This window comes from Erythrolamprus reginae, chromosome 1 (genome assembly GCF_031021105.1).
Source record: "Erythrolamprus reginae isolate rEryReg1 chromosome 1, rEryReg1.hap1, whole genome shotgun sequence".
In the NCBI taxonomy this organism is placed as follows: domain Eukaryota; kingdom Metazoa; phylum Chordata; class Lepidosauria; order Squamata; family Dipsadidae; genus Erythrolamprus; species Erythrolamprus reginae.
In genome coordinates, this window is record NC_091950.1 from 361,637,959 (window position 1) to 361,926,316 (window position 288,358).

The following is a 288,358-nucleotide window of genomic DNA, read 5'->3' on the forward strand; positions in this document are numbered from 1 at the left end:
CTACATTAATAAGCAAAATTTTGGCTATTTTATATAGCCATAGATCAGGGATGTCAAACTCAAGGCCTGTGGGCCTTGGAAACAGCAAAGACCCGACCTGTAGTGAGGTCCATTTTCACTGGGGGAGGGCTTCAGGAGGTCATCCCAGCTGAAAACTAGGCTGTACCTACTCCAGCTTTCTCATGCCCACTCCAGTCAAACCATGTCCACCCGATACCCCAAGGTCAAACACAACCAGTGGTGAAATCCAAAGATTTTCCCTACCAGTTCTATGGGTGTGGCTTAGTGGGCATGGATTGGTCATGTGCCTGGAACGATATGGCCAATTTGACTGATCTTACCCTTAGGAAATTTTTCCTTAGTCCAGCTCACAATAAAATAGCACAATAAAAGAGCACTTTTCCAATATTTAAAATAGAATAGAATAACAGAGTTGGAAATCATCTTGGAGATCTTCTAGTCCAACCCCCTGGTTAGGCAGGAAACCCTACATCACTTCAGACAAATGGTTATCCAATCTCTTCTTAAAAACTTCCAGAGTTTGAAAGTTTATAAATTTGAGGGGCTCCTATAAAGACTATTAGGCTATTTTTTTTAAATTTGGCGCTGTGCATACACATGCAAAACATGGCTGCACCTCCCACAAGATGTGGCCACATGGTGTGGGAGGAAGCAAACCGACACCAAGGTAACTCATATTAGAACCCACTCCTGCTTCTAATCCAATCCTCTGCTCAAGCAGGAGTTCTATAAAAATTGAGACAAGCGGCTTCTTGTCCAATGATAAAGCATCCACAACTTCTAAAAGCAGGTTGTTCCAAAGGTTAATTGTTCTCATTATTACAACATTTCTCCTTAATTTCAGGTAACTTCTCTCCTTGATTAGCTTCCATCCATTATTTCTTGTCTTGCTTTTTGCTGTTTTGGAAAATAAGTCAATCCCCTCTTCTTTTTGGCAGCCCCTCAAATACTGGAACTAGGGGACTGGAACTTGGTAGCCCCTCAAATACTGAGATCCTAGGGGACTGGAACTTGGCAGCCCCTCAAATACTGAAACTAGGGGGTGACATGCTATCATGTCATCCCTAGTTCTTCTTTTCTCTAGATTAGCCGTACCCAGTTTCTGCAACCATTCTTCATATGTTTTGTCTCCAGGACTTTAATCATTCCTGTTTGTTTAGTCATCCAAATTTGTAATAAATTGCACATATTATATTGGTAAAGGACAAAAATAATGAGTATTGGTGGGCAATAGGTGAGTTGGGAAATTTCACTAAGGCTTTTCACAAACAGTGAATGGATGTATTGAACACTGAGTTTTGAGTAGTTTGCAGAAAATGTACATTTTTAAAAGTTCAGAAAACTGTGAGATGTTCTATATACATATGTTGCTTTAAGAATCCAAATTGACTAAGCCAAACTATAGGAAAAGAAATACAAGCATGTAATACTCGTGTCTCTTTCCTGAAAACTGTCTGACAATGCCCTTCTTTCTTCTATTGTATGACTATTTGGCAACTTCACATTTGCAAGTTTTTCTAATGCTCTAGCCTTTCCTTCATATAATTATCCATGTGCGTGCCGATTCTTGCAGCTGTAATACATAATTATTTACTATTTGTGCTTGACTTTACTTCACTGCTATTTAAATGCTGAGTATTGGAAACTGTTATGATTCTATTTTGAAAGAAAAAAAATGTTTAAAGAAACTAAATCTACTCTTGGAACTTAAGGCCTGGATACATCCTCTTTAATCCTATGCTGTTTTTTTGGGCAGGTTCAATACTTGAAACTGTGATTTATTCATTAATCCATTGTCTGGGTTTTCCCTCCTTATTTTGAATCTGTGCTGCCTCTTGATGACTGTCTGGACAAGTCCCTGCATTTTTCATGGCAACATTTTCGGAAGCGGTTTGCCCTTGCTTCCATCCTGGGACAGAAAGAAAATGCGTGGCCCAAATTCACCTGGCTGGTTTTGTACTGAAGATGGTATTAAAACTCTTGGTCTCCCAATTTATAACTTTTGGTGCCTTAACCACCACACCAAACTGGCTCTCATTATCTGAATTTCTTCAATTATTCCTCTATTCCCAGTATAAAAACCTTTGGTCTTTTCCCTATTTGTAAGAATGGTATAACTGATAGAGTAGTATGCATTCAAAATAATTGTGTTAAAGATCTGTACTTGATAACTTTGATAAGTTAGTTGTTGTGGCTAGCTCTGGCCCAGCTCCTGCCCCAAGGACAGTGTATGTGGGGGAGACATCCACATGCTGCAGGCCTGGTTTGCCCCCCCCCCCCTGGTGGAATCTGAAGATGAAGGCTCCTCTGACCAAGAAGACATGAGTGACAGGGAGGAGGAGAGTGTGGCAGACAGCTCAGAAGGAGATCAATTATCTAGCTCCTCCTTGGATTCAGAACAAGAGTTAATGCTACAGCCACGCATGTGGAGAGCGATGCATAGGCAACAACTGAGAGATTATTATCAAAGAAAGTGAGGCCACCTGTGGTTGGGTGGGGCTGTGGGTTTGGCCATTGTGGAGGATTATCTGATCGTTGTGTTTCATGACTGCTTTACTGACTGACTTGTTGTGTGCTGATTTTTCCCTGCTTTGAAACTAAACCAGAGCAAAGTGTGTTTCACTTTGTGAAAGAAGGACTTTGAATTGCCTCACAGCTGCAAGCTAAGTATCACAGGACTGATAAGGGACTTGTATAAATTATCAGTTTGTTTGGAGACGAGTGCTCTTTGCTATACCAAAAGAGGGCTTAGTTTAAGTGAATTTTCATTATAAAGAACATTGTTTTGAATTTTCAAACGTGTGTGTGTCTGAAATTTGTACCTGTGAATTTTTGGGAGGATTCTACCAGAGAGCCCAACAGAACATTAGTAAATAATATTCCATTAAGTAGGGTAAACTGAACATATTATATAAATCATCATTTCAAAAGACTTTGATTCACTTTCACGATATATGTGTTTTGGATATAATTCAAGAGTGCTTATTTTGTTACCCCATCATGAGAATTGGAGTATTTCATAGTATTCCTGAAGTAGGTTTCCCAATTTATTTAGGGGAAATTTGCCAGAAGATCTATTTCAAATGCAATCCTAAAATTTCAGTTTTTGCTAAGTGAAACTGTTTAGCTGCTCAGTACAGACAAGCAGGCAACACTGGGAAACATGCAAATAGAGTTCTCACTTTTTTGGAGGATAAGAATCTAACTAATTATATATGTTGTCCAGAAAGAGAAGGATGTGGATAAAGAAGCACAGTCCTCTGTGAATCCAGAAAAAAAAATCCATCAAGGAAAAATCCAGAAACAGCTATATTTTAGTGGGACTTTGGAAAAGATATTATTTGAGATCTAATGTTGAATCTTTATACTTACTGTTTCAATTTATGGAAAAGTTGTCTAGATTCCAATGTGTCCTGGAAATGAATTACTTTTTTCCAGGATTCCAAGAAATCTAAAAAAGCTATACGATTTGGAGGTTTTTTAAAAAAGCAAACAAATTATGTGACAATAAATGTATGATTCCAAAAAATAATTGGATTGGGCACAGTGTCTAATTGCTCAATGATGCTTTATTTTGAACTGTTTATGTTTTCCTACAGGACAATTAATCATCCTAAAGTTTATGATATAGTTATAGTTGTTGCAATTACATCAAATGACTCCTATTTTAAATGGATTTGTATGCATTAATAGTTTGATTGCACACATCTCCCTGTGAAAAAGCTGAGCTATAATCTAGTTTATTCTCATGAGTAAAAAATAGCCTATGATGCAACATAGCATCATATAATACAGAGTTATATTTATATATAATATAGGCTGGGAAAAATGCTACTTTTTCATATAAAAATAACAAGGCACACTTTATGTCCTGCAAAGGTCAGTGAACCCTTCCTATCCAAAAATAATTGCCTGCTTCAGCTTTTAGGTAATTAAACTTGGCCAATTTAATTGAGGTTAATCTAATTTCCCCCTTAATCATTTGAGCATTGCAGTGTTCGCCAGAGATAGACCGAAGATTGACAAACGTTAGTGTAGAAGTTATTTGAAGTCCTCCTTCCTGAAAACACTTCTTGGGTTATTGCTTTTGGCAGGGTGCTCTATAGCAATTTTGACATCACCGTGGTGCTTCATTCAATTGGATGGAGAAGCTGCTTTGGGGCATCTGGAAATGGGCTTGAGATAAGACTAGGGGTTGAAGAGCTGAAAATAAAGGCTCTTCATTTATGGGTAGTGGATTTCCCCCCCCCCCCCCCCCCACAGAATGCAGTTTTTTGGCAGGTTTCTGCCATCTGTAAGAAATAGCTACTGCTTATTTTTAGACAGTCTGGTTATATCATCAGTATTTTTTTTTTAAAAAAACATCTAGGAGCCAAAAAGAAATTGAAAATGCTTTAAAAACTCCAAAGGTTCTGGGATTTCTCAGACTAAAGACAAAATGCCGTTTCTCAAGGCTCTGTTTTACCCACCCACTCACCCACTATCATCTTTTGAAAAGTGTTTTGGGAAATTACAAAAAAAATGTGATTTGCTAAAATGGTGCATGTTGACCACATACACAGTTTCCTTGGCTGATATTATGTGATGGATTCAACTCAACAATGCTCTTTGGCATTGTATTCTGTCTTTCCAGGCCTACATTGTTCAATTGTCTTCTGCTTCTTGGATCCTGCTTCTCACCCACACAAACACAGTAAGGGTGCAGTTAAGAGACCGCATTCTGCACATTTCCTGGCAGTTCAAGGTGTCCAGCCAAGAAACAAGATTGAAATTGATCCCTTGGTTTAAAGGACAACAGTTTCTCTAGAACAAGAGCAAAAATCTACTGGCCTTCTAGATACTTCTGAATTACAGTTCCCCTGGTAAGGTTAACTAGCAAGGCCGATGGAGATTGAACTGAAATTTAGAAGCATATGCAAGGGTAGAAGTTACCCATATGGAGACAGTTTAATGAAACTCTTAAAAGTTTGCATTGGAAGTAGCCCAGGGCTTACCTTAGCAAGGTAAAGTAAGGTCATTCAGATGGTGGATTTTGAAATGATAAAAAAAGCCAATGCTGAATAGAGAAAGGGCCTTTTAGACCAAGTGTTAAGGAGGGATAATATTCAGTAAAAGGTATTTGTTTTGTGTGTCAAAAACAAAACAAAACAAAACTCAAGTTATTTATTTATTATTTAGATTTGTATGCCGCCCCTCTCCGCAGACTGTTGTTTCTGGTTAAAGGATCAAGTAGCAGATGATATGATGGACCCCTGAGCTTGATATAGCTTTCATAAATCAAAATTGATGACATAGGACTAAAGGGAGTTTATGTAAGGCAGCACCATATGATTCATTTTAGAGATGTTCCAACTTTTGTATAGATCATTGCCTAAGCGATCCCTAACAGGAGTAGCTCAATTCTTTTTAGGTTCGCACAATTCTGTCCTATTATGAGCATTAAAAACCAGCTTCCTAGAACATCAAACTGCTTATATCAAAAGGGCATCAAAATAGCCTGAGTTACCCCCCAAAAAGTATGGAATTGAAATTTATTATTATTATTATTATTATTATTATTATTATTATTATTATTATTATTATTATTCATTAGATTTGTATGCCGCCCCTCTCCATAGACTTGGGGTGGCTCACAGCAATGATAAAAACAATATATAATGACAAATCTAATAGTTAAATTCTAAAATAACAATAATACATTTAAAAAGACTAAAAAACAAAAACCCCAATATATAAAAAACATACATACAGTCATATCATACACAGAAAACTACATAGGCAGGGAGAGATGTTTCAGTTTCCCCACGCTTGACAACAGAGGTGGGTTTTAAGGAGTTTACAAAAGGCAAGAAGGGTGGGGGCAGTTCTAATCTCTGGAGGGAGCTGATTCCAGAGGGTCGGAGCCGCCACAGAGAAGGTTCTTCCTCTGGGTCCCGCCAAACGACATTGTTTAGTTGACGGGACCCGGAGAAGACCAACTCTGTGGGACCTAACCGGTCGCTGGGATTCATGCGGCAGAAGGCGGTCTCGTAGATATCTGCTTTAATAGAGCAGATGCATTATCTTTAGCCATATCATTCTAGGCAAGGTTGCTGAGAAAGTAGGTGGGCCTTGGAGGAGACAGATTTGCCAAATTGCTTACAGTCTGAGTTCAGGCCTAGGCATGGGTTGATTGTTCTTCTGGATCTGGATGGTCCTGTTAGATTTCAAAGTATCAATTCTGACATACCTGTTAGTAAATCTCAATATGACCAATTCTGACATACCTTTGGACTACTTACAAGGAACAGAGATTGGAAGCACTGTTTTGGAGCAATTCCACTCTTCTTAAGTAGGCAGTTATAGTTGGGGTTGCTATGGGGAAATAGTCAATGTAGGCGTTCCAAAGCTTGGCTATCTATTATTTAACATCATATTATTAGCTTAGTGTTGAGAACTGGTTAGTCTGACTGTCACCTCAAAGGCAACATTGTGAGAGCCAACCTAGAACAAAGAAGAGACTTCTAACATAACAATTAATTAGCGGACCGACTTGCATCCAGAAGTTGTGGGTGCTCCAACATTGGAGGTTTTAAAGAAAAGATTGGGCAACCATTTGGCTAAAATTTTATATAGGCTTTCCTTCTTAAAAATAGGAGTTTGGACTAAATAGAAGAACTCAAGGGTTCTTTCCAATTCTGTTTGTTCATTAACTCCTTAAAGCAGTGAATAAATTGGAAACAATTGTAATGCAACTGAGTATCTTATTATAATAAACTGTTTAAGAAAAAACATTTTGCAAGCACTCTGTGACAGCCACTGTACCAATGTAATAATTGTATCTAGATAATATGCATTTTTGCTTTGAATATCAGTGGCAGCTAATTATATATTGCTCCATAGCAAAGACAATCCAGCAAATGCACTTTTTGCACATAAGCAGAAACTACGCATACCTACACTCACATAATTGAATTTGAATCAACATAAGTTCAATAGAAGTCCAGCCCCAGGAAGATGTCCACTGTAAAGAAGTATTTAAGCTGATACTCAAAGATGAAAAATGCTAATATTGTATATTATAGAGATTGGATGGTACCACATAGAGCAGAGTTGTCAAAGTTAACACCCAGGGCTGGATCTGGCCCACAGGAGAATTAGATCTGGCCCATGGGGCCATCCTGGAAACAGTGAAGGACTGGCCCACAGTGCTTCTGCCAGGGAAAACAGAGCTTGGGAGGGCCACATATGGCTCTCCCAAGTTCTGTTTTTCCTGGCAGAAGGTGCAGGAGGACATCACAGCTGAAAACAGAACTCATGAGGGCTGTGTGCAGTCCTTCTGGGCTCTGTTTTCACTAAAAGGGTTGCAGGAGGTGGTCACATTTGGGGCAAAGGTGCCCCCAATATGAGTGATGTCAATCTGGTCATGCCCACACTGGGCACACCCACCCCAACCTCCTGAGGTCAAACACAATCCTGATGTAGCCCTCAATGAAATCGAGTTTGATACTCCTGACGTAAAATTCAGCCTTGTTCAGATAGATTAATTTAGTACTGTTCGTTCTTCATAATGATGGAACACTGAGCCAATCCCTTCCCTTATGCCAGTTCTAAATTTATAGCAATACTCAGAGGTGGGCTGCTGAGGTGGAAAGGTGACATGTGCTCTCCCCTGTGGCTCTGAGTGCTAGAGGTGTCCAGCGCAATTCTGCTACTGCGACTCAGAGCCACGGGGGCGAACATACGTCACCGTTCCACCTTAGCAGCCAACCTCTGGCAATACTGTAGTCTCTAAGTAAGAATTATTGTCAACTCTTACCAACCACATACAGTAGATATTATCTTTTTTTGGAGTATAAGACACACCTTCCTTTTGGGGGGGGAAAGGTATTCATCTGGTATAAAGCCCTACATGGCATTGGACCAGAATATCTCCAGGACTGACTTCTGCTGCACAAATCCCAGTGGCTGATAAAGTCCCACAGAGTTCGCCTTCTCCGGGTCCCATCGACTAAACAATGTCATCTGCCGGGCCCCAGGGGAAGAGCCTTCTCTGTGGCGGCCCCATCCCTCTGGAATCAACTCCCCCCAGAGATCAGAACTGCCACCACCCTCCTTGCCTTTTGTAAATTGCTTAAGACCCACCTATATCGCCAGGCATGTGGGAATTGAGACATCTCTCCCAGGCTTATAGAGTTTATGTATGGCAGTGTTTCCCAACCTTGGCAACTTGAAGATATCTGGACTTCAACTCCCAGAATTCCCCAGCCAGCATTCAACCAGGAGTTGAAGTCCAAATATCTTCAAGTTGCCAAGGTTGGGAAACACTGATGTATGGTATGCTTGTGTTGTATGCTTTTTTAAATGATGGGTTTTTAGATACTTTCTTTTAATATTAGATTTGTTACATTGTATATTGTTATTAGTATTGTTGTGAGCCACCCCAAGTTTGCAGAGAGGGGCGGCATACAAATCTAATAAATAAATAAATCTGGCTAGTGTCCTTAGTCTGTTCAGCTTTGGCACATTATTTTATCTCTTGGTTAGGACTGAAAAAGGCTTTTTCAGAAGGAGTAGGAATGATAACAAGCCTGCAAAGACTTAGGGCAGAATAAGAAGCTGGGAAGATCATTAGCACCTAGTTAGGGCTGGGAAAAAAAGCTTAGGAAATGCTACATTCGGAGTACAGGACGGACACAAATCATCAGCCCCTTTTAGGGAGTAAAAGATGCATCTTATACTCTGAAAGATATGATAGATTTTTTTCCATGTCATTCTTATCCTTAACCATTATTATTAGCTCTTCGGTATTGGTCAAGTCATGAGAGTTAAATCCAATAATTATTTTCTTTCAGGCTTTTTGAGGAAGGCAGCATCCAACATAAGGAATATGGGAAAGCATTTAGATATCACTTTGCTAAAAGAATTATAAGGAGCCTCTTGCCACACACACATATATATACACAGGCTCTGTTGACATGAAAGAATAGCTGACCATTAGTCTGAATAAACTATTACATAACAGCTAAGTTATAATAAAAACCCTGATTCCAAATCAAATAAGACTCCCAGACTGCTCTCAGTGAGTCACCAACAGCTTTATAAACATACAAAATACTTGACAAGGAAGTCTCTGATAATTTTTTAGCAATTATGTCTGTGAATTGTTTCTTGCTGACATCACTGTTTGAAATTTCCCATAAGCTTGTGTTCCTTCTTCATGCCTGTTCATTAATCACTAGGACCTGGGATATTTATTTCCCTAACAAAATGTTTATTTAAAAAATTAGAGAGTTTTCATATTTCAAAGTCAGTTGATGTGTGAAATTCATAATTATCTAAGGCCTAGGAAAATATTCTCCCAGCTTCGTTAGAGGGAGTAGTATTTTGTTCTGGTAAATAAGTTTCAGTTACTTAGGGTATGATGTGTAAACTTTCTATGCTATGATGTGCAAACTTTCTTTTTTGTTCATTTGGCTGTTCTGGACTGCAGAAGGTTCTAGGTAGGCCTGATACGAAAGAGACAACTATGGTTTACAGGTTGGCCTTTGTGAGACCGTTCAGAAATATTTGTAGTCTTCTCAATAAATCAGCTCTGCATGGGCAGTATCTGCAAATCCACCACATTGATTTGTCCTCTTTCATGGGACTCAGACTTTGTTGTACTTTACTAATATGTTATGGGAAGAGGAGAAAGTAGAAAAAGACTTTTAACATCTATCATAGCTATCAAGTGAGTAGCAGGCAAAGAGACCGCTGATACATTTACAGGCCCATAATTCTTGGTTGGTTGGGCCTCACTCTAATTATATATTCTAGAATGCTAGCTGTACTTCCTCAATTTCAACAGTTCATTGTATTCATCTAAGAGTGCAAACAAAAGTTTTCCGTAGAAAGATAGAGTAAAAGAACAAGTCTTTTCATTGCCAATAATAATTGTCTTTTAAATGCTGCCCTTACAATACATAAAGCAGGTTCAAAGCAAATTCTTTGTCTGGAAAACGAGGAAGAATTAAAATGTCCTTCTCTCCAGTCTGTGTAATTCTGAAGCTCTTCAGGTTCCTTCCCTTTGTTATTAAATTGCACTTGCATAATTAACATTGTACCTAACCTGGCCTTAACTTGACATTGTCCCTCCAGTTTCAGCCAATTCAGGCTATATAATGCTATATATAGCTATATAGACTTAATGGACAGTAATTCAGCTTATATCCAGAAGTATCGTCCTTGATTAATTGTCTCTTGGTCAATTCTAGTACTGAGAACAGGTTCTTGGGCTAAGTCCTTATGCAGGCCTTGCTCCAATTAGTCTCTGGGAAAGCTAACTGGAGCAAACAACCCCCACCCAATTCCTGCATAATTTATCTCCCTTATCTTGGACAAGTGGCTCAACATTTGCAGTAACATATGATTAGGAAGCCAAAAGAGAGCTAGTGTCAAATGGTAAGCTTCTTAATGTGCTCTGGCACAACCCATGTGAGTGAAGGAGAGATAAACACAAAAGCAGAAGTACACATACATTGATCCAAAAAAGAAGTGGAGCAGAGGCAGAGGAAATGGCTTCATCATTAGGAATGCAGATTTGAAAGGCACGTGTGGTCCAGCCATTTCTTTAAAAACGTGCTGTGCCTGGAAATTAGAAAGTTGTTGAATTCAAATGGGGATTGAATCACCAATCAACACACAACCTTAGGCAAGTCATTCAATGTTTGCTGAGCCCTGGTTAACCCTGGCTTCAAGTGAAAACCAGATGTTCCCTGATCACTGAACCATCCTAAGTAAATAAGTTGTAAGAACATATGTTCTTTCAAAACATGACATTACAGGGCCTGCTATGAATAGCAGGCCAAATTGTGTGCATTTCATATATAATTGCTGGCATCTATATGCTCAGTTATGGATTAAGGTCAGCATAAAATGGCTGGCCAAGTGTGACTTGAACAACTACCCTAAACTCTGCAAAGTTTGGAGTGAACACACAGATGGGGAGAGAGGCGGCTTTTCCCTTTAATGTATAGAGAAAAGTGTCGTGTAAATGAAAGGATTACAGCCATTGGCAATGCACTGGGCAGTTATGGAATTCCAAATAGACTGATTTGGAAATAGGGTTCCATTGAAGGCAATGGGATTTAATATCCAAATAAATATTCATAGTCCTGAATGTTGTGATGATGCAAGTATGAAGGTGACTATCAGATCGGGATAGCTTCCCTTTTAACATGAGAAAGGCCCACTTAATTCTCTGCAAAATAAAAAGGCAGGATGTAGAATAGGAGGGAGGTTTTTCTTCCAAGCAGGACACAGTATATTAGGCATAGTAATGAGATTGCCACTTGTAGTAGATTTGTTTGCTAAACCTACGCTGCTTTTTCACTAGGGAATGCTACTCAAAATGGCTAACTAACACTCTCATACAATGTAATTAAAACAAAAATGAAAGTAATATAAGTAAATGCTGTGTAAACATAACACAAATGCTAGAAATAGGTCACAGTGGGCTATCCAAGTATCTACATTTACAATCAAGTTCATCTTTATAAATGACCGTACTGCATAATGTCATAAGGATTCAAATGGACCCCAGCCCAATATGATTTGCTCTTCTCCTCCATAAGTTGTTCTGATCAGTTATGTAGTTTACTTAACTGGTGCCATCACTTTGGAATCCCAGGAAACATTTAATTCAGCTCTGCAGGAGAAGGAACTCAAGAGCAATCCTTATTAGGGATTCATCTTCCTTTTTCAAAGGACAGTGACAGCTTCGCACAATTGTCTGATGGCTGTCATGAACATTTTGAAAAGAAAAACCATTCAGTCCAATCATATTCCTCAATAAAGCCATGTTCATTATTCAAGATTGTTTATCAGATCTCAATCAATACATAAAAATGGTACGCTAAAAGGGTCATCAAATAATGATCCCACCATTATTTCACAAAATATGGAACCATGGGCTTCTCGTGCGACCTATTGAATGAATGTTTCTGTCTGGAATTCTGAGAAATCATGGAGATAAACTTCCCAAAGATGGGCAGTTAAGAAATATGAAAAATTAAATAAACAAGAAGAAAGGAAGAAGGAAGAAGGAAGGAAGGAAGGAAATAAATAAATGAAGGAAGGAAGGAAGGAAAGGAAGGAAGGAAGAAGGAAGGAAGGAAGGAAGGAAGGAAAGAAATGAATGAAAGAAAGAAAGAAAGAAAGAAAGAAAGACTGGAAAAGAGCATATATTGTTTCTATTTCTAAAGAGAATCTGGGTAATAACAGACTAGTCAAAGGATGTTGCAGGGGTGGGTTCCCATTTTCTTTGCTGCCAGTTTGGTCTGTGATGTGCATGTGCAGTGCTTAAAATACAGCTTCTGTGCATGCGCAGAAGCAACAAACAAGATGGCGGCGCCTATGGCACTGCCAAGAGATCCAGTTCAGGGGCTTGGCAGGCCTGGGTTGCTGCTGGTTCTAGCAACCCAGGCTGCCAAGTTACTACTGGTTCTATAGAACCTATCTGGACCGGGAGAAACCCACCTCTGTGATGCTGGACAACATTCTAGAAGAAATTATTAAGCTGTCAGTTTGTAAACATTTAGAAAACATGTTGACAGAGATCTCTGTGCAGGTGAAATATCCTGTTCTACCATCAGATACATACATTGAATTAGTGGAAACCTCATTTGCAATTACTGTGAGGCATATGGTTTAGTATCAGGGCTGTATTAAATACAGTATTTCTTAACCAGGGGGGAGTTGGGGCGCACTTACAGAGTGGTGCCGAGGATTTTAACACGGTTTTCGCTGATAAAGTTGCTCGGATCCGGGCGGACCTCGAATCCGATTAGATAACAGAGTCAACTGACAACAAGTCAATTGAGGTGACTGTGGCCCGTCCTTGTCCATCTGTCTGTGAAGAGTTTGATCTGGTGACACCTGATGAAGTGGACAAGGCCATTGGAGCTGTGAGTTCCACTACCTGTCTGCTGGATCCGTGTCCCTCCTGGCTGGTCTCGGCCAGCAGGGAGGTGACGTGGAGCTGGGTCCAGGAGATTGTCAATGCTTCTTTGGGGAGGGGGTCCTCCCCGGCTCCTTATAAGGAGGCACTTGTGCGCCCCCTCTTCAAGAAGCCTTCCCTGGACCCAGCCGTGCTTAAAAACTACCGTCCAGTCTCCAAACTTCCCTTCATGGGGAAGGGTGGTGGTGCTCCTGCTCCAGCGGTCCTTGGAAGAAGCCGATTATCTAGGCCCTCAACAGTTGGATTTCAGGCCCGGCTACAGTATGGAAACTGCTTTGGTCGCATTGATGGATGATCTCTGGTGGGCCCGGGACAGGGGTTTATCCACTGTCCTGGTGCTTCTTGACCTCTCAGCAGCTTTCGATACCATCGACCATGGTGTCCTTCTGCGCTGGCTGGAGGGGTTGGGAGCGGGAGGCACTGTCCTTCAGTGGTTCTCCTCCTACCTCTCCGGTCAGTCGCAGTCAGTGTTAGTGGGGGGGGTCAGAGGTCGACTTCTAGGTTACTCCCTTGTGGGGTGCCTCAGGGGTTGGTCCTCTCCCCCCTGCTATTTAATATCTACATGAAACCGCTGGGTGAGATCATCCAGGGGCACGGGGTGAGGTATCATCAGTATGCCGATGATACCCAGTTGTACATCTCCACCCCATGTCCAGTCAACGAAGCAGTGGAAGTGATGTGCCTGTGCCTAAAGGCTGTTAGGGTCTGGATGGGTGTCAACAGCCTCAAATTCAACCCTGATAACATGGAGTGGCTGTTGTTTTTGCCTCCCAGGGAGAATTCCATCTGTCCATTCATAACCCTGAGGAAGGGAAATTATTGACCCCCTCAGAGAGGGTCTGCAACTTGGGCATCCTCCTCGATCCACAGCTTACATTAGAGAACCATCTTTCAGCTGTGGCGAGGGAGGTGTTTCCCCAGGTTCACCTGGTGCACCAGTTGCGGCCCTATCTGGATCGGGACTCACTGCTCACAGTCACTCATGCCCTCATCACCTCGAGGCTCGACTACTGTAATGCTCTCTATATGGGGCTACCTTTGAAGAGTGTTAGGAAACTTCAGATCATGCAGAATGCAGCTGCAAGAGCAATCATGGGCTTCCCTAGGTATACCCATGTTACACCAACACTCCGCAGTCTGCATTGGTTGCCGATCAGTTTCTGGTCACAATTCAAAGTGTTGGTTATGACCTATAAAGCCCTTCATGGTATTATTATTATACTGTTTATTAGATGGTACAAAACTATGTAAATCCTTGTAAATAGCAATAACACATATAGTATATAGTTCTTTCCTTTTTTTACCTTTACTTGTTCTTCTTCCTTTTATTAACACAATCTATAGGATTTTTATTTCCAGTTTTTGACTTCTGAAAAGAGCAGAGCAGTATGGGATCCTTTTTTATGTTGTATGTTCCTATGTACGTCTTTGTTTTGTCTTGAAAAATCAATTATTATCATATTTAAAAAGAAGTATACTTAAGAAAAACTATCATTTTCATCCATACTGAATTGATTAGACCAGTGTTTCCCAACCTTGGCAACTTGAAGATATTTGGACTTCAACTCCCAGAATTCCCCAGCCAGCATTCGACTACACCTATTGAATCCTGCCTTTTAGAAAGAAAACTGATAAACTGAAGCATATTCAGAGGAAAGCAAAGACGATAAAGGACCTAATTTTAAGGAATGGTTAGAAGCAATGTGTATGTTCAACCGCCAATCTCCTGCTCAAGCAGGAAACCCTAAACCATTTCAAACAACTGGCTGTCCAATCTCTTCTTAAAAGCCTCCAATGATGGTGCACCTGCAAGTTCTGGAGGCAAGTTGTTCCACTGATTAATTGTTCTAAGTGTCAGGAAATTAGTTCTAAGTTGGTTCTCACCTTGATTAGTTTCAATCCATTGCTTCTTGTTCTGTCTTCAAGTGCTCTGGAGAATAGGTTGACCCCCTCTTCTAGTGGCAATCCCTTAGATATTGGAACACTGTTATCATGTCTTCTCTGGTCTTTCTTTTCCTTTCATCTGTTTGTCTATAACTGCTGTACAGTGTTCCCTCGCTTTCCGCGGGGGATGCGTTCCAAGACCACCCGTGAAAGTTGAATTTCCACGAAGTAGAGATGCGGAAGTAAATACACTATTTTTGGCTATGAACAGTATCCCAAGCCTTCCCTTAACACTTTAAACCCCTAAATTGCAATTTTCCATTCCCTTAGCAACCATTTAGATTATTACTCACCATGTTTATTTATTAAAGTTTATTAAAAAAAATATTTATTAAAAGCAGACGAAAGTTTGGTGATGACATATGACGTCATCAGGTGGGAAAAACCGTGGTATAGGGGGAAAACCCGCAAAGTATTTTTTAATTAATATTTTTGAAAAACCGTGGTATAGACTTTTCGCGAAGTTCGGACCCGCGAAAATCGAGGGAACACTGTATTGCCAATATATGTGATAAACTAGAAAGAATTACAAAGAAGTGGGAAACATTTCATTCAGAATAAAACCATGACAATGCTTTATACTAAGCATAGGAACATGCTATCATTCTAAATAAGAAACATTATTCTTTCCCCTCCATTTAGACATTCAGAACTTTAAATAAACTAAAATGTATCTCTAAAAAACCCTCTGATTCACAGTTCAGAACAACAACAAAAAGGATTCTGCTACGTTTGCTGGATTCCATGCAATATAATCTGTTTTTAGCCCCAAATCCTGAGCACTTATCTCAGTTTAGAAGAGCTAAGTAAACATGCAGAAAGAGCTAAATAAAGGCACTTGGATCATCAAGAGAGCTTTAAGTAAAAAGGAATTCTGTACCATCCGCTCTGCCTCTGCAGAAGCCCTTAGACGTTTTCTAAATTAATCAGTAGCAAAACATAGACTTCACTAATGATCTCCTTAACTTTATTATTCTCTTAGATTACAGTGATCAAAGAAAGATGTCTTTCAAATACTTTCATCTTGAAGGCAAACCATAAAAATGAACATAATTGTTTTGGGAACAATTGGATTGTAGGGCTATATTTTCAAGTGCATAATATGCAAAACATCACAACCAAAGCTTAGCTTGAGAGTGAAGCAATAGCTGTTCAGTTTTTTAGACAGAAAACTCACTAGACATGTTTCTAACTAAATAATTTAGGACATAAATGCATAGATACCTGGAATGGCAGTACTCAAGCCATTTCATAGATGCCTGCTTGTTTACAGAAGGTAGCTACTTAATTTTCTTTAACAGAGAATGTAACCCCTCAAAAAGAACACAGTTGATGGAGCAAATTTTAGGACAAGGGACTATCTTATTTAGATTCATGTTGTAAGAGAGATATAGAAAAAAATAACTTGGGAAACCAACGAAACAAACAACACTTGAAGTAAAATATTTTATTTCCCAGTTATGAAAATTGATGCAATAGAAAGAGATGTTGAACATTTTGCCTCCTACACCTAGCTAAAAATTATTTATATAGCATTTTATTTCTTAGACTGCTTCAAAACATCTGGATCCTAGTGTTATATATCAAAAATTATAATTCAGCCGTTCTATTATTTCTTCAATGAATTTATCCAGGAAATGAATTTTTAAAAACTCAATGGAAATAATATGGAAATTGCACATATTGATACTATAAACAAGACAATTGTGTCGCCCATCCCTTATTTGGGAACCCCTGTATTTAATGGGGATATAATTTAATGTTTAATTCAGAATGCAATCATATGCATATGTAGTTCGAAAAAACTATTTTCATTCTTTAATTTTCTTTGTCTGTGTTAATTTTTATTTTTTTAAAAAATCAATCCATCTGCTTTTACCCAGGAAGAGTTTCTCAACTTAAAATGCATGGGGTCTTTCATAAAAATCTGATAACTAAGGCAGAGTCTCAAAGATGATGCACTAAGCCTCATTGGCCTCAAATAGCTTTTCCTAAACTGAAATATACATTTCCAGCACCTGTAATCCCAACACATCTAAAAGAAAGCATGTTAAGGAAGTATGATCTGATTAGTGCTTAGTATGCCCTCGGATGAACTTTGCCATTGATTCCAGGAGCACAGTAACAAGTTCCTAATAGTTTACAACCATTCTTTGTAGAACTTGAAATTACAGTATAATGTTGGCTTTGATTATACTGGAATTTTTATGAGAATGATGAGTGAAGGGCCCGTTTCCACAGCATTGAAGGTCAGCTCTAGCTGATGACTCACTTGTACCATCAATCTACACAAATAACATACGTTCAAATGATCATCTGGTAGAACTATCTACATCACAAGGTTCCACATTTCCTCTACCCAGCATATATCCGCTGCAAGGCAGAGGGAAAATCTTAGCAAGTTCCCAGAAGAAATTTTAGAGAAAGAACAATACAGGGAGAGAAAGAATTAGGAAAATTATAACTCCTCCCTCCTTTCCCACTAAAGATAAGCTTGAAAGAAGTGTAGAATGATGTCGGTTGTTGCTTCTGGTAAACATCCTTTGAAATGAAGAAAATTTGTTTCATGGAGAATCAGAGAGAACAATGCTCTAGCAAAGTTCACCTTTCAATGACTTGGGGCAATAAAGCCACAATCTTCTGAAGTTCTAAACCAAAGCAATGCCAGAGCATTAAGCCAACATACAACACATTGTTTTGGGTCTTTCCACATGGAAGGCTGGGTAGATCAGAATTGTTGGCAAGAAATTCCGGCCTACTTAAATAAAATTCTTAAAAATAATAGAAGAAGGCCTATATGACCCTCCAATTCTAGAATGTTTTTATTAACTTATGTCTTTGCTTTTTTTCCCCCTTCTCTGATCCTGATACTTTATTTTCCCTTACTGTAAATCGGTGGACCAATAGGTAGGATTATGTGAAAAACTCAAAGCAGCAAAATAATATTGGTACTAAATAAATAAATAATATTGGTATAAAACCAGTGAGTTTTATCATCCTGTATAATGAAACATTCCATTTAGGTCTTATCCTTAATGAATCATACTTTGGATGGAACCCCCTTCATTGCCTTCCCCAGTCATGAAATAGAAAAAAAAAGTTTTTTTGTTTCATTTTTTTCCAAAAATAGGCCATCGGTAATATATTTGAGCCTACAAGAGGCATTGGCTTTTAAAGCCACTATTGGAATTGAAGTTTAAAAGATATAGAAATCATTATGGGTGCAAAATGTTCGTATTTTTCTGCATTTATTGCATCCGCTGACTCATATCCAACTGCCCTTCTTAGAGTGACTCATTCCCTCCTTCAGGTAGAGGGAACAGAGGAGCCACTGCAGGGCAGAGCTGATGAATTTGTGCAGTTTCTGTCTGATAAAGTTTCTCAGATTCGGATGGTCTTTCACTTCGATTGGGCAATGCAGACAGAGATGACAGGGGCAGGTCCTAGTCCTGTTGTGTGGGATGAATTTGAGCCCATGACAGCTGAGGAAGTAGGCAAGGCTATGGGAGCGATGAGTTGCTCCACTTTTTTATTGGACCCGTGCCCCTCATGGCTGGTTTCGTCCAGGAGGGAGGGGCTGGAATCAGCTACCTCCTGAGATCCACACTACTCCCACCTTATTGGCCTTTCAAAAAGCCGTACAGACCTGGCTTTTCCGACAGGCCTGGGAAAAGAAACAGCAATATGCTGGAATGCTATATTTACAATGTTTTTGGCTAATTTTGTCTGTGGTAGAGACTGCTCTAGGATAAGGCCAGTAGACACTGGCCTAGGGGTGCCAAAGCTTAGGGGTTGACAACATTGTCCCTCCCTATGAGTCATTCTAAAATTGAAAATATTTTCATATGTGGGAAGTGGCCCATCAGACAATGTGGCCTCAGGGTGTCATACAGTAATGGGCAGCCAAAATTTTTACTACCACACTGTGGGTGTGGCTTATTTTGTAGGGGTAGCTCGATGGTCATGTGAATGGCTTGCTGCCCATATTATTGTTATTGTTATTGTTGTTGTTGTTGTTGTTATTGTTGTTATTGTTATTGTTATTGTTTTTGTTATTGTTATTTACTATATTTGGATGCCGCCCCTCTCCGGATCAGGTGGGAGTGGCTTGAACAACCATCATCATTCAAGTGACCTGTTAAGTCCTTGACTTATAACTTCACGAGTGTCGCTCACTGGGGTGACAATTTGTTTTGCTTTTCCCATGCTCTCCTTCCTGGGTAGCTAGGTGAATAGGTGCCAATCAGCTGTTGAGAAAAGAGAGGGAAAGGAAAAGGGCCCTCCACAACTCCTGCAGTGCTGGTCTCCCTGCTGCTTTCCGAGGAGGAGAAGGAGGGCTGGAGGGAGGGGGGAATTTAAAAATATCGGAAAGCTGAGGGAAAGTTACAAGGTTATTCTCTCTCAGCTGTGGGTGGAGTGAGGGCTTCATGAGGTGAAAAAGATGGCAGCCCAGACCTCTTTGGTGTGGCACGGCGCAGTTCTCTTCCCCCCCCCCTGCTGCTACTGCGTGCTGCTCACTTTTTTCCTCTTTCATCCTTCCTGGCCTCGGGAGGTGGTTGCGTGAGGCTGGAGGGGAGCTGGGCAGGAGAGAGGGAAGCTCATCTGAGGCCAGGAAGGAGGAAAGAGGGGGAAAATGAGGAGCGCAGATGCAGCAGCAGCAGCATCAAGGGAAAAGAGGAGAGCTGAGCTGAGACTGGTAATTCAGGAAGTGACTGCTGTCGGTCAGCTGGAGCTGCACATACAGCTTCATTTCCGCCAGTGGAACTGCATTCCACCCCGTCCTGCCTACTGCCAATCCTGGTGCCATATAAGTTTCAGCTGATCTGTTTGATTGCAAGTTTGTAAGCAGGGTCTATCTTACTTTAAAAAAAAATTAAGGCACTTAAAAATGATTAACATTTAGAATGGACAACACTTTTAATAAACAATCCAAAACCCTTCCTAATAGCATAAGTCTGAAAGACTATTTCTTACATTGCATGGTCTCTGGGCCTAGAGCTTGTTCTCCAGACTTGGAAGGAGACAATGGATCAATATTGGGCACCCCTGGGGCACTGCACTCTAATTTTTATTCAAAATTATTCATCATCATATTGTTTTTATTGTTTTATTGGCTATTTTGTTCTATTTAAATTTTATTGCATCCTTTTTGGACAGTCTATCCAGAACAAAGATACCATGAGCAAAAAGAATAGAATAGAATTCTTTATTGGCCAAGTGTGATTGGACACACAAGGAATTTGTCTTGGTGCATATGCTCTCAGTGTACATAAAAGAAAAGATACATTTGATAAGAATCATGAGGTACAACACTTAATGATTGTCATAGGGGTCAAATAAGCAATGAGGAAACAATCAATATTAATAAAAATCTTAAGGATACAAGCAACAAGTTACAGTCATACAGTCAATTGTGGGAGGAGGCGGGTGATAGGAATGATGAGAAAAAACTAGTAGAAATAGTAGTAAAGACTTAGTAAATAGTTTGATGGTGTTGGGGAAATTATTTGTTTAGCAGGGTGATGGCATTCCAGAAAAAAACTCTTCTTGTGTCTAGTTGTCTTGGTGTGCAGTGCTCTATAGCGACATTTTGAGGGTAGGAATTGAAACATTTTTTATCCAGGATGTGAGGGGTCAGTAAATATTTTCACAGCCCTCTTTTTGATTCGTGCAGTATACAGGTCCTCAATGGAAGCAGTATACAGGTCCTCAATGGAAGGCAGGTCGGGAGCAATTGTTTTTTCTACAGTTCTGATTATCTTCTGAAGTCTGTGTCGGTCTTGTTGGGTTGCAGAACCAAACTAGATAGTTATAGAGGTGCAGATGACAGACTCAATGATTCCTCTGTAGAACTGTATCAGCAGCTTGGAAAGTTTGAGCTTCCTGAGCTGGTGCAGAAAGAAAATTCTTCGTTGTGTTTTTGGATGACATTATTGATGTTAGGTGTCCATTTTAGGCAAATGGATCTGTGGTAGTGAATTCTACAGCAGTGAAGGAGGTACAGAGCTGGGTGGATAGCAAACCTACGGTGAACTCTTTTACAGATCTTTGTCCCTTGTCACAATTTTACACACATATACCACAACTATGCACATGAGAGGAAAGTTGTCTAAATGAAGGATGTGAAGACTTCCTGTGGTTGTCCTCAGCCCTCATTTTCTACCTGACATTTTACTACTACGTCTGTAGGCTAATAGAGGCCATGTCAAATTATTCAAAAATTATGGTTTTAACTAATGCAGATGAAAGGCAGAGAGAAATGAAATGTCTACATCTCCCCAGATTGCTTTGTGAAAAATTACCCAATAATATCCCTAACCCCAACCAAGAAATAAACAACAAACGAGCCGTGATACTGCCCAAGAGTCAAATTCTTACAGTGCCCAAACCGATTTGTAATTCTATTCCCTTTGCATCTGTCAAGTTTGGTACATAATGTAGCAGCCTCTCTATGAAATGGTCTATTCCCATGGAGAATTTCATTACAGAATGATGCTCCGTGCGAATAGTAATTTTGTTTTATTTGCCTTACGCATATGGGAATATTTATCTTCAAAGTTCTTTCCTCTGGCTCAGAGGCTGCTTTGTAAAACAGATGGTCTTGTGTGGCCTAATTGTACGATGATTTGTAGTGTGATTCAGTAGCATTGTTTATTTATACAGTGGTTTGATGGAATTTGTATACTGCATAATATTGTTCCACAGTGCTCTCCTTCAGGAATGCATCCCATTTCGTGGCTGCAGTTGTAATTAGAGGGGGTTTGGAAGACCCTTTGATTTCAGTTCACTTGCTGCACTGAACCAGCAACATTAAAGAAGATGAGTCCTTCTTGAAGCCAGCCTTGGCTGCTGGATTTGGATATTTAGAGAGTATATTTATCACTGCTGTCATGTCAATGAAATCACTGCTATCTGCTATTAGATGCTGCTCTGATATTCATTTCTAAACTATTATACTAATAAAAGTGTTTTCATAATGGAAGGGCATCACACATGATAAACATTTTAGGGACCATATGTGGAATATGTTATGTTTGCATGCTGTTAAAGAATGAAGACCCCCGATTGGACCAGACGCAGCCAAAAGGAACCCGCAGGCACGACCAATAGAAAGCCTACAAAGCGCGACCAACCGGGAGCTTCAGCGCGAAGTCTTGAAACAATGTCACCAATCCCGGCACTGGCAACAAAGTATATAAGCGCGGGTTTAGCTGGGGTTTCTCTAACTTCGCTGCCAGCCTGCGAGCTGGATTCTTGGGGTTATTCCTGACTGCCTAATAAAGAGCTGTTGTCACTTTCTTTAGCCTCTTGCCTCTGATTTAACAGTGGCGACGAGGGGTTTCGAACCTCTACGCGAAAGACCAGAGATGGCTACACCAATACCCCACGCTTTGCCTTTCTTCAACCCCGAAGAGGACACATGGACGGCATACATGTCCAAATTTCGAATCTTCCTTCAAGTGAACAACCTCGACGATGCCACAGACAACAGAAAACGAGTGATCTTCCACCTCTACTGCGGCCCCATGATCTACAACCTGGCCACCACGCTTGCAGACCAGGAATCCATAGAGGACATCTCCTGGACAGCGCTACAAGAAAAACTCGCAACTGATTTAACAGAATAGAATTCTTTATTGGCCAAGTGTGATTAGGCACACAAGGAATTCCTCTTTCATGCATAAGCTCTCAGTGTACATAAAAGCTTTAAGTGATAAATCATGATCACAATCATCATAAAAGTACACTCATCATAAATTATACGATACAACACTTTGTGAATCTCATAGAATACTAAATAAGCAATCAACACAAATCATTCTAAGAAATTAAATAAAACAATATAAATCATAAAGATACAAGCAAGAAAGTTATAGTCATAAGTAGAAAAGGAGATAAATAATAGAAAGATGAGACAAATAATAGTAATGCAGCCTTATTAAATAGTTTGACAGTGTTGTGGGGATTAGTTGTTTAGCAGAGTGATAGAATGGTGGGAAAAACTGTCATTGTGTTCTGGTGTGCAATGCCCTATAGCATCGTTTTGAGGGTAGAAATGGAAACAATTTATGTACAATTCATGTGATGGGTCTGTAGATAATTTCACAGCCCTCTTTTTGACTCATGCAGTATACAGGTAAAGACATTGTTTGATGTTTACAGTCGGTGTCTTGAGTATGATGTCCAAAGTGAATCACAGAGAATATCTAGCAGTACTCTGACTGTACCCATAGTTGTAATAACAGTGAGTAAAATTCTATGACAGAGAATCCATCTATAAGCATCCTCTTCATTTCATGAGGAACACTAACTTTCTTTTACTGAAATAACCAAACAAAAACTCAAACAAGCAAAAATATCTCCATTTTCATCTTCATTTTGATTGATTTTGATTTCTTTCATTGTACAATTAATAGACATTTTGTTCTTTGATAAAGAGAAAGCTAGTTCTTGGGTGAATTCTCACACTTTTCTGGTAAGGAATCTCTTCAACTCTGTCAGCTGGGTATTTCATTTGATCAATGCTGAAGAGGGACTCCTATTTTTTTTAAAAAAAATAACTTAACATGTTCTCTGATGGGATGCCAGAATTCTAAATTTGGTGACTTGTTCTGTTACTAAATATTCTTCCAACTAAAGGCTAATGGTTTCTGAACACCTGGTTTCACATTAGTAACATTGCACATATTTTCTTTTCTTTTCATCAAGTACATTTTTGGGCACATATCTACGCTCAATTAGGGCTCCACGTTTCCTAGCCATACTTAATTAAGTTCCATATTCACTACATATCCTGGAGCAAAGTTCTCACATGCACCTTCAGAAGTCTCTGGCTGCAAGTAGTCCAGTAAGCCAAGTTAACCAAACAGCAACCAAGGCCAGCAGTCCAATAAACCAGGTTGGTTCAAAACATCAGCCAGGGACAGCAGTCCAATAAACCATGTTAACTAAACAGTAACCAGAGCAATACTTTCATCAAACTGGCAAGCCCCACAAGACAGAGTACATCAATCTCCAGGCTTTAGCGAGTGCACATGGGGCTCTGCAGATTCAATGCTTATTTCTGACAAATGCCCCTCCTGACAAATGCCCCTCCCACCCCTTACATCTCAGTCCCCAGGTGTGCTTTGTGAAAGGGGCGGGGCACTCTCCTCCCTCAGAACCAACTCAATCTGCATTGGTCTCGCATCTCTTGTCCCTTGTTCTCGGATCAGGAGAGGGTAGTCCTTGCTCTTCTGAATTGGTGCGTAAATTTCAAAATGAATTTTAAAAGTTCAACGGTCTTTCCAACCACACGCCTTAGCAATAAAATGTTTAAAACATAGGACCAACCCTGCCATTAGATAGACAGATAAGTACTTTAGAAAGAAGATGCTGGGAGCATCAGCCGCCCCGAGTCTATGGAGAGGGGCGGCATACAAATCCAATAAAGAAAGAAAGAAAGAAAGAAAGAAAGAAAGAAAGAAAGAAAGAAAGACATTAAAATGTAGGACCTGTGGATTCCACTTAGCTTGTTCCAGAGTCCTAAAGCAGCCAGCTTTGCTCAGATGGAATGAAAGAGTCTTCCCCTTAAGTTAAAATAAAATTTCATTGAAAGTAGAATAGAATAGAATAGAATAGAATAGAATTGTGTTTTATTGGCCAAGTGTGATTGGACACACAAGGAATTTGTCTTGGTATTGAGGTCTGGGAAAACCCAGACAGAACAGTATATATGCTCTCTATGTACACAAAAGAAAAGATATGTTTGTCAAGAATCATAAGGTGCAACGCTTAGTGATCGTGTACAAATAAGCAATCAAATCATATTAGGAACCAGTCAATATAAATCATAAGGATACAAGCAACAGTTACAGTCACACAGTCATTAGTGGGAAGAGATGGGTGATGGAAACAATGAGAAGATTTATAGTAGTCCAGACTTAATAAATAGTTTGACAGTGTGGAGGGAATTGTTTTTTTTAGTAGAGTGATAGCGTTGGGGAAAAAACTGCCTTTGTGTCTAGTTGTTCTGGTGTGCAGTGCTCTATAGTGTCATTTGAGGGTAGGAGTTGAAATAGTTTATGTCAAGGAGGTGAGGGGTCTGTAAATATTTTCACAGCTCTCTTTTTGACTTGTGCAGTATACAGGTCTTCAATGGAAGGCAAGTTGATTGCAATTGTTTTTTCTGCAATACTAATTATCCTCCGAAGTCTGTGTCTGTCTTGTTGGGTTGCAGAACCAAACCAGACAGCTATAGAGCTGTAGGACAGACTCAATAATTCCTCTGTAGAATTGTATTTGCAGCCCCTTGGGCAATTTGAGCTTCTTGAGTTGGCGCAGAAAGAACATTCTTTGTTGTGCTTTTTTGATGATGTTTTTGAAATTAGGTGTCCATTTTAGATCTTGCAATATGGTGGAACCTAGAAATTTGAAGGTCTCTACTGTTGATACTGTGTTGTCTAGTATTGTAAGAGGTGGAAGTATGGGAGGGTTTCTCCTAAAGTTTATCACTGTTTCTCCAGTTTTGAGTGTATTCAGTTCCAGATTGTTCCGGTTGTACCACAAGGTTAGTTGTTCAACTTCTCGTCTGTATGTATTTTCATCATTGTCTCAAATGAGACTGATCACTGTTGTGTCATCTGCGAACTTCAGTAGTATAATAGATGGATTGTTAAAGATGCAGTCATTGGTGTATAGAGAGAAATGGAGAGAGCACACAGCTTTGGGGAGCCCCTGTGCTAATTGTACAGGTATTAGTATTTATTATTATTATTTATTAGATTTGTATGCCGCCCCTCTCCGAAGACTCAGGGAGGCTCACAACAGCAATAAAAACAATATAGCAGTGGAACAAATCTGATGTGATTCTGTTTAGCTTCACCTACTGCTTCATGTTTGTTAGGAAATAAACAGACATTCAACAGTGAAATGGGTGGCATAAAATTTAATAAATAAAGTAAAGCGAAGTGTAATGTGTATGATAGCAGGGGAAGGTTTTTGTTTTGTTTTGCTTCAAGTATTTCTAGCATGCTGATGATGAGATATGAGTGCAGAAATCAGTAGGACCATTAGATGGAAGGATACAAATAAGAAAGCTTTAACTTTTTGCCACTATATACTGATCACCTGGTGTTCTGCAGCTCCAATTTGGTAGTACTAGATACAAGGGTTATCCAGATAGTAAGGTTACAAGACACATAGCTCTCACGGGGAATGTTTGTAGGGGAAGTTTGTATTACTATTGTGTAGTGGGAAGCCAGTGGAAGAGAAAGAGCAGTGCTGGTGGTCAGTAGATTATCGGATGGCATTGTGGTTGTTCTGCCGGACTCTCTGGTAGAAGCCTCCCAAAAATTCAAAGGTACAAATTTCAGACACACACACGTTTGAAAATTCAAAACAATGTTCTTTATCACAAAATTCAAAATAAACTAAGCACTCTTTTTGTATTGCAAAGAGCACTCGTCCCAAAACAACCTGGTAGTTTGTACAAGTCCCTTATCAGTTTGTAAATATTTAGCTTGCAGCTGTGAAGAAAGTCACAGCCCTTCTTCTTCCACGAAGTGAAACACACTTTGCTCTGCTTTTGTTTCAAAGTGGTGAAAGTCAACAAACAAAGGCCAGAATCAGCAAGACATTAATGAAACACAACGATCAGATAATTTTCCACAACGGCCAAACCCACACGCTGCTATTTATAGCAGCAGCACTAATTACAGCAGCCCCACCCAACCACAGGTGGCCTCATTTTCTCTTGTAATAATCCTTCAGTTGTTGCTTCCTATGCATCACTCTACGCATGCGTGGATGTGTCATTAATTCTTGTTCAGAATCCAGAGATGATACAGATGATTGATCTCCTCCTGGGCTGTCTGCCAAGCTCTCCTCCTCCCTGTCACTCATGCCTCTTGGTCAGAGGAGACTTCGTCGGCACATTCCACTGGGAGCAAAACAGGCCTGCAGCATGTTGATGTCTCCCCCACATCCACCTGCACATTCCTTGGGGCAGGAGCTGGGCCAGAGCTAACCACAACAGTGGTGAAGGTTAGAAATGAGCGTCCTCATTCTGTTTCCTTCCAAGTGCGAAATGCACACTGTAATACGCTACCTGAATGCTAAGGGCATGAACACTGCTGCGATGGGTGCCCAAGATGCTTACTGAAGCGCACAAAATCGACTGAGAAGTGCCACCTGAGAATTTCTTGACCATTTTGAGATTGGAGGTGAAGCTTTTCTCAATTGTATAATGACAGGAGATTAAATTTGGTCTTATCACCATACTCCAGAGAGCAAACGTCAATCAATGCAGTGGTGCCATACCCATCCTCCTTCAGCCAAAATATTTCAAAACTCAGCAATTGGCAAGAAAAATCTTGGGCACCCATCACACACAAATCTTGCTCACACATTTCAGCAGTGTTCATGCCCTTAGCATTCAGGTAGTGTATTGCAGTGCTCACTTCGCACTTGGAGGAATGCGGACGCTCATCTCTAACCTTCACTATGATGCCAGTTGATAATCTATTGACCACTGACATTGCTCGTTCTTTTTTGCTGGCTTCTTGCTACATGATGGTAATACCAATTTTCCCTACAAACATTCCCTGCGAGACCTTGTAACCTTACTTTCTGGATAACTCTCATATTTTGGAGATTTGATTACTTCTTTATTTGAAGAAATGACCCAAACTCTCAAAAGTTTAAACACTGAAAATGTCCTGAAACTGGAAGTGCTTTATAAAAGGTAAGTTATGCTGACATATGTGCATGCTGCACAAAACCCCAGGAAACAGTGGTCATCGGTTCTCTCCTGCCAACATTTTGGTTTGGCATTGAATAGTTTATTCAAAAGCAAGATTAGATTGTTGGAGCACTAGTGCATGGGTTACTTCATGCCCCTGGGAACTGCTCTTAGACTCCAGCAGGTTACTTCATGAAATGAGCATATCCAATTTGATTGAGAGTTCTCATCAGTTTTCTGTTCCGTTTAATTTTATTTTTATACAGATGGAGAAATTACCGTTACACCCATACCTTCTGAGACAAGCCAACTACATGACTTCATATCTACTTTATAACCACATATAATTACATAACCTCATAATTTATTTTCTTCCAAAACTCATGGCTCCTGATACTCATCTTTCTGATCGAAAATTCAGATTGTGGACAGTGAAAAAAATAATAACCTAAAACACTTAAACAATGTGTTTCCTCCCTGCTTCCTCCCCCCAATCCACCCCACCAAACTATATACTTTTTATTTAACCATGTTATTATTCAAATAATATAGAAAGAATGTTCTGTATAGGATAAACAAAAGACAACTAGTCTATCTGAAAATTTGGGAAAAGCAGCCTCATTTAGTAATGTATATTTAAGACACATGGTGGCACACTGTTAGAATACAGTACTGCAAGCCAACTCACTGGTCATTCCAGGAGTTCAATTCTGAGTGGCTCAAGGTTGACTCAGCCTTCCATCCTTCCACAGTTGGTAAAATGAGGACCAAAATTGTTGGGGGGCAATACACTGACTCTGCTTATAAAAGGCTGTAAAGAACTATGAAGCAGTATATGAATCTAAGTTATTACTATTCAACTGTTTGTGCACACTAGTTAATAATGGAGCTATTTTCCTATTTCTATTCCTACGTAAACGGTAAAAAATATGATCTGAAAAGCATTTATCATGTATTCTATTCTAGCTCGTTGTTTTTTTTAAGCTGAACTATATACAGGCTGACCTGAACTTGAATCTCTGCATATACAATAAGCTCTTTGAACTGTTGATTAACCTAACCTGTTTGTTGTGAAATATCTACATATATCGCCATATAGATTACCTTCAGTTCTTGATCTTAACCATAGTGCACACAAGGATCTCCCTTGAAAATCTCCAAATTTTAAAACTTATTTAATGTGAATTTTTTATTTATGATTTTTTCTCATTTAACAAAGCAAAGGACCCATCGCAAAGGAAAGGATGTATTACAAGCAACATTTGTGTTTCTGATTATGCTTTATGATCTTTCTTATATCTTGACTTTCCTAAAGCTGATAAGCTAAAGCAACTGAAAAAATTCCTACAGGTTCAAATAAATGTTGGAGAGCTGGCTGACAAACCACATTCACTGTATAGTCCTTACTGGAATTACATCCACATGTAAGCAGTTGGGTCCTCCAAGCTTCCATTTTTGGCCCACTACTCTTTAATAGCGTCATAAATAATTTAGATGAGAGAGTAGAAGGGAAACTCATCAAAATTGCTGATGACACTAAACTGGCAGGAATAGCCAACACTCCAGAAAATAGGCTCAAGATCCAGATAGAACTTGACAGTCTTGAACGTTGACCCCTATCCAATAAAATGAAATGCAACGTAGAAAAAAGGTTTTACACTTAGGAAAGAAAGATCAAAATACAGGTACAGATTAGGTGAAACCTGGCTCAATAGCATTAATCTTGGCAATCGTAAGCTCCATTAACAGAGGGATAGAATCAAGATCATATGAAACACTAGTACCGCTTTAACAAAGTCTTAATAAGGCCATGCCTGGAATATTGTATCCAGTTTTAGTTACACTATAATGAAAAAGAGACTTTGTAAAAAGAGAAGAGTAACAATGATTAGTGGCCTGGAGACTAAAGCATATGATAAGTAGTTGCAGGAATTGAGGATGGCTAGTCTAGGAAAAAGAAGGACCAGGGGACACATAATATCATTGTTCCAATATTTGAAAGGCAAAGAAGAGGAAGTCAACCTATTTTCCAAAGCACCTAAAGGCAAGACACGAAACCACAGATGGAAACTAATCAAAGAAATATCAATGAGAAATATAGCCGCCCCGAGTCTGCGGAGAGGGGCGGCATACAAAGCTAATAAATTATTATTATTATTATTATTATTATTATTATTATTATTATTATTATTATTATTATTATGTCAATACAACACAGCAAATGAGATCACTATGCTGGATTTCGTATTTCATCACCAGTCGGGCACTTCCCAAGCACCTAGGACTGCGTGATGTAGCGGTGAATTATATTTCCCAATCCCAGTAAAGCAGCCTTTTGCAATTGACAGATGGAGATTTTGTCAATTCCGGTGGTTTTCAAATGTCTGCTGAAATCCTTTGGCACTGCACCCAAATTATTATTATTATTATTATTATTATTATTATTATTATTATTATTGTTATTAATATTATTATTGTTGTTGTTGTTGTTATTATTATTATTATTATTATTATTATTATTATTATTATTATTATTATTAGTTTGCCTTCAAAGGTTGTGGGTACTCCATCACCAAAGGTTTTTAAGAAGAGACTGGACAGCCACTTGTCTGAAATGGCATAGGGCAGTGATGGCAAACCTTTTTTTCCTCAGGTGCTGAGTCTCTGTGTGTACTATTATGCATGCATGAGTGCCCATACCTATAATTCAATGCCTGGGGAGAGCAAAAACAGCTTCCCCTATCCCCTGGAGGCCCTCTGGAGGCTGGAAACAGCCTGCTTCCCAATTTCTGGTGGGCCCAGTAGTCTCGTTTTTCACCCTCCCCAGAGTCCAAAGGCTTTCCAGGAGCTGCGGGAGGGTAAAATTGCCCTTCCCATCCCCCCTGGAGGCTCTCTGGAAGCCAAAAATGCCCTCACAGAGCCTCTGTGCAAGCCAAAAATCAGCTGACCGGCACACACATGCACGTTGGAGCTGAGCTTGGGCAATGGCTCATGTGCAAGCTGATATAGCTCTGCGTGCCATCTGTGGCAGCCGTGCCATAGGTTTGCCATCGCTGGTATAGGGCCTCCCGCTTGAACAGGGGATTGGACTAGAAGACCTCTAAGGTCCCTTCAATTCTGATATTATATGTTCTATCCAGCAATCTTCTATTAGTTAAAGAGATGTTTTGGTACTTGTACCTGGCCCGTGAGAGTCATTTTTGGGAAAGTGCCTATAATTTTATAAATGTCTCCATGTTTCCATGTATCTTACAGGAAAGGTAGAATACGAAAGAATTAAGTTAGTATGTATTCTCCTTATGTAGATAACACTTTCACCATAATAAAAAAGGACCAACCCTTGTTGCTGTTTATTTAATGATTCAAAAAACCTGCATTACTTATGTTTTAACTCATATGCCAGAGAGATTTTAATCAGAAGCATCAGATGTTTAGTTTAGAAAGTAATAACCACCATGCTCTATGGAACATTTCCATCTGAAATAATTTTTTTAAAAAGGCATTTTTGAGGTTGGACCTTGTAACTTTAAAAAGCTTTTCCATTTAATTGTATAAGTTTGCAACACTTTTTGGAGCTGCATGGTGCAGTCACTGATTTTACTGATCAAATAACTGCTGCCTCACATTATGTAAACAAATCGCAACTAATTTTTATGAAGGAGAATTCATAAGCTCCAAGTTGGAGTATTTAAAAACAATTTTTAAAACATACCTGTATTCTTCTTTTCTATTTATTGGTAAAGCTTTGATAGTATTTGCCATTGCTAAGTGTATGGAATTTTACTTTTTATACTATACATGCTGCCTTGGCAATAAAAATTGAATAAAGCATATAATAAATAATAATTACTGTAAACTCTGAAATACATCTAAGAAAATGTATTTTATATTACTGTTAGGAGTAGCTCTAATGGCGTCAAAAGAACTCCCTGTGTATGGAGGTCGCAGCCTTTTAATAAGAAAGAAAACTATCATTTATTTCAAAGTAACAGAATAAGAGTTGGAAGAGACCTTAGAGATCTTCTAACCACCTGGAAACTGTATAATATTTTACACAAATAGTTGTCCAATTGCTTCTTTAAAAAATTCAATGTTGGAATAGTCGCAACTTCTGGAGGCAAGTTGTTCCACTGATTGTTTTATCAGGAAATTTCTCCTTTATTCTAGGCTGGTTCCCTCTTTTATTAGTTTCCATCCATTGCTTCTTGTACTGCTTGCAGGTGCTTTGGAGAATAGGTTGACCTCCCTCTTCTTTGTGGCAGCCCCTTAGATATTGGAACTGCTATCATACCACCCTTAATTCTTCTTTTCATTAAACTAGACATACCCAATTTCTGTAACCACACTTCATGTTTTAGCCTCCAGTCCCCTAATCATCCTTGTTCCTCTTCTCTGCACTGTATTTCTTTTATTTCTGGTCCTTGACTATAATTAAGTATGATGGTGGTGGAATTTGTTTGCAGATGTTTTAGGGTACACTTCTAAATATGTATCTAGAAGTATGTTACAGTGAACTCAATGGTCCTTGAAAACACATATGGTGTGCAGATCTGTTCTTGGGAGATCCTGTAGAATAAGGTCTTGCAGCTAAAACATATGCCCTAGTTTTTGACATTCTTGAGTCTATTATTTCCCATTTTGTAACATCTTGCCTGATTAAAAGTTGAAGGGAATTCAAATGGTCTATATACATCTTTGAATTTTATGGCTTGATCCTAAAGAAGGTGTTGTTCCGTTATAAATTTAAAGATAAATAATATACAAAAGGAGAACTGCCAATTAGAAGAGAGTCATTAGACGATAAGTAGTTTAATGTAAGGGAGTTTCAATTTGTTTGGTATGTTCTCCTTATCAGAATTATCTGTGCTATAAAAACTTATTTTGTATCACAACATATATTATTTGTTGTTTTAAAATGCCTGTCCACTATCACTTATGATATTCCCTAGTTAGGGTAATGAAAACAACCAAGCTAAGAGAGCTCCAATTGAGTTACAAATATTTTCCTTAATTGTTCTTTGGCTTCTGTTATTTGAATGCAAAAAAATGGAAATAAGGACCTAATCTTAAATGTGTTCCCAATCTGATTTGGGTCCATGTACTAATTTTCATCAAAATCCCTTGAAGGTTCTCTTTACAATTAATAGCAGCATGAGACAGAAATAACTAGATGGCAATTTTATCCCCAGATCACTATGTTGTTGCCCCCCACTTCCAAATAAAATATACACCAAAATCATGCTTCCTCCTACATTTTGTAATGTTTATTTTCATTTAATTACCATAACATGCTTGATACATACTAAAGCAGAATAAATTAAAATATGACTAACCAACTTTTTTTTTAATACATCTAAAAATGTATGACAGCTGATGTTCATGTGGATGCTTATGATTTCTTTAAATGAAAAAAACTAAAAAAAGTTATCAAAACAATACAGATATAATGCCTGATCTTATAGATCAATTGTGAAACTGGTGGGTTGAGAAAGACAATTTTTCAATTAGTTTATGGATTCTAGGTAAGATAAGTAAAACTTATGCAATGACTTGAATTCTTAAATATTATTACATATACCCTTAATGTGAATTCTAATTAAATCAATTCAATTTAGACCACATTTAATCAGGGGTTGGATTAATCCAATTTAGGCTACATCCTGGATATTTTGCTTAGGAGTAAGAGACAGATGAATAAAGCTTAAAGGGCTGGCTAAATGGTGATTGAGATTTAAGGAAGTAAAAGCCACCAGTTTGGGAAAAACCTAATTTAAATAAATTAAATATGATTTATGTAACAATTATTTGTATTCAATCTAGATAGGATTTAATCCAATATTACTTTGGTAGCATTAAGTTACAATATTCAAGAAAAATAACTGGGATTGTTTACCTTGGTGTAAAAATCAATATACCTGATACCTTGTGTTCTTGTTCCAGCCTTAATACTTCTGGGGGAAAAATAAACCATAAATCATCAAAAGGTAATATTTCTTGACTGAATCAGTATAAAACATTATTTTCTTCACCATACTATGACTTCCAGAATACTCAAATCCAACTGTGGGGAGGACATGTTGAGAAGCAAGTTGTTTCATTGTATATCTGTATATATAAATAAGCAGTGAACATACAGCTTTAAAAGTTTGGTCCGGCTTAGAAAGATCACCCGTAAGCTTTAATAAATCCCTATGTGCCCATTTCCTGGGTTTTGTTGAGAAGAAAGATAAGACTGCTTCCTGTCTGTCCCACTGCACTGAGAAGCTACTACCGTGTTCTTAGCGTCTACTATGTTGGAATAGAGAGAATGCATTGGCCCTTCCTTTCTTTAATTTGGAATTTAACTGACCCTATTACAATACCCTTTTAAGTAATTAATGAAGTGATGGTTCACAAGGTGAGAACATTGGGTTGACAGTCGGTAGGATTGTGTTCAAAACTCAGTGGCTGCGCAGGACAAGATGAGTTTCTGTCACACGCTTCAGCCAAACCAGTTCAAAAATGGCCAAATGCAAGTAGATAAATAGGTATCACTTTGGTAGGCAAATTAATGTGGAAATAAAAGGAGCCCTTAACTGGGTGTCCTTTAGCAACAGTGATATCACCGTTCAACCCAGAAGTGCTTTGGTGCTCCCAACACAACAGTAGTAGTAGTAGTAGTAGTAATAGTAAGTAGTAGTAGTAGTTAATGAATTTTTTTAAACATAGGGGCAAGTGTCAAAAATACTTCTGTACTCAATCTGCCGTGCCCCAGGAAAGGAGGGAAATTGTACATGCAACCAGCTTTTTACAGAGTTTTCTGCTGATGCATAGGCCTATCACAATTGCCAAGTTCAATTTTGCCTTTTGATCTGGAAGATCTTTTCTTTGGACTAACTGCCTGTGAGCAGAACAAGGCAATCAAGGGCAGACTCCAGTCTCATCCCATTGCTCATATTCACGTTGTGTGTGTGTGTTTAGTTTAAAATTTTAAGATGTTTGAAGATACATACATTTTATACAAAACAATATTTAAATCTATCCCTCTGTTTAAATACAGACTGAAAAGGGGGGGGGGGAAAGTAGCTTGCGTCATGGAGATGAAAAACAACATACAAAACGCATGTATAGCAAATATTATAAAACATGTATTTGTAGTGCAAGTTAAAAGTACAGGGGACTCTACTTATACTGGCCAGCTCGAAGGAAGCACATGATTCTGAGTAATCAACAAGAGCCCCCAAATTCAAATTCTTCAGAGTTGACAGTATTAACAGAATACAAAAATATGGTGAAAATTTACACATTACACATAAAGTACGTATTTTTTTTAATAGTTTACAATAGAGATCTACAGATATGTTTCCAATTTAGCTGGCTTCTTACTATCCACCCTATTTTAATATCATAGGTGTGGTTACATATATCAAAAACCATCTCAAAGCATAGCTATACAGCAACATATTAGGGTCTGAAGAGGAGACCAGTACATGTTAAATATTTCACTGGCTTACTAAATTGACAGTTTATCCATTTACAACTGTTGTTTTAATAGATTTGTCTTTGAGACGAAAACAAAATGTCCTTTATTAATAACTTCCTCAGTATTACAACAATGGTATGAGGCTTTACATAGAAGCCCTCTTAGGCAAGAAAACAAGGTATGTCTGTGGCTTTTCTTTTATGGTAGGCTTAATAACAGAGTTCTGTTTTAATTGGATTAAACTAATTAAACTGTTTTTCAGGATATTTCTGAGTTCATGTTCCCCAGGTATTAAACACGTTTAGTTGTTGGTTTGGTTTGAACATTTGTGTCTTTCTACTCTGTCCCCACAACCCTTAGGGCAATACATATTCTTGTTTGATCGCATTACACAAAAATAAATAATGCACTGTTAATTCTAAAAACTACAAGGAACAGATAGGGCATCTATGGCATAACAATATAAAAATCAAGTAAGCCACGGGATAGATACAGCAACTCCACTTAATGGGTTTTTTTCCTGTTTTTTTCCTTTCACATAAGAACTCTTTAACAAATTCTTCCAGTGTTTATTTTTTTTAAAAGGTTTTCTTTCTTTCTTTTCTTTCTTTCTTGTTAGTATTTTTGCTTTCCTAAAAATGCTTCATGTCTATCTCACTAACCAAGTAGATGAAATGTAGGATAAGGCTTCACGGTTTTGCATCAGGTGACTGTTTAAAAACAAAACATGAAACAATGAAACCAAGTTTCAATCCATTCAGACTAGTACCGTTTTTGTTTTGTTTTCTTGTTGTTTTTTTTTAAAAAACCATGGATGATCTATTTTTGTTGTTGTTGTTGTTTCCTTCTCTTTTAATGTTTCATTTTCTTCCTTTCTTTCCAGAGGGGGAAAAATACATATTCCGAAATGCTCCCTTAGCTGCATTTGCAAGATTTTACAATCATGTTTGAAAGCTGTTCAATTTTGGGTGATTTGCCAATGTAATACAAGATTGTGAGGGGTTCCAGATCCTGGGATACACAACACGGAGAAGCAGATGCTTCTGGGTTGATTGAGTTGTACAAGCTAAGCACCTAGAAGGAAAAAAAGGAAAAAAAAGATACTTCTTCACATTGTGCAGTTACTTCAGTAGCAAACAATTTGGGATAACAAGGAGCCTAGGGCTCTGATGGCACCATTGACATGGTGAGAACTTATTCATTTAAAGTAATTATACTCAAATTCTTTTCCTCGGTATATAAGCCTAGACAGCTGGAATCAATAAAAACACAGATATGTAAAACATCCAAACAGTAGAGAATTTTCACAGCAGTGAATTACTTTTTTTTAACGAAACAGCTGTTGGTTATAAAAAAGAGACACCAGTGGAAATACTGAATACTTTCTAAAATGAAAGTTTATTTCAAGATTCAAGGCTTCACAAGAGGGGGGAGTTGAAAATTGCATATTATTCTTTGGCTTGTTTTGAGGGAGCAGTTGATAAAATTATATTAAATAACTGTTAAAAACAGTAAGGGAGAGAAATAGAATGCCCCGTTGATATTTTGCTTTTTGGCCTCACCTGACCTATTGCTGACAGCTTCTTAGTTCCACATATTTTAACTTGCTTCTAAGAACAAACGAAATCCTGTGAAATGGGACCTATTCAGTCCAAAATTGTCTTTCTAGAATGATCAAGCAAATGCTTACAGGAAACCCATATGCAGAACATAGTAATTCTAACACTTTACCACCACAGGTAGTGACTTAACAGCAGTTCACTAGCGATTGTTCAAAGTTACAATGGAACTAAAAAGTGTTTTTCACAGTTATGATCTTTGCAACATCCCCATACTCATGTGATCAAAATTCAGATGCTTGGCAACTGGTTTATACTCATGACAGTTGAAGTAACTTTGCCACTTTTTGACAAGCACAGTGAATGGGGGGGGGGGGACAAACGGGGACTCAGGAAATGTTGTAAAATGGGGAAACACCCTTAACAACAGAACTCTTGGACTCAATTGTTGGAGAGGGCAACTTGTATTGTTTTAACACTACTAAAGAACATAAGAAGAGCCATGCTGAATCAGGCCAAAGCCCATCGAGTCCAGCATTCTGTGTCACACAGTGGCCCCCCAATTGTCCATGGGGATCTTGAGCAGAAAGAGAAGGCAAGACCCTCCCTTTCCCCTGACCCCCCAACAAATGGTACTCAAGGGAATCCTGCCTGCCTCAACAAACATAGAGGTGGCACATGGACATCCATTTCAATAACCACTGATACACTTGGCATTCATGAATCTGTCTAATCCTGCCTTAAAGCTATCAAGGTTGACAGCTGTCATGACCTCTTCTGGAAGTGAATTCCATAAATCAACGACCCTCTGGGTGAAGAAATATTTATTTATTATTTATTTATTATTTATTTATTAGATTTGTATGCTGCCCCTCTCCGAAGACTCCATATATTTGTCCTTGCTTTCTTACCTATGAGCTTTAGGGAGTGCCCCCTTGTCCTAGTATTGTGTGATAGAGAAAATAATTTTTCTCTATCCACCTTTTCTATCCCATGCATGATTTTATACACTTCGATCAAGTCACCCCTTAAACGCCGCCTTTCAAGGCTGAAGAGGCATTGCAACTTGGTTTCATAAGGGAGGTGCTCCATTTCCTTGATCATACTTGTCGCCCTTTTTTGCACCTTTTCCAGTTCCATTATATCCTTCTTGAGGATTATTCCTTTTCTGATCTCTAAAAGAATATGTACTCAAGATAAATGGATTGTTTCTATTTATTTATGGGCAAAGATGAAACATTTAAATTTTTTTAGGAAACTAACTAAACTTAAAACAAATGCACCACTTTTATTAACACTGCAATTTATATTCCTTTCGGTTATAATCTGAACACATATTCTACTGTCAGGCATCAGCACCATTCCTACCAGTGGTGAAATCTATTTACCTTTCCAACCAGTTCGGAAGTGCAGGGTTCGTGTGCGAGTAAAGCAAGTGTGCATGCTTTTTCAACTCATTCACGCATGCATTTTTTCACTCTCTGTGCATGCACAGAAGGCTTTGCACATGTGCAGAGGGTTAAAAAAATTAAATGGTGGCATCTGGGCAAGTGGGGCAAACCTCGCATTGCTGCCACTACCAGTTTTCTGAACCATTGGTAACTGCCGCTTCTGGTACACCCGAACTGGCCCAAACCAAGAACATTTCACCCCTGATTCCTACTCAATGAACATGCTCTAGTTATTAACTTCTGTGGTTATCATTGATTCATATTTTTACACTGTTTTGGCAGCAGGATGTTGGAATTAATCACATTTTTAGCACCAGATAAGAAAGCTGTGTTTTTACCAAAGGAGTAGATCATGTATCCAACTTTGAGTTTTTTTGAGGCTAGGTTTTCTTTAAATTTGAGAGCCATCTTTACATTATTGTATGCATCATGTGGTAGAATGGAAAGCACATGGTTTATGGTTTTAAATCATGATTGTATGGCTGCCATTTTATACATCCTTCACTATTGCAGCCATAACTGTGATTTTTGTACTGACACATAGATGCTCTTTTTATAGGCCAAATTGAAATGAATCAGAACTGCTTAAAGACCTAGTATTCATTCAGACAATGCAATACAAGAAACAGCACATTGCAATAGGCTGTGCAGACTCTTATCAATGTATAAGCTAACCTACATGCCAGGGTCTTTTAAAAGCAGGACTTAATTTTTGGAATGGAGGGCGAGTGGATGCATTGGAAATGCCTTGGAAAAAGAGTATAGGGAGAATAGTGACTGACATTACAGATATAGAAGATTCCATAGAAAAGGAACAAAAGAAAATACTAGATTCTACAACTGCCTTGATCTCATATTCTGCAACAGCAAAAGAGCATAGGGAGAATAGTGACTGACATTACAGATATAGAAGATTCCATAGAAAAGGAGCAAAAGAAAATACTAGACTCTACAACTGCCTTGATCTCATATTCTGCAACAACAAATAAAAGAACTCTGTTCCAACAATAACCACAGCCTGGGGTTCTGTAAGAATAGAAAGCGAAGTGTGGTATTTAAGGACACATCGCAGACTATGGTTTCAGGAAGGATGAGATCATGTGTAACTTGGATATTTTTTAGGTTTAGTGACTTTTTGTAGAATATACTCCACCACCTTTCATAGTTAGACCAGAAGACAAGGTAGTTTCTTGGTGTGATGATGGAGTAAGAGAAGGATGCATTTAGCCATGTTTGGCAGACAAAAATGATTTTGAAGGTGTCAGTGTTTAGTAGTAGTAGGAATTTGGGCATTTTGTTAACAATGCTTCTTGCATTGAATAGTTTGCATTTGAGATTAGTATTGGATTGAGGAAGTAAGGGGTGTGAGGGTGGTGCGTGGGATTTTGCTTTGTTGTTGGGAGATGATGGTTTGGATGTTGTGGATGGATTGTGGGTCTTGTTTTTCAATGCAGTCGGCACCGTAATCTATGTATAGGTTTGTTTCACCTAGATCTAGTTGACTTTTGAGTTTTGCACGGAGTTCACGGGAGCGGATGCATTGTAATATAGATAGATACGGTCTAGATCTAAGTTTGGTATTGTTTCTGGCAATGGAAAACCATCAAGTTGTTGTTATTCTTGTCCTCAGGGCCATCTCTGGAAACTTCGATGATTTTGTTGGGAGTGATGGTTTGTGTATGATGGCTGCTACTGATGTTGCGTACTATACAATAAGGGGAGAGTACAAGTGCACTAGAGTGACTTCCATCCCCTGTCCTATTGCTCTCCTATATCTCCTATACCTTTCTTCTATTCCCATATCTCTTCTTCTATTCTTTCATTGATATATTTTACTATGAGTATCTTCTCTATAACCTTCATCATGTATTTTACTATGGGTATATAGATATATATATCCACTAAAACCCTCATTGTGTATTGGACAAAAATAAATAAATAAATAAATAAATAAAATAAACTATGTTAATGTCAGGCTCGTCATTTTCTTCTAGTCTAAATAGGCTTACATTGTAACATTTTTGCTGGCGCTAGATGGTGTCTTTGACTATAATGGAGAGGTTGGTGGTTGAGTTGGTAGGTCCTTGTGGTTGTTGTTCAGGTAGTATTTGAAGTAGTGGTTGTTGAGTGGTGCTATGTATTTAGTTTGTTGGGTTTGTATTTTTCTCCCAAGATAATACCATTAAAAAGGATGTTTCAATATAAGGGTTGCTTTTGCTGTATCATCCTTTGATTTCTCTTGACTTTCTTTGCATATTCAATCTGGATATGAAGCACAGTTCTTCTGCTTTTAAAATCCTCTTTCCCTTTCTTTCAATTTCTGTCAATTGTGAATGCCATAATAATCAGACATTTTTTAAAAAAAGTTGGGGTAAATGAAGTGTCCCCATGATACGATATATCAATTAAATTAATCAAAACACAGTTAAACTGACAAAATAGGTTTTGTTCTGTTCGATTGCCCTAATTTTACTTAGTTTCCTAAAATACTTACTCTACTATGTTGAGTATCTGAGCTCCATAAATAGGGACAAGCTCCTGCACAGAAATTTGCGTGATATCCTTTAGGTTCATGTATCCATTTCCATCCAAGATCTCTCTTGAAATCGATATAAAATTGACGTAGACAGCAGTTATCTTGCACATTCCTGTAAATGGAATTATAGACAAGATATTTAATAAGGTGCTCCGGCTAGATTGCGCCTAAGCAGTGCAGATTCCTTAATGCAAAAAATCGCTCAGAAATGCAACAAACAACTCTATTCTATGGGTGAATTTTATGAAATCCACAGTTTACTGATATTTTTAGAGCATGCTTTCAGAATTCTTTTATTAATAAGATCTTGTTTCCAACTTGGCAGTAATAAACCTGAGAATACCCTGTTTTCCCGAAAATAAAACACTATCTTGTATTAATTTTTGCTCTCAAAGATGTGCTACGTCTTATTTTCAGGGGGTGTCTTATTTTTTTTTTCAATGAAGAAAAGTTCACATTTATTGCTGAACAAAAAAAAAAAAGAACATTATATACTGTACAGTAGTTGTCATCACAAACCAGCATAATCAGACAAACTGTGAATTCTATCAAGAATTCCTTACTACTACCGTACCATTATTTTCATGTACAACAATTATACTTTCTTCAAATATACAGTGGAACCCCGACATAAGAGCTGCTCTACTTAAGAGCAACTCGAGATAAGAGCTGGGAGGGGAGAGATATTTTTGTTCTACTTACAAGCCCAAATTCGAGATACAAGCGCCAAGGAGCTGTCTCCTGAAGCCAAACGCTAACTTCCGCGTTCGGCTTCAGGAGACAGCTGCGAAGCGGCGCGCGTGTTTTAAAAGGTTGCAGCCGGCCTGGGGGGCTCGGGGGGGTGCTTGCAGCTTTCTTTCTTGCTCTTTTTCTTTCTCTCTTTTACATCCCCTTCCTCTATTTCTTCTTTTCTTTCTCCTTCCCACCTTCTTCCCTCCCTCCCTCCCTTCACTCATTCCTCTCTTACTCTCCCCTTTCATAAGTTTCCTTGCTTCCTTCCTCTGTTCCTGTCCCTTCCCCCTTTCTTTCTTTCTTTCTTTCTTGCTCTTTTTCTTTCTCTCTTTTACCTTCCCTTCCTCTATTTCTTCTTTTCTTTCTCCTTCCCACCTTCTTCCCTCCCTCCCTCCCTTCACTCATTCCTCTCTTACTCTCCCCTTTCATAAGTTTCCTTGCTTCCTTCCTCTGTTCCTGTCCCTTCCCTCTTTCCTTCCTTCCTTCCCACCCTCCGTCCATTCATTCACCCATTCCTCTCTTGATCGCTTAAAGCCGGTCCCTGGTGCAAAAAGGGTTGGGGACCTCTGTCCTACAGGATTGGGTGGCAGAGAAGTTGAACATATGTAAATTTAAAAGTTTAAGAAAGTTTACAAGTTAAGTGAAAGAAACTTCATTATTCATTTATATGTACATGTACATTTCTTCATTAAAAACATGTCTTTCTGCATAATTTAGACTAACTTTGTGAGTTTTTTGAGGGCTGGAACCAATTAAAATTATTTACATTAATTCCTATGGGGAAAAGTCGTTCAAGATAAGAGCTGCTCGACTTAAGAGCCCAGGTCCGGAACGAATTAAACTCGTATCTCGAGGTACCACTGTATGTTATATATCTTCTGTTCGGGAATGCTGCAAAATGAAATGTCTCCTAAGTCTTACTTTCGGGGGATGCCTTATATTAGGCAATTCTACGAAACCTCTCCTATGTCTTACTTTTGCGGGTGACTTATTTTCAGGGAAACAGGGTAGGCATAGGACTGTTTCTTAAGAATTTTCCATCCTAAAACTGGATGGATAGAAGAGTAGTAGTACAAATTTCAGTTTTAATGAATGGGGTGGGTGGGTGGTCAAGGCCATGACACAGGGAAAAAAACCAAATTCTTTAATCAGTCTCCCCCACCTCCCAAATGGCAATTTTTTTTAAAAAAGGCACCTTAAATTACTCTTTTGCTTTAGTTCTTAGTCTGTCACAGATTGTAGAAGGAAGAAATCCTTGAGTTTGGACATAGAAATACAAACGCACACATTGTGAACTTCAATACTATATTTCTATACTTTGTGCCACTCCGGGTTCACAATATATTAATATTCAAGAATAAAATCCCAATAGGGAATTCCATGGGCGGAGCTTTGACGTCACGGAGACGTCCTTCCTGGCCGGCCGAAATGTGGACTCCAGGAAGGATGTCTTTGTGACGTCAAAGCTCCACCCATGGAATTCCCTATTGGGATTCCCCACCTCCGTTTGAGCCTCCCGACTGGCTGACAGCTCCGCGGCTCTTTTGCAAAGCTGACAGCCGGGTGGCGGGGCTTCTCGGCATCCTCCCGAACCTGAACGCCGAACACGAACTTTTGCCGAACAGGAGAACGCCAAGTAGCCCCCCAGCTGTTTCAAAAGGCGACAGCTGGGCGGCGGGGCTTCTCGGTGGCCTCCCGAATGTCGAACCCAGAAGTTCGGCAAAAGTTCGGGTTTGGCGTTCGGGTTCGGGAGGATGCCGAGAAACCCCTCGACTGTTTCAAAAGGCGACAGCCAGGCAGCAGGGCTTCTCGGCGGCCTCCCAAACCTGAAACTTTGCTGAACTTCCAGGTTTGGCATTCGGGAGAACGCTGAGAAGCACCCGGCTGTTTCAAAAGGTGACAGCTGGGCGGCGGCACCCAGTGGAGCACCGTTTTTGCGTTTTTTTTCTTGCACGCATTAATTGATTTTACATTGTTTCCTATGGGAAATATTGTTTCATCTTACGAACTTTTCGCCTTACGAACCTCCTCCACGAGTACTTACCCAGCTGAACAAGTTACTCTGGGAAGCATATATCATAATAACATTAAAACAATAATCTGTCCGTCTGTCATCTGTCTGTCTCTAGAGTGATTGAATAAAACTATTGTCACGGTTATTAATATAGCCAGGAAAAGGAGCTCTTAACACACTGGGGGGGATATAAGGTAGATTATCAGGTCTTCATGGCCTTAATAAAAAGTCAATAGATTTGTGGGTCATGTTGAACAATTAAAAAATGAGCATTTATTGGACTTTTGCAAACGGGCATGGAAAGAGAATTTTTCCTTCCTTCCTTCCTTCCTTCCTTCCTTCCTTCCTTCCTTCCTTCCTTCCTTCCTTCCTTCCTTCCTTCCTACCTCCGTGGGCTGGTCACAAACAATGGGCGGGCCGCATCCGGCCCGCAGGCCACACTTTGCCCAGGTCTGGTCTAGGAGAATCTCCCTATTACAAGCCAGTTTTGCACAGGAAATGCAATCTTTCCAAGTGTCCAAAATGGAATATCCTGCTATCAGAAGGCTTTGAAAAGCCACTGTCTCTTGCTGCAACTGAGCCTCAATCAGACCCTAACTGATTCCAACCCACCTTTTATTATATCTGGCACTAAATGAGCAGCTGCTCTGTTACTATATGATTTTGAGCATATGCTCTTATTTTATACACTCGAGACATATTACTGGAGCATAACAATTCTGTTTGTTTAATTTTTCAGAATGGAGATAGCCTACCTTTTGGACAGCCAAAATGTCACAGGGATTTTAACAAAGGTGCAAATAAAAGCAAATGTTATTCTTCAGTAAAAATGCAGTTAGTCTAGATTGCCAGAAAATGAACAAATGAGAATTAGGTTTGAATATATATAATCCGATGTGTATGAAGTTCCCACTCCTCTCCACACCCCACACACAATTTTTGATCTGCTTGCTGAAGTTATGAAGCAGCTGCTCAATGGTTCCTTTGCCAAGTATACTGAAGAAGTGTCTTCATCAAAGCAGCCACCCAAGTCCTTCAGCAGCTGTAGCCCTTCAAGACTTTGAGGAACAAATCCAGAGGAATAAAAAAATTTATCCAGTTATGTGGGCAGGGATGGGGGTTGCAAGTGACAGAATGGGATTAAAATGTTAAACAGAATGGGATTAAACATTTTAATCCCTTTCAACAGAATGGGATTAAAATGTTAAAATTATAAATAAAAAGAAGATATATATATATATTTACACATGCATAAAAGCCTTAACATCTTATAATGTAATTACCTAAAGCAATAGGCAGCATCTAAAGCACGCTTCTTCCGCCGACTGGATTGTTGGGACTCAAGTCTGTAGGAGGGTAATAACATTAGCAGAAGATGTGGGCTCTTCCCACTGTATTTTTTCCTACTGGACTTTAAAGCTTTTTCACCACTGGAATAAGGGTGGTCATCAATACCTTTAAAAAATACATTTTGGTAATAAATATTGTGTTGCTTTTTTTTTGGAACAAATTATATAAAGCATCTCTTCACAAGAAATTTAAATCACAGAATAATAATCGGATGTGCTGGCATCAGCTGGACTGATTTACGACAGGCTGATACATGAATGTGGGAAGCAGGGATCTGCATTACATTAAATATCCTATACTCTTATTATCTCTGAATTATTTCACATCAGGAACACTTGCTTTGTTCATATCAATTATCAGTCATAAGTTTGGAGATAGTTTTCCTTGTCCCACAATGATTATGAATATCAACATAATATTTTTTCAGTCCCAAGCAAAAATAAATTCTTTTCACAGAAGGGCCATAGGAAATAGTGTGTCACTTTAGATCCATGGAGATAAAGATCTAAAAGAAGCAGTTAGAGCACGGGTGTCAAACTCAATCATGCCACGTGATGTATCATGACGTATTGCGATGCGTTTTTTCCCTTTGTGGAACTGGGGTGGGCGTGGCCTGCGCATGATGAATACGGCCCACCAGTTTGACACCCCTGAGGTAGAGAATCAGCCTCAGTGATCATAACCCAAACAGTTAACATAGATAATTTGTAAATCTAGTTACATTCATTAACATATAGACCCTATTAATATCCTGGGCTGTACTTTTGACACAGCAGATAGATAATGGCCAGGGTTGAAATTAAACATTTACATTCTGAATGTATGTTTCTGTTAGCATCGGTGCTTAGCACATAAAGAGCTTATGGCTGGAGGCTCAAAATTATGAATCCCTAAGCAAGTTGCAAGATGAATACACAAATATCACATAGGCAGAAATATTTGCATGAGTACTAATGAAGGTAGCAAGAAAATTATGCTAAGAAGTAATTTACTAAACATGTTCCAATCCATTATCATGCTAACTACTTTAAACAAAAATATGTTCAGCAGTTTTTACAGAAAATCAGATTTGTGTATGATGGCTGCTGCTGATGTTGCTTACTATACAGTAAGGGGCGAGTACAAGTGCACTAGAGTGCCTTCCATCCCCTGTCCTATTGCTCTCCTATATCTCCTATACCTTTCTTCTATTCCTATATCTCTTCTTCTATTCTTTCATTAATATGTTCTATTACTTTATCTTCTTTTCTATTATTTCTTAGATATATTTTACTATGAGTATCTCCTCTATAACCTTCATCATGTATTTCACTACGTGTATATAGATATATACCCACTAAAACTCTCATTGTGTATTGGACAAAATAAATAAATAAATAAAATAAATAAATTGTTTAAGGATCTCTTCTCACACACGGTCTGAGATGCTATGTTTTCACTAGTTGAATTTAGCAATACTGGACATATAAGATCTGCTGAAACTTTTCACATTCATTACACAATTATTTTATTTTTAAATTTTTATTTATTACCTGCAAATCTTGCTTCTAATTCTTCACTTTTATTTGGGATAATATAATTACTTGAAGGCACAAATGTACAGCATGGACAATGTAAACTGATCTTAAGTCCCAAATTTCTGTCTGTAAAATATAAGAGAAAGAAAATTTGCTTTATATCAGGTCAGGCAAGACTTCAAATCGTTCAGATTTAATACAGGTTAACTCTAAAATAATTAATTACTATCACCTTTGTGATGGAGCCATTCATGTACAGCCTCAGTTACATCAAAAGATAACCACTCTCCCTCAGCTCTTGTTTTCACAACCTTGCTGTCAATATAGCGTTGTGTAGGTGATGTGGGATCTTTATTTTTGATCATCTGAAAAACAAGAATATTTATATTCAGTGATATGGAGTTCTCACAATTTAATTTGAAAAAATAGCTAAGGGGGAGTCAAAACAGAATACAGAAAATAACTATAAACCTCAAGAGATTGTGCTATCATTCTATCTACTTATCTATCTATCAATGCCATGAAAATAGATTCTAACATAGAGCTTTGACCAATTTTTACACAACATAATTACAAGGAAAAAAAAAATGGAAATAATTTGTAGAGATAGGCAGCTCAACTGCACAAGTAATATTTTTTTCTTCAAATGGGGATTGTGTACTATTACTTTATCATAACCTGAAATATATCTAAATAAATTTCCTGTTGTCATTCTTTTTTCACCTGATTGTTTATGATTCAGCTCTTTTTCTTTATGTTAAAGTAACCCTAACAATATTTTAAACCAATGCAAGATGGATGGAAATCAAATTCAAGACTTTTATTCCTGATTGTACCTTTTGTGTACAAATGCAATGTTTTTGTAGTGTTTTTTTACTATTCAAAAATGGATAAATCAGTTTCTCAGATTTTTAAAAATATTTGAAACATGGATCATTAGAATTCAAGACAATAACAGTGGTGTCAGCCCCCAGCCCCAAACATTTCTCCCTAAGACTCTCCACGATTGACCTCTCCAAGTTCCTAAGAGGCCAGTAAGGGGCGTACATAAGTGCACTGATGTGCCTATCGTCCCCTGTCCAATCTTCTTTCCTTATCTCATATCTCATACATTTTCTCTCCTTTCCTCCAACCTCTCTTCTTTCTTACTTTCTATCATTATATATATTACTTAATGCATATTCTCCTTCATATGTATTGTATATTGGACAAAGAATAAATAAAATAAAAAATAAATAAATTCATGACTGCACTAAGAAGACAGCATTTCTTAAAGTCTGAAATATGGAGATCATGACCAAAAATGGCTTTCAAGATGATAAGGTGATATTTGGATTGCAACTTTCAAATGAAAGTGATAGTTCAGGTTAAGATTTTAATATATTACTATTTAATAGACTGACAATTAAAATATAATAAACAAATTGTGAAAGATGTATTTAAGAAAATATTGCAAGAGATTTTAACTCCATGATTTTAACTCCATGAAACCCAGTACTATGGATACTTAAAGAGTTTGGTTCAGACTTCAGTAGGCATTCTTTCATATTTATAGCACTATGGGAGACCAAATTGTGTCCAAATGAACATTTAAAGACTAAGTTTAATATAGATTTAACACATCCTATATTTCTAATATAAAATTCTCTGGGACCAAGATCTTTCCTCCCTTAGAAAATACTGTACAATTAGTTGCTAGGAGTTATAAATAACTTGATGGCACATAATCAATTGGAAATCCAACATTGATGGGACAGGACAAATATCCTTTCCCAAATATTGCCAGAATGGATTAAAGCAAATATATTCCTAAAGGAATTAAGCTAGTTTTCTCTCCACCAAGCATAAACCAGATAACACACATAAATTGCAACTGTGATACTAACAACACCAATAACTCAGTTCACCTATCAAGTGTAAGTCTTTAACTTTTCATGAAACTTTTTTCACAATAAACATCCAAGTATTTTGTTTTCATCATAGTATAATTATGGCTTCCTACATTTAGGCTGTTTCTAAGCATATACTTTGCCCAAATCCTTTTTGTGTATCTTGGCTGGATGCCTTTCTTTGTACATCATCTCAAATGCCTGCCCAATGAAAGTTAAATTGTGGGAATACACAATCTGCTTTTTTACCACTGAGAATGATCATTTCTCCATTTGTCTCAGAAGATAATGATAGACAATTCTCTCTCTCTCTTTCCCCCTCTCTCTCCCTCCTTCTGTTACTTCACTGTCTTTCTCATTCTTAATCCTCGGATAGCCTTCAAGCCTTTGCTAACCGACCATTCATAATTTGATATGTCTGTTTCTTTTCTCTTGGTATACCTCCATTTTTTTCAATTAAGCTTTTAAAATCTCCATTTTGCTCTTCTTTCTTGGAAACCTTAGAGAGAAATTCCATTGTCTAGATGGAAAGCTAGTCCTCAGTAAAATTCCATTGTTTAGATAACTGATTGATTCTTAATTCTTGTATACTCAGTTGATTTGTAGGTTTCTGAACTACTGGTCAATAGCACTTTTAGAAAAAACAATGCCACAGATCATAATGGGAAGAAATTTCCTAGTGCCAGATGAATTCCATAAATATTCAGTTTCCCTAAAAAGATTATTTTTACAACATACATACAGATTTGGACATCACCTAAACGGATAACCTAAATGGTTAACCTAAATGGTTGATCCATTCCAAATTTCAAGCAGTGAGTGGTCTTGAAACCTGCTCTCCAAATAAAATCTTAAAAAAAGCTACAGTCATATAGAATAAGGGAGTTCTTTTGTATACCTGGCCCTAGTCCATTGAGAGCTTTAAAGTTCAAAATAGTTTTATGTCCGGGCTCCAAGGAGCTTGTTCTCTGGGAACATTGCTCATGCCATAAATGCTTAGGGCCGTGTCTTCCCAGGAAAAGCAAAAGAATTAAATTAAAATCCAGATGCTAAAAAGGGATGTCACTACAATCAAATGAGTTAGAGATTCACACTCTATGTGATATGTTAGGAGAAAAACTGAAATCTTTCTCAAACACAAGCTACTCCATCTACTGCAATCTGCTTTTTCCATCTATTGCAATCTGCTTTTTCCAAACTTTCTTAGAATATTTTATCTTTGAAACATATATGGATTTATCTCTTCTCACCCAGGAAAATGTATTTATTTAAAAGTTTTATATGGCCACTCATCTTAAGTAAAACTGGATGGCTTACAACAACCATAAAACAAATCAAGCCAATAAAACAATGAACAAAACCCCTGTGCTATAATTGGCCCCTTGGGATGCTCCATAGCAGGCTCAGGTTAATCTCCTTCCAAGCAGACATAGAAAAGTCATGTTACTGAAGTCCTGCTAGATGGCAAGATTTCAGAAAGGAGACTTGGAACATGCCCACCCTATCTGATCTAGTGGGATGGGCAAATATTCTTAGGGACAGGGGGTCCCACAAATAGTTTAAATGTTGTAACTAGCACTTTGAATTGCATCTGAAATAAAACTGAGCCATTGCAGCTCAGACAATAAATATGTTACATGGACAAACCTAGTGGCAGCTGTTGTCTTCTGGATCAGTTGTACCTTTCAAATGGCCTTCAAGGGTAGCCCCATGTAAAGCATATTGCAATAATCCAGGTGGGATGTCTATGGAGATTCCTCCAGTTCATGGTGGTCCGAAAGGTGCTTTTTCAAGAGGCAACTGGACTTCCTGGTTTTTCTTTGAGAAGTGAAACGTCTTCAAAAAAAACCCAGGAAGTCCCACTGCCACAAAAAGCACTTTTGGGGCAATCTAGGTGGGAGGTAACTAAGGTGTGAGTAACTAAGCAATGTCTCCAGGTCCAGAGAAGAGTGCAAATGGTGCACAATGCAAATCTGTGCAAGTACTCCCCCCACCCTTAGGCATGGACAGGCAGGAGGACTCTCAAATTGTGTACCCACTCAGTCTATAGACGTGCAACCACATCCAGAGTCAAACATTATAAATCATCACACCCCATGGTGCCGAAAACCCAAACCATCTTGACAGGTAGGGATAAAAATGGTTCAGTCACATCCAGATTATAGCTCCCAGGAATTTTGATAACTCCACAGCAGTATCAGTTGTTTGGCCCACGGTAGGAAAATAATAATTGCATATCATCAACATACTGATGATACTGTACCCCAGAAATCATATAGCTGTTAAAGTGGAGAGGTGAAATATTCAAGTTCTGAGGCATGGCACATTGCAAGACCTAAGGCTTGAACATTCCTCCCCCAACAACATCAACTGGAACTGGCCATGGAGAGAGAAAGAGAACCACTGCAAAATATTGCCTCCCACTCCCAACCTCTGGAGCCGGTTCAGAAGGATAACATGGTATCAATGTATCAAAAGTCACTGAGAGATCAAAAGCTCCTGAGAGGTCCAAGAGATCCAGGACAGTTGCACCATCAGCAAGTCTTACCAATGCCATCTCAGAGCTATACATTGGCCTGAAAAGAATCAGCCATTTCATTATTCAAGATATAGTTTGATCATACTCAAAGTGTTGCCACATTCAAAATCTTTGTGTTTACAGGTTTTCCTTAGCCCCATCTCATATCACAAGGCTTCTTACTTACTTCCAACTATCTCTCTGTCTCTTGAAATCAATTATGAAAAAGAAAATCTTGGAAATAAATGTATTTCTTTTTTTTTTTTTAAATCATTACAGTGATGTCAGAGTGATAAAATGAGAAGTGTCACCATCCTCTGGGAAGTTATATTAAAGAGGGCCATACCTACTAAATATTACTACAGTAGTTATATAATATAGTAAATATAATAAACAGACCATTCTGCCTCTTACTATGCCCAAATATCAAATATATGGTCTTAGCAAAGATGCCTGCTTCTCTCTCGCTTGCTTGAAAGTGATTAATGTTGTTGGCTGTTTGCTGAAAAGTGTTTCCAGGATATTTCCCATGAATAACTTTTGACAGCAGGATTTTGGCAACCTCAGCCACCTGCTAAATTCTGCAGGTCATGTTATTTCGTCAGCTGGACTTCCTTAAAACTATATAGCTGCAAAAGGGAAATAATTCTGCAGAAGCGGAAGGCAGTTGGGGTCTCTCTTTTGGCTTCAATCAGCTTTGTATCTGGCAGGCACTGAGAACAGAGCCTGGACCTTAACAAGCTATTGTACGAGGTACAGCACACTTGCCAAAATACAAAAGGTACATATGACTTGCCAAATGTTTTAAAGCCGATAGTTCTGTGATCCGTTTCCTGTGATCTTGCCAAGCACGTTCATCATGCAAGATTGCAAATAACAAGGATATGTGGCACACTACATAAACCCTGCTTATAGCTCGTATGGGGGTAACACAACTATAGTGGATATAGATTGTCCGTAGTATCATAACAGAATCTTAACAGTGGCTTCAATTTCCTCTGTTCGTATTTATCATGGCAAAAACTTACCGTAGTTTAAAAATGAAAAAAAAAAGGTAGCTTTCGTGTCTGTGAGAAAAATATATGTTTGGGCTCTAAGGAAAAGCTACCATGGGCCCTGCACCACTATCATTTCTCTGATGTTTTCATCTTTATTTCAATGCCAGTTCTTTATCTTGGCTGCTATAAACACCACACCTCAGTGCCCGTAATCTCTACAGCTTACATAAGGATAAAGCAGTGCTCTAAGTTTGTCTTTCTTCCTGGGCCAAATATATTTTATCAAAAAGTCATCTTTGCCAAGATTTTTTTTCCTGGTAGAGGTTAAAATGTATTAAGCTGTGAAAATACTGAAAATATAATTTATTTTTGGCTTGTTTGAGAAATGATTACTGTGGAATTCTGGGCATTTCGATGTACCCGTCTGCAGTCATGCAAAGAATTGAAGACAAGTATACAGCTAAGTATGCAATGAGGCTTTTATTGAGGGGGGTATGGGCTACAATACAATAGCTGTTGCTATTTGCATAAGTCAGTCTATTTCTTTGACACAAGCACTGATACCTCCCACAAATAAATTTGCCATATTACACCAGACTTCTTCCAATGTACCCACTTGCATTAGCAGATTCCCCTAGGAGAGGTACATTGAGTTGGTTTAAAAAAAAAAATCATGTTCTAAATAATTTATGGGGATCAAATTATTTGAAGACATTGAAACTGGGACAGAAGAAGTTCATTATGAAATTATCATTCTCCATAGAAACATAGAAGATTGATGGCAGAAAAAGACTTCATGGTTCATCTAGTCTGCCCTATTTCCTGTATTTTATTTTGGGATGGATATACAGTATGTTTTTCCCAGGCATGCTTAAATTCAGTTACTGTGGATTTACCAACCACATCTGCTGGAAGTTTGTTCCAAGAATCTACTACTCTTTCAGTAAAATAATATTTTCTCACGTTGCTTTTGATCTTTCCCCCAACTAACCTCAGATTGTGACCCCTTGTTCTTGTGTTCACTTTCCTATTAAAAACACTTCTATCCTGAACCCTTTAATTGAGATATTCCCTTTCCCCCAGGCCTATACAATTTAGGCATGGTATGTTTGTGTGTATGTTTGATTTTTAATAAGGGTTTTTTAGTTATTTTAAATATTAGATTTGTCATATGCTGTTTTATTATTGTTGTTAGCCGCCCCGAGTCTATGGAGAGGGGCGGCATACAAATCTAATAGATAGATAGATAGATAGATAGATAGATAGATAGATAGATACATACATACATACATACATACATACATACATACATACCCTTTAACATATTTAAATGTTTTGATCATGTCCCCCCTTTCCCTTCTGTCGTCCAGACTATACAGATTGAGTTCATTAAGTCTTTCCTGAATAGTTTTATGCTTAAAACATTCCACCATTTTTGTAGCCTGTCTTTGGACCCATTCAATTGTATCAATATCTTTTTGTAGGTGAGGTCTCCAGAACTGAACACAGTATTCCAAATGAGGTCCCACCAGCGCTCTATACAGCAGGATCACAATCACAACACTACTTATGGTTTGGTGGGGGGGTTCACCACAACACGAAGAACTGTATTAAGGGATTGTGGCATTTCAAGCTTTAGCCATCACAGAGTTGGATTTCTATAGGGTGCTGTTCTTGTTCTATATGGAAGCTGCAGTTGATCCAGAATGTATCAACACAAGCAAGGGTGGCAATATCACAGTATTTTTATATGAGACTACTGCTTCTCAAGTTGCACTGTTTGCCATTAGGCTTCTAGGTGCAGTTCAAGGTGTTAACCATCATCTGTAAAGCTTTTAATGGCACTGGACTAGGTTCTATGGGTGTGGCTTGGTGGGCATGGGTTGGTGGGCATGGTAGGGGAAGGATACTGCAAAATCCCCATTCCCTCTCCATTCCTGGGGGAAGGATACTGCAAATTCTCCATCCCACCCCAATTTCCATCTCCGTTCTTCTGTGCAGGGCAACAAAAATGGACCCAGCTGATTAGCTGGGATTCAAGAGGCAGCAAATAAATTGGGGCGGAGCCAGCCAGAGGTGATATTTGCCAATTCTCGGAATTACTCAAAATTTCCGCTACTAGTTCACCAGAATCGGTCACAACCAGCTGAATACAAACAACCTCTGGTTGGGACCCAATAGACTGCTGCAGCACTTGCCCCCTAGAATGTTTTCCTTCTCCTTTCCCATGTGGTATAATAATAATAATAATAATAATAATAATATAACAATATAATATAATAATAATATAACAATATAATATCATATAATAATAATAATAATAATAATTATTATTATTATTATTATTAATAATAATAATAATAATAATTTATTAGATTTGTATGCCGCCCCTCTCCGAAGACTCGGGGCAGCTCACAACAATAATAAAAACAATATTAGAGTAGAACAAATCTAATATTAAAAAACATATAAAACCCTATCATATTTAAAAAACCAAACAACACATTCATACATTCCATTCCTTCCAGAAGCTTATCAAATATCTAGGCATGCTAAAGTTTCTGATAAGAGCAGCAGTAAAACCTAGCATGTTGGCTCCATTTTTCGTGATGCTTGATGTGCTATCAAAAGATGACATTGTTTCCATGAGAAATCACTTGAATCCATGCTTGTTTTATAGTATGTATATACTACAGTATATGTCTACTATAATGTGCCATAAAAGCAAAACTGCTATAACCATGCAAAATAAGGGAGAGAGAGTTTTCACTCTACTTTCATTCCTTTCTTGCTTTCCACGCCCCAATGCCTATTTGTAAACTAAAAATGTGTCAAGGTTTATTTTCCTATTTTTCTTTCAGTGCAAGAAGTTTCTTCATAAAGTAAAGATGTCACAAAATCAACACAAATGCTACTGAGGATATGTGTTCAAAGACATTCCCTTAATATTCAACCTTTTGTCTGATTAAATTCCAGCAAATCCTGGATTTGACAACCATTTTTATAAGCAAAGGGAGAGTCACTGGATGTTTGAGATTTAATCATTTTATTTCTTCCCTTCCACCCAGATTTTAAAATAGTTTTATCTGTTACTTGGAATTGCTGGAGATCTGGAGAAAAAAAGCTGAGAGAGGGATAGAATCAAGATCATGTGAAGTGTTAATAGCACTTTATAAGGCTTTGGTAAGGCCACACTTGAAATACTGCATTCAGTTTTGGTCACCACAATGTAAAAAGGATGTTGAGACCTTAGAAAGAGTGCAGAGAAGAGCAACAAAGATCATTACGGAACTAAAACATATGAAGAATGGTTGCAGGAACTAGGTATGTCTAGTTCAATAAAAAGAAGGACTAGGGGAGACATGATAGCAGTGTTCCAGTATATCAGGGGGTGCCACAAAGAAGAGGGACTCAAACCATTCTCCAAAACACCTGAGAGTAGAACAAGAAGCAAGGGGTGGAAACTAAGAAGCAACTTAGAACTAAGGAGAAATTTCTTGACAGTTAAAACAATTAATCAGCTTGCCTCCATAAGTTGTGAATGCTCTAACACTGGAAGTTTTTAAGATGATATTGGATAACCATTTGTCTGAAGTGGTATAGAGTTTCCTGCCTAAGCAGAGGGTTGGACTAGAAGACCTCCAAGGCAAGGTAAGAAAAATAAAAAATGTACACAAATAAATGGAACACTTAAACAACACAATATAACTCCAAGTAAATCAAACTTCTATGAAATCAAACTGTCCACTTAGGAAGCAACACAAATTGACACTCAATTTCACATGCTGTTGTACACATTCAGCTTTGTACAGAACAAAGTATTCAATGAGAATATTTCATTCATTCAGATCTAGGATGTGTTATTTGAGTGTTCCCCTTTTTTTTTGAGCAGTATACATATAAACTGGGCAAAACCACACTCAATAGCAGTGACTGCGAGAGGGATCTTGGAGTCTTAGTAGACAACCAGTTAAATATGAGCCAGCAGAATGCAGCGGCAACCCAAAAAGCCAATGCAATCCTAAATTGCATTAATAGAGGGATACAATCTAGGATTAGGGAAGTACTACTGTATAAAGCCTTAGTCAAACCACACCTAGAGTATTGCATCAAGTTTTGGTCACCACACTACCAAAAAAGATTTTGAAACTCTAGAGAAAGTGCAGAAGAGAGCAACAAGGATGATTAGGGGACTGGAGACTATAATATACGAAGAGCAGCTACAAGAACTGGGCATGCCTAGCGAAGAGAAGGACCAGGGGAGACATGACAGCAGTGATCCAATACTTGAGGGGCTGCCACAGAGAGGAGGAGGTCAGACTGTTTTTCAAAGCACCAAAAGGCCAGGCAAGGAATAATGGATGGAAGCTGACCAAGGAGAGATTCAACCTGGAAATAAGGAGAAACTTTCTGACAGTGAGAGTGATCAACCAGTGGAACATCTTGCCTGCAGAGATTGTAAACGCAGCAACACTTGAGACTGCTATTTGCCGTAATTACTGGATCACACTATTTTTATGGGTGTATTTTTTAAAAATTATATAAACTGGAGTCATCTGTAACTGAACAACAAATTACTAAACTGGGGGAACAAATTAGACAGAAAAGATCCATCAAAAATATGAAAGGAAATTGGGACAACCATAACAGGAAATTGCAGAGACAATTCAAGCTATGAAATTGGGAAAAGCCCTTGTTCTTGATGGCTTTCCAATTGAGCCAACATTACAGATGTTTTATAGTCTTATTATCATCTAAGTGTATTTTTTCTCGTCCATGTATTGTGTTTATAAGTGTAGTTTCATATTGTATTTTTTTGTTATTTTAACTTTGTAACCCATGTTAGTCTTTGGATTCAGCAATCTATAACTCTAACTCAGTAACAAAAATAAGTTAAGAGTGAAAACTTTATTAAGGCTGGAGTTTAATGTTAAGAATTCATCTCTAACTTTACAGAAATTTGCCAGATGACTTTTTAGAAAAAAGGGATAAAGGTGTTTTTTTTAAGCCTTAGCCTAAATGACTTGGAAATGCAAAGATGTATACCAGATTGGTGCCCCTGGCTTCAGTGGAACTAATTGGCCTTAAGTCTGAGCAAGTTGATTTAACTGGATTACATATGAAGTTGCAAGTGAATTAAAAAGAGCCCAAAAAGAGCTTGCTGGCACTGAGCAGTTAGAAACAAAATTAAACAAGCTCCTGGCTTTAACTCCATGGAACACAAAACAGCATCCATTGAACTAAGACAAAATGAGGTCAGGTGGGGTCACTGAGGATGAGAAGGACTCCACCCAGGACTCTGTCATATATTTGTTTGCAAAGTAAAGCTGCAATCTTGGGCTTGATTTATTTGAGAATAAGTTGCACTGTGCTGAACTGGATTTGCTTCTAAGAAAGCATGCAGAGGACAAAGCTGAAACACTGTGATGATAAACATGTTTATATATGTTAGAATCAGTATGACACATTGAGTAAAATATATCTAGCCAGCCCTTGTGAATGTTAATAAGTGTCATATCCCATGTGTATTTATTATTATTTGTAGCCCTAAATCTCATTATGGCAACAGAAGCAACAGAAAAAGGACCATATATTGCTTGGATCATTCCAGAAAGTTACAAATTATATTTTCCCTTTAAGCAAACTGACACATTGTCTGTTATAACTTCAGGATTTTGATTCCCTCTCTCCCCATCTTAGCAGAACCCCAATTTAATGTAAACAGTCTTACTAAAATCTTTGGTATAGTACCCAGATAGTTGCAAAAGGTGTACAATACAGTAGAGATTTGTAATTTTTAACATAGCAAAAGAGAAGAATTGTCAGACAATTGCAGATTTATCAGGTTATCAATTGCAGATTTATCCGGTTATCTATGTGTAATTTTAATTAAATGAAAATGAAATGAAATCAGTTTCATAGCTGCCCCGAGTCTTCGGAGAAGAGCGGCCTACAAATCCAATCAATCAATCAATCAATCATAATAATAATAATTTTTTGTCCTTGTCTCATTTCTAGTTTTTGGAATGAGGTCTGCAACGTGACCTTTTGGCCTGGAAAATTTACTTCTCCCTGACTCACAATGCAAATCTAAAAAAGAGGGATCCAAAGCAAGAGATGCCATTATAATAATTTAGTACAGTAAATTTTTCTTTGTATATATAGTTTAAAGTGGTTTTCAATAAGCTTCTAATAAAAATACAAAACTACTATAAATTCATATATGCCCTTAAAAAGCAAGCATTTAGGTGTATTTAAATATAATGTACATTTTAAAGTTAACTTTATATATTTTTTCTTTCTGCAATCCTGATAAATGATAAATTTAAAGAAGGAGATTTAGAAATAAAATTAGAAATGAGATTTATAAATAAATAAATAAATAAATAAATAAATAATTTCTCTGCTACAGTGAGTGAAACCTCTTCTCGTAAACTACATTTTCCAAAGTGTCTGAAGAAAATAGAATGAATATTACTATCTATTTAACTTTATAGTGCAGTGATGGTGAACCCTTTTCCTCTCGGGTGCCGAAAGCATGTGTGCGTGTGCTATAGCATCACTGCTATAGTTTCTGAATGTGTCCCAGAAAAATGTTGTGTATTAAAAAAAACATATAAGGAGAGCTACAATCAAAATTTTACCTGATATAATTCTATCCGTTGTTCTGATACACGAGCTTTCGGATTCTGTAAGCGGAAGACTCTAAATTCTGCTTTTACTAGGTTGGAAGCATTTTTCTCCATCGCTGAGACATCAAACCTCACTCTTCTAAAGTACGGGTTTTGATTGCTTGTTGAGATGAAATCTGCAAGAAATTAAAATTATAAAGACATTGCTTTTTTTTCTTCAGGCTGCAACATAAGACAGACCTCAGAAACAGTGACGGAAATGTCTGTAGGATGATACAACTTCCAGCAATCAATTTTGATATCATTACTGTTTAAGCGGATAAACAAACATATGTGTTTGGTTACAGAAACAGCAGATTAATAGTGAACAGAAAAAAAACATGCCTAAGTTTATTTCAGGGCATACTTTTAACCCTATTCTTTGACAGCAACCAAGTATTATAAATTGGGACATACAGTACTTACGATAATTGTATTTTTAAAAAATTAGTTCCAAATCAATAGCTATTAGTTTGCAATGGTGATTTCAAACAGGAAAGCTCAACCTGCCTCAGTTGAGGAAATGTGCTGGGATTATTTAATTTCTTTATTAATTGGACTTTCATGCCGCCCCTCTCCGAGGACTCAGGGCAGCTTACAACATATAACGGAACAATATATAACGTCCTAGATCCAATTAATTTAAATTTATAATCTAAAAAACCCCAAAACCATTAAAAGACAGTCATTCCCATTCAATCAACTTACTCTCAACACATTCGTCGACCAGGGGGGTAGAGTGTACTGGGCCCAAGCCTGGTGGCATAGATGAGTCTTAAGACTCTTGCGGAAGGCGAGGAGGGTGGGGGCAGTGCAAATCTCTGGAGAGAGCTGATTCTAGAATGCCCCCCCCCCCCCCGGCAGAGAAGGCTCTTCTCCTAGGCTCCACCAAATGACATTGTCTAGTTGAGGGGACCTGGAGAAGGTTGGCTCTCTGGGACCTAACTGGTCACTGGGACTCATGAGGCAGGGCCTCATTGCATCTACCAGAATTCCCAGTCAAATTCAGTATGAGTGATCCCATTTGCATTAGAACTAACTGTAAGTGGGACCTATCTACAGTATTCTCCTGGAGAGTTGTTTGTTTCTTAACCTGTAACAGTTGCACAGTTGGACCTGGCTTTATTCCCAAACCTGTGGCTAGGGGAATTGCCAAGCCTCTGTTAGCTTCTTAGTTTCTTTTTTCAGTGTTGATCTGTTTTTTCAGAAAGAAGTGTATTTTTCTTCATTTTGTTTCTTATTTTTATGACGTAAGCTAGCCAGTGTTGTTTGAAAGTTGTTGTTATTGTTGTTGTTAGTTGAGAAGTGGTGTCTGACCCATCATGACCCTGGGTTGCTTCTGGTTCAGCCCGATTCTGAGAACTGGTAGCAGCAGTGGTGGGAGGCTCAACCTAGTGTTCTGCCGGGCTCTCTGGTAGGAGCCTCCCGAAAATTCAAGGGTACAAATTTCAGACACACACACGTTTGAAAATTCAAAACAATGTTCTTTATCACAAAATTCAAAAGAAACAAAGCACCCTTTTTGTATTGCAAAGAGCACTCGTCCCAAAACAACCTTGTAGGCTGTGCAATTCCCTTAATCAGTCCTTAAGTACTTAGCTAGCAGCTGTGAAGAAATGTAACAGCCCTCCTTCTTCCAACGAAGTGAGACATACACACTTTGCTCTGCTTTGGTTTCAAAGGCGTGAAAAATCAACAAAGTCCAGAAAACAGCAAAGCACTGTCCTGAAGAACTGCGATCAGATAATCTTCCACAACAGCCAAATCAACACGCTGCTATTTGTATGAGCAGCTCTAAGTACTAGAGCCCTACCCAAACACAGGTGGCCTCTCTTATCTCCTGTAATATGTCCTCAATTGGTCTCTTCTACGCATAACTCTGCGCCTGCGTGGGTCCAAGACTTCCTCATCCGAATCGACCAAAGATAATGGAGATTGGCTTCCTGGGCTGTGTGCCAAGTCCCCCTCTTCCAAGTCACTCCCACCTCCTTCTTCGTCCAAGGAAACTGCACTACCTGACTCTATCGGCAATGAAACAGGCCTATGACATGTTGATGTTTCCCCTGCATCCACCTCCACATTCCCTGGGGCAGGAGCTGGGCCAGAGCCAACCACAACACCTAGGATGCTTTTGCACATGTGCAGAAGCGTCACACATGAATACGTGGGTGAACCGGTAGTAACAGGTTTTAGAACCCACTACTGGTGACCCCATGGACAATGTTCCTCTAGTCCTTCCTGCCCTCTACCAGCTGCCCCGAGTCCTCGGAGAGGGGCGACATACAAATCTAATAAATTATTATTATTATTATTATTATTATTATTATTATTATTATTAATAATAATAATAATAATATCATCATCATCATCATCCTCCGTAGTTCATTTAAGCTCACGCCTACTGCTTTAGTGACTCTGTCCAGCCAACTCATTCTCTGTCATCCTCTACTTCTTTTGCTCAAATGCAGTGGTTCTCAACCTTTCTAATGCCGTGATCCCTTAATACAGTTCCTCATGTTGTGGTGATCCCCAACCATAAGTCTAGCACCAATTCTCCTAACAGAGCTTTAAGCTGATTGGCAGGAAGGTCAGAGGGACAACCCCACTGTAAATGCCTGATTGGTCGGATTGTAAAATATGTTCCAAGGAGCCAAAATAGAAGGTTTAGTTCCTAACACTATGGGAAATTTGTCTTTTCCCATGGTCTTAGGTGATCCTGTGAAATAGCCGTTCACCCCTTGAAGGGGTCACGACCCCCAGGTTGAGAACCACTACTCCAATGCAAGAAATATATCCACAAAGAAGGGTTTTTTTTTAAAGAAGATGCTTGTCTGTAGGAAGAGTTGTGGGATAACCGAGAGCAAGTATGTATAAATGGTGTGTATGCATATGATTATGACTGTTTTAATACAAATGGGTTTTATTATGGGGTTTAGTTTATATTCAAATTCTTATTGCTTGTGTATCTTTTTGTATTGTATTACATTATGTTGTAAACTGCCCTGAGTCCTTCTGGATTGGGCATCATAGAAGTCAAACAAGCAAACAAGCACGTAAGTAAGTAAGTAAGTAAGTAAGTAAGTAAGTAAGTAAGTAAGTAAGTAAGTAAGTAAGTAAGTAAATATCCCAACTGATTTGGTTGGGATGAGTGAGGCAACAGAAATTAGCCATAGGTATATGGTACCCACTATGGGTGGATTGGACAAATACTGGTACTAATCATTCCCTTTTTTAAATTTGCTTTTAAAAATTAATCCTATGTGCCTCTGCAGACAAGTAATCAAAGCAGGAGAACAGGAACTGCAAGGATAGTTTTACTCTTCGACTATACTACTACCTGTTTGATCAGCCCCTTGAAATACTAACCAAAGCATTGGGGTAATACGCCACAACAGCTGATGAGCCCATAAATAATCTTGGCCACACATTTGGCAATTAACTGCCCACAGAATAACTATTTCTAAACCATGAATGCATGTTCATGCACAGCCTAGCTCAGCAAACCATGCTGTGGTTATTGTGTAGTGAGAAAGTGCCAACTGAGGCAACAATGTGGACTTCAAAATCTTCATAGCTTACACTGACCACAGCTTTCACCACTTGGAAAGTGGTGAACCATCCCTGAATAACACTTTCAAATTTAAAAACACTCAAGAAAAGGAAGCAGTTCAGCCACAGTCATACCCACTGAATAGTGTGTGTGTGTGTGTATGCATATGGATATGCATATAAAAATAGAGATAGATAGCTATAGCCATCTCTCTCTCTCTCTCTCTCTCTCTCTCTATATATATATATATATATATATATATATATATATATATATATATATATATATATATATATCTATATCTATATCATCTATATCTATATCATCTATATCTATATCTATATCTATATCTATATCTATATCTATATCTATATCTATATCTATATCTATATCTATATATATATATATATATATATATATATATATATATATATATATCCCTGTTAAAAATCTTGTTGCCTAAACAGAGCAACACCACTTTTCAACATCACATTCTTTGATGCTGTTTTGTAGCAATTATTTGCAAGTCTCATTTACACATCTGTTTACTATAGTACAAATTTAGGATTAGCCAATAAAGTATTCCTTACCAGAATATCACAAAGTTCCCATATTTGAGGTTGAGCTTTCCAAAATAAACACAGAAGTTACCAGCAATGTGTAGTTAACGGTACATATGCTTAGAGTTTGCAATCAGTTAAAAAAAACCCCTCTGCCAAGTAAATAACATATTGATACAAATACTGAAAGTATAAATTATTATGAAATACATAATCAGCAGTATAATTTTGTATGTCCATTTATAATGATACATGAAATTTTATTAGATTGACAAATTTCTGTGGTTGAAATGGAAAACCTCAGATTATCAGTAAATGGCAGATATCTCCATGAACTGTCAATTATTGTTTAAGGGCAGAAAATATCAATCATTTAAAGAAAAGACATTTATTGAAACCAATCAATCACTTTATCCATAGCCAGGTACTGTTGAAGTGATTTCTGTTCTACCTTTTGATTGATGAGCTTATTTGTTAAAGTGTCAAAAAGATATTTGTGCAGCAAAAATCCTTACTGTTAAGAACCCATTAAAAGGATTAATCTCTTAGGAAATGGGCAATGCTGGCTGGGGACAATGACAATTTAATTTCATGTGTCTGGAGAGCTACTGAATGAGCAATCTGTAACAACCTTTTCATCTTTATTGCAGTTGGAAATAATTGTTAGAAAAATTGGTTTCTAAACTACAGTATATTTCACCATTTTCTAAAAAATTCCAAAAGCTGAAGATTAGTATTTATCAGACTAGTATAAACCAGTGTGTTTCACACTTGTCAAACTTTAAGATGTATGGACCAGAATTCTCCATACTGGTTGGGGAATTTTGGGAGCTGAAGTAAACACAATGTTGGCAATGTAGGAATGATTATATTGGTTCCATTAGAATTTGAGTTTTTCCTTTACCCACTCAGGCTGTCTTGAATAAGTCATCACTGAATTGATCATCGCCCAGTAGGTTATCATTATCCAAAGAAAAAAGAGTTTTCGGAGAGGGGCGGCATATAAATCCAATAAATTGAATTGAATTGAATTGAATATTCTTAATCCTTGTCAAGGTGAAACTGAAATGCCAATGGTTAGTACCACATCCACAAGATTAATAAACGACTTTATCCAAAAGTTCAGCTATCTCAACTCCTTGAGATAAAGCTGAGAATCTGAGATTTCTATAAAATAATTTGTGCAATTGAAGAGAGAATTCTTTGGTTAGGCTGCAGTCCCAGATTATAATTCTGGGTACTTCATAGAAATCCTACTTTAAATTACATTCTCCTTCCTAAGGTAAATTATCCTCTCTGAAGTATGATAGATCAGATCAGAAATACCACAGACTCAGCCAAGCTCTTGAAGCAAAGGACAGAGGACTGAAGGTCAGGGCCACCGGGCCACCTGGGCAGTAATAGTCTATCAGCGGCCTGCTTGCTGATGGAGTAGCAAGCTTACATGACTCCTCCACTCCTTGGTCTCCTGACCACATGGAGCCAAATTGGGGAAGGTCTTTTCAAACTAAGTTTGCCGATCCTTATTCTATATCCCAGAAGAAGAGTGATCTGCCACTTTCTTTTCATTTACAATACACTTCAAAGTGTTACGTTCCCAGACGTTTGGAAAACCTTTAGAAATCTGCCCATTTCACAGGAATAACCATAGTTGAAAATCTGCTACATTTCGGCTTGATATGCAGCTTTTTTCTTCTCTGGAGTGCCAGATGCATCAAACTTTCTTTGATATGCTGTCCTAAATGAGTGGAACTAATTCAATATGTCTCCTGTTGCAGGGAAACATAAACAAAAGAAAAGGCAGACTATCCAGGACTGATTTGCTCAGTCTCTCTCATTCACATGTGCTAACAGGAACCAAGAGAGTTTCCGTAAAGGTGATAATAAACGTCCTTCCTGCCTGCCTGCCTGCCTTCCTTCCTTCCTTCCTGCCTTCCTTCCTTCCTTCCTGCCTTCCTTCCCTCCTCCCTCCCTCCTTCTTTCCTTCCTTCCTTCCCCCTCCCCCTCCTCCCTTCCTTCCTCCCTTCCTTCCTTCCTTCTTTTCCTTCCTCTTTGCTGAATCTTTTTTACAGCAGCCACAGGCTGGGTTTTCATGCTCTGTGTGAAAATGTGTGACTGCAAATATTTATAAGAGTCACTTGATTGTGATTAAAAGTTTTCGTAATGCTCTGGCTCCCTTCCCTAAACCTCTACTAGGTCTGTGTTAAGTTATTTAAGTTTCATCTGATAACATAAATTAATTAAAGCAAACAAAAAGCATAATGAACACAAACCAGTCCCTTCTGCTCAGGGAAAAGCCATTCTTCCTGGCCTGTTTAGAGTTTCCTCCCTGAACCACATATGGGCTTCTGTCCAGAAGTGTCTCCTCCCTGTTATGAAATGTGGTAACTGACAGATTTGCATGGAAAGAAAATCCAAACGAAGCAGTTATTAGTTGGCCACCGAGTGACTTTCTGGCATGATCCCATGCTCCCTTGCTGCCCAGGGAGCAAAAATGTCAGGCTTCCTCTAAAAACAAAATAAAACAGAAAGGAACAGAACGAAACACAAAACAACTCCTGACAAAAAACATGGCCTCCAACTGGAATCCCAATCTATGCCTAAGTACTGCCTTCCTTCACTCCTGTCCCTTTTGATATTCTGATGCAAATGTGTCAGAGAAGGACAGTTGTTTCAGTCTATGGCAGTGTCTCCCAATGTCGGCAACTTAATGCATGAACTCATCTTCCAGAATTCCCCATGCTGGCTGGAGAATTGCAGGAGTTGAAGTCCACACCTTAAAAATTAGAAAAATTAAGAAACACTGGTCTATGGGCAGGCCTGCCAAACTGACGGCCCGCGAGCCAGATTGTCACACACTGGCCACGCCCATGCCGCTCCACAAAGGGGAAAAATGTCATGATATGTCACATGACACGATCGAGTTTGACACTTGTGGTCTGTGGATACCTAAAATCAGAAGTTCAATAGACCTTTTCCAACAAATTTTAGGAGCTGCACTGAGTAGATGGATTAATGTGGGATTTGAATTGCAACAAATGCAATTAGGTTTTATTTAAATCACATTACAATTATTAACTGGCAATCTTCCTCACATGCAAATATATCTGCATAAATAAATAATAAATGATGGGTAAGATGCAAAACAAAAGGAGTAAAACAAAACAAATTATCACATATTCCCAAGGGCTGTTCAGTACCAAATAAGTAGGAATTTGTGCTATTATTCCAGTGGTCATTTGAAGACCAAGGATTGGAAAAGATGTAGGATACAAACTGTTAAAGCTTTTTCCTCCTCCCCCAACCTCATTTCTCCATTTCAAATTATCTTTCAAAGTTATTCCTCTCACACCCAACCACACCTGTTTGCTATTTCTATAATGTATGCATCTATTATTATTATTATTATTATTATTATTATTATTATTATTAATTAGATATTAATGATTGAATAGTGTTAAACCAAATTTCCCAATACTTTGCCAAACCTAATCATCATTAGGAATGGTTCAGAATAAAGGTCTCAGGCTTATGGTGAGCAGTTAAATCAGAGGTCTTCGATCTTGGCACCTTTAAGACTTGTGGAGTTTAATTGCTATATCTATAATGTATGCATATATTAATGACAGAATAGTGACATGTGTTAAACCAAATTTCCCAATACTTTGCCAAACCTACTCATCATTAGAAATGGTTCAGAATAAAGGTCTCAGGCTTATGGTGAGCAGTTAAATCAGAGGTCGTAAATCTTGGCAACTTTAAGACTTGTGGACTTCAACTCCCAGAATATGCTGCCTGGAGAATTCTGGGAGTTGAAGTCCATAAGTCTTAAAGTTGCCAGGTTTGAGGACCCCTGAGTTCATCACAAAATGAGGGAATAAGCTCTCAGGAACCATGTGGCTGCTTGCATGGGCTGAAAAGATATGTGCGGCTATTTTCAGCTCCTTGAAAGCCTCTGGAATGATTGAGATTAAGTATCATGGCCTTATCTGTGGAAGACTCCTGAGAGGAACAAGACAGGTCAAATGATCCCACGAAACCATCAGCAACAGTTGAATAAGACTTCAGCAGAGTACCTGAGTTAGAATCATTTCCCATTAGTCTGATATCAGGTTAAAAATGCAGCTATGCTTCCTTATTCCACTGGGTGAATACTGGAAACATCTCTATGTACTTTTATAAGGGAGAACATCTAGGGCAAAGGTAAAGGTCCCCCTCACGCATACATGCCAGTTGTTCCCGACTCTAGGGGGCAGTGCTCATCTCTGTTTCTACAAGAATGGTGGAAGGTCTTAAGCATAAAACGTATCAGAAAACGGGCTACAAGAATGGTGGAAGATTATGATCCCGCTATATAGAGCGCTGGTGAGACCACATTTGGAATACTGTGTTCAGTTCTGGAGATCTCACCTACAAAAAGATATTGACAAAATTGAACGGGTCCAAAGACGGGCTACAAGAATGGTGGAAGGTCTTAAGCATAAAACGTATCAGGAAAGACTTAATGAACTCAATCTGTATAGTCTGGAGGACAGAAGGAAAAGGGGGGACATGATCGAAACATTTAAATATGTCAAAGGGTTAAATAAGGTTCAGGAGGGAAGTGTTTTTAATAGGAAAGTGAACACAAGAACAAGGGGACCCAATCTGAAGTTAGTTGGGGGAAAGATCAAAAGCAACATGAGAAAATATTATTTTACTGAAAGAGTAGTAGATCCTTGGAACAAACTTCCAGCAGACGTGGTTGGTAAATCCACAGTAACTGAATTTAAACATGCCTGGGATAAACATATATCCATCCTAAGATAAAAATACAGGAAATAGTATAAGGGCAGACTAGATGGATCATGAGCTCTTTTTCTGCCGTCAGTCTTCTATGTTTCTATGTTTCTAAGCTGGTAAGCCAGTGCTGTCTGATGACGATTCTGTGCTCATGTGGCTGGCACGACTAAACGCCAAAGGTATACATAACACTGTTACCTTCCAAGGTGGTTCCTATTTTTCTACTTGCATTTTTACATGCTTTCAAAGTGATAGGTTGACAGGAACTGGGGCAAGTAATGGGATATGTTGTGTCATGTCATGATGTTTGTCTTATAAGACTTAAGTACAATACTTAAAGAAATAAGTATGTCCAACAAAAGATGGATCATGTACTATCTTATTTTAATGTTTATATAATAAAATTATTTTTTTTTTAAAAAGAACTACCAATAGTAATTTATGAATACAGAAGTACAGTGTTCCCTCGCTTTTCGTGGGGGATGCGTTCCGAGACCCCCCGCGAAAGTTGAATTTCCACGAAGTAGAGATGCGGAAGTAAATACACTGTTTTTGGCTATGAACAATATCACAAGCCTTCCCTTAACACTTTAAACCCCTAAATTGCAATTTTCCATTCCCTTAGCAACCATTGAGATTATTACTCACCATGTTTATTTATTAAAGTTTATTAAAAAAAATATTTATTAACGGCAGACGAAAGTTTGGCGATGACATATGACGTCATCAGGTGGGAAAAACCATGGTATAGGGAAAAAACCCGCAAAGTATTTTTTAATTAATATTTTTGAAAAACCGTGGTATAGACTTTCCCCGAAGTTCGAACCCGCGAAAATCGAGGGAACACTGTACCTCGATACTCAACTGCTTTGAAACGCATTGAAGTTGATAATGCATTTTGACATTAAAATTTGTCCCGGTGCTACTGATTTGTTTGCTACTCAGTGCACAAACTAAAACTGGTTAGAGTCAGCTACCCTGTGACTCATTAAATTATTTCTTATGGGGAAAATATGTTTGGTACTCATCATTTTTTATACTCATTGTGTCCCCAGAACCAATTAACGATGAGTAGCAAGGTATCACTACACAGTATAACCAATTATTTTCAACAATCTTCAAATTTATTTTCATACTTTAGCTAGTATGTGAGCAATCATGGCCTCAGGAGAAACATATGTTTCTATTTCATTCTAGTAAATATGGGAGTGACATCTATAAATAATTCTATGGATCACATCTCTTCATAGAAGCAACATATCATGTATTAAATGACTATTTTCAAAAATAGTTGTTTGAATTAAAAGAACTTATTTCTGTTTCTTATGATACATTGAACATATCTATGGGTATTTTAAAGACTTTGTCAAAAAAAAAATAACAGAGTGTCATGCTCTATGATAAATTGGTGCTTTAAGTAGGTATTTGAAGAACAATCAAATCATACCACAACAAGAGGTGAACTCTCCGAGCAGGAGCTGAAAGATACTACTGGTAATAGTACTTATGAAAATGGAAGGGAAAAAAGGACATAGTTTTTAAATGATGACTGTAATTGGCTATTATACACAGAAATTAATGAATTCTTTCACATGTGTCTGCACGTGAAACTGGTCCCAGAACTGCTGATGTAATTTCCATCACATTTCAAAGCAGCCTCTCTGTCACTGGGCATTAAGCAGATAATCAGTTTTTCCACAATGTTCCTAGCAATGTCTATATCAACAATCTGAAATTACTGATTCCTAGAAAATGGCTTGAAATACAAGGACTTTACTCATTAAGAAATTGGCTGCTGTATGGGCAACATGTGTTCTTTCCCCACAAGTTTCAAGTAGCTATTTTCTAGTTTATTGCTACTTCACAATCAAAACTGACTTGATCGGGGGAAAAGTGTTGTAATGAAGACATATAAGGCTGGTAGCCTTAGCAATGGACCATACAGTAGTTATACACCCCAGGCTAAAATGCAGTAAAACAATATTGAGACTATTCTTCCTATTTACTTTCTACACCCCCAGAAGTGTCAAATAACTTGCTGTCTTTGTTAAAACAAGACATGCACAAGCATAATGGGAGCACTGTCAAACTCACTTTGGCTTTGCTCCTTGTTTTGTCTGAGCAATCCCATAGAATAATCTCTCTAATTTACTTTTTGTTCAGTCCTAAATCCACACAATAAAAATATAAATTATGATTAAAAGATGAGGAGGGAGCACAGGCAGGCTGCCCCCAGTATGCCTGGGATCATAGAAAGATAGAAACATAGAAGATTGACGGCAGAAAAAGACCTCATGGTCCATCTAGTCTGCCCTTATAGTACAGTGGTACCTCAAGATACGAACCCCTCGTCTTACGAACAACTCGTGATACGAACCCGGGGTTCAGAAAAATTTTGCCTCTTCTTACGAACTTTTTTCGAGTTACGAACCGGCGTTCGGAGAGAGCTGGGAAGCCGCGCATCTGTTTCAAAAGGTGACAGCCGGGCGGCGGGGCTTCCCAGCAGCCTCGCGAACGCCGGTTCGTAACTCGAAAAAAGTTCGTAAGAAGAGACAAAATTTTTCTGAACCCCGGGTTCGGTTCGGGAGGTTGCTGGGAAGCCCCCCAGCCCGGCTGTGACCTTTTAAAACAGCCGCGCGGCTTCCCAGCTCTCTCCAAATGCCGAACGCGGAAGTTCGACTTTGGCGTTCGGCTTCGGGAGACAGCTGGGAAGCCGCGCGGCTGTTTTAAAAGGTCACAGCCGCGCTAGGGGGCTTCCCCCCTGAACCCCGAATCCGGAAGTTCGGCAAAAGTTCGGGGTTCGGGGTGGTGGTGGGAAGCCCCCCAGCCCAGCTGTGACCTTTTAAAACAGCCGCGCGGCTTCCCAGCTCTCTCCGAACGCCGAACGCGGAAGTTTGGCTTTGGCGTTCGGCTTCGGGAGACAGCTGGGAAGCCGCGCGGCTGGTTTAAAAGGTCACAGCCACGCTGGGGGGCTTCCCACCACCACCCCGAACCCCGAACTTTTGCCGAACTTCCTGGTTCGGGGTTGGGGGGGTGCTGGGAAGCCCCCCAGCGCGGCTGTGACCTCTTTATACAGCTGCGCGGCTTCCCAGCTGTCTCCCGAAGCCGAACGCCAAAGCCGAACTTCTGCGTTCGGCGTTCGGAGACAGCTGGGAAGCCGCGCGGCTGTTTAAAAAGGTCACAGCCGCGCTGGGGGGCTTCCCAGCACCCCCCCAACCCCAAACCCGGAAGTTCGGCAAAAGTTCAGGGTTCGGGGGGGGGGGGGTGCTGGGAAGCCCCCCAGCATGGCTGTGACATTTTAAAACAGCTGCGCGGCTTCCCAGCCATCTCCCGAAGCCAAACGCCAAACCTAAACTTCCGCGTTTGGCGTTTGGAGGCTGCTGGAAAGCCGCGCGGCTGTTTTAAAAGGTGACAGCCGGGCTGGGGGGCTTTCCAGCAGCCTCCAAACGCCAAACGCGGAAGTTTGGGTTTGGCGTTTGGCTTCGGGAGATGGCTGGGAAGCCGCGCGGCCGTTTTAAAAGGTCACAGCTGGGCTGGGGGGCTTTCCAGCAGCCTCCAAACGCCAAACACGGAAGTTTGGGTTTGGCGTTTGGCTTCAGGAGACAGCTGGGAAGCCGCGTGGTCATTTTAAAAGGTCACAGCCGGGCTGGGGGGGTTGCTGGGAAGCCCCCCAGCCCGGCTGTGACATTTTAAAACAGCCGCGTGGCTTCCCAGCTGTCTCCCGAAGCCGAACGCCAAAGTCGAACTTCCGCGTTCGGCATTCGGAGAGAGCTGGAAAGCCGCGCGGCTGTTTTAAAAGGTCACAGCCGGGCTGGGGGGGGTTGCTGGGAAGCCCCCCAGCCCGGCTGGGAAGCCGCACGGCTGTTTTAAAAGGTCACAGCCGGGCGGGGGGTTTTTTGTTTGCATGGATTAATTGACTTTATATTGTTTCCTATGGGAAACAATGTTTCGTCTTACGAACCTTTCGTGTTACGAACCTCCCCCTGGAACCAATTAGGTTCGTATCTTGAGGTTCCACTGTATTTCCTGTATTTTATCTTAGGATGGATAAATGTTTATCCCAGGCATGTTTAAATTCAGTTACTGTGGATTTACCAACCACGTCTGCTGGAAATTTGTTCCAAGCATCTACTACTCTTTCAGTAAAATAATATTTTCTCATGTTGCTTTTGATCTTTCCCCCAACTAACTTCAGATTGGGTCCCCTTGTTCTTGTGTTCACTTTCCTATTAAAAACACTTCCCTCCTGAACCTTATTTAACCCTTTGACATATTTAAATGTTTCGATCATGTCCCCACTTTTCCTTCTGTCCTCCAGACTATACAGATTGAGTTCATTAAGTCTTTCCTGATACGTTTTATGCTTAAGACCTTCCACCATTTTTGTAGCCCATCTTTGGACCCGTTCAATTTTATCAATATCTTTTTGTAGGGGAGGCCTCCAGACTGAACACAGATGCACGACCGGCAGCTTAAAACTGCCGGCCGAAATTGCCTCGGAGCAGGGTGACACTGCGGGCGGCTGTATAGAGCCCCGTACTTCCGGGTTGCTGAAAACCCGGAAGTTCAGCTTTTGGCAGCGCGCCAGGTCGGCGCGCCACCTGCTGGTCGCTGGGGGAGGTCCTGGATCGCCCTATTTAAGGGCGATCTGAACAGGACCTCTTCCTTGCTTTATGGCTTTTGAAGCGAACACCTGCCCACCCTCCGCTATTAACAGTGTGTCCTGAGGAGGTCGCCTCGGGGCCGAATAGGAATTTTTTGCGGCCTCCCCTTTAGAGGAGGCCGTTTTTTCGCCTATTCCATACTGATGGTGTGGACTGGATTGGTTAGGGGGTGCAACGCACTTAGATGTTAGAAAGGCCTCCCTTTGGTCACTGGGGTTTGGCAGGTTTGGGGCGGAAATGGACAATTAGAAGCGACTGCGCATGCTCCTTTGGGCATCCTTGAAAGGGTGATAGACCGCCTCTCTCCAGGAACTAAAGGATGGAACAACGTCGGGGATTGGAGAGAGGATGTCCATGGGAATCACCGGATCCAATTTCCCACGGGGATTGGAGGATGAACCCCTCCCACACGATGTAGGGGCGTGGTTTGGATCCAGGTGAAGGTGGCTACCTTCACCTGGTTCAGCAAGGAGTTTTTGCCCAATGTTGCCAAAGAAATTTATGGTAGGAATTTCCGGCCCGTTAGTTTTGGCCTCTGCAGGTCCTTAGTTATATTGAATTTAAATATTTAAATTTACGTATTTAAAGTTACGTTATTTAAATTTATGTTAATTTAATAAAATGACTCTTATTTAATCCACAATATGTCTCAGCGTCTTTACTCCGCTTCCGGGGCAATATTCCATTCCGGTAGCGGAAACAGTGATACGTGCACATTGCATTATATTTTGCTTTCGCGCATGTGCGGAAGCAAAGAAATTGGTGAAAATAGCTAAAATCTGATGCGAGGATGCTTGCATGCATGAGATTTCGGCAATTTTTGGGCTTTCTTTGCTTCTGCGCATGCACAGAAGCAAAATCTCACCCGGTGGCACACACTCCTACTGAGGCCCGCATACCCACCTGCACTGGCCTCCAGGACCACTCCTGTAGGAAAAGGTAAGTGTGGCCCTTCACTGGCAGGGAAAGAGTAGAATGTACAGAGGGGAAGTGGGATCAATTATTGGTTCATCTATTATTGGTACTATTGGTTGATTGCTTATTTGTACCCTATGACAATCATTAAGTGTTGTACTTCATGGTGCTTGACAAATGTATCTTTTCTTTTATGTACACTGAGAGAATATGCACCAAAGACAAATTCCTTGTGTGTCCAATCACACTTTGCCAATAAAGAAATCTATTCTATTCTATTCTATTCTATTCTATCAGCTGCAGCGTGATACTCTCCTATCAAGGGCCAAGGTCAACTGGCAAAGCTAGGTCTTCAGGCCTTACGGAAAGTCAGGAGGGTGGAGGAGATCTCACAGCAGCGGGCAATATATTCCTAAGAGCCAGGGCCACAGCAGAGTAGACTCTCTTCCTGGATCCTGCCAGCCAGAATATTTAAAGTGATCTACACTTTTCCTAATAAGTACAGGAGAGAAAATCTGTTGCTGCAGTAACATTAGAATACCAAAATGTTGCACCCCAATGCATCTTGGTGTGAACCTTATTTTTACTGTCTCGTTTCTTAATTGTAAAGCCAGTTAGAAGAATTTGCAAACATTGGTTGCAGATAACATTTGCATTACTTTAATGTTGCTTGAAAACAAAATAAACCATCCTTTATTGTCTTTGATCTGGTTGTTGTGCCTATTTTTGGTTATGCCAAATGCACTGAGGGTTTGGGATACCAGCACGATTTGTTTGATGTAATATAGAATTTAAAATTTATCATCCCTGGTAGAAAGAAATTAACCATCCCTTGATTAAATGAAAGAAAGTTTGTCTCTGCATGACCTGAAAAATCAGTTTTTCTGGTGGCATTAAACATGGCCATCAACTGATATATCCTGCAATCTCTCGGACAAGCAGATGGGCATGTCGGATATCAAATATTACACATCTAAGATTTAAGAGGAGCTCAGTTAGGATGTCCAGAGAACCAAGTTGAGTTCATGGCAAATTGAAACAGGAAAAGGTTATTCCTAGCCCAAGCTGTGTCTTCCATATTCTCCTCTGATGTTTCAGATAAGCAACAAAAGTCCTTTGGCTTTTGCTGAAACATCTGAGAAAGCCAAAGTCCCTTCCAAAGCACTATCAAAATTGCATCTTTGGCCTGAAGATAATGTCTCCTGTATCACCAGTGAAATAAAATACTCCACTAAATGTGTGTTGTTTTTGGAAAACGTTCAGGCATGCACTTCAGTATTCTGCTTACACTGAGTATTTTTTTAAAGGAAATATATCCATAACACTTTCATCTCCTTCCACGAAGAACAGCTTCTCTACTGGATTATATTAATGTTTGTGAATTGCAAACTTGTCTATCTCCTAGCAAATGGAGGACAGAAACTCACACGGGTAAGATCGTCCAGTTTGGCTGCATAAAGTTAGCTATATTGATAAGATAATATTGGTGAAGAAACTGAACTATGAATTTAAAAATCCCCAATGCAAATCTCTCTTCCATGAATAGTTATGGATCTTGGAAAAGTCACAGACTTTTTGGCATCAGCAACCTGAAACATCTGACATTTGGAAGGCCAATACTTTTGTTTAACTTTGCAGGGCTCTTATTTTATTTCTCAAAACCATATATTGCAAAGGATCTATTGCAAGGATTACAGTTAGGTCACAGCTAAAACTTTGCAAATGCTTAGAAGCACTGTACAAATATTAAATTGTAAATTAGATTCATCCATTTCCTTATCCTAAAGAGGAAACTAGAATTGCATTACTGCTTCCTCTGACTAGCAATGCCTATTTGGGAGTTCAGAGGGAATCCCTTCACATGTCCACCAATCCCTAGTTATGGGATGTACTTTCCCATTCCTTTCTTAAACATTCCTTCCCAAATTAATTACAAAGCTTCAGATACTAAAATGACTAGAATAAGATCCAAGATGTAAAAAATAATTTAAATCAGCTTTAACTGCTGATTCCAATCTTAAACATATTAATGTGGCAACAACACTTACTTAATTCCAGACACTTCTGACTATCTCTCTGTTGATAGCTTGGAATTATCTGGTGCTACTAAGACTCTTAATAGGTGATTAGAGTAATAATCTCTGGCTACTGTCAAAGCTTCATCCAGGGCTTAGCAATAAATTTTGAAACTCAGATTCACCCCTAAGAGCTAGCGAAAGAGTCAAAAACATTGCATATCTGTTACTGCAGATATAAGAAGCCCTAAATAATGATGACCATCAGCTACTGTGGAATCAAACAATCTAGCCTTTTATTTGTAACCAGTTCAGGGTTTAACTCTTATGTCTCTCTGTCATGGCTTTACAAACATATTGTTACTTGTTTTTTAAGCCTTGGAAGTGGAGAACATTTGCACCAAATTGTAATAGTTGTCCTGTCTAGTCTGAGTCTTTTGCTTCCAGCCCCGTCAACTTTAGTCGAAAAAGTATGTACAAACATTCTTTACTAAAAATTTAAGTAGAGACATACTATTCTATAGAATATTGTGTTGCTCCTTGTCATTATTTCATTATTTCTAGAGGTCAAGATGGGAAAACATTATTAAGAAATCCAACTTAACAGTGAATGTTGAATGTAAATTGGGAGAGGCCAGTGGTCTCCCTTTTTTTACTACCGGTTCTGTGGGTTTGGCTTGGGGTGTGTGGCAGAGGAAGGATACCGCAAAATCCCCATTCCCACCCCAATCTGGGGCCAGCCAGAGGTGATATTTGCCGGTTCTCCTAACTACTCAAAATTTCTGCTACCGGTTCTCCAAATTACTCAAAATTTTCACTACCTGTTCTCCAGAATCTATAAGAACCTGCTGGATTTCATCCCCAGGACAGGCCAAAATTAAGTTAAGCTTTTTAAAATAATAGTTTGTCTGATTGTTTCCTAGATGTTAAGTCATCTTCAGTTTTTGCTACATTAAGAATTAATTTTTGGAGGTGAATTGGAGACTTTACTGAACTTTTTTGGTGGCTGTACAAACAATACTTGTGAAGTCACAGATATTTCACAGTTTAGATTATTTATTTATTTGTTTGTTTGTTTGTCTGATTGATTGATTGATTTTTATGCCACCTTTCTCCTTAGACTCAGGGCGGCTTACAACATGTTAGCAATAGCACTTTTTAACAGAGCCAGCATATTGCCCCCACAATCCGGTTCCTCATTTTACCCACCTTGGAAGGATGGAAGGCTGAGTCAAACTTGAGCCAGTGATGAGATTTGAACCGCTGACCTACAGATCTTCAGTCAGCTTCAGTGGCCTGTAGTACAGCACTCTACCTGCTGTACCACCCGGCTCATTATCAGTCACACTCTATTACTAGTATGGCATAGGGGCTAATCACCGAGGTATAACTACAGCGGTCACATAGATTCTTCCTATCTAAGTTATCTAGTTTCTTCCAGTCCATAGGCAGGGAAGGAATGTTAGTAAGTTGATTTTACTATATGAAACTTCAATTTCAATATTTTAACTTTGTCATTTAGTGTGTTAACTTTTCTATATACCTAACTCCCAGTAATAATTCCTTTTGTTCAAAACTTGATAAGAAAAAAGAGGTGGAACAATGAGATGGTGAGAGACAGACTCTTAGGAACATAATGTTACCAATAGCAATATTAAACTTACTAAAGATCAGGGGTGGAATGCTCCCGATTCACTCGTACCTATCAGTTATCGTAGAGCCAGTCGCAAAGGGAGCACGAGGCTCTGCCCATCTGCCATTTACCCTCTGCACATGTACAGAATGCTTTGCGCATGCACAGAGGATAAAAAAAACCCCAAATGGTGGCATCTGGGTAGGTGTGTGGAGCCTCACACTCCCTTCACAACTGGCTCTCTGACGACTGACAGGAACGAGCGAACCGGGAGCGTTTCACCCCTGCTAAAGATGTCTAAATACTGTATATATTTGCAGCAGAAGATGAAAATCTGGGGCCAGCAGGGTATCTGGACCTACCAGTAGGTAATTTAAAAGCAATGTGTAGTCTTTGGAATTTTTAATTGATTGCCACAAAGTTTCTGTGTGCTAATTTAAAATGCATAAGGAACTCTCTCATATAATAAAAAATAGTGCAGGAAGTTGGATTAACATGAGAGGATAAACTAGGCTATGCTAGATCAGACCAACAGTCCATCAGGTCCAGTAATCAAAAGCCTCTGATAAAAACTTTCTTTTTCCCCCTTCCTTAATAGGGAACTATATGCAATATATTCCTGTGCGTCTAGAAATTTAAGGTAACCACCATACTGGCTTTTATTTCCTCTGTAACTTTCCCCACATCCTGCTATTTAAGCCATGTAAATCAGCAGCCAACCTCCGGCAGTAAAATCCATAAGCTAATTATGTATTGTGTGAAGAGGCCCTTTCTTTTGTCTTGAATCTTTTGCCAAATACTGTTATAGAAAGACTCCAGTTTCCAGTGGTAACAGCATGGGAACATCTCTGACTTCATACAGTGCATCATATCTTCTTTGATCATCTCTTTTGCGATCATGTCAGAAATTAATTTTGAAAGACAACTGCATTTAAGTTTTCAGAGTCTGGCCATCATAGGAACCAGATTACATAGCAAATTCCACTATTGGAAATGTAGACTGTAGCTGATCTATGATTAAGCCATTTGATGATTATAGCTCCTGCTCACCTCTTGGCTTGCTACGCATTAACTACATCAGTAGGAGTGGTTGTAGCAAATATAAATTGGTGTGCCAAGGTTAAACAAGCATTTGCTTATTTCTTACATACTGTGCTTTGCACAAGCCAGTTTCAAATACAATTTAAGAACGTACTACAATCTTGCTTCTAATATGTAAATACCTGACCGCCAAAAATGCAAAATATTCAACTCCAAGAATAATGGATTCTTGTGTTTTTGCCACCAAGCTCTCATCAAAGAACCACAAAGGAATTAAAATGAATTGGATGTTCTCCCTGCCCCAAAGTTGGCCTTGTTTCTCCTAGCCTCAAAACACTTCCACAATTACCCTATTACTGTCCAAGTGTTTTTCTACTATTACAGAAATAAAACTTGGATCATAATTACAGTGGTATATAACTTTCTCATAACTTGGTGCCTTCCAGATGTGCTGGGATATAACTCCTGGAATTCCTAGTCAGACTCAATATATTTGGAGGGCATCATATTGAGGAAGGCTGCACTCTATAATGAAGACAGAGACTCCAGTGGATTAGGTTGGAGCTATCATGGAAAGCCTTGACTTTTGTTCCAGCAGTCTAGCAATCATGGAAAGGTTCCAGCAATCATGGAAAGCATGGAACATTTGTAATAACATGAAGAAGGGTTTGGTAGGTGTGCCATCATTCCCTGTTTCCTATAGTCATACTCTGAGTACCATAACTTATATAGCCGAATTGGAACTACCCATGCACAACCCATATTTTTCCATATATGGAAATGTAAGAAAAAGTATAACGTTTGTAATTTTTAAAAAAAGAACAAAAAAGGACCTAATTCAGCTTAGTTAGAATACTGTACATAGGCGGAGCAGAATACAACAGAATGTTCAGAGTAAAGAATTATTCTGCATTATTGTTGCCTGTTTACATTTAAATACATATGTGAAAGATAATATTGAAAGTTCAGGAATGATACAGTGAAGATGCAGGCTTTGTATTCCTTTTCTAATTTTTGAAAAATACCAATCTTATTCGCTAAGCTATATTAGATCATGACTTTACTTTCTACTCTTTTCTCAAAGAGCATTTTTATGTGTGTGTGTGTGTGTGTGTGTGTGTGTTTTCCAAAGATAGGATTTCATCTTAAAACTTGATGAAACTTAACTACAGTATTTGAGGAGTCTTATGGAAATCTGGGACATTAGGAGTGAACATTTTAAGTTTTATTCCCCTCATCTGTAAAAATACATCCGAGAGAATATGACTTGAATGACTACAAAATTATTTTTATAGCTGAAAACCTCTGCTTCTAAGATAGAAATTATTTTATTTTTAACATATTACATATGAATTAGCAAGGCTCATTGTGGTTTCCTCCCAGGCATGAAACTTTAGTAATAGACATTAGCAGCGATGCTGGACATATTAGTCTTACAAGACTTCGTGGTATAAGTACATTTTACAGGTTTACTGTAAAGCAAATCAAGGTATAGAATGGCAGCCTTTTAAATGTATTTTTAATTTACTATCTGGCCTGGATTTTATGCTGCATATAGCTTGTTAACAGCAGATATTTAGTATTGTCACTGAAATTATTAACTATACCACTAGGTTACTGACCTGTACAGTAGTCCAGATACATTAGTATAAGCAACCAAGAGTAGATTATTGGCCAACGAAAAGCGTTTAAACTTCAAACCATTATGTTAGTATAGACCAGTGTTTCCCAACCTTGGCAACTTGAAGATATTTGGACTTCAACTCCCAGAATTCCCTAGCCAGCATTCGCTGGCTGGGGAATTCTGGGAGTTGAAGTCCAAATATCTTCAAGTTGCCAAGGTTGGGAAACACTGGTATAGACGATATGGTAATTCATCAACCCAGATGATCTGTGGCAGGGGGGGAAATGCTACTGATTCATCCCAGTCCAGGAGTACCGGTAGTGGCAGCTGCCAGTGGTTCACAGAACTGGTAGTGGCTGCAGCATGAGGCTCCTCCCACCTACCCAGACATCACCATTTTCTTTTTTTAACCCTCTGCACATGCGCAAAGCCTTCCGTGCATACATATGTTCTGCCGGGCTCTCTGGTAGGAGCCTCCCGAAAATTCAAGGGTACAAATTTCAGACACACACACACACACGTTTGAAAATTCAAAACAATGTTCTTTATCCCAAAATTCAAAATAAACTAAGCACTCTTTTTGTATGGCAAAGAGCACTCATCCCAAAACAACTGGGTAGTCTGTACAATTAACCTTAAGCAGTCATTAAGTACTTAGCTAGCAGCTGTGAAGAAACTTCACACCCCTTCTTCTTCCAATGAAGTGAGACACACACACACAGGTTGCTCTGCTTTGTTTTCAAAGGCGTGAAAAATCAACAAGCAAAGTCCAGTAACCAGCAACCCAGGATTCCTGACGAACTGCGATCAGATACTCTTCCACAACGGCCAAACCCACATGCTGCTATTTATAGCAGCAGCCCTAATTACTGGAGCCCCACCCAACCACAGGTGGTCTTATTTTCTCTTGTAATAATCCTTTAGTTGTTGTCTCCTATGCACCACTCTACGCATGCGTGGATGTGTCATTAATTCTTGTTCAGAATCCAAAGATGATACACATGATTGATCTCCTCCTGGGCTGTCTGCCAAACTCCCTTCTTCCCTGTTACTCATGCTGCCTTGGTCTGAGGAGGCTTCATCGGCAGATTCCATCGGGAGCAAAACAGGCCTGCGGCATGTGGATGTCTCCCCTACATCCACCTGCACATTCCTTGGGGCAGGAGCTGGGCACAGCTAACCACAACAATGCAGAGGGTGAAAAATTGTATGTGACAGTGGTGTGTGTGCTTCCAAACCTGTAGGGAAGTTAAGTAGATTTCACAGCTGATCTGTGGGGATAGGAAGGGTCTGTCTGTTTCTACAAAAATCTCACTCCCAGACGACTTCCTACATGTGAATAATTTATTCTTGGCAGAAGTTGCCAAGTAGACTTGCCTTTTAACATTGTAAAAATTGTCACTCCTGCTAATTTTAGAAACATAGAAACATAGAAACATAGAAGTCTGACGGCAGAAAAAGACCTCATGGTCCATCTAGTCTGCCCTTATACTATTTTCTGTATTTTATCTTAGGATGGATATATATTTATCCCAGGCATGTTTAAATTCAGTTACTGTGGATTTATCTACCACGTCTGCTGGAAGTTTGTTCCAAGGATCTACTACTCTTTCAGTAAAATAATATTTTCTCATGTTGCTTTTGATCTTTCCCCCAACTAACTTCAGATTGTGTCCCCTTGTTCTTGTGTTCACTTTCCTATTAAAAACACTTCCCTCCTGGACCTTATTTAACCCTTTAATATATTTAAATGTTTCGATCATGTCCCCCCTTTTCCTTCTGTCCTCCAGACTATACAGATTGAGTTCATTAAGTCTTTCCTGATACGTTTTATGCTTAAGACCTTCCACCATTCTTGTAGCCCGTCTTTGGACCCGTTCAATTTTGTCAATATCTTTTTGTAGGTGAGGTCTCCAGAACTGAACACAGTATTCCAAATGTGGTCTCACCATCATTCTATATAGTGGGATCATAATCTCCCTCTTCCTGCTTGTTATACCTCTAGCTATGCAGCCAAGCATCCTACTTGCTTTCCCTACCGCCTGACTGCACTGTTCACCCATTTTGAGACTGTCAGAAATCACTACCCCTAAATCCTTTTCTTTTGAAGTATTTGCCAACACTGAACTGCCAATACAATACTCAGATTGAGGATTCCTTTTCCCCAAGTGCATTTTGGGCTACTCTAAACACTTCTAAATCTCTGAGAGCCTGATAAGAAACTGACCTTTAAGTAGTTTATCCAGGACAAGATCCTCCTCTCCTAGCATATTCCTATGTATTCTCAGGACCCCACATTAATCTCTTTAACCAAATATCTGCATGTGTGTTAATGCTGTCCATGTGAAAGAGGTTATAATAACATGTGTAGCGCCACAGCCAGAATACACTCTGAACAATCCTCTGTTCCACATCAATCTGAGTAAACCAAACTCAACCAAATCCTGAGGTTATAAGAAGAGGATAGACACTTACTATTCTAACTATGCTGTATGATTTAAAAGGCTGCATGAAGCATGTTGTGCTGAGGGAAAGTTAAATTGAAAACATTTTGAATTATTTAGAGAGCTAAATAAACTTTCCTTAAATCCAATTTTCTCCAACAGTGTCACATGAACCACAAAGCCGTCATCCATGACAAGTTTAGCAGTGTTGAAATCAAGAAAATGGCAGTAAAAAGACATTCTCAAGCTATTTCACAATTCAGTTTGGGCACTGTTGATGGCTATGTTTATGTGTCTCCATCTTAGTGTTAAAAAAATCCAACAAAGTCTGGTTATTCCAACCTTCTGGTAGCTCTTGCTTAAAAAAGTTGAAAATCATTGAACTGATTCTTGATTAACTTTTGGGGAGTGCCAGATAACTGGAAATGAATGTGTATGAGACAGATATATCATAAAGCTATGGTAAATAAATTGGTTGATAATGCTGAAACACATCTGCAGAAAAAGTTTTATGTGAAAATGGTGATAACTAAGCATTGGCATTGTTATGTATTTTAATACTAAAACATTTTGTGGACACTCTCAAAAATATCCCAGTAATGTTGAAGTAAGTAAGTTCTGAACTTTTTAAACTCAGATTTGTAGCTGGGAAACTGTGCGTGAGAGAGTTTAGCTTCAGTAATATAAGATTATTGGACTGGCTCTAATTGACTGCCATGCAAGACTGTTTGTAATACAATCCTGCCAATATACTTCAACAGTGTGTTGGAGTTCTGTTTCAGAAATGAAAGGAAAACAAAATTTTCATCCAACATGTCTATTGTAATTATTGATTCATGATTCCTTTTACATACCCTTATTTCTAATCCCATTTCTCTTAATTCATTAACATTTGTATTTGGCTGATATATTTCACCAGTTTTTAGATTGCATGGTGTTGTGGTTAGCTCTGGCCCAGCTCCTGCCCCAAGGACTGTGGATGTGGGGAAGACATCCACATGCTGCAGGCCTGTTTTGCCCCCGGTGGAATCTGCTGATGAAGGCTCCTCTGACCAAGAAGACATGAGTGACAGGGAGGAGGAGAGTGTGGTAGACAGCTCAGAAAGAGATCAATTATCTAGCTCCTCCTTGGATTCAGAACAAGAGTTAATGATACAGCCATGCATGCGGAGAGCGATGCATAGGCAACAACAACTGAGAGATTATTATCAAAGAAAATGAGGCCACCTGTGGTTGGGTGGGGCTGTGGTAATTAGTGAGGCTGCTATAAATAGCAGCCTGTGGGTTTGGCCATTGTGGAGGATTATCTGATTGTTGTGTTTCGTGACTGCTTTACTGACTTTGACCTTTTGTGTGCTGATTTTTCCCCACTTTGAAACTAAACCAGAGCAAAGTGTGTTTCACTTTGTGAAAGAAGGACTGTGAATTGCCTCACAGCTGCAAGATAAGTATCACAGAACTGATAAGGGACTTGTACAAATTACCAGTTAGTTTGGAGAGGAGTGCCTTTTGCTATACCAAAAGAGGGCTTAGTTTAAGGGAATTTTCACTATAAAGAACATTGTTTTGAATTTTCAAACGTGTGTGTCTGAAATTTGTACCTACAAATTTTTGGGAGGAGTCTACCAGAGAGCCCAACAGAACACATGGTAAGTATCTTTTATATTTATCTAGTTATCTACTAGATCCAAGATTATGAATAACTACCATAGTACACTTCAGCACTACTGAAATAACCACCAATAGCACAAACGTAAGAGTCATATTGGTTAACACACAAACTTCCAAATCAAACAACCAAAGCTCTCTGTCACTTTAGTTTCTAATAAAGTCTACAGGGCCAGAGAATTCTTATATCTAAAGACAATCCAGGAAACTGCTTTTTTCTATTCATACCAATGAAGAATAATTGACCTTCCTTGGGGGGTACAGACTGAAATGCCTATTATTATTATTACAGTGATCCCTCGATTATCGTGAGGGTTCCATTCCAAGACCCCTCGCGATAATCGATTTTTCGCAATGTAGGGTTGCGGAAGTAAAAACACCATCTGCGCATGCGCACCCTTTTTTTTCATGGCCGCGCATGCGCAGATGGTGGAGTTTGCGTGGGCGGCGGGGAAGACCCAGGGAAGGTTCCTTCGGCCACCCAGCAGCTGATCTGCTCGGCAGCGCAGCAGCAGCGAGCAGACGAAGATCGGGGTTTCCCCTTTGCGTGGGCGGCGGGGAAACCCCAATCTTCGTCTGCTCGTTGCTGCTGTGGCCGCCCAGCATCTGATCTGCTCGGCAGCGCAGCAGCAGCGAGCAGACGAAGATCAGGGTTTCCCCGCCCACCCGCCCACCGCCCGCCGCCCGCCAGCAAGAGGGGGAGAGATAGAGAAAGAGAGAGAAGGAAAGAAAGAAAGAGATGAGAGAGGGAGGAAGAGAGTGTGAGAGAGGAAGAAGCAAGATAGAGAAAGAGAGAGAGAAAGAAAGACGAGAAAGGAAGGAAGAGAGTGACGTCATCGAGTGAAAAAATCGCGATATAGCGTTTCGCGAAGAACGAGATCGCGAAAATCGAGGGATCACTGTATTATTATTATTATTATTATTATTATTATTATTATTATTATTATTATTATTATTATTATTATTATTATCTCTAGTCATAGTTTTTAAAACTACTTATACTGATCTTTCCTGATATCAGGCTGCAGCTTTCAGCAAATCAAGGGAAAAGGATTAAACTTTTTGTAGAAAGGTCATACATTCGTTGGGTTCATATGTAATCCTAAGTGATAAAATGGTTTGTTGATTTGTAAATCATAGCTTATGGGTAATGAAGTGCTTTATTCAAGAAAAGTTATTTACACAAATCATGATTTAGCACAGGAAACAGATCCAGGTATTGACTTTTAAATGGGACGATAAAAAGCAAAATGCTTTTTTAAATGGGAAGATAAAAAGCAAAACTCTCCTCTTGCCCAACTCCCGCCAGACCCAGAATAGTAACTAGAAATCAAAGTCTTCTCTTCTGGTAGCAGAGTCCCCTATTATGAAAGCAGTGGTGCTAACATGTGATGCAAACATCACATCATTCAGAATGGTGCTTTCTACATATCCTGAGCATAATCCCACTGCCAATATTCTCTTGCCCTTTTTCTTAACTGGAGAGATCAGCAGCTGGTCTTGAATGAAGGATCACTGATGAATAACTAAAGAAAACAGTGCTAGGTCCAACAAAAACACTAACCGCACAGAAATCAGATCTAGGCTTTTGTTCTTCTCCCATTTTTTCTTTCTGTTTTCAGTTGAAGTAAAAACTAATAAATATAGTTACAAGGAAAAAGTTTTTGAATTTAAGACATCTAGGCAGCAGTCAAGACAAAAGACAGGCCCGCCACCTGTCTACAAGGAGTGTTTGGAGCCCGGCCCTTGTCCAGACCATCCTATAAAAAGACCAGGACCTCAGAAACTCGTGCCTCTAAGGGTTGTGTTGAATACCATGAGCAGAATGCCCTCCATAAATGTGTTGGTGGAATCCCTGCGGGAAGCTTGGATGGTCAAGATGACTCTATCTGGAAGGTTGTCTCCCCTCAAAATGTGCTGCTCAACCGCCAGATGGTTAGATGGAGTCACTGGGAATCCGGTCCCTTGCTGACCACTGGACTGCTTGGAAGAGGACATTTGGGCCTTGGCAATGATCTTTTTGATGGCCTTCTGCTTAATCTGGTCCTGTCTATCAGGCCTGCTGGAGTGAGAACCAGTGGAGGTAGCCTTTCTCTTGAATGCCCTAGTGGTGGCCCAGTCTGGCTTCTGTCACTAGAAATAGAAGGGGAGGAAACCTTGTCAGAAATGGCTGCCCACTGAGAGGACTCATCCACCATCTTGGATTCCGCTACATGGACTTTAATGCATATAAAATGAACTAAAATGCACTGTAGGCCACACCAAATGGGTAGCTTGCTGTAAAAGAGCAGAGACTACAAAGGAGGTCGATTTAGAAGGCTTTTTGGACAGTCCCCACTGGCTCACAAGCCTCTCAGTGAAACAATCTGACCATGAGGCAATTTCAAAATGGCAGCCAGCGCTTTTAAAATTGCGACTCCCTCTTCCGAAACAATGTGGCGGTGGAGCCAATGCTTGTGTGCTACATCAACTAATCACTGGCAGTGTGAGCAGTCCAAATAGGCAGGGAGAAGTGGGGAGGAGATCCCCACCAGTTCCGCTTTTGCCATTTGCCCCTTGTTCTGATCAGATAAGAACCGGTCGATAAGGGATGGGCTCACCCTGATTCAGGCAGTGCGGAGCCTCAGCGCTGCAGCTACCAGCCTCTAGAAACCACCAAGAACTGTGGAGCTAAAGCTCATGTGTGCGTAAACTGCGCTGTCTCCCAACAGCTCTCACTGCAGGCAATGGGGAACAAAAGCCCTCTGAAGGGTCAGTGTTGCAGAGAAGCCCCTTGTGCATGCTGCCCTTGTAAGGACTGCTAGCCGGCAGCCTAACTGCCATAGAAACTCTCCTCAGTGGGATCAAGTAACACATCAAATAAAGAAAAGAAAAAAAACCAGGAAAATAGAAGCATATGCTAGGGGCACAGAATTCAGAAATGGGAGCTATTAAGATCACCTCCATGTCCAAGGACAAACTGAGTCTAAAAAGCAGAGGTCACAGGAAGAGGAGGCATGTCATCTACTTTTGTAGACTCAGTCCTATTGGATAATAGATGGAGTTAATCCATTCCTGGATGCTGTCTCCACTAGCATGGAGAAGTTTTAATTCATCTCCTCCCTTTTCTAAACACAGATTTTTATACACTCTATTAAATAAACATTTGAAGGCTATTGAGAGCCCTAAATAAAGGTTTTAAATGTTTCAAAAATCTGGCTTCACCATGAATTAAAAATAAACTCCAAAGAGTAACTTTTAACAACTTTGTGGAAAAGGATTTGCATTGCTGTAGCTTATAAAAAAATGGCATCTGAGAAAGATTTTCTAATATATTGGAACTCAAGTCAGAGAAGACTTGTGGGACTTTAAGTGTCACATACCTGCTACTTTCACAAACACTGGTAGTGAATTCTGAAACACATACTGAGTTAGCAATTAAAATAATCATTTTATCAGTTATTTTACTCAAGATGGGAGAGTTTGAATAGATAATGCAAATATGAGCATGACTTTATAGCTAGCTTTATTTTATTTTATTAAAAAAAGAGTTGTGAAATACATTTGTTTAAGATGAAGAAGTGTGGTGGTGATAACCTCTCTTCAGTTGATTCATAATCGTGCTAAATGCTAATGTGGTTTGTTTAGCTTGGCTTGTCTGTCAGAAAAGCAAACCATGATTCTGTATGAACCCCCAAAGGAGTAAGTTATTTTTAAGGGGAAGGAGCTTGTTAGAAAAACAGAAATAAGGCAAAGATTTCTAAACTTACCAGTGCAACTGTCTTGCCGTTGGATTAGAGTTGATATATTATTTTCCTGACCCATTTGGACTTTATATATTTTTGTGTTCTAGACAATCTGAAGACTGACCTATTTAAAATACTGTAAAACTGGAGAGGCGCCCTGGCAGGATTCAATCTGTAGGTCATAATGAAAAAGATGAAGAATTTCATATACCCAGAAACTATTTTAACCCTGTAGTATAAGGATGAAAGAAAAGGAAATACTTTCAAACTAAAAATTTAAACTTTCAAACTAAACCTTTACACTGTTCTCCACCTCTCACCTTTCAGAATTTATTCACAGACATAAACAGACACAACCAAGGGATCAAGGTTGTCAAATTAAGATGGCAGCTGTGACCATGTGTTTAAACCTTTGTTCCTCCAACCACAGAGTTGTGCAGATTTGATTACCCCGTTCTGGTTTTTTTTTTACATTTCTATACTGTAGATACTCCTAGGTACCATCCTGTTGCTAACAAAGGCAAAGAGTGCCCCCGTTGCTAATAAACACTGTAGACCAGGAGTGTCAAACTAGCCCACATGCTTCATGTGCTGGCCCTGCCCCCACCCTGTTTAGTGAAGGGGAATGAAGTCCCGATATGTCATGTAATGACTACATGAGTTTGACACCCCTGCTGTAGTCTAATAAAAAGCTGAAAATATTGGTTCTTTTCTCAAAGCTTACAATTCCTAGAAAAGAGGATTATTTGTCCCCAATGCCTCAAAGGCAAAAATTAATTTATATCTTACATTCTTCAATTATGTGTTGAGATGCAAATTGGGAAAACTGTAGTTTAATGTTATCTAAGAACTAGCACTAGGAAAAAAAATCTAATAGCAAGAGAAAATTGACAATGGAACCCATTACTAAGAGAAGAAAGGGAGTCTCCTTTATTGAGTGCTTTCAAGAAGGTACTAAACAAATTATAGTTGTGATCTCAACTTTTTGCTTTACATTTCTAAGAGATACGAGCCAATTCTTGAACAACAAAGTTAATCTAATCATCAAAATCTAAAATGAACATATCATCTTTTTCTGTTTCGAACATAAAGTCCAGAAGCGGTTTCCAAGTGGAAACAAAACTGGATTAGTTTGTCTCTTTAATTAAAACAGTTAGCTTTGCCATCTCCGCCAACTCCATCACTTTTTCCATCCATTCTTCCATTGTGGGAATTGACGTGTCTTTCCATTTTTGCGCATATACTGTAGGATTCTCACCGCTGTCAATTTATATAATAACAAAGTTCCAAATTTTCTTTCAAGTGTTTTTTTATCCAACAGCCCTAAAAGGAAAACTTCTGGTTTCAATTTTATATTTGAAGCTAGGGAGGGTCCTTTCTTTTTCTCTGGTCATTATACATCTGCGAGCTATGATGTCTCTTATCTGATTGTTCTCTGGGCAGCATTTCTTCACCACGTCTCTCACATACCATTACAATTCAAGACAAGCACCTCAGAATCCATCTAAAAGCCAAGTAGCAATGACTGCTCCTAGCTGAGAAAAAATGTAACCCAGATGAACCAAAGTGTACCCATAACTCTTTTGTCCACTATATGCGTCATTTCCCCACTATATGCATTCAGATTAGGGGTGAAATCCAGCAGGTTCTAGAGAACCAGTAGCGGAAATTTTGAGTAGTTTAGAGCAGTGTTTCCCAACCCTGGCAACTTGAAGATATTTGGACTTCAACTCCCAGAATTCCCCAGTCAGCAAATGCTGGCTGGGGAATTCTGGGAGTTGAAGTCCAGATATCTTCAAGTTGCCAAGGTTGGGAAACACTGGTTTAGAGAACCGGCAAATATCACCCCTTGCTGGCCCCAGAGTGGAGTAGGAATGGAGATTTTGCAGTATCCTTGCCTTGCCATGGCCACCAAGCCACACCCACAGAACTGGTAGTAAAAAAAAACCAGGGATTTCACCACTGATTCAAATGTATGTTACAAATATTCTACTTGGCTCTTCCCTCGAAGACTGTGTTGTCATAGTCCAACAACAATGAGGTCAAGGCATAAATATAACTTTCCAATAAAACGGGCATAATTACCGATATTACATAAAAAGGATTTATTTATTTATTTGTTTGTTTGTTTGTTTGTTTGTCCAGTACACAATAATACACAATGAAGGTAATAGAGGACGCCTTCGAGGAAATAGAATTAGAGAAAGAATAGAAGAGACAGTATAGGATAAAATAATCAATGACAGAATAGAAGAAAGATATAGGGATAGAAGAGAAGATATATGGGATATAGGAGAGACAATAGGACAGGGGTCGGAAGGCACTCTAGTGCACTTATGCACGCCCAAAGTGGGGTGCATAAGTGCACCCCACTTTGGACACAAACTGTGTCCAAAGGCACAGCCACTCAAGCTTCCACTGCTCCATGAACAAGAGGAGTGACTCCAGGTGGACTTCAGTTCCATTTGGAGAAATGTCAATCTATTACAACTCAATTAGCAAGATTCCAGAAACCTATCAATCCATAGCCATTCAGCCCTTTTACAACTATGTGATGGCCAACCCAAACTGAGGTGAATATGAGATTAAGCTGTTCAGATGCCTGGAGAAATAGCAACCTCAAAGGGAAATCAGTTGCCAGAGGCTAATATGGCTGAGGAACATTCCAGTTACCTGGAGCGAACAGAAGATGAGAGGCTGGATCCAGCACCCTTCTTACAGCATGTAAGACTGAGCCCAGAGCAGAAGAGAGATCTGCGAGGCTTTTGGCATGTTAAGGATATTTCTATCTGTCATGCAATTCCACTTAAGAGACATTGCTGTCCAGAGGTTATCTGTTGGGACCAACTGCTAAACGTTCTGTTGTTGGGTGTCTTGTGTACCTGTTGCCTGGGGAAACTACAGTATTTCTTGGAACCCAGAATGACTGACAAGCCTTGTTAGAACTCTTGGACTGTGACCTGGCTATGCTTTTGTTCCTTCACTTTGGATTCTGGCTGTACAAACTCTTTATAGGAAACCCTCTGGGGATTTGTTGCTCTGCTTTTTTGTGCTTCTGTTTACATATATGCCCTGCCTGCTGCTGCCTGTATCTATTGAATCCTAAGTAAAGCTCCTTGCAATTACTTCTTGGTATGTGTGTGTCTAGCCTGGGACAGGACTGGTTAAGTGTGAATCTTCTCTTTCGCATCCCAATCTTAGATCCTCCAGGCACAAAGACAGAATTTTGATAGCAATAATTGGGTATTATTTGCATATTGAAGAGCGCTAACCAGGATAGCAGATTATCTGTCTAGATGTTCGTGTAGATATTAAACAGGAGTGTTAAAACCCACCCATCTTAATGTTGTCAAGGTTGAAAGAAACCAGTGTAGGCAATATTTAACCCAGAATTGTTCTTATGCTAGCATGGTTTAAGGCTTCTTTAATTAAAGCCTGCCCTCAGTCCTAGTCCAACCATACTGGACTCCGACCAAATTGCTCAATAACAGGGTAGAATTCTCAGTCAGAAGAAGTTTGCCTACCATAGGTAACAGCAAGGTAAGCTAAAATAGCTTCAGCAAGAATCCAGCAAGGCTTTCTGATTTAACTTTAGCAGCAACCAAAAGCCATTCCTCTACCAATTAAGAAAGTTTATTAAAAAACAGGAATAGATTTGTGGATGAAAGGCTATCCATGCAAGCTTAGGTCCAGTGATGAAAATAAACTTATATGCAGAATAGAAATTGAGAGGGTCCTTCTTCCATAGCTTGCCTATTTTCCCGCGCTCTATTTTGCCCTGTTTTTGGCTGGCTGATCTATGGCACAGAGTTTGAACAGTTTGGACTGTGATGGTGAATCTATGGCATGTGTGCCATTTGGCACACAGAGCCCTCTCTGTGGGCACACGTGCCAGCCACCTGGTCTTCTGGTCTTCACATGTGCCAGAGCACCAGAATCACAAAGACAAGCTGGCTGGTGCTCCAGCACATGAAAAGACCAGCTGGATGGTATGCATGCACATGCTGGGAAATCCGAAGAGCAGGTGGCCGGAGAATGCATGCATACCTACCAGCTGGTATTCGGCTTTCCAGCACTCTAGCACCCGCACATTCCAGTTTGGACACTCGGTGCCAAAAACGCTCACCATCACTGAGCTAGGAGCATAAGGAACTTACCTTTCAGTAAGGTAGGTTAACCTATGTAGCACGGAGTTGCATTGCAATTAGAAAATTGGACAGTTATTGCTTATTGTTGAGCACTCACAAAGGTCATTGCTCTGAAAATCTATGCAATTTCTGTTATGATGACATTCATGTTTTACTTGAATCCTGTACTCACAATGAAGTAAGTTTAAACGTCTGTAATGGTTAAAGGGGATTGTTGTATCAAATACAGTCAATCAAAATAGAGCTGGAAAAGACATTGGAGTTCTTCTTTTCCAACCCCGGTTTCAAGCAGGAGACCCTATACAAACCTATGGCACAGGTGAAATCCGGCAGGTGGCACACAAAGCCATATCTGCCGGCACACTATCTTTTGCCTAGCTCAGCTCCAGCACGCATGTGCACACCGGCCAGCTGATTTTTGGCTCACACGGAAGCTCTGGGAGAACATTTTTGGCTTCCCAAGGGCCTCTGGGGACAATGGGGGAAGGCATTTTTGCCCTCCCCAGGCTCCAGGGAAGCCTCTGGAGCCTGGAGAGGTGAAAAATGGGCCTACCGGGCCCACCAGAAGTTGAGAAATGGGCTGTTTCTGTCCTGCAGAGGGCCTCCAGGGAGACAGGGAAGGCAATTGTTGCCCTCCCCAGGCATTGAAATATGAGTGTGGGCACTCATGCAGGTGTGATAGTGTGCGCGCACATGCTTTCATCACCCAAGGAAAAAAAGGTTCGTCATCATTGCCCTTTACCATTTCAGATAGGTGATTGCGCAGTCTTTTCTTAAAAACTTGGCTTCTCTGGGACTTGGCTTCTGTGCAAGCACAGAAGAAAAAAAATCAGCAAAATCCCCCCCCCCCCAAAAAAAAAGATGGAGGCATCCATGGACCAGCACCGACGGAACCAGTTCTGTGATATCGCCAGCAGTTTGCTACTGGTTTAAGTGAACTGGTGCAAACCGGGAGGAACCCACCTTGAAATGTACCTTTATCTTAATTCACCTCCCAGTTATGTTGCTTTCTTCTATTCCCTGGCATCAAACTATGTGATGATTCTTAAATAAGCTATTGTAACCAGATTCATAAAACCTTAAACTATAAATCATATCTTTATATGATACATAATACATTTGCTAAAGTGAAGTCCACACATGCTTTATGGCTGACTCATGGGCACCAATAAAGGATGGGCAAGCAAAAGAAATTATCTCATGCTTGCCTGATGTTTTGATTATCTGATGTTTTCATGGAGAAGTTACAAATTATGTAATTTGTACTCCGACATAAACTCTATTACTCACCTCATTCACAGTAAGATACCATGATGTACATGAGCTTAACATGGGTTCCAACAGAAGCCAATAGACTCACCGCAATATGTAATCTAGTTTATACATAGAGCAGACTTCTTTCTGTCCCTCCTAATCTCATTGCTTCCATCAAATATCTTAAAGGGACCTTATTCCTTTAAACCTCATGAAGATAAAAAATGCTTGCAGGGAAAAAATTAAGTTGCTTTCAAATGCAAATACATTTAATACTACAATAATATTTCACTGATCCTGCTTCCTCTATACAATGAAGTTTAGGAATGGGATGTAGATGGCTTTCTTCATGCCCAATTACAAAAAAAAAAAAGTTTGAGACTTATGCACTTTCATCACTTTCACACACACACACTTTCCCCTTCTAGAATGGGCATGAGAAGATGTAAGAGGGAGGGAGACAAAACACAGTCAAGCCTGCAAGATTCTGTTATTATTATGGCCTCTCACAAAAAGTACATACCTAGTTTTCCCATGAAATCTGTTTCCTGATTTGACCTCCCAAATTTCTTCCAAATACTATCTTGTTTACCAGCACTTATGAAAGGTTATATAAAGGTTTGTATATTCCCTTTCCCTCAAGGTCATCTCTCTGATTCTCTCAACCTTTCTAATGCTACGACCCCTTAATACAGTTCCTCATATTGTGGTGATCCCCAACCATAAGTCTAGCACCGATTCTCCTAACAGAACTTTAAGCTGATTGGCAGGAAGATCAGAGGGACACCCACACTGTAAACGCCTGATTGGTCAGATTGTAAAAATATGTTCCAAGGCACCAGAATAGAAGCTTTAATTCCTAACACCATGGGAAATTTGTCTTTTCCATGGTCTTAGGCGACCCCTGTAAAACAGCCGTTCGACCTGACCCCCAGATTGAGAACCACTGCTCTACAAGAAGAAAACTACAGCTTTCATTTTCAAGTACCAATAACTACTGCATTCTAACTCAGTTACATTAGTTTTAATAATAGGTGGTACAAACAAAGCAATTTCAGATCTATGTTCTGAAATCTAAAAGTAACTGAAGGTTGTGCATTGTACTAATTCAAGTGATTTCATGAAATGCAGCAACAAAAATTTATCAGACAAACCACTCTTGAAACAAATCATGATTTTTCATAGTATGTAATGAAGATTAACGAATAAGAGCAAAAATAGCTGCTGATTGATATCTATTATTGCTATTGGTCTAATGCAGATGAGCAGATTAGATCAGTTTTCTTAATGGAATTGTTCAATAAAGATGTAAGCGGAGGCTTGTTTTTCTATTTTCATGTCTACAATTTAGAAATAAACCTCCAATGAGAGATCACTGACTGAATGCAAGTCAACTTTAACTTTAAAAAGTGCCAAAGTCAAGAGAGAGGAAAGAGAAATAAAGAAGCCCCCATCCTAAAAGGGCTCGGTTATCATGAATTATCTGAAAATCTCAGTAGCTATTTCATATTTAGTCACACTCAGACCAATCAGCTCAATGCACATTTTATCAAAACCACCCCAACGCCTTTTTTTTTAACTTCTGATTCCTTCGCAGTATGAGAATTACGAACAGAGCTTTTCGGCTCTGACAAGAACTATGCGCCTTTTGTAAAGAAAGAGGGTGAATGTACCACCAGAGACAGAAAAAGAAAATATACACTGTATGAAAAGCTGAAGGCACCATGGGGCAGGCTGCTAAGAAGGGGAAAGGAATATGTTCACAAAAAGGGAATGCCTCTCCCTACACACACTATGCATTCCTCTTTCTCCGGAAATGGACAAAAAAATTAAGAGTTCAAGGACAGGCTCGAGGGACCCTGGTTAGCTCAAGGTCAGGCATGATATTCTCGGACTACTGGGTCAGCAGCTGGAAACTGAAACAGCTGTTGAATTCATTCTCTCTGCAACTAATAAAAGCACCATGTATGTTTCGATCAGAATAGATTTATCTCTGGATTTCTCTCCCCCCACCCCCACTTCAAACCTCCAAAAAAACACAAGCCCTAGAGATCTGCTTCAGAAATGGAATTTCCATGCTAAAGGAAGCTTTGGAATGCCAAAGGTTGTTTCATTCTTAATGGAGACAGAATGTCAGAAATTTTCCATTTTAAAAATATGATTAAATAAATATATAAATCTTAGGCCAAACACAAAAGAAAACGGAGTTTTCTCTTCCCTCCCCATGTGCCTAAAAGCTTTCCGAAGGTCCTGACTGCTGCTTCTGATCTACTGTGCTAATAAAAACATGCAATGTTGGGTAAACAGTTGGAAAAAAAAATCCTTGTGTTCTTGTTCCAAATTCTCCTGTATTTTGCTGTCATGCACCCCTCTGTTAATTGTGTGCAAAGTTTTTGTTGAACTTTCAAGGACCCCGCATTCAGGTATTGCAAAATGAGAATAGATAATAGATGCTTTTCATTTCTATTTATTTTCCATCACAAGTTGTTTACCTAGATCTTATTGTAGGGCGACCAATGAAACATCATGAAATACATGGAGGGGCAAGGAGGAAGAAGGAGAAGAAAAAAGATCCTTGGGGGAAAGTACTACTATCCCAGCAATGGAATACCTCTACTTACGAACTTCATTCATTTTGTGACCAGGTTCTTAAGTAGAAAGGTTTGTAAGAAGAAGCAATTTTTCTCTTAGGAATCAATGTAAAAGCAAATAATGCGTGTGATTACAGGGAAGGTGGAGGCCTTGTTTCCTCCGAGGAAATTTCTAGAGAGGCCCCTATAGAGGCTTCTCCCCGCCTTTTCCGGCCCTGTTTCCTCCCGGAATATTCCAAAGAGGCCTTATGGAGGCTTCTCCCCACCTTTTCTGGACCTGTTTCCTCCCAGGAGACTCCTAGAGAGGCCCCATGGAGGCTTCTCCCTGACTTTCCCGGTTACAGTTTCAGCGGCTCGGGTTTGTAAGTGGAAAATGGTTCTTGAGAAGAGGCAAAAAAATATTGAACACCCGGTTCTTATCTAGGGAAAGTTTGTAACTAGAGCCATTCTTAGGTAGGAGTACCACTGTACTACTATCCCAGCAATGGAAACTCAGCAAGTTGGTGGTCCAGAAAATGAATTCATCAAAAAGAATTGTATCTTAGAAGGATAGGCAATTCCTAAAAAGTTTTAAATGATGCTAATACCAGTAGCTTGAATAATATCAGTAACATGTAAAATATTTGTGGTAAGATGGACATATATTATCTTGTACCAATAAAAATTTCCAAAAAAGAGCTTCAAAACAAGGGTTGCAGTTGTCAAGCTGGAACATAATGTACAGATAACAATGACCAGGTTACCTGTTTCTAGAATGGTATGTAGTTGAAACACCACTGAGCCAAACTAGTTTAAAACTGTGGAATTCAATGGCTCTTACAACACTCCTAAATCTGATCCTTAATAGGAAACCCAACTCTATACTTAACATATTTCACTCATCTGAGATCCGAAAGACTTGGAGTTTGTCTCAACTTACCAGTAGGTGTTTTTTTTCATGAGACTTTACTGCTAACTTAAGATACGTATCCTATATAACAATTTCAGCAGTTCATCATGAAACCAATACATTAATGCTTCTGGAATCCTGAGAAATTGTCCAGCCACCTATACAGGATAATAGAGCATGAGACTAGTCAAAATATTATTTTCCTATGCCGCCATTAGCCAGATCTAATGGTCTCATGGCTGGCAGCAATGGGAATGACACTAATATATGTGGAATGAACCAGATATGATGGTTTCTCTTGTACTTCTCCGTGAGAATACATCCATAATGTTTTGATACAAGCAACATTATTTACAGTATTTATTTATTTATTTATTTATTTATTTTATTAGATTTGTATGCTGCCCCTCTCCGAAGACTCCATTTGTCCCTAAACATTAATGAGCCTGGATAATCACTATTTGTCCCTAAACATTAATGAGCCTGGATAATTTTAAAAAACCCCACAAAACTAGTGGTTCCCTCAAGAAACTAAGATATTTCCCCGACTTTGGAAAACAGTTCTGCTAAAGGATTCCAATGTTTAGTAACATTTACATTCTAGCTCATAAGCTGATTTGTCAAAGGTATCTGGCAATGTGTGACCATCCTACGGTAAATAAAGCCTTCCAAAAAACAAGGACACCAAAACATGTTTGCTGAAACAATCTAACACTCATCCTAATACAGCTTCTGTTTCTGACTGGAAACAGTGAAATACCAAAGAAATCAAATGTTAGGTAGAAACATAGAAACAGAAGATTGAGGGCAGAAAAAGCCCTCATGGTCCATCTAGTCTGTCCTTATACTATTTCTTGTGTTTTATCTTAGGGTGGATATATGTTTATCCCAGGCATGTTTAAATTCAGTTTCTGTGGATTTACCAACCACGTCTGCTGGAAGTTTGTTCTAAGCATCTATTACTCTTTCAGAAAAATAATATCTTCTCATGTTACTTCTAATCTTTACCCCAACTAACCTCAGATTGTGCCCCCTTGTTCTTGTGCAGGATTTTCCAGGCTTAAGTCATGCCAGAGAAAGATGTAAGTCCCTAACACTACAACTTGGAGGTGAATCTAGTCAGAATTTCAGTAAGATTAGTTAGAAAGTATAAAATATAGATGAAACACTCATTTTTCCCAGGCTTTTTGGAATGTGAGTTTCTTAGCCTGCATTTCTGAGCAATATGCATATTCTCCAATCGGTATGCGTATTTCCAGTATGCCATTACCAATAGATCTCTGCAGTTGAGTAGTTCATTAAATTTGCATAATAGCCAATTGCACTAGAATTTAGCTCAGTAATAGAGAATCTTTTTGCATACAGAGAGCCCCTGATTTAAGCCTTCTGCCGCATGAGTCCCAGCGTCCAGTGAGGTTCCACAGAGTTGTTCTTCTCAGTGTCCCATCAACCAATGTCGGCGCACGGGGCCTTCTATGTGGGGCCCCCGGCCCTTTGGAACCAGTTCCCCCCAGAGATTTGCACTGTCCCCACCCTCCTTGCTTTCCCAAAAAGTTTGAAGACTCATCTTTGCCGCCAGGCCTGAGGCCATTAGATCTTCCACCCACCCCCCAACCAACGAACGTGTCTAGAATAATCTATGGATTGAGTGAATTAGAATTGAATGTTTTTAAGCTTTTAGGATATTTTTTAAGTCTTCTAACTATTATTAACTGGATCAAATTGTTTTATTATGTATTCTATGTTTGATGTGAGCCAGTCTGAGTCCACGGAGAAGGGCGGCATACAAATCCAATTAATAAATAACAAATAATAAATAAATAATCCCCGGCATCTCCTGAAAAGGCCAAAAATGACTGCATTCAGAAATCTTGAAGAGCTATCCTTGCCCACATAAGTCAATACTGGATTTAATTATTTAGTTGAAACATTATCCGGTTGGCCATTTTCCAATGGTACACATATTACTGTAGTTGTACAGGTTCATCATGCAATTTTAATGAGTTAGCATCCCCTGGTAAATTTTATGTCAATTTCTCTCTCATGAATCTCTCTCACCTCCTTAAAGAAGAAAAAAAACCCATAAATTTGCTGAATGCTATGCAATCTTAACTGCTGTTCCCCACCTACCCAGTTTTTCTAGGTGTTGTCGGTCTAACCTGCATTTTCTGTAAATTAATATTATGAGAGGTGTGGACTGTTCTGTCTTTGTTTTTGTTTTTACCTCATCTTATGAAAATTTGGCATAGTTTGCTCTTAGCCATATTTTTTTCCAAAAAAAAGCTGGAATCCTCCCCTCCAAAGGCAATCCATGCATATTTAGAAACATAGAAACATAGAAGACTGATGGCAGAAAAAGACCTCATGGTCCATCTAGTTTGCCCTTATACTATTTCCTGTATTTTATCTTACAGTGGATATATGTTTATCCCAGGCATGTTTAAATTCAGTTACTGTGGACTTACCAACCACGTCTGCTGGAAGTTTGTTCCAAGGATCTACTACTCTTTCAGTAAAATAATATTTTCTCATGTTGCCTTTGATCTTTCCCCCAACTAACTTCAGATTGTGTCCTCAAGTATATCCGGCTTGAGTACAACAGGGACTTACATCTGGGAAAATAGCAGAGGCTGGATTTCAGCCTCATTACCATTTAGAATCCATTAAGTACAAGGACAAAAAATAAGGATTATATTCCAACAGTAATTTATAACAAGAACATCCCACAGTTTTCAAGAATAAATTGTATGCAATGTTAACAAAGCCCTACTTGAATGGAGGCAGTCTTGCAAATTTATATCCAGCTTACAAGGGGTTAATACTTTTAGAAGAAGGAATAGGATGGAAAAGAATGCTTGAAAACAATCACTATTTGAGGCACAAATGTGTCAAAATGACTGAAGTTCAAAGGTGTAAAAGTCTTCTAAACATCAGTAGCCACAATTCAGGGGAAACAACCCAGATCCTCCAATGAGATTTTGCAACTGATGACGACAGATGCTCTTATCCAGATAAAGATCCGAGCGAAGAACAATGTGCAGTAGGAGCTGTTCTGTTCACTGGCTCATATCTAATGGTATAGTAATCTTAAGAACAGCTAGTGCTGTTTCTAGTGATGGGCTAGACTGCAGGGATCCCCAAACTTGGCAACTTTAAGACTATGCTGGCTGGAGAATTCTGGGAGTTGAAGTCCACAAGTCTTAAAGTTGCCAAGTTTGAAGACCTTTGGGTTAGAGGGAATGGCACTGCTCACTGTATTTTCAAGAACTTAACCAGGACAATGATTAAAAAAAAAGCAATACAGAAGTAGCAGAAGCAGGGCTTGAGGAGTGGTAGGTCTTACCTACTATTCCCAATGCAGCTTTGCTTTACCTGCCCATTTCTCTATGCCAGTGTTTCCCAACCTTGGCAACTTGAAGATAAATGGTACACCATGAGTATGGATAAAAAATGAATACGTTTAGAAGATAAGCAATAGTGAATAATTAGGGGAAAAAATGAAAATTAAAGATGGTAGACAGGCGACAAAAATAGGAGAGGCAGCATTAGACAATAGTAGGTATACCTATATATATTATATACTTAAAATTGGATAAAGGGAAGCTGTAAATTTAAGAATAGCACTGATGTTGGAATGAAGTCAGGGTTTTGGATTGCTTGTCTGTTAACCACATAATGGATTAGGATGAAAAGTACTCAGGGAAGGACAAGAGGGAGGATGAGGAAGTAGAAAGGAAGGAAGGAAGGAAGGGGAGAGAGGTAGGAGGGAAGTACGTAAGTGAAAGAGGGAGAAAGAAGGTAGAGGAAAGAGAAGGTGACAGACATAAAATACAGTAATATAAAATACAGAAGGAAAACAGATGAGAGATAAAACTATAAAAGGTGCAAATTTAGGATATTTGTTTATGACATTTTGAATAGACGTGTAAGCATGTAATGTTTTGATATTATGGTGTATGTATGGGTGTAAAGTTTGTGGAAAAAAACTGATTAAAAAAAGAATATGGATAAGAAAAATCAAGTTTCATCTCATTTATGAAACTCAACTGAAAAACCCATGCTGCTTTTACCAAATCACTAAAAAAGAAAACAAACAAAAGTCTGCAGTAGCAATAACAACAACAACAACTACTACTACTACTACTACTACTACTACTACTACTACTACTACTATTATTATTATTATTATTATTATTATTATTATTATTATTATTAATTAGATTTGTATGCCGCTACTCTCCGAGGATGACAACTCCAGGCTTAAACTGGAACTCGTTGATTGATTGTTTTGCTGGATTGGATTGGATTAGATTTCTATAGCCATTCATCTCAACAAATGAATTAGTATCCATTCACATTTAGAATGGTGTAAACCCAGAAGGGATGGAATGTGTGTTGGCTCAGTGGTTAAAGATGCTGAGCTTATCAGTTGAAAAGTTGACAGCCCGAGTTCGAGACTTAGTGCCCGTTCTTACCCCAGAGCCTGCCTACCTAGCAATTAATAAACTTGCATGAAAAAAATTAGAACAGAACAGAATTCTTTATTGGCCAAGTGTGATTGGACACAGAAGGAATTTGTCTTTGGTGCAGATGCTTTCAGTGCACATAAATTAAAATATACATTTATCAAGAATCAAGAGGTACAACACTTAATGATTGTCATGGGGTTCAAATAAGCAATCAGGAAACAATCAATATTAATAAAAATTCTAAGGATACAAGCAACAAGTTACAGTCATACAGTCATACATGGGAGGAAATGGGTGATAGGAATGATGAGAAAAAACTAGTAGTAATAGTAGTGCAGACTTAGTAAATAGTTTGACAGTGGTGAGGGAATTGTTTAGCAGAGTGATGGCATTCGGGAAAAATTGTTCGTGTCTAGTTCTCTTGGTGTGCAGTGCTCTATAGCGACGTTTTGAGGGTAGGAGTTGAAATAATTTATGTCCAGGATGCGAGGGGTACATAAAGATTTTCAAAGCCCTCTTTTTGACTCGTGCAGTACACAGGTCTTCAATGGAAGGCAGGTTGGCAGTCATTTTAGTGAGAAGGTAACAGTGTTCCATGCATCTTTGGGATATAGCCATGCTGGCCATGTAACTGGCCACATCCAAAGACACATAAATTGTTTTGGGACAATGTTGGTTCCCTCAGCCAAGAAATAGAGATGAGCACAGCCTGGAGTCAAATACAACTGGACAAGGGAACCTTTACCTTTAAGTCCAATGGAGTTATCACATAAAGCATTACTTCCCGAAATCTGCAATTTCCCAGGATTATACCATTGCTGGGTTTCCCTTTCCCTTGAATTTTGGGATCTTCACCTGTCTGGAAGGTACTTCCAGCCAAGGTGGCGCAGAATGCAGTACTGCAGGCTACTTCAGCTGACTGCTAGCTGCATTTCGGCAGTTCAAATCTCACAGGTTCAAGGTTGACTCAGCCTTCCATTCTTCTGATGTGGGTAAAATGAGGACCCAGATTGTTGGGGGACATAGGAAGGGCTGTAAAAGCACTATGAAGTGGTATATAAATCTAAATGCTAAGTGCTGTTGCTACTTATTGATGAACATGACATTTTCATAAGTTTTATTATATTATCCTCCATTACCAGAGAAACATTTTGAGCACAGCTGAGAAGATGCTATTTAGGGAAGATAATACTGATGGTACTCTAGCTACTTTGGCAAAGTATATTTTCCCTTGACGAATCCTCAAAATCACACTCAGGATGGAGAAATCTACTCTTTCTCTGGACGCCTGCCTCCTGGCACTGGCTAACTTAACATTTTTATTCAATTACTATTTATAAAAGAAAGGGAGAGAGAACAGTTTTCCTTTACTCAACCTTTAAAAACCAGGCCCAAATTGGCTAGTAACACCGTACAGAAGATTTTAAAGAATCAGCAAAGCACAGCATCCTAAAGAAGAAACAGGGAACAATATGATTGCACAGAGAAATTCTGCTGATCCAACCATTCCTTCAATGCCTCTAAACTTGATTGTGCCCCGGAAGAGTTCTCATTCTCTTTGGCATAGTCCATCTTGGGCTGCTTTTGGAGACATAGGAGATTACCAAAAAAAGAAAATTTTCAAACAATTTCTTGGCTGCAGAAGGACAGTCATTTTTTTTTTAAAAAAAAAGCAGGATAGTTTGTCTGAGCTTACAACTAGTGTTGGGCAAACCGAACCTGCACAATTCGGGTCCGAACCGAATTTTGCGGTGTTCGGCATACCGGACCTGAACCCGAAATTTTTAAAAATTTGTGCTCCGGTTCGGCGTTTGTGCCGAGCACCGCGAAGCGCCACAGCCTCCTCCTCATCTGCTGAGAAGAGGAAGAGGAACCGGGCGCCAGTGGCGGCGGAGATAGCCGAACACCGGGGAGCTGTCGGCCGGTCGGGTGGCATAAAAGGAGCTGGGGAATCCCATGAAGAGATTCCGGGGGCGGAGCTTTGACGTCACGTATACTGGCAGGTTGCTAAGGACGCCAAGGTGATCACTTCCTGGATTCCATCGTCCCTCCATTATTCTAGTGCCATCCCCAGAATCCAGTAAGTGATCACCTTGGCGTCCTTAACAACCTGCCGGTATACATGACGTCAAAGCTCCGCCCCCAGAATTCCATCGGGTTTTTTTAAACAGATTTTTAATTTTTATTTATTTTTATTTTTACGTAAAATGACACCGCAGCGGCGCCGCAAGCAAGGAGAGGTCCTTTAATGTAAAAATTAAAATTGTTATTTTTACGTGAAAGGACCTCCCTTTGCTTGCAGTGCCACTGCGGCGTCCTTTCACGTAAAAATTAAAAAATATATTTTTACATGAAGAGACCTCCCTTTGCTTGTGGCAACCCAAGCAAGAGAGGTCTTTTCGTGTAAAAATAAAATTGGTTATTTTTACGTGAAAGGACGCCACAGTGGCACCGCAAGCAAGGGAGGTCTTTTCATGTAAAAATAAAAATATATATTTTTACATTAAAGGACGCCGCAGCAGCACCGCAAGCAAAGTGAGGTCCTTTCACATAAAAATACAAAAATATATTTTTACATGAAAAGACCTCCCTTTGCTTCTGGCGCTGCTGTGGCATCTTTTTTCATAAAAATAAAAATAAATAAAAATAAAAAATCCGTAAAAATAAAAAACAATGGGATTCCGGGGGCAGAACTTTGACGCCACGGACCGTTCGGGTTTGGGTTCGTCCGAACTTTGATTGAAGTTCGTCCGAATCCCAACACCATTGGGTTTACCCATCACTACTTACAACTCTTGATTAACAAAAACCACCATTATTGAACATCACTAGTGATGTCTATAGGTGCATGATGGATGAATGGAAGGAAGAAGTCCTTGGAGAAGGGAGGCATATAAATCCAATAAATAAAGAAAGAAAAGAAAGAGAGAGAGAGAGAAAGAAAGAAAGAAAAAAGAAAGAAGAAAGAAAGAAAGAAAAGGAAAGATTAAAAAAACTTTCAGAAGAATTTAGAATCTAAACCAAAAAAAAACCACCCATAGATGAAAGATTCTAGGATGCGTAGCAAGAAACCTGGATGATGGCTAACTAAATATTGAATAAACCCAGGCCAAGTAAGACATAACATTACAAATATTTAACAGCGGCAAACTCCAATGTCTTTCTTTCCTTTCCAAAGCTCACTATAAAAATAAATGCAATTATAAATAAACCTTGATTAAACCCTTTAATAAGTGGTGAAAGTTTCATGTTAATTTTATAGTTTTCCAAATGCGTTAGGTCACAGCTGTTTCTGACACTCTTGAAGACTTAAATGCTTACTGAGGACAAATTATTAGCCAAACAAATACAAAAAAGAGAGAAAGAAATCTAGTGAGGAGGCCTTTGCAAATGCAAAGTGATGCTTAGCTTTCAGCTGTTGTAGAGCTATTCCATAGCTATGTCTATGTTGGACTTCACCATACTTGTATATTTGTGTAGAAGGCAGTTTTCTTGAAGCCAAGTACAGTAGATAGGTAACGTGAACCTTGCTTTTCTATGCCAGACACTGCTTTAGCATAGAAAAGCAAGGTTCACTTTATCTCTCTACTTGGTTTAGCAACTGAGCTCAAGGTATCCCCATAAAGTAACATGTTACGATTTGACCCAATCTTGCAATTTTTTCCCTATTAGCAAGATACAGTGATACCTTGTCTTACAAACTTAATTGGTTCTGGGATGAGGTTCTTAAGGTGAAAAGTTTGTAAGATGAAACAGTGTTTCCAATAGGAATTAATGCAAAAGCGATTAATGCGTGCAAGCCCAAAATTCACCCCTTTTACCAGCTGAAGTGTCCGTTTTTCTGCTGCTAGGATTCCCCTGAAGCTCCCCTCCATGGGAAACCCCACCTCCGGACTTCTGTGTTTTTGCAATGCTGCAGGGGAATCCCAGCATCGCAAAAATGAGTGCTTCGAAACCCCACCTCCGGACCTCTGTGTTTTTGCGATGCTGCGAATTCACTGAGACTCCCCTCGCTGGGAAACCCTACCTCCGGACTTCCATTGCCAGTGAAGCACCCATTTTTGTGCTGCTGGGATTTCCCTGCAGCATCACAAAAACACAGAAGTCTGGAGGTGGGGTTTCCCATAGAGGGGACCCTCAGGGGAATCCCAGCAGCGCAAAAATGGGTGCTTCGCTGGCAATGGAAGTCCGGAGGCGGGGCATCCCAGCAGCAGTGGTGGGTTTGTAAGGTGAAAATAGTTTGTAAGAAGAGGCAAAAAAATCTTAAACACCAGGTTTGTATCTCGAAAAGTTTGTATGACAAGGTGTTTGTAAGACGAGGTATCACTGTATCTGCATGCAACAGGTTAAAGTCAATGGGTTATAGCTAGCAGCCCTCCAGTAGAGTATTCTATGTCGGTTTGTTCAATGTGAAAAATTTACTCTCTATGCATTTCTGTGATACCCAATAAGTTTAGTGGATGCTCCCAAATAATATGAATTATGGCAGCAAAAATTGCAAAAAAAGCCTGGGAAAATCAAAGAGAACTCCGTGTTCTGCTTTGCAGAAGTGATTTGCAATTCAATGGTTTTATGGGTTTTCCAATTTGATGGTTATATGGGACTAACAGATGTTCAAATGAAGTGAATTGGATGACCTAATCTTGAACATTAGTATTATTTTCAGTGGGATAAAACAGAGCCAGCCTTTATTGGATCTGTCCGTGATAAATTTATGTAAAGCTGTACTTATGTGCTATGGTTTATATTCCCAGTGTCATTTGTGTTTGCAAGGAATCTTGCCAGATCAAATGCTTTAAAAAGTCAGAATTTTGGAAACCATTAACAGTGGTACATTTAGTTGCTAATCAATTAGTTGCATTTTAAGACATACTGCATTAATATCCATTTCAGCAGATAAGTGAAATGGGTACCCTAAAAGAGTTCAGCACTCATTTAAAGCATGACCATAGCTGCAAAAGCAGTAATACTGCAGAGGAAACAGTGGAAGATGAAATACAAACAGATGAAACCAAATAAGGGTTAAGAACCAGTAACTGACTTGCACACTATTAATAAGTGGTCAATGCTGATCAGTAGTACAAATGTAAAGCTGGAAAAAAACAATTCCCAAGAGTTGTGGAAAGGATACGTGCCTTCAAACATGTTTTTGTTGGAGAAAAACAGTGTTCAGCCTTTTGTATGACATTCAGAAATAAAAAGCACCCATTTAGTTCTTGGGTATTACCAGGTCTTTATCTAAGGTTAATAATTGTCCTGTAATTATTACTGTAAGTTCTAACTAGATCAGGGATGTCAAACTCGTGTTATCACGAGTCTACGGAAAGGGGCGGCATACAAATCTAATAAATAAATGAATGAATGAATGAATGAATGAATAAATGAATAAATAAATAAATAAATAAAATCATCATGTGACATATCGAGACTTTTTTCTCCTTTGCTAAACCAGGAGTGGACGTGGCCAGCACATGACGCATCTGGTCCATGAACTGAGCCTTTGACAGCCCTGATTTAAATCATACCAAAATTGCCATATGAAGGTTGCCCAGAAAGTAATGCACCACATTCTTTTTCTTCAACAATTATTTATTGAACACAATGAAACTTACACACGAGAAAGAATGATGTTTCTTCTACACTCCCTATTTTTCCATGTAATCTCCGTCCCATTCTATGGCCTTCCTCCAGCGAGACACAAGGGCGTGTATGCCCTGTTGGTTTCACTCCTTGTTCTGGTCATGAAATGAAGCCATTTCTGCACTGTAATGACCTCGCCCTCTGTGCCCAGCAACTAACCGTACTTTTTTTGACTGCAGATTCTCCATAAACTGTACACAAATGTTTGTGAATGTTCCCAACAGTTTCTTTCTCTGCAGTGAGAAATTCAATGACGACACATCACTTACAGACACCATTTCAAAACACTGCTGCAGCTACGCTATCTGTCTGAAGAAATGCAAAATTTGCACACGCACTCCTGACAATTCAAATAATGTATATCTAAAGTTTTGCATTCGTACCATTACTGTAGGCTGGGGAGTGGGGGATGTGGTGCATTACTTTCTGAGCGACCCTTGTACATTCATTATTATGTTAGATGACCTTTTAGACTAATTGCAGCTTGTTCCACCACCTAATACACACCATTACAAACATACATTTAGACTCTCTTTTGAATGTAAAAAAAAGAAAGAAAAAGCTATAGAAACTGGAAGCTTTGGCGATGAATCTTAAGCAAAGGCTGTACATATAATCACCCAGTTAACAGATTAGTGACCTGCCAGCTTGCCAATTAGGGTCCCATTAGAGCAGGAAAGGGTAGGCGTCATCCACATGTACTGTAAGCATCCTTAGTGCCATTCCAGCTATGTGGGAGGGAGGGTATATTTATATTTTAGTTTCTCTGCCTTGCCAAAGCAGTGGCAATGAATGTTTCATATATATTCCCAATATGCCTCTGTCAGCTTGTAATGCCAAATCGTGATTATATGTCTTCTATGTAATTCTGCTAAGAAATTCTGGTGCTAGTGATTGAAAATGCTTTCTTTCAGACGATATGCCATTAAGCCTCGGCTTCATATGCAATTGCCAAACATGCAAAGCATATCTTTAAGGAAGCAACCATACAATTGACCTTATTCAAAGGGTATCCTAAGTTACTGTATTTTTTATTTATTTATTGGATTTATATGCCGCCCCTCTCCGCAGACTCGGGGCGGCTAACAACAGTAATAAAACAGCATATAATAATAATCCAATACTAAAAACAGTTAAAAACCCATTATTATAAAAACCAAACATGCATAGATGTACCATGCATAAAATTGTAAAGGCCTAGGGGGAAAGAGTATCTCAATTCCCCCATGCCTGGTGGCAGAGGTGGGTTTTAAGCAGCTTACGAAAGACAAGGAGGGTGGGAGCAATTCTAATCTCTGGGGGGAGTTGGTTCCAGAGGGCCGGGGCCGCCACAGAGAAGGCTCTTCCCCTGGGTCCCACCAAGCAACATTGTTTAGTTGACGGGACCTGGAGATAGCCCACTCTGTGGGACCTAATCGGTCGCTGGGATTCGTGCGGCAGAAGGCAGTCCCTGAGATAATCTGGTCCGGTGCCATGAAGGGCTTTATAGGTCATAACCAAAACTTTGAATTGTGACCGGAAACTGATCGGCAACCAATGCAGACTGCGGAGTGTTGGTGTAACATGGGCATATTTGGGAAAGCCCATGATTGCTCTCGCAGCTGCGTTCTGCATGATCTGAAGTTTCCGAACACTTTTCAAAGGTAGCCCCATGTAGAGAGCATTACAGTAGTCGAGCCTCAAGGTGATGAGGGCATGAGTGACTGTGAGCAGTGACTCCCGGTCCAAATAGGGCCGCAACTGGTGCACCAGGCGAACCTGGGCAAATGCCCCCCTCGCCACAGCTGAAAGATGAGAGCTCTCTAATGAGAGCAGTGGACCTAAAAGAGGGTGGAAATGCTGGTGCGCTTTATACTCGAAATACAACCATATTTTTTTTGCTGTCCTGAAGCCCTGCCCCCATGTCTCATTTTTGGACAGAGGCTTTCTGTAGAGAGCTCCTGGGTGCTGGGGATGGTTGGCAAAACTGGCCCCGTTTTTGTGAAAAATGAGCCATTTTTCACCCGCTTTTCACAAAAAATGAGGTGGGCACAGTCAGGGAAACCTGAAGAGAGCTCCAGGGGATTGGAGGAAGGCAAAAATGCCCCAATTTTTGTGAAAAAAATGGCCCATTCCCCAGCATCCAGGAGCTCTGTGGAGGCTTCCCAGACCCTTTGACCATCCCATTTTTGTGGGGGAAAAAGAGGTGAAAATGGCTGTTTTTCACAAAAACTGGACTGTTTTTACCTTATAATTACCCCATGTAGCATGACTGCAGGAAGAATTCTGGGAGTTGAAGTCCACTAGTCTTAAAACTTTCAAATTTGAAGACTCCCGGGTTAGGGATGCACTTGGCAAATTTAAGACTTGAGACTTCAATTCCCATTCCTGAGCTAGCATGACTGGAGGAGGGATTTTGGCAGTTGAAGTCTATGAATCTTAAAGCTGTTAAGTTTGAAGTTTGTAAAAAGTGTACATGTTTGTAAAAAGTATACATGTTTGTAAAAAGTATTCTACTAGACTAGTATTTATTAAATAATACTGTATATTATAGAATTATAGTATTGCTTAGATAGGACTGTTCCACCTCGGCTTTAAGATCTTCAAAGATTCTCATATTCATTGTAAAACAACTCTCAGTTCGAAGGTTTCAATCCAAGCTAACTCTGCAATCCTGCAATCATTATCCACTGTTATACTTCTGTATGCTTCAAAGTCTGCTCTAGCTTCTGTGTAATAGCTAGGTAATGGTAGCAAGCACAATTCCCTTTTGTTAAGGAGTGTGCAGAAGCCTTGAGTTATCAAGAACATGCACAGAGGAAAATGTGGGGTTCCAGGAGATATGAGTATATAAATTAACATCTTTAATTTATCTCTTCTCCAGGCAAAACTGTTATTTCATCTTTCTCTCATGGCATGGGGATTTCAGAGTACAGTATTCTGTTGGGGTTTTTTTTTTCTGAAGAGGCTCAATTTTTTTTTTCTTAAAGCAATGGTACTCACAAATGAATATAGTATTTCAAATAGTTTGACCAATGTGGAATAGAAATAATTTTGTAATCCAGTATCAGAAAATATAAATTCTGTAGTGACTGCAAGCTTTTTCAACTTCCAAATTATGATCAACCCACCATGGCTGAAATCCCAAATGATTCAGCAGGATTTTCATTTTTACCAGATAATAATTGATTACCAATATATAATTATAAACCTTATGATTTCCTTTGAATCCAGGAATAAGCACCTTTCTGCCTGGGCACACATATTTGTTGACTTTAACCTGATTGGAGGATCAACTATTCTCTAAAATATTTCATCATAATCATAAATCTCACATTAAAACCTATTTTACATGTCTACCTCATGTTCCTAGGATTAGAAATAGCCCTGTCCTTATTAGTTAAAAGTCAGTAGAAATTATCTGTTATCCAATCTTATTAGTTCATTTGCCAAAGAGATGCATTTACCTTGCACACCGAGAAATAAAGCTTTATAGGCTCCTGTTAAGCATCTATTAAAATCCAAAGCCTGGCTTCTCTACTTATATTTCTGATTTTTTGCAATGACTCATGCCTTAGGATCAAGTTACTAGTTTTGAGCCAACAGTTGTAGTGGTCAAGTGGAGAATTTGGAACATTTTAAGAAGTTTACAGCGAAGATGTAAAGCCAAGCATATCCAAGTTAGTTATTTTTAGGTCTGTCTATATTTACATACTACTTATATCTCACCTGTTCCCCAAGATCCCAGATGGTTTACACAGCATTCCTTTCTCTTTTGTTTCCTCAACAATAATCCTACCAGGTAGATTGGGTTGAAAAAGATTCAACTGAATTTCTAGCTGAAAGAGTCCTGAAGGAACCAAAAGTAACAAGAGGAATTACTCCAGAGAAGTTTCCATATTATTGTTCACCTATAGGCATGAATCTTACCAGACTAAAGTACAAATCTGCATACTGTATATCCTAGTTAGGGAAGACCCTGTTTCCCAGCATACCAAAGATTCCACACCGAGCTGCCTCTTTGCTGTTTGGGAAAGCCTCCTCTCTTTGGTGTACCACACCTCACCACAGCAGGTGATCTTTAACTTGGATTGCCCAGATCCTACTCCAATACCTCCATCACTATATCACACTGATACAAATTGTGGTGATTCTGGAATATTGAATAATAAACAACTCTTCGGCTTCTTCATTGTGGATGTGAACATTCTTGTTCTAGAAATACATTCAGACATTTACTAGCTGCTATATAATTGCAGTATTCCCTAGGAAGCTCAAGGCTTCTTCCAATAAATTCATAATCAAACTCTGGGAGACTACAGAATTATCTGTTCCAAATATACCTAATTGTCCATCATCAATCAAAATGGGGCTGTCTGGGTTTCCCTTGTGCTGAAGCAAGTCATTATAATTTATGGGTTCCATTCCTTCTTTCTCTTTCCAAAGGTAATAAACCTATGGAAAACAAAATTTTGACCATCCTAATATTGTTTGATGCCAGCTTCTATTGATAAGCAAATTTAGACAATGGCCAGAGAGGATAAGTATTATATAAATGTGGTAACTGAATAAGGGAAGATTCCTCAACCTGTCCTTGACTATCTTTTGGTATGCAGCTTCCTTGCACTCATCTGTCATATTTTGATGTTATTCAGTCACTAAGTCCTGTACAATTCTTTGTGACCCCTTGGACCATAGCATGCCAGACCTTGTCCTCCACTTGTCTCCTGAAGTTTGCCCAAATTCATGTTCAATATGTTGAAGACACTATCCCAGTGCTTCTGAAATAGTGGGGCGGGCTCCCCTGGGTGGGGGTGCAAAACTATGCTGGGGGGGGCGTGACATGAAGTGCAGATAACAAACCCGTAAACCATGGAAAAATATTTAACAGGGATGAAAAGATAGGAGGGGAGAGACTGAGATAATCAGACAAACATAAGTCCCCCGAAAGCCAAGATGAGGAAATATGACGAAGCATATGTAGCGCTTGGCTTCACTGCAGCTACGGTGAGAGATAAGGAAAGAGCGGTATGTTTACTGTGTCTAAAAATGTTGACAGCGGACAGCATGTAGTCAAATAAATTAAGGCATCACTTAAACACATTACACCCCAATTGCTTGAGGTTTTTCAGAGAAAATATGCCGAATATTGCAAACAATTGTTCCGGCAGAGAGTTGGGGGGGGGGGGCAAAGTGTTTACTTCTTCCTGGGGAGGGGGGGGGCATAACAGAAAATAATTGAGAAGCACTGCACTATCCTAACCATCTTATCCCCTACTGTCTCCAAGTAGAGCTATACAAAATACTGCAAATATTATGCCATCAGTCTTGCAGCAAAATACTGCCACCCATTATTTTAATGGCTTTCCTAATGATATCTACACGCTTTCAAAATTATACTCAAATTGTTTATATTTTGCTGTTCATTAATTCTTTATCCAAAGCAGATTTTGCCAAAAAAAAACAACCTTGGATTATGCTTGACAGCTCCATGATAGAGTCCACCTTTGCTTTTTCCTTCTGATCATGGTAACTATTTATAGTTATTAGAAAGTTTGATGTTTACATTCAAATGCCTTAAAATGTGAGCTGGCAATTGTCCCCGGAGACTCTTTTTTTTTTTTTAAATGCACAGCCCAGTTTGGCTCTTTGATGAGTAACAGCTTTGGGGGAAGGCATGAAGGAAAGACATTATAACATGTTTATTTGAAAGGTCACTTCATCATTTATTATGGGAAGGGTGTGCATTTTGAATACCAGGAGTGCATAAACTCAAGCTTATTTTCTTGCATTCTGAAACCACATGCTAGGGCCATATTGCTGCCATATGTTGCTACCGGATGACAACTGCTATCAAACGCAGCTACCAATAACCTGCTACTCTGTTTATTTCTACATTCTTTTTCATTTTAGAAAAAAAAAAGCTTTAGCTTGGGTAGGCAGTAATTCAAAGGAAAAGGGCCACATTTTTAAAAGGCATTCCAAACTATCTTGCCTCCACAACTCTTGTAATGATGCCCAGAAGTATAATGTTTACCTGCCGAAGAGTAACATCACATCCTCACTCTTTGGGCTGGGCTGGTATTTTATTCACCTCCCTAAATTAAACTACAAACCAAGGGACCAATTTACCCTTCCAGGAATACTGTTATTAGCATTTCATTCACAGCTACTAGAAAGGTTTCATACATAATGCATGAATCAGAGAGCCCAGTGAACAGTGCAGTCAAGTGGTAGGGAAAGCAAGTAGGATGCTTGGCTGCATAGCTAGAGGTATAACAAGCAGGAAGAGGGAGATTATGATCCCGCTATATAGAATGCTGGTGAGACCACATTTGGAATACTGTGTTCAGTTCTGGAGATCTCACCTACAAAAAGATATTGACAAAATTGAACGGGTCCAAAGACAGGCTACAAGAATGGTGGAAGGTCTTAAGCATAAAACTTATCAGGAAAGACTTAATGAACTCAATCTGTATAGTCTGGAGGACAGAAGGAAAAGGGGGGACATGATCGAAACATTTAAATATATTAAAGGGTTAAGTAAGGTCTAGGAGGGAAGTGTTTTTAACAGGAAAGTGAACACAAGAACAAGGGGACACAATCTGAAGTTAGTTGGGGGAAAGATCAAAAGCAACATGAGAAAATATTATTTTACTGAAAGAGTAGTAGATCCTTGGAACAAACTTCCAGCAGACATGGTAGATAAATCCACAGTAACTGAATTTAAACATGCCTGGGATAAACATATATCCATCCTAAGATAAAATACAGAAAATAGTACATATAAGGGCAGACTAGATGGACCATGAGGTCTTTTTCTGCCGTCAGACTTCTATGTTTCTACGTAATCCTGCAGAAGATGTTCATTTAAAAGACAGATAGCTATAGTTCAAAAACAAACAAACAAACAAACAACCCTTAAACTAGATTTACTGAAAATTCTGGCTACTGGCAATCACTTCTAGAAATAGTTCCTACTGGACTCCTGTGTGATTACTGAATCCTGTCTGATTGAATAACCTAAAATGCACCATTGTTCTTGCCACAATTGACATCAATGCCCCCCACCATGATAACTCAGCAGAGCTATTGTTGTGCTTTGTCTTTCAAAATCTAGATAAATATTATGTTGCTTACATATAACTTTTTAAAATCTCATAACTATAGACCAATTATGTCATGTTACAGATAGAATAGCTTGGAAAAATACTAATAATCAGATGTTTTTCCCTGAACATGACATAGTAGTCTACTATGCAGTCACAAATTTAGACTGAATTTTATCTATAACATTAGTTTCCCTCTTCAGTATACAGTGGTACCTCTACTTAAGAACGCCTCTACTTAAGAACTTTTCTAGATAAGAACCAGGGGTTCAAGATTTTTTTGCCTCTTCTTAAGAACCATTTTCTACTTAAGAACCTGAGCTGGGAAAAATTTCCCAGGAAATGTGAGAGTGGCATGAAGGCCCAGCCAGTTTCCTGCCATTCCCACTTTAATCCCGGCCATCTCGGGCTTTTCTGGGCTGCCAGAGGAGCCTTTTGGTGGCGCTTAAGGAGGCTTTGGCAGTCCAGAGTGAACAAAGCATTTTCCTTTCTCTGGGCGCTTGGAGAGGAAATAAACCTCTGCCAGCGCCCAGAGAAAAGAAACGCTCCCTTTGCTCTGGGCAGTGACTGTCCTCCTCTTCTTCCTCCTCCCACCCAAATTCCGAGCTTTTATTTCTTCCCTAATGGGTTTGCACGCATCATTTGCTTTTACATTGATTCCTATGGGAAAAATTGCTTCTACTTACAAACTTTTCTACTTAAGAATCTGGTCATGGAACGAATTAAGTTCTTAAGTAGAGGTACCATTGTATTTTTTTCTTCATTTCTAACTCTACTCCTACATATGCACACATTTGTGTGATACGAGATATCTGTATATTTATATTTATATTTATATCTATATCTACACACACACACACATAAATATAGCAATGGTGGGTTCCATTTACTTGCATACCGTTGCACTGTGTGCACATCCTGCTCATTCAGGTTGTTGTCCGTGCGCGCCCATTTGTGTGTCCCTTCATGTGATTTTACCTATGTGCATGCGCAGGAAGCAAGAAAAGCCCAAATATTTTTTAGAAGAGATGTCGCTGCCTGACGGATTGGCGAAGATGGCACTAGAGCGGTCGCACACTAATTGAACAATCGAGTGGCCGCTTCCAGAGTGGAGCTCCAGGACGTATCAGTAGCAACCCACCACTGATGTGATATTTTTGCTGATAATGAAAAAGAAGGGAAACTAGTATAGATCTATTTCCAGCTTATTATGCACTCATCAACTAGCCATACCCTTACCGGAATTTGAACATAGATATAAATAAAGTGTGGGTTCCTCCCAGTTCGGACCAGGTCTCCCGACCTGCTGGTGACATCACGGATCCAATTTTGTCGGTGCTGGTCCATGGCTGCTGCCATCTTTTTTAATTTGCAAATTTTTCCCTGTTTGGATGGCTTCTTCTCTTTCGCTGCTTGAAAAAGGGTCCTCCTGCCCACCCCTGGGTTAATGCTAACCTTTATTTCTTCACCCAAAGCACAGCTGATCAGCTCCCTGGTTGTATTTCGGGCAGATTTCTGCTACTGAGCATGTGTGGAAGCAAAATTGCCTGAGTGAAGCGAGTGCACACATGCGAAATATCATGATGCAAACTGGTGGCGAAGGTAAGTAGAAACCGTGTGTGTGCGTGTATGTGTGTGCGTATTTTCATTATTACCAAAAAGGTTACCTACATACATACATATCACACAAAGACACACACACACACAGTTTCTTCTAATAATTTTGAATGTGATTATTTTATTTTAAGGAATAGAGGCATTTTTTTGAGTAACTTTTTCAAATGAAAATTACTCTGTTAATTTTCTAAATTGTTACAAACATTATTGAGAACATTAGTATACTTATTTATTTATTGGATTTGTATGCCGCCCCTCTCCGGAGCTTCGGGGCGGCTAACAGCAATAATAAGACAGCGTATAATAATAATCCAATACTAAAAACAATTAAAACCCATTATAATAAAAAACCAAACATACATACAGACTTTATTTATAGCTACTCCGAGTCTTCCGAGAGGGGCGGCATACAAATCTAATAAATAATAACAATAATAATAACAACAACAACCACAACAACAACAACAACAACAACAATAATAATAATAATAATAATAATAATTTATCAGGGCTGTAGCAAGCTTATTATTATTATTATTATTATTATTATTATTATTATTATTATTATTTATTCTGTGAGCCGCCCCAAGTTTTCAGAGAAGGGCGGCATACAGATCTAATAAATAATGATGATGGTGATAATAATAATAATAATATTAATAATAATAATAATAAAAATAATAACTGGGTGTCAATTATTTGCTACTGGTAGTAGTACTATCCTTAAGCTTGCTACAGCCCTGATATCTATGTATCAGAATCTTTTTATTTAATATCCTACCATTTATTTTGTAACACGTTGCAGTTTTAACTGAAGCAGCTTATCAGCAAATGGAAAATATTTTCTTTTTTGGGATCCTCTATCTTACAGTGATTATATTGTTTGTTTTTCTTTAGTACAATCTATTGCTTATCTTACATTAGTCATCTATTTGCCCTCCCATTTCAGAACTGTGTCTCTCCTTCACTGATCATCTTCGGTATACCCGATTGTGAAAATTTAAGGATTAAAGATTAAAATAACAATAAAAAAGGATTGTACACAGCATGGTGCTCTCAGCCTTTACCCTAAGCGTTGACAACATTTCCATGCCATCCTTGCAGACTGGAATTTACCTTTTATTCAGGCTTCATTCCTAGATACATTTACTCCTACACAGCTGGCAAAAGGCTTGCTTCTGGGTTGCTTCATATATCCGTTATAGCACATTTCTAGAATCCTCCCAAAGGTTTCAGACTACAATACCCAGAATTGCCAGGAAGTACTACTGAGTTGGAAGGAAGTTTGGGTGAGAGTTGGATTTTCCATTTATTGTTCCATGTATGTTTGGAAAAAAACAGATCTGATGGAAAACATTACTGGACAAGGTAGGAACAAGATGATCCTGCAAGATCTTCAGTTTGTAATACTATATGACAAATCTTGTTGCGTGGATATAAATAGGCATAACTCCTGGGCCACTTTATTTCTCTCCCCCCCCCCCTTGCAATTTATAAACAGAAGGTTTCCTTGGTATCCCATTCAGCCTCCCCATAACTGTTTTCTTTTAAGGTCTGTGTATATCTTGACTGCCAAAGTTGATCCTTCGAATATTTCAATTGTACATTCATAATCCCCGATACACTTTCAATTGTTATTATTACTAGCCTATTTTTTTTCTTTATTTCACAATAGTCATCAATCTCCATTTTTCTCCATTTTTCATCCATTAAATTCTCTCATATTGTGGATGAGGGAAAACACAGCACTGTGATCTGCCGCTTCTCAGCCAAAACAGTATGAAATAGACCAATGATCTATTTCATTCCTAAGCTCCATTTGAGATGTGCCAGCTGCTGACTTGCAAAGGCTTAAAGGAAAAACAAAATCACAGGGCCCAATTTTTGGGCTGCCTTTAAATTCAAGGCATGATTTTGAACAAAGGGATACTTGGGTAAACATTCATGTTTACTGCTCATTTTGCTTTGCCTGTGCCATCATTGCAGAAAACCTCTTCCCAGGAAATGTTGAAACTTCTACTACAGATACTGACCCAGTCACTGAAATTAAATTATCTTTTCCCAAACATTCCAATTTGGGCTTTGGCAAAAAGAAAAGACCTGAGAGCTTGAACTAAATTGAAACATACCTTTTTTTTTAAAAAGAGGGATAAGATGGAGTGGCTGTGGGTTTTGCCTCCCAAGGACAATCCCATCTGTCCATCCATTACCCTGGGGGGGGGGAATTATTGACCCCCTCAGAGAGGGTCCGCAACTTGGGCGTCCTCCTTGATCCACAGTTCACATTAGAGAACCATCTTTCAGCTGTGGCGAGGGGGGCGTTTGCCCAGGTTCGCCTGGTGCACCAGTTGCAGCCCTATCTGGACCGGGACTCATTGCTCACAGTCACTCATGCCATCATCACCTCGAGGTTCGACTACTGTAATGCTCTCTACATGGGGCTATCTTTGAAAAGTGTTCGGAAACTTCAGATCATGCAGAATGCAGCTGCGAGAGCAGTCATGGGCTTACCTAGGTATGCCCATGTTTCACCATCACTCCGCAGTCTGCATTGGCTGCCGATCAATTTCCGGTCACAATTCAAAGTGTTGGTTATGACCTTTAAAGCCCTTCATGGCACTGGACCAGAATATCTCCGAGACCGCCTCCTGCCGCACAAATCCCAGCAACCGATTAGGTCCCACAGAGTGGGCCTTCTCCGGGTCCCGTCAACTAAACTATGTCGGTTGGCGGGCCCCAGGGGAAGAGACTTCTCTGTGGCGGCTCCAACTCTCTGGAACCAACTCCCCCCAGAGATTAGAACTGCCCCTACTCTCCCTGCCTTCCGTAAACTCCAAAAAACCCCACCTTTGCCATCAGGCATGGGGGAACTGAAACACCTCCCCCGGGAATGTACAATTTATGCATGGTATGTTTGTGTGTGTGTTTGTTAGTAAAATGGGGTTCTTTTTAAATCTTTTTAAATATTTTAAATTATATTTGGATTTGTCATGAATTGCTGTATCTTGCTGTGAGCCACCCCGAGTCTGTGGAGAGGGGCAGCATACAAATCTAAATAATAAATAAATATAGGACCTTCCGATAGGTAACACCTCCCTTGGATTTTGGCACTACTTTTTTTTAAAGAGCAACTTTAAAAGCAACTTTTACCCTTTTTAGAAATTGCTGAAAACAAACTGCATCGAGTGTGTATTTTTGTCTCTCTGTGTGTGCATGGATGCGTGCTACTTCAAGTCATTCTTAACTTCTAGAGATTGCCTGGACAAGTCCCTGCAATTTTCTTGGCAGAATTTTCAAAAGTGGTTTGCTATGGCCTTCTTCCTAGAGCTGAGCGAATGACTGGCCCAAAGTCACTTGGTTGGCTTCATGCCTAAGGAGGGACTAAAAGCCCTCTTCTCTTTATTTCTAGTCTGGTGCTTTCAACCATTACATCAAACTGGTACTCAGGAAATCTTTCAGTTCATTTGACTGCAAGACTAGAATTTCTAAGAACAATAAAGTAGAACCTGCTAAAAGAAAATTCCTTGGATATGGACTTCTTTTAATATCTGCTCAGTCACATTTATTTATTTATTATTTATTTTGTCCAATACAAATTGAAAATTAAGGAGAATAAAAACGTGTAGTAGTAAATATCAGGGAAGGGATAGAAGAAGAGATATGAGAATAGAATACATCAATGAAGAGTAGAGGAAGGATATATGGATGGGAGAAAAGATATATAAAATATAGGAGAGACAATTGGACAGGGGACGGAAGGCACACTAGTGCACTTATGCTCGGCCCTTACTGACCTCTAAGGAATCTGGAGAAGTCAACCGTGGAAAGTCTAAGGGAAAAATGTTGGGGGTTGGGGGTTGACACCACGGAGTCTGGTAATAAGTTCCACGCTTCAACAACTTGATTGCTAAAGTCATATTTTTTACAGTCAAGTTTGGAGCGGTTAATATTAAGTTTGAACCTGTTGCGTGCTCTTGTGTTACTGCGGTTGAAGCTGAAGTAGTTGTTGACAGGCAGGATGTTGCAGCATATGATACTTAGATCATGTTTAAGGTGTCGTAGTTGTAAGCTTTCTAGACCCAGGATTGTAAGTCTAGTTTCGTAGGGTATTCTGTTTCGAGTGGTGGAGTGAAAGGCTCTTCTGGTGAAGTATCGCTGGACCTTTTCTAGGCTGTTGATGTCCGAAATTCGGTGTGGGTTCCAGACAGGTGACCACAATGCTTCCCTCTTATAGCATGCAGTTTGACCCACCTGCTTAAACTACTGAAACTGGGGTTTTTTTACCTCCCTACAATCACATTTTAGATATTTGAGGTATAAAGGAAACTTGAATTGTGACAGAGCTGAGTTCTCATGGGCACAAATCCAGCTGGTTGACCGTGTCACCCCTCTTAACCCTAGGAAGGAAATAGTAGCAAACAATTTCTGAAAAACCTTGCCAAGAAAAGTAAAGTGGACTGCCTTAGTAATGGCCTGGAGTCAACACTGACTCAAACAAATGCACACACACACACAAACAAGCGCACAAACAAATCTTGAGAGTGGGAATCTACTATGAGGAAATACAGAAGGATAGGCAATAATGTTAGGAGGAGAAACCAAACTCCTATGTTCTGTGCTGGGGAACAAAGACAGAGAGAAATTATTGGTAATGAGTAAAGGGACAGATAGAAAAGAAGCACAGTACAAATCCTTGATATTCATTCTACACTGTACTGCTCTCTTGGATTCAGTAGCTCATTACGAGTTGTTGGCTTTACAGTGGCTGTGTTTATGATTCCTCCTGACTGGGGAGAGATAATCCCACAATTAAACTCTATGAAAATCTATCTACCAAATAAACTAGCCATCCTAAAACAAATAAATTATTTCCTGGGATATTATGGCTTGGTTTATCTTTTGGTTCTTCATCTGTGGGTGAAACAAGAATGGCAAAAGATGACACCCTCAGCAAAGGGTAAAAGCCCTCATCATAGCTTTGTTTTTTAAAAGTAACATGTTGTGCATGCTTGCTTGCTTTCTCCTTTACACCCACACAGGGAGAAGGAGATACTTCAACAGCAAGAGGAGATCTGTCAATCTAGAGAGCCAAAGGAGGTAAAGGTCACACAAAAATAGTTACCATATTTTTCAGAGTATAAGACACACATTTTTCCTCCCTAAAAGAGGCTGAAAATTTGGGTGCCTTTAATACTTTGAAGCTTTTTTTTTCTAGCCCTAACTAGGTGCTAACCATCTTTCCAGCTTCCTATTACCTCTAAATAAGGTTTTTTCTAGCCCTAGGTCTTTACAGAGTGCTTAATTAATTAATTAATTAATTAATTAATTATCAAACTTATTTGCCGTCCATCTCATGGTTCAGACGATTCTACATACATCAAAATAAATCAAATATACAATAAAATTACAGAAATCAAAACAAATCAAAAGCAAGGATTTGGAGTTCTCTGTTAATGCACCAATCACCCCCCAGCCTATAGCTTCACCTTCATAGGCACCTCAAGTCCATGACATGTAGTGAGGTTTTAAGGCCTTTCCTGATGGTTAATGGAGAGAGAGAGCAGATCTCACCTCCTGTTGCAAGATGGTCCGAAGAGCAGGAGCCATGGCAAAACAAAAAACAAAAAACTCCTCTCCTGGATCCCACCAAGTAAATTTCCTTGGTTGATGGGGTTCCACAGTAGACCCCTTCTGCCAGCACAAGTGGGTCAGGCAAATTATATTGGGGAAAGACAGTTCCATGGATAGAATAGGAAAAGGTTTTCTGGGATTGACCAAATGTATATTTTTAAACGTTAGCCTAAAGACAAAAACAATATCGCAAAGTCTCATGATTTTAGGAAACATGTTCTTAGCTCATATTAACATGAAATGCAAGAATACTTCCCAGCCTACCTACCTCTTCCCTTCAGGGCCCAAAGAAAGGAGGTTGTTTACAATCCTTAGGCTTGTTGCTGTAACACCAAGAGCCACAGCTTTGAGTTATGCTGAAACTGAGCCCAGGAATGGAGATATTCCTTTGGATTGTGATTTAATGTGAACAAATCCACACTTCCTATACTGAAGCATGAATTGTAATGCAATTCTCCATTTATATTTATCCTTTTCCAAGTTTGGTCGTGCTATTTTCCATTTTTTTTTAAAAAAAAGCATATAAAATGCATACCAAATGCATGTAGTAGAAAAATGTATGTACACATTAGAAAAAGCATGCATAAAATGCATGCTACATTTTATATGGTTATGGGGTTTTTTGTCAGAAAGAAACTGCTACAGAAACAGAAAAGAAAAAACTAAAGTTTGAACAATAAGAAATTAGTGAAATTGAACTTCAAAGATTAGTTCATCTCTTCTACGAATAGTACTTTCCTCCCTTCCCTATTATACATCTTTAGCAAATTACCCAAAGCAGACAATGCCTCTTATTCTTTGAGAAAAACCATTTTCCAAAGAACCAAACTAAAATAAAACTAATCCACAATGACAACTGGGATGCCAACACATTTTATTTTGGGCTTCCTCAGCCTGGTGTCTTAATATACAGTATTGGGATTGGAAGACCCAGCCAACATACCATCTAGGAATTCTGAGATCTGCAGCCCCAATATATCAGAAGGACACATGGATAGAGAAAGCTAACCTAAACAAAAGGAACAATCCTTTTAATTCTGACAATCCTGTTGATGAAGCATTTCTAGTTTATTAAGAATTTAAATCAGGGTGGGTTCCATTCACCTTTGCCACCAGTTCTCATATTCTGTGCATGGGCGGTTGCTCCACTCATACACACACATGTGTCCCCTCATGCATTCTGCTTCTGCGCATGCTCAGTAGCTGAGGAGCTGATCACCTGTGCTTTGGGCAAAGGAATAAAGATATACTGGTACCTCTACCTAAGAACGCCTCTACTTACAAACTTTTCTAGATAAGAACTGGGTGTTCAAGATTTTTTTGCCTCTTCTCAATTTTCCACTTACAAATCCGAGCTTCCAAAACTGTAACTGGAAAAGGCAGGGAGAAGCCTCCGTGGGGCCTTTCTAGGAATCTCCTGGGAGGAAACAGGGCCAGAAAAGGTGGAGACAAGCCTCTGTGGGGCCTCTCTAAGAATCTTCTGGGAGGAAACAGGGCCGGAAAAGGTGGGGAGAAGCCTCTGTGGGGCCTCTCTAGGAATCTCCTGGGAGGAAACAGAGCCGGAAAAGGTGGGGAGAAGCCTCCATGGAGTCTCTCTAGGAATCTCCTGGGAGGAAACAGGGCTGGAAAAAGTGGGGAGAAACCTCCATAGGGCCTGTCTAGGAATCTCCTGGTAGGAAACAGGGCCTCCACCCTCCCTGTGGTTTCCCCAATCGCACACATTATTTGCTTTTACACTGATTCCTATGGGAGAAATTGCTTCTTCTTACAAAGTTTTCTACTTAAAAACCTGGTCACGGAAATAATTAAGTTTGTAAGTAGAGATACTGTACCACTGTAAGTATAAACTATACATAAGCAAAGTATAAAGGGCAGGAGGGCCCTTTTTCAAGCAGCAGCAGAGGAAAAACTTCCAAACAGTAAAAAAAAATCTCAAAAGTTGCAAAAAAATAAAATAAAAGATGGCGGCGCCCATGGACCAGCACAGACCAAACTGGATCTGTGACGCCATTGTGACATCAGCAGTAGGTCACTACCGGTTTGGTTAATCTGGTCTGAACCAGGAGGAACCCACTCCTGATTTAAATTAATATCTGGAGAAGCACCAGTTTCAGGATGGAAGGGGGATTAAAAAACAAAAGAAAAAAAGTGTAAGGTATGATTTGTAATGGGAATGAAAGCATTTGTGTATTCTCATGAAGACTTGTTTTGTCAAAATGCATTGGGAATTTGGTTGAATCGGTAATGCAGAAAGGCTGAGATGAGAGACACTGTGCAGGCAACAGAAGCCAGAGGCCAGCTGGAAAAGGTTCTTTAGGATCACACTGTCACTGGAAAGAGAAAGCTTCTCACACACCAATGCCTCATATTTCATTTCCTGGGAATGTTAACAGTTAGCAGCCCATATTTAGGAAAAGAAGTTCCATAACACTGAAATCCTCAGAGCTGATTCTTAAGAGGAGAACGGTGAAAACGTGGAAGGAAAATAAGAAGCTTTCAAGCTCACGTAAAGGGCTGCTATAGTGTTACACCTAATCGCAATCTAAAAATAGCAGCTAAGTAATAGCATTCAACTTCTGTGTAAATTAGAATAAATGGGTGAGCAGTGTAGTCGGGCAGTAGGAAAAGCAAGTAGGATGCTTGGCTGCATAGCTAGAGGTATAACAAGCAGGAAGAGGGAGATTATGATCCCGCTATATAGAGCGCTGGTGAGACCACATTTGGAGTACTGTGTTCAGTTCTGGAGACCTCGCCTACAAAAAGATATTGACAAAATTGAACGAGTCCAAAGACGGGCTACAAGAATGGTGGAAGGTCTTAAGCATAAAACGTTTCAGGAAAGACTTAATGAACTCAATCTGTATAGTCTGGAGGACAGAAGGAAAAGAAGGGACATGATCGAAACATTTAACTATGTCAAAGGGTTAAATAAGGTCCAGGAGGGAAGTGATTTTAATAGGAAAGTGAACAAAAGGACAAGGGGACACAATCTGAAGTTAGTTGGGGGAAAGATCAGAAGCAACATGAGAAAATATTATTTTACTGAAAGAGTAGTAGATCCTTGGAACAAACTTCCAGCAGACGTGGTAGATAAATCCACAGTAACTGAATTTAGACATGCCTGGGATGAACATATATCCATCCTAAGATAAAATACAGAAAATAGGGCAGACTAGATGGATCATGAGGTCTTTTTCTGCCGTCAGTCTTCTATGTTTCTATGTTTCTAAGTGCAAAACACCAAATGTTCATGGTTTCCATGAAGTTGAGTGGGGCAATGCAAGGAATTACAACAATGAAGATTGTGGGGATATGCTATGTTCAGAATTGGACTCCCCAAAACTCCAGTAGTCTTGAATAGAAACATCCCCTTTCTCCCTCCCCTCCAAAAGTCAATGGCTGCCATCCATGCCTATGGAGAAAGGAATCCCAACAGTCCATTCCAATTGAAGCCAAATATGTTAAGGCAGGGCTGTCAAACTTGCAGCCTGCATCACACACTGGCCCAATACATCACGTGATGCCACTGTGAAGACATGTGTTTGATACCACTATGCTAAAGGATGTGGGAAGCATTAATCACATATAGAACAGAAGAGCAACCTACATTGTCCATGCATGGAAAAGAATACGAGTACTTACACAGTCGCTCCCTGAATGAAATTATTTCCTTATGCTTATATGTGCAAATGATGCATACTAACACTGATCTACCATCCATCTATCCATCATCTACAAACTTCACCTAGACATTAATCCATGGTCTAAGCTGGCAGTGCTGGAAAAGGCATCCTGGTGTCATGATGGGCAGCTTGAGAGAAAGGTCAACCAGGGAGCAGCTGCTATAAAAAGACAAATTATATTCCTAGAAACATTAGGAAGGAAACTGAAAATAGAACTGCCCATATAATAAAGCCTTCATACAAACATAACCAACCACCCTCAAGGGGTTGTGTACCATTCTAGAACCTCCACTTTAAGAAAGTTGTGAGAAATCAAAAAAGATGGAGAAAGAAAAGTAGGGCCAACCCATTCAGGAAAAACTATTTGAAGATTTTTCGGTTTCAAACAAAGAACAAAAGGCATCAGGAATCTCCATAGATATGGTCAAAACCTCAAGATGATGGCTGCAACAATAGGATCAACGTCCTACCTGTTTTATGTAGCACACAATAAAAAAAATGGGAAGACCTTTATTCACACTATTGTGGCCACTCTTTTGATTGTTTTCCATCATACCCTGCGATATATAAAATGTAAAGATAACACAGAAAAAGGATGATAACTTTTTCTCCATCTTTCATAATTTCATCTGATGAAAACGCAATGCAAGAGATTAGGGATTGATAGAAGGAAGTACTTCTCCGCAAAGCATGTAATTAAACCGTAGAATTTGCCACTTTAACCATAGGAGACATTCTGATACTGTATATCTTTGCCATGAAAACCCCATGGATAGTACCAAAAGGCAGAAAGATATGACACTGGAAGATGAGCCCCTCAGGTCTGAAGGCATCCAATATGCTATTGGGGAAAAGCAGAGAGCTAGTACTAGTAGGATCAGAAAGAATGAAGTGACTGGATCATGGAGAAAGCTAGGGAGTTTCAGAAAAACATCTGCTTCATTGACTATGTTAAAGCCTTTGATTATGTGGATCACAACAAATTGTGGCCAGTGTTTAACCTGGAGTACCAGACCATGTTATTTGTCTCTTGAGAAACTTATATGAAGGCAAGAAACAACAGTGAGAACTGGATACGAAATCACTGCTTGGCTCAAAATTGGAAAAGGAATCTGGCAAGGCTGTATACTGTCGCCCTGCCTATTTAACTTATATGCAGAGCATATCATGGTAAAAGTGGGACTAGATGAATCACAAAATGGAATTAAGATTGCTGGGAGAAATATCAACAACCTCAGACATGCAGATGATACCACTCTACTAGCAGAAAGTGGAGAGAAATTAAAGAGCCTCTTGATGTGGGTGAAGGCGGAGAGTGCAAAAGTTGGCTTGAAACTCAACATTAAGAAAACTAAGATCATGGCATCTGGCCCTCTCAATTCCTGGCAAATAGATGGGGAAGAGATGGAGGTAGTAATAGATTTTATTTTCCTGGGCTCCAAGGTTACCACAGATGGGGACTTCAGCCAAGAAATTAAAAGATGCTTGCTCCTGGGAGAAAAGCTATGGCAAATCTACACAGCATACTAAAAGGCAGAGACATCACTCTGTCAACAAAAGTGTGTATAGTCAAGGCTATGGTTTTCCCAGTTGCAATGTATGCTGTGAAAGTAGGAAGATAAGAAAGGCTGAGCACCAAGAATTAAGGCCTTTGAATTCATTCATTCATTCATTCATTCATTCATTCATTCATTCGACTTCTATGCCACCCAATCCCGAAGGACTCAGGGCGGCTTACAAAATAATATAATACAATACAAAAAGATACAAGCAATAAGAAGAAGTCGAATATAATATCTAAAACTAAACTCCGTAATAAAACCCATTTGTATAGAAGCAGTCATAATCATATGCATACACACTATTCATAAAGTTTGGCCATGAAAGAGGTACAATTCATGGCCCCCAGGCCTGCCGGCAAAGCTAGGTCTTTGTGGCCTTACAGAAGGCCGGTAGGGTGGGAGCAGTATGGACATCTGGGTGGGTAGTTGGTTCCATTGCAGTGTTTCCCAACCTTGGCAACTTAAAGATATTTGGACTTCAACTCCCAGAATTCCCCAGCCAGCGAGTTGAAGTCCAGATATCTTCAAGTTGCCAAGGTTGGGAAACACAGCCATAGAGGTTCCAACTATGATGCTGGAGAAGACTCCTGCAAGTCCCTTGCACTGCAAGGTGATCAAATCAAGTCAGTGCTAGAGGTGATCAACCCTGACTGCCCTTTAGAAGGCCAGATCCTGAAGATGAAACTCAAATACTTTGGCCACCTAATGAGAAAGAAGGATTCACTGGAGAAGAGCCTAATGCTGGGAACGATTGAGGGCAAAAGAAGAAGTGGATGACAGAGAATGAGATGGCTGGATGGAGTCACCGAAGCAGTGGACGTGAGCTTAAATGGATTCTGGGAGATGACACTAAGGACTAGAGGAACGTTGTCCATGGGGTCACAATGGGTCAGACACGACTTCATGACTAACAATAACAGCCATTCTGAATTATTTCAAAAGGAATCAGGCAGAGTCATGGAGAACAGACTATAAAAGGCAACTAACATTGATGGCATCTTCAGTCACAAGTAGCATACCTTAAATATTGGTTTCTGAGAACAGCTGGTATGTGGGAGATAATGTGGGAACTACTATCTTCCATTCCTGGTTTCCCAAAATGCTTGTAGGATTTTAAAATGATGGACTAAGAGAAATTATGGTTTAATGACCAACAAAATGTTACTTGCTTTATTTGCTTTCTTTTGATGATCAGGAAAGCACCTTAATTCATTTACTTATTCCATACAGCTCAATAACTAGAACTTTTGTATGTAGTGTTTGAGAATTAAAACTTATTAGAAGAAAAACAAAACATCATAAATAGCTATATATAGCACCATATACAAGTTTCAGAAGCAGGTATAATAATATAAATAAATAAATACAACAATTCTAAGAAAGTAACAAAAAAAGCATGCTTCTAAATACCAAAGTGACATTACAAAACATTAAAAGAAAACGCCTAATAAACTGAATCATAAATGTGACAAGAGGCACAAGAACCCACAATTTCTCCAATTCATGAAAAACTACAAAGCCTCTGTGGTACATTTTCAAGGCTGGCGCATTTATTTTGGCATGAATTGCCTTTTCATTTCTAAAAGAACTTCTGTGTCAGAGTTCACTTCTCTTAATTCATAGTTTTCATTATAAAAAGAAGAGGCAGAGAAGAAAGTTGATCTTCTTCCTTTAAAACTACAGCCAACTGAAAATGGAATACTTTTTCAATTCAGCAGCTCCTTGTGCCACGCCATTAACAATGAAGGAAGTTGGATGCACATTTACAGTATTTAAAACCTATCAGTTTTTCCCAAATGGGATTCCCTGTGAAAGGTGAGGATACAATCTCCTTTCCAAAAAGGGAGAACCTATCCGAAATCAGTTTTCCCAAGGGCACATTATTAGGATTCTAGTGAGGTCTTTCAGTTAGAATGAGACTTCAATTCCTGACATTTCCAGAGATAAATTCACAAGAGAATTGTTTCCCAGCTGAATAGCATGTGCAATAATGCCAAAACGCACATTACAAGGAGAATTGTGATTCTATAGCAGGGGTCCCCAAACTTGGCAACTTTAAGACTTGTGGACTATGCTATGCTGGCTGGAGAATTCTGGGAGTTGAAGTCCACAAGTCTTGAAGTTGCCAAATTTGAGGACCTCTGCTCTATAGAATAGTTGAAGCATGTAATTTATTTGAAATAATTGGTTACACCAGTTTGATTTTATCAGGCAATTATATCATACAGAATGCAGATTAATTTAAAAAGCAAGTATCTCACATAAATTATAAATTATAAATATTTTATTATGAATTATTTATAATTAATTATTATAAATAAAGAGCTGAATCAATTCATTGTGTGGATCTTTATTAAAGATGCACACAATGAATTGATTCAGCTCTTCCGTTCATTCTAGATAAATTTGTGTACAGTATACAGTATTTTTTTCGACTATAAGACACACTGGTGTATAAGAAGCATCAAGATTTCAAAGCGGTAAGTAAGAAAAAAAGGGTTTTGTCCTCCCTGGTCCTCAGGAGCACTCTGCAAGCTTCCCAAATCCTCTGTGGGTCCCATTTTTTCCATTTTTTTTGCAGAGGATTTAAGAAGCCTGCAGACTGCTCCTGGGGGTTGGGGGAAGGCAAAAACACAGCCATTTATTGCCCCCCAAATGGGGGTGTTTTTGCCTTCCCCCAGCCCCTAGGAGCACACTTTAGGTCTCTCAAACTCTCTGCACATCCCATTTTTGCAAAAAGCGGGCCCATTTTTTTGCAAAAATGGGACACAAAGGACCAGGTTATAGGAGGCCCAAAATGGTTGTACAGTGATACCTGATCTTACGAACCCCTCATCATACGAACTTTTCGAGATATGAATCCAGGGTTTAAGACTTTTTGGCCTCTTCTTCCGAACTATTTTCACCTCAAGAACCCATCACCACTGCTGGGATGCCCCGCCTCCGGACTTCCATTGCCAGGTGAAGGCTCCCCTCATTGGGAAACCCCACCTCCAGATCTTCTGTTGCCAGGGAAGCATCTGTGTTTGCACTGCTGGGATTCTCCTGAGGCTCCCCTCATGCAAAACCCCACCTCCAGACTTCCGTGTTTTTGAGATGCTGCAGGGGAATCCCAGCATCGCAACAACAGGCGATTCACTGGCAATGGAAGTCTGAGGGTAGGGTTTCCCAGCGAGGGAAGCCTCAGTGAACTTGCAGCATCGCAAAAACGTCCAGAGGTGGGGTTTCAAGGACTTCAGTGTTTTTACGATGATGCAATTTCGCTGAGGCTTCCCTCACTGGGAAACCCCACCTCCGGACTTCCATTGCCATCGAAGCACCTGTTTTTGTGATGCTGGGATTCCCCTGCAGCATTGCAAAAATACGGAAGTCCAGAGGTGGGGTTTCCCATGGAGGGGAGCCTCAGGGGAATCCCAGCAGTGCAAAAACCGGTACTTCGGCTGGCAAAAGGAGGGAATTTTGGGCTTGCACACATTAATTGCTTTTCCATTGAGTCCTATGGGAAACATTGTTTCATGTTACGAACTTTTCACCTTATGAACTTCGTCCCGGAACCAAGTTCGTAAGACAAGGTATCACTGTATTTGGTGTATAAGATGCACCAACATTTCAACCCCCTTTTTTGGGGGGAGGAAGGTGCACCTTATACTCCAAAAAATACGGTAATTGAAAAAGGACAGATTAAGTCTTGAATTAGAATAAAAATTGGAGAAAGGTATGATTTCAGACACGGTAGCATTTCATGGGTAAAATTTATCCTGAATCCTGAAGGCTTTGCAGGCCACAAGTTAATAGTTTCTCAAAAATTGCATTGTAACTTGAGTATCAGTTAATAGTACATCTTCTTTTCACCTTAAAATATGTTGTGAAAAATTCAGTACAATCCTTCATGTTTCACCAGATTTCCCAATAACGCCACTGTCTACTTCTTTCTTCCAGAAACCCATCACCTCATCCCAAGAGGGATGGTGCACCATCGCCATTCATGGGAGTCCATGAAAAAAGGATTCAGGTGACATTGTTTGTTCCAAAATGTTATGCAAGTTACATAAATTGTATTATTTTCGTCAGCCATGTCCTTTTTGCAAGTTGGAGTTTAGCAACATTCCACACGTTTCCTGACCTCTGACATGCCAAAAAACAACATCTTTCACAGCTGTGAAACAACCTTTTTTTACACACTTGTTGAAGCTCCTCCCATTCTTTTTCTCAACTCTCAAGTGAAATTTTTTGGAGGCCAAGCCAATGCATTGGGAGTAACTCTCACAGAGTTAGTGGCTTTCTAATAAATTCTGGCTTAGTTCCTCCCTCATCCATGACTGTCTTACAACCCTGAAGACTCTCAGAAAACAAAAACAATAGCCATGCCTTCACTAGGCTAGTAACCAGTAATGGGCTGCTACCCCCATGGGGAGTGGGGGGAAGGAACGGAGTGGAGATAGTAAGTTTATGCACTGTTTATTGAATACTTAATAGTTTTTTATTGTCCTTCCTTCTCTAATATTATTATTATTTATTATTATTTATTAGATTTGTATGCCGCCCCTTTCCGTGGACTCGGGGTGGCTCACAACACAATAAAACAATTCATAACAAATCTAATAATATACAATTTAAAATTTAAAATAGTTTTAAAAACCCATTTTTAAGCAGACATACCTACAAACATACCATACATAAATTATATAGGCCCGGGGGAGATGTTTCAATTCCCCCATGCCTGACAACAAAGGTGGGTTTTGAGAAGTTTACGAAAGGCAAGGAGGGTAGGGACAGTTCTAATCTCTGGGGGGAGCTGGTTCCAGAGAGTCAGGGCCGCCACAGACAAGGCTCTTCCCCAACCGACATTGTTTAGTTGACGGGACCCGGAGAAGGCCGACTCTGTGGGACCTAATCGGTCGCTGGGATTCGTGCAGCAGAAGGCGGTCTCGGAGATAATACCTTAGTATGATCCTTAATTACTTTTAAAATAGGAAATAATTAAATAGTATGTTTTTACCCATAAACGATTTAATCATTTTAATCATTATCTAGAACTGAACTTTTATAGCAATTAAAGAACATTGAGCTACTTGCCTAATCTGTTATCATATTGAACCTTGTATTTTCAGTACAAAACCTTAAAATGTTTCTGTGCCCCTCGACAAATAATGCTGTCTATCATTTGTCCTTTTTGTGGCTATTCAAATAATGTGACTTAATCCACTGAAAAAGAGTCCAAACACCTATTTGAAAACTTATCTTGGTCTGTAAGCCACTCCTGCCCAGTCACATGACTTTTAAGCCACTCCCCAATCACATGATTGTCAAACCACTCCTACCTGGTCACATGGCCGGCAAGCCACTCCTCCCTCGTCAAACGACCATCAGTTCATGCCCACAAAATAAGCCACGCCCACAGTGTGGTAGTAAAATTTTTGGCCCCCCATTACTGCTAGTAACTCAATTCCTTTGAAGGCAAAGAGCCAGCCCCCTTATAAACACTGGTAAATCAATTCCTCATTGATAAAATAGAACTAAACCATTCTCAATGTTGCTAGTTTAGAATGTTTTCTTTCATTAGATAAAATGCTGAGCAAAAGGGGAGGAGGAGAAGGCATGACTGAATATTCAAACTAACAGAAGGATAAATCACACCAAAAGCACTTGTAAAGCTGAGGTACAAACCAGAGATTCAAAGAGTACAGGGGCGGAGGTGGTGGTGAACTGTTCTGCATTAAATTATTTTAACTTTCATGTGGAACTGCTACAAAAAGTATAAACAGTTGCAGTTTTTCAGGACTCTGTAAATTTATATCCCAACCTCTGAACATCAAAGTGATAAATTACTCTCTAAACTTAAGCCCAGTTCTTACTCAAGCAAAACTCTCATTATAGCTAAAGAAAAAAAAAGTTTTTCCTCTGAAAAAGAAAGCAGAGAAAAAGACATAATTGGCTCTTTTATATGTATTAAAGACTACTTATGCAATTTTAGATTCTAGAAAGGTACACTAATAATATTGAGAATAAACTACTTTCTCACATGATTCTAATTTTACTTCCAAGCTAATGGCCAAAAATTCAGGTGCAGAATGAGAAGAAACAATGGCAATTCAAATAAGGCCAATTCAACAGCAATTTAATCACAAACACTCTTTCTTAACATTATTACTGTACCCAATTATATGTATTTGATTCTGAGTGTCTCAGAATGCAAGTTATAGCAGGGGAGAATCCTCCTAACTTTCCCTACCTTGAAAAAAGGCTAAACTAATTCAGATTTTTGGATGGGAGACCACCAGAAGATCCAGTGACTCTAACTAGACTGGAAGGTAAAATAACAACTTGTAGAAAGCAATGATAAACCTTTTCTTCCATGCTAACAAGCAAACAACAGGGACAGATCTAATTAAGTTTTAGGATTATGCAAATTCTAATAAGAGGGTGCTCTGGAACATGTGGGAATGCAGTGCTCTTCTGGAAACTGCTGCTGGTTGTTTTCTACATACACAGGAACACATAATTGCTCGATTACACAGCAAAATGGTGATATTTTGCCTCATGTGGAATCCATCACTGGTAGCAGAAGTTTCCAAAGCAGTGGAGTGTACCTGGAAAACTAGGTGGGTGCTTTAATGGGTCAAGGAAAGGTGCTATGTGTGTAATCTCAAACACTGTGAGGTATGGGTTTCCAAGGATTTCCACAACCTGATTCAATACCTCTAACTAAGAACATCTCTACTTAGGAACTTTTCCATATAAGAACCGGGTGTTCAAGATATTTTTGCCTCTTCTCAAGAACCATTTTCCACTTACAAACCCGAACCTCCAAATCTGTAACCGGAAAAGGCGGGGAGAAGCCTCTGTGGGGCCCCTCTAGGAATCTCCTGGGAGGAAACTGGGCCTCCACCCTCACTATGGTTTCCCCAATCGCACACATTATTTGCTTTTACATTGATTCCTAAGGGAAAAATTGCTTCTTGTTATAAACTTTTCTACTTAAGAACCTGGTCATGGAACAAATTAAATTTGTAAGTAGAGGAACCACTGTATTTCAGACCACACAGAATACAACAAGCGGGGGATTGGACTAGATGACCTACAAGGTCACTTCCAACTCTAATAATCTAATCTAAAAAAACACTTTGAACAGACAGTGAAGGATGGGTTCTGCAGCCATCCTAATGCAAGTAGTCCTCAACTTACGACCACAACCCAGCTCAAAATGTCTGTTGTTAAATGACACATTTGTTAGAGTGAATTTCTTGCCTCAGTTGTCAAGTGAATCACTGAAGTTGATATAAGTTAATAACCTGGTTAAGCCACCCCGAGTCTACGGAGACGGGCGGCATACAAATCTAATTAATAATAATAATAATAATAATAATAATAATAATAATAATATTAATAATAATAATAATAAGTGAATCTGCCTTCTCCATTGACTTTGCTTGTCAGAAGGCTGCAAAGAGTGATCACATAATTTTGGAACACATCGGTCATAAATATGAACCAATTGCTAAGCATATGAATGTTGATCACCTAATCAGCGGGGATTCTGGAAATGCCATAACTGTGAAAAACGGTCGTAACTTTTTTCAGTGCTGCTGTAACATTGAATGGTCGCTAAGTGAATTGGTGGAAGTCGAGGACTGCCTGTATTATTACATCTCTCACGTGGGGGACGAATGTTGGGAACTGTAGTTCGGCAACACCTAGAAGGCCACTGATTCTGCATCTCTTAATGAATGGTTTCTGACTGATAGGCTCGAACCTGGTTCTACACATAGAACCTTGTGCAACTCATAAATCAACATTGAACTAAAAAGATGTAAGGAGAAGAATACCCAAAATGCTCCAGCATCAGGTTTTCCCTTCAAGCAGTTATACTGTGGACATTATGATTAACTTTATATGTGAAACTTGAAAAACTGTAGGAGTGACTAATATCTGTGTGCGCATAGCAGAAAATGTATTTGATGAGGGGAAGCAGCTCAACTGGATTACGCCAAAATGAAAAGCAGGCTCTTGTCCACCCTTTACCAGCCCCCACCCCACCCGTTCTCCAGCCAGGAGTCGTAATCTCAGCACATCAAAAAAAAAAAAAAGTATTGGGTTTGGGAAAACTGCTTTTGCTCAACAATATGTGCATTAATATGAGCGGAGGTTCCTTTCAGTTTAATAGGATCAACCTGCTAAAAAGTATGTTAAGGAGTCTATATCTAATACACACACACACACATACATACATACAATGGTACCTCTACTTACAAACTTAATTCGTTCCGTGACCAGGTTCTTAAGTAGAAAAGTAACAAATTTTTCACTTAGGAATCAATGTAAAAGCAAATAATGCCGTGCGATTGGGGAAAACACATGGAGGATGGAGGCCCTTTTTCCTCCCAGGAGATTCCTAGACAGGCCCCATGGAGGCTTCTCCCCACCTTTCCCAGCCCTGTTTCCTCCCAGGAGATTCCTAGAGAGGCTCCACAGAAGCTTCTCCCTGCCTTTTCCGGTTACAGTTTCGGAGGCTCAGGTTTTTAAGTGGAAAATGGTTCTTGAGATGAGGCAAAAAAAATCTTGATCACCTGGGTCTTATCTAGAAAAGTTCGTAAGTGTTGTGGTTAGCTCTGGCCCAGCTCCTGCCCCAAGGAATGTGGAGGTGGAGGTGGGGGAAACATTCACATGCCACAGGCCTGTTTTGCTCCCGATAGAATCTGCCAACAAAGTCTCCTCTGACCAAGGAAGCGTGAGTGACAGGGGAGAAGGGAGTTTGGCAGACAGCCCAGGAGGAGATCAATCATCCTTATCATCCCTGGATTCTGAACAAGAACTTATGACGGACCCACGCATGCGTAGAGTGATGCATAGGAGAGAACAACTGAAGGATTATTACCAGAGATAAGTGAGGTCACCTGTGGTTGGGTGGGGCTGCTGTAATTAGTGCTACAGATAAAAAGAGCAGCGTGCTGGTTTAGTCTCGTGGAAGTTTATCTGCTTCATAGTTTCGTCAAGATCATGGTTTACTGTTTCCCTGTTCAAGACTGTGTGTGGAATTTCTGGACTTTGGAATTGGACTCAATTTCCCAGTTACTGGATGAGAAATTGGATTGCATTCAACCTGTGCCTTGTGTGCACCAGAAAATCAGAAAATCAGTTGTTTCTGCTTTTCTGTTGATAAAGACCTTTTGTTTTCTTTCTATCATGGAGTGTGTGTCTGTTTGGGACTAATTACCCTGTAATTACGGGCGGTTGGGACATGCCGGCAGAACAGTAAGTAGAGGCATTTTAGGTAGAGGTACCACTGTATATACACTGCTCAAAAAAAAAAAGGGAACACTTAAACAACACAATATAACTCCAAGTAAATCAAACTTCTGTGAAATCAAATTGTCCACTTAGGAAGCAACACTGATTGACAGTCAATTTCACATGCTGTTGTGTACATTCAACTTTGTATAGAACAAAGTATTCAATGAGAATATTTCATTTATTCAGATCTAGGATGCATTCTTTGAGTGTTCCCTTTATTTTTTTTGAGCAGTATATATTGATATCATACTCAGAAGCCTAAAAAGCCCAACCTGAAAATTCAGAAATATATATTGATTCTAAATTAATACATACAGTATCTATCAACTCATAAAGAGTACTATTTCACTTAGAATGCTTATACAGAAGCTCAGTTAAGGAAAGTAATGGCTGGCATATCTTTGCCTATTTCGCAGAAATACCAGTTCAGTGGTTTTGGAGGGACATATTAAGCCACCTATCCTAGTATCTCTTACAGCTCCTTCAGCCCATCCAGGAAAAACGAAGTGCCCTTTTTATTCCCTAGGTGTAAATGAACCGGCAAAATTTTAGCACAATTCCATTTCCAAGTCTTAACCCAGCAGTCCACGAAAAGTTTAATGGGAATAAATTCTGAGCTAATCAGGTTCCTTCTTTAAATGTTGACACAGTATTATGCATATCCCATAAATACCTTCTGACTAAAATTCATCCCAGGAGATTGGCACCATGCCAGGGCTATTCATATTTACTGTATTTATACAGAACTGTTGGCCAAAGATAATATTGAAGGCAAAATATGCCTTGAGATATATACAGTATCTCTGGGTTTTCCTTTTAAATCTCTTCATTGCTAAAAGTATTTACAAAGTGTCCCTCAAAGACCTATCGGGGATCTGCGCAGTGATATATAGCCAACTATGAGTATAATTAAAACATATTTGTAATATTTGAGCGGCAGTCGGTTACCAAATGCTTTAAAAAAAGTTTCTTTAAAAAAAACAACCCCTGAATGATTACTCTTTCCCAGGCCTTTTACTCTATAACCTCAGTGTGTTTGCGGAGATCTCCTCCCTCCCACCACCATCACATTGTCTGCTTGACTGGTGCTAAAGACTTAAACTATTTTTAAGGCTGAAGGGAAACGGTGCACAGAAGCCTAGCCTTGTGCTCTCTCATTTATATTGTAGCTCCTTCTTGGCTGCGTATGGTTTTTTTTTCCCCCTTTAGGATAGCTCACACAGCCTAGCGTATAACTAAGGCAGCAGTGGAAAAATGGTTAACTCTTTTACTCTGATCTTCTCCACCAAGTATTTGCACAGGAAGCCTGGCTGCAGTAAGCAAGCAAGCAAGCAAGCTGTGGGCTCTTGAATATCTGATGCTCCCTATTGGCCAAAACCTGCAACCTCCACTTGTCCCTCTCTGCTGTTCTATTTCAAACCCAAGCAAAAGAATCCAAAAGTATCCGGGGGACGGGGGAACTTTTTTGTGTTCATGCCAAGATAACCCTTCATTTTCCACGGGCAGTTACATTTTCCAGAAAAACAAAAACAAAACAATGCATAGCTGTAAATTGTTCACTCGCCCTTTTTCTATGGCTCAGCCACAGCAGAAACGTGATCAAAGGGGTTGGGAGGTTATTTAAGATGGTAAACAGTCTCCAAAGAAATGCGTTTTTGCACGTTAGACATGGTGTATGTGTGTGTGTCAGGTAATCACGTGTCGATGTGTGTAGACACACATATGTACGTGTGCATTCTAATGTCTTGAGTTCTCTTCTGTATTTCAGCATTATTGCCACAAATTATACCAGAGAGTTTGCACATCCCTCCTTTGGCTCCAGCATGTTCTGCAAAATGTTTTTTTCCCCTCAGGGCAGCAAGGGTGGAGTGTGTTTATCATAGACTTCTGGATGGTGCCTTAATTACAATAATAAAGCCCTTTGATTCCCAGGGTGTCCTCTTCCTTGGATTGTCATTTGACAATAAAAAATGGGGGGAAAAGAGAGAAGGCAGCTCACTGAGAAGTGGGTGCAGAAATTGCTGGCTGGCACTCTGCTCCCTGACTCTCATTGGCATGCCCCAGCAAGCCTCAAAGTTACACCTCTGTAATAGTCACATTAAATAGAATATTCAGATAGAAAATCTAGTATGGAGTTATCCAGATGGTTGCAATGCCTTCTCCATTCCCTACTTTTCAGAGATGGTCAGGTATCAATATATAGGCTCCGAATAACATAAGCAGTAGATAAAAAAATGAAAATTAATCTGGGGGAATTTTAGGGAACACTTTGAGATCAGATCCTTTTCTCCCTCCTAGAAAATTTCTCACGCTGACCTACATTTGGGTATTGTTCTAAGGCAGTATTTAAGAATCGTGGACTTCAACTCCCAGAATTCCCCAGTCGGTGCAAGGTTGGGAAACACTGTTCTAAGGTATTCCAATTCTTCTCCAGAACATAATCATTATTTATTAGACTTATTTATTTATTTATTATTTATTATTTAGATTTGTATGCCGCCCCTCTCCGCGAACTCGGGGCGGCTCACAACAAAGCATAAACAAATCGTACAAATCCAAATAGAGTCAAATAAATTTAAATATTTAAAAAAGTTTTTAAAAAGAACTCCACAGATTTCATAGCCTAATTTTCTAAAGAGCAAAAAAGTCCTCAATTTCAGAGAAGTTAAAGCAACAATACTGTCTAAAATTAATGCAACACACACACACAAAGACACACACACAGGATAGCAGTATAAACCTTATGTGAAGACAATTCCACTGAGCTGCAGTTATTTGTAGTTATGATGCAAAGCATTGTTATTTTTATATTTATATCTCGCCTTTTGTGGGTATAATAAGCACTCTAATTGTCTAGACCTTTTTGGCCCCAGCCCAACAGCAAGTCCAAACTGGAGCTGCAATTTGAATCCTGCCCCTGCCAACTCTGAGGGCTCAGCCTTTATGATTTGTATGAAGCCAACTTCTTCAAGCTTGTCCTGATCCTCAGAAGAGAGTCCATCTAATCAGTTCCAGCTGACACATTCCCAGGCTGTGTCCAGGAAGTCGGCCTTAGAAAAACATTGGAGGGAGATTTATTTTGTACCTGGAGAGAAGATGACCACAAATATGATGGACTATTAAACTGAAAAAGGAAACCTAGAGTGGAACTTCCAGGTTTAGACAATTTTAGGGGGGGGGGTGTAGGCAAGAAAAACTTGGATGTTAGGGTGAGAGAAAATTCTTGTTTTCTTCCTGCCCAATTCCAATATAATCCAGCAGTGGCTATAGAAGATGAGGCCACAGAATGGGAACAAGATAGGAAAGTGATAAGGCAACAGGAAGGGATGGCAAGGGAGGGGTGGCTGGGGCCCTGGGGGGAGGGGGCAGAGGGAGTTTAACAAGTAAACTAATCCCATTTGTGAGGTTTGTTGACCCAGGTGTTCTCTGAGAAAGATCAGGGACTTGGAGCAGCATTCTGATGAAGTGCTGAGGTGGAGAGTATCTAAGGAGAAAATGCTGGGGAACTGAATAAATACAGTATTACCCAGGGAAGAATGACAGGAGAGAACCCGAAAAAGGAGCCTTTCAGATATATCTGCTCTTCGTGGACACCAGCCAGTCAAACTGGGGCAGAGCGGGATGTTACATTATGTTATGTACTCTTTAACCAAAAGCTTTATCAGGATGTTCCTGAGAAGCAAAGCCCAATTTGTATTTGTGGGATGTTTTTTTGCCTATGAAACCATTGCAAGTGTTTTAAGTTCGGCTATGTAGGGGTTTATAATCAGGTCTTCAAAACTTGGCAACTTTGAAGACTTGTGGACTTCAACTCCCAGAATCCTCCAGCCGGTTATTCTGGGAGTTGAAGTCCGCGAGTCTTCAAAGTTGCCAAGTTTGGGGATCCCTTGGTTTAGTTCTCACCGAAGGGCAAAAGACAGGCGCTCTGCACTTTCCACGGGTCAGGTTTACACCTCAAAACATTCACAGAATTCAGATCCAAATAAGAGTCCGATTAACCGAGTTAAAAAAAACCCTCACTGATAAAAACGTAGCTCTTTTCCTCGGATTTTCATCCTGAGGAACAACCTTGCATTGCTGTGCTGTTACCGTTTCAAGTGTTACAGAAAGAAAGCTGATAGGTGGCTATGTCAACATCCTCCCTTTTTTCGGGCAGAGGAAACCCCTCCTTGCATTGATACGATTATTTATTTATTATTTATTTTATTTGTTTATTTTGTCCAATACACAATAATACACAATGAAGGTTACAGAGCAGTGTTTCCCAACCTTGGCAACTTGGAAGATATTTGGACTTCAACTCCCAGAATTCCCCAGCCAGCATTTGCTGGCTGGGGAATTCTGGGAGTTGAAGTCCAAATATCTTCAAGTTGCCAAGATCGGGAATCACTGTTATAGAGGATATAGTAGAGAAGATATATGAGATATAAGAGAGACTATAGGACAGCGGACGGAAGGCACTCTAGTGCGCTTATGTACCATGCCTGGAATGTCACACCTCCAGATCACATGCTGGACTGCCCCCCCCCCCTCGCCTTTTCTGTGGGACCCGAACCGCCACTGCACCCCACCTGAGGAGGTCTGAAGGTAACAGGGAAGTCACCTCTCCACGCCTTCTCTCACCCTGTCACATTATGCAATCCGGCAGCAGCAAAGCTCAAGCTGGCACACAGGCGCGCACAATTATTCAAAGGAGACTTACTTGCCGACGGGTGGTAACTCCCCATGTCAATTTTGTAAACTTCTTTGGCGTAATACTCCTCGTCGCTCCTCTCCTTTTCGCAAGAGGCCGCCCTGTGGTTCGCCTTCTCCTGCAGCAGGTCCCTTGTGCTGTTGTAGATCGAGATGACCTCCGGAGGAACCTCTTCGGGCTCCGGGTACTCTTCCGGAGGGCTGGTGAGTTTCAGTTTGCTCAGGATCTGGCCTCGGATGGCTTCGATCCGCTTGCGCATGAACTGGTCCGTGTCTAAGGTGCTGCATGTAGACAGCGCCAAGGCCACCGTGGCCAGATCCAGGGTGAGGAACACGCTCAGGAGATAGCAGTGCATTTTAGGGTGGGGGTAAAAACACACACACACACACCCCAAAGGCTTAAAAGTGAAAAATAAAACAAAAACCAAAACGACCTTCTTTGCCTTCGGCTTCTCGCACAAAAGAAGAGGTCCCAAATATTTCCTGGAATTTCTTTTTCTTCTTCTCCGTGGCAGTTTTGAAGATGTGCAAACAAGGTTCAGATCTTCTTAAAAAAAAAAAAAGAGGGGTCGAAAGAATAAATGCAACCTCGATCTCGAGTCCAGACAGCGTACGCCAAGTTGCCGGTCCGCCAAACTGCTTGAATCGGTTGCAAGTCCCAAGAGTTGGAGTTTGCAAGCAGATGCGATGCTCCAAGCAAAAAGCGGCGCGTTCAAGCCAGCAATTGCTTTCTATTAAAAACAAACAAGCAAAAAAACACACACCCTGCAACAGATAGCGGCTAATAATAATAACAACAATAATAAAAGAAAACAACAGGTTGCAAATGCTGCTCAAAAGCAGGAAAGCAGGTTGCTTTTTCTCTTCCTGGTTACTAAAAGAGATAATAATAATAATAATAATTAAAAAAACCCCAAACGTTGCCAGGGGGCGGGTGGTAGTGGTGGGGAAATAACGCCTGGTACATACAAAAATATTTTTTTAAAAAAAAATCCTAAGGGTTGAAGGAAGGAGGGGGGGGGGAGAAGGGAAACTGGCCGCCACTTAAGGCGAGGGCTCCGGAGACGCGGCGCCCTGCTGCCCACAAGCTCCCACGCTCCAAATTGCGATGGCACCGGCTGGCAGGCGGAGGAAAGGAGGTCCGGGGTGGGGGGATGCCCCCCTTCTGGGAATCAGCGCGTCGCTCCCTCCCCCCCTTTTGCCCAGGGGGGGTCGGTGTCCAGCTGTGAGCGGAGGCGAAAAGCGCCCACGTGCGTAGAGATGCGCGCGTGCGTATGTATGTATGTGTGTATATGCGCGCGTGCCGGCGCCAAGGCAGACCCCGAGACGCGCCTGGGACGGCTGGACGCCTTCGAGGCGGTTCTGCCGGCTTCTCTCCCTTCGCCTCCCACGGCTGTTGCTCTTCCGCGCCCTCCCGCCGAGCCCCTTCGCGACGTGGGCAGGCTTCGGAGCGGTCCTGCTTTCCTGGGGACGGCGGGCTGCAGCGGCTCTTTGCATTAACCGACCAGCTCACCTCCCTCCCTGCCACCCTCTTCGCTCGCTGGGCTCGCTCGCTGGCGACTGCTGGCTGCCCGACTTTTCCAGGAGCTCCCTCTCCTCCTCCTCCTTCTCCGTTTTTTAAAAAAGCCAAACCGAACCAAGAAGGCAGAGCTACCGCTGCTTCTCCGAGCCTTTCGGGATTCCGCCCCCGCCACCCGCGCGTTTTCTTCCAAGGCTGGAAGATTGCAAAGTTCGCTTTCCGCCCTCGCCTTGGCGCTTTTCCACGCGGAGTAGTAGGTGGCGTGCCTTTGGGTTCTTTTTTTTTTTTAATTTTCCCTTTTCGGTCCACGGCTCTCCCCCCCCCCCCGGGAGCTTTGAAGGGATGGGGGTGGCAGGCAGGCCGCCCTTCGTCCCCGGGTCTTCTAACCTCTCCCCTCTCTCGGAGACCCTCCGCCTCCCCTCCCCCCCGCGCGCACAGAGGAGCTCGGCCGGAGGGGGCGGGTTGACAAGGTCTTCTCGGACCTAGATTGTGCGTGTTGAGAGAGAGAGACTGTGCGTGACAGAGAGAGAGATTGTGTGGGGCAGAGACTGTGTGAGACAGAGAGACTGTGTGTGTGTGTGTGTGAGAGAGAGAGAGATTGTGTGAGACAGACTGTGTGAGAGAGAGAGTGTGTGAGAAAGAGACTGTGTGTGTGTGTGTGAGAGAGAGAGAGAGAGAGACTGTGTGTGACAGAGAAAGACTGTGTGAGAGAGAGAGTGTGTGTGTGTGTGTGAGAGAGAGAGAGAGAGATTGTGTGAGACAGACTGAGAGAAACAGAGAGAAAGATTGTGTGTGAGAGAGAGTGACTGTGTGTGTTAGAGAGAGAGAGATTGCATGAGACAGACTGTGTGAGAGAGAGAGATTGTGTGTGTGTGAGAGAGAGAGATAGACTGTGTGTGTGTGTGTGTGTGTGTGTTAGAGAGAGAGAGATTGCGTGAGACAGACTGTGTGAGAGAGAGAGAGATTGTGTGTGTGTGTGTGAGAGAGAGAGAGAGAGATAGACTGTGTGTGTGTGTGTGTGTGAGAGAGAGAGAGAGAGAGAGAGAGTCTGTGTGGGTGTCCTTCTAAGTGATCAAATGGATAAGGACCCTGGGCTATGTCTCTTTCTCTGTTCCAGCAGCAGCGTGGAGTGGGGTGTGGACTGAGGAAGCTTGGCAGGTCAGCATCAGAAAGATGGTGCTAGAAGTGTCTTTGGCCAGAGGAGTTCTCCCAGGAGAAGGTGGAAGCACTACAGCCAAGACTCTTTTTTTAATGGTGTGATTCTGATTCATGAGGTGCCAGTTAGAATGGGCTACCTACCCAGCACCTTCCAGATGTTTTAGACTTCAGTTCCCACCATTTAATTGGTGATGGTTTCCGGAGCTGTTAGGGAGTTAAAACCAACATATATAGAAGTCTAGGCGGTCAACTCTTATGTGATCTAAAGAAATAATAAAACAATAAAACGTTACAATTTTAATCAGTCTGGACAGAGCAGACAAACTCATTCTCGCTTGCTCCAACCTGGTTCCCAAATTTTGACTGACTGTGATTCATATATTCCGTTCCAAATGTCCTCTTTCTTGCCTCCATTTGTAGAATCTTGCCCAGTTATAAAACTAGGTTTCTACATACTTTTTTTGGCATGATTTTGTGCATGGTTTAAAAAAAAAGGAAAAAAAACCCCAACCTTTGCCAAATGTTTCAGCGGCTGCAAACTCCCAGTTGTTGAATGGCTTCAAGAGTTACAGGAAAATGATCTGTTCCTGATCTGGTCATCTAAAGTTTTTATATGCCAGGGTTGGAGATCCACTCCAACTACATGAGCCACATTAAATATAAGAAATGGAGTGGGGGCCACACCTGTGCATTTTCAGCCTCCCCACTTTTTATGGTTGACTGAACTAAAAAAAAAACCAAGTACATCTTGTTGCCAGCAAACTGCTTTCACTGGCAAACTGCTTGCATACCTGTTACACTGTTGAAGATGATGCAAAAAAAAAAAGTCCCTCTGTACAGGTTATCCTCTACTTATTGTTGTGGTTCAGCCTGAGGCTGCTCAGGGACCAGCTGTGTCTCTGCTGGCTCCATGCCTGGAGGAGGATGACAGCGAAGAGGAGGGGGTTGAACAGTCGGACGGGGGAGAGGAAAGTCAGGAATGGGACGAAGGAGAACAGCATGAGAGCCCCGGGGGGGTGGGGGGTCTCCCCAGCTAGTAGCTTGGAGTCATTAGGTGATGAAGCACAAGCCGTCATTGACATGCGACAGAGACGGTCAGATCAAAGAAAGGAGCAATTAAAGAAGTATTATCAGCACTGAATTAGGAACAGCTGGGCTTGGGTGTGGTCCTCCTTAGCAGGGTTTAAAAGGCAGGCAAGCCCTTGAAGCCATGTGGAGTGTTATGAGTTGGAGTTACGGTGTCCTGCTTTGTTCTCGACGTCTCTGTTCCTGGCTTGTGGCCCAGCAGTTTGGAAGACCCGTGGGAGGTGTAGGTCTGCTATCTACAGCCTCGTCTTGGCAGCAAGAATCCTGTATTGCTGCATGGACCTTTGTCTTCCTGGATATATTTGAAGATACAGCGTTTTCCTATTTGTAAGGACATTTTCTGTTACCTGTGTTTTTCTTGAATTTTATAAACTGCCTTTGCCTTTTATCGGTGTGTCTGGCTTCTCTTTTTGGATTGGTATTGGCTTCCGGAGTGACCCAGACAGAACACTTATGAGCACAATTGAGTTCAAAATTTCCATTGTTAAGTAAGAAGTTTATTGAGTTTCCCCCATTTTATGACCTTTCTGGCCACAGTTGTTAAGTGAAACATGGCAGCTGATGACTTAGTAACCCAATTGTTAAGTGAGCCTGATTTCCTCAATGACTTTGCTTGTCAGAAGGTAGGTAATCGCAGGACTGCATGACGCTGCAACTACCATAAATATGAACCAGTTGCTAAGCATCTGGATTTTGATCATACGACTATGGGAATGCTGCAAAGGGCATAACTGAAAAATGGTCGTAAGTCACAATATTGTATGGAACAAAGCTGTGATAGAATGTGGTTCAGGGGTGGGTTGAACTTACCTTCCCCACCATTTTGCATCATGGTGGAAGTGTATTATTATTATTATTATTATTATTATTATTATTATTATTATTTATTAGATTTGTATGCTGCCCCTCTCCACCGACTCGGAGCGGCTCACAACAATGATAAAAACAATATACAGTAACAAATCTAATATTAAAGTTTAAAATAACAATTTTACATTAAAAAGCCTAAAAAAACCCCAATATATAAAAAAGCATACACACAAACATAACACATTCAGCTACATAGGCAAGGGGGGGATGTCTCAGTTCCCCCATGCCTGACGTCAGAGGTGGGTTTTAAGAAGTTTACGAAAGGCAAGGAGGGTGGGGGCAGTCCTGATCCCTGGGGGAAGCTGGTTCCAGAGGGTCGGGGCCGCCACAGAGAAGACTCTTCCCCTGGGTCCCGCCAGACGACATTGTTTAGTCGACGGGACCCGGAGAAGGCCAACTCTGTGGGACCTAACTGGCCGCTGGGATTCGTGTGGCAGAAGGCGATCTCACAGATATCCTGGCATGTTTTGCACTTGTTCCTTCCGGGAAGATAATCAAAAATTAGCTTCTGCACATGCACAGAAGCAAAATCAAAGATGGTGACATCCATGGACCAGCACCGACAGAACTGGCTCTGTGACATCATCACCAGTTTACTGATGGTTCTAAGGAACCAGTTAGAACCGGTAGGAATCTACCTCTGATCTGGATGTTCTGCTTTCCCAGTTGCTAATTGGTAGATTGCAGGAGAGGGCAGTTCTCAGGACAGGCACGTAGCTGGGAACTGGGGGACATTTTGGTGAAGGGGGGAAAAGTCGTGATGCACCACATGACGATGTGACAATGCCAGTTTTACACCTCTACCGTAGTTGAAAGCGAGCTTTCTACATGGAATCAATTCCCAGGTGTGCATTCTCTTCTCCCACTGAATTTTAAATTTATTTATTAATTGGACTTACATGCCACCCCTCTCTGTAGACTCAGTCTTGGGATTCTAGATCTTGGGATTCTAAACCTCATTTGTGTACCCTGAATTTTTCTTATCAAATAATTTAGGAATGTTGTCTGAGATTTGATGTAATTTTTTTCCTGTCAAGCTTTTTCCGAGTCTGCGGAGAGGGGCGGCATACAAATCTAATAAATTATTATTAATAATAATTATTATTTTCCTTGAACGAGGCATCTTTTATTCAGGATTATCATCTTGATACAGTTTAATGAGAGACACACATGAACACAAGGCATTATTTTAATGCTTCCTATTTTATCAAGCAGGGACTCCAGCAAATCAAGGGAAAAGTAGCTGTAATGTTTAAACAGGTATTGTTTATGTTTATAGTGGGTAGACTTTTTGCACTGGTTCAATACAATTTAGGCTCTTTGCTAGACAAAGAGGTTGTTAGGCTGGCATTCCATTGAGCCTTCCATTGAAGACCTATATACTACACTGTTCAAAAAAAATAAAGGGAACACTTAAACAATACAATATAACTCCAAATAAATCCAACTTCTGTGAAATCAAACTGTCCACTTAGGAAGCAACACTTTGACAATTTCGCATGTTGTTGTGCACATTCAATTTTGTACAGAACGAAGTATTCAATGAGAATATTTCATTCATTCAGATCTAGGATGTGTTATTTGAGTGTTTCCTTTATTTTTTTGAACAGTATCCAAAAAGAGGGCTGTGAAAATATTTACGGACACCTCACATCCTGGACACAAACTATTTCAACTCCTACTCTCAAAACAATGCTATAGAGCACTGCATACTAGAACAACTAGACATAAGAACAGTTCTTTCTCAACGCTATCACTCTGCTAAACAATTCCCTCAACACTGTCAAACTATTTACTAAGTCTGTACTACTATTAATCTCATCATTCCCATCACCCATCTTCTCCCACTAATGACTGTATGGCTGTAACTTTGTTGCTTGTATCATTACAATTTATATTGTAAGTTCCTAATATGATTTGATTGCTTATTTGTACCAGGACTATCATTAAGTGTTGTATCCTATGATTCTTGATGAATGCATCTTTTCTTTTATGTATACTGAGAGCATATACACCAAGACAAAGTCCTTGTGTGTCCAATCACACTTGGCCAATAAAATTCTATTCTATGCTACTCTACGCTACTCTACTCTATTTCCACAAAAAAACTGTTTTGAGAAAGATTCCCAAAGGACCACTTCTTCATGTGATGTAGAACCTTCTTGTCAGCTATAAAACCTACTTTTGAAAATCCAGTCCATCATAAGAGTTATCAATTTAATAGAAGAAATGACTCATCATGAAGGTCAGTATAAGCTCAGCCAATTGGTTGAAACTGATTACCCAATGTCTCTTTCTGGCCACATTCATGTTAAGCATGTTGGGTTAATTTCAATTTAGTGTATTTACAAATTAAGATACTGTTGGTTTCTAAACGGTTTGTGACAAAGTAGATTGTGATAATTTAAAGTAGTGTCACAATTTTAGAAATAAATGCCATATGCCAACAGTTAAAATGTTATATCTTTACGATTGGCTTCCTTCAATGAAAATATTTTTTTCAGATCAACTAGGAGTCAGAATAAATGTTTAATCATCAAATTATTTGTTCCATGTTTCTTAATAAGGTATCAAATAGAAAAAGTAACTTTATGCAAATGATGACCAAACTGTTATGTAGCCATATATTATTAGCTGAAGAAATATATTCATGAAGAAATATAAAAATTATAATTTTCAAAATATACCTTATGATACAATGACAATTCCCCATCCTTAAGGCAAAACTCTGTGAAAAGTAACATGGATTTGAAATGCTCAATCTAATTGAAGAACACATTCATTTACACTCTCTTGTTACAGGCTACAGCTGTGTTTGAAAAAAGAATATTATTATGGTTGGTCACATAATCAGATGTTTAGACTGTTTGGCATTTTTGTTAATCTGTTGAGCCCTTCCCAAGGATCTGGGATAGGCAGGTGTTGTTTGATGGTATTAAAGGATATATTATTATAGTATGTGAGCTGTTTCAAGTAAAAGTGCCTAAAGCAATCAACCGACAGTGATTTTGATAATGTTCAAGTGGTGCTCCAGATATTTTGAGATTTTGAGATTGTACCCAAAGCATCTATTACTATTTGCCATAGTTATTCCCTCCCTTTATTCACAGGTCTTCTTATTTTGTAATTTTCTGCATTTCTATATTTAACACCTATTATAATAATGTCAATTAGGCTGGTATGCCCTGGTGAAAAGGTTCTTAGAAAGCCTACCTTGCTATCTTTAGTTTTAAAGAAATCATGATTGCTTGAAGATCCTGTCTTCTAATTTAGAAACTAAAAACTAAATGAAATTTGAAAATCCAATTTAACCCTGAAACCAGCTGGGTGATCTTGGACCAGTCATTTTCAGCCAAAGAAGGCAATGGCAATTCATTTCCAAATTGCCAAAAAAACATTAGGGATTTTCCAGGAGCCAAAATAAACTTAACATAAAAGATACACATACACACAAAGAGAGAGATAATGTTAAGACTGTAGTAAAGACTGCCAGGACCATTTGCATCAGACTGAATGAGTCATGGTACCTTATTTCACAGATAATATAAAGCCACAATAGAGGGGTTTGTAAACCATAAGCCAAATATCCACATTAAGTCTGAGTTTTAAGTTGCATCCAGGTCACTTATGTCATCAAAATGACTGTATTGTGACTGATGACAATGCAAATCACTTTGTGTAGAAGCACTTCCCAAAAAAATGCTGTAGTCTACAGAAAATAAGATTGGCACAGATTTTTACTCCAAGTTAAGATCCAGCATCAGCTTTCCGTCACTAGAATCTTAGCAAGGAAAAGGTGATTCTATCTAAAGCTTAATTCTGATCAAAATCTGAGCAGTCATTTATTTTGTAATCCTACAAATTTCAAGCCTTAATACCATCAGACCAAAGACAGCTCATTAACTTATTTAGTTGGTGGCCAGCTAGATATCCAGGGGAACAAGGCAAGATAATAAACATTTTTACCTGCTACTTTTCTCCTATCTACCTGGTTCTTAGAAGCATCAAGGAATTATTGGATTTATCTGCCACTGATTTACTTAACTGACTTTTCAAACTATTCCAGTTGGGAGTGCCTATTACGTCCACCTATCCAGCTAAGCATCTATTTAAAAGAAAATTTTCAGTCTTGATCATTGCATTCACATCTTGGTGTCTCATGCATTGTTATTTTGCTTTTTCTATGCTTCATATAGTTGATACAAATTATTTTCCTGTCTCCTACCACTCTAATGAGTGATAGATACCTTTAGAATCTATTTGAAAAATCTGTACTTAAATAATATGTCCTGAAGAAAAAGATAAATTAATTTGAATTATGCATTACCACTTGGATAACTTTATTGTGATGATGAAAGCAGATTAATTAGAAGACATTCAGATGATTGCACACATTGTAGCATTTAGGCATTTGTTAAAATAATAGCTGAATGTAGAAAAATATTTAAGATTTATTCACAGAGCTTCATGAGCATAATGGCATTCCAAAGGTATCTATCACTCATTAGAAAATTGATCTTAAACTAGTTTGAGAAAATAATATCCAAGATTAATTTAAAAACTTATCAGTAAAGAAATAAAAAGTGCTTTCCTATTGTGCCTCAAGTACACATTTAACATATGGAAGGCCTTGGTACAAATCTTCTGTCTACTACAGTTCTGTGCAATTGAATTAACATTAGCCTGTTACCAGGGGGGGGGGGAAAGGGGGGGACATATTTCACAATTATTCTAAGGTGGAAACATTCTAATGCTATTATGTCAAAAGTCTCTCTTTCTCTCTTACCCACACAAGGAAAAATGAAGAACATTATTTTGTTTTAATGGCAAAGCAAGGCAAAGATCTACAAGAATTTGCTACAGCTATGAAAAGTTTATTGTTTTGTGAACCCCAGTTAGTGAGTGAGTGAATGAGTTTTTAATTCGTGTGGCTACTTTACCAACCTCATAGCTACATAAGTTCAACAAACAATTTTGTTTTGGGGTGTGTATATAATCTATTTGTTTAAATAAGAATCTGAAAAGACTATGCCTACTGTAACAATATGCAATATAATTTATAAGGTTAACTCTATTTTACTTAGTCCACAAATTTCAGTCATTTAATCATAGACATTCTAAGTTTTATTAACACCTTATATTTCATAACTTTAGAAAGAAAATAGTACATTTAGTTTCATTTGGAGATCTTAATTTCTAATGTAAAAATAAGAAAAGTATTTTTTCCCACTTTCTTTATGCCAGGCATAATTTGATATCATGCCCCTTCATACGGACTTTTTTAAAAACCTCAACCTAAAAAACCCAGAATGAATATATGGATATAGGTAAAAATAATACACATACTACTTTTTTCTGACATGAGATGCAAAATCCTAAATCTGTATCTTTTAAGTATTTAAGATGCTGAAAATATGAACTACTTTTCTTTCAGCAAGCCTTATATCACTACAGTAAAATATTGATGATTGTACATACTTTGCAATAGCCAAACTAATTTTTCCTCCTCTACTTATTGAATTCTCCCCAACTGTGTTTGAAAAAATGAGCCTGTTATTCAAACTGGCATTATGTGTTGCATTCAATGGCTTATATGACTTGAAACTCAAATGTGTTATATTTTTGGGTATTAAGAAAAAAATCAAGCCCAATTTCTGGACATGTTCAAGTCGCTTCTTGGCTATAATACAGAAGTTGTTTGCCATTGCTGTCTTTAGATTTTTTTTTCCTTTTGGCCTTCTCAGGCTATTCTACAGCCCTGGAATTTCCTGGTACTCTTCTCTCCAAGTAAAAAACTGGTTGGATACTACTTAAACTATTTTTTTTAGAACAACGAAGTTCCCCTAGGTGCTGACTTTTGCTGTAACATGTTATAAACACAGGTTCATATAAATAGAAAATTTAGTTTAGTTTCAAATCCACAGCTTCGACATGAGAATTTCACATGTTTTCAAATGGAAACATTGGGAACACATTAGGAAAATATTTTATTTGGGTCAAACTAATATCACATAATTACAGAGGGAGTTTTTGCATGCTTTTGAATTATTCAGCAACTTGGTGTTAGTAAAAGCAATGTAATATATATATATATATATATATATATATATATATATATATATATATATATATATATGTGCTATATTTGCCTTGTATAGGAAATGTCTGTAGGAAGAGCAGTATATTGCATGGCAAAATAAAGCAGAATAACAGCAGAAATCAAGACAGATGATAGATAGATGATAGATAGATAGATAGATAGATAGATAGATAGATAGATGATAGATAGATAGATAGATAGATGATAGATAGATAGATAGATAGATGATAGATAGATAGATAGATGATAGATAGATAGATAGATAGATGATAGATAGATAGATAGATAGATAGATGATAGATAGATAGATAGATAGATAGATAGATAGATAGATAGATGATAGATAGATGATAGATAGATGATAGATATATAGATAGGTGATAGATAGATAGATGATAGATAGATAGATAGATAGATGATAGATAGATAGATAGATAGATGATAGATAGATAGATAGATAGATAGATAGATAGATAGATAGATGATAGATAGATAGATAGATAGATAGATAGATAGATAGATAGGCAAGTAGGTAGGTAGGTAGGTAGATAGATAGACAGATAGAGATTAGAAGATATTTTTAAGGTGGTAGAGAAAAATATACCAGTTTATTTTAGTATGTTATTCTGTCAAGCAATATGATGGTCTGCTGATCTAAAAATTGAAGTTAAATAAATTCCCAATACAGTATTATATATACCAGTACCTAAAGGATAAATTGAGAACTTCAACATGCACAACTAGAAGTATAAAAATGATGTATATCATTATAAACTGAGGAGAAAGGGAAACACATATCCTACGGTCACCCTCTCCACTTTGTTCTAAAGAAATGTTTAACTCAATAAACTTAATTGTATGGATAACAGTTTACATAAGATGAAAATGGGTAACAATTTGCCCAACAAATGTTCTCACTGATAGACTATTGAGATACAGGGCGCTTTTCAGCACCAGGGCGACATTTGCTTTGGCGCCGATAGCACGGCACCGACTTCCTGTTTTGCTGGGAGGTCTCGACCTCCTGGCATTCCTATGCAGCCCCAAGATCAGGAAGCCAGCTTGGCAGGGCGAGCAGGCATTTTAAAGGCTCGCTGCTGCCCAGCTCTTCCCTTTTTCCTGCTTGCTGCAAAGGAGAGCAGACACCCACCCACCCTCCGCTCAACCCAGGGTATTAAAAGGGTCGCCCGATTGGGAGCCGAGTAGGAAATTTTTGCAATCACTGTGCACTTTTAGTTGTGATTTTTTTTCACCTACTCCACCCTGGAGGGGGTTGGAGAAGTGATTTCAGGGTTATTGGGTATCTAAAGTTTTTAAATAGGCAATTTCTAATATTTTGTTAATCTTTTCATTTGGTCACTGTTTTGGCAGTAACGGGGTAGAAAAGGGTATCAGTAGCAATTGTGTGTTGTCCCTTCGGCATCTTTTGCAAGATGAATGGCTCCCCTTTTTCCACAACTGAAGCTGCCATATACGACCAGAGCAGTGTAGAGAGTGTACCCTCGAGGCTCACTCACGTCATTTCCGGTTCCGGGTTATGGGGGTGAGCCCTCCCGCACGCTGGGCATGGCCTTCAGGGCTGGACATAGGCTTTGGATAGCCTCACACTGCCCAGGCAAGGAGTTATGCCCATTTAGTTGCCCAAATATGTTATTCATAGGGTTTTCCACCCCATCGAGCGACCTCTGTAGGTCTTTATGTTTATGTCTTAATAAAGTGACCCTTTTACCCAGCTCATGTCACCCGATCATTCAGTGTCCGTCGCAAATGAAAACACCAAAGCATTCACTTACCTAATACTTTTTAAGACTTCTGGCATTCTAGCATTAATAGTGTTCTGTCTGGGTTCCCCCAGACCTCAACACCAACTGGAAAAAACAGCCAGACACTCTGGTAAAAGCAAAAGTACTTTATAGCTGGAAAAAATAAACACAGAGGAAAACCTGTTCTTCCCAACAGACAGGCTATAATACTTTACAGCAGAGTCCTGATGTCCAGACAATACAGCAAGCTTCTTGCTGGCACACCCACCCCAAGGTTTCAGTAGTCAAAGGCACAAACCAGGATTCCAAGACGCCAAAGTTCACAGCCAGGTCCCAAGACTCTCAAAGATAAAACTCCACAAGCCAGGAAGGGTGGGTCTGCCTTTTAGCCTTTCCAAAGAGCACCACACCCAAACCCAGCTGTTGCCTCTTTAATGCTGAAAGTACCTAGTCAATTGGTCCCTTCGCTGTGTAGCTCTTCTCTGTCGCAGATCAATTATGGCTTGTGCATTTTCCTCTAAGGAATCCAGGCTGCTTGCTGGGGAGAGCTCCCTCTGGGGGGACTCTGGCTGTCCTCCCTCTTCTTCAGCCTGGGATTCCTCCTCCTCGTCTGCCTGCACCTCCTGTTCCTCATCCTCTCCCTCTGAGCTGGAAACCGACAGAAGATCAGCCGTTCCCTGAGGGGCCTCAGACGGAACCACAACAAATAGTAGTAGAAGGGTCAACGCTGATGTTTTATATTTCAGCTAGTTTTGTTTAAAACTTTGCTATAAGTTGCCTGCAACCTGCCCTAAGCCACTCGTTAGAAAGCATATATAATAAAATAAGAGCTTGAATCTGGTAAAGGAGAGACTGGTAATGTAAAGTGCCATCCAGATGTTCGAATATAATTTAAATGATGTATGGTAGAAGAAGATCTACTTCAGCTCTGCATGGATTATGCCAAGATGCACAGGAATCTCCACATTGGGGAAATGTATCAAAAGACAGTCAGGAAGCTCCTGAAAACAGGAAATCACATGAAACCTATCTTTACTATTAGAATTACTTGAGGCTATTTGATTAAAAGGGGATGCACCAGTTGAAAAACATTGATTCCACGAATGCTGGACTCTCTAACCTTTATGAAGGAGGCAGAAGTATAAACAGGGTGCAATGAACCCTTCAAGCTATCCTTTCAGTCCTTAGCTCCATATTTTAATAACCATGAATATAAGTTCACTCAAGATGAAGTTTCACAACCCCTCCTTTCTCTGCAGTATTCCAAAACAGAAGGGAAAATAATGACTCACCACGGTCTATAAGTGAATTTTATTTCACCTTTAAAAATCTCAAATTAATATTCACAGTTTTCACAACACTCTGAGAAGTATCCTATAAAAGCCTTTTTAAGCCAATAATCTCTACAATAGCAGTGTATGTTGTACAACAAGAATGATTTTACCATGTGTTTTATGATTAAAAAATAAAGCCAAGTTGCAATCACCAAAATGGAATGACAAACAAAATATTACATTAATGTCAATTAACATATAAACTTCTGGTGATCTTTTCAAAGTTATTTTTCTGATGGGGCAGATGCCTTTGTTCTGGGTATACACAGAATATTGGACCTGTTTCGTTTAGGAAATTTCTGGTTTGTTAAACAATGTCTTGGTGAGTTAAGAGAATTCTGTGGTATAAAGAGGCATCTTTGTTTGACTTGAGCCCCCTCTCACTGCGGATCTGTAAGATTCAGTATTATGAATTTGACTTTCATTTTTGTTTAATACTACCATATTATCCCCATCATTCTCTTAATCCCTTTATTTGAGGCTTCTATCATCTTGCCTTCTTACTCACTCACTCATGAAAGCTGCTGTGATGGGTGCCCAAGATACTTACTGAAGCACACAAAATCGACAGTCAGTGCTGCCCAATAATTTCTTGACTGTTTCAATATTGAAGGTAAGAAACAGGAGTGACAGGAGATGAAACTTGGGCTTATCACCATATTCCAGAGAGCAAACATAAAATCAATGCAGTGGCACCATACCAATTCTCCTTCAGCCAAAAAAAATAAAAACTCAGCAATTGGTGAGGAAAATCTTGGGCACCCATCATGCACAAATCTTGGCCATACAACGCAGCAGCATTCATGCCCTTAGCATTCAGGTAGCGTATTAGAGCGCACACTTTGCATTTGGAAAGAAGTGGAAGGAGGACGCTCATATCTGACCTTCACCATAATGCCAGTCAATGATCTACTCACTACTGGCACTGCTCGTTCTCTTCCGCTGGCTTCCCGCTACATGATAGTAATACCAACTTCCCCTGCAAACATTCCCTGTGAGAGCTACCTTACTTTCTGGATAATCCTCATACATGAACAACCATTTGTTCCAGCTTTCCAAGGCTAACTTACTTACTTACTTACTTACTTACTTACTTACTTACTTACTTACTTACTTACTTACTTACTTACTTACTTACTTACTTACTTACTTACTTCTTATGGTATAACAGAAATACAACATTAACTATTACTTTTATTTTAGACACTCATGCCGCTGATCTTGCTGTTAGATCCTTGTCAGATCAAGCAGCCAATAGACTATTTACCTGTGAGAAAATCATGTTGCCTAGATGCACGCATACCACAAGGGAGGCTAGTCTACACTGCTCACCGGCTACTCTCCTAACCAGGCAAGGATTCTCCGTTGCTGCTGCTAATAGTGTGGTTCCATGCGCAGTTCTGCATGATTGGCGGGCAGGTGCCCATGTGAAATTTGGCTTCTGCGCATGCACAAGAAGCAAAATCTCACGTGAGAATGCTTGCACAGGTGAGATTTCCCGATTTTTGGCACCTTTTTTTTTATTCTGTGCATGCATGGAAGCAAAGAAATCACCGAAAATCGGTGCATGAGCATCCTTGTGTGAGATTTCGCTTCCTGCACATGCGCAGAAATCAAATCTCATGCAGGTATGCATACCCGCCCACCAATCACACAGAGCTATGCGTGCAGCTCCATTTTCACTACCACACTTTAGAGTGGCCCAATACTGCCCATAACAATGTTTAATGTGGAAATGTCTTCAATAAACAGACTCCATTATAGGTTCTTGTTTCAAATATGTTAGAATTTATGTTGATTATGTTGTAAATTTTTGATGGACATTCAATTCAACTGCAATCTCAATACCCAATAATGCAAGCTCAAACCTCCAAATTTTATTATCCAATTGGATATAATTACCTTTGTGCATAAATTACCTGCAAAAACCTACCTAGCTGGTTCATCAAGTTTCAGATGAGAACTATGGTACATAGGGAGCTGCAAGAACTATGGTACATAAGAGCTACTCCCTACAAGTTTTTCTTGTTGGATCAAAGTAAAAAAATGAATAGATCAGAATTACGCTTTCCAACTCCACCTTACAAGATTAAGGAGGATTATTAAAATGATACATGGAAACTGAAAGCCAATTTCAATTTCTCTTTGTAAACAAGCCAACATAAGAATCTGGGGTCAGATGCTTCAGTAAAAAGCAAGTTAGTAGCCAGTAGTAGAAATGAGATAATATCACACCTCTCTCTTGGGCTTAATTTACAGTTATCCCTGGAAAAGACGTCTTTATAGCACTCCAAATGGCCCTATGACCTCCTGTATTATTTTCATGATAAAAGGTCCTTTGCAAAAGTTCACATTTAAGTGCTTTGAACTCATATTCAACTACTTCATAGCGAAACTTACAATGCTGCCTAGGTACACAGCAACCTCAGCCAGGGAAAAAATCACTGCCAATATTTATGGATAGCAATCAAATGGAGATGCTAATCCATGTTTTTCTTTTCTGCCTAGAAACTAGCAGTATGCAGAAATAGTGGTAAGATTTACAGCTTCTCGAATTGCCTTTAAGGTTCAAGAAGCAGTAAAATACTTTATACAGTGCAACAGCTCCACTCTGTGGCTTCAGTTCAGGCAAGAACATACAGTGTGTTGCAAGTATCCCAAGATAAGAAGAGTTCATCAACAATACTTAGCTACAACTGAGTCTTTGAAGATTTCTTTAAAAATATACGTGTTACTAAGAATTAGAAGATATTTCTACCAATTAACCTGAGTTCTGACCCTTCCCTCCCTTCTGTTTATTTTCTTATTCATTCACTATAGTGTTTTACTTCTTTGAAATGTTCATTTAAATATTCCCCAAACCTTGATATGCCTTTAAAGTTCTGCATTCATTGATACATGAATTTTATCCTTAATAAATTTGAACAGATTCATCTTACTTGCATAATCCACCATTATGGATTCAACAGCAAGTGTAAAGTTTATTTTATATAATAGAACTAAAATTGTACAGTGTTCTCATTGAAACTTTTGCTAAAATTTAAAAAAATGCTTCCAAAATTTGATTTAGGATGATCACCTTTTAAAATCTTCTTTTTAGAATAATTATTACTACACCACTGGATGAAGCCACTCGGTAGCTAATAAAACAAAATCATTTAAAATTTAAAACATCATCATTTCAAATAATACTTTAAAAATAGTTACTGTACATTGATGTAAACAATTTTCCCAAAGGGATACAGGAGAAATTGGTATTTCTGTGGAGTCCCACTCAGTGGTGGGCTGCAACCAGTTTAACAAACCGGTTTGGTGATTGCCTGCTTTGCGCATGCACCTGTGCTTCACACAACATGCTTGCGTGCAGCATTCAAATATTAGAAGCTCAGCTGCTGACCTTCTAAGGCAGTCACAATAAGGAGATCAGCGGAGGTGCGGAAATCAGCTGATAGATTCAGCTCCTGATAGACTCCCGTTATATCTGCTGCCACCTAGGGGCCAATCAGACATTGCACTGCACAAACCAGCTGAGCCAGAAAGAGGGAAATATAGTGCAAGGACTGGTGGGCGGGGCCAGCTAATCATTGGAACTACCAGTTCACTTGAACCGATCTGAACCGTCAGTAGCCCACCACTGGTCCGCCATTGCTGCTCCCCACCCCCACTGGCATTTTATAAAAAATAACAGCAAATCTTTGGGCAGGAAGACACTCCAGAAGAGGCTTTTTTCCCCTCAATTCTTCACTAGGAGACAGCTTTCTTCTAATATCGTCTTTTATTCATTCTTTCTCATCTCTACTGGAGCAAACCAGTGGAATCCAGGAAAAAGGGCACAATTTAATGGGTAACATGTCACACTAAGTATGATGGTCTACAAAAATTGTAATAAAAAAAAGACTTCAAATAAACTTGAAATTAGATTTTACTAAAAGAGGCTAAACCTGTATTATGGCTGTAAAAAAACAGATAATCACTATACTATATATGGCAGTGGAGAGGTGCAGAAACATGAAGCCCTTGCTGCTATGCAATGGCCATCCAGATTGTTGCAGCCTAGTTCTGGTGCTTCATTATTTATGTCATCCACAGAATGACTTGCTCCTCTGTACAATGATTTAAAAGTAATGAAGAAGAGTTATTCCAGGTTGAATTTGGAATTAGCAAATATTTCACATTTTAGAAACAAATACCTCTTACACTATCTCTAAAAATAAATAACTAACATAAGGAAAGTCAGTTGAAGCCAATGACAATATCTTCTCAAATGTTTTATAGTACTGATGGGATTTGGCTATTTTCTATGCAATCAGTTCCATGAATAGAACAGGCCCCAGTGATAGATCAATGACCTTCTGGAGCTGATTTAAGGAAGTTCAGGAAAAATAAGTGGATGGAAGCAAGGGAGAGCCTTGAAGATAGAATTGGTAATAGAATTCATTCTAATGGTATTCTATAAACAGGCAACATTGCATGCTCTATATAAAGCTAAGCAAATGGAGAATATTAATGACAAATTCTTTCCAATGCTAACCTTTGTCTATTAAAACATGTACTTTCTACTTAGGAGAAACATCATCCCCAAAGCTTAGTGAATAATACAATATGCATGAATCCAAATTTAGACTAAAGGATATGTTTGTTAAAAAATATCTCTAATTAAACATCAATGCTTTGTTTTTGTTTTTTTAAGTAAATTAATCTTAATACTTTCTGGAGAGAAAATATTGCAAGGAAGAATGCTGAGAAACTTTTTTACTTTATATAGAAAACAAGTCTTAAAACACCAACTCAGAAGAGAGAGTGTACGCTGAGCTTCAAAACCCAAATATGAAAAATGATGCACACAAGGGATCATTCACAACCTCATTTACAGCTCTTAATCAGAAGACTCAGTTGCAGCTGCTGGAAAACATCCACAGTAAGCAAACATTACAAAACATTGTTTACATTACCTGGTCTCCACTCTACCCTGGATAACTTCATTTTCAGCCCACAGCAAATGCTGTAACTCCACCACTGTGCCCCTTGATTAAGGCTGGGCAGATGTTTTCATGTGGAGTCATGATGGGGACCACCCAAGGAATTTCCCCCACCTCAATATTTCAAAGTCATATTTTCATCTGTTAAAATAAGTGGGGTGCCCGTGAAGCCATACTTCGGGATATCATCTCCCAAGAATTAAACTGCAAAAAATAGTCTAGCATCAAATTATAAAAATTAAGCATCAAGGAAACATGTAATAGTTAAAGACCACATCATTATGCCTTTGGTGGCAATTCTACGTATACTTAACCTGGGAGTAAATCTAATGATCAGAACAGAGCTGGAAGAGATCTTGGAGGTCTTCTAGTCTTGCCCCCTGTTCAAGCAGGAGACTATACCAGTAATGGCGAACCTTTTTGGCACCGAGTGCTGAAAAGGGAGACTCCAAACTGGAAGAGGAATTGCCTAGGGGGTCATGCACATGCTGGAAAATGAACTTCTGGCTTTCTGGTGTGAGCATGCATGCTGGCCAGCCAGTCTTCTGGTTACTGGCACATGTGCATGCATGATGATCAGCTGGTCGACGTGCATGCTCACGATGGAAAATGGAAGACCAGCTGATCGTTGTGGGTGCATATGTGCCACAAACCCAGAAGAACAGGCAACACCATGCGTGCCAGCTGACATGGCTCTGTGTGCCACTTCAGGCACATGTGCCATAGGTTTGCCATCATGGCTCTATTCCATTTTAGGCAAGAGACTATCCAGGCTGTTCATAAAAGCCTCCAGTGTTGAAGAACCTGCAATTTCTGAATGGAAGCTGTTGGTTAATTGTCGTCACTGTTAGGAAGTTTCTCCTTAATTCCAGGTTGCAACTTTCCTTGATTAGTTTCCATTCATTGTTTTTGTGCTGTTCTCTGGTGGTTTGGAAAATAAATTGACCCCTTCCTCTTTGTGGCATTCTGTCAAATACCGGAATAGTGCTATCATGTCTCCCTTGTCCTTCTTTTCTCTAGACTTAGCCGCCCCGAGTCTATGAAGAGGGGCGGCATACAAATGTAATAAATAAACCAACCAACCAACCAACCAATCAATCAATCCCAAATCCTGCAACCATTTTTCATAGGTTTTAGTCTCCAGGTCTTTAATAATTTTAATTTCTCTTCTTTGCACACACACACACACCAAAGACTCAAGATCTTTTTTTTGAAATTTGGTGACCAAAACCAGCTACAGTATTCCAGGTGTGCCCTTTATAAAGCAGTACTAATATTTTTTGGGATTTTGATTCTATGCCTCTGTCTAGGCAACCAAGGATATTGGTGGTATACAGAGATATAATAATATTTATATACATGATACTAGTAAAAGAGAAACATTGGGACAAGGGACGGAAGGCACGCTGGTACACTTATGCATGCCCCTTACTGACCTCTTAGGAATCAGAATAGGTCAACAGTGGATAGCCTAAGGGTAAAGTTTTGGGGGTTAGGTGATGATACAGTGATGGCGGACCTTTTATGGCTGGTATCCCAAAGGATGCGTGCATGTACCCTAGTGCGCATAAGCGTGCCCACACCCATGCCCTCCTCCCATGCATGCACACAACCCCTGTGCTGCTCCTGCGCATTCACACAACTCACTCATTCTTTGCTGCCCCCCGCACTTATGCACAGGCCTCACTGAAGACTCCGGACTCTTGAAGCCTAGGGACAGTGAAAAACGGCCCAACGGGCAAGCCAGAAGTTTGGAAAAGCTGACTTCCGGTTTGCCCATTGGGCTGTTTTTCACCAGCCCAATGGGAAGCCCCCTGAAGTATGGAGGGGGGGGGAAACGGCCTTTCCCAAAGCCAAAAATCAACTGGCCAGCATGCACATGTGCACTGGAGATGACAGAGGGCAATGCCTTGCATGCCCTCAGATATAGCTCCATGTACCACCTGTGACCCGTGAGCCATAGGTTTGCCATTACGGCCCTAAAGGTTTAGAAGAAGGGATACAAAATTCTTAACTCTTCTTCAATCTTACCTTCCAGGAATATTGGGATTTCACATCTAAGATACTATTAATATATTTGCCTATAGAAAATTGATGTTCACCTTCAGGTATTTTTGCCGTATTTTAAACAGGGTTAACAGATCTAAGGTATCAGCAGGGGTGGGCTGCTGCCCGGATGGGGGGAACACAGTGGGGTAGCAAAAATGGAGCTCCACCCCAGACTACCTAATTTGTATGAAAGATATTGAAAGAAAATGCAGGGCGTCCTGCATAAGCCACGCCCACAGTATGGTAGTAAAGAATTTGGTAGCCCTTCATGGGTATCAGGGATACTTTTCAGCTCTAGTCTCAATGAAAACCATAACACTGCCGAATGTTTTTCATGGACCTATTCACAGCCAGCACTCAGATGACACTGAAATTTTGCATTAGTACTAGGTACAAAACCTTTAAAAACTGGGGAAGAAAATATCTTCTAACTAAAATTTTAAGCTTCAGATTTTTTGGGTGGTGTGACATTTTATGGATAATAACTTTAACAAAAAAATTAGACTGTATTCATTAGGAGAGGAATGTTTGTACAGGCAGCTGAGAGACTGGCAGTACTAGGATCTAAATTCTCTGTCCATAAGCCAGATAAGGTTAATGTAGCCATAATGTTTTGTTGAATATTTCAATCCCAACCTGAGAGATCACACCGTCTATCGGAAATAATCCATTTTTATACTATGTTAGCTATTGCCCTTGCTGGAGTAGAATCTGCCAAATTGTAGCTGGAATGATCCAGTTTCCAAATGGACCAATTTGTGATATGGATCATATATATGTCTTAGTGGGGCTATGATTTGCCAATAAATTCCAAAGTTTGCTTGATCTTTTCAGGTTGGGATTATGATATTAGCTGCACAAAATATTATTCTGAACAAAAAAATGAAAATAAATTGTTTTCAATTTGCATAAACTACTGGAGCTAGAGACAGTGATAAATATCTATTTTTTTTCTACTAGTAAGTATTTTATGACTGTAAACTTCCTGGGGGCCTTTTTGATTATTGAAGATAATAATAATAATAATAATAATAATAATAATAATAATAATAATAATAATAATAATAATAATAGCACCTCTCCGGAGACGGGGTGGCTCACAACAAGTTGGGGTGGCTCACAACATCTTGGGGCGGCTCACAACATAATCATGTATACAATAATTTTTTGGATATATAATTAAACTGAATAAAGGAAAAACAATATCATTGTGGAAAAGGAAACAACAAAGATTTGCTTCACTGAATGAACATCACAGTCAAATATGCTTAAGTTTTCTTGATAAATTTGCTGTTTTACATATACCAGCCTTTTCAAGGTTGGGCTTAACTTCATCTACAGATTTGCATTAGTATTCTCTAGATAATTATTTGGTAATGCAACCAAATACACTGAAACTTTACATTGGGCCTCCATCTTGCAGTGTGTGCCTTCTCCATTCTTTCTCCATACTCTGTGTTCTTGGTTTCCCAATGAGATGCAAACATTTCCACAGTCTGTGTTGATTTGGCAAGCCATGTCATCTGCTGGTATTGGTCCATTAAATCCATTAAGTCCAGGGTCAACACAGCCCACTACCAGGAGATTTTGGAGCACTCCATGCTTTCATCTGCATACGAGCTTTATGGGGATGGTGACTTAAATTTTCCAGCTGGACCTGGCCCCTGCCCACACTGCCAAAAGCACCAAAACCTGCTTCAATGACTGTGGGGTTCCTGTGCTTGATTGGCCAGCAAACTCACCTCACCTGAACTCCATAGAGAATCTATGGGGCATTGCCCAGAGAAAGTTGAAAGACATGACATGGAACAATGCAGAAAAGCTGAAGGCCACTATTGAAGCATCCTGGTCTTCCATAACACCTCAGCAGTGCCACAGGCTGATAGCATCCATGCCATACCGCATTGAGGTAATAATTGCTGCAAAAGGGGTCCAAAGTACTGAGTACATATGCATGCTTGTACTTTACACAAGTCTGATATTGTTCTGTGTACAATCCTTTTTTAATTGATGTAATATTCTAATATTCTGAGATGGGGGATTTGGGGATTTCATGAGCTGTACCCCATAATCACCACAATTATGACAAATCATCCCTTGAACTAATATATATTTTCTTGCATATTATGAGTATATTATGCTTTACGAGCATATTATGCTTTACCTTTTAAGTTACATTACCAAAACAAATGAATGTTTGCATGATATTCTAATTTTTTGAGTTTCACCATTACATTCTCCCCCTGAATACAGATGACATTGATCACAAAAATAACTCTTTGGATATTTCCAACTCTAAATTCCATGGTATGCAATGACTGGCATGTTGCTTGGGATTGCAGAACTGTCACTAAAAACTTCTAAAAGATACTGTAGAAATTCCATCACAGGTCAAGTTACTAATCACAGATTACACAGATTATATATATTCCTAATTTTTCTATAAACATTAAAATATGTGTGTGTGTGTGTGTGTGTGTGTGTGTGTATTTCCAAATGGTTAAATTCTAGGTACACATATACAAAAATTTAATTCACATTTCCTGGTTTCTCATCTTCCACAAATTAGAAGACTGTAACAGGCTAGGAACAAAGGGAAAGATCAGAAACTTCTGATTAAATAGTCTTTGGCATTATTGACTATGTGGCATCAAGCTGAACCTTATCAAATCTTAACTGCATAGATTGAACTGCATGATAATCTTTCCTTATCCTGGTCCTTCAGGTGTTCCAACAGTGCAACCCATTGCTGCTTGTCTTCGTCTTGCATATATAACAATGAAAAAGCTTTAAGACGTTTATGATTATTGAAATAAAGTTGCAGTTGAGTGTCAAATAAAAATGCAACTGTAAGGGTCATGATTTCCAAGCTTCTCTGGAATTAAGTACAGCTATTCCTCGATTTACAACCACAGTGGAGCCCAAAATATATGTTGCTAAGTGAGAAAGTTTATTAAGTTAGTTTTGTCCCATTTTACAACTTTTCTTGCCATATTTGTTAAGTGAATCACTGCAGTTGTTAAGTTAGGAACGTGACTGTTAAGTGAATCTGGATTCCACATTGACTTGGCTTCCCAGAAGGTGGCAAAAGGAGATCACATGACCGCGGGACGCCGGAACCATTCATTAATGTCAAGCTTGTTGACATTGTTGCTTGTTGTCAAGCATCTGAATGTAAATCACATGACCATGGGGTTGATGCACTGTTCAGAAATGTGAAAAATGGTCACAAGTCACTTTTTAAAGATTCTGCTAATTATTTGATTCTTTCTTTGTTAAAATTTACTGGCTTTTTCTAACACTTCAGAAGCTGTTATGTTTGTATATTAAATTGCATTTACATGTAGAAGAGGTCTAGTATTATGGGAATTGGCGTAGGACATTTTATATTTTATTATACAGTACATACGTGATATAGAAAAGAAGTAAGAATTCTAGCTTCATTTACCTATGTAACTCTTCATCCCTAGGTGTATTCAATATGCTCAGGATATAAATGCTTAAACATTTATGTATACATTTAGAACATTGATATAATGTTTTTTTTTTAATTTCTATGAGCCCATCCTAAACAATATCAATATCAAACAATATTATATTATGATTTTAATATAATTAGGGATTTTAGATAGTTATATAATTTTAATTTAATTGGATTTAATCTTATTGTAACTTACTGGTTTTTTAAAATCTTGTATGCCGCCCCGAGTCCTCAGAGAGGGGCGGCATTGAAATCCAGTAAATAAATAAATAAATATCCCTGAAATAAATTGAATCTGCCCATCCAAATAAGCTTTTCAGATATGAAAGAAGGAAGAGGAGGAGACCAGAAGATTCTTTCCAGAAACAAGCTTTTTTTAAAATCATGGCGAAAGAAAAAAGCCTTCTGCAGAAGTCATAAGGTTTGGCAAGGATGAAAAAATATTTTGATAAACCATTAATTATATGAAAAGCAAAACCTTTGGATGTAGTTCAAAAAAACAATTACTCCCATCTGATCTCATGAAATCTGCAGAAAGTGCTGCAGATTTTAAAGTAGCTTGAAGAAGTATTTCACAGGCTAAAGAATTTCTTTGGAAGCTATGCAGGACAGTAGATAACAGAAACTTCTGAATAGAAACAGAGAGCCAGAGGTGGGATTTGTGAAACAACAAGGTGATACGATGAACTTCAAACTTTAGGATATGGCAATAAATAACAATATTGATTGTGACCCTTTTGGATTAATTTACTATAGAAAGAAAGCACATAAAGTCTTCAAACTCCAATGATAAATAGTTGGGTTCATTAATAAGTCCTTGCCTCTTGTTGCATACTATGGAACCTGCATTAAATTTATTTCTTAACCATCAGAAAGATAGCAGTAAAAGACGAACTAAGCCAACATCATGAAGGGCCATATAGCAGAAGTTTCTCCAGAACTGCATTAATTCACACAATGGATGGAATTGAGAAGCTGCAATAAACAGAGGCTAGAAAAGGAAGTGAAAAAATATTAATTTAAAATTATTACAGAGAGTAAAGCTTTCTTAGGATATACAGTGTGTGATATAAAATACTGAATTTTGTATGCCCATCCAATTGTAATATGCCTTTGTTTTGCATCCTTGATAGCCCTGATGGCAGGATAGGATTTGATATCTGATGAAATCTTTGATGAATACTATGTTAGGAATGCAGTTCAACCACATAGTTCTATCTTTAGAACATCAGTTGTATCATGATGTTGTCATTATTCTACTTTAAAAAAATAAATAAATTGGACTTATTTAAGACCATATGGGTGATACCTAAGGTTCGTATCAATAATGGGATTTTTAAAATACACTTTTCAATCATGAGAGTTTAACATGCTTCTCAAAAGTATCTTTATAAAGAACACATGACAAAGCCTCTCAACTGACACATGACAAAGTTTTTCAACTAAAGTCTTTCTTGTTGGTACAAGAAAATGCTTAGTTAACTTCAGTGACCTGAGGTGGGCCTGACTATCCACTACTTACAAAGTTCAAGCACTAAATAATATTCGTAATAAACATACACATTCTGAAATTTTATTTTGTAAGACTCTTCACGCTGTTCTATTAAATTCTAAATAAGTCAACAACTTGGTGCTCATCTGACATTTTAACCATATATTTTTCTTGGAAGTATTTCTGTAACATCTATCTCTACATTATTATAATTAAGCACGAATGGATAACAAAATGAAAACGAGATCCGCAGTATACAGGTTTTAATAAAAACTAATAAAACACTGTAGTTAGAACTACATCTCAGTTCAGATAAATGTGAGCAATGATCATTTTTAATTCAATCCCATATCATACAATGATAAGTGAGTAATGATCTTTTTAAATTCAACTCCATATCATACAGTCTAGAATATTTTATTTATTTATTCATTTGTCCAATACACAATACATATGGAAGAGAATAGACATGAAGTAATATATATAAAGATAATATGTAAAAATAGAGGAGAAGATATATGAAAGGAAGAAAATATATATGATTTATGAGTTAAAGGAAAGACAATTGGACAGGGGAAGAAAGGCACACTAGTGCACTTATGTACGCCACTTACTGACCTCTTAGAAACCTGGAGAGGTCAATCGTGGATAATCTAAGGGAGAAATGTTGGGGTTTAGGGTTGACACTATTGAGTCTGGTAATGAGTTCCACGCTTCGACAACTCGGTTGTTAAAGTCATATTTTTTACAGTCAAGTTTGGAGCGGTTAATATTAAGTTTGAATCTGTTTCGTGCTCTTGTGTTGTTGCGGTTGAAGCTGAAGTAGTTATTGATCGGTGGGACGTTGCAGCATATTATCTTGTGGGCAATACTTAAATCGTGTTTTAGGCGCCGTAGTTCTAAGCTTACTAGACCCAGGATTGTTAGTATATTTTCGTAGGGTATTCTGTTTCGAGTGGAGGAGTGAAGGGCTCTTCTGGTGAAATATCTTTGGACGTTTTCAAGGGTGTTGATATCCGAGATATGGTATGGTTCCAGACAGATGAGCTGTATTCAAGCATGGGTCTGGCAAAAGTTTTGTAGGCTCTTGTGAGTAGTGTGAGATTGCCGGAGCAGAAGCTACGTAGGATCAGGTTAACAACTCTAGAAGCCTTTTTTGGCGATATTGTTGCAGTGGGCTTTAGCACTTAGTTATAATGAGGGGCCAATGAAACAAGAATTTTGTGAGATATAATGTTCCCTCAACATGTTCTTTCAGGTTTTTAGTAGCATTACAGCTATTTCTTGAGTTAGCAATCACAATTGGAATCAGAATTTTGGTCACTAACCGGTGAAGATATTAAGTGAGTCATCACATGGCTTCACACAATGTGTAAACCTGATCTTTATGAACATCTTTTCTCCTGAGGTCAGGTTGGCCCCAACTCTGTCGGCTTTCCAGAAGGCCCTTTAGCTAGCTTGGAAATCCCATGAGACAGCAGAACCTGATAGATGGTAGTATGGCAGTTAATGGAATAAACTACCTGTATGTTTTCTTGCCATTTTGTTTTTTTATTTTTAATTTAAATTGATATTTTTACTGGGTTGCTACAGATTTGTATCATTATTATGAATACAACCCAGAGTCACTATATGAGATAGGTGGTATACAAATGTGGGAAGACAAAGAAATAAATGTGTCCAGAGTACAAAAGCCTCATGTGAGAAGCAGAGAGAGGTAAAAAATGCTTGCATACATTTAAAATAAGATTGTTATGGAATAAATATCTATTTTCCCTTCTTTAAACTCAATTGGAGACTCTTCAGGTTTTGTAAATATGCAACTGGTAATTAGTGCCAATTCAGTAACGTTTTCCTAAATAAATTAAACTGCAAAAATTAAGATGAGAAAAATATTTTTTTTAAAAATCAGTTGAAGATAGCAACAATAACTGAATATATTCAGTTCTTCTTTAAGGCTAATAACAAGCACTCTGATCTGAAAATCGTAACCAGATGAGAACTTTATTTACAGTCATCAAAATAAGAGTTAATCAATATAGAGATTCCAAAACTTTCCTTGATTCTAAAACAACTGCTGAAATAAATATCAATATTTTGAATGCTTGCTCAATACCTTTTGAACCCATGAGTCAATATACGACATCTTTCTCTCTGTCTCTGTCTCTGTCTCTCTCTCTCTGTCTCCCTGTTCTGTCTCTGTCTCTCTCTCTCTCTGTCTCTCTCTCTCTCTCTCTCTCTCTCTCACACACACACAGAAGTTTTAAGATGAAAGGGAATACTGTATCACATATCTAAGAGTTTTTGAATTAATTAATGGCATAATGCCAATTCACATATTTCTGCTGCTTTTGTATATGATTCAGAACATTCCTGGCAAAGGTAAAAAGATAATTTTGATTTCTGCAAACCAACATCAGCAACTGCCCACTTTACATTTCCCCACACACGTATTTGCCCAAGGACACTGGAACTGCTTGTGTGACAATAACTCTAATTCCATAATTATTTGAGGGCTATGTCACAAAGGGAACTGGGTGCTTTAATTGTAACAGAAAATTTCCTTTCAAAAGTAATGCTTACTTGTTGAGTTTTTCTTTCCTTTGCCTGTAATTTCCCCCCCCAGAAAGATGTATTTAAAAACGCATACACTTCCTTTCCTTTTCCATTCCTTCCTTCTCATCTAGCTTGTTCTAGAAGAAATACGAGGGTCACCCAGAAGGTAATGCTCTAATTTTTTTTTCTCAGGCTACAGTAATGGTACGAATGCGAAACTTTAGACATACATTATTTGAATTGTCAAGAGTGCATGTGTAAATTTTGCGTTATTTCAGACAGCGTGGCTGCAGCAGTATTTTGAAATGGCGTCTGTAAGTGATGTACATTACAAGCAGCGTGTCATCATTGAATTTCTCACTGTGGAGGAAGAAACTGTTGGGAACATTCACAAACATTTGTGTACAGTTTATGGAGAATCTGCATGGATCTGAATGGATGCCATTTGCGGAAGACATTTTGAAGATGATAAAGAGGTGATTTGCACAGTGTAGAAATGGCTTCATGACCAGAACAAGGAGTGGTACTGAGAGGGCATACACACCCTTGTTTCTTGCTGGAGGAAGGCAATAGAACAGGGTGGAGATTACGTGGAAAAATAAGGAGTGTAGAAGAAACGTAATTCCTTCTCATGTGTAAGTTTCATTGTATTCAATAAATAATTGTTGAAGAAAAAAATGTGGTGCATTTCTTTCTGAGCGACCATCATAGTAGGCTACTTTACCTTTCAAAAATATTATTCTGAGGCTCCCAGCCTATACTGAACACCTAGTTCTCCTAAGAACTAAAATAAATAGTCAGGCCATTACTTGTCATTATAGGGACAGTTTCACCAGCACACATGACAGGACATTTATCATAGTGTCATTTCAGACACAAAGCCCAGATTCACAATGAGGAAAACCTGGGATAACAGAAGCAGGTTCTATAAAAATACTTTGAAATTTAGGTGATTATTCAAAAGTTCCCCTATGCCAAATTATGCAGGTTTTCCAAAGGAACCCAAAAATTAAAATAAGTACAGATACGATATAGTCATAATCCCCAATTCAATGTGCATTTCTCTTAACTGTACTTTATAACATAGAAGACTGAAATACCATCTGATTGTGTGAACTATTTTTTATATTTACTGTTTAAAATAAGCTACTGCTATGTCACAGGATGAACATCAACCAATAGCATAATATCCATTTAAGCGAAGTATGAGGGATAGCTTTCTCAAGCAGTCTTTGTAAGAGTATTAAAATAACACCAATGCCTTGACCAGCTCTATACAGCCATATGGAGGCCAACGCAACATAGTAATGGCAGAAACAGCAACTTGGGGTGACTGACTACACTTTAAAAAAATATAAAGAATGAGAGAAATGATTGATTTGTATGTATATTTTTTTAAAGGATGGAATTAACAAAATGATGAGCTCAGGCTCAGAACTCCTCCTGGGTAAACACTTAACATGTTATACTCTTGTCCAGATTATAAGCTTTCATGAGACTTCTGAAATCTTTTGTTCCATTTGATATAGTATGAGACAGTACGAAGTATAAATCATTTGACTCCCCCGAGTCACTTCTTAAGAGTTCAATTTGATTAGAAACAGATTACTCAGGCATGCCTTTAGATCTGTTTTCAAGAGCACAAATACACACTCTTACCTCGTGGCAATTCTCTGAAGGCTTCTCTCCATTTCTCTGCCTTTGGTAACATCTGGCTTCACTCTGTACATCATTTCCCAGTCCCGCTTTTTATCAAGTTGCACCATAAATATTGTTATGTGGAAAAGAATTAGGCATTTTAAAATGTGGCTTAATATATAGAGTATTTTTTTAAAGTAAAGTTGATAAATCATATAGGACAATATTAGAGAGGGGATACATGTATGTTTTACTTCTGTGATGTAACACATCACAGATCAATGGAATGAATTTTCATATAATGGGCTCACCCATGAGTCTTTCCAACTGCACTAGCACCAACTGTTCTTCAAGGAGGCTTTCTAAACACTGAAATGAATTATTCAAAATACAACTCGTCCCTCAACTAAAGAAAACAACCACTCCACAACTGAAAGTTTAATCTGGCATTTGGGTTCTCAACTAGACAAATGAATCTTTGTTCTACACACAGCTAAACCAATTTCTTTTTTAAAAAATAGAACCTTATTTACACAACAGTATGATACCCACTTCCCTCTTGACAAAAATTAATCTGGGCACATCAAATAATCCTAAATGCAAGGATTCCCAAGAAGGGAATATGAGAATAGTTTCCGACAATAAACACAGATTCTGAGTCAGTGTGATTTCTTAGGTCTATCTATTCTTAATACTTATTTACTTAGAAAATTTATATTTATTGATTTTTTAATTTGGACCTCTAGGCCACCCTTCTCCGCAGATTCAGGATGGCTTGCAAGGATATAAAGACACTATATAAAAGAAATAAAAATAATAATATAATATGAATGTCAGTATGACAATAACTCTTTAAGTAACAATATGAGCATGTGCTACATGGAGGATTTGACAGTTACTCAAAGTGTTTAATGCACAATCAAGCAAACTGTATCTTCTTGATTATCAAAGTATGTCTGACTTATATTTAATAGCAAATATCTAATGAGAAACCAATCTTTTTGAACTATAACCGCATAAAAAATCCCCTTTAAAACTTTCATTCCAGAAAGATAAACAGAGGAAATTATTCTTTCAGACGAAACATTCTTTAAGGAAAGAGCAATGTTATTAACATTAAGTTACTCATTCTACATGGAGCTACCCCTGAAGAGTGTTCGGAATGCAGCTGCACGAGCTGTTGTGGGGGCACCAAGGTACACCCACATTATACCAATCCTCGATGGAGTGCACTGGATCTTAATCGGTCTCTGGATGCAATTCAAGGTATTGGTTATTACCTTTAAAGCCCTACATGGCTTAGGGCCAGACTATCTTCGAGACCGCTTTCTACTACATATCTCCCAGCGACCGATAAGGGCCCACAGGGTTGGTCTTCTCTGGGTCCTGTCAGCTAAACAGTGTCGGCTTGTGGGGCTGTGGGGCAGGGCCTTCTCTGTTGCTGCTCTGACTCTCTGGAACCAGTTGCCTTCTGGCCTTCTGGAACCACAACACTCAAGGGCACATATCTGAAATGGGCAGTTATGTAAATTTATCAAATATTTATTTATTTATTTGATTTTTATGCCGCCCTTCTCCTTAGACAGGGCAGCTTACAACATGTTAGCAATAGCACTTTTTAACAGAGCTAGGCTATTGCCCCCACAATTTGGGTCCTCATTTTACCCACCTCGGAAGGATGGAAGGCTGAGTCAACCTTGAGCCGGTGATGAGATTTGAACCGCTGACCTTCAGATCTACAGTCAGCTTCAGTGGCCTGCAGTACAGCACTCTACCTGCTGCGCCACCCCGGCTTTATATAAATATCCAGTTAGACTAGCATCAATAATTAGTATGAAAATCAGTATTATCAACCACACACTGTGGAACATCGAAGTCTTTATTTTACTTTAGAATGCTATGTGAATATAAAGCCTTTTTATATTTATGTAGGGAAAGTAGATATAATTAATTTCTTTGCCACTGACTGTTAGGATGGCATCAAAAATCATTATGTGATAATAAATCTATAGATGAGGTTTGCAGTGATAAACTGAACTAATATATCCATAAGTAGGACTGGCATTTTTCAAAAGTACAAAGAGACTAATTAAATTCAGAAGACATGTTTCACCACAGCCATAACACACTTAATTGGATCATGGGGACAGTTAATATGTTGTGCAAGCACTCTAACTGAGCCAAGACAACTGACACAGTGAAAACTAATTAAGGATTCGTTTGGGGCTAAAGTAATTCCTCTTGGTCAGGAGAATGTTTTGAAAAGTACATAGCAACAACACTCTACCACAACATGCTGCTACTGAAGCAAGCCATTTAGACATAATTAAACAATTAAATTTATCTTGAGCAATTTTTGAGACTGGAAACCATTCCATCAGAACAGCCAATTCTAAAATACTTATTTGGATAGCCTCTCCCAGCCTGTCAGCTTCCGGAGGTACTGGGTTATAGTTTCTGTAACCACAGCTGTCAATGGATTCTGGGAGTTCTTATTCAACAGCACAAATGGAAACTGTTCCATTAAAAAAAAAATCTACTGCACTTTTAAACTACTGAACTCCACGTGCACTTTTGAAAGATCTCTGGGCAGTGTTCAGATATGAAGTCGCTTGAAATAAAAAATATAAAACAACAAAAAACAAAATCTTCAACTATTTCAACTTCTATTTCCCCTCGAAACAGAATACCCTATGAGACTAGACTTTCAATCCTGGACCTAGAAAGTTTAGAACTAAGACGCCTTAAACAAGATCTAAGTATTGCCCACAAGATCATATGCTGCAACGTGCTGCCTGTCGGCGACTACTTCAGCTTCAACCACAACAACACAAGAGCACACAACAGATTTAAACTTAATATTAATCGCTCCAAACTTGACTGTAAAAAATATGACTTCAGTAACCGAGTTGTCGAAGTGTGGAACTCATTACCGGACTCCATAGTGTCATCCCCAAACCCCCAGCACTTTACCCTTAGATTATCCATGGTTGACCTATCCAGATTCCTAAGAGGTCAGTAAGGGGCGAGTACAAGTGCACTAGAATGCCTTTCGTCCCCTGTCCTATTGCTCTCCTATATCTCCTATACCTTTCTTCTATTCCTATATCTCTTCTTCTATTCTTTCATTGCTATGTTCTATTCCTATATCTTCTTTTCTATTATTTCTTGGATATATTGTACTATGAGTATCTCCTCTATAACCTTCATCATGTATTTTGCTATGTGTATATAGATATATACCCACTAAAACCCTCATTGTGTATTGAACAAAATAAATAAATAAATTAAATAAATAGTGCTACAGTTTGCTTCTGCGGGTAGACTTCTGCTTAAAGACCAATCATTTAGCAACCTATAAAAGTTACAAAGAATCCCCCCCCCGCCAAAGGTACTTATGACTGGGTTCCAGAGTTGTGCACTCTTCCAATGGTCATGTCAGCTCCGGTGAGCCACAAACCCGGAGCTGCCATTCCAGCAGGGTACTTGATGTGACAGGTCATATCCATGCTGAATGATGAGCACACTGGGATGACAATGGTGTGACTTCACCCAGTTTGTCGCTGCCGGATGACATCATCAGTGACTGCATTTTGGGCACTTGGGAACCGGTTCACATTTACAGCTAGTTGCAGAGTTTTGTGGTGCCATGGCACAATTTACAACATTTATTTTTGCTGGAAACTGCCTTAATGGCCATTTTCCAGCCAAACAAAACACCACCCTTAGGAATGCATTGACTTGCTTAATAACTGCAGTGTCTCCTTTATGACCGTAATGTTTGCTTTATGATCTTGGAATTTGTTTAAGAACTGCCTGAAAGAAGGTCAGAAAATCAGGATGGTCATGTGATTGCTTAGACCTATGACTGTTATGACTTAAAAATCCAAGCTCCGTTAGTTTTAAGTCAAGGTCTATTAGTAGTTGTAAATACCTGAAACTTCTTTAAATTCTCAGAGATATAATATGACCGATCAGTGAATTTTCTGTATTTTTGACATTCGCACAATTATTACCTTGATTGCCACTGCCTTAAAAATATTTAACTACATTATGGTCAGAAGGTACAGGCGGAAACATTGAAGTAAGCATTTTTTTAATGTTGATCTAAAAGTTCCCCAATTATGTTCAAAGTAAAGAACACTCTTTGAAGAGTGTTCGGAAACTTCAGATCGTGCAAAATGCAGCTGCGAGAGCAATCATGGGCTTCCGTAGGTATGCCCATGTTACACCAACACTCTGCATTGGTTGCCGATCAATTTCCGGTCACAATTCAAAGTGTTGGTTATGACCTAGTCTGCGGAGAGGGGCGGCATACAAATCTAATTAATAATAATAATAATAATAATAATAATAATAATAATAATAATAATACAGCCCTTCATGGCAATGGGCCAGAATATCTCTGAGACTGCCTTCTGCCGCACGAATCCCAGCAACCGGTTAGGTCCCACAGAGTTGGCCTTCTCCGGGTCCCATCGACTAAACAATGTCATCTGGCGGGACCCAGGGGAAGAGCCTTCTCTGTGGCAGCCTCGACCCTCTGGAACCAGCTCCCCTGGAGATTAGAATTGTCCCCACCCTCCTTGCCTTTTGTAAACTTCTTAAAACCCACCTCTGCCGCCAGGCATGGGGGAACTGAGACATCTCCCCTGGGCCTATATAGTTTATACATGGTATGCTTGTGTGTATGTTTTCTTTTTAATAAGGGGTTTTAATGACTTTTAATTATTAGATTTGTTATATATGGTGTTATTATTGTTGTGAGCCGCCCCGAGTCTACGGAGAGGGGTGGCATACAAATCTAATAAATTGAATTGAATTGAATTGAATTGACAAAGAAATATAATTAAAATGCTGTTTTGAAAGCAGTCTCCTTTCTGAAAAATATAGGGACATGAAGACAGCATCCCGACCAGACAGATTTGTAACTGGCTGACCAACTGCACTCAACGTGTAGTCCTTAATGGAATTGCATCTGCAGGGAGGAAAGTATGTAGTGGAGTACCTCAAGGCTCTGTTTTAGGCCCAGTACTCTTCAACATCTTTATCAATGACTTGGACGAGGGGATAGGTGGAGAACTCATCAAATTTGCAGATGTCACCAAACTGGCAGGAATAGCCAACTCTCCAGAAGATAAGCTCAAGATGCAAAAGGATCATGACAGACTTGAACATTGGGTGCTATCTAACAAAATGGAATTCAGTGGTGAAAAAAGCAAGATTCTACATATAGGCAAGCAAAACAAAATGCACAGGTATAGTATATGTGATACCTTGCTCAATAGTAATAACTGTAAGAGGAATCTTGGAATTCTAGTGGATAGCCATTTAAATATGAGCCAGTAGTGTGCAGCAGCTGCCAAAAAAGCCAACACAGTTCTAGGCTGCATAAACAGAGGGATAGAAGAAGGAGTAGGGGATACATGATAGTAGTGTTCCAATATCTCAGGGGCTTCCATAAACAAGAGGGAGTGAAGTTATTCTCCAAAACAGCTGAAGGCAGGACAAGAAGCAATGGGTGGAAACGGATCAAGGAGAAAACCAACCTAGAACTAAGGAGAAATTTCCTGACAGTTAGAACAATTAATCTTGCTTCCAGAAGTTGTGAATCCTCCGACGCTGGAAGTTTTTAAGATAAAACCATTTATCTGAAGCTAACAGCAATATCGTCATATTTCTAACATCAATATTACTAAGTGGTTGCAATAGTTGTAATTATTCAATTTCCTCCTCGTCTTGGATCATGTTATCTTACCTTTGGAAATCCTTTTATTAAGCACAGCTACATGTTTTATGCATCTTTAACCAGGTATCCATAGTTTTAAGTTCATTACTACCTTCTCTGTTAGTACTTCAAGTCATCAAATATTAAGTTATATTCTGCAATATCTGGGCTCCATTCAGATCCTAAAAAAGACATGCTCACTTCCTTATCACTTGTAAGCATATCCTTAACCACAGAAAACAATTTTGCTCCAACTATGTAAAAAGTCAATTAAACTCAAAGACCTGGCTGCATCAAGTATAGGATGCATAATTCAAATATAATTATTAGAATATCCTTTGTGTATTGCAAACATTTTCTCCCGAAAAGGGACTGTAAAAACAAATATCTAATATAGGGTTTTTTTAAATTATTAACATTTTAGGCAATTGCAGGACATTAGAGGAAAGAATTGTTTTATTTAAAAGAAATAAAACTACAATACTGACCTCTAGTGTTGGAATCTGACAAACAAATGAAGTTGAGAAGAGCAGGATTTTATGCCATCCAATTCAGTAATTACCTACATCTCAAGTGAGCACTTGTTCTAGTTAGAGACAATCTTCAAGCATGACTGGGCAATGCTTTCTCTACACAGAAAATTTTAAACTATAGTTAAAAACTATTATAAAAATATCTACTATATATTATTGCTTATATCTATGTCTCTCTCAGAAAAATCCATACAAGCGTACAAAAAATGAGGTCTACAAATATTAGGGCAATTTTTTAAAAAGATAAAACAGTACAGTATTTGAGTCAGCCAAATAAAGCCCCTGGGAGTTATTTCCAATTAAAATCTTATACCTTAATCTGTGCTTCTGGTTATAGTATGTCCTGAATGGAAAAAAAGGCAGCACATATCCAAAAAATCTTGATGACTGTTGGAGAGTAAGTACATTTTTTAAATACCTTAATGGAAAGCAGCACACCAGTACTGGTAATGCTGGCAGTGGGAGACTCCGCCCACCCACTCAGGATGTGCAGAATTGTCACATGTGTGCAAACCAGTAATAAAGGGTTTTAGAAAGTTTAGAACTAAGACGCCTTAAACAAGATCTAAGTATTGCCCACAAGATCATATGCTGCAACGTCCTGCCTGTCGGTGACTACTTCAACTTCAACCACAACAACACAAGAGCACACAACAGATTTAAACTTAATATTAACCACTCCAAACTTGACTGTAAAAAATATGACTTCAGTAACCGAGTTGTCGAAGCGTGCAACTCATTACCGGATTCCATAGTGTCATCCCCAAACCCCCAACACTTTTTTTTTTATTAATAGAGTTGAAAGGGACCGTTAGGTCATCGAGTCCAACCCCCTGCCTGAGCAGGAAACCCTACAGCACCCCAGCCAAATGGAAGTCCAATCTCCTCTTGAAGGTGTCCAGAGTTGGGGAGTTCACCACCTCCCCTGGCAGGCAGTTCCATTGGTTGATCGCTCTGACCATCAGGGAGTTCTTCCTTATTTCCAGGTTGAATCTCTCCTTGGTCAGCTTCCAACCATTGTTCCTCGTCCGGCCCTCTGGTGCCCTGGGGAATAAAGAGACCCCCTCCTCACTGTGGCAACCCCTCAAGTATCTGTAAACTGCTATCATGTCGCCTCTAGACCTTCTTTTTTCTAGGCTGTCCATGCCCAGTTCTTTACCCTTAGATTATCTACGGTTGACCTATCCAGATTCCTAAGAGGTCAGTAAGGGGTGAGTACAAGTGTACTAGAGTGCCTTCCGTCCCCTGTCCTATTGCTCTCCTATATCTCCTATACCTTTCTTCTATTCCTATATCTCTTCTTCTATTCTTTCATTGATATGTTCTATTACTATACCTTCTTTTCTATTATTTCTTAGATATATTTTACTATGAGTATCTCATCTATAATCTTCATCATGTAATTTACTATGTGTATATAGATATATACCCACTAAAACCCTAATTGTGTATTGGACAAAATAAATAAATAAAATAAAATAAATAAATAAAATAAATAGACCCCTCTACTACAGCACACCCGTCAAGCATATTAGCCAGATATTAGGAAGCTAAAATGCAACATAATCAAAGAAGTCATAAAAGAAAAGTCTAATTCTAAATGCATAGAGCCTAGCCTGGGTTTAAGAAAAATACTGATGTAAAACAAGCTATAAAAAACCTTTTTCTATCACATTCATAAAACAGACAAAGAAATTTTTTCAGTTCCAATCCACTTAGCCATTCAATGAACTCCCGATGTCCACACTTCTTTCCCAGTTCTCCTTGACTTTGACATGCCTCCTGGCCAAAGATGGGTTTCAGCAGATTCTGACCAGTTCTGGAGAACTGGTAGTGGAAATTTTGAGTAGTTCAGAGAACTGATAAATACCACCTTTGACTGGCCCCATCCCTATCTATTCCTGGCCTCCTGAGTCCCAGCTAATTGGGAAGAAATGGGGATTTTGCAGTAACCTTCCCCTGGAGCAGGGACGGAATGGAGATTTTACACCATCGTTCTCCTGCCATGCCCACCAAGCCACACCCACAGAACTGGTAGTAAAAAAAATTAATCCCACCACTGTTCCTGGCATACTTCAACAATCACTTCTTTCTTTAAACTTCTGATATATTATAACCAAAGCATACCTAGTCTTGAAATCCACACTCCAAAATTAACTAACTTTAACTAAATTAACTAATTGTGCATACCAGTTATTACTTATAGCATAATGAATTCAAGTTCTTCCTGTTTGCTGCTTTTCTTTCCTTCTTCTTCTGCAATCCTTCTATTTGGAAACTTAACTTGCATGCTCCAAAGAGGGTTTGTGCTATGAAGGCCTACTGTTAGAATTTTGTGAGATTGGATGAAATTGGCAAATCACAATGAATTTCTGACATGAACATGTAAAATGATTTATAGCCATTGTCAGAGGTTTCAAATTTCCTGCATGCTTAAGTTGTAAGAGACACATAGCAGGCAAAATAATTGTAGTACTATTCTTTTCAATTTCAAATAACTGAAGGTGGCAAATATATTTAACACTCTTTCCTCCTCCTATTTCCCCCGCAACAACTCTATTATATGAATTGAGCTGAGAGAATGAATGGCCCGGGCATCAGCACAGAGGCCTAAAACACATTTTGAATTCAGATTAAAAGTGGTGGGGAGAAGACTCGCTTGTCTTGGCAGAACTTCAGGAACACAATTTTGAGGGAAGTGGACACAAGTAGGTTGCCACTTTTTCTTTTGCTCCCTCCCCACTCCAATCCCTATTTCACGGTGTAGCAACCTATAGCAGTGATGGCAAACCTTTTTTTCCTTTGGTGCCAAAAGAGCGTGTACGTACGAGTGCCCACACCCATAATTCAATGCCTGGGGAGGGCAAAAAAAGCTTTCCTCACCCCCCAAAGGCCATCTGGAGGCTGGAAACAGCCTCTTTCCCAAATTCTGATGGGCCAAGTAGGCTCGTGTTTTGCCCTCCCCAGACTCCAAAGGCTTCCCTGGAGCCGGGGGGAGCTCCCCAGAAGCTCTCTGGAAGCCAAAAACACCCTCCCAGAGCGTCTGCGTGAGCCAAAAATCAGCTGGCCAGCATACACCTGCACATTGGAGCTGAGCTTGGGCAATGGCTTGCGTGCCAGCAGATATGGCTCCATGTGTCACCTATGGCACCCATGCCATAGGTTTGCCATCACTGGCCTATAGGTTCAGGTAATGTGCTGTTTGTCTCCATGATATTGGTTAGCTTTCAAATTCAACTGAAATCAGTTAAACTAATCTAGATACTGCCACTACCTAGACTTTGCATTTGTTGCTGCTAAAATGGGGCAGATATAAATATAAACAAATATGTTACAAGTTAGGATATCTTCTAGGATTGTATATATTTTTAAATTGACTCCAAAGGATAATAGGTAGCTTAGTATCTGCCGAAAACCAAAACAGAGGCTATGTGTTGGTTGCTTGCAGATACTAAGAGAACTCTAGTCAAATCCATCTTTTCCAGATGAATTTGACTAGAATTAGCTAGAGTTACTTAATGGAATCGGCCCACATACCATTTCAAAAGCATACAAATGCAAGTAGATTCAGAGCTACCACAGGTACCACTTCAAGGAAGGTAACAGCATTGTGTGCCTTTGTCCTATAGCCATGCTGCTTACATCACCATGGAAATTGCCTTTGGATAATGTTGGTTCCCTTGACCAAGAAACAGATGAGCTCTGTGTTGTGCTCCACCAGCTGCCAGCAGAGTTGGTGGCAGACTTAGATGATGAGCAGGTTGGTGAGGAACTTGGGCCAATGCTGGGATCTGGGGATGGCTCTGATGGATGCTCTGCATTGACACAGAGATAGAGCCAGGGCCATCGGCCATTTCCCAGCCACCAGAGAGGCAGCCGCCTTCGGAGGATGATATGAGTGAGTAGGAAGAACAGCAGTTAGAACAGGTGAGCAACGGAGGACAAGGCACATGTGGATGCTGAATGGCCCCTCTCTGGCTGGGGAATAAATAGAAGGAAAGAAGAATGGTTGCTGAAGGAGACAACAGTTCGTACTTCTGAAGATTTGTGTTTCATGCCACAAAAACTGCTAGACAGAACTTAATTTGCAGTCTTTTGGCTGGGGGCTCATGGCCTTGCAATTATCGCAAGGAACTGATAAGGTCTGTACTGCAGTTAATTCCTTGAAGGACTATTGCCTGGACATTTCAGTGGGTGAGTGCAATTAATTCACAAGAGTTAAATAAAGAGGGGGTTTTCAAGACAAGAAGTCTGTTTCTTGCTTCCACTAAAGATGGGTCAGAACGTACTATGCCCTGAACTTGGACATGACTGGACAAGGAAACCTTTACCTTACTGGAATCAGTAAAAGCTGATAAACTTGGGGTGACTTGATCGAAGTGTATAAAATCATGCATGGGATAGAAAAGATGGATAGAGAAAAATTATTTTCTCTATCACACAATACTAGGACAAGGGGGCATTCCCTAAAACTCATTGGTAAGAAAGTGAGGACAAATCAAGGGAAATATTTCTTCACCCAGAGGGTCGTTGGCTTATGGAATTCACTTCCAGAAGAGGTCATGACAGCTGTCAGCCTTGATAGTTCAAGGCAGATTCATGGATGCCAAGCATATAGATGGTTATTGAAACGGATGTCCATGTGCCGCCTCTATGTTGCTTGAGGCAGGCAGGATTCCCTTAAATACCATTTGTTGGGGGTCAGGGAAAAGAGAGGGGCTTGCCTTCTCTTTCTGCTCAAGATCCCCATGGACAATTGGTGGGCCACTGTGTGACGCAGAATGCTGGACTCAGTGGGCTTTGGCCTGATTCAGCATGGCTCTTCTTATGTTCTTATGCTCTAAACTTGTTAACTGTTTCAAGTTGGTGAACACATGTGAAAAGTAGATCTTAAGGTAGGGGAATCAATAGATGGATTCACAATATTTCCAATGTCTTATTAATGAAAAAGTGATTTTTTTTCATTACAGAGAATAGTATACCTTCCTAGGCTTTCTACAGTATTTCTGCCAAATCATTGTTGTTCACTTCCATCTTTACTGTAAGAACGGAATTCCAGTTTAGAGTTTTATGTAGCAGTATGAGATATATTGTTTTAAGATTGAATAAAATTTAGCTCACACATTATAAAAAACAAAGCTTTTAATTATTAATATGGATCTTAATTTTAGAATCATAGAATCATAGAGTTGGAAGGAATCTCCAGAGTCCAACCCCCTGCTCAAAAGACAACTGACCCAGCATTCAAAAGTTTGAAGTGTAAATAGCATAACTGTTGAAATTCAAAATATTCCAAATCACAAAATGTGGAATTCCAAATTCCAAAAAATCTTTGCCAAAAATGTCATAATTACTTACTGACATTAAATGCAATAAGATTGGAAAGCTTTTCATCTTTCAGTTATTCTTGGATTATTTTTTCTTATTGATTGCCCATTCTGATTGAGTTGATGAGTATTGTGATCCATTCTGTGGTTTGTACATTTTACATTTATCTCTTTATCTTGATAAGAATTTATAACACATTTTAAAATTAAAATTACTTTTATTCCCCAGGCAATATGTTAAGAAATCTTTTATCTTATACAAAGTGGATGCTGCCAAATATAATTACATAATTACATGCTGCATTCATTTTAGATGTCTGTTGAACCATATATGTTGTAATGTATATTACAAGTACAGAATATAATTTATGTATTACTGTGGTATGTTCATTTTCCAATATTGCATTTTGTATATTTATGCCCAGAACACATCTAGCCATGTGATGTTCAGTTCAGTGCAATTTATTAAATAAATAAATAAATAAAAAACATTGACCCTTTTCCCCATTTGCAACTCCCTCGGAAAATCAATAAGATAATAAAGCATTTATTTTAGTCACATCAGAATACAAATATTTACAAAGTGATATTTAATGTCCTCAGATACTCTTTTATTTGCTGATCTGTGACTGACTAAAGATTGATTGATAGGTACTTTTTTTCCCCCCCGTAAATCATAAATGTCCTGGCAGGAATAAAAGAGTCTCCATGTTGTTCTGTGTAGTATAGAAGCATAATAAATCAGAATCAGCAAATAAGTAATAAAAATAACATTCTGTTTCAATGTATGATGGAATGATTTGCCTTTTGCTGTGGCAAAATTATAAAATGTTCTATACCAGTGATGGCGATCCTATGGCATGGGTGCCACAGGTGGCATGCGGAGCCATATCTGCTGGCATGTGAGCCGTTGCCCTACCTTAGCTCCAACATGTGTGCCGGACAGCTGATTTTTGGCTCGCACAGAAGGTCTGGGAGGGTGTTTTTTTGGCTTCCAGAGAGCCTCTGGAGGGGGGAGGATATTTTTACCCTTCCCCAGCTCCAGGGAAGCCTTTGGAGTCTGGGGAGGGCAAAACACAAGCCTACTGGGCCCACCATAAATTGGTAAACAGGCCATTTCTGGCCTCCAAAGGGCCTCCAGGGGGTGGGAGCAACTGTTTTCACCCTCCCCAAGCATTGAATTATGGGTGTGGTCACTTGCACATGTGCAATAGTGCACTTGTGCACTCTTTCGGCACCTGAGGGGGGGGGGAAATCACTATCACTGTTCTATACAAATAAGAGACATTTCAATGCAGCACTCTTGATATACCTCAGGAATGGCTAATGTAAGATAAGTAGAGGGAATGTCAATTCAAAATGTCTTACCATATTTTCTGGCATATAAAATGCCCAATTTTCCCCCCTAAAAGAGGCTGAAAGTTTGGGTGCATCTTATACTCCAAATGTAGTTTTTTTCAAAGCTTTTTTCCCCAGCCCTAACGAGAGGCTGGTTGCAGGCTTGTTTTCATTGTTACTCCCTCCATAAAAGTTTTTTTTCAGCCGTAATGAGGTACTAACAATCTTTCCAGCTTGTGGGATTTTTTTTATTCCTACTTCCTCAGAATAAGTTTTTTCCCCAGCCCTAAGTCTTTGCAGGCTTGTTTTCATTCCTACTTCCACTGAAAAAGGTTTTTTTCAGCCCTAATGAGGTGCACTGCTAGCGATCTTCCTGGCTTGCAGTATTTTTTCATTCCTACTCTCTCCCAGGCAGGGTTTTTTCAGCCCTAACCAGGGGATAAAATAATGTGCTGAAGTTGACCAGACTAAGTACACTAGTCAGATGAATACCTGGAAGGTAGATTCTCCACCCCATTATTTTCCTCCTCAAAACTAAGTTGCACCTTACATAGTTCCCTCTAAGTTGAGCAGTGAGCAATGGCTCACTTAAAAATCATCATCAACTCAGAGTTTTTCAAACCTGCCGAGAGGGAAAGAGTGAGAGGGAAAGAGTGCCGCCCAGTCCCAAAGGGACTGCCGCTCAGACACTATACTTTTCCGCCCCTCCCCCCAAAAAAATTAGAGGGTACACTGGCACCTTATACTCCGGTGTGTCTTTTACTCTGAAAAATACAGTATTTAACAGAAAATACATGGAGGGGGGGAGGCATCCATTATATTACATAGTTAATTGTTTGTTTTTTACAAAACTTTTTCTTTACAAATGTTGTGCAAATATTAATGACTGCTATTAACTTTCAACATCACATTGATTTGTTTTATATACAGCAGAACAAAAGTGCCTGGAAAGCCTAAAAGAACAGAGGAAGATAACAGCATAGATTTCATGACATCATTCCCCAACAAAAAAAAGCAAAGCAGCATCTCTTGTTTTAGTATTGTGACAAATATAAGAAAATATCCAGATCTCTTTCTCAAAGTAATTATAAAAAGGTTTATGGGAAATCTGCTTGATGGAATCTTGGAGAGGCTGTTTTGCATTTGGTTTTCAGAAGTGAGTCTCCCTTTATATTCTCCGAACAAATCCATGCCATCTAGCTACGTAATGGATTCTCTCCTTTTTCATTTCCCCATGTTAGCTTTTTTCTTTATTGCAAATAGGGTTCTAAATCTTTCTGCAGAAAAGAAAATTGTAGGGTATGGAAGTATGTGTTCAAAGGAAGCTATCAATAACGTTAGTTATGAAAACCTGATCATAAGTGTTTTTAGTCCATTAGCCATTCTGCTTTATTTATGTCCTCTTCTCCACTAGACTTTGGAGCCAGTTATTCAGGAGATGAAATTTGGAAGAGAAATGGTGCACAGTGATATAAAACATGGACATAGTCCTTATGCTAAAAAAATAATAATCCTTTTTTGTTTTGTTTTAACTATACTCTGCAGGCAGTTTTTAAAAGAAAGAATAAAGTAATAATCCTGGTTTACTCTTTGTTTTTCCTGGAAACATTAAAGCAAAAGGCTAAAATCCCATACTGCCAAAGGAGGAGGTAGCTCACATAAAAAAATATTCCTTTCTTTTTCAGATTGCCTCTACAACAGATGCAAAACATTTCCCTAGAATTGGGGGGATCTATATGCACTGTGAATTGAGCTTTACACAGTGAAACAATGGTTAGAGGAAGTGCCATTATCAGAATTTAGTTACCCCCCTCCCCCCACGGTTGTTCTGCAGGAAACAGTTCATAATTTTTGGCAGTTCATAATTTTTGACAAGAATTTCAACAGGTGGGGGCTTTGCCTTGCAAGAGGTTATAAATTTGCATGAGTCTGGCTAGTGGTGTTGCTAAACAACCTACAGTAGCCTTGCAGTGAGATAGGTAGCAAATAAATTTAACAAATAAATAAACAATAGATTCAGCTAGTTCAATCTTCCTAGGAGAAATTATTAAGGATGCCATACTTTTAGGGAGATGTAGAGGGCATAGGGCAGTGTTTCCCAACCTTGGCAACTTGAATTCTGGGAGTTGAAGTCCAAATATCTTCAAGTTGCCAAGGTTGGGAAACACTGGCATAAGGAATAGAAGGAAGACCCATCACACGAGGCAAAGATCAGAGAAGTAGGGCCTGAGCCAGAGGTGGGTTCCTGCCAGTTCAGAGCAGTTCTATAGAACCTGTAATAACTTGGCAGCCTGGGTCGCTAGAACTGGCAGCAACCCAGGCCTGCCATGCCCCCGAGTTGGTTTTCCCGTGGCGCCATACATGCCGCCATCTTGTTTTTTGCTTCTGTTCATGTGCAGAACCTTTTTTAAAGCACTGTGCATGCATGGTGCACAACATGAGATGTTCCTGTGTCTGGTAGCAAAGAAAACTGAAACCCATCCCTGGCCTGACGCCACTCCATGAATCTAATTTGAATAAACATCTCAGACAAGACCCTCAGAGATAAAGGGAGGGAGAGAAGAGTACATTCAGACTTCCAAATTTTTGTTACTATAGGTTTAAAAATAGTTTTATATCAGATCCCATTCATAGGAGAGAGTTCTGAAAGTAACAAAGTCCCAAGGCATAAAGGGTATTATAGCAACAACTTGCCCTGTGTATTATAAACAGTGTCTGTCAGGAGAAGGGTGGCTTACAAGTTTAACTAAATTAAATAATAAATAAAATAAAATAAAATAAAATAAAATAAAATAAAATAAAATAAAATAAAATAAAATAAAATAAAATAAAATAAAATAAATAAAATAAAATAAAATAAAATAAAATAAAATAAAATAAAATAAAATAAAATAAAATAAAATAAAATAAAATAAAATAAAATAAAATAAAATAAAATAAAATAAAATAAAATAAAATAAAATAAAATAAAATAAAATAAAATAAAATAAAATAAAATAAAATAAAATAAAATAAAATAAAATAAAATAAAATAAAAAAACAAAACAAAACAAAACAAAACAAAACAAAACAAAATAAATAAAATAAAATAAAATAAATAAAATAAAAATAAGAGTAAAGTTATTTATGGAAGCAATGCACAATAATTCTGTCAGTAGACTATATGTTCCACATTCTTTATTAACTTTACTCATTATAAGAGAAGAATTCAAATGAAGGAAGAAAGCTCATATTTGAAAATCGTATTTTGAATAATGTTCTTAAATGAATTATATTATCTTGGACTAAAACTGAAGGGCAGGGTCTTTTAAGTTTCAGAGACCCTTCTCAAATATACTCTGATTTGTATCCTTTGCAGAAGAGGCCCAGACCCACAACACTCTCCTTAGAGTTCGCCTTCTGCCTTGCAACTTGAATGTTATTCGAACTATTTGAAGTAGCAGGATCAATTAATTGCAGACTATTATAAAACTAGAGTAAACAATTTATCAGTGTGATACTGTCTTGATTATATCAATTGAACCGGAAAAATGTTCCTTGCTATTTATTCTTATGTTGATGAATTACTGTATGATAGCAGATATGTGAAGGCATAGTAATCCTTGGGTGGGGGTAGGATTTTAACAACACTGAGAACAAATTTGCTTTCTCCTGGGACATAATAGAGAAGGCAGATCTTCTAAAAATGATGAGACAGGCTTTCTCCTGTTGAGACTCATCTCTTTTCTATTTTTCTCCTTCCTTGTCACTCTCATTCTATTTCTTTCTCTTTTTTCTCTCTTTTTCACTCTGTGTCCCATCTAGCCAATCAAGGGGCACATTATTCTTGCCAACAGTCTGAAATGATCACTTTTTGAATTGGATGAAAGGTCATCAGTTGCATAAAATAGATAGAACCTAGTAAAAGAGATGTTTTTTCACAAAAGAAATACAGTATATCTCAAAATTGAAGGAGGGCAGATCGCTTCCTTCCTTTCTTGGGGATCCCACCAAGAGGCCGGTCTTTTTCCTTAACATACCATTTTACCCTTAGAGTTTGGCTCTTAACACAAAGTGGTATCTTGGTTAGGGTTGGGCAAACCGAACCTGCAAAGTTCGGGCTCGTACTGAACTTTGCGCGGTTCGGAACCTGAACCCGAATTTTTGCAAAGGTTTGGGCTCGGGTTCAGGAGAGCGCCAGGAAGCGCCGCCGCCCAGCTGTCACCTTCAGAAACAGCCGGGGCGCTTCTCAGCAGTCTCCCGAAAGCCAAACCCAGAAGTTCGGCAAAAGTTCAGGTTCGAGTTTGGGTTCGGGAGAGCGCCAGGAAGCACCATCGCCCAGCTGTCACCTTCCGAAACAGCCGGGGAGCTGTCGGCCAGTCGACAGGTGAAAAAGGAGGTGGGGAATCCCACGAGGAGATTCCAGGGGCGGAGCTTTGACGTCACTGAGACGTCCTTCCTGGAGTCCCCGTTTCAGCTGGCCAGGAAGGACGTCTCAGTGACATCAAAGTTCCGCCCCTGGAATTCCTTCATGGGATTCCCCACCTCCTTTTGCACCTCCAGACCGGCTAACAGCTCCCTGGCTATTCTGGGAAGTGCCGCCGCCCAGCTGTCACCTTCAGAAACAGCCGGGGCACTTCTCGGCGGTCTCCCAAACACCAAACCCGGGGGTTTGGCAAAAGTTCAGGTTCGGGCGAGTGCCGGGAAGCGCCCAGACTGTTCTGGAAGGTGACAGCTGGGCGGCGGCACTTTCTGGCGGTTTCCCGAGTGTGGAACTCAAAAGTTCGGCAAAGGTTCGGGTGCCGAACCTGAACTTTTTTAAAAATTCGGGTGCCGAGCCCGAACCTGAACTTTGTTGGGTTTGCCCAACACTAATCTTAGTGTTACTACTTTTCATTCTACCTCTTCCATCTCTGCAGTGTTAAAGGACAGACAGCACATGATGGATTTATGAATCTAAATTGTGATTATTACTTTAGCTGCTAATAGGGAATGTTCCTGTGATGAAATTAAGCTTGAAAGACAAGACATGTTACAGATAAGTATCTATTTAGCATCTGCCCGAGAGATTTTTTTTCTCCTTTATTATTTTTGATGCAACTCTGAAACTATCACTTGATTCTTGATAGTTCTCAACTTACAACCATTTGGTTAGCAACAAAGCTACACTCGTACTCAAAAGTGACTTACAATGGTCCTTGCACTTAAAACCTTTACAGCATCCCAATCAGGGGTGGATTTATTTATTTGTTTTATTTTATTTATTTATTTTGTCCAATACACAATGAGGGTTTTAGTGGGTATATATATATATACACACATAGTAAAATACATGATGATGTTTATAGAGGATATACTCATAGTAAAATATATCTAAGAAAGAATAGAAAAGAAGATATAGTAATAGAACATATCAATGAAAGAATAGAAGAAGAGATATAGGAATAGAAGAAAGGAATAGGAGATATAGGAGACCAATAGGACAGGGGACGGAAGGCACTCTAGTGCACTTGTACTCGCCCCTTACTGACCTCTTAGGAATCTGAATAGGTCAACTGTAGATAATCTAAGTGTAAAGTGTTGGGGGTTTGGGGATGACACTATGGAGTCTGGTAATGAGTTCCACGCTTCGACAACTTGATTACTGAAGTCATATTTTTTACAGTCAAGTTTCTTCTCCTGCTTCAGACCAGATCACCCGAACCTGCTGGTGACATAATTTTGGCGTCATTGATCAGGTTCTGTCTCTGCCGGCCCATCTTTTTTCAGAATTTTGGCAATTTTTTCATTGTTTGGATGGCTTCCCCTAATCCTCTGCTTTGAAAAAACCCTCCTGCCTACCCCTAGGTTAATACTGACTTTTATTTCTTCACCCGAAGCACAGGTGATCAGCTCCTCAGCTGTGTTTTGAGCCGAAACCAACTTCTGAATATGTGTGAGTGAAATCGTACAAGGGGATGTGCGTGTGCACAAAAAATCAGTAGTGAAGGTAAGTGGAACACACTCCAAAGATGTGGCTGATATGGTTAGGACGCTGTGTTGACAGGCAGCAAGCCCCCATTTGAGACCCGAATGCTGCTATAGGATGGAGTAAGCTCCTGCCATTCACTCCAGCTCCTGCTGGGGACATGAAAGGAGCCCCCAACAGTTAATCCTTTCAACCCAGAAGTGCCTCAGTGCTTCAGACACAATTGTGATGTGATCAGAAGGTTTGATTTCTGTACATTCTATCACTCCCAACAACAGATAGCTCTAGCATGGGGTGTCAAACACGATTTCATTGAGAGCCATAACAGGATTGTGTTTGACTTTGGAGGCTAGGTGGGTATGGCCAAGATGGATGTGGCCAGTTTGACGGCAGTTGTCTTGTGGGCATCTATGGTGGTCCAAGTGCTGCCAGCAAAAACGGGCTCCTGAGCTCTGTTTTCAGCCTCGATGGCCCCCTGCAACCCTCTGCCAGTGAAACAAGAGATTGAGGGACCACACGTGGCCTCCCCAGGCTTTTTTCAGCTGGGATGGCTTTCTGCTTCCCTTTGTCAGCAAAAATTGAGCTTGTGGCCACCCCAAGCTCCATTTTCACATATTTGTTGTGGCAGAAAAGGAAGTCTGGGGGCCACAAGTGCGCCCTTCCCCCAACTCCATTTTTCTAGAAGAGGTACTGCAGTCTGGTCCTTTGTTGTTTCCAGGGTGGCCCTGTGGGCCTGATCTAAGCACTTCGTGGGCTGGATCCAGCTGGTAGGCCTTGAGTTTGACAATCCTACTTTAGGACAGGCAGGCATAGCAAGAGTTTGCTCATCTTTCACAAATCTTAATAACAGATATAAATCAGTATTGTTTTTTTTGTTTTGTAAGGCAACACATGATAGTTTGCATATAATGCTACCCATTATTGGGTACTTCACAGATTGGGTACTTCACAGAAGTAACCATTATTGGGTACTTCACAGATTAGGCAAATCGAAAAGAAACCATATCATATTATGAGGTGGTGAGATATATAAACCAGTCACTGCTTTCAATTTAGTGTCTTCGAGATGAGTTGGGATTGTAACTCTGTTCCTACTTACTAGCTAGAAATTCCTGGAGTGAAAGATGCCAAGTGCAGGAATGCTGGCTTATAATATAGCCGAATAATGCTATTTTTATGCTTTGAAACAGTCTGATTAATAGCTTTTTTAAATCCACATTTCAAATGTCTAGTTCAATCAATCGATTATGTGCACAGATGAATAAAAAAATGCCTTCTTCCAGCATATAATCTGTACCTGGGTGTCATAATAATATAACCAGCATTTCAGTAACAATTTCAATTAGGAATGGAAGTGGAGGCATGTGGGTATAACATCCTCCAACTTCCAAGCTAATGTTTAGAAGGACACACCATTAATTTACACATAATTTAAAATAAGATTCAAGGTAAAGGTAAGAACCTTGGGCCACCTGGTCCTTTAAGTAGGAAGATTTTTAATTGAATGTTAAGATCAAAGTTTAAGTTTATAAAAGAAGAAAACAAGCACAGATAAATAGTTATTATCTGACATCCTTATGAAAATTCATGGCCTGCCACTTTATCAGGGACCTTTTAAGAATTCTAATTGTGAAGTATGCAGAACTATTAAATGGCTTGAGTGGAACGCTTCTGTCTCTTGATAAGAAGCGAGTTAAATAATTGTCCTGTTTAACTTGTGCTTGTTAACCTTTAAGGTCAACTAGTTTGAACATACGTTTAATGAAATCTTGGCGCCAGAATTTATGATACTGCTGCTGAATGTTAAATTGGACAATTTACATAAGCAGGACATTAACCTTCGGAGTACTAAATAGCATTTTAGCACTTAGCCGCTGGGGACAATAAGGGACATGTTCTATATATTTGTGATTAGCTTGCCTGGAAACTCTCATGATGACCAATTGGCCTACAAAGTTTAGCAGCATAATTAAATGAATGGACTCAGCCTAAGTAAATTATCACTACTGTGTACAGTATATCATTATAGTCCCAGCGAGGAGGGGGAGGGGGGAGGAAAGGATATGAATAATTTAATATTACATTACTAATTTATCAATGCTAAGTGACTGTGAGGAGGCTCTTTGTAATTCGTTGCTTCAAATGTGATATTTGATTTACCGGTGGTATGATTAAACTTGAGCCTATTTAATTTTTTTATCAGGAATTTATGGTAACTCAGAATTTATGATAGTACTCCCAATCTCCCTTCCAACCATGGCTGCTATGTCTACCTTCCCTTGTCAATAACAGAAACAGGTTATTTTATTTCCTTCTTTCATAATGATAGCAAATACAGCATATTAAACTTTCCCCAAGTTGTAATTAGGCCAGGCTTGTCCAATTAGATGTACAGCATCATGTTTCTCCTGGATGTTAATTTTGCCAAAAAACCACCAAAGCTTTCAACTATAAAACTATACTCCCCATAAGAAAAAGCTTGTTCCAATTGAAAATATAAAGCCAACCTGGTATGATTGTATATGTCATATGTGGCCTTTTCTTTTATAGAAAACCAATGTTCAATGTAGGGTTCTGTGTAAGAATTTAGACACAAATCATGGCAGTATGCGAAGATGTCTCTCTACCTTCTCAGAATTTATTGCTTTTACAAGCAGCAAAAGGTAAAAGGAAGCAACACAGCTATTGAGAGTTGGATCCTGTTTTTTCTTCTCTATGAGTATTGCAGAAGAGGCGGAGTAATGACACGCCGGCTAACCCCTACAAGGGGAATTAAATGGGTGAGACCCAAAGACAGGTTCCCCCCAAACCTGTCAATCATCCCCAAAGATGCCCAACGGAGAATATGCAGTTGCTAAACCACCACCCAGTTTTCTGCCCCTAACCTGCCTACCCAAATGACCAAAGGTAAGCCGATTAGCCTAAACAGGGGCGAAGCACCCCCTAACCGCCTATCCGTTGCCGCAGTGTGGAATAGGCGAAAAAACGGTCGTAGCAAGTGCCAGGACCGCCAAAAATTCCTATTCGGCCCCCTAGGGCGACCCTCAGTAGCACACTGAAAGATAGGGAGGGCGGGTGGGTGTTTGCTGCTGAGTCCAGGGCAAAAAGGAGGTTTTCGAGCCTGCCCAGCCCTTTTATAGGGCTGGCAGGGTCCTCCCTGGACTCATCATCAGGCAGGCCGAAGCCTCCTGAGAGCCTTGCGAGATCTCGGCATTCCCAAGATGGCGGCTTCGCCGAAGATCGTGTCCCCTGGCCCTGCTGCAAAACGTGCCAGGGATGAAGACACCGGCAGGTATTCTGTTATTGCAACCTAGATGAGATCAGTACCATCCAGAGGTGTCTTAGATCATTCTAAGACAGTGGTTCTCAACCTTTCTAATGCCGTGACCCCTTAATACAGTTCCTCATCTTGTGGTGACTCCCAACTATAAGTTTAGCACCAATTCTTCCAAAAGATCTTTAAGCTGATTGGCAAGAGGTCAGAGGGACACCCCCTTGTAAACACCTGATTGATTGGATTGTAAAAATATGTTCCGAGATGCCAGAATAGAAGCTTTAGTTGCTAACACCATTGGAAATTTGTCTTTTCCCATGGTCTTAGGCGACCCCTGTGAAATGGTCGTTCAACCCCCCAAAGGGGTCCCGACCCCAAGGTTGAGAACCACTGTTCTAAGGGGTCCAATTAGGACAGATAGCTTTCTCATACACACCCTTTCCACAGGCCCCATTCCTACAGTTTGTAAGGGATTTAATAAATGCTTGATCTGAAGAGGCCCAGTGCTAGTTTCACTTTCAGTTCTAGCACGTGGCCTGCCTAGGCTGAATCAGCTGTGGGTCGGGAGGCTGAAAATCAATTTTGTGCTAATCAGGCTCTGTTCTGTTTGCTGCAAGGTTAATTGCTTGGAGGCAGATGCCAAAGGGTGGGGTTAGCTGGGTGGGGCTACATTCAGTGTATAAGACACAGCCAGGTTTTCACCTTTGGGGGGGGGGTAAAATGGTGCGTCTTATACTCCAAAAATATTCCCTGGTTATTTGACTTATGGCAAAACTCATTGCTGGGGAAAGAGATTCCAGGATTCCATAGCTGAAATGCTCTTTTCGGTGCCTGATGCTCTTCTTTACCCATGAAGGGGGCCAATATAGTTATAGGAGCCTGATGAAACCCTATCAGTCACTGTCTGAGCAGCACAACATAAACCTTTGGGAATGATTTATGTGCTGTTGCCTGGCAGAGCAAGTGCTTAAGCCCAGCAGCAAGTGTGGATGTGAACCAGCCCAATATCTATATCACTTGCAAGGAGGAGAGGGAGCGAAGATGTTTCTAGCATGAATCTGATACACTTTTACAAAAGCTCAGTAAATGAAGCTGCACATTGTATCCAGAAGGTATCTATATTTCTTGCTTACTTCTAAGGCACAGCTATTGGATCCTGTTTTTTCTTCTGTTATTCTTCTCAGTGTGGTTTATAGTTCATCTGTCCACAGCAGTTTGAATTCAGATCTTCATTTTTAGCGTCTTTATATCTCAGTTCTATACCATTATTACTATGGAAAACAGCACAGCATAACATGGAGCACATACAATGGAGGGAGATATCACATTGCACTAGAATTGTTGAGATCAACATTTCCCCCTTCCTTTCTCTTTCTCTCTATCATTGAAGGTATGCATGCTATAATTTTCAGCATCCATTTTGCCCACAACTGCCTTCCCAAAATGCAAACAAAGCCTAGAGCTTTACTCATATTTTACTCAAGAAAAGCAGGGCTCTCCAACCTTGGCAATGTTAAGCCTGGCGGACTTCAATTCCCAGAATCCCTTTGCGGATACAGAGTCACTACCTGACTCTGTGGTTTCATCACCAAACTTCCAAAACTTGTACCCTTAAACTGTCCACTGTTGACCTCACCCAATGCCTAAGAGGTCAGTAAGGGGCGTGCATAAGTGCACCAGTTTGCCTACTGTCCCTGTCCAATTGTTCTCTCTTATCAATACCTATCTTATGTACATAAAGAATATTATATCTATGTATATTATAAATACGTACTTGACAAATAAAATATATAAATAATAAATAAGGATTATTGACTGAGAGTGTGATGGAAATTATCCAGCATTGCACTGAACTGGATAGCTGAAAGTTGAGGAAGCAAATCTCTTTTTTTCAAGTCTGCAACCTCCAAACAGTGGGTACTGTGCAACTTAAAGTCTATATATTTCACAATCATTAGAGAGTCTGGAAAAGAAACAATGAAACTGCTAGACCAACATTTAAAAAAATCTCAGGCCATTCAAATGGTAGATATAAAATTCAAATGATATTAAATTGTATATTACGTGAAACCAAGTTATTACATTTTTGGAAGGAGGCATTGCTGATATAAGTCATGCTTATCCTTGCCATTATTTATTAGGTTAATTCATACTTCTATTTGCAAAACCGAAGGGTGTGGTGGATGAAGAAATTGCTAAAGTGGAGCTGGTTCGAACCCAAAAGTCATGTCAGACTTCTTCCATTTGAGCAAGTGATGCTGTTAAACAAGACACATTATCTGTACAACATGGCTCTATTTTTCTACTTTGTTGTTGATGTCAATGCACTACCTTGGTGCCTTCAATCAGCTGTCAATGGGAGTCAAAGTGCAGTACAATTTGAAAAAAGAGTTTTTCTATGTCAGTTGTGCTTCCTTTCCTTTACATTTATCCATTTTTCTTTTTTAAAAAAATAGAGAAAAATAGAGGAAAAATTAAAGATAAAAGAAAAGAGCAAAGAAAGAAGAAAAACAAAATGATTTACAAGAGATTTCCAATTTTCTTTTATGGCAGTTACAAGTATAAATATATCGCAACTACTTACTTTATGATTACATTTTTCTCTATCTTTCTCTGTAATCTATTATTTTTATTCTAATCCCCAAAATCATATATTATAAGATCATTTTTCCACATTTCCTTTTTCTAGGTTCAAAGTTGTTCTTCATTTGAGACACTCTGCAAGTTTTGTTTTCAGTAATAACAATGAATAAATGTATCGAATCATAGAATCACAGAATCATAGAATCATAGAGTTGGAATGGACCTCCAGGGTCATTGGGTCCAACCCCAAGATTAAACATATCAGTTGTACAGTACTTTTCTAAGTCAAATAATAAAAATAAAAGCAGTGTATTCAGCCCCATTTCACATATTTTACTATGTGCAGCAAGTTATTAAATATTGTATGAAGAACTATGTCATATCAGACCAAATAGGCATCTTAGTCTTATTATTTTCTATAATACACAATCCATTTATGGAGAGTCCCTCAAGTGCTACTGTAAGTAGAAGCTCTTTATTGCTCTCATTCCTGAACAACTGATATTTGGGATGCTGCACATTCAAAAGACGAACTCAAAGAGCAGGGTATCAGCTACAACTTTATGACTTCCAGTTCTGGCATTGCCAAATTTCAGGTAACAGCAGTGTCAGCATTCCAAATAACATCTGAGAAATAAATCAGAGTCCAAACCTTGACTTTCTTCAAAGTTCCAATTTATTGTCACAGTCATGTTGGTTACGAACTGTAGTCAAACTGGTACTAACTTTTCCTACAGTTCCCCAGCCAGGTTAAGGTTTGTCCCTTATCCCCACACCCACAAGTTCATCATATGGATCAGTCTGGTTGTCTGCCTGTCCATGGACCTCCTCCGTACTTCCACTGGTGCTGAACAAAGGATGACCTTGAATCTTCAAGAAAAGAATTTGTTGTGGCTAGTATCTTTCCCCCTCATGCAATCACCCCTCCCAATTCCCACGGTACTACTCTAATTGTGTCAGGCCAAAGTCTCTAACTCAAACAATGGCTTCGGCCTGAAAAACAAAAATAAATGATTCTGCTTATCATCCAACTTCAAAAACGATGAGCTCAATCATTGCTGAAAAGTAACTGCAGTTGCTTAACCTGAGATGATTCTGCCTGATGTTGTGTCTTTGCATTTTTCCATTCAGCTTATTGTTTTGGTTCTTCAGTTTAGTCCAGAGATCCTCAAACTTGGCAACTTTAAAACTTGTCCACAGCTGGCTGGAGAATTCTAGGAGTTGAAGTCCACAAGTCTTAAAGTTGCCAAGTTTGAGGCACCATGATTTAATCAGTCCAGATCTATCAGAATGACTTCCAACAAAGGCCACTCATTCCTCTTTTTCATGAATATCAATTTGGGACTCTTATATATATTCTTCTGCTAAATGTAAAGGCAGGAGTTCATCAGTTGTATTAGGAACAGAATGGTACACATTTGTTTTCTGCATCATCATTCTGATGATCCCTGTAAGATTTTCCAGTTAGAAAACCCAGGAGATTTTCCAGAGAGATGAGTAAACCAAAGCTTTATTATTACAACTCTGGCATAAACAAAAATGTGATGTAAAATTTACCAGAAGCTTTCATGTGTCAAAGCTGAACAGACAAAAATAGGAGGTGGGGATCATATGTAAAACTTGAATTGGAGCTACTTTAAACATATGAGCAGTTTTAAAGCTACACATACATATCTTACTGCTTTTGTGAGTCTAATTGACAGTATTTTTTCCTGTGTCATAAGGAAACTGATGATTCCTATTTGATTATGACTAATAAAAATGGCCCACTACACTTCTTCCCAATTAGCACTCTTCTTTAACTGTCATGTTAACTAGCTTAGGATAAGAAAAAAAACATTAAAATTCTCCTTTTCCTCCATTTTGAAGAGTTCATTCATTGGAGAAAAAGATTATCTTTATTTATTGAACACTACCAAGTAGGTAAATGACAAACTAATATGCCTTTGCATAGTGGTGAAGATGTTGAGGTGAAGGTTGATGGCCGGATGATAAGCTCAGATTTTCAAACCTTTTCTGGACAAAGAGTAGCCATGAGATTACAACAATAATTGTATGCCCTAGTTTTAGATAAAGTACAAATTGTATAAATTTCCAGTTTGGCTCTAATTGCGGCAGCTGAGGTCCTTTAATACTTTAATAATTTAAGCTAACAATAAATGTAAAATTTATGTAGATTTTTTAAAATGTTATGTTAGCAGCGCCTTGTTAAGAATATGGAACACATGAAAACTCAAACAGTGTCCAAAAATACCTTTATTTAGTATAAGAAGTATTTTATAGAAAAGGAACAATAGGCAAAAGAGAATGTCAAATAAAAGTGCAGAATTATTATTAATGCAGAAACATGGAAAACTTAAAATGAACTCAGAAGAACAATTGACTGCAGAGGGATTTAGTTTTCAGTGGTTTTAATATTCACAACTCAGAGAAAGTTTTAACATAAGTAGAAAGGTAATTGGAATTGAATAACGTTCAGTTGTATGTACAACATTGGAGAAAATTTGAGATACCCACACTTGTATGAATGAATTGTGAAGATTAATAGTACAGTGATCTCTCGATTATCGCGAGGGTTCCGTTCCAAGACCCCTCGCGATAATCGATTTTTCGCGATGTAGGGTTGCGGAAGTAAAAACACCATCTGCGCATGCGTGCCCTTTTTTTCATGGCCGCGCATGCGCAGATGGTGGAGTTTGCGTGGGCGGCGGGGAAGACCCAGGGAAGGTTCCTTCGGCCGCCCAGCAGCTGATCTGCTCGGCAGCGCAGCAGCAGCGAGCAGACGAAGATCGGGGTTTCCCCACCGCCCACGCAAAGGGGAAACCCCGATTCGGCTCTTCACTGCTGCTGCTGCTGCTGCCGAGCAGATCAGCTGCTGGGCGGCCGAAGGAACCTTCCCTGGGTCTTCCTCGCTGATGCCCCCGCTCGCCCGCCCGCCCGCCCACCGCCCACCGCCCGCCAGCAAGAGGGGGAGAGATAGAGAAAGAGAGAGAAGGAAAGAAAGAGATGAGAGAGGGAGGAAGAGAGTGTGAGAGAGGAAGAAGCAAGATAGAGAAAGAGAGAGAGAAAGAAAGATGAGAAAGGAAGGAAGAGAGTGACGTCATCGGGTGGAAAAATCGCGATATAGCGTTTCGCGAAGAACGAGATCGCGAAAATCGAGGGATCACTGTAGTGCAGACATAGTAAATAGTTTGACAGTATTGAGGGAATTATTTGTTTAGTAAAGTGATGACGTTCAGAGAAAAAACTGGTCTTGTGTCTAGTTGTTCTGGTGTACAGTGCTTCATTTTGAGGATAGGAGTTGAAGCAGTTTGTGTCCAGGATATGAGGGATGTGTAAATATTTTCACAATTCACTTTTTGACTTGTGCAGTATACAGATCCTCAGTGGAAGGCAGATTAGTAGCAATTGTTTTTTCTGCAGTTCTGATTATCCTCTGAAGTCTGTTTCTTTCTTGTTGGGTTGCAGAACCAAACCAGACAGTTATAGATGTGTAGACAACAGATTAAATAATTCCTCTGTAGAACTGAATCAACAGTTCTTTGGGCAGTTTGAGCTTTATGAGTTGGCGCAGAAAGAACATTCTCTGTTGTGCTTTTTTGATGACATTTTTGATATTAGGTGTCCATTTTAGATCTTGCAATATGGTAGGTCTCTATTCTTGATACGGTGTTGTCTTATATTATATGAACTGGAATTATGGGAGGGTTTCTCCTACAGTCTACCACAATTTCTACATTTTTGAGTGTTTTCAGTTCCAGATTGTTCCAGTTCCAGATTGCCCCAGATTGCACCACAAGTTTAGTTGTTCAACCTCCTGCCTGTATGCAGATTAATCATTATCTCGAATGAGACCGATCACCATTGTGTCACCTGCAAACTTCAGTAGTTTAACAGATGGATTGTTAGAAATGCAGTCATTAGAGAAGAGGAGAGAAGAGAGCACATGGCTTTGGTGGCGGCCCTGTGCTAATTGTACAAGGGCTAATATGGAAGAATACGCTGTTTCCCATACGGAATGGGACTGTTCACCTCTTCTGGTTGGTCGTGCCCTTGGTCTCTAGGCTTCTGCATCTGACGATAGGGAATTGCCTTTTCTCCTTCGCTGAAAGTGCCCTAGCTCTTTGGTCCAACCCTTCTGACACAGCCCCTCCCATCATAGCCCCTTAGTCACAGGCCTTTCTCCGAACAGGCCCAAAACCCTATTCACCCCTCAGCCAATCAGAGCTGTCAGCCAATCAAAGGAGCAAGCCGTCAGCCAATCAGAGGAGCAAGACTTCCCCCACTTCTTCAAGACTTCTCTTCCCCTCCATTCTGCCTGTGTCTGTGCTTGCATCATGTTTGCAAGTTTGCAAGGAGGGTTTAGCATGCTTTCCCCGTCTCTCTCTTCCCCCATTTGCTCTCTCTCTCTCTCTCTGTGTTCTCTCTCTCTCTGTTTGCATCATGTTTGCATGGAGGATTTAGCCTGCTTCCCTTCCCCTCTCTCAAGGGACAGATAGTATACATATTCAAGGCCTATATATCTAATAAATAAGGAACAGACTCAAAAAGGTGGGAGAAAGAGGCTTGGGAGTGAAATTTTAAGATTGTGAATGAACAGCTTTCATCAGGTTTCATGTGTATCGCAAACATTCACAATCATTGCCTTTTCCCCCAAAATGACAAACTGCATTATGATGTCATGATAAATGCAAGCTCTGCATTTTAGTACTTGTCTATGTATCACAGAGGTCTTCAAACTTGGCAACTTTTGGCCTGGTGGACTTCAACTCCCAGAATTCTCTAGCCAACATAGCTGACTGGAGAATTCTGGGAGTTGAAGTCCACCAGTCTTAAAGTTGCCAAGTGTGGGCATCCCTGATGTGTCACATCAGAAGAAAAAAAAGGTGGTTATTGAAACGGATGACCATGTGCTGGCTCTATGTTGGTTGAGGCAGGCAGGATTCCCTTGAGTACCATTTGTTGGGGGTCAAGGGAAAGGGAGGGTCTTGCCTTCTCTTTCTGCTCAAGATCCCCATGTACAATTGGTGGGCCACTGTGTGACACAGAATGCTGGACTCGATGGGCTTTGGTCTGATTCAGCATGGCTCTTCTTATGTTCTTATGTTCTTATGAATGGATTTAGTATCATGACATTACAATGCACATTTTGCTTCCCATCTTCCTTTGCCAAATTTTTAGCACATGCATTCACATCAACTACTTCTTTATGTGTCTGATTTCATAATTCTTTGCAATAAAACTATTCATCATGCCTTCCTATATTTGTCTGGGACTACAGAGTGAAGAGAATTTCACAGCTGTGCCTAGCGAAAAGCCTTACAAATTATCCTTTCCTAAACATAGGCTTTCTTCAAGAAGTTTTTTCCCCTCCCTAGAGATGTTTACATACATATGTACATATTGTATGAGAGTGTATATTTGTGTATCTGTATTTATTTCGTCAGTTGTTTTGTCAAATCAATCACCCTAACGGGTATCTATTTCCCCCCCACAACTGCCTTGGGCTAAAGAGACCAAATGACAAAACACTTTCAGGTTGTCATGTGTTAATGCTAAATGCCTGACAGGCTGCACTGTTATTTTGTTTCATCTGTTTGTCTAATGTTTTCCCCAAGTTGTTATGTACTGGTGTATTAAAGAAGCCTTCAAGACAGTTCTGTCAACAATTTAGTGAAATGTTTCTCATTAGTGAAGTAGAGCTGTCACATGAGTGTAATTTATATATTGAATTGAAAAGGCCACAGACAGACTTGGTGCACAATCTGGGGGTTATTCTAGACTCACAATCCTGCTCAAAGAGTAGATGGCAGCCACAGCTATGGCTGCCATGTTTTCCTGAAAACAAGACCTTGTCTTATATATATATATATTGGACTCTGAAATAAGCGCTTGGCCTTATTCCGAGGGAAGTCTTATTATTTTGGGGTGCATAGAGCAAGATGCTCCATGCACCCCAAAATTATGGGGTTTTAGTTTTAATTATTAGATTTGTATTCTACATTGTTTTTTCTATTACTGTTGTGAGCCGCCCCGAGTCTACGGAGAGGGGCGGTATACAAATGTAATAAATAAATAAAATAAATAAAATAAATGAGACTCCTCTTACCGTCTTACCTGATTTCCATCTCTGTCTCTCTGACCCTAACTAGACGAAATGACAGAGACCAGCTGCACATGTGTTTAAATGTTTTCTGGGAGGGCTTATTTTCAGGGAAGGACTTATTTTTTTGGGAGATCTTATTTTTGGGGAAATAAGGTATATATTTAATTTATTTATTTATTTATTTATTTATTTATTTATTTATTTTATTGCATTTTTATCCCGCCTCTCTCCAAGGACTCGGGTGGTATGTAAGTTGCACCCATTCCTCAACCGAAAGGCCCTACTCACTGTCACCCATGCTAACTTGACGAAGGTATCTTTTTCTTTTATGTACACTGAGAGCATATGCATCAAGACAAATTCCTTGTGTGTCCAATCACACTTGGCCAATAAAGAATTCTATTCTATTCTATTCTATTCCATTCCATTCCATTCCTATTTCTATGTAGTTAGGATTAAAAAGGGAAGATTGGAGACTGGGTGAGCACTGTCCAGAACAATTGGGTGGAATGATGATCTCTTAAGAAAGGGATGCATCACCGCCCTTTAAAAATCATTGCGATCACTCCTTCTCTCAATGTAGAGTTAACTATTGCCCAGACCCAATGAAAATAAGGACTAGGGGATGCAATCAGGGGTGGGTTCCTCCCTGTTTGTACCAGATCATCCAAACTGGTAGTGACCCGCTGGTGATGTCATAGATCTGATTTGATAGTGCCAGTCCGTGGGCAACACCATCTTTTTTTAAAAAAAAAATGCTGATTTTTCCCTGTTTGGATGGCTTCTCCTCTTCCGCAGCTTGAAAAAGGGCCCTTCCACCCAGCTATGGGGTAATACTGACCTTTATTTCTTCACCTGAAGCACAGCTGATCAGAAGCCAAATTGCATGAGGTGATGCGCACATGAACCAGTGGCAAAGGTAAGTGGAACTCACCCCTGGATGCAATTATTGCCCTTTTCAGTTTGATATATATAAATTGCACTCATGTGACAGTACCACTTCACACAGCTCCTCCTGTACTGCTTTAATAAACCAGGAGGAGCATGAATCTAAGACACAAGTGGCCCAAGTAGCAGTTGAGAGAGCCTTGTCCATTTTCTCAGGTTCCATGGGGTCAAACACCTTCTAGGTCACCATGTAAGGCAGTTCCCACTATTCCATTGGGTCTCCCTTAAAGCTAGAGTCCAAAATAGAGTAAGTAAGAATGACTTATTAATGTCTACCAGATGTATAGCATGTTCCACACAGTGACTCTATAGGTGAACTTTGGTATTACTCCCTCCAAGAAGGGACTGTTTTATCTAAAATATGGTCACTCAATGACATGATATAACAGAAGTGGAGAAATAATTATGTTTTATTGTCCTTACCACCATGTGGTAACCCTTATATGTTGAGTCATCTTGACTTTTCTTCTTTCACCAGTGCTATGCATTGTATCATGCATAAAGATCTCACATGTATATATTTTGCATTATGTACAGTATTTGCAACTGAGAATCGATTAACACTTCTCAGAAACAGGTACATGGTAACATTGCATCAATCATCTTTAATGTGACTCTATATTGCTGAAAACTATTTACTTACTTACTTACTTACTTACTTACTTACTTACTTACTTACTTACTTACTTACTTACTTACTTACTTATTTATACTTGTATGCCTCCCACTTTTGTATTTGTAAGCCTTGTGTGCAAAGAATATACTGTAGAATAATAGAGTTGGAAGGAATATTGGACATCTTCTCATTCAACCCCTGCTCAAGCAGGAAATCCTATACAATTTCAGCCTAATGATTGTTCAGTTTCTTTTGAACACCTCAATGATGTAGCACCCACAACTTCTGAAGGCAACCTAGTCAATTGATTGATTGCTCTCATCATTAGGAATGTTTGCCTTAGTTCTAGGTTGTTTGTCTCCTTGGTTAGATTCTATCCAATATTTTTTGTTTTTGGTGTTTGGGAAAATAGTTTGAGCCCCTTGTCTTTGCCCCTCAAAGATTGGAATACTTCTATCATGTCTCTCCTAATCTTTCTTTTCACTAAATAGACACCCAATTCAGTATCGGGCTGCTCCCGATATGCCTGGGATCACCGATCTGGTAGCGGAAATGGTGCTGCGTGCACATCATGAGCTGCCCCGACTCCTCAGATAGGGGCGGCATGCAAATCCAATAAATTATTATTATTATTACCTGCTGTGCCCCCGTGTGCCCCCATGCGCCCCCTTGCACAAGAATTTGCTTCTGTGAAAGTGCAGAAACAAAGAAATAAGAAAAATTACCAAAATCTTGCATGAGGATGCTTGCAGGTGCAAGATTTTGGCGATGTTTAGCCTTCCTTTGCTTCTGTGCATGTGTGGAAGCAAAGAAATCAGCGAAAACCGCCAAAATCTCACACCTGGGAATGTCCTCGCGTGAGATTTTGGAGATTTTTACCAATTTCTTTGCTTCCATGTATGCGCCACCCATGTGCGCACATCGCCCTCCAGGATGGTAGGAAAAGGTAAGTGCGGCCCTTCACTGACCCAATTCTTATAATTGTTCTTTGAATGTTTTAGCCTCCAGCTCTCTAATTATTCTTGTTCCTTTTCTGTGCATCCTTTCCAGAGTCTCAACATCTTTTTATATTGCGGTGACCAGAACTTGATGCAATAGTCCAAGTGTGGTCCTACTAAGGCTTGGTAAAGCAGTACTAGAACTTCATATGATTTTGATTCTACCCTTCTAGTAATGCAACCTAGCATTGCTTGTATTTTGGAAGATTTGTTAAAGACCTCATGTTAGAATTATAAATGAGATCTTCAAAAGACTGTCTCAGATGTGTATTGATGGAGATGAGTTAAATGCAACACACATCCTGTATCCAATAAGAAACAACAGTGCTGTTTGTATCCATTGCATCATACTTGCCCATAGAAGCAGCATCTCTAAATAATATTTTCCAAAAATAAACTGCAACTCTTTCAAAAAGGCATGAAGTATTGGAGGGATTTTTACTCTGACATCTGTTAGAAGAAGAAAAAAAACCCTGCAAACATGTTTCAGGATATTCCTGACTTCCTGACAACTTACTCCTTCAAAAGATACAAGAGGATCAACTATCCTTCAATTTATATGTGCAGTTGGAAAATGTAACTGATGAAATATAGTTAGCAGTAGGATTGGGTTCCAAAGTATATTTTTCAAAGTATAAGACGCACCTTAGTTTAGAGGGAGGAAAATAGGGGAGAGAAATCTACCGACCCAGTATTCACGTGGCAAGCATCTTTAGTCTGTTCAACTTCAACACATCATCTTATCCCCTGGTTAGGGTTGGAAAAAAAAACTTATTTGGAGGGAATAGCAATGAAAACAAGCCTACAAAGACTTAGGGCTGGGGGAAAAAACTTCTTCGGAATAGCAGTGAAAAACTCCTGCAAGTCAGGAAGATCCTTAGCATCTCATTAGGGCTGAAAAAACTTTGTAGAGGGAGTAGCAATGAAAATAAGCCTGCAAGCTGGGAAGAGCAGGGAATATTGTTAGAACCTTATTATAGTGCTAGGCTAGGGGGGAAAGCTTCAAAAAAAGCTACATTCAAAGTATAAGACACACCCAAATTTTTAGCCTCTTTTAGGAGGGGAAGTGTGTCTTATATTCTGAAAAATATGGTAGCTTCCCCATCAGATTGCGTCATGACAGAAGTGCTCATTTTGCCATCATATCATGTAAAATACTCAGATTATGTCTCTCTGTGCATGCGCAGAAGCATTTGTTTCTTTTTGCAATCCATGGCGAGTATTTGGGAGTGTGGACTGCCGGTCCTATCTGCAGGTTTGGTGAGTTGTGGTAAATTTCTGCTACCAGTTCTAAAGAACTGGTCGGAACTGGCAGCAACCCACCATTGGTTAGCAGGGATATTGGTGAAAAATGATTTATTTATTTATTCATTCATTCATTCATCATTCATTCATTCATTTATTTATTCCAATACACAACACATATTGAAGAGAATAGACAAGTAGTAATATATATAAAAAAAGGATAGAAGAAAAGATATAAAAATAGGGGAGAAGATATATGAAAGGAAGAAAAGATGTACACTGATACCTTGTCTTACGAACTTAATTGGTTCCAGGACGAAGTTCGTAAGGTGAAACGTTCGAAAGATGAAACAATATTTCCCATAGGAATCAATGGAAAAGCGATTAATGCGTGCAAGCCCAAAATTCACCTCTTTTGCCAGCCGAAGCGCCTGTTTTCACGCTGCTGGGATTCCTCTGCTGGGGTTCCTCTGCTGGGGTTCCCCTGCAACATCTCAAAATCCAGAGGTGGGATTTTCCATGGAGAGGAGCCTCAGGGGAATCCCACCAGCACAAAAACGGTCATTTCGGCTGGCAACGGAAGTCCGGAGGTGGGGCATCCCAGTGGTGGCGGCGGGTTCGTAAGGTGAAAATAGTTCGGAAGAAGAGGCAAAAAAATCTTAAACTCCAGGTTTGTATCTTGAAAAGTTCATATGACGAGGGGTTCGTAAGACAAGGTATCACTGTATGAGATAAAGGAGAGACAATTGGACAGGGGAAGGAAGGCACACTAGTGCACTTATGTATGCCCCTTACTGACCTCTTAGGAACCTGGAGAGGTCAATGGAGGATAGTCTAAGGGAATAATGTTGGGGGTTAGGGGTTGACACTACAGAGTCTGGTAATGAGTTCCACGCTTCGACAACTTGATTGCTAAAGTCATATTTTTTACAGTCAAGTTTGGAGCGATTAATATTAAGTTTGAATCTGTTGCGTGCTCTTGTGTTATTCCAGTAATGCTCATTCCTTTGCTATTGAATGACATATCTTGGACTTTAAGAAAGCAGATTTTAATAAAATAATCACAGACAACACTACTTCTCTAAAACCAAACATTAAAAAGCAAGGATTCTTGCTTAAAGCAAATCTCTTTATCTTATTGTACAAAAAAGTTATACTACCCTCAATTTCAGAGAAAATAATTTCCATTTCATTGATTTTGCTTTCTTAAGGTATGATCATAGACAGTTTTTTAATATATAAAAACCTTTTAAGATCATGAAAATCTAAACAATTTTTTTAAAATGGAGAATATCCTTAACTGTTTCTTTTCAAAAAGTGAGGTAAGTGGAGTTAAGTACAGATAGCAATATTGAAATAAAATGTGTTAATTTTTCATTATGTTCAATACATTGATTGTAAATCTTTTTATATTCTTTATTAAGAATTTTGATCGTAACAGTAAAATCTAAATTTTACTAAATTAAGAAAGAGGAGAGAAAAAAGGGGGGGAAGTGCAAGGAAAAGGGAATAAAAGGAATAAAAATAAGTCAATAAATAAGACAGCAAGTAAGCAAACAAATAAATAAATATCTTGATCTTTGTAATTCTCCCTCCCATGTTCTCCATATGGCACATTCTAGTTCTCTTTCTAGGATCATATTCAGTAACTAAGGTATTAACATCACAAAGAATTAGCAACAAAAAGAATCCACAAGGTGGCTCCCTCTGCAAATGTTAGTCTATTGGCAGAATTCTAGCTTCAGATAGAAACTGAGCATGCATTATGTTCTTGCCAGCAGCGCAACAGGTTTCCTGTGCAGGAAAATTACTTTTGAGCCTTTCCTCGAACCAGCACCAAATTCACCAAGACTGATTTCATCTGAATAAACTGTACTTTTCTCCAAAATTCAACAGAAACATATTATATGCTGTTTGAACTGATGGAATAAAAAAAATAGATGAAGATTTTAAGATTAAGATCATGTACCACTTTTAATCAGATCAGTCGCATTAATTCTTCAATAAGATGTTGCCAAACCAAAATTTGCTTGAAATCAGCAGGTGACTGAATTGAGCTTTATGAGAGATACACAAGTACGTATATGTTTACAATAAAAGCTTTATAGAGATGTAAAAATCCATAAGGAAACAGATTGCTTATATAGTACTGACACATGCCTAGTGTCTGAATGTATACAGTATTATAAGAAATAAAATAAAAGGAACACTCAAAAAACACATCCTAGATCTGAATGAATGAAATATTCTCATTGAATACTTTGTTCTGTATAAAGTTGAAGGTGCACAACAGCATGTGAAATTGATTGTCAATCCGTGTTGCTTCCTAAGTGGACAGTTTGATTTCACAGAAGTTTGATTTACTTGAAGTTATATTGTGTTATTTAAGTGTTCTCTTTATTTTTTTGAGCAGTGTAATTCACATATGAACCAGACAATGTAAAGCATTACAGAATTCATCACAATTATAGAAGGGGAGAGAGATGGAGGGGAGAGGGAGAGAGGGACAAAAAGAGAGATACAACATTTTTCTCATCATCATCGTCATCCTCCTTCTTTCCTGCTTTAAATCACTACAGACAACTCCAGGAAGTTTTCTTGCTGACATTTTTCAGCTAGGACCATTTTGCTGGACCAAAATCACTGAACTGGCTTTGCATCCAGGCCACACTAATTCTCACATCTTTTGATTCCAAAGTTGGTGCCTTTAACTAGTGATCTCCAAATTTGGCAACTTTAAAACGTGGCTGGCTGATGAATTCCAGGAGCTGAATTCATCTTAAAGTTGCTATGTTCGGAGACCCCTGCCTTTAACCATAATTCCAACTGAACTCTCCTACATTACTTTTCATAAATGCAGAAATATCCATGATCTGTTGAACAATATTTAATTATCGCCAATGCCCTTTCATTTTTTCCCTCTTTGGACACAATCTTCATCTACAAATCATATTTATGAAGCAAGCCTTAGCAGAAAAAGAGAGAGACAAACAACCATCATATAAATTTTCACTAAAATACTAGTATTTCCATGTTAGTTAAGGAACCAAAATATACTGTTTGGCTTATGACTTTTCATTGCTAGTAGACTGTTAATATTGACATATAACAAGTGTTTCATAATGCTAAACATGTATATTATTATACTCACGTTAATAATTTTATCTCCATGTTATATTTAGCATAGTATTCAACCACATATATATTTTAAAAGAAATGGATTTCAATTGATTCAAAATTCCTTTTCAATTACATGTGACAATTCAACTTAGAAACACAGAAGATAGCATGCAGCAATAATTTTTACTCAAAATGATTATGACAGTAATTTGAATAAAATACAGATTTTGCAAGCTGTAAAGCACATCATTAGAACATATCCTGGCCTAAGGTTTGGTTCACAAACTACAGTACTCAAACCAAGTCATTAAATCTATCTAAAAGGGCCTCATTTGAGAAGCAATAAAATTTTTAATCATTTTATTATTAAAAGAGTGTTTAATATGTAGCTAATTAAATGCCAAAGGCAGGTTATCTGAGTTTAACCTTCAAAAAGAAAATGATGTATCAAAGTCTGCCTCTGGCATCATGGGATAGAAATGTCATCCTCATAATCATTGCGTGACAACTAGCTAGTGGCCTTTTCTGGAGGTAGAGTTAAATTACCTGATTAAATTAATAGCCATTTAGATGTTTTAGGAACTGCACAGACCTATACTAAATGAAAATTAGGTCCATTACATTTTCTGAGTGGGCTAGATAGACCCTAAAATAAAACACGTATGCCATTGCCCACATTTCTTAGATTAAGCAATTAAAAGCCCTTTTTAGAAAGTGACTCATTTCCCATAATGTGCTGACAACTGGTTTTGCCCTAATGATCACAAATATGTTTTTATCTTGCTAGGTTTTCCTGATCTTGGTTCTCTTGTTAGAAATAAGAAATGGCTTGTGTTCCCTCTTAAGAGTTAAATTTTGCACTGAGGTTTTATAGCTTATTGTGATGACTAGGATAAAAGAAGCCAGATCCACTGCTAAATCTCTGAAGGGTTTGCATGCAGTTAAGACCAGTCTAGTATGTTTAGAAGTTTAATCCAGTAACAGCCAAATAAAGCCACAAGTCAAAATCAAAAATTATCTTCCATAGCTGGACTTGTGCCAACATTTATCACAGCCTCAATCATCTACACCTAGAGTAGTCACTCACTCTCACAATCACAACCCCAGGAAAAAGGACAAAAGAGCCCGTTTTGCCTAAAACTTTCATGTGCTAAATATTTTACAGTGAGATAAATATAATCACTACTGTATAAATCTCATTTGATGGGAAAGATTATGTAAACAGATGCTCAGTAGTGTCAACCCCTAACCCCCAACATTTTTCCCTTAGACTATCCACGATTGACCTCTCCAGGTTCCTTAGAGGTCAGTAAGGGGTGTGCATAAGTGCACCAGTGTGCCTTCCGTCCCCTGTCCAATTGTCTCTCCTTATCTCATTTATCTTTTCTTCCTTTCAAATATGTTCACCTATACTTTTAGATCTTTTCTTCTATTCTTTTCTTTATTTATATTATTACATATCTATTCTCTTCAATGTGTATTATGTATTGGACAAAATAAGTAAGTAAGTAAGTAAGTAAGTAAGTAAGTAAGTAAGTAAGTAAGTAAGTAAGTAAGTAAGTAAATAAATAAATAAATAGGCACTCAGTTTGTTGTCCTACGGCTGCTTAAAAGCAATGCCAGCTTCCCTTCTCCATCATCTTAGGATCCTTAACATTGCAATATATCAATATTTGACCAATTATTAGCCTTTAAAATAGAAACAGTTGCCTGCAAAGTGGAATAATACCCAGACCAGGCTGGAAGAAAAGATTTGGATGTATACATATTTACATTTTCCTTTTTTCCTCTGAAAAACCAAGACTTAAGTTGTACTAACACTTAAGATACACAATATGCAAAACATAAATATATATTTTGGAAAAAATATGTTTTGCAATGTGTGCAACATAGAGAGACGTGTCTGCGATTTATAAATATATTAATTTTAAAAAGTTGGCAGACCTTTGTGGCCATTGAAATAGGAAGTCACTTTCAAAGGAAGAGAAAATGTCCTCTAATAATTTTTTTTTTAAGAAAGAGGCCTCCCTTCTGTGAAGGAGGTACCTATAACTGCCTCCTTAGGATTAGTGGATGCTGGCTTAAGTAGTGGCCCTGAAAGCCTTTTCTCTACTTAAGCCTTTTCTCTAAATGACATGAATTGCAACCTACCTGAATTTGGGGAAGCTGACATTTATGGTCCCAATGGAACCACCTCATTCTCCCCCTGGAGCCAAGCCATTTGCGCTGGAGAGCGAAGCCGCAGCTGCTGATTTAGATGGCTGGCCTTGGGAGAGGCTGAGCTGTATAGCTCAAGGCACCCAGGGGAGAACAAAAAAGCTGAAAGATAAATCCTCTTCAAATCATTTTTATTAGCCCTTGGGAGAAAAGTCACCCTTGACAGGGATGATTTAACAGCAGCATTGAGGAAGGAGGGAAACTCCCTAAGAAATGGCGAAGACGTTTCCCCCCCCTTCCTTTCAAGAGTTCCTTCTGGTCAGTGAAGGGCTTCCAAATTTTTTACTACCACATTGTGGGTGTGGCTTATGCAAGACACCCTGCATTTTCTTTCAACATCTTTCAGTGCAAATTGGGTGCTCTGGGGTGGAGCTCCATTTTTGCTACACCACTGCATCCCCACCACAATCTGGGCAGTAGCCCACCCCTGCTTCTAGTCCACCTTTGACAGCATCAGGGGTCAAAAGGAGATTTCCACTTTACTCCCTGGAGTATCTCCCTCGCCAGAACGCGCCACCTCTTCCAGGAAGAATTTATTTTAAAAAATATTTTTTTAAATTTAAATTTAAAATTTAAATTTATTAAATTTATTATTAGATTTATATGCTGCCCCTCTCCGTAGAGTCAGGGTGGCTCACAGCAACAATAAAACAATGTAAAACAAATCTAATAATTTAAAGAATACTAAAAACCCCATTATTAAAAGCAAACATACACACGAACATACCATACATGAATTGTATAGGTCCGAGGGAGATGTCTCAATTCCCCCATGCCTGACGGCAGAGGTGGGTTTTAAGAAGTTTACGAAAGGCAAGGAGGGTGGGGGCAGTTCTAATCTCCGGGGGAGTTGTTTCCAGAGGGTCAGGGCCACCACAGAGAAGACTCTTCCCCTGGGTCCTGCCAAACAACATTGTTTAGTCGACGGGACCCGGAGAAGGCCAACTCCGTGGGATCTAACCGGTTGCTGGGATTTGTGCGGCAGAAGGCGGTCCTGGAGATATTCTGGTCCAATGCCATGAAGGGCTTTATAGGTCATAAAGCAGTCATATGGGGGTTGAGATATCACCTCCATGAGGAAATGGTAGAACAAGAGCCAACCTAGAAAGCAGATCATGAGCTCTGGTCCCACCTTAGGCACAAGAAAACCTCATGCCCTGATGAGTTAGTTATCTGAAGTAATATAATACCTGGTAGGAGAAAAAAAGGAAAACCTAAACTATTTCAAGCCCAGGTGAGATGCCGAGCGTGTCTTGGCAGACAGAGGAATCCTGGTTCCTCCTCAATTACGCGATCTGCTGTAAGGCACAGGAACCATCCAACAGAGGGATGCTGGTGACCAGAGATGGCAGCAGAGAAAACCCGGCCTCCTTTTCTCTTGGGATATTTATTCCCTTTGAACAGGTAGAATCTCAATTCAGGTCACCAGCCATTCCCTGGCGCATTTTTTTGGAGAAAGGAATCGAAACGCGCCAATTACAAGGATGATAGGAGATCTCCAAAGCGAAGGGGAAAGACACCTGACCTCCCCCCTCCTTCTTTCTTTTTCTTTAAAAAGAAAAAAAAGAAACAAAAAGCAGAGATCAAGCTGCTGAAAACATATATTGCGTGTGTGTGTGACAGAGAGACAGACAGACAGACAGACAGACAGACGGAGACAGAGTGAGACTGTGTATGTGGGTATAAGAGAGAGAGAGGAAGGAAGGGAGGGAGGGAGAGATAGATAGAGACTCTGTGTGTGTGTGTGTGTGTGTGTGTGTGTGTGTAAGAGAAAGAAAGGGAGGGAGGGAGAGAGAGAGAGACACTTTATAAGCCTATAAATATATCATATTTGTATATCATATAAGTGATATGTAAAGTTGATATTTCATATCAACTTTATGAAACACGTTGAAGCCTCCTTTCACTCTTTATGAAAGTTGTGCATTGTCACATACTTAGGAAAAACAGTATACTAGAGTTCTAGGACTCTTAATATTTCTGGAAAATAGTCTTTCTTTCCAAGGAAATATGTCTACAATGTCCGCTATTTAAAGATAGCAAAATCATTTGAAAGACACTGAATCTCCCTCCCCCGTGCTCATTTTTACTTCTGAGATATAGTTTACATCATCTGGACTGATATTGGATAATCTGTACGTGGTTTCCAAATTAGGATGAGTTTGGTGTAAGGTACAGATTGGTATGAAGCTTCAGCTATAGGATTCCTTATCATTCTTTCTAAATGTGGACCCAAATAATAAATAAGGTTAATTCACATCAACATAGTTGGGTATTATTGAAATGATAGACTTTGTTTTTATTACTAGAAAATCAAAACCCAGTTGTGATAGTAGGAAAGTCTTTTTCTATTAAATCTAAAGGAGAGCTTCTTTGCTATTTTTCAGCTGTTTCTACCATGCAACAGTTTTGTAGTTAGAGGAGATGTGAAATATCAGGTTATAATCTTTAACTAGAAATATGGAAAAATGCAATTATTTACTAACTTGTAGTATAAAATGGCATATGTATAACTAATCTCAACAAATGTTCCCACAGCCATGAGTTAATGTGAATGGATTTGTAGAAAAACAAGGAGCATTTGATGCTATTTTGTGTCCGTCCATTCGATCTATGAGTTAGCACTAAATAAGCAATTTTTTTAAACCTCTGACAGATTTACTTCCAGTCTTGGCATCCAGCTGAGAAAATTCTGCAATCTCAATGTCTGAAATACTCATTTTTCAGTTTTCTCTACGGATAGCATCATTTCCAAAATATAACCTCAAGGGAAATATAGGAATATTAATTTTGTAGTCGTGTTTGTAACGTTGTCATTGGTTTAAAACTTCCTTTACACGAGATACTGAGAAATTTTGTCTTCTAATGCTAGAAAAATCTCCTTGCATCTAGAAATTAGCACTTGAGGAGGATTCCTTATGTACCTTATTATATATGCAGCAGTGCATAGAGACAGTTTGTTCTTAGGTGCTCATTGTATATGAATAGGAAAAAAAGAGATCTTAGATGGAAGTGGCTCTCATTTTTAAATATCTTCCAGGAATTCCATCTATCCCATGCATGAATATCATAATACTGATTACTTTTAATATTTTCAGTTATCATCTTGTCAGAGTTCAGTTCGTGATTCCATACATTATTCAATTTGTTAGACTATGAATACTTGAATAATTGAAAGCTGCAGAAGTATTATAAATTATCAGGTTTCAATGCTAATCCCTCTTAAAGTTTTTATGGCCTGGTGCTAAAAACACTCCACTGAAATTTGCCTACAAGATTAAAGGGACATTTTATCTGTGTGTGTATATATGTATGTATGAATGTGTGTGTATCTGATTAGAAGAAATAAAGGTTATTTTCTGTATATGCAGATTTGAAATATATTAGACTTTCTGATCGTTATGGATATTTTACATCATTCTAATTACTGTTGCATTCACAGAAGTGAACAACGTAGGCTAAGGCAGCAATATTAGTCAGTGATTATGAATACAAGTCATTTATCTCTTGCTAATGTTAATATGAATGTATGCCATTTTAGGATTGTAATGCCTTTTTTATCAGAAATGTACAAGGTAACTAAGACAATATTCATGATGGATGTTCGCTGGGCATGTAATAAAAAAGGCCTCAACAAATGCACATCACAGTGAGCAATGAGAAAAGCAAGAGAGAGATAGAAAGCGCTACAGAACATTTGATTCTGATTTCCCAATTTGTAGACTGTAGCACTGTGACACTGGAGTGAATGTGTTTATGATTTGTAATTAATTTTAACTTTGTCCAATTCCCTCAGCCTCTATAGGTAGATACCAATCTGAATATTCATTTGTGTCTTTATTATTTCATATGCAATATCAGTTCTTGACAACTTTGATTTCCCTAATTATGGTTATTTAAATATTCAATGAAATAATGGATTATTTCCCCCAAAATACATATGTGGTATAATAAGCATCTATTGGAAGGAAGATTTCTAAGTTCAGAGATGGATTATGATAGCAATTGAATAGGAATAAATAGCATTTTGAAATATATATATATATATGTGAGGATTGATTAGTTTATGTATCAAAAACATTTAAAATTACCTTTTAAAAACAAGCAAGTATAGCCAAACAAAGAAAGGTTGTAGAAAATCCTGCATTCTCCAGCATTGCCAATGTCTCCAGAAATACAAATGATTCCTCTATGGAAAGTTGAGAGATCTTTTGCCAGTTACTGTAGAGACAATTCTTCATCCAGGGGGAATATTCTATATATCCCTAAAACACAGCAACATTTAGTATTTAGCAATTTTCACCAAATGAAAATCTCTTTTAACATCCTGCAGATCAGATTTTAGAAATAATTGTGATGTATGAAATAAAAATAAACCATATTTGAGATGACTGTGTCTAGCTAACCAGCCTATCTTTTTGATCTGATGTCCAGGTAGAACAGCTGATGGGCAACTTCAATGTTTTGATTCTTCCTTCTTATACCGTACAGCTTTATCCTTAAACTAGTTAGACCAGACAATCTTTCAGAGGACTGTCACATGTAAAGTAGGATATATAACCATCCTATCCTTGTGGCCCTAAAATTTGTGGAAAGTATTTTTCATTACTCTGATGCATCTATTGCAATGATATTGCTGTCAGGTTTCATTATTCTTAGCATTAATATGGCAAACAGTCCTTATGTTCTCATTGTTATGGTTTTGTTGGTTATTTCTATGGAAGACATCTTTGCATAAAGCAAAACATACCAAGGTAATAAAATCTATGCTCCTCTGAGTCTCAGCCCACCTGATCCCATGTGCTATTGAATACTTACAGCTTTCAGATATCTAATAAAATGTTCCACAAATTGATCATGTTTCTTGTCTGTCCCCCACAGTGGGATACACAACAGTTCAGGAATTGTTTGTTTATTCCAAGTAACACAAACATCTTCTATACAATTGCTCTAACAAAACAAATAATGAAAAAAAAAAATCTAAATTATAATTATTGTAAATAGTTATGCAATGTTATAGGATAAGAAAAATGGAAATAACTCATAGAATTATATTTTAATCTATTAGCTTAGTATGTTGAATAAAAAGATATACTGTAAATCCATTGTCATTTCAGGTACTAACCTAGAATGTCAAACTCAATCACATCATGTGACATATCATGAGATATCGTGATGGTTTTTGCCTTAGCGGAGCCGGGGTGGGTGTGGCCTGTCTGTGACTTATCTGACCTGTGGGCTGTCAGTTTGACAGGCCAGTACTAAAACAAGATGAATCGCTACCTTGGAATGAAGTTCTACCATGTATGGGGTCCATTGGTCCCTATTCTTTCTTTCATTTAAAAACAACATAGTTATAAACCATAATAAATGACTTAGATCATATATGAACAATGTTTTAGAGCTTGTTTAACAAATCATTATTTAGCAAAAAATATGAGCACAGACCTTATTTCATAATGTAGAAGTGTCAGCTAAAAGACCCTTTTTTCAAAATACAAACATTTAATTCACGTTGGAAAGTTTCATTGTCTGTATAAAATTGATGAAGAGCTGAAGTTAAGAGCTATTAGTTTATCTAAGATCAAGTAATGAGTCTATGGGACATGTACTTGAATCCAAAAAATAAATTCACACCATTGGCCAATACTCTTCATGACTTAATGATATAATTAAATAAATTCTACTAATCTGTAGTAGACTTTTAACGTATTAACAGATTAACAGAGTTGGAAGGGATCTCAGACATCAACACCCTTGAAAATGTCCAAAGATATTTCACCAGAAGAGCCCTTCACTCCTCCACTCGAAACAGAATATCCTATGAAAATAGACTAACAATCCTAGGCCTAGAAAGCCTAGAACTACAACGCCTAAAACACGATCTGAGTATTGCCCACAAGATCATATGCTGCAATGTCTTACCAGTCAATGACTACTTCAGCTTCAACAGCAATAACACAAGAGCACGCAACAGATTCAAACTTAATACGAACCGCTCCAAACTTGACTGTAAAAAAATATGATTTCAACAATCGAGTTATCAAAGCGTGGAACTCGTTACCTGACTCAATTGTGTCAACCCCTAACCCCCAACACTTCTCCCTTAGACTCTCCACGATTGACCTCTCCAGGTTCCTAAGAGGCCAGTAAGGGGCGTACATAAGTGCACTGGAATGCCTTTCGTCCCCTGTCCAATTGTCTTTCCTTTCTTTCACCTATCTTATATATTCTCTTCCTTTCATATATCCTCTCCTCTAAGTTCACCTTCACCCTCTTTTATATTATCACATGTCTATATTCTTCCTATGTATTTATGTATTGGACAAATGAATAGATAAATAAAAAAATAAATAGTCCAGGCCCCCACTCCAGCAGGAGACCCTACACCATTTCTAACAAATGGTAGTTCAATCTCTTCTTGAAAGTCTCAAGTGATGAAGCACCCACAACTTCCAAAGGCAAGCTGTTCCATTGGCTGCTTGTTCTCAGAAAGTTCCTTCTTATTTCGAGGTTGAATCCCTCCGTGATCAGTTTCCATCCATTATTCCATGCCTGGCCTTCAGGTGCTTTGGAAAATATTTATTTATTTATTTATTTATTTATTTATTTATTTATTCATTCATTCATTCATTCATTCATTCATTCATTCATTCATTCATTCATTCATTCATTCATTCATTCGTCCAATACACAATACATATGGAAGAGAATAGAATGTTGGTATTTTTTGACTTCCTCAGCTGTAGTTCCTTAACAAACACCTCTAACTGGTAGAATCTTCTTTGCTTTAAAATGGAAAATAGATTAGTCCATGTACAAATTGATGAGATTAGGAGGGAGGGAGGGAGGGAGGGGGAGAGAGAGAGAGAGAGAGAGAGAGAGAGAGAGAGAGATGCAATAAATGAATTCTATTTTAAAATCATTGTTCAAAAGGGTTCTTCTTGTAACAAATATATCCTGTATACTCATTCAAATTCAACCCTTATTCCTTTAGAAGCCTTCTGCCTACTCAAATTATATGTCTATCCATAAATATAAGCAGGCCATTTTAATTGAATGGGCGGAAGGAATAGACTGTAGAGGTTGGCCAAATATTCATCTAATGGAAATAGCATTCAACTTGAGAAAAGCCTGGTATAAGTTCACAATATTATTTTGAAAATTGAATCTAAATCCATTATGTTTACTATTGAAAAGGGGTTGTGGAACGAAGATATTTAAAAGTTACTGGGACTATTTACTGCAACTTTTGCATAAAGCTTGTATCTATAACCTGATCTTTGTGACATAAATATTAGCAGGCTTATTTCCATTTCATCTCGCACAGTACCACCACTGTCCTACAGCAATAACCAGCATCAGAATAGAGCTATTTGCTGCTGTCATAAATAAGAAACGGTGTCAGGGATGTTTTCATTTGACTGAGCAGTAATGGAGTTAATTATACTTCCAGTCTCTTTGTTTTTGATCTGTGTTTCCAAAGTCATCGCAGTGTCCTGAATTCTCCCTGTTCATTTAAACTTTATGAGCACCCCTCCACATATATTTTTTACCAGTTTTTGCAATAAATGTAAAATTATTATTATTGATAAAAGTTTATAATTTAATAACAAATGGAAGCATAACAACAGAAATAGAATATCCTACCCAAAATTAAGGAGGATGATTGTGATATATAGATTGTGATATAAATCCTGCACTTTGCCCTAAAGTCAAACCCTCCATTTTTTCATATAATTTAATGCTGATAGTATATACAGTGATCCCTCGTTTTTCGATGGGGATGTGTTCCAAGACCACCTGTGAAAAATGAATTTCTATGAAGTAGAGGAAATATATTTTTTTATGTATTTAATGAGTATTTGGACTTTTAAAACCCACCCTTTGCATTAAACAGTCATTCTATAATGTTTCTCAGCTGGAACTACATGTGATATCCTAGCAGTTTCTTTAATAGAGTACAGCAGTACTGTAGAAGAATTTTATGGATTTTTAATGGATTTAAAATTTTCAATGGATTTAATGGATTTAAGCTCCCTTTGAAAACCCGTGAAATAGCGAATCTGCGAAAGATGAACCGTGAAGTAGCGAGGGATTACTGTATTTCTCTATTAGAATAGAATGAATGTAGCAAATAGAATGAATGTAGCAAATTGTTCTCCTTATGAGGAGGCTACATGCAGACTTTCACAGAAGTTGACTAATAAAGTTCATGGACTTTGTTCTCTATGCACTAATGCTCAGAATATAGAAAATCAATGAAGTGAGCTTGCACAGAAAGGTAAATATGAACCAACAGATATCATAGAGGTCTGCATAGAAGTAACCCAATGTGCAGAGGCATCGTGTGCATTTGCTGGGTCGATGGGTGGAGCCTCTCTCTGGTTGGCAGAACCAGGCGAAACCAGGAGCAGCCCACCACCAGTCTGTAGGATGATTTACATGAATTGACAAGAACAGGGGTCTGCAACGTTAAACGCTGAAAGAGACATTTGGATCCCTATCCCACAGAAAAGAAAACACCAGGAGCCACAAAACCTGTGTGGGCGTGGCCAACTCAATGTCACTCACTCCCACCCAGTCACATGACCCCCCCACCCCAGCCATGCCTATCCAGCCAGTCATTATGGCAGAGAACAGTTGTTAAAAAATATCAGTAACCACAAAACTCTCTTGACATCTGTCTCTCCCACCCCTTTGTATCTCTCTCTGGGTGTCTCTCTGTGTCTTTCTTTCTCTCCTTTCTCCCTCTCCCCCCATCTCTGTGTATCTCTCTCTATCTCTGCCTGTGTATGTGTGTGTATTTGATATACAAATGATAATTTGCAAACATACCATGCTATGGGAGAGGTATAATGATAATAATCCTTAAAACCCACCTCTGCCCTCAGGCATGGGGGAACTGAAATATCTTCCCCAGGCCTATACTGTTTATGTATGGTATGTTGTGTGCATGTTTTTTAAATTATGGGTTTTTAGCTTTCTAATTATTGAATTTGTATTATATATTGTTTTCTGTTGCTGTTGTGAGCCGCCCCGAGTCTGCGGAGAGGGGCGGCATACAAATTTAATAAGTAAGTAAGTAAGTAAGTAAGTAAGTAAGTAAGTAAGTAAGTAAGTAAGTAAGTAAGTAAGTAAACAAACAAACAAACAAACAAACAAATAATGAGAATTTGTGCAAATTAGTTTTAGCTATATTTTGTTATCATATCTTTTGGCTTACAGTTTCCTACCCCTATTCTACAGTTACAGCTCTTCTGTTGTTTTTAATGATAGTGGATTTATTCAAGCTGTTTTGAGGTTAGCTTTGTGTGTGTGTGTGTGTGTGTGTATGTGTGTGTGCGTTTATATGTCTCCCTGTGTGTGTGTGTGTGTGTATGTGTACAGGCACGCACATGTGTGCAGATGCACACATATATGTATTATTTTCAGTCTTCCTGGCTCTTTATATTAGTTTTGCATATTAAGCTGCGAGGAACTATTTTCAACTTTGAAGAGCATTTGAGCATGAAGAACACATTTCTTGATGTCTTTAGCTACACAATTGGCATGCAGGTGGGCTCACAGTTACACAGTACAAAGGAGGGGGGCTGGGGGTTGTCTTAAATCCGCTGTTTATTACCCAGGAAGTTCTGATCAAGTTTATGTTTCTAAAGATTTCAACATACCAACTCAACTGAGGAATTAGGAGAAGCTATTGTAAATATGAACCATCAAAGCATCAGCCATTTCAATGAAATGAAGCAAATCAATTGTTTTCCATAAAGGTGCCTTTCATAACTCCTTTTCCAGGTTCTCTGCTAGTTTCAGCATTTTTATATATTTGACAGCGGTGCGAACTATACTAATGTTAGGTACATGTTCTTTCTAATTGTCATTTTAAAGATCACTTATCTCATTAAGACAGTTGGACAATTTAACATAAATGACTGAATTGTATACATACTATATATTTTGTATTATAACATTTTTCATCTCTGGAGGTTTATTTTGTATTGAATTATTTATCAGTATCAGTAGGAGATATAGATCTCATTTGAAAAGCTAAGAATAAATGGAAAGTAATGAAATGAATGAAATTTTATTTAAACAATATGATTCTTTTTGGTTGAGACAGCTCTTTTAGTTATAAAACCTGATATTAGCTATACTCTCAGAATCTATGTCAAAGTATAAAGTTACCTACAAATCCAATGCTAACACGCTCAAGCATATATTGATTTATTCAATTTGTGAGTTTAATTTATATGCAAAACGATGCTACGATAGTTTGTATAGTTTATAATGTGCCAAGTTCTTATTGTGCTTGGAGAAAATAACTTGGTGGGAATGATAATGGATTTGCAGGTCCTTCCTCAGAGTAACTTTTATAATCAGATCACTTTGGACCTTTGGATGGGTGTCAAAATTTGGGACGTAGGGAGAATTTTGCTAGAAAGTTGAGAAGGTTAAGAGAACATTGCAAACACCGGAGAAGTGATCTGAATAAGTGACTGCAAGGATATATAAAAAAATACAGAATATGTTAGACTCAAAAGAATAGTGGTAGTCTAGGTTTAGAGACATCACCAACTCAACACTAGAAGGAAGTCCTGAAAAAAGATCCAGAGAGATCTTGGGAAGTGAATGTTACGTTACACCTGTTTCTTTTCTTACCACAATCCAGCTGCTCCACTTCTGGAGTGAATCAAAACTAAAATTGGTATACTTCTGCAGTGGTGGCACCCTTTGTTGTGTGGCCTTGATTCTGAATATTTATTTATTTGTATCCCACCTTTAGGATTTTTCCAAATAACTCAAAGAGCTGAACATATTCAATGTCTTTCCCCTCCTACCCTTTGAGGTAAGTTGTCATGGAATCTCAACTGGTCATGGCTAAAGTGGGACGCTTAATCTTGAGTCTGATACCTTAACCACTAGATAGGACTGCCTCCTATAGAGAAAGTCTGAACAGTTGTTTGCCTGGAGAATGGAAGAATAGTAGATCTGGACATGTAGCAGTGGCTTGACTCTGTCTGAGGGAGGGAGGGAGGGAGAAAGGAAGGCCTTTAAGAAGAAATAAGAACAAAATCAGCTTAGCAAAACAACTGTTGTTTTGGCTTCCCTTAATCAAATCACACATCACTGGATGATATATGTTTCACGTTGGGCTCATTCACCATTGATGAATTGCAACATATAGTGTGACTATCACTGAGATATCTTTAGAAGTCACCTCTAGTCCTGATTACACAAATATATTTCTCCTCTATACACTCCTTGGTATATGGCAGTTCCTTCAATAAATGACAGCATTGCCCATTCAGTAAGCTGTTTTAGCCCCAACAGCTCAATTGTAATGTCAGCCATAAGATAAACTGCATGGTCCAGCATCTATGCACTTTCAGAACTGCTCTGGTCACATTAAAATTCCCATCAGTTTCAGACAAGCCCTTTAAAGGAAAGAGTGTATCCCCAAACACCACTCTTCGGTTCTTAGAAATATCAGGCCTAGATTTAAACAAGGGAAATATGAATGGATTACCTTGATAATTGCATAGCTGGACTGAGAACTGCAAACAATGAATTAATGTTATTGAAATGCTTTTGATGAATTCCATATAGATATCTACAACAGCCCAGAAATTCATACATTTACCCATGTAGTCTCTGTATACCCAGGCTCGATTGATGAATCTACCAACTTTTCCTATGTCCTCTTTTGGTGCAGCAAGTAATATAGGAGGTTTGACTATTACAGTCTATATTGTGACACCCTTAGTGACTGACTATCTATCTAGATACCACATTTTTGGCTAATGGTGATTATTTTATCTATAATCTATCTATCTATCTATCTATCTATCTATCTATCTATCTATCTATCTATCTATCTATCTATCTATCTATCTATCTATCTATCTATCTATCTATGCACTGTCTGCTTCCGGTCACAATTCAAAGTGTTGGTAATGACCTTTAAAGCCCTACATGGCATTGGGCCAGAATACATCCAGAACCGCCTTCTACTGCATGAATCCCAGCGGCCGATAAGGTCCCACAGAGTTGGCCTTCTCCAGGTCCCGTCGACCAAACAATGTCGTTTGGTGGGCCCAGGGGAAGAGCCTTCTCTGTGGCGGCCCCGGCCCTCTGGAACCAACTCCCCCCCAGAGATTAGAATGGCTCCCACCCGCCTTGTCTTTTGCAAATTACTTAAGACGGCATGGGGGAGTTAAGTTATCCTTTCCCCCTAGGCTATTACAAATTATGCATGGTATGTTTGTGTGTATGTTTGTTTTTTTTATAATAAGGATTTTTTTAGTTGTTTTTATTAATTGGATTGTTCATGTTGTTTTACCACTGTTGTTAGCCGCCCCAAGTCTGCGGAGAGGGGCGGCATACAAATCCAATTAATAATAATAATAATAATAATAATAATAATAATAATAATAATAATCTATCTATAATTCTATCTATCTATCTATCTATCTATCTATCTATCTATCTATCTATCTATCTTCTCTCTCTCCATCCATCTATAATAATCTATCATCTGTTTCAGACAGATTGTTTTTAAATATTTACAGCTTTCTATGAGGTTAATTGACACAATTCTCATTCTGAAACCCAGAAATTTCACTTTATATGTTATCATAATCTTCTTTTAATGACCCCATTGGAGATTCAGGTGGAAAATTCAGAATGGCTACAAGCAGGGGTGGGCTGCTGCTTGGACGGGGGGGGGATGCAGTGGGGTAGTGAAAATGGAGCTCCATCCCAGAGCACCCAATGTGCACTGAAAGATGTTGAAAAAATATGCAGGGCATCCTGCATAAGTCACGCTCACAGTGTGGTAGTAATAATTTTGGTAGCGCTTCACTGGCTACAACCCAAATCTGGGTTGCATGGGCAAAAGGTTTCATTGAGATAATGTCTTCCTCCCATTTTAACAAAGGGAAATAATTTATAAACTTGGAATTTATGTCCAGAGGCCCAAAGCCAAGTTGATAAGTAGAATAGATCACAGGTAGAATGGGATGTAGACAGAGGTAGGTTCTGGTTTTCTTCATTGCTGGATCGTTCCTTGATGCAATGGGTACACATGCTTCGCAGGCGTGCATACAAATGAGCAGTGCTAAAAAATAATCTATGTGTGCGCAGAAGCAAAAAACAATATGGTGATGCGTATGTCACTGAGAGAGATGGTTTGGGGGGATGACAGGCCTGGGTTGCTTCCAGTTCTAGTACCTGGGTTACTACCAGTTCCATAGAACCAGTCCAAATTGGGAGGAAACTACCTCTGATGTTGGATTTCACATACATTTCTATCTCTAGTGCAGAGATTACCATAGTTGTACCTGATCTGGCATTTTTGCTCTTGGTATTTTTAAAAAAATATAACTAAGGTACAATTGTTGCGATATGTACAGAATAATAGGAGCTGTTTTATCATTTTGCAATAAATATATTTCCTATAGCAATCTGGCCCTTATTCTCAAGTGAACGTTTTAAGAGAACAAAGGAGAAGCAGATTTCATTTTATTCCTGAAATCATGATGGAATTATAAATACTGATGAATTTAGATTGTGAAATTTTACACCCTTAAAGCCATGATGGTGAACTTGTGTCATGTGGAGCCATATCTGAGGGTATGTATTGCCATCTGTCGGCTCCAACATATATATGCGTGCTGGCCACCTGATTTTCAACCTTCTGGAGGGCAGGTGGGGGTTATTTTTGCTTTTCCCATTCTTCAGGAAAGCCTCCAGAGCCTGTGGATGGTGAAAAATGGACTCATCAGGCCTATCAGAAGTTCAGAAACAAACTTCTGGTTGGTTCGGGAAGGTGAAAAACAACCCAACTGGAAGTTCATTTCTGAACATTTGGTTGAGCCGTTGGGTCTATTCTTCACCATCCATAGGCTCTAGGAACATTCCTGAAGACTGGGGAAGCCACCCATCCTCTGGAAGGCTGAAAATCAGCTGGAATCAATTTTTCACCATCCACAGGCTTTGGAGGCTTCAGTGAGCCCTGTTTGCATGCACAGGGATTCAGAGTGGGAGGGTATTTTGTGAGCATAGGTGAGGGGAGGGCATTGAATTATGGGTGTGGGCATACAATCACATACATGCTATCACATGTGCATATGCCTTTTGGGGCACCTGAGAAAAAAAAAGTTCGCTATCACTGCCCTAAAGTATTTCCTTTCTTTGTTATAGAGAAGAATAAAGAAATTACTTCTGAGTTTGCTTTGCTTTGCTTTGTTTTACTTTTCAATCTAATTTGGAGATCTGAGATATAATCTCATATCCTATTAACTATGTCTTATTTATTTATTTATTTTGTTTATTTATTTATTTATTTTCCAATCAAGTATAGGATAGTGGCTTAGATAAACATATAAACACAACATAGAAAGTAATGATAAAAAAGACAATAGAACAGTAGGACAGTGACAGTAAGCACAATTGTGCACTTATGCACGCTCCTTACAGACCTCTTAGAAAAGGGAAAAGGTCTACTTTAAACAATCTAAGGTTGAAGATTTTAGGGTTGGAGCAGTTTAAATTAAGTTTGAATCTATTACATGCTTGTGTGTTGTTGCAGTTTAAGGTGAAGTAGTCATTAACAGGAAGGACATTTCGGTATATAATTTTGTGAACTATGGTTAGATCAGTTCGGAGGCGACGTAGTTGTAAATTGTCTAATTTCAGTATTTCAAGTCTGGTGGAGTAAGGTATTTTTGTTGCGGGAGGAGGAATGAAGGACTCTTCTTGTGAAATATTTCTGGACACTCTCAATTGTATTAATATTTGATGTGCAGTGCGGGTTCCATACAGGTGAGCTGTATTCTAGAATTGGTCTGGCAAATGTTTTGAAAACTCTGGTTAGCATTTCGATGTTACCAAAGAAGCTATGTAAGATTAGACTGACAACTCTTAATGCCTTTTTGGCAATGTTGTTACAGTGGGCTCTAGGACATAGGTCATTGGATATGAGTACAGTGTTCCCTCGATTTTCGCGGGTTCGAACTTCGCGAATAGCCTATACCACGGTTTTTCAAAAAATATTAATTAAAAAATACTTCGCGGTTTTTTTCCTATACCACGGTTTTTCCCACCCAATTACGTCATATGTCATCGCAAAAGTAATATTTTTTGCAAATAAATAACAACAAAAATAATTATTGTTAATAAATAATTATGTTTATAAATATCAGGATCACTAAGTGTCTTATTCAATGGTGAGTACCAGTAATAATGGTGAGTAAATGGTTGTTAAGGGAATGGGAAATGGTAATTTAGGGGTTTAAAGTGTTAAGGGAAGGCTTGTGATACTGTCCATAGCCAAAAATAGTGTATTTACTTCCGCATCTCTACTTCGCGGAAATTTGACTTTCGCGGGCAGTCTCAGAACGCATCCCCCGCGGAAATCGAGGGAACTCTGTACTCCAAGGTCTTTGACAGAGTGAGGGTTATCAACAAGTTCATTTCCAATATATATTTAGCATTCTGATTCTTTTTACCAATGTGTAAGACAGAGTATTTACTGGTTGAGATTTGAAGTTGCCAGTTGTTAGACCATTCTGCTACATGGTTAAGGTCCCTTTGAAGAGTAGCAGCATTGTAAGTGGTATCAAATTCTGTTTAGATTTTTTAAATTAGTCAGATTATCAAAACAGAGTCAAATATGGTTGATACTTGGGACAAAGAGGAAATCTCAAGCTTGTAACATTGGACACACTTTATGCAAAAAACATATTGAAAGAAGGCGGTAGAAAATTGCTCAGGTAGTGATGTGTTTAAGGAAATGGCATGGATAGGTTCATTTAATATTGAGAAATGGAGCTTCATTAGAGTACATTAAATTACCTTTAACACAAGAGCAATTGAAAAGCATGAAATAATTATGGGGGTGGTAGAAGATAAGAAATTGGGATTATCGTATCTGGACTTCAAATATTCAGACAACTAAAGATGACCACAGAGCTTGAGTTTTCATGTCATTTAGTAGTAACCAGGGTCAAAACATAAATTTTAAAAGGGTAAGGTGTTGGTTGCATCATTCTGCCAACCACTTTAACTTTTCAGATCTGATACTAACACTAAGAAATGCTAACTGAAGTCATGTACCCAAGTATTTTTTTTTCTGTGGCATTACTCTGCAAAAGCTCAAACAGTAAAGTTGGCCAGGACTGGCCAGGACTGTGGAAAAACTCAGCTAACCAGTTTCTTAAACAAAACAGCAGTGGCAGGATAGGAAACAGTACAAGATGCACATGCTTTCTATAACCTGAGGCCCAGCTTCTTTTTCTGGCTGTAGCCAGAGTAAATTACTGTCTGTTTTATAGTATAAAATGATCCGAGGTCATATTTGGTAATAATAATAATAATAGGATCTAAACTACCTGGAAGGTAATTTGATTGAAAATCTTCCATATATATCTTTAAACTGCATAAATAAAGGTTATTAACCAGAACATCATGGCGAGATGAATACAAAGAACTTTTGGTTTATGGATTCTTCACTGCTCTGGGATATTAAATAGTGTTGTAATGGCTTTCTCCCTTTTGAAAAATATGGAATATATTGAAGACCAAAACAAGTATGCAAACAAAATGAGGGCTTTTTTTGTTATTCCAAGAGATTGATTCAATTATAATTCTCTTATTGGCTTCATATCTATAATTCTGGGTATTCACCTGCTACAGGGGGGATGTTAAATTGCTTGTTTGTATTTTGGTGCAGTGCTAGACTCCTTGTTATTAAAAATCCCGCATTTGTTTCAGCCCCCCTCCTTTTATTTTGCCTGTGGCACATGCATTAGGCAAGGCTAAGTGGATAATGGGTTAGAACAATCATAAGGATAATGGTGGGTTACAGAAACAATTATGTAAGGAATAACACATGACAGGTGATCTAATCAGAAATATAGAGGCCAGTTGCTGTCTCCCCAGGAAAATGATGAGCCACCAGGGTAAAGGGCCAATGCATTTTGCCAGACACACCTTGTGTGTTGTTTGTGTTAACACTTCTGTCTTTTAATCCATCAAACCAAACTGTTATTATTATTGCTGTTGGTGTTTATGTATAAATCTCTCTCTTAAGGGCAGCATAGAAGTTTTTGGACAGGGAGTCACTGCTCACAGTCACTCATGCCCTCATCACCTTGATTACTGCAATGCTCTCTACATGGGGCTACCTTTGAAAAGTGTTCGGAAACTACAGATCATGCAGAACGCAGCCGCGAGAGCCATCATGGGGCTTCCAAGATTCGCCCATGTTTCCTCAACACTCCATGGCTTGCATTGGCTGCCAATCAGTTTCTGGTCACAATTCAAAGTGTTGGTCATGACCTTTAAAGCCCTAAATGGCATTGGACCAGATTACCTCTGGAACCGCCTGCTACCGCACGAATCCCAGTGACCGATAAGGTCCCACAGAGTTGGCCTTCTTCAGGTCCCGTCGACTAAACAATGCTGTCTGGTGGGACCCAGGGGAAGAGCCTTCTCTGTGGTGGCCCCGGCCCTCTGGAACCAACTCCCCCCAGAGATTAGAATTGCCCCCACCCTCCCTGTCTTTCGTAAACTACTCAAGACTCATTTATACCGCCAGGCATGGGGGAGTTGAGATATTCCTTCCCCCTAGGCCATTACAAGTTATGCATGGTATGTTTGTCTGTATGTTTGGTTTTATTATAAGGGTTTTTAGTTGTTTTATTATTGGATTGTCACATGCTGTTTTTATTATTGTTGTTAGCTGCCCCGAGTCTACGGAGAGGGGCGGCATACAAATCCAATAAATTATTATTATTAATTATTATTATTATTATTATAATCTGGCATCCATATTCCAAATGTGGCCAGCTGGGTGCCTATGCCCAAACAGGACATTGGGGTAATTATCTTCTTCCATGCTCACTCCCCAGCAGCTAGAATTGAGACCTCTATTTTGATTTTCAGACAACAGATAGCCCCGAGGACTTATAGTAATTGCTTGAGTTATATGTATGGGTGGGGTAGGTGGAAAGTTATGGTAAGCCAATCATTCTATTAGATAAGCAGAATAATTCCTGGCTTGAAATGGTGGGCATGACCAAGCAATCAAGACCCATCCTCTTTTAGACATGCATTTAAACTATTATTTATTAGATATGTATGCTGCCCCTCTCTAAAGACTTGGAGCGGCTCACAAACTGGTAGAGCTTCACTCATGCAGCCATACAACCATTGATTTGAAGCTAGTGACTATTCCTGTACATGTCTCTAGTTGCTCTCAAATCAGTGCAGCCTTGAAAAAAAATTCAACCGCCAGCATTAAGGAGTTTTGGTACATCACATTCAAATTGGGGAATGAGCTTTGCCATCCTGAAATTTTGGAGCTGGAAAAGGCCATTTAAGTCATGGTTTCAAAATCTCTTCTCAGTGTGAAAACCCATTTTAAAGCATCCTTGAGAGATAGCAGAACTATAGCATCTACTAACACATCTAGCAAAGGGAGTTCATTGCCTGCTTTAATAATGGATTCTAGTGTTAAACTGCTCTCTAAGTTAGGACCATTCTTCTGTATCCTATACTTTGGCTAATCAAGAACAGGTCTTAACCTCCTTTTGAATGATCACTTTTAACATCTTTTCTCAAGACTAAATTATCTCCTAAATTATTTTTTTTTCAAAACTAAACATATCCAGTTCCCTTAATCTCTTTGTAAAATGTATTGTAAAAATAATCATTGAACAGCATCCTTCAATTGATTTGATGGTTTATTTGCAGGAGTGGGCTGCTGGGGGTTTGCAGGGGTTCAGGAGAACCTCTAACAGAATATCTTCGGGATCACCTCCTGCCGCACGAATCCCAGCGACCGGTTAGGTCCCACAGAATCGGCCTTCTTCGGGTCCCGTCGACTAAACAATGCCGTCTGGCGGGACCCAGGGGAAGAGCCTTCTCTGTGGGGGCCTCGACCCTCTAGAACCAGCTCCCCCCTGAGATTAGGATTGCCCCCACCCTCCCTGCCTTTCGTAAACTCCTTAAGACCCACCTCTGCCGTCAGGCATGGGGGAACTAAAACATCTCCCCCTTGCCCATGTTGTTTTGCCATTTGATTGATTGACTGTGTGCCTGTTTTTTACATATATTGGGACTGTTTTATGAATTTATTAATTTTAAATTGTAATTAGATTGGTGGGCATTGGATTTGTTATTATGTACTGTTTTTTATTGTTGTTGTGAGCCGCCCCGAGTTTGCGGAGAGGGGCGGCATATAAATCCAATAAATTTAATCTAATCTAATCTAACAGCAACATGAGAAAATATTATTTTACTGAAAGAGTAGTAGATCCTTGGAACAAACTTCCAGCAGACATGGTAGATAAATCCACAGTAACTGAATTTAAACATGCCTGGGATAAACATATATCCATCCTAAGATAAAATACAGAAAATAGTATAAGGGCAGACTAGATGGACCAGGAGGTCTTTTTCTGCCGTCAGACTTCTATGTTTCTATGTTTCTAATCTAATCTAATCTAATCTAACTAAGATTCTGTGCAGTTTAGAAAACCACCAAATCCCACTTCCTGGCTAGCTCCATTTATCCCACCCCACCCCTCCCAGGAGTCCTTACGTGGCCTGTTTTGGATGCAGGTAAGAGCAGGGCATGCATGGAGGCTTAGGGAGGGCGAAAACCAGGCCTATCAAAAGTTTGGGAAGGCCTCCAGTGGGCCTCTGGATCAGTGAAGGGCTGCAAAAAATTTTACTACCACACTGTGGGCGTGGCTTATTTTGTGGGTGTGGTTTGCCAGCCATGTGACTGGGTGGGAGTGGCTTGATGCCAGCCATGTGACCAGGTGGGAGTGGCTTAAAAGTCATGTGACTGGCTTAAAGGTGTCCAACTTGATGTCACTCATGTCAAGGGTTTGGGTTAGGGTGCCTGGTCTCTCCTTGCCCAAAGAGATACAATTTCCCTATCTATTTATTATTACTGGACATCCAAAATATAATTCTATGTATATATGACATATGTGTATATACATATTACACACAGGCACACAAAAATATACTTTATCCAATATATAAACCGTATGCGTATGTACGTTCACACACGGACGCACAGCTCTTCTAAAATTATACACATTCAACCTCATTTACTGTGATAAGAAAAACATACCCAGAGCCCAGAAGGGGAAAAAAAGGGGGGGATCAATTTTTCTCTACCGGTTCTGCATACCTGACCATACCTGTAGGAGCCCATCACTGCTCTGGAACCCGTGAGGCCACTTTCATCCTCCCAGAGGCTGGAGGAAAACCTCCTCACCCCAGGGAGGGCAATTCCCCCCTCTGCTACTCCCTGTTAAAAATAGAGATAAAAAGAAGAGACTGTTTGTAAATAGGTTGTTTCTTTAACAAAACACACAAGATAATGCCGATTGAATCAGAAGGGCAGAACTTGAAGAGGCTGTGACATAGGTTTTATGGTGAGAGTTTTTATACATTTTTGCAGATAGAATCCAAGATGATTCCGGAACAATAATAATTGCTCACAGTAGGATGAAGGGCTATGAGGTGGGCAGTTACCATTTCTGCCACTTCTGGGAACAAAGCTAGCAAGCGGCTTATTAAAGAACGGCCTGATGGAATCAGTAGCCCAGTCTTTCGAATGCCACCCAAGAACAATTCTGTTTTAATAACTTTTACTTTGTATTTCATTGAAATTGAGTCATCAAAGCCTTCCAGCTCCTGCAAGACAGATTTTAGCCTGAGAGCTTGGAGTAATTATCCTACTGGATGTTAGCCTGTGTAGCTATTTCAACCTCGTTCATCATTTCAAACAGCTACATACTCTGCCTGCTAATTTCATCAGATGGATTAGCCTCTCTTAGTTGTCTATCTTTTTTTTTTTTTTAATTTTGAGGGGGTGGTGAAATATTGCCTTCTTCCCATTTTAATAAGCTGAGCAGGCATGCACCACTGCACCGCTTCTACCTCCTATTTCTTTCAGCTCAGGGAATGATCTACTGGGGGAAGATGCAAAAGTAAATGTGAAGGTGAAAAACTTGACCACTTTTACCTGGCGGCTCAAACCAGCTGCTTTCAAGCTGTCTCCAAAACAGAACAAAACCCAAACACACAAAAAAAACCTTTTTTCTTCCCAACTCAGACTCCATCTTCTTATGAGGATTGTTCTCTTTCATCATATATTTGCTCCTTTTGTGCCTAATATTGATCCTTTTGTGATCAAATAATTCCCCAGATTCAAGAAAAGAACTCATCATGTGTCATTGCCAGAAGATTAACAATGTAATCCTATATGTGTCTATTCTGACATGTCCCACTTGGTTTAAGGGAGCTCCCTCTGAAGGAAGTGCCAACTATCTCATAAAGCAAAATGAATTCTCTGCCTTGGGAAGTGAGTTAGGAAGGCTGATATCCTGAGCCAACATCTCTGCTCACCCTCCCCTCTGTATCCTTAAAGAGTGGAGAAGACAATTTTGAAGACTTCCCATTCTAATACTGTTCCCATTCTAGTACTGTTAGACAACAGAACAAGTCTCCTAAGGCAGTGTTTCCCAACCTTGGCAACTTGAAGATATTTGGACTTCAATTCCCAGAATTCCCCAGCCAGCGAATGCTGGCTGGGGAATTCTGGGAGTTGAAATCCAGGTATCTTCAAGTTGCCAAGGTTGGGAAACACTGTCTTAAGGAACACAAGGGCAGAATACTTCCCCTGTCCCCCTTACAATTCAAATTCCTATGTTTTTCAAAATCCTAGGTTTTGTACAAATTGCAGCCTCAGTTCTCTGCATCTCTTTTAATTGCAGTTCCTACTTTGTTCTCTTCACACAACTGCTGCATCAAAAAAACAAAACGGCAACCAAAAAACAGAATAGACCGAAAGATGCCTTTTGCTCCAAATGAGTATTTCTTACCCCATAGGATCCATTTATTTATTTAACATTTTTCCAGTGATTTAAATGTTTCCTTTCAAATGAGACACTTGCTATAGATTACTTTTGAGTAGTTGTATTGGTACTATCAGGTTCTAAAGGGTTAAATAAGGTTCAGGAGAGAAGTGTTTTAAATAGGAAAGTGAACACAAGAACAAGATACCACAATCTGAGGTTAGTTGGGGGAAAGATCAGAAGCAAAGTGAGAATATATTATTTTACTGAAAGAGTAGTAGATGCTTGGAACAAATTTCCAGCAGATGTGGTTGGTAAATCCACAGTAACTGAATTTAAACATGCCTGGGATAAACATATATCCATCCTAAGATAAAATACAGGAAATAGTATAAGGGCAGATTAGATGGACCATAAGGTCTTTTTCTGCCGTCAGTCTTCTATGTTTCTATCAATTCTCACCTGTCCAAGTCTCCAATAGAAATGTGTGACTAATATAAGGATGCAAAGAAAAGTATACCATTCTTACCTGTTTGTACTTGTATTTCTATATAACATTTCTGCACTATTTTGTGGTTCACTGATCAGCAAGAACATTAGACAGTGTGGACCTGCTTTAGATAGGAAAAACAGTAAAATTAGAGGCTTTAAAAAAAAGAAAGTATTTTCCACTGCTTCACAGTTGCGATTATTGTGAATTTTGCTTTGTGTGCCAGGAACCGCACTTCACCCCACAAAAAACAACAAAACCAGATAAGAATAAAATGAATAAATTAATTAACCCACACCCAGTTGGCACAGTAGCTTGTGTGCTAATTGCCACAAGATACTGCGAACATGTTACATCTGTGCTGCAGGCCCTACATTTGGCTACTTGAGAATTCCTGAATGCAATTTAAAGCGTTGGTTTTAAGTAATAAATTCCTATATGGTTGCATGTTAAGATATCTCCATGTAGGAGAGGACCAGGCTGAACCTGACAGAGGGGTCAAAAGCGTCATCAGTTTGGAGTCCCATTGCACCACGAGAAATAAAAGCTTAGCCCTCCTTGAATTCTGTTGATTCTATCTACTGCCAATTTGCCTTGATCATTAATAGTTCAGATTCTTGTAGAGAGAGAACATGGAATAAACTTGTATTCATTTGAACAACCTATATTCCTGATTTCTTTCATCTGACATTCTAGATTTTCTACTTTACCTAGAACTCAACTGTGTAACATGAACATCATGAGACTCATAATCCCTCAGTACATTGATAACTGGGGGCCAGAAGCTGGTACTTTTCTGTCATAGTGTTAGGGTTCCAAATAGCATCTGAAATTAAATCAGAGTCCGAGGCATAGCATTCCTCAAAGTTGGCACATCTAACCCGAGAAACCAGGGTTTCTCCACCCAGTTTAAAGTTCATTCCTTCATTCCCACACACACATGTTCATCATGTTGACCAGTCTCCTTCATACCAACATGTCCATTACTCCCATCAACTTCTGGGCAGGTGTCAAACAAAGGATGACCTTGACAATCTAGACGATTCTAAACTTAAGACACAACATTTTTCTGAATGTAAGCCTTTCCATTACTCTTCTGATCTTCCACAACAATTCTCCCAGAGGTGTTAAATTAGTTAATCAATGCCATAGGAAAGTTGTATGCTTCTTCTAGGTTTCTTTGTGTTTGCTTTTGTTGATTTGTATTATTGAAGTCATGCTTTCTATTTAGCATGGATGTTTTATATGCGGTATGCTGCTAAGAATCATAACGTTGTGGTGGTATAAATATCTCGTTTATAATGTGCATTGTGGTTGCAATAAAAATTAACATTCTGAATTCACTTTTGATGCACTGAGATTTCCAAGGCTTTGGGGGAAATGTATGGAGTCCTGGGTCAGAAGTTGTACTGTCCTCTGCCAGCAAAAAGCCTTAGAGAAGATTTACTTGCCAGAGAATTATTTTAGAAGCATCCTTTGGAGTTCATTCATAGTTCAACAGAAATAGCACTTTGTTCATTTGGCTGAAATCTATAACTTAGTGAAAAAGTAAATGATGGTCATTAATTATTTTTTTTATTTGTGGGAATGGATATCATCTGAGAATTACTGCACTAAAATCCCAATCATTTTAGTTGCAAGACTATAATGTGGTTTAAGAAGAAAGAAATCTAAAATTAAGAGCTGATGCTTGCTAAAAAGGGATCTTTCAATTATATTTAAATTACATCAGTAGTTAGACAAGATCCATATCATTTGCAAATGACCTTGATCTTAGGACTCCTTGATACTTTTGGTGGTGTTCTTTTCATTTTTACAGATCTGTAACATTAGTTATGGTTCACCACCAGTATGAAGATCAGGAAGTCAAATTAATTAATAGGACATCAATTCTGTGTCAAAGGAATTTCCAACTATTTTACTGTATATGTGAATTTCTTCTGCTCTTGGTGGAACTAAGATGACTCCTGTTAAAGAGAAGGCATAAACCTGTAGGCCTAGAAATATGTTGAAAGTATCAGCTTCAAAAGCTGAATGAGTCTAACATTTAGGCTGATAGATGGGCCTCTGTGGATGGGCCATTGGTGTAATATTCTAATATTCATAGAATGAAACCCAATGTAACTCAATAGTAAAAGGGCAATGCCAGGAGAAATAGAATATATGAATTGATTCTATCATGGAAAAATGAACTGTAACTACCATTGGACAGAAGTCTGTCATACTGTCTCAACACAGTGTATAAAATGAAATATTTCTGTTCTGGAATGGCCATGCCACTTTCCTTCTTACTTATTACACTGCTCAAAAAAAATAAAGGGAATACTTAAACAACACAATATATAGGATCTCCAGGAGGGTGGGGAAGGCCATTTTTACCCTCCCCAGGCTCTTAGTGGTTGAAAGCATAACAAATATGTAAATAAATTAAATAACTGAATTTTTTTTTCTTCAAAATATCATCGTTCATAATAAACAACACAACATAACTCAAAGTAAATCAAACTTCTGTGAAATCAAACTGTCCACTTAGGAAGCAACACTGATTGACAATCAATTTCACATGCTTTTGTGCACATTCAACTTTGTACAGAACAAAATATTCAATGAGAATATTTCATTCTTTCAGATCTAGGATGTGTTATTTGAGTGTTCCCTTTTTTTTTTTTTGAGCAGTGTATATATTTTTCTTATACATACATAAGTTTTCTGCCCAACTGATTAGTCTAGAACAGTGGTTCTTAACTGGGGTTCTATCAAACCCTAGGGGTTCGGTGAGTCGGTCTTATGGATTCAGCAGAGCCTCCGCCATGGAGGTCAAGACACCCCCGACTTATTATGTAAATTCGTGATGACATGCCCCGCATGGCCATCACTTACTGCAGATGATCATGTTACATTAATCAGTGCTGCGGGGAATTTAGTGTGCTCAGTAGTCACCATATGACTGTCGTAGTCAAACGTTGTGTGGTTTCTTTCTTAATATTTTAATCCATACTAACTTGGTTGAGCAAAAAAATAAAGTGGTCGGACGAATATGTACAACATGGATTCACATGTATCACGGAACGGGTTGGGAGTCAGCGTCCTATGTGCATGATTTGCAATGCCAAGTTGAGCAACTCTAGTCTCGCACCGGCAAAACTGAAGGAACACTTCTTGAAGCTGCATGGAGATGGGAAATACAAGAACACAACGCTTGCTGAATTCAAGGTGAAAAGAGCCAGATTCGATGAAAGGGCCACTCTGCCTGCTCTTGGATTTGTACCTGTGAACAAACCGATTCTCACCGCATCGTATGAAGTTGCTTACCTGATTGCAAAGCAGGGCAAGCCGCAAACCATTGGTGAAACATTCATAAAACCAGCAGTGTTTAAGATGGCGAATCTGATATTCGGAACAGCGGCCGAAGGTAAATTATCCCAAATTCCTCTTTCAAATAACACCAATTGAAAAGGAACAGGAAAAGGAACAGACTTTGCTGTGAAAATGACATGAGAGTAGCACTTGCCAAGGTGAAGCCACGCATATCTGAACTGGTCTCTCAAAACAACAGCAGAAGTCACACTGATTTGCAGGTATGTGATTTGTTGTGAGTTCATGCACTGTGTTGGTTTTGTTCTTTGATCAAGGTGATGTTCACGCATGGTTCATTTTGTGTACCAGTAATAAAACATATAACTATGTCTTGAATTTGGAAAAAAATCATATTTGATTTATCACTAAAGAAGGGTTTGGTGAATGTGCATATGAAACTGGTGGGTTCGGTACCTCAAACAAGGTTAAGAATCACTGGTCTAGAAATACCTTTCTTCTAATAGAGCACAAACCCAAAAGTACCTCTGCAAAGGAGGATTTGGACCAGATTTAACAGTTGGTTTGTCGAGTATTGTCTCTTCTGGTTTGGAAAAGGATAGTATTGAATATGAGATTTTCTATCTGCTATTTAAGAGTTCCTACATTATTTACATCTTCAGTTAGACAATGCCTGTTATTTAGATTTATATGTCATTCTGGGTCCTGAATTGACTTCTACAGTAGATTCTTCCGAAGTATATCATCATCATCATCATCATCATCATCATTATTATTATTATTATTATTATTATTGTTATTGTTATTGTTATTGTTATCGTTATCATTATCATTATCATTATCATTATTATTATTTAGATTTGTATGCTGCCCTTCTCCGAAGACTCGGGGCTGCCTATTAGTTTTGTACTTTTGCTTCATTGAACAATTTTATTTACATGAAGACAATTGTGTGTATAAAGAATATTTGAAGAAATAGAATACATGTCTTCAAAAGAAGTTTGTAGTACACCAGTAAGATGGCTAGTGTTAACTCAATATAATATAGAAGCTTTCAATCAGAATTAAAATATGTCTTTTAAATGCAAATAAAGAAAAATGATGGGCATTCATGTGATTGACAGCCTCTCCAAATAGAAGTGTTACTATAATTAAGCAATAACGTATGAGCAAGTATGCATTATGACAAATTGGAAGTCTGGCTGATTAGATTGAGCATATAAACTGTCAGTATAATTATCACATTTTAATAATTTTTCTCCATTTTTTAAATAACAGCATTGTCTTCAGCCTCATTTGGTGCTTATTAGATTGATATTCTAAGAGGAACCATACAACATAAAATATGTCCTTTAATAGGATGAACTTTAAATAAGACTTCAGGTATGTCTATAAACATTTATAATGATGGCTGTTGTAGCTTCACATCCTTCCTCATCTCCTGTCTCATTTAATGTCATGTGGGTGTTTCTTTGATCATGATGAAATATGTTTAATTGAACATGCCCTAGCAAGTGCCATGCTGAACTATGATGAATTACAACACATAAAATCTTTTTGCATTAAAACAATAAGGATCTCTTTACCTTTTGCCCTTGTTTAGAAAAAAATCTGGTTCAGATGATTGGAATTAGTCAAAGATAATGTGAAGACTTACATAAGAGAGCTTTGGTAGTGTAGATGTTCTCCTCATACAAAAACTAAATAAGATTTAAAAAAATGCTTTTAGAACTTTTATCTCCAACCTTATTTCTAAGAAAACAACAACAACAACAACAACAACAACAACAACAACAACAACAACAATAATATAATGCCGGTATCTTACTAGTTAGATAAAACTCCTGTAATAAACCATATTTTTTCAAAGGAAACCCTTGTCTACAAGTAGAAAGACTCAGAAATTAAAATAGCTTAATTTTACCAGTATTGAGTCACTAATAAAGGAAAATTAAGTCCTGAGTATTAATTGGCTCCAGTTTCCAAGATAGAGGTTCAGGTCAAAATTGTATCAAAAATAATTATGAGGGGGATGTGTGATTACGTTCCATAACTTTTCTGCAAAATGTGATATAGCTATGAGAATAGTGCCACACCAATCATTATACATTTATATTTTTAATGATACCAATAACATACATGAGTAAAGGATGCACCTTTTTCCCTCCTAAAGGAGGCTGAAAATTTGGGTGCATCTTATACTCTGAATGTAGCTTTTCGAAGCTTTTTTCTCACCCCTAACAAGGTGCTAATGATCTTTCCCACTTGCAGAATTTTTTCATTCCTACTCCCTTCCAAGAAGTTTTTTTTCCCAGCCCTAAGACTTTGCAGGCTTATTTTCATTTTGACTCCCTCTGAAGAAGTTTTTTTTCCAGCCCTAACCAGGGGATAAAATAATGTGCTGAAGCTGATCAGACTAGGGACGCTAGCCAAATGAATACCTGGCAAGTAGATTTCCCCCTCTATTTTCTCCCCCCCCTCCAACTAAGGTGTGTCTTATACTCCGAAGAATACAATAACTTTCTATTCATTTATTGGTTTTTCATGTAACACTTTCATGCTTTTTGCATGAAAAACAAATTCTAACATCAGATGACATGACAAGGTTCCATCTTTATTCGATATCTAAATTGCACTCTTTGGCTTTTCTCTGGTGAACAGCAGTAGGATCATCCCTGGGGAGATTCTACCAGTAATCAGCAAGCAGAGACAGACTCCATTTTCCTTGGTATCTTTTCTCCACACCTGTGATATCCTGGTGGAATCTCTCTCCTTGATCACCACTCCCTGCCCCAGAGTTCAAAGGGAAAAAATAGTCTAAATGTGAGTGTAAGAAGTGAATTTTCGGTGACATGTTTGCACCAAGTGCTTTATAGGACCTAAGCAAATTTTCCACGTATTTTTCATAGTCATCTGCCTTGTTTTTCTCAAAATGATGATAAATTTGTACACTTCCATGTGGTACCATTTTCATTATTCTACTGTACTTTGTCCAGAATGTATGAGGCATCATGGTCATTAGATGCCTCCTGCCCTTGCAAGCAAATATACTCACCTGTGTATAAATCTTTATTGTGAAATATCTGTTTTCTAATTCATCTAATCAAAATATGTAAAATTGAAAAAGTTTATTTTGGAGGTCAATAATTTTCCAAGATTTGTAAACCAGTGGAGTTAATGGTTAAAATTCTTAATCTTTTGTTAAATTATCTTTCAGATTATGAAGAATTTGGGCTTGTGAGTTTGGATTATGGAGGAAAATGTGATAATGTACTACTGAAACACTATTTGTATCTCAGACTGTAAATACTTGAATACTGAAATTTCTCAAATCCCAGCCTTTGAATTAACTTTTACCTATTGAGAAGCAAGATCAAATAACATGATTCTAAATAGTCTAGGTTCAAGTTGTAATTTGAAATTTGAATCAGAACATCAAAAAAAGAGAGTGAATTGCAGTTGCATTTTTGTTCAATCAGCAGAAGATAAGATTACTTATTAATTTATTTTATTTATTTATTAATCAAATTTGTATGCCACCCTTCTCCGCAGACTCGGGGCAGCTAACAACAGTAATAAAACAATATAAACAAATCTAATATTTAAGTTAATTTTAAAAAGAAACCCCAATTTAAGAGACCAATCATACATACAGACATACCATGCATAAATTTTTTATAAGCCTTGGGGAAGGGAATATCTCAATTCCCCCATGCTTGACGACAGAGGTGGGTTTTAAGGAGCTTACAAAAGGCAAGGAGGGTGGGGGCAACTCTGATATCTGGGGGGAGTTGGTTCCAGAGGGCCGGGGCCACCAGAGAAGGCTCTTCCCCTGGGTCCCGCCAAACGGCATTGTTTAGTCGATGGGACCCGGAGAAGGCCAACTCTGTGGGACCTAACTGGTCGCTGGGATTCGTGCTATAAGATTATAAACTGACAGCAAACAACACTTCTTACTAGCACTGATGATGTTACCTAATTAGGCTAATGAAACGTCTACAAGAAAACAGAGTTGGAAGAGACTTTGTAGGTCATCTAGTCTAACCCTGCTCCCCCCCCCCAAGCAGGGAATCCCTACACTATTTCCGACAAATGGCAGTCCAATTTCCTCTTGAAAGACTCAATTGTTGGACCTGTTATAACTTCTGAAGGCAAGCTGTTCCATTGGTTGGTTGCTCTCACTGTCAGAAATTTTCTCTTTATTTATTTATTTATTAGATTTGTATGCCACCCCTCTCCGCAGACTCAGGGCAGCTCACAACACAATAAAAAACAGTTCCTGACAAATCTAATAATTTACAATTTAAAATAGTTTAAAAAAACCCATTTTTAAGCAGACATATCTACAAACATACCATACATAAATTATATAGGCCCGGTGGAGATATCTCAGTTCCCCCATGCCTGACGATAAAGGTGGGTTTTAAGGAGTTTGAGAAAGGCAAGAGGGCAGGGGCAGTTCTAATCTCTGGGGGGAGCTGGTTCCAGAGAGTTGGGGCCGCCACAGAGAAGGCTCTTCCCCTGGGTCCCGCCAACCGACATTGTTTAATCGACAGGACCCGGAGAAGGCCCACTCTGTGGGACCTAATCGGTCGCTGGGATTCGTGCAGCAGAAGGCGGTCTCAGAGATATTCTGGTCCGATGCCATGAAGGGCTTTATAGGTCATAACCAACACTTTGAAATTGATTGGCAACCAATGCAGGTTGAATCTCTTCTTGGTCAGTTTCCATCCATTATTCCTTGTCTGACCAAAGACTCCTCTGATTATATGTTTGTCTAAAATGCGAAAACTGTAGAGCACTGGAAGAATGGCAATAAAACATAGCATTTTAATACTGGAGGCTTCTCTGCATTTTGTACTCACCAAAATTACTTCCAAAAATTCAACAAAAGGGGTGGGGGGAACTCACAAAATCTTCTTAAATGATTTTGTACACATTTCAACTTTCTCTAACATTAATTCCACAAACTTTCTTTTAAAGATTGTTTATTGAGGTTGTCTGCTGAAATTAATGTCTATTGTAACCAGTGTTGAGAGAAAAATCTGTTCAGATTTGAGTCTAGTTTTGAGAAAGCCTTCAGCAAAGTACTCTGTGATGAGTTCTTTTCCTGTGTCTCTGAGTCCTTCCAGGCATATCTGGTGATGGTGGTGGCAAATTGCAGCTCACCAAGAGGGCATATGTTGTGTGGAGCTGCCACTCTTACTTTTTGTAAGATGCAGTAGAGCACCAGAAAATAAAACTAAACTAAACCCTTTTTTAAATGAAAGTGGAACAGATACCAGACTTTCTAGGCAAGTATATGTATTGATATTTGGCTAACATAATTGAATTGAGAAACTGAAAACAAGCAGGAATTTGGCAATGGTCTCAAACCCCCCACCTCAATATGGATAATATTTTGGCATTCTTGAATTAGATTTTTGTGATGTTTTAAACTACTGGAATTTTAGATTTCTTTTGTTTAAATAAGTGGGATAGTGCCATGCATTTGAAAAATGATTATTATTCTCTATATAAATCTATCAAATGAAGATACTTCTATCATATGACTTTTCTTGTATCATAACTGTTATGCATTTAAATAATAGTACATATGTAAATTCCCCTTGGGGAGGAATTACTGACCCCCTCAGTAAACCTGGGCGTCCTCCTCGATCCACAGCTGACATTGGAACATCATCTTTCGGTTGTGGCGAGGAGGGCGTTTGACCAGGTTCGCCTGGTGCACCAGTTGCGGCCCTATTTGGACAGGGAGTTATTGCTCACAGTCACTCATGCCCTCATCACCTCGAGGTTTGATTACTACAACGCTCTCTACGTGGGGCTACCTTTGAAAAGTGTTCGGAAACTTCAGATCGTGCAGAACATGGCTGTGAGAGCCATTGTGGGGCTTCCCAGATTTGCCCACGTTTCTACAACACCGTGGCCTGCATTGGCTGCCGATCAGTTTCCGGTCACAATTCAAAGTGTTGGTTATGACCTTTAAAGCCCTTCATGGCATTGGACCAGAGTACCTCTGGAACCGCCTGCTACCGCACGAATCCCAGCAACTGATAAGGTCCCACAGAGTTGGCCTTCTCTGGGTCCCGTCGACTAAACAATGTCCTTCGCTGTGGCAGCCCCGGCCCTCTGGAATCAACTGCCACTGGAGATTAGAACTGCTCCCACCCTCCTTGTCTTTCATAAACTACTCAAGACCCACCTATACCGCCAGGCATGGGGGATTTGAGACACCTTTCCCCCAGGCTCTTTATATTTTATATTTGTTATGTATGTGTTGTCTGGTTTTTAATATGATAAGGTTTTATATATTTCTTTTTAATCGTAGATTTGTTTCACTATAATATTGTTTTTATCATTGTTGTGAGCCGCCCTGAGTCTTCGGAGAGGGGCGGCATACAAATCTAATAAATTAAATTAAATTAAATTAATTAAATGCAAAGGTCTTTATAAGCTCAAGCAATTTGAATAACAGTTACGGATTGGCCGTAAGCTGTGGGCGGGAAAAATAAACGGCTGTCAAAGCCCCACCTTCGCAAAGGAAAAAAGTTTAACTAGAGGCAGCCTGCGTGCTCCTAGTTACTTCTTCATGGTTACGAGTGTTTGACAGTTGACAGCAGCTAACATTACAGCCAAGTCTAAATAAAACTAGATTTTGGATACAACGCGCCTGAACTCTTATTCTATACTTAACACTGGCGACTGTTTAACATCATATGTTATCAATCTATGAAGAGTAAGAAGTCAGCATTTTGATCAGAGATATCCAAGTTTGATAACTTTAAGACTTGTGGACTTCAACTCCCAGAATTGCTGGCTGGGGAATTCTGGGAGTTGAAGTCTTTAAAAGTGCCACCTTTGGGCATCCCAATCTAGACAGAAGCGATCTGAGGGAGCATGCCACGTCATTCTGATTTAAAGAAGAGCACAAAGGGTGCATGTGAAGATATATGTGAACATTATTTTTTTTCATAATCTATTAAAAGCCATTTCTGAACTTCATTCTTATTCTACTTCTGTAGAATTTCACAAATCTGTGCCCAGCATAGAGAGATTTAATTATTTGGCAGAATAAAGTTTTCCAAGTTAAATTGTTCAAATTCTACCTCCAAGACAGCATCCTAACTACTGATTCAATATTACTCCACAGATTTGCTACCGAAATAAGATACCGCAGTGAGCTTTTTAATTTCCTAGTTAAATTGATTTTTGTAGTCTTTGAAATTTAACTCAATACTAAGTGTTTAATCATATTCATTGATATAAGAACCAAAAGAATGCACCTTTATGTTCAACGTCAGGTATGACACCTGTGATATCAGACTTTTCAAAGATTTTATTTATTTATTCGATTTCTATGCTGCCCATTCCCCTAGGACTCAGGGTGGCTTACAACAATACAAATATAATACAGAATAAAAAGAAGTCAAATATCAATAATAAACTATAAAAACCCCAATTATAAAACCCATAAATCCAATCCTTCAGACAACATATATACTAATCAAAACATGACTCAGCCATGCCAGATGTTAAAATTCACAGGCCTCAGGCCTGCCGGCAAAGCCAGGTCTTGACAGCCTCTCAGAAGGCCAGTAGAGTGGGAGCAGTATGGACATCAGGAAGGTGTTGGTTCTATAGAGCCATGAATATCTATGAATTCATAGAGCTATGAAATTTGCCATGAGTATCCCCAAGAACAGTTACAACAATGAAGTCCAGACCATCCTACTGCCCTATAATTTATCAAAAACCATTTTAATGTACAAGTTTGCTTAGGAAGTGTTCCCTGCTGTTCCATGCATGTGCACATTTCATCATGCTGTAATTCACCAAAAGACAACTCCTCATCCATTTTATTTACTTACTTACTTACTTACTTACTTACTTACTTACTTACTTACTTACTTACTTACTTACTTACTTGATTTTCTTATGCCGCCCTTCTGCTTAGACTCAGGGCGGCTTTCATGTTAGCAATAGCACTTTTTAACAGAGCCGGCATATTGCCTTCAAAATCCGGGTCCTCATTTTACCCACCTCGGAAGGATGGAAGGTTGAGTCAACCTTGAGCCGTTGATGAGATCTGAACCGCTGACCTACAGATCTACAGTCAGCTTTCAGTGGCCTGCAGTACAGCACTCTACCTGCTGTGCCACCCCGGCTCTAAAACATCTAAAGTTTCTAAAACATCAGCTTGGTTGTGCGGTTGACTTTTCGTGGAAGGCAGGCTCGCTCTTGTAGAGCTGTCTAAGAAAGGTGTGTGAAAACACAGCACATTGACTTAGATATGAAATCTGAAATGTAGCAGCATCTGGTCTTAGATAACAACCCAAGCAGAGGTCACTAGTGTACATGAACTTACTTAGTAAGCCTAGCCAAGGAGCTCTAGTAATCTCTATCAGAAAAACAAATTCAGGTTACCCTTCCCTTATTTGTTTCTTTGTTTATTTATTTCCCACCTTTATTATTTTCACATGCAGATTTTGCAGGGAGAGCAGAAACTCCTTGGAAATATGTATAAGAAAGAGGGAAGGAGGGACGTATGGGAGGAAAGTGTGCATTATCTCTGACACTAGTTCCAAGATGTGTTCTAACATGGACAATGTCATTAATAATAATAATAATAATAATAATAATAATAATAATAATAATAATTATTATTATTATTATTATTATTATTATTATTATTATTATGTCAGTACAACACAGCAAACGAGATCACTATGCTGGATTTCGTATTTCATCACCAGTCGGGCGCTTCCCAAGCACCTAGGACTGCGTGATGTAGCGCCAAATTATGTTTACCAATCCCAGTAAAGTGGCCTTTTGCAATTGACAGATGGAGATTTTGTCAATTCCGATGGTTTTCAAATGTCCACTGAGATCCTTTGGTACTGCGCCCAGTGTGCCAAGTACCACTGGGACCACTTTTACTGGCTTATGCCAGAGTCGTTGCAGCTTGATTTTTAGATCTTCGTATTTCACTAATTTCTCTAGCTGCTTCTCCTCAATTTTGTTGTCTCCTGGGATTGCGATGTCCATGATCCATACTTTATTTTTCTCCACGATCACAATGTCTGGTGTGTTATGCAGACATGGCCATGCTTGATATTATCCAGTTGCAAGATGCCCAAGTATCTGTAGGCTTCTGGCTGGTGGCACTTGATGGTTTGACCATTTGGCATTTCAATGAGTGACAGCGGGATTATAGCGATGATGAATAGCAATGGGGACAAAGAGTCCCCCTGGAAGATGCCCATTATTATTATTATTATTATTATTATTATTATTATTATTATTATTATATTGGAGTGGAATTAAGTTAGACGTTAAGGGTTAGAATCTATCAACTGGGTAAGTGGGATCAATACAGTGGTACCTCTACTTAAGAACTTAATTCATTCTGTGACTAGGTTCTTAAGTAGAAACGTTCTTAAGTAGAAGCAATTTCTCTCATAGGAATCAATGTAAAAGCAAATAATGTGTGCAAACCCATTAGGAAAAAAACCTAAAAGCTTGGAATTTGGGTGGGAGGAGGAGGAGGAAGAAGAGGAGGAGGACAGTCGCTGCCGAAGGTAAAGTCCAAAACTTTAAGGCTTAGAAAAAAGGGGGACTTTGAGACAGTGAGGAGGAGCACATGCCTCCCATACACCTAGCGTGAGGCTGCCTTTCATACACTGGCTGCTACTGCTGCTACCTGCTGCCTCTTCCTTCCCATGCTGAAGGGCTCCCCTCTCTTCTCGCTCACTCACTTTGTAGCCAGTGCCTTTCGTTCCCTGTGGTGACTCCTCGGCTGTCCAGAGCGAAAGGAGCATTTCTTTTCTCTGGGCGCTGGCAGAGGTTTATTCCCTGTCCAAGCACCCAGAGAAAGGAAAATGCTTCGTTCGCTCTGGACTGCCAACACCTCCTTAAGTGCCACCGAAAGGCTCCTCTGACAGCCCGAGATGGCCTGGATTAAAGGGAGAATGGCAGAAAACTGGCCGGGCCTTTGTGCTGCTCTCAAATTTCCTGGGAAATTTCTCTGGGCTCAGGTTCTTAAATAGAAAATGGTTCTTAAGTAGAGGCAAAAAAATCTTGAACACCCAGTTCTTATCTAGAAAACTTCTTAAGTAGAGGCGTTCTTAAGTAGAGGTACACTGTACTTGTTTCTACCTATTATTATGCATTATTTTATTATTTTTCTTTCTTGCCATGCTTGATATTCTTATTATAAAGTTTTCATTTGATAAGAAGCAGAATTGAGTTGCTAGCGGGACGGATGAGGATGCCACACCAATAGCGAAAGTTGCACTGTGCATGCAGTTTCAGTTAGCTTGTGTGTGTGCATGCATGTCCCAGTGTGTTTTTGCTTCTGTGCATGTGCAGGCAGCAAAATGTTGCAAGGGGGTGCACATGCGTGTGAGATTTCAGCAATTTTTTGCTTCTGCGTATGTGCAAAAGCAAAAAATTTGCCAAAATCATGCACATGCATGCATCACCTCACTGGATTTTACTTCCTACCCATGTGCAGAAGTAAAAACATGCTGGGACATGCGCACATGCACTAGCTAACCAAAGCTGCATGCACAGTGCACAGGTAGTGGCAATAATAGGATTCCGCCCCTGATAAGAAATAAAAACCGACTCTTGCACTCTATTTAGTCTGTGATTTTTCTTGTATGGGTGTCAGCTATTCAATTTCTTTAAAAGATTAAAAAAGAGTCAAAAGTGAAATTCACACCAAAGCTTCTGAACTTGAAACAGTTGTCCTCTGGGCAGCTTTCCTAAGGCGTACCTAATTCCTTAATAATCACCTCCCCCCCCCCCCCAAAAGGATATGATTTAGAAGAAAGGCATGGCCAATCATTTTTGACCTGACATATGCACAGCTACATCATTGGAAAAAAATTACTATAATATAATATAATTACTTGGAGTATTGTATTTTGAGTTTTACTTTATTCAGTGCAAGGATAGGTGAGGATAGATATGTTCAGAATATCTCAAATTCCTTCTATGCATTGTGTCTATTATTTCCATTTTCCTATATTTTGTTTTACTTTAAACAATTCTGGCATTGAAATAAATAGTAACTTGTATTTCAAAGTCCATGTTGCATTAAAGTCTATTACTTTAATGGCAGGAACATTCATTTCCTTGACAAACTGCTTTGAACAGTTGATATGAAAATGTCTATGTATATTAGTGTCTGAAGCAGCAACACTTAATACCAAGGGGGCTTGATTTTTTTCAGAGAAAGGAGACCTTTGGAAGGTTGAAAAACCATAGCTGGTAAAGCAAATGATAATAGGAGCTAACTTTCCTCCCCTCCCTTCCCCTCTCTCCCTCTCTCCCTCCCTCCCCCCTCTCTCCCTTGTTTCATTTTCTCTTCTAGCTATTTTCATAGGCGGTGTTCATACATCTAATGAGATAAGGATGGTGGATTAAAAACCCAATAGCTCTGAGCTCTTCCCTAGTGAAGATGCTAAAAGAAACCATGGGTATAAATGCAATAAATAGAATAATAATTATAGCAAAAGGCAAAGTGTGTGTGTGTGTTTAGACATATACTATTAATACTATTTTAATTCTACCTCTCTTAGATCTTCTCTGAAAAAGCAAAGATATTTATTTATTTTTATTTTATTTATTTATTTATTTATTTATTTTGTCTAATATACAACTACAACATTTTTTCCCATTCACCCAAATAGTAATAGCATTTAAACTTATATACTGCTTCACGGTGCTTTACAGCCCTCTCTAAGTGGTTTACAGAGAGTAAGCATATTTCCTCCAAAAATCTGGGTCCTCATTTTACCCACCTTGAAGGATGGAAGACTGAGTCAACCTAGAGTCTACTGAGATTTGATCTGCCAAACTGCTAGCAGCTGGTGATCAGCAGAAGTAGCTTGTAGTACTGCACTCTAACCACTTTCAGTATTAAGTGCTTTCAGTATTAAAGAGAAAAAGAAAAATGTCCTTATTAATGCCTGTGTGGTAGGATAGTAGGGAAAGAAATACCAAAAGAGCTTGGAAATATTTTTTCCAACTTTTTTTTATTTTTTATTTACTAAAATGCACATGTTTTTATGAGAAGCAGCTATACTACTCACAACTAGACAAAGTGTTTAGATTAAGGCGAGGTGGGGCTTGGGAGAGAACACAGGTTAGATATATAGATTCAGATTGCATGTGAGGCCAATTACCTTATCAGTTAACAGTTGTAATAGATTAAAATTTGTGTGTTTTTAGACCTTCAGAGAAAAAAGACAGAATTGGTGTTTTTTTTAAAGGAAGATAAGATAAGATACTGTAAGTAGAAAGGATGGGAAATAATAACCAGTAGGAAAATCTGAGAAAGAATCTTGGAAGGTGTTGGGGTTAGCTCTGGCCCAGCTCCTGCCCCAAGGAATGTGCAGGTGGATGTGGGGGAGACATCCACATTCCGCAGGCCTGTTTTGCTCCTGATGGAATCTGCCGATGAAGCCTCCTCTGACCAAGGAAGCATGAGTGACAGGGAAGAGGGGAGTTTGGCAGACAGCCCAGGAGGAGATCAATCATCTGTATCATACTTGGATTCTGAACAAGAATTAATGACACATCCACGCATGCATAGAGTGATGCATATGAGACAACAACTGATGGATTATTACAAGAGAAAATGAGGCCACCTGTGGTTGGTTGGGGCTCCAGTAATTAGGGCTGCTGCTATAAATAGCAGCGTGTGGGTTTTGCCATTGTGAAAGAGTATCTGATCGCAGTTCTTCAGGAATCGTGTGTTGCTGTTTTCTGACTTTGTTGATTTTTCACGCCTTTGAAACCAAAGCAGAGCAACGTGTGTGTGTGTCTCACTTCATTGGAAGAAGAAGGGGTGTGAAGTTTCTTCACAGCTGCCAGCTAAGTACTTAATGACTGCTTAAGGGAAATTGTACAGACTACCCAGTTCTTTTGGGACGAGTGCTCTTTGCAATACAAAAAGAGTGCTTAGTTTATTTTGAATTTTGTGATAAAGAACATTGTTTTGAATTTTCAAACGTGTGTGTGTCTGAAATTTGTACCCTTGAATTTTTGGGAGGCTCCTACCAGAGAGCCTGGCAGAACAGAAGGGGGTCTGAGTGGGCAGGGAAAATTTAACAAAACCCTTCATTGTTTGGAATGTTACTGGGGTACAGTTGTGACGGTTTTGTATTGTTAAACATGATTGTACTTCTCGTTAGCCACTCTGAGTTTTCAAAAGAAAAGGCAAGATACATATTTAATGTAAAAGTACCTAGAGCTTAATTATCTATTTTCAACAGGGGTTTAATGCTATGTCTTAAAACATCAAATATATAATCTAGGAGGAAAATAGAACAATTACCTCTTTATGTGTTTCTGCAATGATCTTAGAATTATGGTTAAGGCAGTTCACCTTCTTTTCCAGTATCTGTCTTTTCAAGATATTAAACAAGATTCACTAGGTACAAGCATTTTGAAAGAATAGCCCAGCAAGTTGCATCTTGGCTTCATTTGGTATCTTGAGGACGGCATAGTTAAGTTAACCACAGTTTATTAAGTATCATATACCGGAGAAGGTTTATTAGCTAGGGGAAAAATATTCGTTACAAGTTCTTTGTTCAGGTCAGTGTAATACTTCGTTGGAAGTAAATCCAAGAGAGGCCACATTGCTAACTTGCTAAGGATTCAGGATCACTGAACCGTGGGGTGACACATTTTCTAAGATAGGTACTGTGATAATCACATCACAAATGATATAGTACTTATGTTTACCATTAAGTCATTTGCCCATACCTATATCTTCATGACATGTTTTGATATGCTGCAAACTATTAGAAAAAATGCTTCAGAGTTGCAATAACTTCTGAAAGGTGGAACACTCAGAAAGACACCTTTAATAAACTGTATGTGGACATTCATTACAAAATTTACTGCAAGATACTTTATGTGCTTCTACCTACCACACATTAAAAAAAAAAGCTGTACAGTAGTTCTAACAAAATTTGTGTGAAGTACTTTATGGAGTTTAATTTGGGCAGTGAGATGCCAACAGAAGTGTCAGTGTAAGAAACTTCAGTGTGCAAGGATTCTCCAGGTAAATGGCGAAATAATTATTTGGATGAATGGTACCGTAGCTTACGATAAAGAATATATGTCAGGCTGAACTCTAACTTTTGGATACATCATCTCAGACCAATAGGCTTTTGACTAAATTTGTTCTTGTTTACACTATGTAAGATTCTGATTAAATCCTCTAAATGCAGTGAATGAAAACTTAATTAATTTTTTTTAAAAAAACTTCTTCATATATCTTATAAGCATTTGCATCGAAGGGTACAGCTCAGGGGTGGATTTGGATTTTCTTCGCTGCTGGTCTGCTTCTGGAAGTGCTTTGCACTTTGGGTGTCAATGTATAATGCTAAAAATCCAGGATGGCTGCACCAAGATTGTTCTGTCGGGCTCTCTGGTAGAATCCTCCCAAAAATTCACAGGTACAAATTTCAGACACACACACGTTTGAAAATTCAAAACAATGTTCTTTATGATGAAAAGTCACTTAAACCAAGCCCTCTTTTGGTATAGCAAAGAGCACTCGTCTCCAAACAAACTGGTAATTTATACAAGTCCCTTATCAGTTCTGTGATACTTAGCTTGCAGCTGTGAGGCAATTCACAGTCCTTCTTCTTTCACAAAGTGAAACACACTTTGCTCTGGTTTAGTTTCAAAGTGGAGAAAAATCAGCACACACAGAAAGTCAAAGTCAGTAAAGCAGTCATGAAACACAATGATCAGATAATCCTCCACAATGGCCAAACCCACAGGCTGCTATTTATAGCAGCCTCACTAATTACCACAGCCCCACCCAACCACAGGTAGCTTCATTTTCTTTGATAATAATCTCTCGGTTATTGATGCCTATGCATTGCTCTCCTCATGCCTGGCTGTATCATTAACTCTTGTTCTGAATCCAAGGAGGAGCTAGATAATTGATCTCCTTCTGAGCTGTCTGCCACACTCTCCTCCTCCCTGTCACTCATGCCTTCTTGGTCAGAGGAGCCTTCATCAGCAGGCCTGGGTTGCTGTTGGTTCCACCGACCCAGGCTGCCAAGTTACTACCAGTTCCACAGAACTGGTCTGAACTGTGAGGAACCCATCTCTGGTACAGCTCTAAGATCACAGTTTTAACACTTTTAGCAGTCTTTTAAAGGCTAAGTATATATACCCAATATAGAGAGATGTGTTTTTTTCTTTCTAACATTCAAAAAACCTGACCTTTTCCTTACTTTACTGTACAGCATCAAACTCTAAATTTCTGACAACAAATCTAAAAGTGAAACAATAAATACATGAAGATAGTGCATCCTCTTTTGTTTTTTAGGGATATAAATATAAATGTTGGAATCACAATACAGAGATGATTAGTAGAAGAAGCTAAATAAAAATTAGAGACAATTATTGCACACTAAAATCTGTCTAAGTATAAAATAAAATAAATATAAAAGTGCATGTGATTAAAAAAAAAGAGAGATTTATGTAGTGAACCAGGAAAATGTTAAGAAATAAAAATATATAATTGATCAATGGGTTTCAGTTACCTTGCCTTTTCATTTCAAACAATCCAAGCAGACTTAATTAAAAATAAAATAAAATACATGCATGTATTTTACTGTAGTCTTTTAGTTTTACAATGACAATCACAATGACAATCAACAAAAAAACCACCCAGAATTAATAAATTTATGCTCAAAAACAGTCAGTGGATGGACATTAATTGAAACAACCAGAATTAAAAGCCCTTTGAAAAATGTGTTTTAAGATCTCTTTAAAGGTTTATAAGAGGTCAGCTCTCCCAATTAACTAGATGGGGATACCTCTTGGAGATCAGGGGTGGCCATAGAGAAGGATTGATCCCATGATGCTGCCCCACAAGACCCCAATTAAAGTTCTGTGTCCCTGTGACATCTGGAAGTACTCCAGCAACTCATATCCCTTCTTCCCTGTTCAGTTTTCATTTGTCACATTAGGGCATTCTTTATTTGTATTTTATTTACTGTAGTTGCATCCCATTTTTCTTCCAGCAGCTCAAGGTTGTAGACATGCTTCTCCCCACATTTGGGGTAAGTAAGAGATGATGTATGGTCCAAAGTCACTCAGCAACTAGGACAGGACACAATAGAACAAGAGTATACAACTGTGCTTCAGTGAACTTTCAAGCAGTGGCTGCTAGGCAGGGCCTTTTAAATAGTTTGAGCAATCATAAGGTAAACTGAGCACTTTCCAGCTATATATTTTCTTCTCACTGAATCCTACTTTGATTCATTTTTTTCCTATATAGACATGTGTACACATACCTAAAATACAGAAATAAATAATAATATTTTAACACAGTGTTTCTCAACCCTATCATCTCTAGGAAGAGCCCTTCACTCCACCACTCAAAACAGAATACCCTACAAAACTAGACTTACAATCCTGGTTCTAGAAAGCTTAGAACTACGACGCCTTAAACATGATCTAAGTATTGCCCACAAGATCATATGCTGCAACATCCTGCCTGTCAACAACTACTTCAGCTTCAACCGCAATAACATAAGAGCACACAACAGGTTCAAACTTAATATCAATTTGACTGTAAAAAATATGACTTTAGCAATTGAGTTGTTGAAGCATGGAACTCATTACCAGACTCCGTGGTGTCAACCCCCAACCCCCAACACTTTACCCTTAGATTATCTACGGTTGACTTCTCCAGATTCCTTAGAGGTCAGTAAGGGGTGAGCATAAGTGCACTAATGTGCCTTCCGTCCCCTGTCCTATTGCTCTCCTATATTTTATATACCTTTTTTCCCATCCATATTTCCTTCCTCTACTCTTCATTGATGTATTCTATTTTCATATCTCTTCTTCTATCCCTTCCCTGATATTTACTACTACACGTTTTTATTCTCTTTAACTTTCAATTTGTATTGGACTAAATAGATAGATAGATAGATAGATAGATAGATAGATAGATAGATAGATAGATAGATAGATAGATAGATAGATAGATAAAATAAATAGGTATGTGGGCTTCAATTCTCAGTATTCGCTAGCCAGCATGAAATCTTCTTTATTGTAATCTCCTTTTCATACAGTCACTTTTAAAGGAGAAAAGCATCCCTTGATTCAGATGCAAGGTTTATATTAATACAGTCCAAGATTGCATCAGGTTTTACAGCTATTGCATCAGACTAATTGCAATATTCAGCTGCTTTCTCATTTGTGCTGCCATGAAACCAAATTTTCATTCTCCTATAACTTACACACTTGATTTTTTTTCCTATCTAAAGTACATTTTTCACTGATTTCCTTCACAACATTGTATACAGTTCAATGTTCTACCTCATTGAGATAATTCTGAGTGGGATTTTTTTTTTTTAAAAAAAACCCTGTATTGGCCAATTCTTCTAGCTTCATATTATCTGCATATTTAACAGACATTCCTTCAATTCCACCCTCTAAAGTCACATAAACAGATAATGAACACTACAGGATGGAATCCTGGAAAATCTTGGTATTTTCCAGGCTTAGGATTAGGAAATATGTTCAAAACACTTGCATCTTGTCCCATGATATATTCTAGTGATCAATAAGGAAAATAAAAGATTTTTAAAAAATGATTGGATCCCAACAACTTTATATGAAAGAAATAGATTGATTGTTGTACAGTAAAATAAATGCACAGAAGTAATGCAAGACTTATATCCAACAATTAGAAGTGTTGAAAATTTATTGATGCATAAATTCAAGTATTTGTTTCACTGGCTTATAAGGTAGACTTGGATAAGAACTTTGCACCTCTGCATACAGAAACATCACTAGAGTTTAGCTCCAAAATTTACTTTGAAAAATTAATTATGTGGGAAGTTGCAAATCAATTCCAAGAAGGTTTAGGGATAAAATATAGTCCTTTTAGACTTGAAACAAATAATAAATTTGATTTTAAGAATGATCCAAATTTAAATTTTAGTTTTTGTGATTAGCATGAGAAAGAAATATGACCAGTTGTAACTTTTTGTTTTCAGCAAAATTAATTTAAAATAAGTTTAAACCAAGGAATAGGGTTTTTTTAATTAGGTGATCTTTAGTTTATTTCTTTATTATAAAAAACTGTGATTTAGGGAATTGAATTACAGTAAATCACGTCTGCAAATGACATGGCTATATTTCTGAGATGCAAAAATCTAGAGCATTGTATGGTATCAGATGGGATACTCAGTGATACTTAACATGCATACAGGGTTTTGGCAGTGGGTTGACCCAGAGTTCTATTCCACAAACTTTCCTTAATATGCCCTTAACATGTTTCTATTTTTAAAAAGTGTTTGTTTCTTTGCCACTAGTCAGAAACCTTTATCCCCAACTTTCCTTATTTTTTCTCACTATTTTTGAAAGAATGACATTAAATTTGGCACATAAAGTATTTCAGATTTGAAAATGAAACCTATATGGCTGACAAAAGGATAATTGCTATTGTAAACATTTCAGAAACTCTGAAAAATGAAGACCATAATAACAGCACTTTATGTTTGTTTGTTTGTTTGTTTACTTACTTACTTACTTACTTACTTACTTACTTACTTACTTACTTACTTATTGGATTTGTATGCCGCCCCTCTCCGCAGACTGGGGGCGACTAAGAACAGTGATAAAAAACAGCATGTAACAATCCAATACTACACAACTGAAAAACCCCTTATTATAAAACCAAACATACATACAAACATACCATGCGTAAATTGTAAGGCCTAGGGGAAAAGAATATCTCAGTTCCCCCATGCCTGACGGCAGAGGTGGGTTTTAAGAAGCTTACGAAAGGCAAGAAGGGTGGGGGCAATTCTAATCTCTGGGGGGAGTTGGTTCCAAAGGGCCGGGGCCCTTTGGAATTTCTCATAAAGCTTTGGTTTCTAGGACAAACTTTAAACATTTAAATTGTTTTTTAGAATGATTGCCATTTCAATACCTTGCCACCAGATGTCAGACTTCTACTGCAAATTTTTATTTTACCTCTAGAACTTGATTGAGATGGACTTTAAAGCATTAATACCCGCAAAGGCCCCCAAAATCCAGGCAATCACTAAATGTCACTCCGGTGACACAGAAAACTATGTTATCCTTTGCTAGCATTTGTGGTTGTCTGGTTGTAGTAGTCCTAGTGTCACTTTAAGTGTTTCCATTTTTGAGACAATGTGCTTGTTACATTATTTGTTGGTTGGAACAGTCCTTCATTATCATCGTATTATTTCTAGTTTAGAAGATAATATTATCTGTTCTTCTTGTTTATTTTACTCTCATTAGTGGCTGAAATTTCTTCTAGAAGCCTCCCACCCCTCAATGTTTAGATCCAATTGTGACTCTTACATTGGTATCAACCTGAAAGAAAATCAAATCTCTAATATGAAAAATAAAATGGAATAAATGAAATACAATGTTTATTTTATACATATATAAAACATGCATATCAGGAAGGTGTCTAAATTTTAAAACATTCAATATACTTCAGGTATTCGCTTTTACTTTTCTAAAAGGCAAAAAAAATACTTTTCCTTGGGGAATACAGTATTGGTCACTGTTCATGCAAACTGGTACGAACCAGCTGAATACAGTATGATATTGTAAAATATGTTTGCTTTTTCAGCCATCTCTCTGGAGATATCTAACTGTACTTAGTATAGCTGTAAACAAGAAAAGTTGCATACCAGCTTGGAAAAGAGAAATAAAATAAGAGATACTGTATATTATAATGAGCACTGTAATCAGCATTTTTCCATTTGTGGACCACATTAACATAAAGGTGTTTGGTTTTTTTACTATATTATTTCACTGTTTTCATTTTCATGCCTGAATCTGAAAAATTTAAGGAATTCAATGAATAGATTAACCCAGATTTTACTTAATCTCTCTCTATGTTGAATCAGAATTAATTTGGAATTGGTTCAATTGAACTTGGAACTCAGAAGTCATTGATTTTTCTTGGTTCAAAAAATAATATTTTCTTGCTATAAAAAGCAACTTTAAAAAATTAAAGTTTTATAGTGTTTTATTATAATTCCCATCATTCTGAAAAACACAACATTAAACTATTTCAATATCTTGCTTCTTTAGCTTTCCTTTCTTATTTCAAAAGGAATTTGTATATTTGTCTCAGATTTTTCAACAGATAACCTACTGGTTGTTGTTTTTGCAAATGTTATCGTTAATCTGACTATTTAAGGACTACAAATTGATTCCATGAATTAAAGTTTTATTTCTCAATATATAACTGAGAATGTGCCGAAAGATTTTACACCTGTGAAAGATTCATTGACCAATCCTGAGGTTGGTTTGCTTTTAGTGATTTATACAAGGACTGTGATTAGAATAATTGATTTATCCAATATTTGAAATCTACTTGCAACATTAAAATGACATTATTCAATTTTTATTGCTGGAGTTTAGATTTACTTTATAATGGGATAATTATTTTAAGAAAAAAAACCTACCTATGACTAAACAGAATCCTAAGTGGACTAAGAAAGCTAGTGAAAATATAATAGAAAGAGAGAAACTATTGAACAAAAGCACATGAAAACTCATACTATAAAGATTTGTTCTTCAAAAGAGGGATAATGACCTTTCATTGAAAAAAGGTGTATGCTTTGTGTACAGTATAAAAAACTTAAAGATGTAACTATTCATATATATATATGATGTTCCTTCAATATACCAGGGTGATTCGACACAAATAACATGTAACCCTTCCCTGGTACAGAGCTGAAGGGATTGGATACTGTAGCCTAGAGGTTAATTCTCTGCCTTACAAGGCCAAGGTTGCAAGTTTAAGTCCCAGTGAGGGTATGGCTAGCTGATGAGGCCAAAATAAGACCAAAATAGATCTATCCTAGTCTCCCTTAATTTTCAAATTCAGCAAAAACATGTGATATATAGGGATCAGAACATACATATATATACAATACATACATACAATTGTTTACATACTTTAATATACTATCCACATTACCGTAGAACCCCGACTTACGAGACTAATTGGTTCCGGAAGGAGGCTCGTAAGTCGGAACGCTCGTATGACGAAACATTGTTTCCCATAGGAAACAATGTAAAGTCAATTAATCCGTGCAACAACAAAAACCGCTGCCGCCGAACGCGGAAGTTAGCGTTCGGCTTCAGGAGACAGCTGCGAAGCGGCGCGGGTGTTTTAAAACGTCGCAGCCGGCCTGGGGGGTTCGGGGGCTTCCCCCCGAGCCCCCCAGGCCAGCTGCCACATTTTAAAACACACACGCCGCTTCGCAGCTGTCTCCTGAAGCCGAACGCTAACTTCCGCGTTCGGCTTCAGGAGACAGCTGCGAAGCGGCGCGGGTGTTTTAAAATGTCGCAGCCGGCCTGGGGGGTTCAGGGGCTTCCCCCCGAGCCCCCCAGGCCGGCTGCGACATTTTAAAACACCCGCGCCGCTTCGCAGCTGTCTCCTGAAGCCGAACGCTAACTTCGGAGAGGGGCGGCATACAAATCTAAGTAATAAATAAATAAAATATGACATGGAGAAGTAACAATGTCTAATTTGGATATATAGATGTGGTGAAAGAAACAGATTTTACAAGATAACCAAGTGGATAGCATAAGAAACCAAGCAGTTATAGAATCTGGAATTCCTGATAGAAATACTCTAAAACCTTCTCCCAGAGGAGAGCAACAGGAAATGTTGGAAATGAAATCAGAATACAGGTACATTTTATGACATGGTATGGTCTTGTAGGGATGCTAAATCATATTGGATATATATCATAATGACAATGGAGGAAATATTTAAAATGCAAATATGAATGAAACTTGAAGCTTTTCTTCTAGGTAATTGTGAACAGTTTGGGTTGCTATTTCTTTATATGGTGACTGCTGAGTATCTGCTAAGCATTGGAAAGAAAAAGGGATGCCAAATGTCGAAGGGTATGAATTTCAGTGAAGGGCTACCAAAGTTTTTACTACCACACTGTGGGCATGGCCTATGCAGGACACCCTGCATTTTCTTTCAACATCTTTCAGTGCAAATTGGTGAGCTGGGGTGGAGCTCCATTTTTGCTACTCTATCGCGTCCCTGCCCCCCCCCCCCGTCCAGGCAGTAGCCCACACCTGGTGAATTATAAAATGAATGAATTAGCAGAGATGGAAAAATCTCAGAGTCTGCGGAGAGGGGCGGCATATAAATAAATTAAATAAATTAAATAAATTAAATAAATTAAATAAATTAAATAAATTAAATAAATTAAATAAATTAAATAAATTAAATAAATTAAATAAATAAATTAAATAAATTAAATAAATTAAATAAATTAAATAAATTAAATAAATTAAATAAATTAAATAAATTAAATAAATTAAATAAATTAAATAAATTAAATAAATTAAATAAATTAAATTAAGTACTTTGATTAAAGACAACGGCTTATATACCTTTATAAGAGACCAAAAGCCATTTGTGGATTTTTATGTGTTAAATACAACAACAGATGGTTAACAGAGGGATTTGAAGATCACTTTCAATTTTGGGGTAACCTGTTGACTGGGTCAAATATACTGTGAACAGATGTTGAGTCAATCAATTATTAGACAGATAGATTTCCACATCTGGGATATTTATGAAATATAGCATTTTTGTTAAAATAGTAGACCTCTTACAAAAGAGCAGGAGAACATATTTTGTAATGTATCTTTCAGCATTCACTGGATTTTTTAAAATGTTCAATATTAGATTCACTTGATATTTGCACACAAAGATATTTTGTTGTTAGTGTTGGATGGTAATCTTTTTTCTTGTCTTTCTCTTATATCTTTGTGATAAAATAAAAATTTATATATATATATATATATATATGTCACATGTTTAAGCTGAATTTGAAAATTAAGGGAGACTAGGATAGATCTATTTCGGCCTTATTTTGGCCTCATCAGCTAGCCATACCCACTGGGACTTGAACCTGCAACCTTTGCCTTGTAAGGCAGAGAATTATCCTCTAGGCTACAGTATCCAATCCCTTCAGCTCTGTGCCAGGGAAGGGTTACATTTTGTGTCGAATCACCCTGGTATATTGAAGGAACATCACAGCTCCTTTTTTGCCTCTCGGCCCAACCCAGGGCCATTTCCAAGGCAGTTAATTTTATTGATAGCCGACAATTCTATCTGTATGTGTCACATGTTTAAGCTGAATTTGAAAATTAAGGGAGACTAGGATAGATCTATTTCGGCCTTATTTTGGCCTCATCAGCTAGCCATACCCACTGGGACTTGAACCTGCAACCTTTGCCTTGTAAGGCAGAGAATTATCCTCTAGGCTACAGTATCCAATCCCTTCAGCTCTGTGCCAGGGAAGGGTTACATTTTGTGTCGAATCACCCTGGTATATTGAAGGAACATCACAGCTCCTTTTTTGCCTCTCGGCCCAACCCAGGGCCATTTCCAAGGCAGTTAATTTTATTGATAGCCGACAATTCTATCTGTATGTGTCACATGTTTAAGCTGAATTTGAAAATTAAGGGAGACTAGGATAGATCTATTTCGGCCTTATTTTGGCCTCATCAGCTAGCCATACCCACTGGGACTTGAACCTGCAACCTTTGCCTTGTAAGGCAGAGAATTATCCTCTAGGCTACAGTATCCAATCCCTTCAGCTCTGTGCCAGGGAAGGGTTACATTTTGTGTCGAATCACCCTGGTATATTGAAGGAACATCACAGCTCCTTTTTTGCCTCTCGGCCCAACCCAGGGCCATTTCCAAGGCAGTTAATTTTATTGATAGCCGACAATTCTATCTGTATGTGTCACATGTTTAGGTTGAGATATATATATATATATATATATATATATATATATATATATATATATATATATTCGTAAATTTTCACGGGTATATGTATGTAGATTGTTCTGAGTTCGGGTTTTGCCCTGTGTAATGTTTTGCATGTCTATGCGACGTTTCGGCAAAATCTCATTCACCATCATCAGGCTGAAGTTCCAATCTTTGTGTTGTTGTAAATGTCCATTTACAACAACACAAAGATTGGAACTTCAGCCTGATGATGGTGAATGAGATTTCGCCGAAACGTCGCATAGACATGCAAAACATTACACAGGGCAAAACCCGAACTCAGAACAATCTACATATATATATATATATAAACATTCTATGGGAATATGCTGTATGGTATAAAGGTAGTCCTTGACTTATGACTACAATTGGGACAGGAACTTCCATCACTAAGCAATGCAGTCATTAAGTGAGTTGTGCCTGATTTTATGATATTTTTGCTGTGATCATTAAGGGAATGACATAGTCTGCCTCTATGTTGGTTGAGGCAGGCAGGATTCCCTTGGGTACCATTTGTTGGGGGTCAGGGGAAAGGAAGGGTCTTGTCTTCTCTTTCTGCTCAAGATCCCCATGGACAATTGGTGGGTTACTCTGTGACACAGAATGCTGGACACGATGGGCTTTGGCCTGATTCAGCATGGCTCTTCTTATCTTCTTATAGTCATTAAGCAAATCTGACTTCCACTACTGATTTTGTCGGAAACGTAATCCATCCATCATGAGTACATGCCAGTTGAAAAGTGCCCAAATTTTATCATTTGACAATAGGAAAATTGCAATGGTCGTAAGTATGAGTTCTGCTTTTTAGCAACTTTTTTCAGCATTAAGTCAATGGTTGTAAATTGAGGACTACCTTTAGAGAGAACAATAACTATGCATTTAGGTAACAGTGCATATGATTTCTTTGATTCGATGATAATTAGTTACTTCAGTTTTTATTTGTTATTGGGATATACACGTTTTCAATGCTCTCAAATGGCAACATTGATTGATTATCTGATATTTAGGTGAACATTTGTATAATGGGAAGTCAGAGCTTAGTGTTACTCAAATCTTATGTCAAATTAATCCAATAATCCATGTTGTTTTCTTATATTAACTATATTCTAAAATACTTATGCCACTTTAAACAGCTATGTAGATGCTAGCTATCCTGTTAAAAGAAATTCTGCACGAAACAACAACAATGAAGCCGGAGCAAACGTGCAAATCTAATTTCATGTTCCTATTGAAATGCATTTTCCTTACAACCCACTGAATCAGGCAAACATTATACAGTGGAGAAACTGTTTAAAAAACTTAATCAAATAAGTGCAACAAATAATTAGATTTCTAGTCAGGAGATATCCACGTATGAGCTACTCTATACTACAATCTTACTTTTTCTCCTGTTTGTTCTCTATTTTAATGAAGCCGGTGACTTTTAAAGCAGTGTCTCCAAACTTATTTTCCCCAATCAACTGCATTCCACATGGGCTAAACAGTGTTTTAATCATTGTTTGAAGGGTGCCAGGTTAAAGAAGGCATTAAAGTGGTGAAGTGCAGGCGGGGGTTCACCATTGACACTACTACCGGTGCAGTTGTATGCGCAGTTCTGCGACCCCGATTTCACTGATTTTTAGTGCTTTTTTGCTTTGTGGAAGCAAAAAATTGCCGAAAATCAGTGAAATCTCATCTGTGCGAGAGTCCTCACACAAGATATGGCTTCCTGTGCATGTGCAGAAGCCAGATCTCACACGGGCGTGGGCGAACATACATTGGGGACGCAGAGGTGCATGTGTAGTTACATTTTTTCCTACCGGAACGCCGTACCCCACCATCACCCCAGGAACCCAACACTGGTGACGTGTTGAAACTACTTTTCCCTTAGTCTTTTCCTTGATTCCTCCTCTCAAGATTTAGATGTGGAAAGTGTGTAAAACTTCTTCCTCATTACTGAATTAAAATGCTAGTTAACTCCGATACTAGCCAAATGGCTAGACACTCTTTGTCATTCCAATTCTCCTCCCTTTTCCCTTTATCCCTTTACGCTTTCTATCATCCCTTCTCTCACTCTCTCCCTTTCTATCGCCTACTCTATCTCTCTTCTCTTCGTTCTTTCCCTTCCTTTCTTTCTTTTCCCTTCTTTTTCTTTTTTTTCCTTTCCCCTTTTTTCCCTTTCTTCAATAATATCAATATGATTATGGTGTTACCTGATACGAATGCTAATTACTATGTATTATTGATTCCCTTTTGTCTTTGTTTTTGTCTTATTCTTAATAAAACTCAATAAAGATAATTTTTAAAAAAAATAAAATAAAATGTTAGTTAACAATCCTTGTTTAATGTATCGTTGTGAAATTTGTTGTCCTCAAAGCTGGACAATATCCTGCTTCTATTGTTTGTCTGTTCTGACTCACTGCCAAATAACCTTGTCCTGGTTTGGCACATGTAGCACATGATAAGCAAAGCAATTAGTTGCTGATTTTGCTGCCCTCCTGCTTTAATATATCATCAACTAGTGGGGAAAAACATTTGCCAGTCGTGGCCTTAAAGAAGGAATGTGGCTGCAGGATTCTGTCCATCTCTTGGCTCCCTCATCCCTTTCATTCTTCTTACATGCCATTGGTTTCTTTGAACTTTTTATTTTAAAAAATGTGGCAACTGAGTTCAAGCAGCAATCCAGGAAAAAAAATGGGGCAGTGGTTATATAGTGAGAAAAGGATCTTATACCATACACGTTGAATTGTGATTAAAATAAACTAAGCATAACAACTGCAATTAAAGGAAAAAAAACCTATACAGTGGTACCTCTATCTAAGAACAACTCTACTTACAAACTTTTCTAGATAAGAATGTTCAAAAAATTTTTTTGCCTCTTCTCAAGAACCATTTTCCACTTACAAACCCGAGCCTCCGAAACTGGAACTGGAAAAGACAAGGAGAAGCCTCCATGGGGTCTCTCTAGGAATCTCCTGGGAGGAAACAGGGCCAGAAAAGGTGGGGAAAAGCCTCCATGGGGCCTCTCTAGGAATCTCCTATGAGAAAACAGGACCTCCATCCTCCCTGTGGTTTCCCCAATCACACACATTATTTGCTTTTACATTGATTCCTATGGGAAAAATTGCTTCTTCTTACAATTTAAGAACCTGGTCATGGAATGAATTAAGTTCGTAAGTAGAGGTACCACTGTATATATATTGCATGTATAATACATTTATTGATATCAATGCATTAATCTAGAATTAATCCACTCCTATGGTTTGAAACCAAAACAAAGACCATAGCATATGAGTGAACAAAACCTCAAATGTGTTACAATGCTAATGTTTGGGGGGTGGGACTTTCAATCCTTTTAAAATATCTATTGTATCCAATAGATACAAAATATTTTCTGATAAATTAGTTTCATTCTTAACTCAGAAGAAATGTTTTTTACATTTCTTAAAACCTGGGCCCATATCTTGATTGAACAACATAAAATAAATAATAATTTTGAGTCATGAAATGAGATGAATCACAAGCAATACTGACACTTTTATTCAGAATTTGTCTATTTTTCATTTCCTTTATTTAGAATATATTAGCAAAATGTTTATATATACTTTTCTCCATGTTCTGTATAAAAAGCATTGCGAGATACTTAGTCCTGTCATCTTACTTTTATGCTCCCTCACTGTTATTCCATTGTAAGTCTAGGCAGGTAATTTTTCTGGCCTAGTTTTCACAAAAATGGGACAAACAGGGTGGGGTTGCAGGAGGCCAAAAATGGCTGTAATCGGTGTATAAAATGTACCAACATTTCCACACTCTTTTAGGGGGGGGGTGCATCCTGTACTCCAAGAAGTACAGTATTACTGGCCAGTAGGCTTTATTTCTGATATAATGGATTTCATTGATGTCTGCATCAGGATTGTGTTTGTCCGGGGGGGCAGGGGGGGGAATGGGCAGGGCATATGTGGCCACCTTGACATCACTCATGTTGGGGAAAACTGTGGTGGCTGAGCACTCTGCCAGAAAAATGGGCTCCCAGCCTTCGTTTTCAGCTGGGACGGCCTCTTGCAGATCGGGAAGTGGCGTTTCTGAGCTCTTCTTTTCACTGGAAGAGCCACTGAGGGTTGGTCCTTTGCTATTTCCAAGGTGGCCCCATGGGCCACATCCAAGCACCAGATCAGGCCCACATGCCTTGAGTTTGACACCCCTGATGTAAACAGATTGTGTACATTTAGCAGATAGAGACAGGTGTCATTTTAAAAAGAAAACACAACTTTAACAATAGTACAATGAAGGATTAATTAACTGGGGATGAGACTACGGGTGGTTTCTAACTTATCTCGCTGTTGGTTCACTGTATGACTGTGCCTCATGAGTGCACGTGTGTTTCACTGCAGAAAATCCCATTTTTTGTTAAAGAGCCAAAATAAGATGGCAGTGCATGTGCAGTGCTAGTAACTTCTCTGCATGTGCAGAAGAAAATAATAATAATAATAATCCAGCACCACCCTCCAATTTTATCTTTTTAAAAAGATGGTGGCATCCACAGACAGGCATCAATCAAACTGGCTCCATGACATCTCCATGATAGTTTGCTATCAGTTTAGGCGAATCAGGAGGAACCAATCTTTGTATGAGATAAATATTATAGAGACCCAGTAAAAAAGAAACAAAAATGTGGCTAGGTCTTTTTTGTCCCATGCTTAAATGCAGGTGGAGAAAGTTCCTATAATACAAACCCCTAATTTAAATTTACCTCCTTACCTACTGTAAGTACTAGGAATCACAAGATAAATGTCCTCCCCACTTCTACTCATTATATCAACTCGCTTTCAAGCCACTGTTAGTGGACCTCTGTTCACCCCTTTCCCTGCTATCTGAAGTGTGAAATAACAATCATGCTAATGATAATAGCAATTGCTATAAGAAAGCAATGTAGGCACCTTGGGTACCAGAGATGGTCCTCTTTAATTTTTCTAAGTTCACATCTTTATTGGGCCAATGAATATTTGCCTATTAATTACTCTCAATATTCTGAGTTCCTATTCGTATACAGAAATACGATTTTTTTTTTCAAAGTTTCACCTTGAGATGCTCTTTCGCGTGCCTTAGGCAATTCTGAGTTTTGAGAAATTAATGCAAGAGCCTTTATGTTTATAAAGTCACAGCTTCAAAGATGATGCACACTAAATCAAATACTTGTGACTGTCATAAGGCTCTGCCCTTTACATTAGTTTGTTTTACTTTTTAACTCTTATCAGTTATGAGGTCTTCAGGGTGTTTTAGATATTGGGTAGCAAAGGATGAAATGACTGCCATTATTTCCAACAACTGGTCATACTTACTTGGTAAAATGGGAACTGGGGTCCAAAAGCACCCAGATGATCACAAATTTCCTCACTCCTTTGATTAGTTTATTGACAGATGATGAGCCATCAGGTGAACGATTAAGAATAGTTCAAGAGCTTTTTTCAAGTGCAGTAGTTAGAGTGCAGCACTGCAAGCTACTTCTGCTGATCACAGGCTGCCAGCAGTTTGCCAGATCAAATCTTACCAGGCTCAAGGTTGACTCAACCTACCATCCTTCCAAGGTTAGTAAAATGAGGACCCAGATTGTTTGGGGGCAATATGCTTACTCTCTATAAAACTGCTTAGAGAGGGCGGTAAACCACTGTGAAACGGTATATAAGTCTAAATGCTATTGCTAAGAAGATAGAATAAAAATAAATTAGAACAGATATGTTTGCAACAACTGTTTGTTTAAATTTAAGTATGTTTAATTTGAAGACGAAGGAAGAATCAGTTAAGATAATTGTGTTTTGCTTAACGTTTTGCTTTCTTCTGATAATATGGAATTAGCTGTGCTATATTTCCCGTTCTACAATCCCCATATCAGCTTGTTGCTGTCATATAGACAGAGGTACAGTTGAAGCTGATGTCAAATCACTAGCTTTCAAAAAAGATTAGATGGCGGCACAGTGGTTAGAGGGGTATACCTCAGCGCACCCCTGTGCCTACCGCCTGTCTCTGTCCTACAGCCCTATTGTCCTCTTTTATCGTTACTTTTTTATTTATGTTTATACGAACTACTATTACCCTATACATGTTTGACAATTAAATTAATAAATAAAATAAATAAATAAATAAATGCGCCATTGCAGGCTAATTCTGCTGACTGCCATCAGTTTGGAAATTTGATTCTCGCCAGCTCAAAGTTCACTCAGCCTTCCATCCTTCCAAAATGGGTAAAAATTAGACCCAGATTGTTGGGGGCAATATGCCTACACTGTAAATCGCTTACAGAAGGGTGTAAAGCTACTGTGAAGTAGTATCTAACTGCTATTGTTATTCTTAAATTCCAATCTTATTAATGCAGGGAGGTTGGTATGTCATGTTTTCCTTTGCATGAAGTAGTAAAATAACTTGTGCTAGGCTAATGCAGAGGATTTCAAATTCATTTCCAAATATCTCCTATTAAAGACGGTTTTAAAAATTGACTAAACCTATATAGGTGGGGGGAGACGACAAAGCCACATCAACTCAAAGTGGAGTTCATGGCTAAATGAATCACTAATTTGACTTATCATGGTAACTGGATTTATTTTTGTTTATTTGAAAAGTTTTGCTGCTCACCCAAGCAGCTTCCTCAGTCTGAATAAGTTAGTTATGCAGTGAGTCATTGGAATGTACCAGCTCCTTGCACAACAGAATCGGAGGTTTCTTCCCAAAAAATCATGGTAATATGTCAGTGAAGATTTTCAGCCATCCAGGTAGAATTGTCTAAAAATTGAGTCATGGCAACTGGACTTGTTTTTGTTAATTTGAGACAAACTAAGTCTTTATTAGGTCTCTATATTCTTTGGAAGTCTTCAAGAAAATCTTAGATTTCCATCTTTTCAAAGTAGCTATTAATATTTAAAATCATTTTAAACAGTTGAAAATGAGTTGTATGCAGAACTTTTTTTTTTTTAAAAAAAAGATATTTTAATGAATTTAAGGTTCATGCAGGTCCCCTAGGAAGAGCAATATAGAAAGGGTCTCAAAAGACAATTTTCCTTAGCCTAATAGTTCCATTTGGCCCCCATGCTGAAAGACTCACAATCTGCCAAATTGCATCTTCACCTTCATTGTTATTGCTCAAACATAAGCAAAGTGTAGAATTGAAATAGGCATCCAAGGCCCTGCAAAGGAGTCTCTCCTATGGGGTCCCTGACTCCAGGAGCAAAAAGGAAAACCGGCCAGGAGAATAAAAATAACCCATCACTTTCTGACTCCCCCCCAAGCCCCCTCCATTCTTCTCATCTCTCCCGTAACCTCTAAAAGCCGCTGCTTTGGAGTCTCCCCTCATTTGCATGGGGAGATTTAATTTCCATCCCTTAAATATGACGAATTGCTGAGATTTCCTTCAGTTAATGCTTTTAACAGCTCCCAATAAACTTCATTAATCAGGCCAGCTCTAGGCCCAACGTGCAGCCTGGAAGCAGCTAATTTGCCTGATGAGCCTGAGACTTTAGTGAATAAACAGGTGGATAAGCTGAGGGTTTTATGGCCTTAATTACACTCTAATCAGTTCAATGCTTGGCGGGCAAAAGGGAAAGAGAGAAGGAGGCAGCGACATCATCAGCCATCCCTTCCTTAATATTATTAGTATTGGTGTTATTATTTCAATGGTATCTCATTTCTTTCTCAGGCTTCATCTGCTCCTGATTTTCTGAAAGCAGAACCTTGGGCAACTTAAGGGGAATTAAGTCAAATACAGATAGGAGTTTCAAATCTTTGGATAACTCATATTATTTCTTGAAAGCAATAACACTTATCTAACACAAACCTGTTTCTATCTCTCTGATAGTACCTCTTTTTTTACCAGCTGCTTTTCTTTGGCAGTGGCTTTGTGGAAACTTCCTTTTTAAACAACACCAATTTACTACAAGCTATCCAGAATCATTTGATATAAGATGGGCAGTAAATAAATTTAGTAATAAATAAGGTTATTTCTTTATTTCAGATCAAGGCAGGATCTGGGTGACAGGTGACCCCACTATCTTGAAGTTTGTACAACCTAGGAATTTCCATTAAGAGAGTTTTGAATTCAGGGTCCTAATCATGTAATGTTTATAGGCTATATTCTGGGAAAGCTGTATTTGCCAAAAAAATTGCCCTTATTCAACTTGTGATATTTACCAATAATCTCTAAATTGGTATTTTGGATTCTAATGAATTCTAAATTCTAAAAGGGGAGGGAAGCATTTTGTAGAAGCTCAAAATACCATACAGTTCTTGCCTTAAATTTGTGCTCAACCTGATTTTAAAACCCAGAGCTTAATAAACTCCTGCATCGACATATGGAAAATTAGTTTGAAAAATATGTTTTTCTATATACAGTAGTTGGTATCTTGACTTTTTCTTTTTACTGCTGAGAATATTTTTTCTATAAGAAAGACATACACACACACCATTTTTTTTAGCTTCTTCCATAATGGTATTTCTTAACCCCAATGGTACTTTTCAAGATAGATGTAAATAAAAATATGTGTGCGTTTTGGTCCTTAAATTGATTTGATTGCAGTCTACAAGGCATTTTTAAAGAATGAATATGCCGTTTGGGTCAATAAATGACTTGGCTTTTTTTAAAAGCAGGACTTGAAAACGCTAGGAAACAAGGGAAAACTCTTTTAAGGGCAGAGGTACATTTTTGTCTTGCCAAGAGTCCCTTTCCTGGGGATGGCCCATGCCCATCTAAGGCTTGTTTCAACTATTAAGGTTCTCTCCTCCTTCAACGCTGGGTCGTGGAGTCCTTCCACAGCGCTCCTGTGGCCCCCATTTTTTCGACCTTGGCTTCCAGGTCTGGCGGCTTCTTCTACTACATCCCCCCCCCCCCCACACACACACATCATTGCGAGGCCGCCTGACAAATCACTTCAAGGGCAGCCTAACTTCGAAGGACAAGACAAAGCTTTAGCATATGGTCCAATCCCCAGATGTTTGCCTTTCACGCGCTTTCCCTCCTTCCCCTCCTCCTCCTCCCTGCTTCCCTGGAAGAAGGACTACGTGGGAAACAGAGGCTTTCTCCCTCTCCCTCCCTCCTCTTCCCCTTCGGGTTTTGTCGAGGGGCGGCTAACTAGCAGCCTGATATTCGGGTCTCTTTATAGCCTGCGAGCGCGGGAGGAAAGAAAGAGTGGCGAAAGGGGAACGTGGGCAGGGGGCGCGGCGGCGGCAAATCGTTGTTGCTTTTTGTTGAGTTTAATGATTTTTTTTTTTTACAGTCCTGTACAAGGAGAAGTCTCAGAACTGCTAACACAGGTGTTTTTGGAAAAGGCAAGACGGGGGGTGTCTTCCTCTGCCGGCCAATCCTAAGCGAGGGAAGATTGGGAAGGGCAGAGAGACACCTGCGCGAACTTTCGGCGCGGACGGCAACGCCTGTGGCCGAGAGACTTTGAAGCTGTGAGGCAAAGAGCGGCGGCCTCAGCTAAAGGGCGTCAAAAAAGAAAAGAAAAAAAAAAGCCCAGGGCGGGAAAGAAGTGTTATTTTAAAAGCGGCCTCGGAAAGACGTCCCCGTTGCAAGCCTGCTTTCTTTCGGTTTTCCGCGGGGCGACTAAATAGGCTCGGGGCGGACAAGGGAATGCATTCTACTAAGAGAAAGGAAGGAAAATATCGCAAGCTTCATTTGGCAGCTGCTTGCAGAATAAAAGAGCGAGGGCAGAGGTCTCCAGCCAGAAGCCCTCTGCTTTTTCTTCCCCCCCCCCCTCCAACCTCCCCCCCGCACTTCCCTTGCCTGTAGAAGGTGCGCCCGTGTTAAAATTAGTTTAATTTTGGATGCTTGAGAAGAGCTTCCCTTTGTAAGACGGTAAAAGAAAGGCGTGCAAATGCACAACAGCTGATTCGGAGAGATCATCTGTTAGAGATTAATGGTGCAATAGTGATAATGGTGAAATAGAATAGAATTTATTAGTGGCCAAGTGATTGTCTCGGTGCATATGCTCTCTGTACATAAAAGAAAAGATACATGCGATTATAATGGTGAAAACAAAAGTCACGGGACAGGGTATTGCAATGTCTTAAAGACATTTATCTCCTTAACATTTTAGTCACCGTTAAGATGCATTTTACGATTTGCAAGTCGCTAAATATCAATTGATTAATGAATCTGAAAAGAAACATCGGCTTTTTCCAAGCCATTCAGAGGTTAACAAAAGGGGCTGGGCTATTCATGAAACTATTTGGCAAGCATTTTTAACAATGAAGTAAAACAGGCTTTCAAGATCTCTGAAAAATGAGCACAGCGTTCTAAATATTACTTGGTTTTGATCTTGAATGAGCTATTTTCATAAGCGATTAGGAATGATGTTTATTTATTTAAAAAGTCTTATTTGAGAGAGATATAGGTCAAAATAGCAACAGAAAACGGTGTTAGTGCTTTGGTTGGTAAAATAAGGGAGCATTTCAATCTTAAATATGTCTAATGTTTCTCATAATTTTTTAAGGGTTTTCCAGATAATTAAATCTTTTATCAAGATCACATCTGCCTAATTTATCACCTTAAATTTGCATATTTGAAATCTACTACTTGAACAATTTTCAGAATTTGATTTACAAACAAATAACACTTATGATCACCCTGTATATAAAATTACACACGTACACCTTTTAAAAAGAAATTGAAATTTTTAAAAAACAGCTGTGAAATTACAATTCCCAAAATTGGGAACATTAAAATTATCTACATTAAATAAGCAATACGTTACTTTGTAGCTGTTTTTATTTTTTATGGAGTTGACTGACAACTTTATATTTTACATATTTTATTTCTATCCAAAAAGTGGGCCGTTGATTATTTCTATGCCTCTATTCAATAGAAATTTCTCATTTTGATAAGAGAAATAAAATAGAGTGGCAGCAACCTGCATTTTTCATTTGCTACTTCTCTAATAAATTGTTTGTGCTTTAATACAATTACTTCCTGAAGCGTGGTAGCACTTTGACCAAGTCTTGGTCTTGTTAGTCTGCAAGTCCTTCCCTAGGAAAGCTGTCGACTAATCAAAATAAATTTAAATAAAATGCATTGAATTTGTGGTTCTTTCTTACCCCCTGCTCTAAATTCTGAACATTCTCAAAGTGGCCCTGGAGAAATACAAAAGCACAAAGCGAGAGGCGAGGCAGGCCCTGTGCTCAACACTCAATCATTTCCTGTCACAGGTGCAGCCTGTATGCATTATCCTGCCATGATTGATAGAGTGGGGTTGTGTAGACTGGGGAGCTGGGCATGGTTCAGATGGGGCCCTGTCATTCCAGCACTATGTCATACTACCTGTAGGGAGGAGGAAAAAAAAGATAGAAACTTGCTAAGAGTGGCTATTCAGTGAGGCTTAGAAGTTTTTGTTCTCCATGTGCAACCAAAGGTCATAATTTCCTAAAAGTTAAACATCGCTTCTAGGTCTAGCTTGCTTGTAATAATCCAACTACCAAAGAGCTGGTTTAATCAGGCGTGTTAGAATGATTACTTACAGTAGAGGTAAAATTAGTTTCATTTAATTAATAGGATGTTTTGTTTTACCTTTTTGGTTTTGTATTTCAAGAAAATATTAAACACTACAGCGAATCCTGTTAAAAGGAGAAATCACTCTTACTCTGCTTCCCTTTTTGGACGTTTAAGGTAGTTAATAAAATGATTATTTTTAGTTAATCTGACACAGTTATTGTTTTCATTGGGATTTGTCTATTCTAATGTTTGTTATTTTGCTGTTCATTATACTGTATTTTATGTGCGAGGAAAAATTTGCGACTTATTACAGTTTAAATTATTACATCAGATTTCACACAAACTATTAGAAAGTTATTTTGCTGAGAAGAGAAAAATGAGAATAACTAACCATAGTTAAAATAGGCTATTGTAGGATATTATGGAAAATGAAAACATCCACATAAGCACCTACCTATGTCTAGTGACCATTGTTCTTTGGTTGCAAAGGGAAATCTGTTGAAAAATCTGTTCCAATTGATCACTAAATCTTTGTCAAGAACTGTTATTGCTTTAGGATATATGTTAATTTATGCAGCAGGAATTTTTAACAGAGTTTTTTTCCAGCTGGGCATGGGAGTTTAGATTTTATTATCTGTGATCCTTCAGATTCCTGTCTAATAGATGTAAGATCAGAGTTGACAACTACTCACCAGTGTTCAGCACAACTGTAGTGTCTTTCCATTTGTTCATTTCCTTTTGAAATGGCCAAAAGCAGTGTAATTTATGTAAAGAGATTCCTACATTTAAAGTTGGCAGTTTTGTTTAATGGAGTGTTGGGGGGGGGGGTCTTCAGTGAATTATATCAGAAAGTTCAAAATATATTGGAAAACATAAGTGAAGAATATGTTAAAATTAGCAAGACACTGATACCTAAAGGCCACAATTAAAAATAGATAGACATATATTCAGCGGAGGCAATTTCTATATGAGAAGGAGATTTCCTTAAAGGATAAAATGCTACTTTAAAAAAAATTATCTAAACTGAACTTGGCTCCTTGTTCCTTGTTTATTGTAGACAGATAGACTCTTGAGCATAAAAATGCTATAGCCATAGTCATTTTTTATTTTAAAATATAGAGAATAATTAAGCATAATATCATTCTTATGCTCATAAAAAAATGAAAGCTTTTTCTTTGAAATTACAACAAACATATTTTGCACAGTATGGGGGCTTAATTTGGCTGCAGGCCATCCCAGATTGCTTTGAAACTGCAAAACAATAGCTGGTGCCCCGCTCCGTGGACATACTGACTTGGAACTGTGGGATTCATAGCACTTTTAGACTGCATCATATTTGGGAAGCACCATTTCAGAAAAGGTTTGTTATGGGAGTCATTTTTTCTTGGTATTGATGTTCCAAAAGGAGAAGGAGAAAGAAGAGGAAAATCATGAATTGTGGCAGGAATGAATTAGAATAGAAGTAGGATCTCCAGAATTCCAGAATCGCCTCCCCTTCCAATTTTATCTTAAAAACTTTTTCTTCTTGATATGCAACTTTTTCAAAGATTTTTTTTCTTAAACTGTTTCCATTGTATTTAAATAATAAGATGGAACAAAAAGCAGCCTTTATAATTCACCAGGAAGCTTTTTAATGCTAATATAGTTCAAATGTTTGGATTTTTTTTAGGGGGATACTGTTATACTTGAAAATAACCTAGTTCATTTCCATAGATTTGTTCAAGAAAAAATTCTGTTTCTTCTTTAAAATTAGGACACTTTCATATCCATGCTAAATAATTATAATCATAAAATTATAGTGAATCTTCTGTTGTATTTTTAAAACACGAAGCAAGAAATTATCAAATATGCATATATAAAATATTTTTATTATATTAGTGAATGAATGAAATGAATGAAAAATATGTGTTAGAGAAGAGAGTGGTTTCTATAGGCTCATGCATAAACAAAATACTCTTTTTCACAAGCTTTTGTACACACAAATATAAATATCATCTAAGAGGAAATATGAAAACCATTGGGAATTTAGATTGGCAGCCTATTGCATTCATAAACACAGAAACAACCCAAAGCTGCCAATGCATCCATGGAGTGAATCTGCCAAGCAGCCAGATGCTACAGCTGCAAAAATATTTTCATTGTCTAAACAGCTGCATGCTACTAAAACAATACAAAATAGAGTATATTCAATAATACCCAATCACGTTTGCTGCAGATATGCCCAACCGTACTTTTACTACATTCGTATAAAACACTGATGTACATGTACTTACACAATGCATTTTAAAAATGTAATTTAAAATAGAGAAAAATGTATCCAGGGATGCAGAAGAATGAGAAAATATTAAATCAAATAAAATTACAATGTAAAAAAAGGAAATATGATTTTAAAAATTGTTTACAGCAACTTCATTCACTAGGTGTTTACATACACCTGAATATATATATGTGTGTGTATGTTCTTTACCTTTCTTTTTAAGTTATCTTTAGCTCTATCCAAGAATAATTTCTTGCTCTTCCCATTTGTCTCTACCCATTCACTCTTCCTTTATGTATTTTTTTCTACAATTTGATCCTTATTCATTTGCACTGTATCATATCAATATATTTATTCCATAATAGTTATTCTTTCAAACCATATTAAATAACTTTTCATTCCTTCCTTGTTTTTCCACAGTTGCCGCTAAGAATCCCATTCCCATTGCATTCATTTATATTTCTTATCGAAGACTGAGTTTCAAATGGATAAATGTATATTCTTATACACAGACTGATACAACCGTAGCTTATAGTTACATCTTTAGAAAATTCCAAATTAAAAAAGCCTAAGTTTACAGTTCTTGCACCAATTTATATAACTAGATCTCATCTTCTCAACAATGTATGTTTTTTCTCAAACTTTCTGTTTTGATAGAAACATAGAAACATAGAAGACTGACGGCAGAAAAAGACCCCATGGTCCATCTAGTCTGCCCTTTTACTATTTCCTGTATTTTATCTTAGGATGGATATATGTTTATCCCAGGCATGTTTAAATTTGGTTACTGTGGATTTACCTACCACGTCTGCTGGAAGTTTGTTCCAAGGATCTACTACTCTTTCAGTAAAATAATATTTTCTCATGTTGCCTTTGATCTTTCCCCCAACTAACTTCAGATTGTGTCCCCTTGTTCTTGTGTTCACTTTCCTGTTAAAAACACTTCCCTCCTGAACCCTATTTAACCCTTTAACATATTTAAATGTTTCGATCATGTCCCCCCTTTTCCTTCTGTCTTCAAGACTATACAGATTGAGTTCATTAAGTCTTTCCTGATACGTTTTATACTTAAGATCTTAAGTATACTTAAGATCTTCCACCATTCTTGTAGCCCGTCTTTGGACCCGTTCAATTACTCATTCTTGTAGCCCGTCTTTGGACCCGTTCAATTTTGTCAATATCTTTTTGTAGGTGAGGTCTCCAGAACTGAACACAGTACTCCAAATGTGGTCTCACCAGCGCTCTATATAAGGGGGAAAAAGAAAGTTGAAGTAATTTGTTTTATTCTTATATTGCATGGTGGATGCTCTGGAACTTGCCTCGTATTAAGCCCCAAGTCAAAGCAAACAGTCCCTGATTCAATCTAAATTGCAGCAAGTCATTTTCTAAAGCACCAATTATGGCAGAAACAACATTTTCCAGCCAGGTTATTCATAATTATTATATGCCAAATTCATTTGATGTCACACATCACTGAGAATTTAGTATTATGCATGTATGATTAGTTGCTTGTCTTAATTGTTTTAAAATTTATTACATACGTTGTTTGTAGTGCTCCTGATGGCATATCTTTCAAAATACATTTTGCCTTGGAGATTTATCTCTTTCATTTATATATGTTACAGAAAGCAAATGAAATGTATATAACTACACAGGATTTGCAATGATGCTTTCATAGGAAACTTCTATATTTTGGGGGTATAAGACCTTTCCCTCTCTGAATCCATTTATCATTTTTTTAAGCTTGCTGAGTTGCAGATAGTATCTGGGCTAATTAAACCATTGCCTCTATTAAACTAATGCAAAAGGAATTCTCCAAAGTACATAAAGGAACTTCCATGTGCTACTTGGTGGAATGGCTGCATATCCCAAAAGGCTGATCGCACCAGCTGATACATCCAGAGGGGATGGGTGTCAGACTGGTGCAGGTGTCGGTGGCCACCCGTGAGTGATTGCACCATCAGACTCCTACCGTGATCCATCATGCAGGCCCAGCCAGTGAAGAATCACAGCCTCGGGAAGGTGCTGAGCCCAGCAACATATCATTAAACAAGGTTACTACCGGCAGATTTGTTCCCATGATCAATCTGGTCACTAACCGTTCCACCTCACTGTACTTCCGCTCTTCCATTCTTTAAACATAAGCATTATGAGAGCGGAGGAAAAATACATCTTTTAACAGGACCTCATTTTTCCTGTGGCATTCTGTGCTTTATAAAAAATATTTTTTTAACAACAACAAATGAATTATAAAGAATAACCTTTTATACAAACTATATCCTCAGGCTAGTACTTTGCCCTAATTCCATATTTTATTGCTTTATAACTTCCCCGTCCTTTGTAATTACAGAATGACATTTCATTATATTTCTACAGGTGACAAAAGGTGTGAAATTATAATTCATTTTACCTGCATCGGTATGAATTGATCCTTCAAAAATGTCTCCTAAGAGAGAAGAAAAATACATTGTATATTTTTTACCATAATTATTGGTCAATTCCCTACTCCCAAAAGCTTCCTATTATCTTGATTCACATAACACAGTGGTTTATGTAAATATTGTGATTTATGTATTCAATTGCATATTTTTGTCTTGTTCTAAAATTAATAGAGATGTGTAGAATAGAGTAAGCCATCTAAGTTAATCAAAAACATATTTATCTCAACTGTTAAGGTTTAGAGAACAGCCCAAATCATAAACTTTTTAAAAATAGTAAACTGTCCAGCTTTGAATTTTAGAACAAATTAAATACATAACAAAGTTTCTTGAATCATTTCAGATATCTGCTTAATCCAACATTTGTAATTGGAAATTTAAGCATTTTTAAAAATAAGCATAATATGACATGCAAAGCTCGATTTTTTGTTTTTAAGTAAAGTTTATGCATTGACTGAGTTACTCATGGTAAGCTGTGAAGTTTCCTACTTAATTGGTTTAGTGAGATGGGTCAAAACTACCATTGTAGCTTATTCTAGAATCTATAGTTAAAACAAGTTACCGTATTTTTCGCTCCATAAGACGCAGTTTTTTTCCTCCCTAAGTAGGAAGAAAAATCAGCCCCGTCTTATGGAGCGAAGATGCAGGCAGGGGGGGGGGGAGGCTGCGAACTCGGAAGCGCCATCCCGCCGGCTGCCTGGCTAGCTGCTGCCTGGCCCCCTCCGCACCACCAGCGGCGCTCCCCCCGCCAGCCAGCCAGCCAAGCCCCGTGCCCGCCAGAACCGGCTCCTCGCTCTTCCCCCGCCGCGTTTGCAGGAGGTGGGGAGGGTCGGGCGGCCCGCCAAGGCCAGGAGGGACCCCGCTGCCCCCCCTTCCCTCTCTCCGCCCGCCGCTGAGCCTCCTTGACGCCGAGAGGAAATGCCGGCAAAGGCTTTTCTCAGCGGAGGTCTTCAATGTCGGGGGCGCACGGGCGGTTGCGCGCGCTCCCTATCTCCCTGCTAGCCCACTCGGAATATTCAAAATAAGAAAAGCCTTTGCCGGCAAAGGTTTTTCTTATTTTGAATATTCCGAGTGGGCTAGCAGGGAGATAGGGAGCGCACAACCGCCCGTATGCCCCCGACATTGAAGACCTCCGCTGAGAAAAGCCTTTGCCGGCATTTCCTCTCGGCTTTTCTCAGCGGAGGTCTTCAATGTTGGGGGCGCATGGGCAGTTGCGCGCGCTCCCTATCTCCCTGCTAGCCCACTCGGAATATTCAAAATAAGAAAAGCCTTTGCCGGCAAAGGTTTTTCTTATTTTGAATATTCCGAGTGGGCTAGCAGGGAGATAGGGAGCGCGCGCAACCGCCCGAGGGCCCCCGACATTGAATATCACCTTCGCCGGCCCCGTCACCGCTGAGAAAAACGGAGAGAGAACGAGAGTGAGTGAGAGCAACAGACAGCAAGATAGAGAGAAAGTGAGAAAGAGAGAGTGAGAGAAAGGGGGGAGAGAAAGAGATAGCAAGAGAGAGAGAACAAGAGAAAGAAAGAGCGTGAGAAAGAAAAAAAGAGAGAAAGAGTGAGAGAGAGAGAAAGCAAAAGAGACAGAAAGAAAACAAGAGAGAGAAAGTGAGAAGAAGAGAGAGAAAGAGGGGGAGAGAGAGAAAAAGAGGGAGAGGGAGAAAGAGAGAGGGAGAGGGGGGAGAGAAAGAGAGGGAGAGAGAGAAAGAGAGAGGGAAAGAGGGAGAGAGCGGGGAGAGAAAGAGAGAGGGAGGGAGAGAGAGGAGATAAAGGAAGAGGAGAGAGAGAAAGGAAGAGAAAGAAAGAAAGAGGGATAGAAAGAGAGAGAGTGAGAGATGCTCAGTGAGCCTTTCTTTGAAGTTGCCTTTCTTTCTCTCTTTCTTTCTTTTTCTCTCTTGCTCTCTTGCTCTTTCATTCTTTTTTCTTTCTCTTTCTTTCTTTCTCTTTCTTTCTCTCCTTCCTTCCCTCCTTCCATTTCTTTCATTCCCCCTCTCTATTTTTATTTCTCTTTCATTTTCTTTCTTTCTCTCTTTCTTGCTTTCTTTCTTGCTCTTTTTCTTTCTCTCTTTTACCTTCCCTTCCTCTATTTCTTCTTTTCTTTCTCCTTCCTACCTTCTTCCCTCCCTCCCTCCCTCCCTTCAGTCCTTCCTCTCTTACTCTCCCCTTTCATAAGTTTCCTTGCTTCCTTCCTCTGTTCCTGTCCCTTCCCCCTTTCTTTCTTTCCTTTCTTCCTTCCTTTCCTCCCTCCATTTCTTGCTTTCCTTTTACTTCCTCCCTTCTTTCCTCCCTCACTCCCTTCTTTCACTCCTTCCTCTCTTCCTCTCCCCTTTTTGGCTTAAAATATTTTTTTTCTATTTTCCTCCTCTAAAATCTAGGTGCGTCTTATCAGCAGGTGCGTCTTATAGAGCGAAAAATACGGTATAACATGACAGTATAAATAAACTTATAGAATTGGTTTATCTACTGAACTTATTCATAAATAAAATTTATTTATTTATTTCAATTTATTTCTGTATCACTCTGTCCTTTTTCACTCGCATGAGACATTGGATGACATTGGAATCCTAGATTTTGTAGTGGATTTTAAAACAGTTTTAGGATGCACAGTTCATTCACACTGTGCTTCCAGGCAAGCCTCTTGAGTCTTGTTATCATACCATGTGAATTGAGAGATGCTTCTCTATACCTGTATATTCATTGTGGAATAAGATTCATAGGAGTTGGCAAGCACTCTTAGAGGGCAAGCTGTATACCTTTTTTTTAGTGTTGTCATAGGCCCTGAATAATCTCTGTTATGCTTTAAAACTGTTAATATTTTCTAGAAAACGATTTTATAAATATACAAATAATTATTCACTTGATGATATGTAGTGACTGGAAAAGATCAGAATAAGTATTGAATATGTATTGTAAAAGTATTGTGACAAGGTGAGGGAGAATGCATGGAATGCTTCTAGCCAATAATAAGACAAGTGTCAGTTAAATATGTATCATCGACAGTGCAGAACACCCATCCTCAGCCTGGCATTGGGCAGGTTTTCTCATCTATGACTTAGTTATTTCATTATATTTATATGATACATAACTTAAAAGAGTGAAGTCAAACTCAAATGTGTTAATTAAAACAACCAACCAAAAGCCAGAGTTAAAGCACAGAAAGTGCTGGCTTATAGCACAGACTAATTCTAATAGGCTTGTATTAATAACCAACCATAAGCAATGATAATTGTAGTAAAATACTATGGATGAATCAGTCCTAAGCTAGAAAAAATGTCAGTGGGGAAAGAATAGAATAGAGTAGAATTTTATTGGCCATGTGTGATTGGACACACAAGGAATTTGTCTTGGTGCATATGCTCTCAGTGTACATAAAATATAAGTTCATCAAGAATCATAAGGTACAACACTTAATAATAGTCCAGGTAAAAATAAGCAATCAAGCAGTCAATATAAATTGTAAGGGTACAAGCAACAAAATTACAGTCATATAGTCATTAGTGGGAGCAGATGGGTGATAGGAACGATGAGAAGATTAATAGTGCAGATTTAGTAAATAGTTTGACAGTGTTGAGGGAATTATTTCTTTAGCAGAGTGATGGCGTTCAGGAAAAAACTGTTTTTGTGTCCAGTTGTTCTGGTGTGCAATGCTCTATAGCGTAGCTTTGAGGGTAGGATTTGAAGCAATTTGTCTCCAGGATGTGAGGGGTCTGTAAATATTTTCACATCCCTCTTTTTGACTTGTGCAATATACAAGTCCTCAATGGAAGGCAGGTTGGTAGCAACTGATATTTCTGCAGTTCTAATTTTCCTCTGAATATTTTACCTTGCTTGATTTATTTATTTTTTTCAGGTTTTTTTTTTGTGGATTATATCTTAGTGGGAGATACGATTCTGTAATTGTGGGATGAATAGCTGGAAATTCTAAAAACTTGTAATGTTGGTGCTTCTAAAATTGGCACAGAGAATCATAAGCAGAGACAGCAGATAACAGCTGAAAACTTGTGTTTAAAAAAATTACATGGACTACAATTTCTATAAGGATACAAGAGATCCAATAATGTCCCTCTGTAATTAGGATCTCAGACTGCAATCCTATAAATCCTTACTTAGCAGAAAATTCCTGAGAGTTAAATGAGTTATCCAAGAAATAGGTTATTTCTGATGTCTGGTTCTGTATAATAACACAGACCAAATAATAAAAGTGGCTATATCTGTCCTCTAAAATAGAGTTTTTGCACCTCCAGAATAGGAATGTTTTTCCAATCTACTCCATATATTACAAGGTCATTATGTAGATGCTTCTGAGCCTATTTATTCAAAATAGAAAGGTCTGTGTTGTCATCTCCCTACTGAAAACTTTAGTTGAATGCTGTCCACAAATTAGAAAATGAGCCAAAACCAGCCTGTCAACATCTCAGATAAAAATGTATTCTCAGTGGAAATGGTTGTATCAAAAACCAATCAAGAAATTTATACATATTTTGCAGACCTCATAAAAATATAACAAATTTAACCCTTGTTATAAAGTAATTTAGTATTATTAACTGATTATTTAATGACTATAAATGCCCAGATTGGAAATCAGGAAAATTAACCACTTTAATCTTTTCCTTTTTAGGTTTTTTTTAAGGTAACAATTAATAACATACTGATTGATATGTTTTTCCTTTTCTTTGCAAAATAAGGTTCCCTGGTAAAATAGGATGGTGTCTCCCACAACATCATTGTCCCATAAAGATCTTATGCCATCAAGTGGTGTTACTCTTTAGTGGCCGAATAATAGAACTATCAATATTCTTTCTATCCTTATTCTTCAAGGTCCAAATTTTATTTTCATAGGGTACCATAGAGAAAATTGTCTGCCATGTTGTGATTTTTGTAAACAGACACACATCACAGCATCTGAATATCTTTTATAAGGGATTCATTGCTAATTTTCTTAAGTTATGATCTGTGACATATTTCTTGATCACTGGTTCATTTTCTTAGATGTGCTTAAAGATAAAGACCAATTCATACAGGTACAATCCCAGAGAACTGGGGTGGAGGGTAGCAATTACAGGTGAAACTCAAAAAATTAGAATACTGTATCATGAAAAAGTTCATTTATTTCAGTAATGCAACTTAAAAGGTGAAACTAATATATGAGAGAGACTCATTTCATTTAAAGCAAGATAGTTCAAACCTTGATTTGTCATAGTTGTGATGATTATGGGGTACAGATCATAAAAAACCTCAAATCCACAATCTCATAAAATTAGAATATTACATGCAATCAATAAAACAAGGATTGTACATAGAACAATATCAGACATCTGAAAGGTATAAGCATGCATATGTACTTGATACTTGGTTTGGGCCACTTTTGCAGCAATTATTGCCTCAATGCAGCATGGCATGGAAACTATCAGCCTGTGGCACTGCTGAGGTGTTATGGAACAGTGTTTCCCAACCTTGGCAACTTGAAGATATTTGGACTTCAACTCCCAGAATTCCCCAACCAGCTGGCTGGGGAATTCTGGGAGTTGAAGTCCAAATATCTTCAAGTTGCCAAGGTTGGGAAACACTGTTATGGAAGACCAGGATGCTTCAATAGCTGCCTTCATCTCTTTTGTATTGTTCGGTCTCATGTCTCTCATCTTTCTCTTGGCAATGCTACATAGATTCTCTAAGGGGTTCAGGTCAGGTGAGTTTTCTGGCCAATCAAGGACAGTAATTCCACTGTCATTGAACCAGGTTTGGATGCTTTTGGCAGTATGGGTAGGTGACAAATCCTGCTGGAAAATGAAGTCAGCATCCCCATAAAGCTCATCTGCAAAGAAAGCATGAAGTGCTCCAAAATCTTCTGGTAGGTGCTGCATTGACACTGGACTTAATGAAACACAGTGGACCAACATCAGCAGATGACATGGCTCCCCAAGTCAACACAGACTGGAAACTTCACACTGAACTTCAAGCATATTGCAGTGTGTGCCTCTCCATACTCTGGGTCCTTGGTTTACAAATGAGATGCAAAAGTTGCTCTCATCAGAAAATGGGACTTTGGACTACTGAGTAACAGACCATGTCTGGTTGTTGTTGTTTTTAGCCCAGGTAAGACACTTCTGATATTGTTGTTCAGGAGTGGCTTGACAAGTAATACGACACTTGAAGCCGATCCATCTGTATGTGATGGTTCTTGATGCACTGACTCAGTCCACTCCTTGTGAAAGTCCCCAACACTTTTCAATGGTGTTTTCCTGACAATCCCTGTTGCTTGTGTACCTTTTTCTTCCACACTTTTCCCTTCCATATAACTTTCTATGAATGTGCTTTGATACAGCACTTTGGGAACATCCACCTTTGTTTGCAATTACCTTTTGAGCCTTTCCCTCCTTGTGGAGGGTGCCAATGATGGTTTTCTACACAACTGTCAGGTCAGCAGTCATTTTCATGATTGTGATTACTACTGAACCAGACTGACAGACCATTTAAAGGCTCAGGAACCCTTTGCAGGTGTAATGGATTAATTAGCTGATTAGTGTGGGGCACTTTGAGGATGAATATTGCACCTTTTCACAATATTCTAATTTTCTGAGATTGTGGATTTGGAGTTTTCATGAGCTGTAGCCCATAATCATCACAATTATGGTAAATCATGCTTTGAACTATCTTGCTTTGCTTGTAATGAGTCTCATATATTAGTTTCACCTTTTAAGTTGCATTACTGAAATAAATAAACACTTGTGTGAGGTATTCTAATTTTTCGAGTTTCACCTTTATTATCCTCCTATTTATTTATTTGAATTTCTATGCTGCCCTTCTCCATAGACTCAAGGGCAGCAGGACCTAGCATATGCCATGAGTTATTTCAAGGATTTCCTCAATCATCTCCATCCCATCAGGTCCAGCAGGAAGGATATGTTGAAGGTCTCTTTTACAAAATAATGTCATCAGATGAAATCCAGGAGAAAAGCCTTTTCTCTCATGGCATTTGCCTTTTGAACATCGTTTCCCTAATATCAGATTGGCTCAAACAATTATTTTGTATTGTTTTTGTGTTTTAAATTTTGTATGCTGCTTGGAGGCACATATGAGAGATGGGTGGCTGTATAGGTTTGCCAAATAAATAGTTAAATAAAATAAACATGCTGAGAATTAAATAAATGAGATAATTAGATAGCTAGATAGCTAGATAGCTAGATAGCTAGATAGCTAGATAGCTAGATAGATAGATAGATAGATAGATAGATAGATAGATAGATAGATAGATAGATGATAGATAGGTAGGTAGGTAGATATGTAGAAAGGTAGAAAGGTAGATAGGTAGAGGTAAGAAGACAGACAGACAGACAGATAGATAGATAGATAGATAGATAGATAGTGAGGTAGGTAGGTAGGTAGGTAGATATGTAGAAAGGTAGATAGGTAGAGGTAAGATAAGACACAGCTAATTATAAATCAATTAATCTAACATTTGAACATGTTGGATCAGAGGGTCCTACCTCGCAAGGTGCCCAGCCTGTTAGGACTGAGCCAGGACCTTCTGGAGGAGATGGCTATTAAAGTACAAACAAAGCATGTTAGAATGAACTAAACTTTTATTAGAAAAAGTAGAAAAATAAAGTTTGTCTTAAGAGACATAAAATGTGCGACTACATTCCTAAAGAACATAAATCGAAAAATGGCGTTTTTTTCTCTTCCTTGAAGAAGGAGGATGTGAGCAAAAGCAGTTACATCATAAAGGAGGAGCTACATTAATAAACAGAGTTAACTATCTAACTACTGGATGTTTCTTAATGTCTTTGGAGGCTGTCAATCTACAGCGTGACAGAACATTGGTAGAAAATTATATGGCATTTGTATAATTCCATACAGAGATGAAGATTAAGGAAGAATTTATCTCAAGCAAGCAGTATTCCACTATACTATAGATATAGCAGTGACTATATCTATAATAGGTATATAGATGCATATTATAAGATTTTGTGGTACTGTTTTTGTTTAGTCACTAAGTCATGTCCAAAATTCTTTGTAACCCGATGGATATAGCATGCCAGGCCCCCTTGTCCTCTACTATCTCACTGAGTCTGCCCAAACTCTGTCAAGGACCATCTGTCCCAGAGGTGCTTTTTCAAAAGGCAACTGGACTTCTTTGTTTTTGCTTAAAGACGTTTCGTTTCTCATCCAAGAACCTTCTTCAGTTCTGAATGACTGATGGGAATGGAAGGATTTATATATCCTGTGCAGTCATCTGGTCATTAGTACTCTTTCTGAGAATTGTAGAGGCCACTTGGAGATTTATCTGTCCCCTCAGGATCCCCTTAATCTTGAGCATGGAATCTTCTTGGAACTGCTGAGAGGATCGTGTCCAACCCAAAGATAAAACACCCAGAACTAAACTGAGCAATGTGTTATATGCAGTATAATGTAGTGAGACATGTGCAGATCTGTACATTGGACAAACAAAATAACCACATAGGAGAACAAGACCTTCAGGATGAGATCCAGCAGCCCATCTGCATTTGAAAGATAAAGGTCACTCTTAAAGACAGAATCCAATTCAAGAATCATTGAGGCCACTTGGAGGTTTATCTCTGCCCACAGAGTCATCTGATTAGTGCCACTGGGTGTGGAACCTTTTTGGAACTGCTGAAGGAACTGTGTGGTAAACAGGAAGAAGGTGGTGTTGTGTTCCTCCTCTCTGTTCGATAATGTGGACTTTGCTGTCTTCAAAATAGTTATTTAATGTGTTCATTAATTCTCTTATTAAAATTATCCAATGAGTTGATACCCACCCAAACTAGCTTATAGTTTCCCCTTATGTTGATGCAGTTCTTATTTCCCTATGTTACATAGATATGAAGCTGATCCCAAGAATATTTACATGTTACTGTAAAGAGGAACAATTGATCATTAGATACAATAAATTCAAAGCTTTTATTTTTTCCAATGAAAGACCAAGGCATAAATAGATAATTGATTGTCATGAACTAGATCAAGTTAAATGGTTTAAATATTTGGGCCTACTCCTTCAGTCTTCAGAAATTAATAGGCTATTTCTGCCACTCTTACTGCATTAGCTATAACCAGATTTTATAGGCAGCAAGGGGCAAATTACATACTAGTACAAATTAAATTGTTTATGGCTAAAATCATTGCACATTATTGTATGGTCTACAATTTGGCCCATTTACAAACCTAATATCACATGAAACCATTAAATCAAACTTCCTCAGGACTTCGTTTTCCAAATTGTGCTGCTGATGTGGTTCTGAAGCTTTAAGTTAATGTTCCAAGTATTAAGGTTGGTACAAGAACAGGATTTTAACTTTGTGGCTTAGAATTATCTTTGATGTGGCACTGCTGTTACCTTTGCTATTGACAAATAGCTACCAATCTCATTGATATCAAACTTTATAAAATAAATTACGTAGTCTCTGACTTTCTCCTGAATTGAATTGTAAAATTCAATTGGCAAAATAGCAAATTAGGGACACTGGTAATCATAAGGGTCTCACCAGTGTCCCTGAATGTGATTCCAGTCAACGAAGCAGTGGAAGTGATGTTCCGGTGTCTGGAGGCTGTTGGGGCCTGGATGGGTGTCAACAGATTCAAACTCAACCCGGATAAGATGGAGTGGCTGTGGGTTCTGCCTCCCAAGGACAATTCCATCTGTCCATCCATAACCCTGGGAGGCGAATTATTGACCCCCTCAGAGAGGGTGCGCAACTTGGGCGTCCTCCTCGATCCACAGCTCACATTAGAGAACCATCTTTCAGCTGTGGTGAGGGGGACATTTGCCCAGGTTTGCCTGGTGCACCAGTTGTGGCCCTATCTGAATCGGGACTCACTACTCACAGTCACTCATGCCCTCATCACCTCGAGATTCGACTACTGTAATGCTCTCTTCATGGGGCTAACTTTGAAAAGTGTTCGGAAACTTCAGATCGTGCAGAATGCAGCTGCAAGAGCAATCATGGGCTTCCCAAGGTATGCCCATGTTACACCAACACTCCGCAGTCTGCATTGGTTGCCGATCAATTTCTGGTCACAATTCAAAGTGTTGGTCTTGACCTATAAAGCCCTTCATGGCATCGGACCAGAATATCTCCAGGACCGCCTTCTGCCGCACGAATCCCAGCAACCGATTAGGTCCCACAGAGTTGGCCTTCTCCGGTTCCGTCGACTAAACAATGTCATTTGGCGGGTCCCAGGGGAAGAGCCTTCTCTGTGGCAGCCCCGACCCTCTGGAACCAGCTCCCCCCTGAGATTAGAACTGCCCCCACCCTCCTTGCCTTCTGCAAACTCCTTAAAACCCACCTCTGCCATCAGGCATGGGGGAACTGAAATATCTTCCCCAGGCCTATACTGTTTATGTATGGTATGTTGTGTGCATGTTTTTTTAAAAAATTATGGGTTTTTAGCTTTCTAATTATTGAATTTGTATTATATATTGTTTTCTGTTGCTGTTGTGAGCCGCCCCGAGTCTGTGGAGAGGGGTGGCATACCAATTTACTTAAATAATTAATTAATTAATTAATTGCCAAATGCTTGATTGCTGCATTCATTGGAAGTTTTATAAAAATTACTATGTAATTTTACAATGTACCAGAAATGAAAAATTGATAGGAACATATAGTTTAAAAAGTAGTAAAAAATGAACAATTTAAAATATTGTGGGATCTTTGAATACAAGCTGGTAAAAATTTGGCTCATAACACATCCAATTTAACAAAAGGTAAAAGTATGGAGAATTGATGTGGTAAAACTAAAAGACAAAGAGTTGGAGAAGATCACAGTGTATCAAAAACTGAAAATCCAAGTTGAAAGATTATGGTATAAACAGGCTGTGGTAGTTCCAGTAGTTATGAGAAGACTGGATACCATACCAAAAAAAATCTTGGATGGTACTAAGAAAATTTTGCATTGACAACATTTCCATTTCCAATTACAAAAGGCAATACTGCCTGAATCCAAAGATACTTTACCACAGGGTAGAACTTGAAGCATGTGAAGAACTCGATGCATATGAAGTCCAATATCACCTAAGAACTGGCAGCTGTGTTTTCACATTGTTGTGAATGGTAATGCTAATTAATAGGTAATTAATAATTAATTATCTAGGTCCTCAGCAGTCAGGATTCAGGCCCGGCTACAGCACGGAAACTGCTTTGGTCGCGCTGATGGATGATCTCTGGCGGGCCTGGGACAGGGGTTTATCCTCTGTCCTGGTGCTTCTTGACCTCTCAGCGGCTTTCGATACCATCGACCATGGTATCCTTCTGCACCGGCTGGAGGGGTTGGGAGTGGGAGGCACTGTCCTTCAGTGGTTCTCTTCCTACCTCTCTGGTCGGTCGCAGTCGGTGTTAGTGGGGGGTCAGAGGTCGACCTCTAGGTTACTCCCTTGTGGGGTGCCTCAGGGGTCGGTCCTCTCCCCCCTACTATTTAATATCTACATGAAACCGCTGGGTGAGATCATCCAAGGGCATGGGGTGAGGTATCATCAGTATGCAGATGATACCCAGCTTTACATCTCCACCCCGTGTCCAGTCGGCGAAGCAGTGGAAGTGATGTGCCGGTGCCTGGAGGCTGTTGGGGTCTGGATGGGTGTCAACAGACTCAAACTCAACCCGGATAAGACGGAGTGGCTGTGGGTTTTGCCTCCCAAGGACAATTCCATCTGTCCGTCCATCACCCTGGGGGGGGAGTCACTAACCCCCTCAGAGAGGGTTCGCAACTTGGGCGTCCTCCTCGATCCACAGCTCACATTAGAGAAACATCTTTCAGCTGTGGCGAGGGGGGCGTTTGCCCAGGTTCGCCTGGTGCACCAGTTGCGGCCATATTTGGACCGGGAGTCACTGCTCACAGTCACTCATGCCCTCATCACCTCGAGGCTCGACTACTGTAATGCTCTCTACATGGGGCTACCTTTGAAAAGTGTTCGGAAACTTCAGATCGTGCAGAATGCAGCTGCGAGAGCTATCATGGGCTTTCCTAAATTTGCCCATGTCACACCAACACTCCGCAGTCTGCATTGGTTGCCGATCAGTTTCCGGTCACAATTCAAAGTGTTGGTTATGACCTATAAAGCCCTTCATGGCACCGGACCAAAATATCTCCGGGACCGCCTTCTGCCGCACGAATCCCAGCGACCAGTTAGGTCCCACAGAGTTGGCCTTCTCCGGGTCCCGTCAACTAAACAATGTCATTTGGCGGGACCCAGGGGAAGAGCCTTCTCTGTGGCGGCCCCGACCCTTGGAATCAACTCCCCCCAGATATCAGAGTTGCCCCCACCCTCCTAGCCTTTCGTAAGCTCCTTAAAACCCACCTCTGTCGTCAGGCATGGGGGAATTGACATGTTCCTTCCCCCTAGGCTTATAAAATTTATGTATGGTATGCTAGTGTGTATGATTGGTTTTAACTTGTGGTATTTTAAAATTAATTTAAATATTGGATTTGTTTACATTGTATGGCGATTGCTGTGAGCCGCCCCGAGTCTGCGGAGAGGGGCGGCATACAAATCTGATTAATAAATAGTAAATAAATAATAAATAATAGAAGATAATCTCCAGTGAAGCATTACCTAGAACCAGATGAGACCTGTGCCAGAGATCAGATGAAGAGTGCTTCCATAAACAATATGGTGTGATATAATTTTCAGAAACTCATACTGAATTGGTCATTGCTCAGGTTAACCAGCTGTACTCAGTGTTGGAGTTCTCAGTTGTCACACTGAATAGTGCCAGCCCCCTCCCCCCCCCCCGACATTTAGTAATTAAATAGTTAACTGTGTGTGCTTTATTAAGTTCCTCCTATTATGATGTAATATCCTGCCACATCTAACACTACTTCCTTCTTCATTCTAAAATCTCCATTCTTATTTCTATTTTCTACTTTTATAATAAAAGAAATCTTGTTTTGAACAAATGACTAAACAGCTTCCATCCATCACCTCCGCGGTAATTAAAGTTCAAATGGACTTTAATCATTTTCACTATCGCGACATCAGTCACATATTAGCAAATAGGCTATATGACTGTTAGTTAAGTAACCAGGACCAGCAGCTATAGGAGTATTGGAAGAAAAGTTGCTTACCCATTTCAAATATATGAAGATTAAAAATAATAA

General features: G+C 38.9%; 1 protein-coding gene across 1 annotated transcript; it reads right to left on the reverse strand.

The window, feature by feature from the left end:
- Positions 1–34,772: 34,772 nt before the first annotated feature.
- On the reverse strand, positions 34,773–141,171 carry TGFB2 (transforming growth factor beta 2). The gene is made up of 7 exons (XM_070734394.1): positions 139,549–141,171; positions 58,336–58,499; positions 46,519–46,651; positions 46,302–46,412; positions 44,703–44,874; positions 40,632–40,785; positions 34,773–36,201 (listed from the first exon to the last, which is right to left on the reverse strand). Exons 1-7 carry the CDS (start codon positions 139,892–139,894, stop codon positions 36,043–36,045), a joined length of 1,239 nt encoding a protein of 412 aa, XP_070590495.1. The 5' UTR covers positions 139,895–141,171; the 3' UTR covers positions 34,773–36,042.
- Between the last annotated feature and the right edge of the window lie 147,187 nt (positions 141,172–288,358).

Coding starts and splice junctions, on each gene's coding strand:
- TGFB2 (XM_070734394.1), bottom strand. CDS start 139,894: ATGCACTGCTATCTCCTGAGCGTGTTCCTCACCCTGGATCTGGCCACG. Junction 46,652..58,335: donor AACGGATAGAATTATATCAG/GTAAAATTTTGA, acceptor CTTGTTTTTCAG/ATGATCAAAAATAAAGATCC. Junction 44,875..46,301: donor ATTAGAAGCAAGATTTGCAG/GTAATAAATAAA, acceptor TATTTTTTAAAG/GTATTGATGACCACCCTTAT.